The sequence below is a fragment of the Oryx dammah genome, unplaced genomic scaffold, assembly GCF_014754425.2.
Source record: "Oryx dammah isolate SB20612 unplaced genomic scaffold, SCBI_Odam_1.1 HiC_scaffold_27, whole genome shotgun sequence".
Taxonomy (NCBI): Eukaryota; Metazoa; Chordata; class Mammalia; order Artiodactyla; family Bovidae; genus Oryx; species Oryx dammah.
Window position 1 is genome coordinate 41,510,097 of NW_024070211.1, and position 288,358 is coordinate 41,798,454.

The following is a 288,358-nucleotide window of genomic DNA, read 5'->3' on the forward strand; positions in this document are numbered from 1 at the left end:
AAACAGAAACCCCCGTGGGGATAGTCGCTGACTGGGATGGGTGCACGCAAGGTGCGAGCTCAGAGCCTGAGCTGGCTATTTCATTTGGAGGAAAGTGCTTGGTGGATGCGCTTGGGTTACCATGGCGACTGAGGGACAATGCTCTTGGGCATGCAGACCCCATGTTTGCAGCATTATGCTTCAGAAGGGGGATTTAGAGATGCAGAACAAAACATAATAAAGGAGCGTCAAACCTAATAAGACTAGGGACTGAAAGAAAGCCAGGGACTTCTGTTTAGACACCACAGCGTTCTCGCCTTGTGGGTCTGGGAACCGGTCCAAGACTGAAGCTTGTTCATTATACCTCCCAGGCCGCCGGCATTCAGAAGGGCTCTCTGCATTGAAATTGCAACTTTTTCTCACCTGGCTGCAAAGAGAACCCACTGAGTTTAGAACAGTACACGAACGAAGAGATTTTTCTCATTTAGAAAACATCCTTTTGTACCTGGTCGATAAGATAGAAAGAAAAAAAAAAAAAAAAGCCCAGCTTGAATATTGAGCAAGTTGCCAAAATTGAGCCTGGAACAACCCCATGGTGTCTTTATTGGGTAACATGAATATCATTCTCGTATATACCCTCATTAATCAAAGCTGTAAATGCTCTAAGAGTTCTGATGGAAAGGACGTAGCAAAAGGCAGCTTTCATCATTTACATAATTAAAAAAAATTCCTGGATTCTCTTTCCTTGTTTGATGCCCCTGGGTTATGGACAGCTGACACCTGCTTTCTGGGTGCATGTTGTTTTTTTCTACAACTTCTGTTTCCAAGGAGGGGCCCCACCTTGTCTTGTGGTCCCCCACAAGAGGGAAAAGATAAGGCAGATTGAAACGAAGGAATTAGAACAGAAGGTCCATTAATCAAGGAGGCATATGGTAAGAGAAAGAGGCTGGGAGCCAAGACTGCTAGTGCTCTGCGGTCACTGACTTGGTGTGTACGGCTTTGCTTAACTCCCGGACCTTGCACCCTTGTGCTGCTTCATCAGTGAGTCTGAGAGGACTTCTCACCTGCAAGCTTTCTGAGGATGAGCACTGTTTGTTTTTTTTTAAAACTCATCTCTCTATTTCACACCATAATATAAACATTTCTGGAATGCCTGAATTCCTAAGATTCTGTCCCATTCTGTAAGACTCTTGGCCTGGAGGTGATGGACAGAAGTCATTTTGTAGCATCCTTTCCGGCTGGAAAGGGGTTTGGGAGCAAGTAGCCAGTGCTGGAGAGTCTGTTTGCCCCTCCAGACCCATTCTCCACCCTTCGCTCCCCTGGTCTATACCTAAGGAGATTCCTTGGCTATGTCCCTGGCTCTCTTGCCATCTCATCTAATTAGGGCCGGGGAGGCCAGTGAATGGCATTTCCCATGGACCTCCATCACTTGAAGCTGCTTCAGAGGCTCTTCAGGGCAGAAGCGCCCGGGGACAGCTTAAGTTTGACCTTAGAACCTTAAAACCAATATCTAATTATTGAATTCCATCTTGGAATATCCTGCCTTCATTCCTGGATCATGTAAACATGTTACCAACAGAATGTGGACAGGGGGACAGTTGGTATGTTTAGAAGTAGATTTCAGATTATCCCCTCCAGCGGGAGTCTCAGTTTTTTGACTAGGAAGCCATCCTCATCATGAATTTGTTGACTGAGAAAACCTACAAAGTGGTGTGTTTGTGTACTCAGTTGCATCCAACTTTTTTCGACCTCACGGACTGTAGCCCACCAGGTTCTTCTGTCCATGGCATTCTCTAGGTAAGAACACTGGCGCAGGCTGCCATTTCTTCCTCCAGGACATCTTCCCGACCCAGGGACTGAACCCATGCAAAAGACTCAGGACTCTCAATGTTTTGACTAGGAAGCCTTCCCCATTGTAAATTTGCAGACTGAGAAAACCTGCGAAGTGGTAGGTTGCATTATTGTTCGTGACGGTTTGTTCCTTCTCCTGAAGTGAAGTCGCTCAGTCGTGTCCGACTCTTTGTGACCCCATGGACTGTAGCCTATCAGGCTCCTCCATCCATGGGATTTTCCAGGCAAGAGTGCTGGAGTGGGTTTCTCCTAAGAGGCTCGTAAACCCCTGCCTGTCCTGCGTCTCCTGCAGGTCACGTGTCCTCACTGCGTGGTGGGGCTTCAGGTACAAATGCATGGTGGGGCCAGGTCTCCTACAGCGTGCCTCCTGCCTGTTCAGGCCAGGTCCCAGAACGAGGAGGCACACAAAGCAGAGCAGAACCCAGTCTCAACCAACCTGCAGTCTCCAGGTAATCTGGGCAGGAAATAAATATTGGCTGTTCTAAGCCACTGACATTTAAACAACAATACACAGATTATGTCTTAATCATCATAACATCCATAGGGGTTTGAAAAATAGTGGGACTTAGCAGTCAGTCATACTTTGTCTTTTCAAGTCTGTGGCCCACATTTGATGTCCCCTCTGAACAAGCAGATTTCTTGCCATAACCTGGCAGTAGTCCTTGACGGCATTTGGTTTTTGACGCCCTAGTTTCAGAATCTCCAGTCTAGAACAATTATATCCTTCGGATTTGTGGCAGTTTTGGAAAGAGAACAGAATTTTGAAACAGTGGATGTGGGTTGACGTCTTGGCTCCCTCACCTAGTTCCTTGTGAACTTGGGAATGGCTTTCAGCTTTTCTGACCGCATATGTTCACTTACCACTCTTACATACAGGGCACATTTGAATGAAATAAGTTTGGCACATTGAATGAAATAAGCCATGTAGATCTTCTTTTAAATGTGAACTGAAGGTGCTATTCTTGGAGTAACTAACTCAAGGAGGAAAGAGCCTCTGACACCCTTACTACTCCTCCTGCGCCCCCACCTCCAGATCATTCTTCTGCTGTGTGCTCTTATTTCAATGGGAGTTTGAAAGATGGTACTGAGAACATCCAAAGTCTTCCTCAAACGGGCAGTGGCCACGGCAGCTCTGGCTGGAGCTGGCAGGCCTTTTGCTGGAGATGAGCACTGATTCAGCAATCTGAAATCTAAAGGAAATACCCAACCTTGTGTGATCTCTTGACATCTTAAGGCCCTAACTGGTGGATTAGTGCTGGCTCTCTCCTTCCCTGCCTGCCAACAACACTTCCAATGGTTCCCACTTCTCAGACTTGGTCTCTCAGTACCCAGTGCAATGGAACTTACAGCAACTGAGTTAATTAGGACCGAGGGGAGCTACACACCCTAGCTGCTTAAATTATAGCCACTGTGCCTTCTCTCCAGTGGGAGGAAGTGTATACCGCCATCTCAGCCCCCTGTGTCAAGAGGGAGATGGAGATGGGGGGTTCAAAGTTCCTGTCCTGACATCAGCCTTCTGGGGTCAAGAAGTGGGCCCCACGGGGCTCAGATAGCCGAGGTGGGGAGAGTTCTGCCATGTGGAAGTAACTCTAATCATGTCAGGAGGGTGAGGAGTGTGTGGGGGTGTAGTTGGGAGCTGGCTTTAAAATGACAAGCAGGAGGCAATGCTGAGCCTTCTCCCCCATTCACCTCATTCCTCCCCAGTACCTCCCTGCAGTTCCCACTTTCTACCCTTACAACCCAATCTGTGAAATGGGGGCAAGATCACCCCAAGGATGAGGAGCTCTGGTCCTAGGCCAGTACCGTGCTACGCCTTTGCCACGTCAAGGATGAATCACAAGAAATTGCCCCATTTGCTCATTTCTGACCTGCAAAAGCAGCAGTTTCAGACTTCGGCCCACCACGCTTCCTTTCTCAGCCATCTGCTGATGACAGCTCTGCTTCTCAGGTGAGGGAACTGACGTTAGGTCATTTGTTCTAAGTCGAGAGTCAGTCAGAGACAGAGTGAGGATGTATGTTGGGGGTCCTGGCTGCCGGCTCAGCTCAGAAGTGTCACACTGCACCAAGACCCACGTTCTTTAGTCCATAAGCAATCGTAACAGCTTCAGAGGGTACCTCCTCTGCAGGACCTGGCTGGTTCCTTAGGCAGTTGTTCTGGTGCTGGTACTGGAAACCACTGGAAGCAAGGGATACTTCTTGCAACCAGCTGAACCTCCCAGGATGTCTCTGATTTGACTGAAGAAGGTCTACGTGGCCCACCTGGCCTGTGAGACAAGTGATGGGGGTGGGGTGGGGGAATGGCAGGCCTACTGCAGAAATGCTTTTCCTTCAAAAAATCGGCTCTTTTTCTTATTTAAGAAGTAATACCGATTCAGTGTAAAAAATGTAGACAAAATAGATAAAATGAAAATGAGCAGCAATCCCTAGCTAGAGACTACCACAATACTGATGACTGTGGTATGTCTTGCTCTTGTTTTCTCTCTTTCTCTAGATAAATATAGAAATTTTGGTGTCGGGGATCTGTTGTAAACATTGTTTTCCTTATTCATTAATTCTCTATTTTATTCCAGAGTTAATTTAACATGGTTTTTGTGTGTGTGTGCTTAGTCGCTCAGTCATGTCCGACTCTTTGCGACCCCATGGACTGTAGCCCGCCAGGCTCCTCTCTCCATGGGGATTCTCCAGGCAAGAATATTGGAGTGGGTTGCCATGCCCTCCTCCAGGGGATCCTCCCAACCCGGGGATTGAACCCAGGTCTCCCTCATTGCAGGCAGATTTTTATCATCTGAACCACCAGGAAATATGATAGCACAAATGAAAAGTGGGGGTAAGAAAGAAAACCCAAACCATAAGAACATTTGGGTTTTTTCCCCAGCTTTCTGAGATATAATTGACATATAACATTGTATACAATATGTTGATTTGATCCTTTTAAACACTGCAAAATGATTACCAACACAGCGTGAGCTAACACCTCCATCACCAGCACATCATCACCATTTACTTTTTGTGGTGAGAAAATTTAAGATTTGTTCTCTTAGCAACATTCAAACACATAGCATAGTGCATTCTGGAATTTTTAAAGTTTAACATGGTATTGAGAGTATTTGCCCATTAAATATTCCACAGCATCAATTTTGAATGGAGTCCTTTTTATGGAAGGAAAACATAGGCAGGCAGAAAAGCGCACAGATTAAAAGCCAATGACTCCATACAGTATCGTTTTTAATGGCTCCACTTAGTCTTTTACCAAATGTTCAGTATTATCAATAAAATAGCAACGAAGAAACGTGTCCAGGACTATTTTCAGCAACACCAGAGACCACGGAAGAATCCATAGGTCTGAATTGCACACTATTCTTTAAAAGAACACATCTTCTTGCGGGGGCGGGGCGGTGGTGAGGCGGGGCAGGGGGATTCAAGCTGCTGCCCTGACAGCTTCCTGCCCAAGTTTGGACACGTAACGCAAAGCCAAGTCAAGTCGCCTCTTATCTGTGCGGCGTCCCCCTCTCCCTGCCCTTTCGCGCCGGCAGCCCCTGCCCCAACAGTGTCCTCTGAGGGGCCGGCGGTGGGAAGAGTGCGGCCCTGAAGCAGGAGGTGGCTGACGGTGACGGAAATCGCCAGACTTTCCTTTCATTGCGTTTGACCCTCACTAAGTTTTCTAAAACGAGGATGCCTCACACTCCTCTCTTTCTGAATTGCCGGAAAGTGTAGTGAAAAGGCAACGGGATTCAAAGATCGTCAGAGCCGATAACTACACAACCCACCAGATGGCGCTGTTGCTCCATTGGAAAGGCCGGGCGGCGGGGCGCCTGAGTTACTGGCCAGAGAAGGGAGCCCAGACACAGGACGGGGAAACGGCCAGAGGGGGCCGTTGTCTGTCTTTTCTGTCGCCGTGACAGCCTTGCTCTGTCTCATTGACTTCTTCACCACCCCTCACAGCTTCTCCGGGTATCTTTGGGATGTCGCACGCCTTTCCAGGTGTCTTGCTCTCTCTTTCCAGGTGTTTTGCTCTCTCCCGTGGATGTTTTCCTCTCATACTTAACCAGCTATAATAGAGAGTGGTGTGTATTTATTCTTATTTGTGTGTTTAATAAGGTTTTAGGTATACTTCTGGAATTTAAAAGTAGAAACACTGGTCCTTTTGTGTTCCTTTATTTTCCTCTATAAACAGAAACCCACAAAACCAAGTTTTTCCCCCTCTGGACTGAGGACTCTGGTTGCTTGCTATTTTTATATCAATTTTTTGAAGCTCAGTGGACCTGAGAAGAAAATTGATGAGACAGACACCTAATAGCCATTTAGGTTCTTGATCTTTGAGTCCTTTATATTCAGTGTGTGTGTGTGTGTGTTAGTTGCTCAGAAGTGTCCGATTCTTTGCAACCCCATGGACTGTAGCCCGCCAGGCTCCTCTGTCCATGGGGATTATCCAGGCAAGAATACTGGAGTGGGTTCCCACTTCCTACTCCAGGGGATCTCCCCAACCTAGGGATTGAACCTGGGTCTCATTGCAAGTGGATTTTTTACTGGCTGAGCCACCAGGGATGTACACAAATCTGCATGAGGGGTAGATCGTGGCTATGAGACATCCAGCCAAGTATGTGGTCCTCACAGTTTCAGGGAGGAGACGAGGGAGGAACCCGAGGGGGAGCACCCTGAGTGTAAGGACTTGGCCACGGCGGGCTGGATGAGGAGAGAAGAGCTGCAGTTTGATGCCAGGGCTTGGTGCCTCCCAGCTCTGTCCTTCGGCTGCTCCAGCAACAACCCAGGAGGCTACGCTGGGAGGTCTGGGAGTTCCTCTCCTCCCCACTCCCACCCCTGCCGCAGACTGGAGCAATGTATGGAAAAATGTAGATTCTGAAGGAGTCTACAACCTAGGGAATCCTGATTTCCTGACACAGCCTTAAGTTCTGCTGCTGACCCATCCATGCCTCTTCTTCCCTCTCAGAAGGAGGAGTGCGAGTGGATCTTCTGGGTGGCTCAGAGAGGGCTAAGAAGCTGGAACACCCCGCTCTCCAAAGAAAATGTGGGCTTGCTCCTCTGGGCCATTAATGCTCCTCACCCAGGAGAATTCCAGGCCACAGTTCCTTTCTGAGGCTGTGGAGAGAATCCAGATTCATGCCTTTGTTGGACTGAAGACAGGGCAGTTTTCTATTAAAACAAAACAAAACTATAGCATCGCCTCCTGGCCCCACCCCTTCCCATTCCATGACTGGGCAAAATGCAAGAGGGGAGTCAACTCCCATGGTCCAGAGGGCTGTCCACAGAGCAGGAGTTAGGAGAGAAGACCTAAGCTACTAAGTAGTGGCCCCCTGTGTTGCAGGAAGGGGGCCCCTTCCGGGGCCGGAAACCGGGCTCTTGTCTAACACTTGGAAATGAATTGTCAGAGGAGACATATGTGCTGACAAAGCAAGAGATTTTATCGGGAAAGGGTGCCCGGGCAGAGAGCAGTAGGGTAAGGGAGCCCAGGAGAACTGCTGTGGCACGTGGCTTGCAGTCTCGGGTTTTATGGTGATGGGACTAGCTTCCGGGTTGTCCTTAGCCAATCATTCTGAATCAGAGTCCTTCCTGGTGGTGTACTCCTTGTTCAGCCAAGATGGATGCCAGAGAGAAGATTCTGGGAGGAGGTCGGACATATGGTGCCTCCTTTTGGCCTTTCCTGAACTCTTCCGGTTGGTGGAGGCTTATCAGTTCCCTGTTCCTTACCAGGACCTCCTATTGTAAAACAACTCCTGCAAATGGTTACTATGGTGCCTGGCTGGGGTGGGCAGCTTCAGTCAGTGTGCTTCCCCTAACACCTGGATGAAAAAGCCCTTTCCCAGGGTGCAGCCAAGAGAGATGTTTATACCACGGTGTAATGTAGAGACGGGTCCTCCCCCACCTCCGGCTCAGCACTTTGAACTTTAAGCTTTAGCTCACTGAAATGAAAGTCCTTAATCTCAGTTCAAAGTATTTTGGGCAATTGCAGCAGGCAAGGGAGATCTTTACAGGGTACCGGTACATGACAGAATGCCATGGAGGTGGCTGTAACTGTGACATCACAATGCTCTTCAGTAATGGTGGTGATGCTGCTGATAATAATGATGATGAACCTGTTTCAACCAGTAATTCTCATCCATCCTAGAGAATTTGGAAAACACAGAAAAAGCAGGAAGGAAATAAATTACAACTCTTTTCAGCTTAACACCTTCAATTTATTTCTCCAAAACAGAGAACAGCAAGAGGGCAATTAACTAAAGGCTATTAACATAACAAAAACGCCCCCAGCCTCTCACTCTAGCTCCAGAGGCAGCGCAGACCTGCTTGGAGTCTCTCACTCAGGCTTGTCGGGTCAATTTTCCCCCATCAATGACATTTTCTGAGATTTGTAAAATGATTCCTTTACTGGCAGACTATGTGGATGAGGAGAGAGAAGCCCAGGGGCACAAAGATAAAAATATCACAGTATCCACCACTGCACTCAGTGTTTTTGTTTCGTTACTATTTGTTTCCAAAAATAAAGTTTTCTTGCTTTGCTGTACTTGGTAAAGTACAATCACATCCAAAGGGAGGGGGAAAGAAAACCAACCTCTTTTTATAGGCAGTTTCATGAGTTGTTGCATAAATGTTCCCCTAATCTGTCTTCACAAAGAGATGACCTTTCTCTGGGACGGCCTGAGATGCAGGCAGAGAAGGAAGGGTGGGTGTGATGTTGATCCGAAACTGGGTGCTGGAATGGGGAGCCACCTGGATGGGGTCGCCTGAAGGGAGGAGGCTGGCCATCCAGTACTAAGTGAGGGCATCTCCTATTCTCTTCATTGGTCCTAAAAGTTTCTCAGCAGTTGTGGAAAATAGCATAAGTTCTTTCAAGGTAACTTTCAAAATATGTAAATCAAATTGATTAACCAAGGGCTTAAAGGAGCTGTAATTCCCACTGCCCAGAGATGGCTGCTCATATATTAGTGACTCTTTAGCATCTTTTTCATATAGAATAATGAAAACTCCCCTCTGTTCTGAAACCAGCCTCTTAACTTTAGAATATGTTATGAGCATTTTCTTATGGGGTTAAATATGTCTTTACATCATCATTTCTTTAATTGCTATTGTTGGATATTTCAGTCTAGTTCAGTTCAGTCGCTCAGTCGTGTCCGACTCTTTGCGACCCCATGAATCGCAGCACGCCAGGCCTCCCTGTCCATCACCAACTCCTGGAGTCTACCCAAACCCGTGTCTATCAAGTTAGTGATGCCATCCAGCCATCTCATTCTCTGTCGTCCCCTTCTCCTCCTGCCCTCAATCTTTCCCAGCATCATGGTCTTTTCAAATGAGTCAGCTCTTTGCATCAGGTGGCCAAAATATTGGAGTTTTAGCTTCAACATCAGTCCTTCCAATGAACACCCAGGACTGATCTCCTTTCGGATGGACTGGTTGGATCTCCTTGCAGTCCAAGGGCCTCTCAAGAGTCTTCTCCAACACCACAGTTCAAAAGCATCAATTCTTCGGTGCTCAGCTTTCTTTATAGTCCAACTCTCACATCCATACATGACCACTGGAAAAACCATAACCTTGACTAGATGGAACTTTGTTGGCAAAGTAATGTCTCTGCTTTTTAATATGCTGTCTAGGCTGGTCATAACTTTCCTTCCAAGGAGTAAGCGTCTTTTAATTTCATGGCTGTAATCACAATCTGCAGCAATCTTGGAGCCCAGAAAAATAAAGTCAGCCACTGTTTCCACTGTTTCCCCATCTATTTCCCACGAAATGATGGGGCCAGATGCCATGATCTTAGTTTTCTGAATGTTGAGCTATTTAGGTGTTGGATATTTAGACATGCCCTTTTCTCAGTTTTTGCTAATTATTTAGAATGTTGCCGTTAACATGCATGTGTGTGTGCTAAGTTACTTCAGTAGAGCCCAACTTGTTGCAACCCCGTGGACTGTAGCCTGCCAGGCTCCTCTGTCCATGGGATTCTCCAGGTAAGAATACTGGGGCGGGGGGGGGGGGGTTGCCAGTCCCTCCTCCAGGGGATCTTCCCAACCCTTGGATCCAACCTGCCACTAGTGCCACCTGGGAAGTTAACATACTTGGGTATATGTCTTGGCACACATCTGTAATTGTTTCCCTAGGTAAATTCTTGTAAGTAAAAGGGTGTGTGTTTTTTTAGTTGGTAGATGTTGCTATAATTTGCTCCAGAAAATTTGCATCAACTCCTCTCATTGCTTCCCAGGTGGCACCAGTAGTGAAGAACCCACCTGCCAATGCAGGAGATGTAAGAGATGAGGATTCGATCCTTAGGTCGGGACAATCCCCTAGAGGAGGACACGGCAACCCACTCTAGTACTCTTGCCTGCAGAATCCCATGGACAGAGGAGCCTGGCAGGCTACAGTCCACGGGATCCCAAAGATTCAGATACGACTGAAACAACTTAGCATGTATGCACGCCTCATTGCATGAAACAGCCCCTTTCCCCACATTCTTGCCAGTACTAGGAATTATACACATTTATTAGTATTTCTCAGCCACTGGTAGGCAACAAGAGTATCTCGTTGGTTCAGTTTTAATTTCTATATTATAAGATTGCATCTGTTTCTAACTAATTTCTGAACCATCTTCAACTCCTCACCTACACCATTCCCATTGTCAACATTTATTGAACTTTCAATTCAGTTCAGTTCAGTCGCTCAGTCACGTCTGACTCTTTGCCACCCCAAGGACTGCAGCGTGCCCTGCTTCCCTGTCCATCACCAACTCCCCAAGCTTGCTCAAACTTATGTTCATCGAGTCAGTGATACCATCCAACCATCTCATCCTCTGTCTTTTGAACTTTATTGAACTTTACTTTAGTCTATTGAACTTTACTTTGTGCCAAATACTCGAATATATTGCTTCAGTTATTTCTTATCGGAGTCCTTACACAAATTGTCCTATGTCATAGAGGGAGCAAAAGACAAGTCTGAAAATTAAACCCACACTTGTTTGATGCTAAAGTCCTGACCCATATTCTTTTTTATTTTTTCAACCTGCACCAGATTTCCTTGGTGGTTTGATTCTTATTATTAACCACCTTGTCTGCCTGCCTCCTACCTAGAGCTCACCAAACCTGACCTAGTGGCTGAGGCTGTTTTGTGTTGGGTTCAAATAACAATACAACCTGAAAGGGAGAGGGCTGAATGACAGGCCAATGGAGACAGGTAGCAAAAATGAGACATGGTGAATATGTTTTTCTCTTGGTTCCTTCTCAAGCATAGACCTTGGCCTGATTAGCAAAGTGGAGCATGTATATGTGTGTTTGTAGTTAGGGTCAGGCTGATTTTTTTGTGTCTTGCTGCTGCAGAATAAGATGGATGGGGTGATGAGTAAGCCTAAGATGAGGAGTCAGAACACTTCATTTATTTCTAAATACTTTATATATTTGATTCTATTTTTTTTCTTTTTTTTTAAATTTTATTTTTACTTTATTTTACTTTACAATATTGTATTGGTTTTGCCATACATTGACATGAATCCACCACCGATGTATACAGGCTCCCAATCCTGAATCCCCCTCCCACTTCCCACCCCATATCATCTCTCTGGATCATCCCCATGCACCAGCCCCAAGCATCCTGTATCCTGTATCGAACATAGACTGGCACTTCGTTTCTTACATGATAGTATACATGTTTCAAAGCCATTCTCCCAAATCATCCCACCCTCTCCCTCTCCCTCAGAGTCCAAAAGTCCATTCTATACATTTGTGTCTCTTTTGCTGTCTTGCATAAAGGGTCATCACTGTCTTGCATAAAGGGTCATCATATATATATATTTGATTCTATTTTAAATGATATTCAAAGTTAAAGACGTTTTTGTCAGTATTTAGAAATACAGTGATTTTTGCATTTTTTGTCTTCACAACTTGCTATATTTTCTGTTCTAATTATTTAATAAATTATTTTAATAAATAAGTTTTAATAATTTAGCAATAAACTCTTTTAGAGTTTAGGCCATGATGTCATCTCTGAATAGTGACAATTGAATTTCTTCCTTTCCTGCTGTCATACCACTTATTCTTTTTCTTGCCTTAGTACTCTGGCTAGGACTTCCAATACAATGTTGAATAATCATGGCAATTTTTCACATTTCACCCTTGAGTATGAAGCTTATTGTAGATGTTTTGTGGATACAATTTGTCAGTTAAAAAGTCCATCTGTATTCCTAGTTTGCCTCTATTTTTTTAAAAATCATGAGTGGGTGTTAAATTTTATAAAAAATTTTCTGACCTCACTTAGCTGGTTTTGTGTTTTTTCTCCTTGGATTTGTTAATGTTACTGTATTGCATTGTTTTCTATACATGCATTTTCTTTCATTTTCCCATCCTTTTGAAGATTGGTATTAAGCTCATTTTGCCCTTAAGAAATGGAGATGCAGAGGTTAACTCATTTCTCCCAGGGTACAGAGCTGTAAGTAGTATGGTTAGATTTTGGGCCCAGCCCTGAGTCACCCCAAACTTCATGCTCTCTATAACTCTCTGAAGTACATGTCCTTTACCAGAGGGCAAGTAGTGTCATCTTAGGGCTTTGAGAAGATGCTTCTGCAGGATGGATGTAGGTTCAGGGGAGCCTCAAAGGCTTCACTGCTATTGGACTGACAGGGCTCTTTCTCTTCCTGAGTAAGGAAGAGAAAAAAGGATTTGGAAATGTCAAAAAGAAAATAGAAAAAAGAAATGCCAAGCAAAAGAAGAAAACAAAAGGTCGCCTACAGTGTGCTCAGGGCATCTTCCCAGGCTGCTAATAAGTAAACGTGAGAGTAATAAGTGGCTCCAGGTGTCTGGTGCCCTGAGACTGATATGACAGGGTGTGTTTGCCTTTGTATTCCGTGTGTTTGCGTGGAACCAGGTAACTCAATATATGCCTTCACCCCTTCAGGATAGTGAACGGTTTCTGGTGCATTGAAGCCACAAGAAAGACTCATTTGAGGTAGTTTGGGGATGGACATTGGATAATCAAGTGATTCCTGGCCCCCGGTGAGTTCCCCATCACAGAAGACCATCAAGTAGACAGGTGGATCCCTCACTGGGGAAAGGGTGGCTTGAAGGGCATTGAATGGGACATTGGACTAGTTACCTCTCAGGTCCTTCCAGTGTTAAGGTTTTCTGCTTCCTGTGCCTCATCCCTTGGTCCCTTAGTCCATCCCAGGACAGGGAACCTAGAAGGGATGAGCTGATCACACAGAATGACACAACCAGAATCTTCTTCCCTCTCCACTGGGGTCTATTCCCTGTAACCTGATGATTTTTCAACAGCTGCTTAAAGACCCTACACACCTCAGATTTCCCAGTAAGCAAGATAAATATATAAATAAATAAATAATTCATCAACAGCTCCTGGCCTCCTGACTCGACCTTGAAATGTGTTGCAAATACACTGACACTTGGGTGCTTGTGTTTAATAGCAAACAGCATTAACTGCCAGTTCACAGCTGAGCTCAGCAGGGCTGGCCTCCACATTAAGGTGCTTTAAGACCTTCCTCAGGTACCTGACCCCACGACACACTTAGAATATAAGTCCAGAAATGGAGGAGGCAGACAAGGGATCTGCCTTCTCGTTCCTTCCTTTCAACTTGAACATAATGACAATGACCCCTCTCCCCTAGGAAGGGTCTCAAATATACCAGATGCTGTTTTCTTATTCATCTTTATCTACGGTGAATGAGCATTGGATTTTCATTGAAAAAAGCTGCCAGGAGCAGAGATCACATATCTAAGACCAAGGACAAGGTGGCCAGGTGGGAAAAGGGCTCTAAACCCTGGTTGCATATTAGAATCTCCTAGGAGAACTTAAAAAAAAAATACATGGGTATTACCCCAGATGGTTTATTCTTAAACATATTTAAGTTTTCTGATAACTGAATTAAATATAATTTTTAAATTTTAAGTTAATCCAGAATCCCTGGGATGGAGGCTGATCATTCATATCTTTCAAAAACTCTCTCAGGTTTTTGTAAGCTTGGTTGCAACCAGGGTTGAGAGCCACTAATATTTACATCCTGCTGATGGACTAGGCCCCAGCCTTCCCAGCACTGACTAGTAAGCATCACAACAAAATAAAGGTAATATCATATTTACCCCGACTTACATGCCCTAGGTCCTTATCATTTAAGGTTTTTATCTCTGTCCACTAAGGAGAAGAGAGACCAAAACTTTCTGAGTGCATACTCTATCCCAAGCACTATGTACATATTAGCTTATGTTGGTTTTCATAGCAATCCTATGAAGAGGATATAATTAATCTAACTTTATTCTTGGGAAAAAAATTTAAGGCTTTGTAATTTGCTAAAGTCATGGAATGGGGTAGAGGAGTGTGAGTTTGAAGTCAGGTTGGAGTCCATTTAAGCAAAACTGTAACTGTGTCCTGTTGCCCATTCTGTGTGAAAGCAGTCTGTCTCTGAACCGCTATTTTAATGGTGATGGGAAAGAAAACATTCATCAAATCAAGTGCCGCATATCATGAACCAGGACAGCATAACACCAACCTAGGATGACAACTCTAGGAAAGAAATCACACCTGATGGGATGGCTTCACTCGGGGTTTCTGCCTGCTGAGTTTATGGTTGTTGGTGGTTATTCTCTAGGACAGTGGTCCCCAGACCCCAGGCCATGGAGCAGTTCCAGTTGGTGGCCTGCTAGGAACTGGGCCGCACAGCAGGAGGTGAGTGGTGGACGAGTGAGCGGAGCTTCATCTGTATTTATGGCCACTCTCTGTCGCTGGCATTACTGCCTGAGCTCTGCCTTCTGTCACGTCACCAATGGCATAATAAATACCATCACTTGAATCATCCTGAAACCGTCGTCCCCCACCCTGGTCTGTGGAAAAACTGTCTTCCACAAGACCGGTCCCTGGTTGCAGGGACCAACAGGTTGTAGGGATCACTGCTCTAGGATCTGTCTGGCTTTTGCAGGGGCCAGACTGCTGAATTAGATGGAGATAGGGTTGGAACCACAGCTTCTGCGTCCTTTAGACCAGTATTTTCCACTGTGTATATAATGTGAGCCACATATGCAATTTAAAAATGTTTAATAGCCACATTAAAAAAGCAAAAAAGCAGTGAATTGATTTTAACCATATATTTATTTAACTCAGTTTATTAGCAATATTTTCATATGTAATAAACATAAAACACTATTAATGAGATATTTTACAATCTTTTTTTGGAGTACCAAGTGTATTTTATATTTACATTACATTCCAACTTGGATGTTAAAATTTCATCAGAAGTATTTAATCTATATTTAAGTTTCATAAAATTTACAACTGAAAAAGTAGACTCGCATACTTGAGTTGTTCCAAACATACTGAAAAGATTTCCAATAACTAACTTGGGTATGTTTAAAATTTTTTATTAATTAAAATAAAAAAAAATTCAACTGCTCGGTTTCACTGATACATTTCAAATCCTCAATAACCACATATAGTTAGTGCTACCAACTGGACAGTGTAATTTGAGGTCTTTGAAAGAGACCCTGTTTTCTGGCACAATTCCTTGGTATGATTTTATTTTTCTTTTGTATTTATTTATGTTGGCTGTGCCGGGTCTTTGTTGCTGCAAGGGCTCTTCTTTGGTTGCGGTGAGCAGGGACTATGGGGCTGCTCTCTGACTGAGGTGTGGTAGTTTCTCAGAGGCCCCTGTCTCATTGTGGTGGCTTCTCTTGCAGAGCAAACGCGCCGCAGCAGTTGCGGGTCCTGGGCTCTAGCGCACAGACTCAGTAGTCATGGTGCATGGGCTTTGTTGCTCACGGCATGTGGGGTCTTCCTGGACCGGGTATGGAACCTGCATCTCCTGCATTGGAGATGAGCCTGAAGCTTTTATTTTATTTTTTTATTATGCTGTCTGGGAGGTAGCAGGTAGAGTTTTCACACTTTTATAGCTCTTACTCTACAGTCCAAAGATGCAATGTAGGGGTTGTAGGGGTTGTGACAGGCTCTTCTGTCTGCAGACTCAGTGAACCCATTGTGAATCAGACTTTGGCTAAGACTCTATTCAGGATTTTGGTCATCTAATGTGAACGGCGGACTCATTGGAAAAGTCCTTGATGCTGGGAAAAATTGAGAGCAGAAGGAGAAGAGAGAATCAGAGGATTAGATGGCTGGACAGAATCACAGATGCAATAGACATGAACTTGGGCAAAATTTGGAAGACGGTGAGGGACAGGGAGGCCTGGCTGCTGTAGTTCACGGGGTCACAAAGAGTTGGACATAACTGGGTGGCTGAACAGCAACAAGACTCCATTCATTGTCTGTTAATAACTCCCATGCCTGAGTGCACGCTTCAGTCGTGTCCGACTCTTTGTGACCCTGTGGACTGTAGCCTGCCAGGCTCTTCTGTCCATGGGATTTCCCAGGCAAGAATACTGGAGTGTATTCTTCCAGCTCTTGCTGGTACATGTCTTGCAACTCCGTGAAGGTATAGTTCCTTTTTACCCCTTGTCAGCTTGTCTCCAGCTGGGTTATGTTGTGACTTAGCTAAGACTATTTATAAGTGACCAGGAAAGGAGATGAAGGCGGATCTTGAGTGGGACACTTGTGGCCTTGCAATAGAGAAGACTCTCATAATCTCCAGTCAGTGCTGGAATGCAACTTTCTCTCTGAAAACGAAAGTGTTCGTCACTTAGTCGTATCCAGCTGTTTGTGAGCCTGTGGACTGTAACCTGCGAGGCTGCTCTGTCCATGGAATGCTCCAGGCAAAAATACTAGAGTGGATTGCCAGTTCCTACTCCAGGGGAATCTTTCTAACCCAGGGATCAAACCTGGTCTCCTCCATTGGAGGCAGATTCTTCACCATCTGAGCCACCAGGGAATGTTTAATAGAGAGGGTAGGCCACTCCTGCAGGCTCAGAAAGCTCAGGGGAGTATGTAGATTCAGAATTTGGGGATGGGGATTAACCCAGCTGTTCCCATTTCTTATGTCAGGGTCCCATTTTATTTTAACCAAACTTTCGGCTCAGCTATTCTGACAATTTTATATATATATATATATATATTTTTTTTTTTTAAGATTTTTTTCATTGTGGACCATTTTTTAAGTCTTTATTGAATTTTTTTTACAGTATTTTTTCTGTTTTTCATGTTTTGCTTTCTTGGCCATGAGGCATGTGGATCCCCACTCCCTGACCAAGGTTTGAGCCCGCACCCCCCTTTTTGGAAGGTTAAGTCCCAATCACTGGGCCAGATGGGAAGTGCCTGACAATTATATCTTGGTCCTGGTCTTCAGCTTTTTCTGCCCCCACATTGCAGGAAGTGAGAGCCTCATTATATGCTACCAAGAAGATCTTCTGGCTTTCATACCTTTCGTAGCTAGGATTAATCCTCTCAGCTTTTTCTTGTATTTTTTTCAGAGTATCAGTGAAATTTGAAAGTGAAAGTGAAAGTGTTAGTCACTCAGTGTCTGACCCTTTGTGACCCCATGGACTGTAGCCTGCCCTCCAGGATCCTCTATCCATGGGATTTTCCAGCAAGAATACTGGAGTGGTTGCCATTCCCTTCCCCAATCAGTGAAGCTTAATAATAGGCAACATTGGTTTTGTAATTACTGTGTTCAGTAGTTCAGTTGTGTCTGACTCTTTTTGACTTCATGGACTGTAGCCCACCAGTCTCCTCTACCCATGAAATTTTCCAGGCAAGAATACTGGAGTAGAGTGCTATTTCCTCCTCCAGGGTATTGCCCTGGCTCAGGGATCGAACCTGAGTCTCTTGTATCTCTTGCCCTGGAAGGCAGATTCTTTACCACTAGTGCCACCTGGGAAGCCCCTTGTAATATGGCCACCGTATTTCTCAAACACTTGATACACTGCAATAGTTAATGAATCCCCTTTCTCTGGTATTCGTCCCAATACACTGCCAGTGGTTGTTTTTTGACTGGACTTGACTGCTATGTTGTGCCTGGGGCTAGAAGCGCTCCAGATTCCATCAGTGAGTGATGGGGTCTCTGCCAGCCAGATGGAAAGTGATGAAGTGAAACCTCTGTCTATTGCCCTGCTTTCTTTTGACACTTGTGCTACTGACTGCAGGTTGGGTTTCCTGGGATGCAGACTCAGATGGAGTTTAGCACGTAGGAGGTTTCTTAAGGAAAACTGTTGGGAAGGAAAGGAAAGGAAGCAGAAGGACACAGAGGAAGAAACCAAGGTTGGAGGCAGGTCCAAGAACAGCCTCAGCTGAATTCTGGTGATCTCTGGAGTTAAAAGGCTCTTCAGATTTATCTAGAACTGATGTAAGATGACTGGGCCTTTATACACCTGCATGGTCCAGACACTGGATGAGAGCTATCAGAAGAAACCTGTGTTTGGAGGCTGTCTGCCAACAGCACCTAGAAGTGCTGGGTCAGCAGTTTCTTTGCTGAAAGAGCATCTGTGTGGTGCAACCCAGTGTCCACCATGATGTCTAATCCAGAGATTCTTTTTATAAATTGAGGTATAATTGACATGTAACATTATATTAATTTCAAGTATACAGCATCATGATTTGGCATTTGTATGCATGATCACCATAATAAATTTAGTTGACACCTGTCCCACCATAGTTAAATTTTTTTTTCTTGTAATGGGAACAGATTATTAAGCTTTTAAAAATGAAGAGCTACTATATGCCTTCTTACATGCAGTTCTTAAAATTTATTCATTTGTTTATTTATTTGGCTGTCCCTGATCTTCATTGTGGCATACGGGATCTTTAGTTGCAGCCTGTGGGATTTAGTTCCCTGACCAGGGATCGAACGTGGGCCACCTGTATTGGGAATGAAGAGTCTTAGCCACTGGACCACCAGAGGTCCCGCCTTCCTACATGTACTTCTGTTGGAATTAAGTGGCTCCTAGAACTAGAATTGATTGTGTTTTGCTGCTTCCTACTAAACTGTGAATTCTTGGAGGGAAGGGACTTGTCTTATATATTCTGTATCCGAGGCCCAGAGTAAATGGCTGAAGGTCCAGGATTAGACACACAGTAGGTATTTGAGACCTCTCTGTTGTTGCACCATGAGTGAGCTTTTATGATTGACCACCTTGGGTGAGCAGATAGACTTTTGGGAGTGATGTTGTTGGTTATGAGAGTTCAAGTCTATAACTAGAGTACTCTTCCCTATTGGTGATCCTGGTAAATTAACTCACCTAATGTCAATGAGCATTTGCTAAGCACGAGGCATGATTCTAGATGTTCTGAGAGACATGGTGATAAACAAGATATTATTCTTGCCCTCAGTGGGGTGACAGCTTTGACGACCAGCAAGTGGATTGGAGATGTATCAGACATTGAGATTCATCAGTAGATTTGAATCTCTTGGTTGGGCATTTTTGGCTGATCCTTATTAGTTCAGTTCAGTTCAGTCGCTCAGTCATGTCTGACTCTTTGCGACCCCATGAATCGCAGCACGCCAGGCCTCCCTGTCCATCACCATCTCCTGGAGTTCACTCAGACTCACATCCATCGAGTCCGTGATGCCATCCAGCCATCTCATCCTCGGTCGTCCCCTTTTCCTCCTGCCCCCAATGCCTCCCAGCATCAGAGTCTTTTCCAATGAGTCAACTCTTCCCATGAGGTGGCCAAAGTACTGGAGCTTCAGCTTTAGCATCATTCCTTCCAAAGAAACCCCAGGGTTGATCTCCTTCAGAATAGACTGGTTGGATCTCCCTGCAGCCCAAGGGACTCTTAAGAATCTTCCCCAACATCACAGTTCAAAAGCATCAATTTTTTGGCGCTCAGCCGTCTTCACAGTCCAACTCTCACATCCATACATGACCACAGGAAAAACCATAGCCTTGACTAGACGGACCTTAGTCGGCCGAGTAATGTCTCTGCTTTTGAATATACTATCTAGGTTGGTCATAACTTTTCTTCCAAGGAGTAAGCGTCTTTTAATTTCATGGCTGCAGTCACCATCTGCAGTGATTTTGGAGCCCTCCAAAATAAAGTCTGACAGTTTCTACTGTTTCCCCATCTATCTCCCATGAAGTGATAGAACTGCATGCCATGATCTTCATTTTCTGAATGTTGAGCTTTAAGCCAACTTTTTCGCTCTCCTCTTTCACTTTCATCAAGAGGCTTTTTAGCTCCTCTTCACTTTCTGCCATAAGGGTGGTGTCATCTGCATATCTGAGGTTATTGATATTTCTCCCGGCAATCTTGATTCCAGCTTGTGTTTCTTCCAGTCCAGTGTTTCTCATGATGTACTCTGCATAGAAGTTAAATAAGCAGGGTGACAATATACAGCCTTGACGTACTCCTTGTCCTATTTGGAACCAGTCTGTTGTTCCATGTCCAGTTCTAACTGTTGCTTCCTGACCTGCATACAGATTTTTCAAGAGGCAGGTTAGGTGGTCTGGTATTCCCATCTCATTCAGAATTTTCCACAGTTTATTGTGATCCACACAGTCAAAGGCTTTGGCATAGTCAATAAAGCAGAAATAGATGTTTTTCTGGAACTCTCTTGCTTTTTCCATGATCCACAGGATGTTGGCAATTTGACCTCTGGTTCCTCTGCCTTTTCTAAAACCAGCTTGAACATCAGGGAGTTCATGGTTCACGTATTGCTGAAGCCTGATTCTGAATGAATTTAGGCCAGGTAGGTGCAATAGCTTAGGCCAGGGTCAGTAGAGGATTTATATTTAGTTGAGAAATGAGAGAGGATAGAACACCATTCATTTTGCCCAGCATAGGTGTCTTTATTACCTGGATAAGAAGAGTCTATGCAGTTTGAGCTTGCATAGTAATGGTTTTGATAGTATTAAGTAGCAATACACTGAAGTTTAACATCGTGTTGTCTAATATGGGCTTCCCAAGAGGTGCTAGTGTAAAGAACTGCCTGCCAATGCAGGAGACATGAAAGATGCTGGTTCAGTCCCTGGGTTGGGAAGATCCCCTGGAGAAGGGCATGGCAACCCACTCCAGTATTCTTTTTTGTTCTTTTTTGGACATAGGGCATGGCATGTGGGAGCTTGGCTCCCCAACCATGGATCAAACCCCCTGCAGTGAAAGCCAGGCATCTGAACCACTGGACTGCCAGGCAAGTCCCCCACTCAGTATTCTTGCCTGGAGAATCCATGGACAGAGGGGCATGGCAGGCATAGGCACAGAGGGTAACAAAGCGTTGGACACGAGTGAAGTGACTTAGCACAGCACGTGGCACAGCACAAGGAGGGGAAGAATGTGACTGAATCTGTGTTTTCATAAGACCAATCCACAGGGTTATAGGGAATGGATGAGGGGGCCATTCCCTAGTTGATTCAGCTCCCTGAATTTGTCCCAAAAGGAGTAAAACTTCTGAACCTCATATAATAATCATATTGCTGCTTATTCCCCCTCGGAGTTAAGGAATAATCGATGTTCCTTCTATTAAGGCTTTTCAACATTTCCATACTAATTTTGCTTCTCTTCTTTCTGACCTCCTTACCCAGTAGCCTCCTCCAGACCACATTTTCTCCAGCATCAGATCACACAAGTGGTGGAAGGGACACGGGGAGAAGCCAGGGAGCATCACTAACGCCATCTGAGCTGCTCCGAGCTTTTGCAGCCTCAACGCTTCTGGGTCCCTGGTGGCCTCCATGAACCATGCCGAGAAATGCTGCTCCTGTGGTTGCATTTTCCTGACAGATCCCGGGATGAGTCATCCTAACTCCTGGCTGGAAAAGAGCTGAAGTCATGAACAGAAAGTGGAGCTTTCCTTTGATTTTATCCATGAAAACTGGCTTCCCTAGTGGCTCAACTGGTAAAGAAGCTGCCTGCTAATGCAGGAGATGCAAGAGACGCAGGTTCAATCCCTGGGTTGGGAAGATGCCCTGGAGAAGGAAATGGCAACCCACTCCAGTATTCTTGCCTTGGAGAATCCCATGGACAGAGGAGCCTGGGGGGCTACAGTCCACGGGGTCGCAACAAGTCGGACATGACTGAGCGTTGCACACTACAACAACAGTGAAAACTGAAGACAGGGAGATGAGAGGGACCTAGAGAAACCAGGTCCTGAGTAGGAAAAGATTCCGCCACGTCTGCAACTCCTTCCCCTGAGGAGAGAATGCTTTGTTGGCCTAACAGTTCCGTTGGATTAAGAGCTCCGACAATATGTAATTAATGGTGAGTTTCTTTGTAACAGATAATTGTCAAAACATCTTGAAGCCCATTTAGAGAGACAACTTTGAAGGGAGACTTGGCTGTCCGCACACACTTCCCACACTGTCATTAAGCCCTCCTGGCATGACAGCAGCTACAGTTCATTATCCTGGGTGGTAGCTGGAGAGGCGGGGAGCTCTATTCTTTGCATTTTCTTTGGGGGAAAAAGTGTCTTTTAAATGTTCGTTTGCAACACAACACAGGCAGCTAAATGGAAGAGGATGTGGTCTGGTGATTCGTGAAGGAACCCAAATGAGGAGGGGCTGTGCTCAATTTCTGACAGCCCAGTGATTTATTAAAAAAAAAAAAAAATAGACAACCTCCCCCCCCAACCCCGCCCCACAAAATGGATACTTGCATTGGCCTGAGGAGTATAAGAATTTCTCAGTGGACTTTTAGGTAAGTAAAATTAAGTCACCTTTACCTATAGATGGAAATGCCCAAGCATGCTTTTTAAAAACTTAGTGATTAATTTTTATGAATGAAAACAGTCCTGGTCTTTTCATCCTGGTCAATGTCAGACACTAGTTGCTGATCCAGCATCTCTTCTGCCCTTCTTTCTTACTAAAGAATCCTGTTTTGTTTTGTTGTTGTTCAGTCACTAAGTCGTGTCCAACTCTTTGTGACCCCCATGGACTCCAGCATGACAGGCTTCTCTGTCCTTCACTGTCTCTTGGAGTTTGTGCAAACTCATGTCCATTGAGTTGATGATACCATCCAACCATCTCATCCTCCGTTGCCCCCTTCTCTTCCTGCCCTCAGTCTTTCCCAGAATCAGGGTCTTTTCCAATGAATCGGCTCCTCAAATTAGGTGGTCAAAGTATTGGAGCTTCAGCTTCAGCATCAGTCTTTCTAATGAATATTCAGGATTGATTTCCTTGAGGATTGACTGGGTTTGATCTCCTTGCAGTTCAAGAGACTCTCAAGAATCTTCTCTAGCACCACAGTTTGAAAGCATCAATTCTTCAGCCCTGTTTTGTTTAGGGCAATCAAATGCCTTGTTAAAAATCACCCCCTTCCTGGCACAGATTCTTTTACTCGGGGGTGGCTAAATGACTCAGTCTTGGACCATGAGCTGTTAAAACAGCCTACTGTGTAGTTTATAGAACACACACACACACACACACACACACACACATCTTGATAAAAGGAAGTGGATTTAGCTGGCACTTACATATTTTTCTTCATTTTTTTCTCCGTTCTCCTTCCGCCAGATACATAGATGAGATGCCCAGGGTAAGGCAGCCAACAGGTAGCACTCGGCTAGGTGCTGGGGATAGGGAGATAAACAAGAGGATTTCTAGTGTTACAACAGTCACTGGAGCATACAAATGTGTAGAAGAATAATCACATGCCAACATGCTATAATAGGTAGAGAGAGGGTTGTAAAATACGAGACTAGCTTGAACCATGAAAAAAGCATCCCAGACTTATAGGAAAAACCCCAAACTATGGAGCCAGTGATCAGGGCATGAATTGTCCTCACGATTATCTGAATCCTGGGGATGGGGAAACTGGAAAGACATGGCCATCTAGTTCCTGGTGACTGGAATTGAGAGTTGGAAAGGTCCAAGTGTGGGGAGGCTGAATTTGCTTCTGTTCCTTCTTGTGTCAGGGACTTCCTTTGTAGCTCAGCTGGTAAAGAATCCACCTGCAATGTAGAAGACCCCAGTTTGATTCCTGGGTTGGGACTATCCCCTGGAGAAGGGATAGGCCACCCACTCTAGTAGTCTTGGACTTTCCTGGTGGCTCGGATGGTAAAGAATCCACCTGCAATGCGGGAGACCTGCGTTCAATCCCTGGGTTAGGAAGATCCCCTAGAGGAGGGCATGTCAACCCAATCCAGTGTTCTTGCCTAGGGAATCCCCATGGACAGAGGAGCCTGGCAGGCTAAGGTCCATGGGGTCACAAAGAGTTGGACATGACTGAGCAACTAAGCACAGCACACATGTTCTTGTGTAAGGGCCGTGCTGAGCCAACTTTGTTGTGATTCTAAGAGCACATGAGCCTTGGCCCTCAGGGGAAGTCTCTTGAGGACAACTGGACTGCCATCCTAGCCTAGGAAAATGAATGAATTTGACAGCTCAATTTGGTGGAAGAAACACTTGGACCAGCCTCAGGCACTGCTTAGGCACTTGGCCAGCTGAAAAGGGCATGACTGATCATGAAGCTCATTTGGTAACATGAAAAGGACAGTTCTACTGGGGTCAAGTGAGAAGCCTGGCTAATATCCCCAGGTACATGCTTCCCTGAATCAGAAGCAGAATGATTTTTTTAAACAATGACAAGAGGGGCTACATGATCATTTCCACCATTGCTGATTTCCTTTTAGCTCCCTATCTTTATAACTTCAGGAATGTTGGTAAACATATTTAACCATCAATATGGCAATTGCACTAGCCAATCAGAAGATATGTGAGGTGTAATGAGGATGGGGCCTTTTCTGTGTGCACTGCTGAGTGTCATTCCTGCACTGTCCTTTGGCTTCTTTCAAAAGGCTCATTTCATGCATGCAACTCCCAGAATGCACCACTGTGTGCTGTGCTTCTAGAACGATGTACACACAGCTGCCCCCTGAACAGCTGTAAACCAAGACAGAGATACCAACGTGGGCAAGTGGCTCGGATGCTCTGTGAAGTTCTATCCCCGCAAGATGGTACATGGGGCCAAAATACCTTTCTCATGATCTAATGGACTTGGGGAAATGCTTCCTCTTGGTGATTCATAGTGGACATTTATATACTCACAGCTTTGAGAAATCTGGCATGAGTGAAACCTATTTCCTTTTGATTTAAAAGCATTTCCTGTCTTTTTTTTTTTTTTTTTAACCGTGGAGTTTTCCTGTCCTCTTATCCTCAAAGAATATCTGTCCTTGGAACAAAGCTTGGCCTTTGCCCTCAGATATATAAATATATATCAAAATAAAAACAAGAAAACAAGATACAAATAAATAGCAAAAGTGCATAGTCATCTGCAAGTTAAGAAAACATCTATTTTCACATTGGAGGTGGGTTGGGTAATTAAGGTATATATGAATTCCTGCCCACCCAGGCAGCAATCGTATCTTTAGGCACTGTTTAGGTAGGGGCAGCATTCCAGTGATCAATTTCAGAGGAACAAACAACTCTAAAACTAAGTGGCGTTCAGGTCAGTTCAGTTCAGTTCAGTCAGTCATGCCGACTCTTTGCAACCCCATGAATTGTAGCACGCCAGGCCTCCCTGTCTATCACCAACTCCTGGAGTTTACTCAAACTCATGTCCATCGAGTCGGTGATGCCATCCAGCCATCTCATCCTCTGTCATCCCCTTTTCCTCCTGTCCGCAATCCCTCCCAGCATCAGGGTCTTTTCCAGTGAGTCAACTCTTCGCATGAGGTGGCCAAAGTACTGGAGTTTCAGCTTTAGCATCAGTCCTTCCAATGAACACCCAGGACTGATCTCCTTTAGAATGGACTGGTGGATCTCCTTGCAGTCCAAGGGACTCTCAAGAGTCTTCCCCAACACCACAGTTCAAAAGCAGCAATTCTTCAGTGTTCAGCTTTCTTCATAGTCCAGCTCTCACATCCATACATGACCACTGGAAAAACCATAGCCTTGACTAGACGGACCTTTGTTGGCAAAGTAATGTCTCTGTTTTTAGTATGCTGTCTAGGTTGGTCATAACTTTCCTTCCAAGGAGTAAGCATCTTTTAATTTCATGGCTGCAATCACCATCTGCAGTGATTTTGGAGCCCTCCAAAATAAAGTCTGACACTGTTTCCACTGTTTCCCCATCTATTTCCCACGAAATGATGGGGCCAGATGCCATGATCTTAGTTTTCTGAATGTTGAGCTTTAAGCCAGCCTTTTCACTCTCCTCTTTCACTTTCAACAAGAGGCTTTTTAGTTCCTCTTCACTCTCTGCCATAAGGGTGGTGTCGAAGATCATGGCATCTGATCCCATCACTTCATGGGAAATAGATGGGGAAACAGTAGAAATAGTGTCAGGCTTTATTTTTTTGGGCTCCAAAATCACTGCGGATGGTGACTGCAGCCATGAAATTAAAAGACGCTTCCTCCTTGGAAGAAAAGCTATGACCAACCTAGATAGTATATTCAAAAGCAGAGACATTACTTTGCCGACTAAGGTCCGTCTAGTCAAGGCTATGGTTTTTCCTGTGGTCATGTATGGATGTGAGAGTTGGACTGTGAAGAAGGCTGAGCACTGAAGAATTGATGCTTTTGAACTGTGGTGTTGGAGAAGACTCTTGAGAGTCCCTTGGACTGCAAGGAGATCCAACCAGTCAATTCTGAAGGAGATCAACCATGGGATTTCTTTGGAAGGAATGATGCTAAAGCTGAAACTCCAGTACTTTGGCCACCTCATGGGAAGAGTTGACTCATTGGAAAAGACCCTGATGCTGGGAGGGATTGGGGGCAGGAGGAGAAGGGGACGACCGAGGATGAGATGGCTGGATAGCATCACGGACTCGATGGACGTGAGTCTGAGTGAACTCCGGGAGTTGGTGATGGACAGGGAGGCCTGGCGTGCTGCGATTCATGGGGTCGTAGAGTCGGACACGACTGAGCGACTGAATTGAATTGAACATCTGCATATCTGAGGTTATTGATATTTCTCCCGGCAATCTTGATTCCAGCTTGTTTCTTCCAGTCCAGCGTTTCTCATGATGTACTCTGCATAGAAGTTAAATAAGCAGGGTGACAATATACAGCCTTGACGTACTCCTTTTCCTATTTGGAACCAGTCTGTTGTTCCATGTCCAGTTCTAACTGTTGCTTCCTGACCTGCTAATAGGTTTCTCAAGAGGCAGGTCAGGTGGTCTGGTATTCCCATCTCATTCAGAATTTTCCACAGTTTATTGTGATCCACACAGTCAAAGGCTTTGGCATAGTCAATAAAGCAGAAATAGATGTTTTTCTGGAACTCTCTTGCTTTTTCAATGATCGAGCAGATGTTGGCAATTTGATCTCTGGTTCCTCTGCCTTTTCTAAAACCAGCTTGAACATCTAGAAGTTCACGGTTCACATATTGCTGAAGCCTGGCTTGGAGAATTTTGAGCAGTACTTTACTAGTGTGTGAGATGAGTGCAATTGTGCAGTAGTTTGAGCATTCTTTGGCATTGCCTTTCTTTGGGATTGGAATGAAAACTGACCTTTTCCAGTCCTGTGGGCACTGCAGAGTTTTCCAAATTTGCTGGCATATTGAGTGCAGCTCTTTCACAGGCTTTAAACAGCATTTATTATGTTCAGGATTTTGTGTATCAGGAATTGGGATGGGGCTTAGTGAGAACAGCTCATCACTATTCTATGCTTCTATTGATGATCAGGTAGCTCAAATGGCCCGAGATGGTTGGAATAGTTTGCATGCATACATGTGAAGTCACTTCAGTTCTATCTGACTCTTTTCGACACTATGGACTGTAGTCCATCAGACTCATCAGTCCATGGGATTCTCCAGGCAAGGATACTAGAGTGGGTTGCCATGCCCTCCTCCAGGGGGTCTTCCTGACCCAGGGATTGAACCTGAGTCTCTTATGTCTCCTGCATTGGCAGGTGGATTCTTTACCACTAGCACTACCTGGGAAGCCCTTGGGCCATATATCTGAGGCTGTGATCTCAGCTATCAGTTGGGTTTCTCAGTTTTTCTCTGTGTCATGTCTGGTGGGGCTGAAATATCCAAGAGGGCTTCTTCACATCCATGTCTGGTGCCTGGATTGGAATGGCCAGAGAAATTTGGACTGGTTGGTCATGATTCCATTCAGCATCTTTGTTCACTTAGCTTGGGCTACCTCACGTGATGGCAGTCTCAGAGTAGTCAGACTTGCCTGTCATTGGCTTTCTGCAAACTGAGTGTTCTAAGAATCATGGTGAAGAAGGCAAGATTTCTACAACCTCGCCTTAAAAGTTCTAGAACATGACTCTGATGTTATTGGACTTGCAAGTCATGGCCAGCTCAAATTCTGGGGGATGGGAAATGCATTCCACCTTTTTGATGGGAGGAGAAGCAAAGAATTTGTGGTCATCTTTAATCCATCACAGGCATCTTATTGGTTGGCTCTCTTAAGGATCAGACTCTTTGCTGAAATGTCCATTGGATCCCATCTGACCTCAGGTTTGTCTTAAGCAATGCATGGAAAAGTTCTTTCACCACAGGATGCCATTTGGAGGACATAAAAAATTAATTGAGATGACCAACCCATCTAGACACAGAGTACAAAACGGTAGTTGAAATGCCTATAAACACAACAAACAAAATTACCATCGCATGTAGCTCTGGTGTTAATGCCCTTTATCGTGTATGAAGGATAAACTGTCGAAACCTTTCTTCAGACTCACAGGGGCTCGTGGGAAATGGTCCTCTCTGGTTCTCCTCTCCTTTCACCATCCTGTTCCCGTATCCACTACTTTTCTGTGATCCTCATTAGTTTGTGTTAGAGATTTATCACATTCAGGGTTTTAAAATTTTTTTAATTTTATTAGAGTAGAGTTGATTTATACTGTTGTATTAGTTTCAGGTGTACAGCAAAGTGATTCAGTTATACATATATGTATATTCATCCTTTTTTAGATTCTTTTCTCATCAGGAACTTGGGATGAACATATACAACAAGACTATGTATAAGAACTTCCAGATGTTCAAGCTGGTTTTAGAACAGGCAGAGGAACCAGAGGTCAAATTGCCAACATCCACTGGATCATTGAAAAAGCCAGAGAGTTCCAGAAAAACATCTATTTCTGCTTTATTGACTATGCCAAAGCCTTTGACTGTGTGGATCACAATAAACTGTGAAAAATTCTGAAAGAGATGGGAATACCAGACCACTTGACCTGCCTCTTGAGAAACCTATTAGCAGGTCAGGAAGCAACAGTTAGAACTGGACATGGAACAACAGACTGGTTCCAAATAGGAAAAGGAGTACGTCAAGGCTGTATATTGTCACCCTGCTTATTTAACTTCTATGCAGAGTACATCATGAGAAACGCTGGACTGGAAGAAACACAAGCTGGAATCAAGATTGCCGGGAGAAATATCAATAACCTCAGATATGCAGATGATACCACCCTTATGGCAGAAAGTGAAGAGGAACTAAAAAGCCTCTTGTTGAAAGTGAAAGAGGAGAGTGAAAAAGTTGGCTTAAAGCTCAACATTCAGAAAACGAAGATCATGGCATCTGGTCCCATCACTTCCTGGCAAATAGATGGGGAAACAGTGGAAACAGTGTCAGACTTTATTTTGGGGGGCTCCAAAATCACTGCAGATGGTGACTGCAGCCATGAAATTAAAAGACGCTTACTCCTTGGAAGGAAAGTTATGACCAACCTAGACAGCATATTAAAAAGCAGAGACATTACTTTGCCAACAAGGTCCATCTAATCAAGGCTATGGTTTTTCCAGTGGTCATGTATGGATGTGAGAGTTGGACTGTGAAGAAAGTTGAGTGTTGTAGAATTGCTGCTTTTGAACTGTGGTGTTGGGGAAGACTCTTGAGAGTCCCTTGGGCTGCAGGGAGATCCAACCAGTCCATTCTAAAGGAGATCAGTTCTGGGTGTTCATTGGAAGGACTGATGCTAAAGGTGAAACTCCAATACTTTGGCCACCTCATGCAAAGAGCTGACTCATTGGAAAAGACTCTGATGCTGGGCAGGATTGAGGGCAGGAGGAAAAGGGGATGACAGAGGATGAGATGGCTGGATGGCATCACAGACTCGATGGACGTGAATTTGATGGACAGGGAGGCCTGGCGTGCTGTAATTCATGGGGTTGCAGAGTCAGACATGACTGAGTGACTGAACTGAACTGATGTATAAGAAAGATAACCAACAAGGATCTACTGTGTAGCACAGGGAACTTTACTCAATATTCTGTGATAACCTGCATTTAGAGGTTTTATATAAACTACTGAGAATGCTCAGTTTCTTCCTACAATTGCTCTAAGATTATCTATCTATCTATCCTTTATCTATCTATCTGATATTGAGGGAAAGAATACAAAAGTTTACAGAGAATATATAACCAACACCCATATTCTCACATTCAAGACTTTACAAATATCAACATGGTAATCTATTTTCTGCAAGGGTTTTTTAAAAAGGAAATAAAACATTACAGAGAAAGTTGAAGTATCTTTTGATCAAATTTCCCTTCCCCACATCCCAGAAGCAAGCACCGTCATGAATTTAGTGAGTAGACTAATATTTTAAGTATAGTGTTTTTGCCAACTATTTTACTGCTCCATTTCCCCCAGTTTCTAATTTACTGCTGTGTAGATCTGCAGATGAAATTTAAGGAAGCTGACCCTCTCAGAATTCTTTACCACTTTATTATTTGTGACTGGCTTCTCTTTCTATAGCATGCAAGTGAGGAGATTATTATCCAGGCTTTGGTGGGAAAGAACTACTTCTAGGAAGAGGCACTCTATAAATACTGCCCCCTCTCCTGACCCCTGGTCTGAGCAAAAACAATGCTATATTCATTCTACATTGTCTAACACCTTCACCATGAATGTTATCATGTAAGACTCAGTAGTTGTGTATTTTGAGGCTGTCACACCTGTAACTTTAGGGCTATAGGTATGTTGACACCACAGCATTTTGCCAGACGAAATGTGTCAGCACCAGCCTGGCCAGCACTCCTGGTATCAATGTCACTTTGTTTCTATAGATGCAGAGTACTGGCACGCAGTTCAACACCCTTTATGCTACAGACTGAATGTCGTGTCCCCCCACCCCCAAATTCCTATGTTGAAATCTAACTCCCAACATGATGGTATTTGGAAGAAGGGACTTTAAGACGTGATTAGGTCGTGAGGGTAGGGTCCTCCTGAGTGGGATTAGTGCTTTTTATAAACGAGACCCCTAGAAGCTCCCTCATGTGAGAACGCAATGAGTAGACAGCTGTCTATAAACCAACCAGGAAGCGAGGCTTCACTGGACATTGAACGTGCTGGTGCCTTGATCTTGGACTTACCAGACTCCAGAGCTGGGAGAAATCAACTTCTGTTGCTTGCAAGCCACCCTGTCTATGGGATTCTGTTATAGCAACTCAAAACGATGAATACACTGTTGTAGTGATTCTCAACTCTACCAGGTGCATAACTGGTAGAGTTATAACTGGTAGATAACTAGTAGATATCTGGTAGATATCATAACTGGTAGATAACTCCTCCTTTTAAAAATGCTTATAATGTCCCTCATCCTATATCCTTATAGATAACCCACCTACTGTGCTGTGCTTAGTTACTCAGTCATGTCTGACTCTTTGTGACCCCATGGACTGTAGCCTGCCAGGCTCCTCTTTCCATGGGGATTCTCCAGGCAAGAATATTGGAGTGGGTTTTCATGCTCTCCTCCAAGGGATCTTCCCAGCCCAGAGATTGCACCCAGGTCTCTTGCATTGCAGGCAGATTCTTTACTGTCTGAGCCACCAGGGAAGCCCATAATACTGGAGTGGGTAGCCTAATCCATTCTCCAGGGGATCTCCCTGACCCAGGAATTGAACCAGGGTCTCCTGCATTGCAGGCAGATTCTTTACCAGCTGAGCTCATTGCAGGCAGATTCTTTACCAGCTGAGCTCATTGCAGGCAGATTCTTTACCAGCTGAGCTACCAGAGAAGCCCAACCTACCTACATGAATCGTTAAAAATTAATATAATGATCCAGCTATAGTACAAAAGGAAATAATATTTTCCAGTGTGTAAATGCTTGGATGTAATAATTAACATAGTCAGGTGATAGCCCCTGCTTGTCAATCATCATGAGTGAAACAGCCACAAGTGTAGACTTGATCATGGTCATAAGCAGGGTAATTTTCGGAAATAATAACCAACTTTTGCTAGAGTTTCATACAAAACAAACTGCAGGTCCCTCAAAAAGGTAAACATAGAATTACTGTTTGACCCAGCAATCCCACTCCTAGACATATATCCAAGAGAATGGAAAACAGGAACTCAACAAAATTCCTGTACAGGAATGTTCATCAGTTCAGTTCAGTTGCTCAGTCGTGTCCGACTCTTTGCGACCCCATGAATCGTAGCATGCCAGGCCTCCCTGTCCATCACCAACTCCTGGAGTTCACTCAGACTCGCATCCATCGAGTCCGTGATGCCATCCAGCCATCTCATCCTCTGTCATCCCCTTCTCCTCCTGCCCCCAACCCCTCCCAGCATCAGAATATTTTCCAATGAGTCAACTCTTTGCATGAGGTGGCCAAAGTACTGGAGTTTCAGCTTTAGCATCATTCCTTCCAAAGAAATCCAGGGCTGATCTCCTTTAGAATGGACTGGTTGGATCTCCTTGCAGTCCAAGGGACTCTCAAGAGTCTTCTCCAACACCACAGTTCAAAAGCACTACTTACAACAGCAAATGGTGGGCACAACACGTATATCTATCAGCAGATGAACAGATAAGCAAAATATTGACTATATGTACAATGGAATATTATTCAGCCATGAAAAGGAAGGAAGTAGTAATGCTTGCTACAACATGGATGAACATTGAAAACAGAAACCAAAACATGAAACAAGTGTATACTTATTGTCTGATTCCGTTTACATGAGACAAAACACTCAGAACAGGTAAATTCGTCAAGACACAACACAGAATGCTGGTCGCCAGGGGTTGGCGGCAGCTGAGTGAGGGCTAGGAAGGGGCTGCTTAAGGGGACAGGGTTCTCTTCTGGGCAAATGAAATGTTTTGAAACTAGATAGGGGTGGTGATGCAAAACAATGTGAACATATATTCATGCCTTTAGTGCACTGAATTATATACTTTAAGGTAGCATAAATTGTTAATGTCTGTTATGTGAATTTCACGGCAATGAATAAGAAGCAAAGTACAATCTTCCCTTGATTTACGTTAAGTGAATTTTCAGAGTTCAGTGCAAATAATGCTTGGTGTTTGTATGTAAATCCAAGTTAGGATCCAGGCTCAGATAAATCATAAGTAGGTTTTTCTCCTCCAGGATTGCCTGGTGGGGCAGTCAAATGTTTGGCAGAACAGCCCCATCCATTACAGAAGGTCTGGAGTCTCCACGCTGGGGTCCAGCATGCGCTGTACAGCAGAGGCCAGTGGCCTCGGGGTGAGTGACGGTGCTCTTTGTCTTTGTCCGTCCAGTGGCTGCTATGGTCTGGGCCCCCAGTCCTCTTTGCTGCCTTGTGGTCCTGCTTGAGGAATCCCCATGAGAGCCATGGGACAGCGTTAAACACCTTATAGCCTCTCCTCGTTTAAAAGATAAAGCCTCAAAAGTGAGGGGTTATGTGTATACCTATGGCTGATTCATGTGGAAATTTGACAGAGAACAACAAAATTCTGTAAAGCAATTATCCTTCAATTAAACAATAGTAATAATAAAAAAAGACAAAACCAATACTTCATTCCCTCAGTGACAATCCTGATGCTGTTAGCAGGCCCTTGGCTTTGGGACCTTGTGGCATTTTGTTTCTGTTTTCCAAAATACTAGTGCCAAAGCCAGGGGACTTAAACATGCTATTTCTTTGTTTCCATCTTTCCTTAGCAGTGGGGAAAGATGCTACCACTAAAGCTATATGGCCTGATCAGGCTGCCTAGTGTCATAGAAACCACGGTCTCTTTGCATTTCCTGCTTCACCTCCCCAAAAGCAACTTTTCGGTCAGCCTTTCTCTGGTGTCAGCTGCAAGGCAGCCACTGACAGCTTGGCTCTGGGAATACCTCCCTGTTTAACCCACAGACCCTTGGAGAAGAATCTCCAAAATGGAGGTAGTTGGAGAGAGAATGGCCTGGAATCTGGAGGATGTGACTCGTTAGCTCAGGTATACCTTCAGGAAGATGCTGTTGTTTGGTTCCTTTCAATGTTGGGGTACATGCACCCCAATGTTCATTGCAGCCGTGTTTACAATAGCCAGGACACAGAAACAACCCAGCTGTCCATCAACAGAGAAATGGATAAAGAAGACGTGGCATACATATACAATGGAATATTGCTCAACCAGAAAAAGAATGCTATTGGGTTATTTGTAGAGACATGGATGGACCTAGAGTCTGTCATACAGAGTGAAGTAAACAGAGAGAAAAATATCTTATATCAACACATATATATGGAATCTAGAAAAATGGCACAGATCAACCTATTCTGTTGTTGTTCAGTAGCTAAGTCGTATCCAATTCTTTTTGACTCCATCAACTGCAGCCCACCAGACTCCTTTGTCCTTCACTATCTCTCAGAGTTTGCTCAAATTCATATCTATTGAGTTAGTGATGCTATCTTACCATCCTTTGTTGCCCTCTTCTCCTGCTATCACTCTTTTCCAGCTTCAGGGTCTTTTCCAATGAGTCGGCTCTTTGTATCAGGTGGCCATAGTATTGGAGCTTCAACATCAATCCTTCCAATGAATATTCATGGTTGATTTCTTTTAGGATTGACTACTTTGATCTTGCTGTCCAAGGGACTCTCAAGAGTCTTCTCCAGCACCACAATTCCAAAGCATCAGTTCTTCGGTGCTCAGTCTTCTTTATGGTCCAATTCGTACAGCCATCCTAGACTACTGAAAAAAACATAGCTTTGACTATATGAACCTTTGTCGGCAAAGTGATGTCTCTGCTTTTGAATACGCCATTTAGGTTTGTCATAGCTTTTCTTCCAAGGGGCAATTTGCAGGAAAGAAATAAAGATGCAGATGAGAGAAAGGACATGTGGACACCGTGGGAAAAGGGGAGAGTGGGATGAACTGGGAGAGTAGCGCTGGCATACACACACTGCATGTGTAAGATAGATAGCTAGTGAGAAGCTGCTGTATAACACAGGGAGCTCAGCGCGGCACTCTGTGATGACCTAGGGGGGGTGGGATGGGGGAGTAGGGAATGCGAAGGAGGCTCAAGAGGGAGGGGGTATATGTATACATATGGCTGATTAACTTTGTGGTCCAGCAAAAACTAACACAACATGGTAAAGCAACTATATCCCAATAAAATATGAGAGACCCGCACTGCATCTCTAACTGCACATCTGAGGGGCCCTGGGAAGGGTTAGGCTTGGAGGGGGTTGGGCCCAGGAGTGCCTCCTAAGGACACTAGTCTTGTCTTGTTTCCCTGGGGCCAGGCCAGGGCCCCCCGCCCCGGGTTGTGGAGAGGATTCAGGCAGGAGGGAAGCAGTGGGGAGAGAGGACTCCAACTCAGTCCCAAGCTTGCCACTCAGAGAGTGAGAGGGAGGAACCTGGAAAGACCACAACCAACATCTGGGAGTGATTTCCTTTGTCTGTCAAAACCAAGGCACGTCTCATGTTTTTACCCTGCGCCCAGCTCTGTGCCTCTTGCCATCATTTTCTTCAGATGTTCACCAGGAGCTCTAGGCCAGCCACGTGGCGGCAGCCGTATTTGTTTTTATTTAGTTCATATGAATTCGAGCTGTTTTGTATATAAAAAGAACCAAATGAGCATTAACCGCTGACTACTTGTAACCCACAACGTGCACGTTCAAGCTGTGTTGGTCGGCACACTTCCTCGCTGGGAACAGACCATGTGGGGCGCTGCTTCATTCCCTTGCATCATTTCATGCGTACCTGGCTCACACTCCGCCTAGGTAGGACTGTTTCATGAGAAAACATCACAGGCCCCCTGGTCATCCCTCTACTGCCTGATGTCTAGGAAGTACCAAATTTCCTTTTATGTAAATAACAATTTTCTAACCTTTCCTACCACACTTTTTAGGTCTATTCCTCCCAAACATTTGCCAAGTTAAAGGGTAGGAACTGTGCTGCTCTATTTACATGCTCCTAAATTATTCCAGAAGGATGGGCCCGTTATTCACTGCCCTCTGGGAACCAGGATACCTCTCTGACAGAATACCATCCAGTACAAGTGTTTGCTGAGCATCACATTGAAGCTGGGGGAATGGTGGCAGACTAGAGGTGTGCCCTGGTCCTTGGCCCTACGGTTCTCCCACTCTCTGCAATGGTTTCTCGAGCTCTTGTCCTGGATCACCACATTGGAATCCCCTGGGGTGTGTACTTATCAAAAACAGTTTCCTAGCACTCACCCCCACTACTCAATCAGAGTCCCTAGATCCAGAGATTGGCACTGTAGATAAAATTCTCTGATGCGCATTTCGTGTGAGCACTGCTGAGCTGATGGAAATGAGCAAAAATTCCCTTCTGCTGAGAAACAAACACGAAGGGCCCAGGATGGAACGTGGGAGACAGGGTTGATGGATCGGCTGGAGCAGGGAGATGACAGAACTGTGCAGGCCTTCTTGCCAGAATGTCACCTCCTGCAGGACCCAGACAAAGCCATTGAGAGCCGAGGGCAGGCTGTGACAAATGAGCCAATTGGGTCGATCGTTTTATGCTGCAGCTGGGTAGGTCCCTCCCACGGGTGGAGCAGCCTGGACCACAGGGCAGGATTAGAGCATTTTCTGTTGTCGAGATCACTGTTTCAAATTAGCTGAGTGAAGCCAAGTGGCTCTGGGGAGGCGGAACATGTGGCTCTGCTCAGAGAGAGAGTTGTGTGGGATGTGAGTGGCCACCCATTCTCTATGCCCCTCTCCACCTTTGTGCGTAGCGGACTGGCCAGTCGGTCCAGGAGCACGGCCGTGTGGTTTGAGATTGAGAGATGGAGAGAGAGGCGGCAGCTAAGGAATTATTGGGCTGCTCTGCCAAGTCAGGGGAAATGTCCAGGCTTCACCATGTAAACTGGGGCAGAGGGCTCTGACCAGCTGTGCGGGAGTGGCTTGGACATACCACCGAGCAGGACAGGCAGGGCTATAGTGAGCTGTGGCTCTGGGACAAAGGAGATAAACTTTCAAGTGTGCAGTGTGGTGCCCCCGGAATTGTCCCAGGCTGTGACAGCCAGTGAGAGTTGGGCCATAAAGAAGGCTGATGCTTTCAAACCGTGGTGTTGGAGAAGACGCTTGAGAGCCCCTTGGACAGCAAGGAGATCAAACCAGACAATCCTAAAGGAAATGAACCCTCAATATTCATTGGAAGGACTGATGCTGAAGCTGAAGCTCCAATACTTTGGCCACGTGATGTGAAGAGTTGACTCATTGGAAAAGACCCTGGTGCTGGGAAAGATCGAGGGCAGGAGAAGGGGATGACAGAAGATGAGATGGTTGGATGGCATCACTGACTCAATGGACATGAGATTGAGCAAACTCTGGGAGATGATGAAGGACAAGGAAGTCTGGTGTGCTGCAGTCCATGGGGTCCCAAAGAGTGGGACACAATTGAGCTACTGAACAGCAACAAGTGACAGCCAGTGGCCCAAACTGATATGTGCTTAGCTTTCTTCAGATAAGGCCGACCCCCTAAATGACTTGCCAACTTGAAGACTTGGTATTTTCCATGGTGCACAGCTTCTGAACTGACCAGACACACACATCCACAATTCTTTGGGGATTTTTTTGGGGGGATGCTGCCATTGAGGGTTGAGCCTGGTCTCCCTGGTAGACCCAGCTTTTGTTTATTTGGAACTGTCTCCTTGAAGTGATACAGGTTTGTGTCCCCAAACCAAAAGCAGGAGGGGGCCTTGTTGCATTGCTCTCAATAGATTCCAGCATTCCTTTTGCATGGCTAGCATGCAGCAAGCTGTGTTTCTGATTTTGCCCAGATTAGCAGTTAGTCCAGCATCCATTTTCATTAAAGCCTGAGTCACCACACATGGTACAGTTTGAGTTCCAGTTTGGAGATGCTCCATGTCTGCCTGTATTGCTTCATTCAAGACAATGAACATCAATTATTTTTTTCTGGCCCGACCCCATGATCTGATCACATAAGGGCATAGTAGTCAACCCAGCACAGGCTATGGTCTTTAGATGTCAAAGTGACTTCTAGGGCACAGAGAGGAAGGCCTGCAGGCATATAATTCCCTGGAGCTTTTCCACTGAACACTGAAATCTGCTCACATCATCTCATCAGGGGCATCTCACATTTTCCAGCTACTTGGGGTGGTGGTGGGGATGAGCCTAGCTATAGAAAGAGCATGCCAGCACACAGGGAAGTATCTGTGACCTCATTCATATAACTCAGACTGCTCACCATCTGTGCCGGGAAACAGAGGATGTGTGTGTGTGTGTGTGCGTGTGTGTGTGTGTACACATGAACGTGCACAAGTGTATGTTTCCTCAAAGAGCACAACTGCAGTGTTTGGTTGAAAAGTAGAGTTCACAAAATCCAGTGGGGCAGAACATCTCATGATGACCAATATTTGGTATCTGCTTAAAAGAATCATTAATTGTAAGTCATCAAAAAGAGAACAGAGGGGAGAGCAGACACTTCCCACCCTGGAATCTCTCTCTGTTGTCTTTCACAGGAACACAGTTTCTCACGCAGAAAAATCTGTTTTCAGTTGGACTGAGAAACGGCCCCTTGAGTCATACATGTCTATGTGTGAGGCTTTTCACAGTTGACAAAGCATTTTTGCTAAGTTTTCTCATTTGATCCTGCCCACGGGGGTGGAGCGGCTCATTCAAGACCGCACAGCTACAAAATGGCACAGTGGAGCCGGCCTCCGGCTGGAGGAGTCCCGATTCAGCTTGGAGGAGAGCGACTGGAGTTCTAAGACGGCTGTGGCTGTGGAGAGGCTGTTGAACTTGATGTAGGAGACATCCATAGTTTACGTCTGACCTTGTGCTTGGCTCTAAGGAAACCTTCAGCCTCATTTTCCCTGCTGGGCTGAGGGTGGTGGCCAGAACCTATTTCAGCCAGCAAAAATGGTCAAATGAGCTTTCTTCTTCTTCTTCTTTTTTAAAATTGAGAAACAATTTAAATAACTAAATTTAAATAAGTAATTTTCAATTTTAAAATTTATTTATTTATTTTTGGCTGTGCTGGGTCTTTGTTGCTGTGTGTGGGCTTTTCTAGTTGCGGCGAGCAGGGCCTTCTCTCTAGCTGCAGTGCACGGGATTCTCATTTCAGTGGCTTCTCTTGTTGTGGAGCATCGGCTCTAGGGCACATGGGCTAAGTAATTGCAATTCCTGGGCTCTAGAGCACAGGTTCAGTAGTTGTGGTGCTGCTGCTGCTAAGTCCCTTCAGTTATGTCTAACTCTGTGTGACCCCATAGACGGCAACCCACTAGGCTCCCCCGTCCCTGGGATTCTCCAGGCAAGAACACTGGAGTGGGTTGCCATTTCCTTCTCCAACGCATGAAAGTGAAAAGTGAAAGTGAAGTCGCTCAGTTGTCTCTGACTCTTAGCGACCCCATGGACTGTAGCCCACCAGGCTCCTCCGTCCAAGGGATTCTCCAGGCAAGAACACTGGAGTGGGTTGCCATTTCCTGTGGTGCACATAGACTTAGTTGCCTGAAGGTAGGTGGGATCTTCCCAGAACAGGGGTGAGCCAGTGTTCCCTGCCTTGCAAGGCAGGTTCTTAACTACCTGGACCACCAGGGAAGCCCCGAGCTTTCTTATTCTATAAACAAAAGAGCTGTGCAAATATCAAAACAACAGACAAGGGAGTCCTGAAATAGTTTTTAGATGCAACTACTCATCTGACTCACTACACTCAGGGTGAGTCTGTTTCACCTCCTCCAAAGGTGAGTCCCTTGGACAGCAAGGAGATCAAATCAGTCAATCCTAAAGGAAATCAACCCTGAATAATCATTGTAAGGACTGATGCTGAATCTGAGGCTCTAATACTTTGGCCACCCGAAGCAGGGTAGGAGGAGAAGGGGATGACAGAGGATGAGATGGTTGGATGGCATCACTGACTCAATGGACATGAGTTTGAGAAAACTCTGGGAGATAGTGAAGGACAGGGAAGCCTGTCATGCTGCAGTCCATGCGGTCACAAAGAATTGAACATGATTTTGTGACTGAAGAACAACAACAAAGATGAGTCATAGCCACAACACTTATTAGCCCCCTACAAGCAGGGGTGACCTCTGCTGAGCAGCCAAAACCAAGTATCAGCAGATTTGCTTCAGTGAGGATCTTTCTTGGTTTCTGTGTGATTATTGCCATCTCTGGGACACAAGGGTCATCCTCAGAATCACGAAAGTTAATAATATTAATATTAATATTAATATGAAGTAAGGGCCTTTGTAGACTCAATGTTTCATTGTTTCCATGCATTTTGGTATTAAATGAATAAGTAATGTGACTTACATCTAAACTATTGAAATATGCAAGTCAGCATCTGTTCTTTTTAAGTCAACAAATTGAGCTTATTATTGTTATTATTATTAAAGGCTACAGACGTAGTCTTTTCCCGTGCTTCAATCAGGAATGTAATCTTAATTTACCACTATCTGCCAATCCCTGAGCTATATTACTGGTTTCCTATTTGTATGAGTGTTCAATACCTATTATATCTGCACATTATGAAAAAGCTAATATTGCTAAGAATGTCAGTGAGTGAACCTTGCCATTTCTTTGTTTGCTTTGCAAATACACTAAATTTGTACCAACAATCTTCCCCCTATTTCCCCAAATTTCCATGTGTGAAACTGAGTTGATTTAATAAAACAGACCAAAGACTGGGTCACCTTTTTTCCTCTTGCCTGGCTGAATTGACCACAGTGCACCTCAGAGGCAACTAGCCATACAAGATGGAGAACACTCGACTGCAAGAGCAAGCCGAGCTTCAGAGCATCGACTTCCCCACTGTTCCCTCTGACTGGGAGCTCCTCCGCGGGCGAGAGGCGCAGCCCCCCTTCACACACAATCAGCACCAGCTGTAGTCCAATTAAACTCAACAGTGAACAGGTGTTCACTGTAATGACTTCCACACAAAAGCACACTTCCCATTTAGTACTCTCTACATCCGACACACTCGCAGCCCCACTGAAAGGGAGTGGTAGGAAACGAGACGGAATTCAGTGGAGGAAAAACAGCAACCCACAAAGTCACCCGTAATCAGCATCAGAAGCCCCAATTAGCCTCAACATTTCACAGGTGTCCGCGGGAGGATTTTTTTTTTTTTTTTTTGCAGAGCCTACTCGAGTCAATTGTCCCTTAAGAAGTTCTTTGAAAACATTTTGAAGTTTTTCAAATTCAGGCAGCTCACTCATATTACCACCCCAGTACTGTTATTACCACTATTTCATGGCTTTCAGGAGTCTACCCTGCTAGACATGCACGGGCAGAAATATTAATTACATTCATGTAAATCCTTAAAATGTGTTTGGCCCATCACATCCCCATCCTCCCAATTTTTTTTTTTTTTTTTTTTTTTACATCTGGTGCCTTTGCCGTATTTGAAATAGAGAAATCTAGAGAGCACTTCTTGGGGTAAGACACCTGGAAGGCTGACTGTGTGCATGTGCGCCCAGTCGCTCACGCAGATCTAACTCTTTGAGACTCCCAAGGACTGTAGCCCCCCAGGCTCCTCTGCCCATGGGATTATCCCAGCAAGAATTTTGGAGTGGGTTGCCGTTTCCTCCTCCAGGAGGAAGCGAACCCTCCTCTCCTGTATCTCCTCCATTAGCAGGTGGATTCTTTACCACTGAACCACCTGAGAGAAGTTATTATTCCTACTGTATTTCAATCAGTTATTGAAATCCACGGTGTGCATTTCTGTGGAAGAGAGGAATAACATCACGCTCCCGTGACTCGATGCCCTTTTCGGATTGGTTGGCAACTCAGGACCCAATCACTGTCTGACTCAGACACTGTGACAGTCATCTCAGGCTTGATGAAGGATGACTGATACCAGGGCACTCCAGTAAATGAGGTTAGGGCACTCCAGTAAATGAGGTTACGGCACTCTTTCTCCAGATCACTCATCCCACAGGTTGGTGACCATTTAGCACCAGTGATGCTGCCTTTAGCACCAGTGATGGTACCTTCTTTGACTTGGTATTTACTGGAATTGGTCACCTCTGAGGATAGAGGAGAAAGGGGGTGAGCAGGTCTGAGGTGAGGACTTTAGAATTCTGCTTCTCAACTCAGTTAAGGAGTAAGGCACACTCCTAAATGTACCACAGTCCATGGTAATGGAAGATATTTTTTCTTTTGTCAGAAACAATTTGAAAACTCACACCAGTAGGAAATCTGGGTCAGACCAATCCCAGATGAGGAGCAAATGTTGGTGAGGGTGCCAGTTGATATAATCACATTGGAAAACCAGTGGATTTCTGTAACTGAAACTAGACCTATTGCCAGACAATCTCATTCTCAGTTGTAATCCCAACAGAAACTGTGGTAGGCAGACACCAATATGGCCCCTAGTGACCCTCACCTCCTGGGTTTTATGCCTTTGTGTAGCCCCCTCCCCTGGAGAGTGGATGGGACCTGTGATCTTCTCCTAAGCAATAGAATACAACCACTGGATGGAATATGACTTACATGATTATCACACATAAAATTGCAATTTGCGTCTTGCTAGCAGACTCTCTATTGCTTTCTTGGCTTGCATGCTTTGATGCCGGAGAGGACTACATGGTGAGGGACTAAATGCAGCCTTTGGCCAATAGCCAGCTAGGAACTGAGTCCAGTGGTCTTCCAGAAACTGAATTCTGCCAACCACAGTGGGAGCACCAAAGCAAATCCTTCCCCAGTTGACACTTCAAGTGAGACCCTAGCCCTGGATGAAAGCTTGATTGCAGCCTTGTTAGATGACCTGAAACAGAGGACCTAGCTAAGCTGTGTTCAGACTCCTAACCCCAGAAACTGTGAGATAGTATGTATGGTTTGAGTTTTGTGGTACTTAGTTACACAGTAATAACAAAAAGGGCTTCCCTGGTGGCTCAGATGGCAAAGGAGACCTGGGTTTGATCCCTGGGTCAGGAGGATCCCTTGGAGAAGGGAATGGCTACCCAGTCCAGTATTCTTGCCTGGAGAATTCCATGGACAGAGGAGCCTGGGGAGCTACAGTCCATGGGGTCACAAAGAGTCAGACGTGACTGAGCAACTAACAAATAGATAACAAATACAGAAATGCTTACAAATGTGCATCCAAGAACATGCCTAAGAGTTTTCATGGTAGCATTCTTCATAATACCAAAATGAGAAATAACTCAAAAGTCCATGGGCAATAAGATGGATAAATGCATTGTGGTATGTTCAGAGAGTGGACCCCTGTAAGTTACGATAAAAGAACCAACCCTAGTTACGTGCAACCCCGTAGATGAGTCTCACAAGTAGTTGAGTGAAAAAGCCAGACACAAAAGAGTACATACTGTACAATTCAATTACATAAAGCTGTAAAATGGGCAAAACTAATCTATCATCCTTTTTGAAGCTTAGGATGGTGTTTATTTTGGGGTTAGGTTGTGACAGGGAAGGGACATAGGGAAGCTTTTGAGATGTTGGTAAATGTTCTGTTTATTAATCCGGGAGGTAGTTACAAGGCTGTTTTGCACACATTTCTGTATTTATGCTGTAACTTCAAAAGTTAAAAGAAAAAATCACCTCTGTTCCAGCAGGTAACCTTTTCAGCTTAGGATATAAATAGATGTGTGGTTAGAGGGGTGCTTTCTGTTTGTAGGCACAGTATCATTGTACCCCGAGAAAAGAGAGCACTGATTTCAAATGACTCAGAATGGAGGGGGTAAACTGAGCTGCAGAGAGGCTCAGAGAGTAAAGTGAGTTGCAGAAGTTTCCATTATTGTCAGAGCTGCAACTGCCGAGCAGGTCCGTTTTGTAGCTTCTGGTTCGGTGGGAGGGCAATCTGGCTATGGAGTGTCCTTCATGGTTCTTCATGCCCAAGTCCCTCGCTTCACCACTCTGTGAAATTAATGATGCAAACTCAGTTAAAGAAAATGACTTCCCCAGACTGCCTGGTAACCAGCTCGGTCAGGTGCCTTAAATAGGCCGATGCCCAACAAGGAGGAGCCTTCTGGTGCCTTGCTGTGGTCAATTTCCATCCTTGACATCGCTGGTAGTCCAGTGATTTAGAATCTGCCTCGCAACGCAGGAGATGCAGGTTCGGGCCCTTGTGGGTGAACTAAGATCCCACATACCTCAGAGTGACTAAGCCCGCAATGAAAGATTCCACGTACCTCAACTAGGGCCCAATGCACCCCAAATTAAATAACCATACTTTAAAAAAAAACTTCCATCTTGCTCCCTTTCACCTGGCCTTTCCCTTCCATTTGTTTGCAGACCTGTTTCTAGCACCATGGCTAGTGATCTTTACCTGATCTTCTATTCACTGTCTCATTCTCACCCAGGGCAGCTGAAACTCAACACCCTTCCCTGGCACTGAACTTGGCAACCTTTCTTGGCTTTGATTGGGACTCATCTTTCTGTGTGTATTTTCCGCCAGCAGCTCTGGGTTACAACCTTGACTGGGAAGCCTGTTGCAAAAGAGGAGAGAAGCATTTTTTTTCTTCAAAGATCTGTGACTATCCAATCTCTCCATGTTCCAAATAAGTTTTAAAATTCCATTTTAGAAAAACATCAGCTGGTGTAGGCAGAGATGCGTAAACTTTCTGTCTTTTCCTGTTTTCTCCTCTTCCGAGCTCTGAGCACTAGATTATAAAATGAATACAGTGGATGAGGCCAGTCATACGCATATGTACCTTAGAGACAAAATGTGTATAAGAAGAAGGCAGAGGGTGAATGTGGTGGCTATGGATGGTATGAATATGTCTAGAGAAAGGAAGTGTCCATCAGAAAGGGACTTGGGGAGCATAGAACTTAGAGGACAGAACAGGGGGATCTCTGAGAAGATGGTATGAATTCCAGCAGTATGGCTTCCCAGGTGGCTCAGTGGTAAAGAATCTGCCTGCCAGTGCAGCAGCTGGGGGTTCAATTCTTGGGTTGGGAAGACCCCCTGGAGGAGGAAGTGGCAATATACTCCAGTATTCTTGCCGGGACAATCCCATGGACAGAGGAGTCTAGTGGGCTACCATCCATGGGGTTGCAAAGAGTCGGACATGACTGAGAACACGAATGAGGATGGCTTCATCAGACCCCAGCTGCCTGACACCGTTAAGCTTTTGAGCCATCCAACTACACTGTCTTTGCTCTGATTCCAAGCTCGATAAGGAGATTTTGGATTGTAATAGACTTCCTGGGTAGATTTTCTTCAGAGAGAAAAGTGTGAACATTTGATCTTTCTGATGGCTGCACATTCCTTTGTCAACAAAAGTATTGACGGTTTGGTGAGAAATTTTGGTGTTTTGAGAATTTAATTCACATAAGCCAGCCCTCCCAAGTCAGGCAAATCCTGGAACACTAACAAGATTGAATTTTTGGACCTGTAAGTTTTCTGGCCAGACTTCGGACCGTGAAAAATTCATTAAGATAATGCCACTTTGGAAGGGTTCTTGGTAGATGGCCAGCCAGCCATTTCCTGGTAATAGTCAACATGGCTTTGGGCCCACTTTCAAAATCCTGTTGGTTATCTAACTGGATTGAGGGGAAGGGAAGGAGCAAGCAGAGAGAAGAGGAGGTGAAATGGGGTAGTCCTTTCAATTTGGTTTTCTTTGGAGCTACAAATGGGATCTTATTAAAGATGGATTACTAATGTGTGTCTTAAATGGGGGTAGATACCTTTCTGGGAGTATGTGGCAATGTCTTCGGGATGAATAAAATATGGGATAAAATTCAGCACATCTTTCAAGAGCATTAACTTTTCTCTCTGATTTGGGGAGGTAGAGAAGTTAAGACATTAACTAATGAGGTGAAGACTTCCTAGTGTACCCAAGAGTTGTTTCTGGGTAACCAGGGACTATATTTCCTAGATCCTCTTGCATTTAAATGGGGTCACATGATGAATTCTCGCTCCTGGAATGTGGGAAAGAATGGCTGTCAATTCTGGGGTCAAGTAATTAAAAAGTAGCCTCTTTCCCCATCTGAACAGAGATAACCTGGAGGCCCTGAATGAAGGTAGAGACAGAAGACCAAGGGGTGGACCATCTACCCACAAGCCACAATCACGTGGACTTCCAGTGGTGAAACATGCATTTCTAAGAAGTCACTGACTGTTTGGGCCTGATCTCTTATAGCAAAGAACATTACTCTAATAGAACTGATATATGACTGTTTCTGTGTGAAAGCAGTCCTTTGATAGCCTGTAAACTTTACACGAATTCTTAATGATGAGACATCTTTTTTTTAACTTTTGAGATTTGATTTTTTTAAAAATGTATTTATTTATTTGGCTGCACCAGGTTTTAGTTGCAGCATGTGGGATCTAGTTCCCTGACCAGGGATAGAACCCAGGCATTGAGAGTGCGAACTCTTAGCCACTGGACCACCAGGCAAATCTCCAAACTGAGATTTCAAAGACACATTTTGCTCATGGTGGGCTGTTGGCACTTTCCCTGGGTGCCCAGAGAGTGAGCCATTCATTCTTTTCTGATGTTAGAGGAACTTGAAGGGAAAGTTTGACTAGGACCTGGCAAATTCATGGAATGGGAGAGGATTCTTCCTCCTTCAGACTGTAGTATCTGTAGTAAATGCTCACTTAAGGCAAGACTGAAGAAGGCAAAGTTAGATTTCAGATGGTTTTTCTTCAGTCCCTTACCCTCACACCTGTATGGCTCATACTGTCCATCAGAAGTTTGTGCCCTGACCTGTTTTCCAGGCAAAAATCTTCATGCTGGGTACCCTTCCTAACTTCTGAATCCCCACCCCAGCTTATATTCCTTTGGGGGCCTGCTCACTGATGGCCAAAGAATTCAGACTAAGAGGCCAGGATGGCATACATGTGGCACCCTTCACACTAGGGGCTTCCCAGGTGGCACTAGTGGCAAAGAACCCGCCTGCCAATGCCTGAGACGTAAGAGTTGTGGGTTCGTCCCCTTGGTTGGGAAGACACCCCGGAGAAGAGCACTGCAGCCCACTCCAGTATTCTTGCCTGAGAAATCCCATGGACAGAGGAAGCTGGCGGGCTACCATCCATGGGGTCGCAGAGTTGGACGGGACTGAAGCGACAGTGTGCGCACACATAGTGCTTCACACTGAGCCCCTTTTCCACATCCGCACATGCACCAGTGATTCCTCAGAATGCTGCTTTCTGCTGAGCCAGGTGGAGTTACAGAGCCTTCTCAGGACAGACCTCCAGGCAGCTCCTGTGAGTCTATTGGTACTGGCTCTGGAATTGAATTGGACTTGCCGTCCTGGGTGAATGATAGATCATAGTGGCTTCATGGATTATAGCTCTCAGACAATATTTGCCTTTCAACACAGTTTTCATTACTCCATTAACCCAAAAGAGGGGTCTGGAAATTTCCCACACTGTGGCAGCTCTAGTAGGAGTGAGAGCTCTGGGGCAGGGGACCATTTTTCCATTTCTCCTCAAATTACATCACTAACTGCTGCCTGCTTCAATTCAATTCAATCCAACAGATACTTACTTCACTCACAGTAAAGCAGGCTTTGTCTAGGAAGTCACATTTAACTCCATCACCAGCAAGTTTTTATTGAGGACCTGCTGTGTACATTATAACAAACTAGGTGTTCAGGTGTTTCTTTTGTGATTATATTGACTTTTAATCACCATAAAGAGAAGCTCTGTAGTCTCTCCTTCTCGCCCTGCCTCTCCCTCTTCCACTCTCTGCCTCCCTTGCCATTTTTCGTCCTGGGATGCTGTCTTCCTGGAGGAACATTTTCGTCTTGCTGTCAAGGCCACCTGGGGCTGTTTGGGCTGCAGTCAGAAGAGCTCTCATTGCCCTTCCCAAGCATGCTGAGTGGGGGGACAGGGTTCTCTCTCCCTCTCCCCTCCCCAGTTTCTCTTAGCCACGGCATTCTGACAAGGCCACAGCTCTCTCTGCAGAGACCCCCACCATCTCTGTCAGCGGCCGATCAGATGTTTTTGATCACTGCCTTCTTCAGGGCTGTTTCACTGAAGTGCTGCTAGGGCAAGGAGAGCACGTGTTAAAGTCTTTCTTTTCTTTTTTCCAGGGGAGGGGACTTTGAGGGGCAGTATCTCTTTCCCACCCGCCCATTCCACGTTGTGGTCCAGACTGGTCAGGGCAGGTCCATCCCCTCCCCCCCAGTGAGAAGTGTCTAACTAGATGACCTTGGCTGCCAGTAGAGCTGCAGCTCTCCTGGCAGTTGCAGTTAGGAGAGATGGGAGGGGGTCACCTGCCAGACTCAGGGTTGGAGGTATGACTCCAGGTGATGGCTGGGTGCATGGACCCAGCTACTAAAGCTTCCATTTAAGCTTTGGAAATTTAGAAAGACATGGCTAGGGGTGTGTGTGTGTGTGTGTGTGTGTGTATGTTAGTCACTCACTCGTGTCCAGCTCTTTGTAACCCCATGGACTGTAGCCCACCAGGCTTCTCTGTCTATGGGTTTTCCCAGGCAAGAATACTGGAGTGGGTTGCCATTTCCTTCTCCAGGGAATCTTCCTGACCTAGGGATCGAACCCAGGTCTCCTGCATTGCAGGCAGAGTCTTTACCATCTGAACCACTAGGGAAGCCCCAATGGCTAGGTGGGCAGTGGGCAAATCTCAGCTTCTCCCAGTTGGGGCTACTTGTTGGGTTTCCATAAGGCTGGGTTATGAGGGGAATGGGGCTTTGGTGCCCACCATGCTAGCTGTGGACACAGTGGGAAGGGCTGCAAACATATGATTAGTTAATGAAAACTTGCGTTTTGCAGAAAACAGCCAAATCTGTGGAAGGGTGGCAGCTGCTACATTGAGCAGAAGCCCTAGGAAAGCCCTAAAGTTGTGGATTCTGCACATTTTCCTCACCCCTACCTAGGAGGCCAGCGCAGAGCAGTCATCACAGGACTTTGCTGGAGGCATCAGGAAGCCAGGGATGGTGGTTTGTTTAGATTTGTCTGCATCATCGCGGCTGCCAAATTGCTCAGACGGCTGCAGTCAGTTGCTCTCTTCATGCTGTTCAGTCCACACCATGTATTTTATCAGCCACATCTCTGCTCCACCTTGGATGTCTTGGGAAATCATCATAGCTTAATAGAGAGTCAGAGTCCTAAATGTGTTCTTTTTCCGCAACATTGCTACGTTTGTTCAACTGTATCATTAGCTGGCAGATGATAACAGACCATAGCTCATCCTTTTTCCAGCTTGGGCATTTGTTCATTGAATCCACATAGGAGAAGAATAGGCTGTGTGTGTCATCTCACTCCACGCCTCAAACACACCTCTTTCCAGAAGTGGTGGTGATGGGAGTGAGAAATCCAATTATGTGCAGGCTAGAAATTTGATGTGATAGGAATTTTGTGGGCAGCCTAATACTTTTTGCCCAGAATTTCTCTGGATAAAAGCAAAACACATTTTTCCCCCTGAATCATTCTTTTTGGTCAGTTTGCTGGTAGGTTTGGGATGAAGTTAAGAGCTGGACTTTCTGTTTTTCTCATTTTTGTACAGTGTCAATCTGCAATGATCCTGGAGCCCATGACTATTTCTAGGAAGGAGGCAGCAACACTGGCGGAGAGTGGAGCTTAGGAGTCAGGTGGTAACAATGAATTTTATGGGTTTCCCTTATTTGACCATCAATTCAGGTTAGTTGAATCATAGACTCTTACCACTGAGTGGAATCTTTGAAATCATTGATTTCAATCTTTTTACTTTACAGATGATGTAAACCAAAGTGCCGAGAGATGGCCTATATTCTTAAAATCTTGGATCAGTGGCAGTGATCTCCAGGTGTTATCAGCTAGCCAGGTGTATGGAGTCTCCAGGTGTTCTGGATCTCCAGGTGTACGAGTTACGTCTTCTGGTTACAAATGACAGAAACCAACTCTGAGAGTTTCCTGGAAGTAATGGAAGGATATTAGAAGCTTCCAAAAATGGCAGAGAACCAGATTTGGAAATGGATCAAAAACAAGGCATCTCTGGAAGGTTAGGAAGGGGGCCACCCAAGGAGCAGCTGCTATTAGGAGCAGTCTGGCTAGGGCAAGACAGACCTCCAGTCTTCAGTCTCTATGTAACTCTGATGACTTTTTCAGTTTCCTGAGAGTGAGCATCCACTGGTCTTAACTCGGCTGTGGAACAAGTGTCGTTGGTACACTGACTATGTTCCCTTGGAGGTCACTTGTAGACAGTTTCCTTAACATGCTGACACCTGGAGGGTGCTCTGTCCACAGAGGCACAGATCTGCCTAGAGCAGGTGACAGAAGAAGTGCTGGGAACTTGCCTCCCCAAGAGCGGTCCTCACCAGAGATATTGACACACCCCAGCCTCTGCTACCCATGGGGAGACAACCTGAGGAGGGTTCCGCACAGTCTCTCAGAGGGTGCTGATAGGAATGAGCCTCAGCGGCCCAGAGCACTCATGTGCTCGTTAGCCTACACTTCCCTCCTTTCCTCTCTCACTTCCTCTTCTTCACGTTGCTTCCTGGGCTCACCTCCCAAATAAAATGCTTACTCATCAATCTTTTATGATCTATTTTTGGGACATCTAAATTAAGATGGGGAAAGAGTGGAAACAATGACAGATTTGGGCTGCAAATTCACTGTGGACAGTGACTACAGCCATGAAATTCAAAGACGCTTGCTCCTTGGAAGGAAAGCTATGACAAACCTCAAAAGCAAAGGCATTGCTTTGCTGACAAAGGTCCATATAGTCAAAGCTGTCATGTGCAGATGTGAGAGTTGGACCATAAAGAAGGCTGAGTGCTGAAGAATTGATGCTTTTGAGTGGTGGTGCTGGAGAAAACTCTTTAGAGTCCTTTGGACAGCAAGGAGACCCAACCAGTCCATCCTAAAGGAAATCAATCCTGAATATTCATTGAAAGGACTGATACTGAAGCTGAAGCTCTGATACTTTGGCCACCTGATGTAAAGAGCTGACTCACTGGAAAAGACCCTGATGGTGGGAAAGATTGAAGGCAGGAGGAGAAGTGGGTGACAGAGGATGAGATGGTTAGATGGCATCACCAACTCAATGAACATGAGTTTGAGCAAACTCTGGGAGAGAGTGAAGGACAGGGAAGCCTGTCGTGCTGCAGTTCATGGGGACAAAACTTAGCAACTGAAAAACAGCAGGTGTCTTGCTAGAACCTTGGCTAGAGGAAACTTGGTACCTAGTAATATTCCCATGAGACCATATCCAATAAGGAGGAAATGATTCTCCCTAAAATGCTTTGGTGCCTTCAGGAAGGTATCTTAGGGGGAACATCAAAACAAATGTCTGCAACACTAGCCCAGCAACCACTTGGCTTCAAATATTGGTTCATGGAGTGCTTTTTGATGTCTATGTTCATTAAAGAGCTGACTAATTCTTTTTTTTTTTTTAAATACATCATGGATTTTTTTGTTTCTATAATACTTACCAGGAGCAAAGACTCTTCATTTTCTCCCACTAGCCCTTGTCTTTTTCTTCCTTTTAGACTTTAAGATTTTTTAAATTTATGGCTGTGCTGGCTCTTTATTGTTGTTCTTAGGCTTTCTCCAGTTGCAACAATCAGAAGCTGCTCCCTAGATGCGATGTGCAGGCTTCTAATTGAGGTGGCTTCTCTTGTTGTGGAACACGGACTTTAGGGTGCACAGGCTTCAGCCTTGGAATTAGATATGGCCAGGGAACCAAGTTTGAAGCAAGTAAGTTAAAATGGTGATGCAATTTCAAGGGCATGTTCTTTCAAAAGAAATTACTGTCCTCTCTCCCTTTCTCTCACCATAGTTTCATGTAATTGGAGTATTCAAAATTATTTGTTGGTCCATACATGACCTCCATCCATTCATTCATGCAGCTATATTTATTTTTTATGTAATAGGCAATTATGAACTCACCAGTCAGCACAAAAGCTAGAATTATGACAATAAGTTGAATTTATAGTCCTTCCCCAGAGAAGGCAACGGCACCCCACTCCAGTACTCTTGCCTGGAAAATCCCATGGACGGAGGAGCCTGGTGAGCTGCAGTCCATGGGGTCGCTAAGAGTCAGACATGACTGAGCGACTTCACTTTCACTTTTCGCTTTCATGCATTGGAGAAGGAAATGGCAACCCACTCCAGTGTTCTTGCCTGGAGAATCCCAGGGATGGGGGAGCCTGGTGGGTCTCTGGGTTCGCACAAAGTCGGACACGACTGAGGCAACTTGGCAGTAGTAGCAGCAGCAGCATAGTCCTTCCCTGGTCTAGCCTCCTATTTCTTCCTAACCCAACTAACCAGCATCCAGACTCCTATGTTTGCCATCTCTTTAATTTTCCCATTTAGATTGTTTTATGTCATTGTATCTGTCAAGGTTTAGATCATAGAGGCAGAACCATAAAAATGGTATAGAATATGGAATTTATGAAAGAGATTTGACTCTATGTAGTTACCCCAACTTGTTAAACCATTTTTTTTTTTTCTGCATCAGGTACTAGGTCTAGTCCAGGAGCTGGAGAAGCTGAAGGAGGAGATCTAGCAGGAGCTAAGGAGGCATGGGGCTATACTTACTGGGTCAGGATTCATTGAAAGCATGTGAAGCTGAAGGAGAAGGTGGACTAATCCTGGAACCACCTGCTTCTCCATGCCAGTATGATGGGGCAGCAGGTTGATGTGCATAAACTGCAATAGTGCCTGGTACCCCTATGCCCAACTTCTGAACATAAGGAAAGTCCATCTTCCAAATGCTGTTTAACTATCATTTGAGGTTTACTTAGAGCCATGCAGTAAAGGAAATTCTGGGAAATGTAGTTCCAGCTTAGCTAAGTTGACATAGCATAAATTCGTCCATACTCAACCAATTGTATTCTTGCCAAGTAAGTGTTTTTTAAGGTTGGTTTTAATTTGATTAAAAAAAAAAAACCCACACCATTTTGCATGTAGCCATTTAGGGCTTGCTTTTTAAACTTAGCATTACTTTTTTAGGATTTATTCATACTGGTGTGTATAGCTATGACTCATTCCTGTTGACTGCTCTATTCTACTCCACTGTGTGACTATACCATGGTTTACTCATCCACTCTGTTGTTGCTGGGCATCTGAAGTAGACCTGAAGTAGAGTAACCTGCCTCCTAATTTTCCCAGGACAATATCAGTTATGCCTGCTGCCCAGGAATGATTATTAAATATTGCCCCATCTTCCCCCCATTTGTAGCTTGCTTTCATGCTCTTTTGACAAATGAAAGCTCTTAATTTTAGTATGGCTGAATTTGTAAAAAGTTTTAAATTGTTAGTATTTTTTGAGTATTGTTAAAGAAATCCTTCTCTATCTCAAAGTTTAAAAGATATTTACCTACGATTTTTGTTAAGTTTTAATTTTTTTATAGTTAAGCCTCAATCCACCTGGAATCAATTTTGCTATATGATGTGTAATAGAGATTTAATTTTGCATTTTTCCATATGATGAATGACCTTCTTTTAATCTCACTCTATTTATTTTCTCATTATTCTGGCAGGCCACCTCTGTCGTATACCAAAGATTCATATATGTGTGGATCTGTATCTGAGCTTTGTGTTTGATTCCACACTCTGTCTGTTCCAGTGCCAATAGCAACCTGTCTTAATCACTGTATTTTCATCAAAAAAGTGTGATATCTAGTGGGGCAATTCTTCCCTCTGTGCTAATCTTTTTTATAAAAGTTTTGGTTCCCCCCCTTTACTCTTTTATTTAAATTTTATAATCAACTTATCAAGTTCTATAGAAATACATGTTAAAATTTTCTTTGGAACTTTACCAAACTGAGGAGATGGACAGCATTATACTATTGCCTTCCTATTCACAATGTGATATCTCCTTTATTTTATTTGGGTCATATTACAGGCTACTCATAATAAAGTTTTATATTTCTCTTTGTAGAATTACACATATTTTTAGGTTTATTTCTAGATTCTTGGTGCCCTTTGAAACTATTGTGAATTTTGCCTTTCTCTAATTACATTTTCTGTTTATTCAAAGAGTATAGAAATGCAATTGACTTTTACTAAACTTGCTTATTATTTCTAATAATTTGCTCATAGATCTATTTGCTCTTTTGTGCAAACGGTTACATCATCTGAAAATAATGACAGTTCTATTCCTTTCCTTTCCATTCCCTCTTTCATTTTCTTCTCTTATTGTGCTAGCTGAACCTTTAATATCATGCTGAAAAGAAATAGTAAGACTCTGGACTAGACTGTCTCATTTCTTATTTTACAATGAATTATTCTAATGTTTTCCCACTTAGGATGATCTTTCAAAGTTATTATTTTATAGTTACTCTCAGCAGACTAAGGAATTTTTCTTTATTCCTAATTTGCTAAGCAGTTTTTATAAAAATTTTAACAGTAAAGTATATAAACATAAAATTTTCCATTTTAACTATTTTAAGAGTACGATTCAGTTACATTGATTCTGTTCACACTGTTGTGTAATCATTACAACTATGTTTTTCCAAAATTTTTTCATCATCCCCCAAAGAAACTGTAATCATTAAGCAATAACACCCCATCTCCTTTTCCCCCAGGCCCTGGTTACTTCTAGTCTACTTTGTCTCTATACATTTGTTATTCTAGATATTTCATACAAGTGGAATCACATAATATTTGTTCTCTTGTATGTAGATCCTTTCACTTATATAATGTTTTCAAGATTTATCCATGTTGCAGTATATATCAGAATTTCATTCCTTTTACAGAGGAATAATATTTCATTGGATGTGAACACACCTTTTGTTAATCCACACGTCTGTTGGTGGACTCCTGTGTGGTTTTCACCTTTTGCCTATTGTGAATCATTATTCAGCAAGGGTTTCTTTTAAATCATGAATTTATATTGAATTTTATAAGTGACCGGATCTACTGAAATGATTCTGTGTATATATTTTTTTCTACATTGGTGGATGACATTTTCAGTTGGGTGGAGCCTCAATCATTTTACTTCCTATGCACCTTTTCCCAGGGTGCTACTGGAGGATATACTCCACAAAACTGAGGGTGTAAAGCAGGAGACAGGAAGACATGGGGGACAGGAAACAGAAGACTCAACAAAGGAGAGAGGAGAAGGGGCCTGCTGGGACCATGGTGACAGTAAGGTATCTGGGGTTGACTTGTTGAACCAAATTAGAAGGACCCAGGGGAGATTTATTCAATAAGGTGACACTGAGAGGCTCTCTGTTGTCTCTATATATATGAAGGAGAGCTTGGAGCTGAGTTAATGACAGCAACATTAATAACAAGGAAGAAAATAAGACAACTATTAACTTTAGACAGAATAAGAAGTGTGTGCAGGGAAGGAAAAGTAATCACAAGATAGTCCATGGCTCATCTGTAAATTGCATTTACTTAGTCATAAATATAAACACAGAATATTAATCCATACAAAAACTGATGTGAGTCTTAGAGAATTAGGGAGCTGGAGAAGTATTGTATGTGGGAGGGATGAAGGCATCTGGCAAAAAAAGAACTAAATTCTCATCTTCCATGGTGGGAATTAGAAAAACACACTGGGTTGGAAAGATCCCCAGGAGAAGGGAGAGGCTACCCACTCCAGTATTCTTGGGCTTCCCTGGTGGCTCAGATGGTAAAGAATCCACCTGCAATGTGGGAGACCTGGGTTCCATCCCTGGGTTGGGAAGATCCCCTGGAGGAGGGCATGGCAACCCACTCCAGTATTCTTGCCTGGAAAATCCCATGGACAGAGAGCCTGGTGGACTACAATTCATGAAGTTGAAAAGAGTCGGACATGACTTGGTGACTGAACAACTGGAGCTATCTGATTAGTTGTGACGATAATAGGAAAAAAGTATATATTAATCTTTTTAATTTAGTTTTTGCCAAGGTTATATAGACACATAATTTAAAGAGTCAAATGGCACCATAAATGGTACCATAAGACTGGTTGTTGCTACAAGGAGCTGCCTCTGTCCCTTTTATCTTTTCTCCAAAGGCAACTAATTTCAATTCTTTCTGTGAGTTCTTTTGATATTTACATCCATATCAGTAAATAACATGTTTGTTTTTCTGGGCTGTGTTCTTAGCCACTCAGTCATGTCCGACTTTTTGCGACGCCATGGACTGCAGCACATCAGTCTTCCCTGTCCCTCACCATCTCCTGGAGTTTCCTCAAGTTTATGCCCATTGAATTGGTGATGCCATCCAACCATTTCGTCCTCTGTCACCCTCTTCTCCTTCTTCCTTAGATCTTTCCCAGCATCAGGATCTTTTCCAATGAGTCAGCTGTTTGCATCAGGTGGCCAAAGTATAGTAGCTGCAGCTTCAGCATCAGTCCTTCCAAAGAGTAAGGGGTTTTGATCTCCAAAAATACCTCAAATCCATCCTCTTCTTCCACCTCCTTTGTTTATGTGGCTCTCTTAACTTTTGTCTAACTCAAAGGAAAGTTTGGAAGGACAATTCAAATAAGCATGTGATTGCTTAGGATTAAGGGAAAACAAAGTTTAAACTTTGATTTCTTAGAAAGAACAAGCCCATAGAGAGGTGCCTCCTCAACTTTCTGCTGCTAAAACTGTTTTCTCATCCATACTCCTTCCTTTCCTGTTTCAGTAAAAAAGGTGGTTCTCCTCCCATCTAAGGACCATCCCTCCACCTGCTCCACCCCAGGAAGTTCACTTTCTTGATTATCTCTTCTTCTCCACTGGCCCCTTCACATGAGCATTTTATCAAACCTTATTCTCTCTGATTAAAAAGCCTTCCCTTGATCTCTCAGCTCCTTCAAATTACTATTTTACCCCTTTACTTTACTAATTTATTCATTCAATTTATATTTATTGACTGCCTACTATGTAGCAGTCACTGTTTCAGTCCCTGCCCTTAGGGTGTTTCTAGCTTAGTTGGGGAGCTTATGATCTGGTTGAGGAGATATACCTTAAATATCTGCACAAAGAATTCATTGCACTCAGGTTCAATGATACAAAGGAGAAGCTCAGTGTGTAATAGGATGGTATATGATGGAACTTAGTCTCATGGCGAATGGGGGAGCAGGTGGGGAGTTAGGAAGCCTTCACTGAGGACAGCTGAGCCTTGAAGGATGAGCAGAAGTTGGTTGTGATGGGGAGGAGGGAAGAGTGAACCCCAGCGGAGGGAACAGTGGGGGTGAGAACCCTGAGTTTGAAAGGGGACCTGAAAGAGAGACCATCTATCTGGTCGAGCCCTACTGAGCAAGATGGTGCAGGCACCAGGTCAGATTGTGTTTGAAGGGGTGGCACCAGAGGGTGGGCAGGGACTCTTAGGTACGGTGAGGTCTTGGGATTTTAGCTCAGAGTCTTGGAGAGGTTGTTCAGTCTCACTTCCTTACCGTAGTCACTCCTCATCCCATCACACCTGGTTCCCACCCTAGTGAAAGTCGTTTTTCTAGGTCACCAATGAGTTCTGTTGCTAAATTCAATGGGCTTTTTTTCATGTAACAACTATTTATGGAATATTGTTCCAGACACTGGGGATGCAGCCTCCTGGCACCAGTCGACCCTGTTGACTGATCTCTTGAATTATTGATTTCCCTGACTTTTATGTTTTTCTCCTATTTCTTAGTCTTTAGTCTCCTTTTCAGACTTTTCTTCTGCCCACGCTTTAAACACTGGTGTTCCTAAGAGTTCTGTCCTAGGGGCCCTCTTATCTTCTTACCATACTAAACCAATTTTAGTCCCCAGATTCTCTCAGGTCTGGCCCTTTGCATGGACTGCTCCCTTTGTCTGGAACACTTTTGCTTCCCATCCCTCTACTTCACCTGTTCATCCCACGTACCCTTTAGGTTCTGTTTCACTGTAACTTCCGTTTAGTTCTTAGTTAGGAATTAGTTTTCCTGAGTGGATTTGTTAACTACTATGGCACAGCAGTCCACTCCAGTATCCATGCCTGGAGAATCCCATGAATAGCGGAGCCTGGTGGGCTACAGTCCATGGGGTCACAGAGTTGGACACAACTGAAGGACAGCACGCATGGCTTCAAAAAGCACATCATCCCCCTGACTCCCATATGTGGTTAGAGAGCCAGATGATTTCTCTCTTGAGCCCTGCATCCAGCTACCTGGATGACAACCATACATGAATGTTCTAACACCTACAGACCTATATGTGCAAAACTGAACTTATCTTCCTTCCAAACCTGCTCCTCTTCTGGAGTTCTCTATGCCATGAATTACAAGATCATTCACTTATGTGCTTGAGCCAGAGTGTCATCTTTCTCCCAACGCCTTCCATCCATCCTATCATCAAGTCCCCTTGATCTGAAATAGCTATCCACTTTCCCCATACCCGCTATCATTCATTATCCTAGCAGAGGCTATGATTGATTATCACTCACCTGGCTTTGGCAATGGTCTCACTGTCATTATTTTCCTCTGCACATGGGTCACATTGAGGTCAAAGAGACCTTTGGAAAATGTAAAATTTCCCCTCCCCTGTTTCAAATCCTGTTCTGGCTCCGCAACACCCTAAGAATAAAAGTCAAGCTCTTTGAAATAATTTACAAGATGCTGAGAGAGCTGTTTGCATCTTATATTTTCAGCATCCTTTCTCCTAACTCTTCTTCCCACCGTCCAACTTAAGCTTCATTTTAGTTTCTTAAATTCTTTTACTGTTGACCACTTGTACATGTGTTTCCTCTATCTTGTACATTTTTTACGCTACCTTATCCACTTCATTTGTTATGCCTACTTATCCTTCTTTCTTTTGCTTAGATGTCACTTATCTATCCCAGACAGCCTTCTCTGACTTCATTACCCAGGTCTTGATGAGTGTTCCCTTCTATGAGCTCCCAAAGATCTTTTATCTCCCTTATCTTAGCAATTACTAAATTGAATAGTGATATACTTATTTATTCCCAGCTAGGCTGTAAACTCCATCAGGACAAAGACTGTATCTGTCTTATTCACCATAGTATCTTTGTTCCCCAACTCAGTGCTTGGCACTTGCTAAGGCTCAGCAAATAGTTGCTGATGGACTAGCTTAACGTATTACCCAGTGTTCTATGGGAGTTGGGGCTCCTTTACAGGGGTGAGCTGGGTGAAGAATGCTAAAAGCTTTATTTGTGGTCTTTTATTGTTTTTAAAGCCCACTGTGGCCACTGATTGTTTTTAAGCCCCGGAGAACTGGAATTAACGGACCTAGTTCCTTAGCTCCAGATGTGCTCAGCCAGGACATGTGCAGATGGGGAACCACATCAAAAGAAGAGGAAGATGATGCCAGCTGACAGAGGCACCAAAGGCAGGGATGCTCGGGTGACAGGAAAGAGGGTGGTGAGCTGCCCAGACCAGGGCTGACTCTGCTCTTCGTTAAAAATGATTCTAGCTTAACTGGGTTGGGTTTCATCCGGGACCACATTAATAGAGTCAGGGAGGTTAGCAGGAAATTCCCACATTCTTTTAGAGAGATGTTCTCGAAGTGTGGTCCAGGTTCCCTGGTGGTCTGCTGGGCCGGTCTCCTGCAGGGTGATTGTTAAAGTTAAGCTTTTGTTGCTGGTGTGAATTAGTGATTACTTCATGACAAGCCTCATTTGGTGGTTCAGTTAAAGCAAGATTATTCTCCTGAATTCTTTGTTTCTTTTAGGAGGGTAATCAGGAGCTGCGAGGGAAGTGTCTTGCCTCACAGAAGAACACCATGAGCAGGGAACTTTGAAGACCACATCTCTAAGAGTGACTTGGCCAAGAAAGGAAAGAAGCCAGGAAATCATCCCATAGTCTCTCTCTGTTCTCTGGCAGTCATTCTTCATGGGCTGGCTGCTGGCCTCTAGTTTCTAGCTGCCTGGAGTGAAAATTGTAGGAGGACATGTGGAATTACCCACAAAGTGTGTTTTTTTCTGGAGACTGCCATAGTGCAGCCATCAAGAGGTCAGCAGGAGGTTGCTGTTGATGATAGTGGTGATGATAAGGGTAAATGAGTGCTGAGGCCGCTCTGAACAATGTTCGATTAGGCTTTCTAATAGCAGAAGTGGTTGAGTTACTGTTTCTCATTCTTTCTGCTCTGGAAAGCCCATTCACTCATTCAGTTGCCAATAGTTTTTGAGCAGTTACTGTGTGGTAGTTGTAGACTGTAAGATAACACTGCTAAAGAAGCTACGAGGCAACACTGGTAAAGAAGAGAGATTTGCTTCTTGACTTCATGGAGCTTACAGTCTGGTAGGGGAGGTGAATACTAAACAGAATATTAGGTGGGTTGACTATTAAACTGTGCTGCTTAAAGACAAATTGTGGTGTGTACTATAAAACAAGATAGGATACTCTGAGAAAAGTGGGACAAAATCATTTAGATTAAAGGGTCAGGGAAGCTTTCTCTGAGGAAGATAAAAATGGGAGGAAAGAATATTTCAGGTAGCAGAAATATACACCTAGGGAAAAACCTTCAAAAGAGCTGAGAAAGATCAGTGCCCAGGAAAAAGGGAGCCGAGGAAGATGGTAATAAAGGGATATGCAAAGGCCCTCGATAGTCAGGAAATTTGTGATTTCAAGTACAATGGATGGCCAATGCAAAGTTTTAAACAAAAGAATAATACACTTTTATGAGATTACTTTGGCATCTTTGCAAAAATAAAAAGAGGGCAAGAGGGAAAGAAAACAAGGAATAAAAAGGAGTGAAATATTGATACATGTTGCAACATGGAGGAACCTTGAAACGTGATGCTAAACAAAGGCACTAGACACAAAGGTCACCTGCTGTGGGACCCCGTCTATGTGAGATGTCCAGAGTGGCTGGAGATAGAAAGCAGATTAATGGTTGCCTGGGGTTGGGAGCGGGGAAGATGGGAGTGACTGCTTAATGGGTATGAGGTTTCCTTTTGGAGTGATGAAAACGTTCTGGAACAGATAGTGATGATGGTTGCATTGTGAATGAAATAAGTGTCACTAAATTGCACACCTTACAGTGGTTAACATGGTAACTTTTCTGTCATAAGTATTTTTACCATAAAATAAAGTAAAAGGAGAGTGAAAGCAAGGAGACCAGTTAGAAATCAACTGCTGTTGCCTTTATGAGAGCAAAGCACTTGGTGGGAGTGGACATGGAGAGACATGAATGGACTAAGGATAGGTTTGGGAGGTAGGACTGAGAGTACCTGGTGATTGATTGAGGGTGGAGGGTGATGGAAAGAGATGTTCAAAGGTTTAATCTCAAGTTTCTGCTTTGAGCAAGTAGCTGGGCTGATGGAGAAGACCAGGTGTAGGGAGCTGTTGGGGAGGGCAGACCCAGAGCTCCTACTTGGGCATCTTAGCCTTTTTTTTTAAAAGATTTTTTTTGAAGTGGATCATTTTAAAAGTCTTTATTGAATCTGTTACGATTTGCTTCTGTTTTATGTTTTTTGGCCACAAGGAATGTGGGATCTTAGCTCCCCGACCAGAAATTCAACTCACAGTCTCTGCATTGGAAGGGGAAGTCTTAACCACCAGACCTCCAGGGAAATTCCTGGACATCTCAGGTTTTTGAAGTGCCCATGCAAAATCCCGGGGAGCTGTCTAGTCAGCAGTGGGTCTGGAAGCCCAAGGCTCAGGGAAACGACTTGGGTTTGAGCTATGTTTTAGGAGCTGTGGACCTGTAGATGGTATTAAAAGTGGTGAGAACAAATGCAGACTGTGAGGGAGGAAGGGGAAAGGGCCAGGACTGAGCCCAAAGATGTTGGTAAATGGCAAATTGCTGACAAGGAGATTAAAGAGGAGAGGTCAGAGAGGATGGTGACAAGAAAGCCAAGAGAACAAAGAGCAGGAGTGCTTTTTGAGTGCTACATAAGGACAAAGATGGTGGCATCGGAACATACTATGGGTTTCTGAGCAGAGATCAGTAATAAGGACAATAATTAGCATTTAAGGACTTGCCGTCTACCAGGCACTGGTCTAAATGCTTCACGTGTGTTTTCTTGGTTAATTTTCATAAGAACTCTATATAACATCTCCATTTATGAACTAGGAAACTGAGGCATAGAGTAGTTTAGCTTGTCCAAGATTACACATTTAGCCAGGTCTGCCACCAGTTCTCGCTGACTCAAGACTCTGTACCCCTAATCATTACCCTCACTGCCTTGACCCTTGGTCCCAATGGGAGAAGATTTGATTCAAGACTGTTCCCCTAATCATTACCTTCACAGCCTTGACCCTTGGCCCCGATGGATGAAGATGGATTTGCTTTAGACATACCACTGGGCATCAGGGCTTCGAGAGGTCTCACTTATTGGTGAATAAACACAAAACAGCTTTGTTCTTCCAATAACTCCTACCAGCTGTGCTCTGTCGACCACGATCCCTCCCTTCTTGCTGGAGCAGCTGGTTCCCTTAGCAACTTCTGAGTTGGATTCCATAATTTTTCAACCACTTCTGCATATTAGAACAGTCTCTTTCTGGTTATTGGAATTCACGCTCATGCATTTTGCAATTTCGACTTCAATCTAAGGTTCCAGTCAAAGTCTTTGCCTTCCTCCAGGCACTGGTTGTGTTCTTGGCCCCAGTTCATGGTCTGCCTTCTCGTACACCCTCCCTTCCCCATGCTTTTCCCTAGAGGGTGAGAGGTGGGACGGGAGGGGAGGCTTTTCCAACGTGACTGCCAGCACAGTGCTTGCTTGCCTTCTTTCAGGAGGTCATTACATTAGTGTAGCGTGTTGATCTTGGACTTGGCATGGAGGAGTGGAAACCCTAAAACCCCCAAGCCTTCTGCTGGGGGCTGAGCATTTCTGAACTTTGCAAGCGTGACCATATTTTTCAGACATCCCTCCAGCTGGTGGCCCACACATGGCCAACACGTTCCCCTGATGGCTTTCCAGTTTGGCCCATGCATCTGTGGTGTCAGGGAGGCCTGCAGCCCAGTCTCTACACTCCATGGTCTCATTGCTGGGCCCGCAGGCAGAACTAGATCCATCTTAATTTCTTCTGGAAACTGGCACTCTCTGTCTGGTCATTTGTCCTCAGTTCTTGCTATCTGAGCAGCTTAAAGCCGAAGGGCTAAGAAAATGACCAAACAAAATGCCAGCTTCCCTTTCCTGCAGACACCCCGAAATGTGCTGAAGGAGTCTTTAGGGGTGTTGAGAGGCCTTGAGAGGGAAACCCTCTCACTTCTAAGTCACAGCCTGTCTGAGTTCCCATGCCTTCTCTTTCATCGCTTCACGATGAATTCTTGCCAGCCAGGTCTGTGGTTCTCCTCCTGAGCACTGAAACCTTTTTTAAATCCAGCCCTGGGAACTGTGGAACTTTCTCTTTCAACAGGGATTGCTCTGTGTCTTGTGTCATTTCCATGACCTCAAAGGTCTGGAGATCTCTGTCAGCTCCTCACACCGGCTTGGTACAGGGGACGATATTCCTTTCAGAAAGCTGACTACCACAGGGTCCTGGTGACAGTTTGAATGTTTAGATCTAGAATGCCTGCCAAGGAGCAGAGAGAGAGAGAGCCTGGATATGCCCCTATAGGCTGGCACAGAAGGGAGTATGGGGACCTAGCTCTGGAGGTTTTTGTGTGTGTGTGTTTTTTTTTTTTTTTTTTTACATTTTTACATTCTTTCTCTCAGGGATAGGGGGAGCAAATGAATGAATGAATGATGTGGCTAGTCCTCAGGGTATCGAGGGCTCCTGAGGGCATGAGCAAGAGTGCAGGGCCTGGTTTCTGTAGTCAGCCTGAGAAAGGCAAAGAAGGTCACATATTCCTCAGATGAAGTTCTGCAGCTGTACATCCAAAGTGCTTGCCCCAACAGAAGCTTATTGGATCCTCACAGAGCGCTGTGAGGGAGGCAGGGCATTTCACGAGCATGGAAGGTCAGAGGTTGGCATGATTTCCAGTGGGCCCCTGGGAAATGAAAGGCACAGAAGGCTGCCTCCATGTCTGACACCGTTGGCTGCCTTTCTGAGGAAGTGAGGATGCGAGAGAGGTAAGGTTGACCCGGAAAAAAGCATGTGTGATGGTTATGGGCATACCTGGTGTGCGTGTTGTGTGTGTGTGTGTGTGTGTGTGTGTGTGTGAGTGTGCTGTCTCACATGTGCGCTTTTCTAGTCATTGCAGTAATGAGACCTCACGATGCAGTCAGCAGGGCCCTGATAAATAGAGTAACTTAGAGGCTACCCTCAAACTGTCAGCAAGGTAGTTGAAAGCACTGGCCAGGTTACGAGTTTAGGTTCTGACTTCAAGCCTGACCAGTTGTGTGATGCTGAATAAGTTACTTCACCTCTCTGAGTCTCTGCATTGTTGACACGATACCATCCTCTTAAAGTCTTTTAAGTGAAAATTAAATGAGCCCATGTAAGTGCTAATAAATGCATCGTATTTAATAAAATAAGTGTTGGACTTCCCTGGTGGCCCAGTGGTAAAGCATCCACCTGCCAATGCAGGGGACATAGGTTAGATCCCTGGTCCAGGAAGATTCTATATACCGTGGGGCAACCAAGCCCATGAGGTGCAACTGCAGAAGCCCAGGCCTCTGGAGCCCATGCTCTGCAGCAAGGGAAGCCACCACAATGAGAGGGCCACGTACTGTAACCAGAGAACCTCCTGCTTGCTGCAACTAGAGGAAGCCCGCCTGCAGTAAGGAAGACCCAGTGCAGCCAAGAATAAATAAATTTCTTAAAATTTTAGAAAAGAAGTGCTGTTATTATTCTTCTTAATAGTATCAGTGATAGTAATATTATTTCCATGCAAGGTGACATTTTCAATAATCAAATGTATTATTTTTAAAATCTTCTTTTAAATCTTTTCTGCAGAGTTGCTAGGGAAGCTACAAAAATATAAGACAGAATCTGACCTTTATTTGCAAAGAAAAATTATATGTGTAAAATGCTAAGCTATGGAAAAGCCCCCAAACAGTTGATCAGTAGTAGGCTATTTAAGGACCCATGTTCTGTTTTTGATAAAATATTAATTAAAAAAACTTTCCTGGAAATCTTATACCAAGATGACAAAGATTACAGATGTTAAGATCATAGAAACCAGACTGAAATCCAGCCACTCTGAAAATGACTCTAGGATGGGTCCCAAACTAACTTTTCAGTGTGAAGCGGGCAAAGACATGAGTCTGCTTTGTTCTGTGGTTTACACTCGGAAACCTTAACACAATATCCTTAAGCGCTCTTGTATTTGTAGCCTTTCCCATTACCCCAATCCCCTATTCTATTTAGGGCAGAGATTGAACTGCTCTAACCGTCCCATTTTGCCATTGAAGTCAAGCTTATGTGTATCATGTAATGAAATGGAAAGTTTGCAATAGACACTGTTTGTCAAAATTGTACCAAGCCCAGCCATATAATCCTGAAGATTTGCTGAAACTATAAAGGGCTTCAAAAGTTTGCTATCATTTAAAATTTTTTTCGAGAGACACCATCTGTGTAGCGGGATACTTAAATTATTGAAGTTAATTGTTCAAACGTCAGCACATTCGTTTTCTTTTCAGGTAGGTTTAAAAATCATTTCTAGGAATCGTAATAAATCTTTTCTTTCCTAAGCTCAGCGTGTTTAACAACCTGTTTCTAAATTATATTTTCTACCACTATAGTGGGTCTCAACACCCATACCCAACTTTGTTATGAGCATCTTACAATTCCTTAGGGAGACCACAGTATATGTCAGTCCCTGTTTCAGCTGTTTCCCCATTGCCCACCTAGAAAGGAGCGTGACAGGTCAGATTAACCAGAGTCTGGTCTCCATGCCACTGTGATTGATTGAGTGATGGGTAAGTGTCCCACGTAGGCCATTGAGAAGCAGTCTGGGAGCCTTGTCTGTAAGTATTGAGAAAGAGGCTCTTTCCACTGGAGTGGGTGAAGTGGTAGACTCTAAGACTGTAAGTGGCTGGTAGTCATCTAGATGAGAAAGAGAGCAAGATCAACACAGAGAAGAGCAGAACTGGGATAAACCAATTTTATATCTCTATCTTTCACTTTCATATATCCATCTATTGAACTTCTGGATGTCATGGTGGGAGCAGTTGAATTCAGCCATGCTAGAAGGTATACATTGTCTTGGGTATAGAGCTAGGATTGTAGATAGGAGATTTCTGGGCTACGTGGCAACTCTCTGTTTAGTAACTTCTTGAAAAGTTGTTACATTTCTTTTCCGAAGTGGCTGCATCATTTTACATTCCCACCAATAGTACACTGAAGGTTCCATTTCTTGACATTCTCACTGACACTTATTATTGTTGGTCTTTTTGATTGTAGTCATTATGGAAAGTGTTTTTATGTTTTTAAAAAATTTTTTTATTTTGTCTTGGTGTATAGCCAATTAACAAACAATATTTTGATAGTTCTGGGTATACAGCAAAGGGATCCAGCCATACATATATATGTATCCATTCTCCCCCAAACTCCCCTCTCCCATCCAGGCTGCCATATGACATAGAGCAGAGTTCCATGTGCTATACCACAGCTCCTTGTTGATACATGCTGCTATACTGAAAATGGATAACCTTTGATTTTCATGTTGTGTTAACCATTAGTATATATATTATATAATCTATCTATCTTCTTTGGAGAACTGTCTCTTGAGATTTTTTTGCTTATTTTAAAAATTGGGCTTTTTATTGATTTGTAAGTATGCCTTTTTTTTTTTAATTTTTAAGGTCAAGTCCTTTATCAGACATATTCTTTAACTATATTTCAACCATTCTGTTGATTTTTCTTTTCACTTTCTTGATAGAATTATTTGTAGTATGAATTTTTTAGCTTTGATTTTTAAAATCTATTTTCTGTTTTCCTTTTGTTGCTGTGCTTTTGGTATGATAGCTAAGAAACCACTGCCCAATCTAAGTTCATGAGGATTTATTCCTATTTTTTCCAATAGTTTTATAGTTTTAGTTCTTATATTTAGGTTTATGATCTATTTTGAGTTTCTTATTATGTATGATGTAAAGAGGGTTTCCCAGGTGGCACTAATGGTAAAGAAACTGCTTACCAATGCAGGAGACATCAGAGACACGGTTTAGATCCCTGGGTTGGGAAGATTGCCTGGAGGAGGGCATGGAAACCCACTCTAGTATCATTGCTTGGAGAATCCCACGGACAGAGGAGCCTGGCAGGCTACAGTCCGAAGGGTCACAAAGAGTCAGCTATCACTGAAGCAACTTAGCAAGCATATGATGTAAAGAAGGGAGTTGAGTTCATTCGTTTTCATATGGATACACAGTTGTCCCAGCAACATTTGTTGAAAAGACATTTCTATTTCCTTTTCATGGTCTTAGTACCCCTTTGAAAATCAACTGACTATACATGTAAGGTTTGTTTATCAATTCTCAAATCTGTTCTGTTGATCTGTATGTCTATTCTTATGCCAATATCATAGTCCTGATTGCTGTTGTTCAGTCCCTCAGTCGTGTCCGACTCTTTGCGACCCCATGGACTGCAGCACGCCAGGCTTCCCTGTTCTTCACTATCTCCTGGAGTTTGCTCCAACTCATGTCCATGATTACTGTAGCTTTATAGTAAGGGTGAAACTGGTAAGAGTTGAGTCCTCCAACTTTGTTCTTTGTTTTTAAGATTGCTTTGGAGAAGGAAATGGCAACCCACTCCAGAATTCTTGCTTGGAGAATCCCATGGATGGAGGAGCTTGGTGGGCTACAGTCCATGGGGTCACAAAGAGTCGGACATGACTGAGTGACTTAACTTTCACTTTTCACTTTGGCTATTCTGAGTTCATATAAATTTTAGCCAAAATTCTATCAATTTTCCTATTCTTTATCATACCCTTCTTCTTAACTGTTTTAAAAGTTAAAAGTTTTCTCTTTTTTTTCCAGGTTCTATAGATAGAAATCTAGGCTATTGATTTGAGCTTTTTCTTCTTTTATAACGTTGGCATTTACAGTTATAAATTTATCTCTAAGCACTGCTTTAGCTGCATCCCATAAGTTTTGGAATGTTGTGTTTTCATTTTCACTCCTTTAAAAGTATTTCCTTATTTCTCATGATTTCTTTTTTGACTAATTGGTTATTTAGCAGTATATATTTAACTTGCACATATTCATAAATATTCCCAAATTTCCTCATATTATTGGTTTCTAATTTAATCCCATTTTGTTGGGAAAGCAATATGTATCATTGTAATCTCCTTAAATTTATTGAAATTTTATTTATGGGCCAACATACATTCTATCCTGGAGAATATTCCCTGTGTACTAGAGAATACACGTCCTTCTGTGATTGGTTGCAGTGTTATATAGATGTCTTTAGTTCTAGTTGGTTTATAGTGTTGCTCAAGTCTTGTATATCCTGTCAATCTTCTCTCTAGTTTTTATATCACTGAAATTGGGGTGTTGATTCCATCTATTATTGTTGAATGATCTTTCTCCCTCCAATTCTGTTAACTTTTGCTTCTGTATTTTGAGGCACTGTTGTTAGGTACCTATAGGTTTATCATTACCATATCTTGCTGATGAATTGATAATCATCATATAAATTTTATCCTTTTATGTTATAAAATATACCTATTATAAAGTGTATCTTTAATCTTATAATCTAGCAACATTATTTGTTTTAATGTCTATTTTGTCTGATACTAGTATAGACACTCTGGTTCTTTCTTTGCTGCTTGCCTGGTATATCTACTGTATTTCCATTATTTTACTTTCAACATATTTATATCTTTGAATCTAATGTGTATTTCTTGTGGACACTATATGGTTGATTCTTGTTTCTTATCCAGTCTGACTCTCTCTGCCTCTTGATCAGATTGTATTGTCTATTCATATTTAGTATTTCTATTGATATGTTTGGATTTATGCCATTTGCTTTTTTCTTTCTTTAGGTCTCACATATTTTTGATCCCTTGTTTCTCCTTTGCTACCATCTTTTGTATTAAATGAATCTTTTCTAGTGAACTTTTTAATTCCTTTAATGATTTTTAACCGTATTTCTGAAATTATTTTCCTAGTGGTTGTTCTGGGACTTACTATATATATATATTCTATTATATGAAGATTTAGTAGATTTTCTTAAATGACTGAGTCTCCATTTGACATGCATCCTTAGGAAGATCTTCAGGGACTTTAAGTGGCTGTTCTTTTATAATTTTTAGTAGTTAAATAGTATTTCCTTGGGGAAAGGGTATTTGGGACTCCTCACATGCCCATTCCATGAAGTCTACCATGTTACTTTTAATCTATTTCAAGCAGCAACATCCAACCTGGGAACATCTGGGGTGCAATTTAAACTAATTTCTGTCTAGAAAACAAATAGCAGAAAAGGTGAGTCATTTACTGTTCCTTACAGCAGAATCTCTCTTTATCTTGTGCCAGATACTTCAAACAAACAACAACAACAACAACAACAAAAACATTTAGAACCACAGCCAAAATGACATGGTGATCAATTGATCTGATGACTTCTTTATGATCACAGCTCCAATGTTACCTCTTCTTACATTCACAGGCACACTTAGTTCTGCTTTGATCTTTGAAATTCATTCTGGAGATCATTATGTCTTCTCCTTGCTCTGTGAGCGTTGAGAGGTCCTTTTTCCAATTGCATTAGAGTTTAGATCTATGCCAAAATTTACATGCAAGGAACAGTTAGTGAAAAATTAAGAACAAAAGTAAGCAATATTATGCTGAAGTGCAGTAGAAGTTCAGACAAGGGAAATGTTAGCGTAGTTTGGAGCATCTGGTTGAGGGTCCAAGGGGACTCAAGCCAGGCCTTGAAGGATAAGCAGTGAGAGGGAAAGAAAAAAATCTCAACCTGAAGGACCACAGATTCCTTTCTTACCTGGGGAAGTTAGTTTCCAATTAACATCTATTATTGACTTAATTGAATGGAAAGTAATGACGACCTCTTCTTGCAGCAACTCTCTCAAAGGCACTTATACCTCACTCAAAGTATAGTCTGCAGACCAACAATATTAACATTACTTTATTGTTAGAAATGCAACTTTTTTTTCCCCCAGAAAGGAACATGCAGATTTTCAGAGCTTACCTCAGACTTATTAAATCAGAATCTTTTGGGGCTGGCTTGAGAGTATGTGTTTCATCAAGTATACCAGGTGATTCTTTTGCATGCTGAGGTCTGACAACACTGTTCTCAAGTGGTTTTTTTTTTTTTTTTTTAATCATTCTTGGCACCCAGGGTATATTTGGAATGAAATATCCAAGGCCAGCAGCAAGAGCTTCTAAGCATGGACCAAGGCTGGCTAGGTACGGATTTCCAATTAGAGATCATGTAAATGAAAAACTGTGTGATTGCACCCAGGCCAGCAGAGTGGTTAAACAAATAAGTAGAAGGATGCCTGGCTCTCATCTCCCCCAGCTGCCTCACATTTTTCAACCTCAGGCACTGGGCAGCAGAAGTAGCGGGGGCGGTGCTGGCTCCCTGGCACGAGGCAGCCTGGCTTTTCGGGAGAGGGAGTTGTTCACTTAAAGTGCCCTCATGGAAATAACTCCCTATCATCATAGTTGTTACTCAGAACTTGTTCTCCCAACAGCAAGGTAGAACCATAGCGAGACTCCCAGTCATCTTGTCAACCTCATTTCATACTTCCCCTCTATTCATTTCATTAACATTAGTTTAGGGAATATTTTCCTGATTCGTTGAACCTCCAAACCACAAATCTTTGAGTCTTTGCTCCTACTCTAGACAGGATCTGGAGAGTATGATGAGAACCACTCACATATTCTTAAAATAGTATTCGTTTCTCAATCATCTCTTTTTGCACAGTAATGCTAAGAGGGGCTCTAAAGGGGAGGGTCTCCAGGGATCATCAGAGTCCCTAAGAAAATAGGCTGCCAGATGGATGGGCCGGACTTTCCAAAGCCCAGCAGTTTGGTTTCCAATGGTGGTTGGATTCAGCTGCCAAGAACCCAAATTAGGGAGGTTTTGTTGACAGCTCATAAGAGAACACTCTGAAAGACTGATTGAATGCTGTTGCCAACCCTACATAATAAATAGACATATATACAACCTAGAGAAAATGCATGCACAAATATATATGTGTAAATGTATATATGTTGCTGTGTGTTACCAAAGTATGTGTGTTTCTCACAGTCTTTGCTATTGGTGAAATCATCAAAACCAGCTGGTCCATGTAGTTCTTCACTGAAAGGAATAGGGGGTGGAGCTGGCAGTTAAGGGGGCTCGGCAGACACACTTCAGCATCAGGCTGACTTATCACTTCTCTGGAAACAGTTAACATGCTTGGCTCAAGCCACCCGTCATGTGGATGTGATGTGCCTCCGAGCAGTTCTGTAGATGACAGGTATTTACTTCACCCCCAAATCTGAGGGGCAAAGGGTCACATCACAGGGGAAGCCAGTTTGCTTCTGAGCCAGTTCATTTGCATTTCTCATTAATCCAGGCTAGACCCTTTTTCAAGTCTCCATCATAATTTATTCAAAACCGGTCAAACATTTGACTTTGTTTTGGTTGAGTTTACTCTAATGTGGTTTCTGCATAGCTCTCTCTTTTATGGTAATCAAACGTTCTGCCAACATTTCTCCTGCTATGCGCACCAGCTAAGGAAACCAGATGCTTAGGGTTGGTCTTTTTGACGTATCTGAGTGTTGTTTTTGTTTAGAATTTCAGAGGTTTGGCGAAAAGAGCACTGTTTTATAAATCTGACCCTTCATGCGTTCCATTTACCAACCTACTAATAGGTTTGGCTACTGCTCACATCTGATTTGAAATGGCTCCCCATCACCATGTAGATTAGCATGTGGACAGACAAGCTCATTTCATTCATTTTGTCTGATTTGCTTAATTTTCCTGTTCATCACTTATTCCATTTTGTGGGGTAAAAAGGTTGGGTAGAAGATTTGAACAGCTGACTCAGAACCACACCCTGCATTGTCTCTCAACCAATCCCAGACCTGAGTGGGATTGTTCTTTGATGTGTGGGGTGTTTTCTTTTCCCCTCTCGCACCATCAGTGTGGGAAGGAAGCAGGCCAGCTCTCGTGGGAGTGTTGGCTTATAATGCAGACTGGAAGTGTTTCAGAAAAGTAACTTGGCATTGAATCAAACTAATAAGTGGAACTGTTTGTCTGTATAGGTTGAAAGAAGACTTTCTAGGGCCTCAAGAGTTTGTGGGAAAGAGAGGAGGAGAGGGCTAAGGTGAACTGTGTCAGAGGGAGCTTTGTAAAATATAGGGCTTGAAGTCAACTTACTAGGAGCAATACTTTACAAATGCAGAGATATTAAAGGAACCAACCTGAGAACATTAGCCCTCTCTAACCCCAGTGGTACCCTCTTGCTTGGTTAATAGGATTCTCTGGTCTGATTGGCTCCATACTGATGACAGGAGGGAAAACTAGAAATCAATGGCATGATTTAGTAACTGAAGAAAACCAAAGAGGATTGAGTGGTCCCCCAAGACGGGGCACAGAGTCCTTGAAAATACATAGAGGAAAGCTGCGTTTGTGATGACATGTGATGGGTCATGATGATTGAGCTGTGGAAAACAAAGAGGGCAAAGAGCTAGACTTATGCTAAACAAGATCAGTGGATAAGGGGTCCTCCCTCTAAGGATCTTCAGTGTTGGTCCTGAAATCTGGAAACTGAGACTCTAAAAGATACAGCGTGAGGAAGTATAAAGTATAAAGGGAATCAAAGTTTCAAAACAAGAATAGGGGGCAACTGTTCAGGTCTTAAATTTAGTTTAAGGCTACAAATGTAACCCTTAAACTTAGTGTATGCATAAGGCTGAAGCTTCAATACTTTGGCTGCTTGATGTGAAGAGCCGACTCATTGGAAAAGACCCTGATGCTGGGAAAGATTGAAGGCTGGAAGAGAAGAGGGCAACAGAGAATGAGATGGTTGGATGGCATCACTGACTCAATGGACATGAGTTTGTGCAAACTCCAAGGAATAGTGAAAGACAGGGAAGACTGGGGTGCTACAGTCCATGGGGTCTCAAGGAGTCAGACACAACTTAGTGACTGAACAACAGCAACAAGTGTAAACTAATCTAAAGGAAAAGCACCAGACATTGGTTTTTCAAGAACAATAGCTATAACCACATACACGTAAACTTAAAAGAAAGATGAATCTGAATCTCCAGGGAAGAATGTTCAGACTGGGGTCTTGGCATTTGTTCCAGATGTTCAAAAAGACTACATTCCTCTATTGTAAGCTTCTGCTTTTGTGAAGCCCACTGACAAAGGGGTGGTCTATTTGAAATGAGCCCCACACTATCATTATAAAGAATAAATACTTATTAATCTCCAACTACACACCAAGCACTGTGGGGAAGCTAGAACGAGAGTGGGGAAGACTAAGCTCTTCCCTTCTAGAAATGGGCTTATGAAGAGATAAGGTTGAGACATAGCCATTTTTGGCAGAAGAGTAAGAAAGTGTTGAAAATAAAAATTAACAAATTCATGAAAAACGATTCCTTTTTTTTAAAGGCCAAATAAGACATGGTATCTCAACTATAGGCTTTAAATCTAGACATTATGGACTGAGTTTAGGTCTTATTATGATAACACATTTTTGAAAATCCAGGCACATTTTTTTTTTTTTACTTAGGGGTTCTAATGAATTTAATAATGAGAAAACTATCTTGCTTGAGAAGAGATGATTAATTTTGACAGTAGCCATATCAACAAGATCTGGATTAATGAGTTTTCCAACAATCATGTATGTTTATTATAAGTAGTCAGAGATGGACATACACATGAGTGAACAGATTGAAGATGTTAAATATGTCATTCTCAGAGTGTTCCAGGATTTGGCTCAATAAGAAGAAATAGATAAAATGGATTTCAACTACTCTGTCATTTAATTTTACTGCTTTTTGTTTGCATGTTTATTTTTTGAACATTCTGCTATTGATTCCCTTTACTACTAATTTTTAAGATGCTGTACACCAACCTGTGGAAGGCAGAAGCAACAGCAAATATATATTTATTTTCTTTTTGACTGTGCTGGGTCTTTGTAGCTTGTTTCTAGCTGTAGTAAGCCAGGGCTACACTCTGATTTCCATGTATGGGCTTCTTACTGTGGTTGCTTCTCTTATTGCAGAGCATGGGCTCTAGGCATGCAGGTTTCAGTAACTGTGGCATGCAGGGTTAGTTGATCCGTGGCATGTGGGATCTTCCCAGACCGGGGATTGAACCCATGTCTCCTATATTGGCAGGTGGATTCTTTACCACTGAGCCACCAGGGAAGCTCAAGGGCAGAGATTTTTACAAGCGGCAAAGAAGGTCACAGTGACTCTCACAGGAGGGGAATATAGGTCTCCAGTCTAAAATGATTTGAAGTAGATGATGGATCCCTGGAAATGTGAAGGTTTGTAAGAAATCTTTTAAATGATTTCAAGAGCCTAGACAGGATGTGATAAGGAGAAAACAAAAATTCAGATAACGCTGAAATTTTGAAAGAGGCTGAATAATGATTTTAAATTTCTAAAGTGTAAGGAGCCTAGGGTCTTGGAATTACGATAGTACTGCCAAAGAGACCAGGCAAAAAGATGCTATTTTTCTTTGCTTGGCTTTATCTGAGAGCAGAATATTTATGCTAGGCTGCAGTGGTAGAGTGATTGGGAAGTTGGCAGATGCATGAACACACCTGAGATCAAGTCAGGCCCACATCACAAAACCACCGAGAGAACTCATATACCCACAAGCAATAAACATTGGCTAGTATTTTAGACTGCTAAGTTTTTTTAAAAAATAATTTTATTTATTTTTGGCTGTACTGGGTCTCTGTTGCTTTGCATAGGCTTTCTCTACTTGCTATGAGTGGGGGCTACTCTTCCTTGTGCACGGACTTCTCATTGTGGTGTACATCTTAAGAAGATGGTGTACAACGTCTTCTTCTTGCTCCTGCTGTGGAGCGCAGGCTCTAGGTGCATGAGTATCAGTAGTTGCAGCACACAGGCTTGGTTGTTGCCGCTGGTGGGCTCCAGAGCTCTGGCTCAGCAGTTGTGGTGCACACAAGCTTAGTTGCTCCAAGGCACCTGGAATCTTCCAGGACCAGGGATCGAACCTGTGTCCCCTGCATTGGCAGGTGGATCCTCACCCACTGTGCTACCAGGGAAGTCCTAGACCACTAAGTTTTATGATGGTTTGTTAAGCAGTATTATTGTGACCATAGGTAAGCAACACATGTATCTTCAACAGAATTCATACAGATCTGAAAGAGATAAAGAACAGGAGCTGGAGAGTATAGAGACAGTTGATAGAAAATCTACATGATTAGATGAGCCCCTTATTGGAAAGAATTAAAAGGGATGATCATTGGACAGCAAGAGAAATAAGAATTTGCCAAGGCGTCATCAGAAAGGTTGGCGGTGATTTATTACATGGAAGCACTTCTGAAATCTAGACATCAACTCTCACAGCACCAGGAAAAGTGGTGAGACGAACACACCTTTGTAGAAAATTTTGTACATGGGGGATCCACTGAGTTTAACACAAAGAAAACCACATAGAGTATGGACAGAAACCAGCTTATGAGGTGTTAAAAGAGGAAGGAAGATGAGGCAAGTCAAGGTCAACAAGATTTCTAGAGAAAAGATGTGGTAGAGTCTCTAATGGATGGTGGAATGGAGAGAAAGTCTTCTAGAGGGGAGGGGCAGAGGGGACACACCAGGCAGAAAGAGTAATGTGTAGGAGAGCAGGAGGTGGTACCAAGGCTATTAACAGCTACTCCATAATGATAACTCTGTGAAGTCAACACTGACCTGAAGCCCTTCAGCATTTGTAGATATTCATTAATTCCGTGAAATTCCTCTGTGAGATTCAGTTACACAGTCAAGGTTGGGAGCAGCCCAAGAGCCAAAAATAACATGGCTATCATATTGTTTTACTCATGTTACAGATGAGTAACTTTAGATATTAAGTAGTTGAATAACTTGGCCAAAGTCAAACAGGAAGCCTGCCATTGAGCTGCTGAAAGACCCCAGTTCTTCAAATAAACTTCTAGTCCACTAGCTTTTCACTGAATGAGCTAGTTAGAAGTCAGATTAAGTTCATTTATTTATGGATCCATTGACTTAAGAAAAAAAGAAGTTATTTCTTATGGGAGGTCCTAAATATCCAAATTTCCTTACATCTGAGGTGGTGTTTACTTTACCGTCTTTTTATTTTGTTTTTCACTCTTTACACAGCCTTCATGTTTTACATAGACATTTTTGGCTTCTTTCTGGGTTTTAAGATAGTACATATTGGGTGTGAGTCATAACCACCAGTTTTTTTCCTAATCCACACTGTCTTTTATAGGCAACACAAAACCAAAAATTCAGGGCTTTATTAGGTCCTAGAGTCTCAGATTCTCAACTTTTTGCAGCAATCCCTTTGAACTGCTAGTGAGTCTAGGAGGTGAAAATATGATCACCATCTTTGGGAAAAACATTTAGGTTAATTCACTGCTGAAAGGCTTACATTTCTCCCCCAAAATCACCTCTCAACTTTGCCCATTTCCCTTTTCCTTGGTTGACTCAAGGAAAGCATCCACCTCCCAGAGTTTTCGACCTCTAGGTTGTCTCTAGAAGGAGAGTTTTATACTTTAAAAGTACAGTCTGCTAATCAACCAGTCTGACACACGGAAAGGTAGCATTTTTTTTTTCTATTTTTACTAGAGATTAAGAAAACTAATGAATATTAATGACCATATGTAGTCACCTATGAAATGACATTGCATAGGAGATGCACTCTAGTTTCCAAGGCAAATAGGAAAAGTGAGAAATTGAGGAGAGTCAGACAGCAGAAAGGAGAGAGATGATGGACACGAGGAAGGAAAAGTGGACAGAAGTGTGGTAAGAAGGGGCATGCAACTAGGAAAGAGAGAGGAAATGCAGACTGTAGAAAGTATATGGAGCGGAGAGGAATGTAAGACATGGAAAAGGTATATTGATTTTCATATTCTGAAACACTGAAAGAGTTACATTTCATAAGGGAGTGGGTGTTATTTATTTAACATTGCATGCATGCTAAGTCGCTGCAGTGGTGTCCGACTCTTTTCGACCCTGTGGACCACAACCTGCCAGCCTCCTCTGTTCATGGGATTCTCCAGGCAAGGATACTGGAGTGGGTTTCTACGCCTTCCTCCAGCAATCTTCCCGGCCCAGGGATCAAACTCGATTCTTACATCTCCTGCACTGGCAGGTGTGTTCTTTACCACTTAGCCACCGGGGAAACCCTTATTTAACATTTAGCAAAAACTTGATCTCAAAGGTTTGAAATGTACTGTGAAAATATTAATTCAGTCAATCCTTTCCTGCCACTGTGAAACAGATCTGCCAACTTCTTTTCCTGTGAGGGAAACTGAGACAGAGAAAAGTATGCCTCACTCTAGGACATGGGTGAGGCAGGCGTGAGCCCTGGCAATCAAAGTGGTGCCAATTTGACGTTTCCAATCAGGACTGCTCCAGAGGGAAGGCTGCTTGAGTTTGGCATTTTCATAAAAATTCATGGCATGTTATTTTCAGTTGCAATGGTTTTATGTATTTTAATTAGTGTCTTAACATAGTATATTTGAACCCCAGAGAGCATAATTGAAACAAACAAACAAAACCCCAAAATACACAGAATGAGTGTATGAAAATTATCGACAACCCTGGGAGTTCTTGGCTTCCCAGCTTGTGCGAACCACTGTGCACTGCTGCCTTTCCCAAGCTCCCCCTCCACAATCTTCTGACCCCTCCACAATCTTCTGACCCCCCAACAATTTTTTGACCCCCAACAATCTTCTGACTCCCCAACAATCTTCTGACTCCCCAACAATCTTCTGACCCTTCCACAATCTTTTTTTTAATAAAAAAAAATTTTATTTATTTATTAATTTTTGGTTGTGCTGGGTCTCCGTTGTTGTGTGCAGGCTTTCTCTAGTTGCAGAGAGCAGAGAGTACTCTCCAGTTGCGGTGAGCAGGTTTCTCTTTGCCGTGGCTTCTCTTCTTGAGGAGTACAGTCTCTAGAACGCGTGGGCTCCAGTAAGTTGCGGCACATGGGCTTAGTTGTTCCAACGCACATGGAATCTTCCGGGACTAGGGATCAAATCTATGTCGCCTGCACTGGCAGGCAGATTCTTATCCACTCCACCACCAGGGAAGTCTCCCCTTCCCCACAGTCTTCTGACTACCTCCTCTACCTTCTTTTGCCCCCAGCTGCCTGGCCTTTCGTGCTGATCCTGGTTGCTTCCAAAGTTAGTTTGCATTCTCTCTCTTTTCTGCCTTTCTTTGGGGCTGTTTCAAAGCTCCCCGCCACAGCCAAAGGTGTGCTGCTGGCGTCTTTGTTGCAGCCTCTGCAGGTCCAAGTCTGCCTCCTCTCCCACCCCCACAATCTACTGCTCCTTTCGTTCCTTATTTCCAGTCCTGAGTCTGCTTCTTCCCCACCATGCCTCTGCAGCCTCGCCTCTCTTTTAAGCCCAGGTTGGAATCTTTTCATCATGCTGCCTCAGCCTGAAAAGACGCCTATTTTTTTTTTTTTTTTCTGCTCCTAAACTTAGATTTATGGCCCTTGTCAGGCCTTCCTGCCGTGGCCTCTGACAGCCCCTGCCTTTCCTAACATCAGATTCATTGCTGTTCCTAAGGTCCTTTAAGATTTTAATGCTAAGTCTATAAATTTCGTTTCCTTTCTGCTTTAACCTTTCTTTAGACCTTCCCATTGTCTGATGGGATGTCCCGCAGGCGTTGATTTGCAGCTCTGTTCCCGCGCTCTAGGGTGAGCTGGAGGAGGAGGGGTTGGTTGGAGCGGATGGAGCCGGGGTGTGGGGAAAGTAACTGATGAATTTAGATTTCCATCAGCTCCAACAATTCTTTGTGGTTTGATAGGGGTTGACATTTCCTTCAAAGCTGTGATTTGCTGAGGACTTGTGGTGGCTTTTCATTAAAATAGTATCTGAGAGTTAAAAAAAAAAAGATATCCAGCTGAACAGATATCCAGCCTACCTTAATAAATGCATCTGAGCTTACTTTTTTTTTTTTCTATCTGATGTGGCAGCCAGGGATGCTCTTCCATCTCTAACACACATGGGCATTGCTTAAATCACTCTGATTTCTCTCCTAGGCCGTCTTGTGCCAAAGAAACTTTTCTCACCTTACGATAATAAAGCCCCTAGTTGAGAGAGGTGGAAATGGCAACTGGCTTGAAATTTCAGCGGGGACGACTGGGTCATGATCAAAAAAAAGAAGGAACTTGCCAGCTCAGGGAAGCATGATGAGTACTTTGGAGTATGATTTTTTAATTCGTTTTGTCTTTCATTGGCCTTGGAGGTGTTAATGGCATCCTCAGCCTAACTTTTCCTTTACCTCCTTCAGGTCAGCTGTTAGGAACAGGGAGGTTGGGGAAACGAGTGGGAGATAAAGAGAAGAAAGACTTTTGTGTCTAAATCACTTTGATTACGTTGCTTGTGCAAGCTTCAGTTTATTTGGGGTAACAGTAAAAGTCTAGGGAGCAAGCCACTAATGGAATAGTGAAATCTGTAACATGTACGGAAGTCTTGCTTCCCCAGGGCTGACTTGAGTGAAGTCAGGGCTTTTGTCATTGGATGGTATTTGCCTCTGAGAACTCAGTCAGTTTTCTGGTTTGAATTCCAGGCATTGGAATCTTGAGTGTCACTGGTGTCGCACATGCTTTTTCTTCAAGATCTGGTGCAGTTTTCCACTCCTTTGAGCTGATTTTGTTCACAGACAAACCTAGAGAGTGTGTTGAAAAGCAGAGACATTACTCTGCCTACAAAGGTCCGTACAGTCAAGGCTATGGTCTGTCAAGTGGTCACATATGGATGTGAGAGCTGGACCGTCGAGAAGGCAGAAAGCTGAAGAAATTGATGCTTTCAAACTATGGTGCTGGAGAAGACTCCTGAAAGTCCCTTAGACAGCAAGGAGATCAAACCAGTCAGTCTTAAAGGAAATCAACATTGGAAGGACTGATGCTGAAGCTCAAGCTCCAGTATTTTGGTCACCTGATGCGAATAGCTGACTCATTGGAAAAGTTTCCCTGAAGCTGGGAAAGACTGAGGGCAGGAGAAGAGGGCATCAGAGGATGAGATGGCTGGATGGCATCACTGATGCAATGGACATGAACTTGGGCAAACTCCGGAAGATGAAGAGGGACAGGGAGGCCTGTCCATGGGGTCACAAATAGCTGGGCACGAGTGGGCAACTGAACAACAGCAACACGGTGGGCTCTGTCTTCTCTTGCTGCTCAGTATATTCAGACTTGGTGCCAGACTTTCCTCTGTTTCCCCAGCCTTGAAGAAGTGGTCCCCTAAACTCCCACAAACAAGAGATTAGCACTTTCTTGGAGCCAACTTTAGATAGCTTGACATTCCAATAAAGAGAGCTTAATATAGAATGGGGCAGAGACTGGCTAACTATTCACTTTACCAGTTTCCTCGTCCTCTTAGACACACAGCTGGATTGCATTTCCCAGTCTCCTTCGCACCTGTGAAATTTGTAACCATATGACTGAATTCTGGGCAATAGAATGTAGGTAGAAGTGATGTCTGATGCTTCTAGGACTGGCCCATGAAATTCTTGCACAGCCCTCCATGTCCTCGCTCTTCCCTTGACTGATGGTGGGATTGAAAATCTGCCACTAGGTATGGTGGGGAGATCTACACACCTGAAAATGTGCTATTTGATACCAAGGCTCCTATAACTACTTTGGAACCCACCCATTCCATCTGCTAAACATTAGAAAAGCCCTGATAAATTATAAACACTTACTTTGATCTGTGTTTTCTATAGTTTAATAAGAGTACCTTGGGTGAATTGGGTCACATTCCTTAGAAGGAGGTCCTTTGCTCTAAAAAACCATAAAAGGTGGTGGAAAAGATGGAGAAATTCTTGCCATTTAGGAGCAAAGTATGAAGAGGTCAATTGAGTAAGGAAGAAGCTGAGGTAGGTTGCATTCAAGTTCACAATTCCTTACTCCTCCCTTTATCTTTGTGTTTTACCATTCAACTTTTAAAAAATCATTCTAATTTATTTCCAGCTTTGTTGAGGTATAATTAACAAATTAAAATTGCATATATTTAGGATGTACAATGGGACTTTTTAAAGGTGTACAATGTGATGTTTTAACATATGCATTTATTTTGAAATGATTTCCACAGTCAAGTTAGTTAACATATTCACTGCCTTCAAGTATACAAGACAGCATTATTTACATGTAATCACCAGTCCATTTTGAAGGAGTTCAGCTCTGGGATTTCTTTGGAAGGAATGATGCTAAAGCTGAAACTCCAGTACTTTGGCCACTTATTGCGAAGAGTTGACTCATTGGAAAAGACTCTGATGCTGGGAGGGATTGGGGGCAGGAGGAGAAGGGGACGACAGAGGATGAGATGGCTGGATGGCATCACGGACTCGATGGACGCGAGTCTGGGTGAACTCCGGGAGTTGGTGATGGACAGGGAGGCCTGGCGTGCTGTGATTCATGGGGTCGCAAAGAGTCGGACACGACTGAGCGACTGAACTGAACTAAACTGAACCATGCTGTACGTTAGACTCCCAGAACTTATGCTTTCAGTAGCTGAAGGCTTGTACACTTTGACCAACATCTCTCCATTTCCTTCATCCCTCAGTCCTGGCAACCTTCATTCTATTCTCCAATTCTGTGAGTTAGACTCTTTGAGATTCTACCTCTAAGTGACATTGTATAGTATTTGTCCTCTGTGTCTGGCTTATTTCACTTAGCATAATGTCCTCCAGGTTCATCCATATGTCTTCATTCAACCTTGTAGTTCCTCTTTCCAGTAGTGGAGGGTACTTCTTTGCCCTTATACGTATATGTGTGTGTGTGTGTGTGTATAAATATTTAATTGGAGTATAATTGCTTTACAATGTTGTGTTTCTGCTGTACAACAAAGTGAATCAGCTATGTGAATACATATGTCCCCTCCTTCTTGGACATTCCTCCCACCACCATCCCCCATCCCACCCCTCTAGATCATTACAGACCGCCTAGCTGAGCTCCCTGTGCTATACAGCAGGCCCCATTAGCTGTCTTACACGTGGTAGTGTATATATGTCAATCCTAATCTCCCTCTTCATTCCACACTCTTCTTCCCCCTCTGTGTCCACATGCTCATTCTCTATGTCTGTGTGTCTATTCCTGCCCTGTGTCTTATTTATCTGTGTCTTCCTTTTAGATTCCACATATATGTATTAATGGGTTTCCCAGGTGGTGCTAGTGGTAAGGAAACTGCCTGCCAGTGCAGGAGATGTAAGAGATGCAGGTTCAATCGCTGGGTCTGGACTATCCCCTGGAGGAGGGCATGGCAACCCACTCTAGTACTCTTGAGGAGAATCACATGGACAGAGGAGCCTGGCAGACTACAGTCCATAGGGCTGCAAAGAGTTGGACATGACTGAAGCAAATTAGCATGCCTGCATATGCATTAATATATGATATTTGTTTTTCTCTTTCTGACTTACTTCACTCTCTATGACTGACTCTAGGTCCATCCAAATCTCTACAGATGGCCCAATTTTGTTCCTTTTTATGGCTGAGTAATATTCCATTGTGTGTATGTACCACATCTTCTTTATCCATTCATCTGTTGATGGATATATGGTCACCTAATCTATAACAAGGGAAGCAAGAATATACAATGGAGAAAAGACAGTCTCTTTAACAAGTAGTGCTGCAAAAAGTGGATAGCTACATGTAAAAGAATGACTTTAGAATACTACCTAACACCATACATAAAAATAACCTCAAAATGGATTAAAGACCTAAATCTAAGACCAGACACTATAAAACTTTTAGAGGAAAACACTCTTTGGCAAAAATCACAGCAAGATCCTTTTGGCCCACTTCCTAGAGTAGTGAAAAGAAAAACAAAAATAAACAAATAGGATCTAATTAAACTTAAAAGCTTCTGCACGGCAAAGGAAACCATACACAAGATGAAAAGACAGCCCTCAGAATGGGAGAAAACATTTGCCCTGACTTTTTGACCTCAGCTGTGTGATTTGCTTTGGCCAAGGGGATGCAAGGCAAGGCTTTACATGTGTCTGAGTGTTGGGTGTGCCCTCTGGTGCTTTTGCCATCACTGAGGAGAATATGCCCTGTCAAGGCTACTGCTGAGAGGAGCAGAGATGTATGAGGCTGACCTGGATCCCACCTGGAGTCCAGAACCAAGCCCCGCTGAGCTCATGCTAGATTAGCTTACCCCCAGACCACCCACAGGTATGTGACTGAGAAGAAATAATTATTTCATAAAACCACTAAGGCTTTTTTTTTTAAGTTAAAATTCACCTAAAATTCAGCATGTTAACCATTTTACAGTATCCAATTCAGCAGTATTTAGTACACTTGTAGTGTTATGTAAGTATCACCACTAGCATTTTCTAATGCTAGTGCTAGGCTTCATACCCACTAGGATGATTTTCTAGTTCTAGCATTTTCATCACTCCTGAAGGACACCTAAAACCCACTAAGGCTTCACGTCCTACTCTCCGCCCTTCCCTAGGTCCTGCCAAACATGGATTGGCTGTTTCCAGGAATTTTTCTCTTCTGGATGTTTCATATGAATAAGATTACACAGTATCTATCCTTAGCATAACCGTTTTGAGGTTCATCTATGTTGTGACAGGTAGTACCTTGTTCTTCTTTATGGCTGAATAATATTCCATTATATGGATAGATCATATTTTGTTATCCAGTTGATAGACATTTGGATTGTCTCTACCTTTTAGCTATTGTGAATAATGCTGCTCTTCACATTTTTGTACAGGTTTTGTTTGAACAACTGTTTTCAATTATTTTGGGTATGTACCTTGGAGTGGAATCGCTGGATTATATGTTACATTTATATTTCATTTTGAGAAACCACCAAACTGCTTTCCACAGCATCTGCGCTTTTTATATTTTATGAGTAATATAGAAGGGTCCCAATTTCTCTATATGCCCACAAAAACTTATATGTTTCCTTCCTCCTTTTCTTTTGCCTTTTCTCCCTCCCCCTCTCCCCCTCTCCCCCCTTCCCTTTAATTATAGACATCCTAGTGGGTATGAAGCCTTATCTGGTTTTGATTTACATTTTCCTAATGACCAGCTGGGCTTCCCTGGGGGCTCAGACAGTAAAGAATCTGCCTGCAATGCAAGAGAACTGGGTTTGATCCCTGGGTTGGGAAGATCCCCTGGCGAAGGGAATGGCTACCCACTCCAGTATTCTGGTCTGGAGAATCCCATAGACAGAGGAGCCTGGAGGGCTACAGTCCATGTGGGCTCAAAGAGTCGGACACAACTGAGTGACTGAGCACACAAAATGACCAGTAATGTTGAGCATGTATTCATGTGCTTGTTGACTATACATCTTTTTTTGGGAGAAATGTCTGTTCAGAGTCTTTGCCCATTTAAAATTGTGTGTTAAGTGTTGAGCTGTAATAGTTCTTTATATAATCTGGATTCTAGACCCTTACTAGATATATAACTTGCAAATATTTTCTTTCATTCTATGGGTTGATTTTTTACTTTCTTGATAGTGTTCTTTGATGAACAAAATTTTTTAATTTTAATGAAGTCTAATTTATTTTGTTCTTCTGTTTCTTATACTTTTGGCATCGTATCTAAGAATCCTTTGAGAAATCTAAGGTCCTGAAAAACTGATGCGAAGAACTGACTCATCGGAAAAGACCCTGATGCTGGGAAAGATTGAAGGCAGGAGGAGAAGGGGATGACAGAGGGTGAGATGGTTGGATGGCATCACCAACTCGATGGACATGAGTTTGAGCAAACTTCAGGAGATGGAGGAGGACATGGAAGCCTGGCATACTGCAGTCCAGGGGGTTGCAAAGAGTTGGACACGATTGAGCAACTGAGCTGAACTGAATTGATGATTTCTCTAAAAGTTGCACTGTTTAGCTCTTATATGTAGATCTTTGAACCATCCTGAGTTAATTTTTGTATATGGCATCAGGTAAGGGTTGAAATCTTTTTTTTGCATGTAGTGATCCTGTTGCCCCAGATGAAGTCATTGAGTTTTGGGGTTGTCACACAGCTTTGTTGTGGCAAAAGCTAACTGATACAAATTTTACCATTTCTGCTTCATTTTTCATGCATTCTTGCTACTGATATATACCACATTTCAAGGTGCTGTGCTGTGCATTTGAGGGACTCCTTTCAAATAAGAGAATGGTTGTTTTAAGAATTCCCCTATAGCCCTCCCAGTACATGTTATTAACTGACATTGCAGATGAGCTACCTCCCAATTATTATTTGCTGTGATTCTCAATTATATACCAATGAGGTTTGGGAATGCTAAGATTTGTTGTTGTTGTTCAGTGGCTAAGTTTTGTCTGACTCTTTGTGACCCCATGGACTGCAGCACACCAGGCTTCCCTGTCACTCACTACCTCACTTGCTCAGATTCATGTCTATTGAGTCAGTGATGCCATCCAACCATCTCATCCTCTGCCACTCCCTTTTCTTGCCCTCAGTGTTTCCCAGCATCAGGGCCTTTTACAATAAATCAACTCTTTTTTATCAGGTGGCCAAAGTATTGGAGCTTCAGCATCAGTCCTTCTAATGAATATTCAGGATTGATTTCCTTTAGGATTGACCCGTTTGATCTCCTTGAAGTCCAAGGGACTCTCAATTGTCTTCTCCAGTACCACGATTCAAAAGCATCAGTTCTTCAGCTCTCAGCCTTTTTATGGTTCAACTTTCACATCCACACATGTCTACTGGAAAAACCATAGCTTTGACCATAATGTGCTAAGATGAGTAAGCCTCTTACTTCAATAATTCCTTGTATAGTGATAATTATCAGGAGACAAAAGCAGCTCTGTTAACCTTCAGGCTCATATCTCTAGTCATTTGTTTTCATCCCCATGTGCAGCCTGCCCGGCTCCCAGAACAGAACTAAGGATGGTAGTGACGGGTCCCCTCTGAGGGTGGTGACCACCTGAAGCATCCTCTGGGCCCTTCATCCACAGCTGAATAAAACCGGGCAGATTTCTTAATTATTTTGCACCTCAGTCTCCTCCCCACTAAAATGGAGATAACAGTAGACCCCACCTCAGAGGGATGTGGTGAGGATTTCTAGGATTGACATCTGAAGCAATTAGAATTGTCCCTGGCACACAGCAAGCTTTGTATAAACATTTGCTAACTGATATTAAGAAGTCTTGCTGTAAAGGGTCATCTGCATGGAAGTGGTTGGCTTGGCTTGAGCCTCATTTCCTGTCTGGATCCTCTTCATCCTAAATGTCTTTTATAACCTTCCTTCCTGACTCTTCCTGACTCTGGGACATGTGGGAGCAGCTCGCTTCCTTAGAAGCTTTTGGGGTGTAAGGTGAATGCTGCATTATTCTGTCACAGAGCCTTCCCTTTCTCCTCCAGTTGAGCTTGAGGGAGCCAAGTTACCAGTGGGTCTTTCCCTGGAGCAGCAAGGAGCCCACACAGAGGTTTGTCATATACCACTATTATAGACATGAATCACATCTATCATTTACCTAACATAAAACCTCAAGAAAGGTTTCCATCAGAGGGGCATTAAGTCACCAGTTTCTTCCCAGCTTGTTCATTACATAGTCTGTTTAGAGAACTACCTGGAAAGGAAACAAATGGTTCACCTCAATTTTTTCCATTCCTTTATTTTTATTGTTGAAGTTTAATTCAGCTGCTTTGCTTTCCTATTCCGGTGCTGTCATCTGATAACAGCACAGCTGATTTACGGCGGGAGAGCCTGGAGGTGAATTATTTATTCTTCCCATGTAAAGGATTAGCTAGTTCCACTTTTAATGGATTTTTGTTTCGATGTGTTTATGAGTGTTCAGATGGATTGAGAAGTCCTCTGACCTCCAATATCACATCACACAAGGCTATTTGCAAATCACATTAGAAGTCTGAATTTAAACTGATGAAAGCAAAGACATGAAGAGTTATAATATTGAGTCTGTGACCCTAGAGATTTTTTCTTAATTTATACTCTTGTGTCCCAGAAGGAATATATAGATGTGAGAACAGGGACAGAGCCCAGCAGACTGTATTAACTTAGCAGGTTTCCAACCTTCTAGGCACAGTTATCCATCTCCAAGGCTCCTTCATCCCACAGTGAGTAGGGAAGAAAAAGCCGGGAGGGGAGGGGACAGACGGTTCTAGATGCGGAACTTCCTGGGTGTCAACTTCAACTATATAGCACTGGCAGGTGAATCCACTCTTTAGATGGTCATAAAACCAGATGTTCTTTTCATTTAAAAGAAAAGTAGGTTATCTGCCTGTCTATATTTATTTTGAATAGACAATGACATTTTTACAGTAAAGATGTTTTCCCTTCATTCCTTGCTTCCTCCCTCTCCCATCTGCCTAATTCTCCATCCCTTGCCATGGGAATCTTTCCTTTCATTTTCTTCATACATACCTATCCAGAGTTCTTAATGTAAAACAAATGTACATATATGTTCTTATCCTCTTTTCCCTCACTTTTATGCCAAATTTGGAAAGCTTTATAATTGTTCTTTTGTCCCTAATGACTTGACTTAGTAATATGTCTTGGAGGTCTTCTCACAAAAGTACATAGAAATATTCCTTATTCAAAATTTGTTCATGGCTATATAATATTCACATTCTATGCTTGTACCAAAGTTTATCTAATGAGCTCTCCCTATTGATAAGATGCTTGGTTTGATTCCCATTTTGCCATTTCAAACAAGTCTGCAGTGAATAACCTTCTACATATGTATATCACATGGATGTGAGTTAATCTGTAGGATAAATTCTCCAGTGTGACTTTCTGGGTTGAAAAGTATTTGTATTTGTCATTTTGATAGAAAGTGTCTGAATTTCCCTCTGTGGGAGTTGTGCTCTTACACTCCCATCAGCAATGCATGAGAGACCGTATTCTCTCACTGTGTGTGTGTATGTATGTGTGTGCAAGAGAGAGAGAAAGAGGGAGAGGGAGAGACGTGGTTTTACTTTGAAAGTTGTGATAGTATTTAAATGAGAGGCATGAAGTGAGGGAAGGAAATGAGAGAGGCCCTTCTGGATTCCCATAATGTGAACAAGAAGCAACAGTGAGGAGAGCGATAATAACTCTGATAGCTAATATTTATATAGCACTTATGTGTTTGGCACTAAATGTGCTACTGTATTCACTCATTATTAGATTAGACATGGCTCATTTTCATTTGATTGTCTTCTGATTTTAAAAAAGTATTGAGTATTGACTATGTGCCAGACACTCTGTTAGGTGTTGGTCGAGGTAATTTTTGCTGACAGAAGTCCTGCCAAATGTCAACGGAGAGGGAATTTGTGGAGAAGTTCTTACTTACAAGAAGATTCCTTAGTAAATACCAACACTGACTCTGTTTCAGGTGCTGTGAAATGTCTCCCAAGAAGCTTTGCCTTGGAAGCTGTGACACAAGGCGAGGTGTGTGGTTGACTCACCTGGTACCTGATGAAATCCTAATAGCTGCTTTACTGTACACATGTCCTGATGATTTGTTTGTTTCCTGTTTCTTTGTTTAGTAATTATGGTTTGAGGCTAGAGATGTGGGAATGGGAAAGGAAGATTTTGATTTTGTGTGAGCATGTGTGTATGTGGTAATACTAAACTAAGAAATAAATCCAGTTCAACTACATATCAGATTTCATCAATAGCTGGCAGTTATAATGAGCACATGCAATGTATCACTGCAAAGGAATATTGAGAAGGCAAAAAAAATTGGAATGCATATATATAGAAATTATCTTCCAGACCTGCAGGCAAATATACCGGAGCTAGATGGCAAAAAAAAAAAAAAAAAAAAAATCAGAATCAAGAACTAATTAACATTGAGACCAAGTGTCTCCCATTATTTTCTATCTTTTCTCTCCTTTTCCCCTCTGCTGTAGGTCATCTTGGGCTTCCCTGGTGGCTCAGTGGCAAAAAATCTGCCTGCAATTTAGTAGACCCAGATTTGATCCCTGAGTCAGGAAGATCCCCTGGAGAAGGGAATGGCAACCCACTCTGGAATTCTTGCCTGGGAAATTTCATGAACAGAGCCTGGCAGGTGACAGTCCATGTGGTTGCAAAGAGTCAGACATGACTGAGAGACTAACATACATAGCTTATCTTCAAGATTACTCCCAAACTCTGTTGTCTTCACTCCTGTCACTGGCTTCCAAAGACTGTCCTGTCACCTAGGCTAGCCTCCCTTCCTGATTCCTGATCCCTAGTGGTTCTGTTGCAGTAGGAGATGATTTCAACCTTTGTTCATCTGCACACCCCACATGACAGGGCTGTAATATCAACAATATCCTTGTCTTCAGGATGGAGTTGAATAATGGAGGGGGTTTTCAGTTCAGTTCAGTCGCTCAGTCATGTCCGACTCTTTGTGACCCAATGAATCACAGCACGCCAGGCCCCCTGTCCATCACCAACTCCCAGAGTTCACTCAGACTCATGTCCACTGAGTCAGTGATGCCATCCAGCCATCTCATCCTCTGTCGTCCCCTTCTCCTCCTGCCCCCAATCCCTCCCAACATCAGAGTCTTTTCCAGTGAGTCAACTCTTCGAATGAGGTGGCCAAAGTATTGGAGTTTCAGCTTTAGCATCAGTCCTTCCAATGAACACCCAGGACTGATCTCCTTTAGAATGGACTGGTTGGATCTCCTTGCAGTCCAAGGGACTCTCAAGAGTCTTCTCCAACATCACAGTTCAAAAGCATTGATTCTTTGGCTCTCAGCTTTCTTCAGAGTCCAATTCTCAATTATGGGTGAGTGTTAGACAGTGGAAAGTTTTAGGAACAGTATTAATAGCCAGGGAAAGTGTTTATGGTAGGAGAATAGTCTTCTGGGGTTATGGATGCTATTTGAAAATAGAAATAGAGCTGATTTTAGCTGGGAAAATAATTTACAGTAGTTGAAGATTTTTCCAACTCAGAAGCATAGCATTGCGTTCTGACTCCAGAAATCTGGTTAAATACTGTTTCAGTCAAGGTCCATTCAAGTTAATATAGAGCACAATAGATATTTCAAAAAGTGGGAGATTCAACAGAGGTTCATGGATACAATTGCCTAATTTAGACGGGACACATGCTTTACCATAAGCCCCTGCTTGGCCCATTAACTGAGCAGTAGTAGAATGGCCAGGCCCTTGAGTGTGCAAACACTGCTGTAGAGGAGTTTGTAGCTAGAAGATCAAGATATGTTTCTTGGATTAAGGCATTTCAGCTTGTTGATCTAGACACACTATCATTACTTTCTGGTAACCATTGCTGAGTGGCTCCCTGGATTTTTAGACCTCTATGTGACACTCCTTAAGATGACAACCAAGGCCACCTCTTCTTTTCAGACTATATTCTTCCCTAAGAAATTTCATTCATACAGTGACTTCAGTTATACACGGACTCTTTCATGCCTCAGCCTTGTCTTCTATTCTGAGCTCCAGAGCTCAAAGATGCTTTAAAGGCAACTGATTAAAAACACACGTTAGACTGAGCTTGTGAAGTGAAAGTCGCTCAGTCGTGTCCAACTCTTTGTGACCCCATGGACTATATAGTCCATGGAATTTTCTAGGCCAGAATACTGGAGTGAGTAGCCTTTCCCTTCTCCAGGGGATCTTCTCAACCCAGGGATCGAACCCAAGTCTCCCGCATTGCAGGTGGATTCTTTACCAACTGAGCTATCAGGGAATGTAGCTATAAAACCTGGTTCTCTCCCAGTGTTCTCCCAGAGACAGACACCACCCAGGGGCTTAAGTCAGAAACCTGGGCATCATCTATGATCTTACCTCATTCCCCATATCCAATCCATTATTAAGTCCTCTTGATTTTACCTCCATAATATTTATGGAGTCTGTCCTTTTCTTTCTAACCCTATCCCTACCACTGTAGTCTAAGCTGCTGCTATCTCCCTCCTGAGAAAGTAATATTGCCTCCTAACTGGTCTGTCTGCATCTGTTTTTACTTCCCTTCCATTCATTTTCTGACTAACTCTAGTGTGCTCTTTTCAAAGGCATATCTCGTGCTAACATATTTTTCCCTCAGGGATGCTTTCTCAGCCCTTCATATCACTTATCACTGTAGCAATTTTACAGTTTTGAGTGTGATTCCTCAATTATTGTCTGTCTTTCCCTGTAGACTGTCAACTCTGGGGAGTTGTAGCCATATCTGCTTTTGCTTATTTTTCTCCCATTTCTAGCCCTTAGTGTGACATGTAGCACATAGTGAGCCTCCAGCAACTATTTCCTGTAATACTTAGCACAGAGCTTTGTCCTTAGTCCGTGCTCAGTAAATATTAGGTATTTATTTTTAAAAAATTTATTTTTAATTGGAAGATAATTGCCTTACAATATTGTGTTGGGTTCCTGCCATACATCAACATGAATCAGCGGTAGGTATACATATGTCCCCTCCCTAATATTAGGTATTTATAAACAGCAAATATCAATTGAGTAAACTGACATCAATTTTTACAAATGAATCAACAGTCAGTTATCAACCTATCTAAAAGTATGAAGGAATTCTACAGACCTCTCTTTTCCGTGGGAGGTAAAGGAATTCTTGTCAGGGTTTTTAGCTGCAGGTGACAGAAGCTGAGTCTGGCTGATTGTGCAGGGAAGGAGTTTTTAAAAAATGTATTGGGGAATTCATATAATTGTTGACAGGGCAAAAGAACCAGGCTAGAGGCTAAAGCTCCAGAAATATCCTATGACTGTGCCGTCGGACTAGTCTGATGGGTACGTGCTGCCACCACCACGCACTCGACACTATAATCTGTTCCGCTGCAAAGTCTACACCAGGAACTAGACTTGCTACTTGACCAGTGCATCTGATTGGCTGAGCCCAGGTCACGTGTCTGCCCTGCTCTGCAAGGGAGACAGGAAAGTGGGCTGCTCTCCAAACATAAGAAGCATATCTAAAAGATGTCAGGCATCCACCAGCGTGACCGACGTCCTCTCCAAATGGGCAATCATAAAGTCTTCACTCGTCCCTGGATGGTGATTGGGCATCTGAACATAGGGATGTATCAGTAAGCACAGTTATACAGGTGACTAGTAAACGCTTGGCCCAGAGTTCTCCAGACTCTTTTCCTACTTGTATAGCTGATTTTATATTTCACCGTTAGATGCTTTAGTTTAACCATCTAGAAAATTAATGTCATACTATCTACCAAATGCTGAGAATCAGCAGTAATAGTAATGTATTTTGAGGTCCTGGGATAAAAAGCACTTCAAAGATTTAGTGTATCATTATTTAAAATAGATGATAGCTAATGAATATGCTAAGTTTAAAGGGCTTGATGGCTTCTTAGGATGCAAAATGGGCAATGCCTGGTATATTAGCTTAATAAAACCAGTCCCGAACATGTTTGCCTAACTCTTCTGCCCGCTCTCCTGTGGGCTTTAGAAGGCAGAAATATGCAGGAATGGTAATGGGCATAATCAGTCACAATATGCAAGCTTATTATATTGGCTGCTTGCACAGTCAGAGCCTTCTAAGGCTAATCACAGCCCTTTTGCAGAATTCACTAGGTTGGACATTCTAACACATCCTCATGCCAGGTAGTTAGGGCAAGAGGCAGAGAAACTCCAGAGGAGGCCCCCTGATGGCACCATTCACCTACATGTGATTCAGTGTGAGAGAATCACACGTGAAAAACACAAATCTCTTTTCTTTGAGTCGTGGGATCTGAAATCTTTTCCAACAGGATAGTGTCAGCAATTGATTTCCTCTTATACCTCCCCTTTCTTTTCTTTTCCAGTTCTATTTTTTTAAGCCTGGTACCCATAACTCCATTCTTCCCCAAGGCTACCAATCAGTTCTTTGTTACTGACTCTTCTTCAAAGAATGGCAGCCCCAGCCTCTTAATCCCTCTTAACCTCTTGCAGCCTCCCTCTTTCCTGCATTGCTCTCCCCAGAAACACCTTCACAGATCTCATCCTTCCCTGGGCCACTCCATCTCTTTCCATTCATCTATCTAGTCTCTAGATTTCCAAGATAAGGTCATGATATGTCTGTGTCCCTTCTGTTTCCTATCTGTAGCAAGCCCTGGTAATTTTTCCTTTCTTCCTTTCATCAGCTGAAATAGCTACTCTGTTCTGGTAATAGACCACATTTCTACAAGCGAAGTGAATCTCATAACAGGCTCCCATGTAATGAAGTGCTTTTTATGGACTCTGGCAGGTTCTCTTTACCTGTCAATAAAATGGGGGCACATAAGGACAGGTATATTGGGCTCCTGCATCACAGTATATCAGCTGAGCTGAGCTCAGCCTGGGAATAATTCAGAAAGAGTCTGAGCAGCAGAGCTTTCCTGGTGGCTCGGATGGTAAAGAATCTGCCTGCAATGCAGGAGACCTGTGTTGGATCTCAGGGTCAGGGAGATCCCCTGGAGAAGGAATGGCTATCCACTCCAGTATTCTGGCCTGGAGAATTCTATGGACAGAGGAGCCTGGTGGGCTACAGTCCATGGGATTGCAAAGAGTAGAACATGATTGAGCCACTTTCATTTTCTGAGCAGCAGCAGGGGCTAACAACACCAGTATGCCCAGTTCATTTGGTGGCAAGCTTATGAAGGGGAAAAATCATCTAGAGGATCTTTTTTTGGATCAGTCCCTAGATGCAGGGGCTCAAAACAGATTTTTTTAGCTGAATTTGACCCCTGAACTACTGGTGATTGACAAGAGAGGGAAAGGCACAAAAGCCTCCCCAAATGGCATACAAATTACAGTGGGATGGCCATCGACTGTGAGGATGTTAGTGGGAGACTGAGCATTTATTAAAAAATCTTTTGTCAGTCAGATTTATTTTCGTCTTTCTTTATAAGATGTGATAGTTTTGCATCAGCGCATCTAAATGAAATAATTTACTAAAGGTCAAATGCAATTCCCTCCAGCCAGCTTTCATTTACCTCCTAATTAATAACTAAATGTTCACACATACATTAGCCTCAGGCTCATGCATAAAATAATAACTGCCATTTATTGATCACTTATTATATCCCAGGGATTTTAATACATTATCTTAAATTCTCACAAACCCAGGAGGTAGGAATACCCCTTTAATAGAGAGGGAAAATGATGCTTGAAGAGGCTAAGGGATTTGCTCTTGGTCATGCAGATTAGTATCTGAAGCCCAGTGCTCTGCACTTTTTCATACCATGCTGTAGGGCAGTGGCTTCCTGCAAAGGTTTGAAGCCTTGTACTGTCTGTTGTCACTGATGAATAGGAAGATGAGAGATGAGTATGGAAGACTGGGACTTTCTGACTCAGACACTCCCTCACTGGAGGAAGCTGCATTGCCCAAAGCTTGTGCCCTTTGATGGTTGTCATGGTGCTAATAGCTGCATAACTAAGGTGGGGACCTTGGAGAGAGGGGCCAGAAAAGCCTCAGCAATGATGAAAGCTTTAGGAAATGGGTCCTCTGAGAAATCTTTGATTCTACTGAGCCAGTGCAGGCTGAGCTTCTTTAAGAAGGGATATGTCTCTGTATGTCTCAGCTCGTGTTACTTCTCTGGGTGAACGGGTACCCTGGCAGGGCAGTGAAAAACAGATCTTTCTCTGCAGAATCTAGGTAAGACGCCACTCTTCCTACCTTTCTGTTGACCTATAGTAGCCCAGGCACTCTAGGAAGGGAAATTACAAAGATTTCCAGTATTAGGCCTGTACTGTTGCATGGGTCTCTCATAAGATAGAGGGAGGGAGAGAAGGCGTGTGCATATTTGAAAGGGGGCCAAATGCTGTCCAGAGCAGGGTTCCTTTCCATTCCATTCACTTTTCTTCCCATGTCTTCTCAACTGAGGGAAGGGTTGCAGTGAAGTCAGAAGAATATGCTTCGAACTGCTAAGGCAGATTTGGACATGCCTCACCTGGAGAGGTAGGTGAATAGGGAAAAACTGGTAACAAAACAGTGATTTCTTCATCATAGGCATTAACAAATAAGTTTGGGGTTTATTATCAGGCCACTACTTCTAGAGAGAGGCAGGCAGAATTGAAAAGTTGGTAAAATGAGTTTCTGTAGCTTTGCAATCACTCCTCTGGGTTGTTTCCATGTATTCTGGACTTCAAAACTCTAATAATTAATTAGCCATTATACCAATCCACTGCTTATTTTTCTTCCACGTTACTTTGGTTTTGAATTTGTAAAATTCATCCAAGTTTCTTTTTATTCTTATTTATTTGAGTAAGTTAAGTTATGAAACATTTATTGAGTAGTTATTTGACATAATATTTAAATGATAAAATCGCTACCCTCTGACCTCCCAGAGTTCTCCTTTCCTTTACACCTGAAATTTTGATAAATGTCCATTAGGTGGTAATTCCTTGCTCCAGATGCACAGATCCAGAACATTATGTAGTACATAAATTATAGGAGTATTTTCTCAAAAGTAAGATGTGAATTCCTTGCATCAAATCACCTAAGACCTATTTGCTTGTTAAAACACAGAGTCCTGAGCCCCAACCCTACATCAGCTAGTTAGACTTTCGGGGGCCTTCGGTTCAGGAATCTCCATTTTTAAAGTTTCCTTCATTTGTGCATGCTCAGTTGCTTCAGTTGTGTCCGACTCTTTGCAGCTCTGTGACCTGTAAACTGCCAGGCTCCTCTGCCCATGAGATTCTCTAGGCAAGAATACTGGAGGAGGTTGCCATGTCCTCCGCCAGGGAATCTTTCAGACCCAAGAATCGAACCTGGGTCTCCTGCACTGCAGGTGGATTCTTTACCACTGAACCACCAGGGAAGGCCTTTCTTGGTGATTCCAGTGCAGATAAGTTTTAAAAATCACTAATTTTGAGAAAAACAGAAATGCAAATAAAATCTAAACCTAACTCTTAAAAAGTAAAGGCAATACAGAAAGTGATATGTTGTAGAGAACTTAGAACAACATCCAATGAACTACTGAACAAAAATCTATGTTCAGGTTAAGTTCTTTGTCCCACTAGACTTTTCATTATCATTAATTACTGTTCACTTGTAACCTGACTTTTCCTTTTTTCCCTTTAAGCAAAACTTCCTGATTTTCAATTACTCTTACAGTGTAGACTAATCCCTTGGCCTCTCCTCACAAGCTACTGGCAGTCTTTCTCATCCTATAGCTTTTACTGGAAACTTTTAGGGCACTGACCTCCTCCTAATATTATCTCATCACCTGGCCAAGATTCAGCCAGTCTCTTTCCCAAGAAAGCCTGGCTTTATTAATCTCATAAGAGTCCCTAGACTATCTTCCCGCTTCTGGTGCTTCATCACTTTGAAACAGAAAAAGAAATACATAAATAAATAAGGATAAGACCAAGTGTAATTTGCATAAAATTAATACTTTTTTTCCAGTAAAGGAAAATGTTCTTTTGGCAACCAAATCACACCTTTCCTCCTACCACTGTTTCTTCCAGATGTGACAGAGGAATTATTTTTGCTTAGCTGGATGATTATTCTTCAGCTAAATTAGCAACTACACAAACCCCAGCTGTTTTATGTCCTTCTGTACTACTTTGGATATTGAATTTGTAAAAATCAGCCTAACCTCTATTCTCTCTTTCAGTATTTTAAATTTGAACAAGCCAAACAAGCTTTAAAGCATTTAGTGAGTAGTTGCTTGACAATATCACACAAATACTTTTAGGCCTTCCAGGACAATATATTAAGCTGATCTGCAAAATATTTCTCTTTTACTATATTCAAGACATTTTGTTTTCACTTTGCAATTCTTGATGAAGAAATTTAGTGTTGGTTTTATTTCATCTCCAGGTTCTGTGATATGTTAGCAATGATCACCAACTGTCAATAGAATAAAAATCACTTGAATATTTCATTGGTTGGCTTCTGAGAGGGGTTGGATTGTCATGATGAGATATTACTTGTATAACCTGACCATTAAGGATTATGGTAATACATCAATTGACTGATGAGTCATTCATTCATTCATCCATCGTTTCAATAAATATATATCAAGGATCTATTTTGCTTTGTAGCGTTTTAGGTGCTGGAAAAGAAACATAGATCTGAAACTGGCTTTTCCATGAAAGTAATTACCACAATTTAGGGGAGGATAAATGCAAAACAAAATAGATTGTACATATGTATATATACTTCTCTCATGTAGATACTTGGTTCCTTGTGTCCTAGGCAATTGTTGGAGTCTGATCTGACTTTCATCCTGTTTCTACAGCCAATTTGAATTGAGTCCTGGAGACCTCTTTTCTCAGGTAAGGAATGCCAACATCTGCCTCTGATTTTGACCTTCTGTGACCCTGGATTAGTTTATTAATTTATTGGTACTCTTAGAAGTAATTCCTCATCACTCCTCTTAACTACCTAAACTTTTTACATCAATTGGAGAGTTTGTGGGAAGTCTCCTAAGAGCTGACAAGTTGTCAAATTTTAAGAAACATTTCCAAGAAAAGGGGGTGCAGGTCATACTTAACATTAACAAACATCACTATGGGCTTTAAATAATAGTGAGCCTAGCATTCATTTGCTCCGATGGCACAAAAGAATTCATAGCCACATCTATACACGTGAAAGCAGGAGCTCTTACTTCCAGATTAGCCCTCCTGTGTTCTGGATTTAGGAAGGTTTTTTGGTGAAACAGCTGAGAAGAATGATTACATTTTAGTTCATTATTACATAGATCACTTACATTAAAGTTGGAGCTGCCCTTCTGTGTCGTTAATGGTTAACAGTGAGGGCTTTGGGGCCAGGATGTCCTTGTTCCAATCTGGCTCCATCTTTACTCTCAGGGTAATATCAGGCAAATTACTTTTCCTCTTTGAACTTAAGTTTCCTTACCTATAGAACAAGAAAAGTAGTGGAACCTGCCTTGAGGGGAGTCTTGAGGATTAAATGAATAATTCTTTTAGTATGTTGTAGGTACCTAATGTGTGCAAGCTGTTTAGATTATTTGTAGTTCAGGAGCAGTTCACGTTCTGCTTCCATTTTTTGCATCAATCTGGAGACACATGAAGGTGTCTTTTTAAACTTGAAACATATTGCTGTTACTGATCATTACTGCCATTACTGACACACTCAACCCACCTTCGATTTAAGGAGATTTGGAGTCCCTCTGCTCAGCAGAGTAGCATTCATTACCCTACAGGGAGCTGTAAAAGTAGGACTGGCCCACCTGCCCAAAGCCTAGCAAAGTCCAGGAGAGAACTCACAGATCACAGAGAAACGCAACGTTTTCTATTTTATTTGGCTTCCTAGAAATCTAAGTCCATTGCCAAGCACATGAGTGGTGAGGAAGAGGACAGCTGTGGCTTCAGTCATCACAGTCAGATGGCTTTGTCCTCTGAGCTTCTTTCTATCCCCAGCACTTCCACGTGGCAACGTGGAATCACTGAGAGATGTGAGTGGGAGCCCACGTATTGCTTAGAGTCAGCGTGGTGCTCTCTAGAGCCTGAGGACTTTGCTAATGTCATTTTTTGACTAGGTAATTATTCACACACCTCACACATTAAAAAGTATAAATAGGCATAAAGTGGACATATTCTCCTTCTTCTTTCCTGCCAGTTCTTACCACTGCCATATGGAAACCTCATTATTGACTTATTTTTCAAAACATTTATCTATTTGCTGCACCAGGTCTTCATTGCGGGCATGCAGGATTTTTTAATTTAGTTGCAACATGAGATTTCTTAGTTGTGGCATGTGGGCACAAGTTCCCTGACCAGGGATCAAACCCCGGTCCCCTGCATTGGGAGCTCGGAGTCTTAGCCCCTGGACCACAAAGGAAGTCCCTCATTATTTGTTTCTTATTCAACATAGCAGGTGTCCTGCATGGTAGCATCCCAGCACCACTGGCTTTATGGGTGTGGAGTGTGAACACGTCGCTGTCACACAGGGCCCCAGGGTCAGGAGGGCCCTGCACTTGGTTTAATACTCTGTTCCTGTTCTCTTCAAATTCTTTTTTTCCCTCTCTCTCTCTCTTTAAAATTGGAGTATAATTGCTTCATAATGTTGTGCTAGTTTCTGCTGTTCAGTTCAGTTCAGTTCAGTTCAGTTGCTCAGTCATGTCCGACTCTTTGCAAACCCATGAATCGCAGCACGCCAGGCCTCCCTGTCCATCACCAACTCCCGGAGTTCACCCAGACTCGCGTCCATTGAGTCCGTGATGCCATCCAGCCATCTCATCCTCTGTCGTCCCCTTCTTCTCCTGCCCCCAATCCCTCCCAGTATCAAAGTCTTTTCCAATGAGTCAACTCTTCACATGACGTGGCCAAAGTACTGGAGTTTCGTACAACGAGGTTAATCAGCCATCTGTGTACATACGTTCCCTCCCTCTTGAGCCTGCCTCCAACACATGCCCTCATGTGTTGAGCCTCTAGGTCATCACAGAGACCCAGCTGAGCTCCCTGTGTTATACAGCAGCTTCCAAGCAGCTATTTTACACACGGGAGTGTATATGTCAAGCTCCCCTCTCAATTCGTCCCACCCTCCTCTTTTCCCACTGTGTCCACACATCTGTTCTCTATGTCCGTGTGTCTATTCCTGCCCTGCCAATAGGTTCATGTGTACCATTTTTTTTTTCTCTTGAAATTCCTAATTTCTGAACCACTTCAATTTCTATTTCAGTGGGCCCTGCAACTTACAGAACCTGTCCTATGTACTAGACATGGTTCCTTACTTTGCTCTTTATGTTTAACTATACATCTTTTTTTTTCTTGCTTTTTCTGGCTGTGGCACAGCATGTGGGATCTTGTATCTCTGGCTAGGGACTGAACCCAGGCCCTCAATAGTGAAAGCACAGTCTTAACTACTGGACCGCCAGGGAATCCCCAAGATCTTTTTATATTTATACATAAACAGCTTTCTTCCTCCTCCTCCTTCTCCTTCTTAGAGTTGCCCAGTGGTCTATCCGTGAGGATTTTAAAAAGTATATACATGGCTACTTTAGGAATCCCCTCAGGGATTCCTGTCCCAATTTTCCAGTCCTTTGATGCTTCCAAACTTGGGAGAGAGAAAAAGATTGGTTGAGAGAAATACCAGAAAATCTTCACTCTGGCAAGGTCTCTCACTCGCTTGCATGCTTTTAAAAAAGTGAAGGTCAAAGTATTAGGCACTCAGTCATGTCCGACTCTTTGCGACCCCATGGACTATAGCCTGCCAGGCTCTGTTTTTGGGATTTACCAAGCAAGAATACTGGAAAGGGTAGCCATTCCCTTCTGCAGGGGATCTTCGTGACTCAGGGATTGAATCCGGGTCTCCTGCATTGCAGGCAGATTTTTTACCATCTGAGCCAAAACCCTCAGAAGTAACTCTCATTTCTTCATCAGCTTCCTGACCAGCAATGTCCCCACTCCAGGAGATTTTTCCCTTCCACCTCCACCCCATTTTACCTTTCTTCCCCCTGGTTACTGAGATGCTTGACAAGGCATCATCTGGGCTCTATCAGTCACTGTAAACCGCTTCTGTCTTTGTCTCTTGTTGTTGTTGTTTAGCTGCTAAGTCATGTCCGACTCTTTTGTGACCCCATGGACTGTAGTACCATCAGGTTTCTCTGTCCATGGGATTTTCCAGGCAAGAATACTGGAGTGGGGGTCTTCCTGACCCAGGGATCAAACCTGTGTCTTCCGCTTTGGCAGGCAGATTCTTTACCATCTGAGCCACCAGGGAAGCCCGTCTTTGTCTCTACCTGAAGACAAATACTTTGGGTTGAAGGACATAGTGGCCACCAGGGACCCACTTAAAAAACTCCCTTCCATCCTTTTCGTATTCCTACCAATCATCATTTATGGGTAAATCCATGGTTCTGGCTCAACAACTTGGCAGCTTTTGAGAAGACAACTTAGACCCTTGGTCCTATGGAATCTCCCCACGCTGAGAAGGCACCAGAGTAATGTCCTGAGGCTCCTAACTTATTCTGAAGCAACCAGTACTTCTGTCTCCATTATAGACTTGCTGCATCCCCAAAGCCCCCTCTGGGAGTTAGAGCTGCCTGCTCACTCGTTCAGGAAACAGCCCTGCAGAGTAGAACATCTCCATAGCCTTTCTGAGCAGCTGTCCCATTGGAAAGAACAGAGCTTCGTATGAAGTCCACTTTCCCCACAAGGCTAGTGCTGGGAGCCTGGTACACAAGCACAGGTCCTGTCTGTCACCCTCCTCTGCCCATGGCTTGGGTTTAAGGTCATAGATGCACGTCGTTGCCTTAGACTTAGCTGTTCGGATGTGAGAGGCAAGGATGGTGGCCTCCCTACCGAGCCCAGAGAGATGCTGGCGAACGGAAGCACATGGCTACCATTGAGCCTCCGCCCTTTCAGCAGCTGCAGGGTGCACCCGCTGGTGTGTGTACTCGTGCGATGCAGACACACAGAAGTGAACGGTGGGGCAGATGGGTGGGAGACGGTGCACGGCATTGTTATGCTCCTGCCTCAGTTCCTCACCAGTGAACCGCAAACAGTCAACGGCACACTGCGCCTTGCTTCAATCAAGCCGTGCCCTCGCCACCTGAAAGGAAGATGAACTACCTGTTAACAATGCCCTTTTGGAATCCAATTCAAAGCTACCAGGTCCCCCAAGATTCCACCGGGAGAAAACAAGGCTGTTTCATTCCAATTAAACACCATATTGAGTACTCCAGTCTCAGCACACTCTATTTGTTTAGTTTATTTGAATGTTTGATAAGAGAAGTGCTGGGGTGGCAAGAAGTAATTAAAATAAGAAAGAATGATCTTGAGAGAGAAAGGGGGAAAATGCTAAGAAGCTGTGGCTGATTTCTCCCTACACCTGCCAGCAATTAATTAATCACTAATCTGTTCATTATTTCCAACTCTGTTCCTTTGAAAAACAAATAAGGTTATTATTTTTAAATCTCTAATTAAAACATGTTGAAAGGCAATCTCTAAAATGGGTTGGCCAAGGCTAATCACATCTGTAATAAGGTTGGAGGACACTGAGGTGCAGTCTAGGGTCTTTCTGGAATTGGGGGAATCTTTTCTCCACAAAACGCTGTGCCTTTAAGGCCTGTTTTCCTCATAGCTCACCACGTGCAGCTTCTCACCCCGGGTGTCAGTGGGCAAGGCAGGGTGAGAGAGTCTACAGCAGTCCTTCTGCCTTCCCGCAGCGGGTGGAAGGGGAGGAGGGTTTGCACCGCACTCATCCTGGGCTGCTGGCTCAAATGGCTATATTTATAGCAGTGTTGTGCATGATAAGTCGCTTCATGTCTGACTCTTTGCGACTCTATGGATTGTAGCCCCGCCAGGTTGCTCTTTCCATGGGGTTTTCCAGGCATGAATACTGGCATGGGTTGCCATGTCCTCTTCCGAGGGATCTTCTCCGACTGAGGGATCAAACCTGTGTCTCCTGCATTGGCAAGCGGATTCTTTACCACTATCGCCACCTGGGAAGCCTTCATAGAAGTGTTATTGAGACAATTATCCTCAAACATTCACCCTGGATTATGCTTTAATCCACTGCAGTGAACTCAGTGCTGTACCTCTGCTTGGGCTGAGGCTGACTGGACAGGGTTCTGTGTGCTTTGTAAATTTCCCTCTAGAGCCAAGGCCAAGGTCCATCCCAGAGCTGGCAGCCCACACAGCTGCTTCTCGCCCTGTTTTTCTATCACCTAGTCGCCCTTCTCTGCTCTTGGCAGCTGAGCATCTTTCCCCAAAGTGATTTATAGCGACGTGTGTCAAGATGGGTCTGACACTGATTGAGTCCCTTATCTCCCTCCTGTGAGCTCCCAGCTGACAGCCTCGCCCCCAGGTATCAATCAGGGCCTCAGCTCCCCGCTCCTGGGTGAGCCAGGGGCTGTCAGGGACGCTTTCCGCTGGCATCTTCATCAGGACTGCCACCTGCCCTTCATGGCTTGAAGAGTCTTTCTAAGGCATGCAGTGGGAACGGAGGTACATACACCATTCCCAACCAAATCATCACAGCTTGGGATGATTCCATGTGTTTTGCACAAATTTGGAGAATCTGGCTTCTAAAAGGCACCATCAGGGGTACTTACCTGCATCAGCTGTTCAACCTCCAAATCCCTGGAAGGGTGTTGATAGGGGTGCCGACAGCCTCACCTGGCAAGCTCCCTTCCCATCCCCTAAGAAATCAACAAGTTGTTCTCTTAGCAGGGGCTGCGGTCACAAAGACAGCTTTGTGAGTTCTAAGGCCGGTGCTTTAGAAGAAGGCAAGAGAGGAGCGCAACAGACAGGGGAGACATCAAGACGCCAAAAGAACCCAGGAATGGAGTGGGGTGGAGACACAGCCTCTGAAGATTCCATGGGCGATAAAGACATAGGGGCCAGGGGGAATGAACCCGAACATCCGTCTAAGCCTGGCTTTTGAATTGGCCCCCAATGCAGTGACATTTTCTTTTTTGGCAGCTTTGAAAAAGAGGAGAGGAGAGAACGTAGACTCTGACATTAAAGATGGATGGGGTTTAGACAAACTGAATAGTTTTGAAGGTTTCCCCAGTGCTGGGGAGGCTGAAGGCAGGTCTCTGTGGGGCATGTCTGGGAGAGGCGTGCTCTCTTTCCGTAAGTGCAGAGAAAGCCGTGTAATGAAGAGGCGGCTTCCAGCCCAGGCCCAAGCAGGGAGGTGTGCTATTTAACATCATATTGGCTAGTGAGCGTGCTGGGGCTCCTCACGGCTTTAGGTTCATATTTGCAACAGGAACTGGGCCAGGCCTCTGAGTGGTAAGGAGCTTGGTGCAGGGGCGAGGCCAAGGAACTGAGTTCTCTGGCCTCCTGAGGAAGGCACCAGTGGTGATCCCCCTCTCAGGCACAGCCTATCTGTCCCTGAACCTAGCTTTGCCTTTGACTTTAAAAGCAGACTGGGGCATTGGCCCCTCTGCATGTGAATGGCATCGAAGGAACAGAAATCTCATTAAAGAAGAACTATTGACCCATCTGTCTGCGTGCTTCTGACTCTCTGCTAACCTTCCATTTGTGACCTGTGATTCTTTAATGTGGAGATTGGAAGAGACGAGGAAGAGGAATGAGACGATGACAGCCTGTGACACTGACGAGCAAGGACTTGGAAGGCCGCTCAGTCTATCGCGTCCACTTGGCCTCCACGAAAGGGAGACTTCCTGTTCCCATCACCCCAGACTGTGCTGGTCCAGAGCGGCTCCAGGGCCAGTGTGTCTTCCTCAACGTAGTCTCCCACAGTCTCCAGCACGGGTTCCAGGCTGGCAGCCGCCTGGCTCTCCATCTGTCCATGCTTATGTCAGGAAAGGTTAGAAACACCAGAAAACCTGGGGGTCAACAGACACAAGGCCAGGCACATCTACGGGGAAACGCACACACCCAGGCTGGAAAGCAGATGATGCAAACAGCTAAGAAAAACGGCCTCACTTTGCTTTAACGTCATCGATGGTTGTCAGGCCGCAGAGGTCATAGCTGGTGCAGATTGCAAGGGAAGAATTGCACGTGACACTCAGGTCGAATCTGCTTCACTTGGCCTTGGCTGCCACCGTGACCCCCTTTTTGATGAGTACAGCTGAATTAACTACCCCCTCCCTGCCTTTGGGCTCCCCTCTCACCATGCCACACAAATTGAAATAGTAGGGTGGCAGGTGGTGGCAGTGGGGGCTGTATTGGGAGGGGACCGCAGGGACCTTCCATCTTGTTAATGTAACACTTTCTTGTGTGACGGGAGCTGAGAGCAAGCTGTAATGAATTTCTCCTCCGGTAATCATTCACCAGTGCGTTGTGACCCGTGCGTTTTTGCTGTGCTACACGTTTCCAGACGTTCACAGGGACTCGTCAGCACCTACTAAAAATGACTTGGACATGACCCATCTCTTCGTGCGATGCCCTCCCCAGCTGCCTTTCGTCTCGGTTGAGGGAAGGAGTAGGTGGGACCACCTGGAACGGCAGCCGTAGAGTCCACGGCTGTGGTCTGATTTCAGGCCCATCTTGCCGGCAGATTAGCGCAGGCATGCCAAGTCTGTGGGCGCTCCTGTTACACTGAGCCATGTTCTTTGGTCCAAATGGTTCCAAAGTGGCCTTTGCTTTTTGCACCTGTTGTTTCTTGCTGCACAATAAGCTGTGCAGGCAGCTTCTTTCATTGAGAAGACATGGGTGCAAATGGTGGTACAATTAGGCATCTGGGCACTCCATGGGTTCTTACCAACTCTGGTGTGAAGATGCATTGATGGCAGGGGACAAGGCTATCGTCTGAGTCACATGCATGAGTGTCACCATCTGTGACTGTAATTCTAGCCACGTGGTCAATTGTAAGAAGGGGTTTATAACCAGCTTTTACTGCATTTGTGGATCACGATGATTAAACAACAGATGGGAAACCCAACCAAGATTTCTAATCTCCACCTCTTCACTGATGGAGTGAGTGAGGGCTGAGGGAGTCACTTCATGGCCTGTGTCTAGGGCTGAGTCTATAATTAGTGCATGCACCCCCCTGACTTTCTGTGCCTGGCTTGCACACTCATTCTTATAAGACCACAGGCATTGATTTTTGCTTTTGAAAGGATGGTCCCCGAATCCTGGAAATGATCTAGGGAGCCCATGGTGTACAGGAAGCTTGTCAGTGAGGGTTGCCAGATAAAATGCAGGATACCCAATTAAATTCAAATTTCAGATAAACAATAAATACCTTTTCAGTTTAGGTGTATCCCAAGGGTTACATAGGGTTTTTCTTTTGAGAGAAAAATGCCTTTAAAATATTGTGGGGAATTTATATAATGTAAAATTGACTATTTTAACCCTAAGTATAATTCAGTGAAGTGAAGTACATTTACAATGCTATGCAACCATCAGCACTATCCATTTTCAGATCTTGTTCAATGTGCTAAATTTTGTACCCATTAAACAGTAACACTCCCCCCAGCAGCCATTGGTAACCTCTAATGTACTTTCTCTTTGAATTTGCCTATTCTTAGTATCTCACTGTTTAATGTATTAGGTTGGTGCAAAAGTAATTGCAACTTTTGCTTTGTTGAAATTTGTTTGATATTGGAATACATTAAGTAAATGTGATTATGTTATACATCATTTTAATGCACATTTCTCACTTTATTTATTTATTTTTTGCTAATGACATTACTTACTATTTATTTAACATTTATTTTAGACTATGGAAATGATGTTCAACAAAAAGCAAATTAGAGTTATTTTCTTGTTTGAGTTCAAAATGGTTTGTAAAGCAGCGGAGACAACTTGCAACATCAATAAGGCATTTGGCCCAGGAACTGCTAGTGAACTGCCAGTGCACTGGTGGTTCAAGAAGTTTTGCAAAGGAGATGAGAGCCTTGAAGATGAGGAGCACTGTGGCGGCCACTGAAAGTTGATAATGACCCACCGAGAGCATCATTGAAGCTGATCCTCTTACAACTATGTGAGAGGTTTCCAAAGAACTCAATGTCAACCATTCTATGGTGGCTTAGCTTTTGAAGAGAACTAGAAAGGTGAAATAGTTTGATAAGTGGGTGCCTTGTGAGTTGACTGAAATTTTTTAAAATTATCGTTTTGAAGTATCATCTTATCTTATTCTATGCATCAACAACAAACCAATTCTCGATCAGATTGTGACATGCGACTAAACGAGGATTTTATGACAACTGGCAATGACCAACTCAGCGGCTGGACTGAGAAGAAGCTCCAAAGCACTTCCCAAAGCCAGACTTGCACCAAAAAATGGCGTGGTCACTGGTGGTCTGCTGCCCATCTGATCCAGCACAGCTTTCTGAATCCCGGCGATACCATTACATCTGAGAAGCATGCTCAGGAAATCAATGAGATGCACCAAAAACTGCAATGCCAGCAGTCAGGTTTGGTCAACAGAAAAGGCCCGGTTCTTCCCCACCACAGCACCTGACCATATGTCTTACAACCAATGCTTCAAAAGTTGAATGAATTGGGCTGCAAAGTTTTGCCTCATCTGCCACATTCACCTGACCTCTTGCCAACTGACGACCACTTCTTCAAGCATCTTGACAACTTCTGGCAGGGAAAATGCTTCCACAACCAGCAGAGTGCAGAAAATGTTTTCTAAGAGTGCGTTGAATCCTGAAGTACAGATTTTTATGCTACAGGAATAAGCAAACTTATTTCTCATTGGCCAAAAATGTCTTGATTGTAATGGTTCCTCTTTTGATTAATAAAGATGTGTTTGAGCCTAGTTATAATAATTTAAAATTCACAGTCCAAAACTGTAATTATGTTTGCACCAACCTAATATTAGGTGATTTATTGTGCAAGGAATTGGTTTATGCAATCATGGGAGCTGCTGGGGCAAGTCTGAAACCTATAGGGCTGGTATTATGGAGAACAGGCTGCTACTCTTGAGCAGTGGGAGGAAGCCACTGTTCTTGGCATCTCATGTTAGTGTTCCTTTTGTGTCTGGCTTAGTTCATTTAGCATATTTTCAAAGTTCATCTATGTTGTAGCATGCATCAGAATGTCATTCCTTTTTAAGGCTAAATAATATTCCATTGTATGCATACACTATACTTTCCTTTCATCTGTTGATGGACATTTGGATGGTTTTCACCTTTATGCTACTGTGAATAATGCTGCTATGAATGTAGGTGGGAAAGGATCTGTTTGATTCCCTGCTTTCAATTCTTTTGAGTCTATCTATGTACCTGGATGTGAAATTGCTGGATCACATGGTGATTCTATATTTAACATTTTGAGGAACTGCTGTACTATTTTCCACAGTGGCTCACGGATATTTTTATTTGTTAAATCTGATGATCCTCCAACTTTCCTAACAGTACTTTTAATTGGTATATATTTAACCTAGACTGTTACATTTAAACAAGTAGTGCCCATCTCCATACTGGAACTTGTGGGCATAATCTCTCAGTTTAGAGTCTAGGAAACTTGCTTGCACATTTTCCACTATAGTGAGGCACAGAAGCAATAAGGACGAACTAAAACATCTATCTTTTAGTCTGTACAAAAAGGCAGCCTGATGCCGGTTAGAAAGGGGAGTTTATACAAGTCATTCACTCACTCATTCATTCAACAAACATTTTTGATCTTACACAGTAAGAATCAGGTATGAGTTGGGAGTCCTGATGCAAAAGTGAATGAGATGCTTCTCCTTATTCCTCGCTTTTGCTCCAAGCCAGATTCCCCTCTGCTTCAGAGTCTTTGCACCTGCAGGCTCTTCTGTCTGACATGCTTTCCCTTCTGCCTTTCTCACTTATCTGATTTCAGCTCCCATTGGTCATGATGCTCAGGGAAAGCTTCCCAGAGCCTCTCACATACTCATAGCTCTTTAAACTCCCACCTTGATTGTCACGACAGATTCATGTGGTTATTTGACTTACCTATGTCTGTCTCTCAATTGTAAGCTCCCTGAAGGAAAGGACCATGTCCATTATGCGTATCATCGTCTCCTGGCACCTAGCAAGTTACATGTACTTAGACGTTCAGTTGTGTCTGATTCTTTGTGACCCCATGGACTGTAGGTAGCCCATCAGTCTCCTCTGTCCATGGGATTCTCCAGGCAAGAATACTGGAGTGGGTTGCCATTTCCTTTGCCAGGGAACATTCCCAACCCAGGGATCAAATTGAGTCTCCTGCAGTGGCAGGTAGATTCTTTACTGCTAGTGCCACCTGCAAAGCCCTAGCAAGGCACATAGTGGGCATTTAATCTATTAATAATACATGTTGATTACATGAATGAATGTATGCATGCATGCTTCCCATAAGAGTTAGTGGGACATAGATAAGTAAGCATGTCAATTTCTATGTAAATAGCTATTAGTGAAGGGCTCTGGGAAAAAGAGCAATTCTGCTGCAAGGGAATTTGGATTTGGGCCAGCTCCATAACAGAATCAAGCCTGAAGATATGCTCCTGGCCTCTCTGCAGGGGGTGGGGAGGGGGTCATCTGCAAAGCTGTGTGCTCACTGCTTTGAACATCACAGATTCAGACAACCGAACAGAGCTACTCCATCAGCTAAGAGGTCAGAGTTTGGGGCTCAAAATTCATTTAACCCAAATGCTCAGTTTACACCTAGAAAACATGAGATATGCCTGACTTTCCCAAGGTCACAGAGCTAGAGGCAGAACTGAGGACCCTGGGCGCTGAACTCCGGGACCAGTGCTCTCTCACCTCCTCAGCATGTTCAAGTTCAAGGGGTGAGGAACACTGGTAGACTGAAAACCCTCTAAAGTTTTCTTTGAACTGTCACAGGAATTAAAAACAGTTGGCTGGAAATCGAAACATGAATGCAAGGAGAGGTGAGATGAGGGGGTGGAGGAGGGAAAAAAGGTGAAGCAAAAAGGTTGATCCAGAAAGGCCGCCTGCCAGGGCCCTGGAATCAAGGCTTGGCAATACGGCAGGGCCCCCAGCGGGTGCTCGGAGAGGCTGCGCCTCAATTCCCAGCGGAGGCAGTCAAGGACTTCGGGATGGAGATTTATTAGCAGAGCTGTGCTCCGCAGTAACCTGGCTCTGGATGGCTCTGAGAGGCTGGGCAGCTGTGGAGGCTGCAGCCTGCTCTTCTCAAACAGAGCCTCCTGGCTTTCCAAGGGAGGTTTGTTTGAATTAGGGTAGACAGGGGGGGCCCACTCCTGAACACAGTTGCCTAGGCCTGCTGGCTTGGTGAGGGGCCCAGAACAGAGCGTCCCCAAACCACCTGCCCAACTCCCGAGCATTACCTCTCTGCTGGTAGAGGGCTGTTCTGAGTGCTTCTGTGTATATGTGCGCCAGGCTGGCTCAGGTGGCTTCTCTGCAAAGAGAGGGGCACTGCCTACCAGGTGGCATCAGGCAGAAGGAGGGATAAGGGACCACTCACCTACGGCCAAGAGTCCCTTTCTCTTGCGGCCCTGGGAAGCTGGCTATGACACCCGCTTCTGGCACACACGATTGTCCTATGGGGTTTTCTGGCTGGGAAGAGAGAGGACCCAGGTGTCCTTTTCTGGAGAAGCTGCAGAAATAACTTGACCCATGGCTCCCTCGGAGGTCCCCGGCCCACCTCCAGGGAGAACAGGGAAGGTGTGTCCTTCCACCAGGAGCTCCTCACAGGGGCACCTGGGAGAGCCAGGGACGAGGACTGGCCTCGGGGGGTGAGCAACAGGCTTGGGGCTTCTAGGAGGTGGGACTCCAGGGACCAGCCAGCCGAACCTCTGCCACAGTCCTTGAGCTTCATCGGACCCTTCCCTTTTGTTGATGGGAACTGGTGGTTAAAGTTACTGTGAAGCTCCTGGGAGGAGGGAAGGAAGCAGAGAGGACCAGCACAGGTAACATTTCCTATTCTGATCAGCAACCCTCTCATCACACAACCTACCCCCAGGGGAAACATTTCCCTAGGAGTTCTGTTTAGTTCAGCCTGCGACCGGATGCTGAAGCCTGTGAGAACTGGGATAGACTCATCTTTCCATGTCTTCTTTGAGTGCCCCTCCCCCACCCTCATCACCACCACCAACGTTGCAGGGGCAAAGGAGCCTCGGGCATCCAGATGGATCCTGTTCCCCTTAAGGATGGGCCTGTTCTAACTTCATTTCACTGCCTCCCCTGAGGATTCTATAAACATTTCCAGAAGGATGAAGATAAGAAAAAAAAAAAAAAGATCTTATGTAAACATTAGATGGCTAGGGACCAGGAGGTATTAGATGGTTGAGGCTTTAAAAATACCCACAAGCTTGACTAAAGGGAAGTAGAAATTTACTTTCATTTTAACTTCTGTTATTGCTGCCAGGGTTAGTAAAACGGTAGAAGCAGGCATATGATGAGACATATGATATGATGAAGATCTCAAGAGAGGCTGAAAGGGAAGCTGCAGAGCCATGGCTGGGGTGACCTTACTGGCCAGTGAGGAATGGGGATGGGTGCATCTGAGGGCTGCCTTCTCTATAAATTGTTGTTGTTCAGTCGCTCGGTCATGTCTGACTCTTTGCGACCCCATGGACTGCAGCACACCAGGCTTCCCTGTCCTTCACCATCTCCTGGAGTTTGTTCAATCAAACTCATGTCCATTGAGTCGGTGATGCCATCCAACCAATATATAAATTAAGGAAGGCCAAAGAATGATGCAAGACAGCAACTCCTCACTGCCTAAAGAATCTTATCTGGCTGCCCAGTCTCCATGCCCTCCCCACTGCTGATCATGCTTTCATAGCCCTACCTTGTGGGCCTAGGAACAAGCTCTTTCTATTAGCAGGATCTCTATATGCTGTACCTTCAATTGGGAAACTTTTCCCCAGGTACTTTGCTTAGCTCAGTCTTCCTTGTCTTTTCAGGTTATCACCTGAAATATCTGAAATATCACCTCCTCAGGGAAGCTTCCCTGATCAACCTTTTAGAGGGAGAGACCCTGGTAATTCTTTTTAAAAATAGCTTCAAAGAGATATATTGTATTATATCAGATTCATTAGGTTCATTATGATAATTTATTGACTATAAAAGAGGTAAGTTGTATTTAATATAATTAACCAAAATTCTATAATACTGGGGCTTCCCCAATGGTTCAGCAGTTACAGGAGACACAGGAGATGTGGGTTTGATCCCTGGGTTGGGAAGATCTGCTGGAGGAGGAAATGGCAACCCACTCCAGTGTTCTTGCCTAGAGAATTTCATAGACCGAGGAGCCTGGTGGACTATAGACCATGGGGTCACAAAGAGTCAGGCACAACTGAGCATGTCCATACTGTAACATCTGTGATAAATAGTTGTGCTTTACAAATATGAACTCAAGTGACACAAATATTCTGCCTTCAGTATCTGGCAATTCTCTATCAGAGCTATGTGTTTATCGAATTTACCAAATTTACCAAAAGCAATCCTATATGTTTGGCTGTTTGCTTTCCATCCATTTCCCTGAAGTGTAAGCTCCAAGAGTTTACAAAATCAGGACATGCTCAAAAACATTTCTTGAATAAACAATTGAACCAAATGTGAACCGAGCTCAGGATGGGGGCAAATTCAGTTCAGGTACACATCTTCAAGTCTCCCATATATGTGGGGGTGGAAGGGATAGGCTGAGAAGTTCATAGTGAAGCTTTTCACTCCTCCTCCCCTGGAAGCAGGCATTGCCTAGGAGTGTACTGGGTCTCCTTTAGCTTTCCCTGGCCAAAGTCCAGCTTGTTTTGAATCCAATAACCCACAGGTGAAAAGATCTCTGATCATTTTGTGAAGCCAGGCTACTTTTCCTTTCTCCTTGACCAGAGGTTCTTAAACTCAAAGGTGCATCTGAACCCCTGGTGGATACGGGTGTGCTCAGTTGCTTAGTCATGTCCTACTCTTTAGGACCCCATGGACTATAGCCTGTCAGGCACCTCTGTCCACTGGATTCTCCAGGGAAGAATACTGGAGTGGGTTACCATTTCTTCCTCCAGGGGATATTCCTGATCTAGGGATTGAACTCAAGTCTCCTGCATTGTAGCAGATTCTTTACCACTGAACCACCGGGGAAGCCCAAGAACCCCCTGGAGGGCATGTTAAAATGTAAATCTCTAGGTCATCCTCCCAGAGTTTTTGATTCAGTAGATGTAGGGTGGAGTCTGAAAATGTACACATCTGACAGTGAGGCTAATAGTTCCGGTCCAGGGACCACACTTTGAGAAGCACTGTTATAGACCTCGAAATCACTAGAGATATTGACAAGCAAATGTTTCAATAGACAGGAAACAGCAGAGTCAAAAATCACAGGGGACTGGTGATGTCCAGGGAGGAGGAATGTTAGTAGGGCTCACGGTCTCAGAAATCTACCAGGCAAGTCTATGGGCTGAAATGGCCAACTTGGCCACATAGCTCATTACCTGCCCATATGATATTTTCACTTTATAAAAAGCCAGCTAACCAATCTACTTACTAACAGCATGTAAAGGTGCTAAGAAGCATTGTCCCAAGAGAGTGACCAACCATCCCAATCTGGCTGGGACGGAGGGGTTTCCCAGGACCACAGGACTTTCAGAGCTAAAACCCAGCAATGTTCAGGCAAACTGAGATGTTTTTGGTCACCCGAGGTGAACCTGTCTCTTTGTCTCCAATAAAAAAAAATGCAAAAAAATATCTCTGGTATAATGTTTATTTAAATAGTAATCTTAAAAAGGTTTTATACAAATCATATAAACACAGTTTGACGTTGTTTATTTTTTACATTGAAGAATCACAGTAAAAGCTCTCAAGTTCCCTTGATCTGGCTCAGCCAGTGGATGGTCAAATACCTTTAACAGCTAACCTTGGAAAAGTTAACCTCCTGTGTGACAGTTTAACTTTTCCCCTTGTTTTCTTGCCATTCGTGCTCATTCCTTGGACCCTCATTCCTGTCAACTCCCCATGCCCACCTAAGAGAGGAAGCAGCCCTGTGGTCCTGTTGACCGCCTAGTCTGGGAGAGCGCGGAGGTAATATGTCATTCAGTACAAGGCATAAAAGGAGATCAATACTGTGAGTTGGGTTTCCCAAGGGGAAGGAGTCAAGGAGATGGTCAGCGAGCCTACCTGCAGATAGCAACAGCAAATGCACCAGGGTGTCCCCTGGCCAGGTTATAATCGGGGTCCTGTCTTGCAACAGAATAGCCTCCGGGGCTGGTGAGGTATCTTCATGTAGCTCTGGCTGGCCTGCTTTTGTTTAGCATCTGGAGCCCACTCAAGGGCTCAAACCAGCCACTGGTGACTATGGATATAGGACATTAGAGGGATGTAGGTTGAGTTCTACATAACTGAGAGGTGAACTGCGGGTCGGAGACAAGGCTGGTCTTTGGGGGAGTTGTAGAACGGCCCACAGGACTTAAGAGGGCCAGGGCCCTCAGTGTCAACTTTTGAACTCTCTTCTTCTGCAGGTTAACTCTGGAAACCCCTGGACGTGCTAACTTCCGGAACACTGAGTTACACGGGAAGGCGAAGAGGAAGTGGGCTAATTAAGAACTTGCTTCTGCCACACGCTCAGCTCAGGAGGGCCTGAAGCTAAGGCCTTGGGCTTGACAGCTTCACTTTTCACCTCTAACTACCACTGTGCCAACGAGTGCCAAGATCAGCAGTGACACTCGGGCCTAGGTCAAAGTCACAACAACACCACTGAGTCCCACGTGACCATTCACATACACAGTAGATACAGAGAACTCAAAGACTGGCAAAGACACACACACATAGGAATAAATAGCTGTCGGTATGAACTCTCCCTCTCTTCACACAGAACACTGTGACATTACCATTTGAACTAGCATTTTCATAAGTTAACATTGAAAGGAACCAGCCAGTCCCGTTCACCCTTCCCCTTTCACCTGGGTATGAGACAAATGACATTGTGGGTGACCACAGCAGCAAAAAATGGTCTGACAGTTCACCACTGATTAGCAATAGGCTGGGCATACTGTTTGGGTTTCAAATGTATTTCCAGCACGCAGGTAAGCTGTAGGCATTACTACAAAATCAAGATTTGGATCCCGGTGCAGACAATCTTCTCCTTCACACAGTTTCATGCGATTCCAGATGCCTCCCCTTCTAGAGCAGTTGAGAGTCATCTAGGGCTACGATTACCACTCGAGTGGCAGGCCTTACTCCATCCATAGGATCAGTGGTGTGGGGGAAGCTGGGTGTGGAGCCACTGGGTGAGGGAAGAGGAATAGAGGAATGCCTTAACTTGTATGGTATCATTGATTTCTACAAAGAAGGAAAATACATTTTTTTCTTCATTTTTTCAAGGCACTTAATAAAAAAAAATACATAAATTAGTGTGTGTGTGGGTGGGTGTATGTAAGAACACAGGTCTCTCTGGGGTTGAAGCAGCGTTAGCATTTTGGTCCACAGGGCGTGCAGACTTTTGGTTAGAACCAGCTCTCAGGCATTGCAGTGCTGCTGATGCTTCTGAAAGGTGGAGGTGGTGGCTGTCACCCCAAGGAGAAGTGTGTGTTTACTAGCCTAACAGAGACGGATGTATCAGAATGTCAGTCTTTGCTATCACATGATCACAGACAATGGACTTCTTTTTCTCTCTCCACTGTTCTCTTCCTTTCCCGTCAGCTGTCACTAGTGACGTCTCACGGATGGACAAACATACCGATAGCTTATATTTCCCCTGCCCCATCTCAGAGGATGTCAAACAGTGCTGCTTCCTGGGGCTTAGAGACCTGACAGTGAGTGTGTATGCATGGGTATGCATGTGTGTGCATGCCTGTGTGTGTGTGTGTATGTGGTACACGTGTGTATGCTTTAGAAGAACAAGGACGAAGGAAAAGAAAAAGCAAAACCACCACCAGAGGCCCCACAAAGCAGCCTCACAGCCACAGGTTCTAGGTCTAGACTGAATGAATGGCTCCTATTCACAAAGCACGTTTAAGGCTTGTCCGCTTCTAACATGGAGGCGCTTCTACGGATTTTGACGTGTGAAGTTTCCTTTCTGGTTTGTTTTAAATCGCATGTAAGAAAGAGCTGTTCATGCTGACCCTAAAATGGCAATTTTCCCCTGGATAAAAAAAGTTAAAGGCAACAACATCCTACCGAAATGCTAGGACTGGAAACGGCAGCTTGTCAAGTTGGCTGGCAGAAGGTATACCACAGCAAATCCCGGAAGTCATGAGACGATTGGAGGGTGGGATAAACTGGACGGCTTTTTTTTGGAGAATTTATCTTCTAAAGATGGACAGTCTGAAAAGACCCTTTGCTTTCCAAGCGTTGATTAGGAAGAAAAAGCAGAGACTACTGATCACCACTCTGCTCTATTCTGGAAAAGTCATTCTCTTCTGCCTCTTTGAGTTGCTCACAGACGAGGGAAATAAAACAGAATTAGAATTAGTAACAAACTCACAAACAAAATAGAACTGTGACCACCAAAGAGATGAGCGCCCATCCTTGTCCCAGCAAATGATTCAGCCACGTGGTCTCAGGTGGGTCCCAACCCCCTGAAAGACTGCATTTCCCCGCTTCCCTCAACTCGCCTGGCTGTCCTGTCCACACCTTCAGTATTCTGGATCGGTGGGATGGAGATTATGGCATTCAGTTTCCAAAGGGAAAAAAAACATTGTGATTTTCACTAGCCCCTCTTGCTGGAATGAAATGTCAGGTGTGATCTGGGTGCAATCTGTCAGGCCTCTGAGCAGCACTTCTGGTGGTTCTTCTTGACCTTGTGCTTGAGGCCGTCGTAGAGCTCGAAGTTGTAGTTTTCCAGCGTGGTGCAGCTGCGGGAGCTCAGGCCGGAGTAGGAGCAAGTGCAGTAGAGCAGAAGGCCCGCACATGTGGCCCCTAGGAGGACGCCCAGCGAGCTCATGGCAATGATGGTGATGAGAATGGGGTCTAGAGTGTAAAGCCAGCTCTTCTCTTTGTCAGCCAGAGGGGCCCCAGACCCGGAGGTCGGGGAAGAAGAGTTGCTCCAGTCCACCTCGTAGTCATCTAGGACGTAAAGGACACAAGAGACTGCAGACACTGCTTCTTTGAGAAAGAACTGAGACTCCCCCCAGCCCAGTTCAGAGGTTTTTCAGAACCTGAGGCTGAGCTGTTCGACACTGCAACTATCCTGAAAGTGAAAGTCGCTCAATCGTGTCTGACTCTTTTTGACCCCATGGATTCCACAGTCCACAGAATTCTCCAGGCCGGAATACTGGAGTGGGTAGCCTTTCCCTTCTTCAGGGGATCTTCCCAACCCAGGGATCAAACCCAGGTCTCTTGCATTGCAGGCAGATTCTTTACCAGCTGAGTCAAAAGGGAAGCCCTGCTTGGCTTCAAAACCCAGCCCCACCTTGTCCTAGCTGCGTAACCTCGGGCAAGTTATTTAGTTTCTCTTTGCCTCAGTTCATTCATCTGTGAAATGGCACTACCAATAACCTCACTGGGTTGTTAGGAGGTTTGAATGAATTAACATTTGCACAGTGCTTGGTGTCCAGCACAAAGTAAGTATGGTCTAAGTATCTGATACTTAAACAGTTTGAGTCACAGTAAGTGAGCTTAGATTTTCACAGGGTGCCTTTAGAGCTCTTGGAATAGCCCTCTGTTCTGTATACTCGTCTTCCTTTGTCTCCTTATCCCTTACTTCCAGCTGCTTCATGTTAAATCAAAGAACAGGCTGAGACTATTTCAACATGACGAGTTTTCCAATTTGGCACTCCTAGCCATCCAAGCAGTAGATTTTTTTTTTTGATCCACCAGGCCTCACGACCTAAACTTTACCTTACTGCTATGTGTTACAGATTCAGATGTTGAATTCTGACCCCTAGTACCTCACAATGTGACCTTACTTTGAGGATAGGTGTTTACTGAAGTAATCAAGTTAATATTAGGTCCTTAGGGTAGGCCCTAATCTAGTATGACCAGTGTCCTTGTAAAAAGGGGAAATCTGGAGGCAGATACAGGTGGGAGAATGCCATGGAAACATGGAGATGGCCATTTACAAGCCAAGGAAAAAGGTTTGGTTCACAGCCGTCCCTCACAGGCCACAGAAGAAGCCAGCCCTGTTGGTACCTTGATCTTGGACTTCTAGCCTCTAGAATGGTGAGAAAATAAATTTCTGTTGTTTAATCCACCCAGTTTGCAGTATTTTATCATGGCCACTCAAGCAAACGAATATATTTCTATAGCATGATCAAGACATGACCACATCTCTGGCAAATTTCGTGGGATTTCCTAATAATCCCATGAAGAAGGCAGGGTGATACTATAATTTGAAAAAAATAGATGAGGAACTGAGGCTTTGAGAAATTAAGTGGTTAGGTAACTCACTCAAGTCCCCAGAGTTAGCAAAGAGTTAAACTAGGACTAGAAATCAGGCTTTCTGCACACTCATCTTTCACTCTTTCTACCCCGTCTAGGCTTCTGCCGCTTGATCTATCACAGGCTTTCTGTGAAGGCCAGTTGTGCAGCTTTGCCCATAAAAGGAACGTTAGACCAGGCTTTGCAGGGGGAGTCTGCATTCAGTTAACAAGGTGCTGTTTGGGTTAGTCACTCTGTTTCTATAACTACACTTGAAGTGTTTGATTAAGGTCAGGTTAAAAAAAGCAGCTCTATAAACTGCTCTTCTTAAAGGCATCAGTCTTGGTCTAAAGCTGCTCTTTGAGGCGAACCTTAGTGATCTCTCTTGGAAATCAACTCTGGCTCTCAGAGACGCCTAGAGAGACCTGTGCTCCTCTGAGTGGAGGAAAGATATTACATCTGGATGTTTGCTCAGCGCCCCTCCAGTCAGGACTCCTGCTTCAGCCTCATGGAATATGTGTATTTGAAGTAGGAAAACAGAGCTTGGAATAAGTATGAAAAATGAGATAGGTAGTGAGGATGAGACCTAAATCCTGCAACGAGCCCCACCTTGGTTCCTGAAAGCCATGGAATCAGAAATCTCAGCAGGCCTGAAGGAATGTTCACACTGACAGTTATCCACTAAGCCCTTTTTGGAAGTAGGTCAATGGGTTCAAGCAGTGACATGTATAGAGGAGCCTGGCTTTCACTTCTAAATGGTTTATTCAGATTTGAAGTTCATCAGTGTCAAAAGTTGCCCAAAGTAGGGGACCTATTTCAGATTAGGCAGAGGAAACTCAATAAACTTTCTAACTCTCTAAATTTGACTTTGACAGAGAAATTGATGGCTTCTTCATTCCTCTCTGGATTATTGTCACATATTTCTGGCTGATAGTTCTGAATTCTGGCCCTCCTATACCCTGGGCATTATTTTTGTTGATAGCTTTATAGCCAAACTTGACTTTCATGATTATCTTCTAAATCATAACAACACTTACCATCAATTTCATCCTCGTAGCCCTCTCTCCCATGTATTTCTGGGATGTCCACTATAACAAGAAAGAAAATTAAAAAACAGTCAGTCATAACAGGTTCGAGTGGCTAAACGGCAGAGATGCCACCTTGCTGAAAATGACTCGCCAGCATTGTGGGAAGCTAAAAAATTGCATCTGCTTCTGGATCATTTGGTATTGCACATTACCGGATCCGTCCCCCTTCAAATGACTTGACTTGACTTCCAACAACAACCAGAAGAACAGAAACAATAAGAAAGGCCTTAAGTGCCCAGTAGATGCTCGCTTGTATCTTTATAATAACTGTTATTTACAACCAGTGTAGGTCTGAGTCTTATCTAAGGCAACTTCTCTCATGTCCATCATCAGATGCATGACTGTGATGTTCATCTGGTATAACACACTGCCCCTCCTCATATGAAGGCATTTAAGCGGACACAAAGTATAAAAGTTTCTCCTCTGGATTGCAACAAATGTAATTTAAGTAAGTCACATTTCATCATTATATGTTTTAGTGTATTTATAGAACTAGAACTGGAAAGAATGTTATAACGCCTGTCCACCCCCACATATCCATGCTAATACTTTTCTCTTTCCTTCCCAGTCTATTTTTCCTATTGGCTTTCTTCACGGTTTAGAATAGATCAAACATAGGCACCCAACCTGACTCACCCAGGCTTGAACAGAGCTAAGTTAATTTACTCCGAACTTTCTCCAGTATTATTGCTGTCTATCTTTTTCTTTTTTTATGATAATTTTTTGGGGGAAGGGGGATAGCTAATACACGTCTCTAATTCACTTTGCTGTCCATCTTATAGAAATCAGAGCCAATGGAAATTACCTGTCTAAAATGGTAAAATATTTTAAAAAGAGAATCAAATATGTGGTGAAGAACAGGGTCTTATCATTTCTTCCTGTCTTATGAGTTAATTATGCCTGTCCCAGCTATCAGGTCAAAGTGGCACCAGTGAATGTATGTGGCCCTTCAGAAATTTCATTCAACTCGAAGTCAGGTGAGCTACCGTGATGTCAGCACTATAAATTTATATCCAAAAAAGTCAAGACTGCACACAAACTCAAGCTTCCAAAGAGCTAAACTATCAAACAAGAGGAACAAAAGGACTTCAGAACAGCCTGAACGTCTCCCTCATCCGCACAGAATCTCAGGGAAGATCTACTTGATCACGACCTGAACTAAGGATCGATCCATCACTGCCATGCTTGGCATTCAGGCTTTCCCTGGAGGCAGAGGTTTTCATCCTGTTAGAAGTCTTCCTCATTCCTGGCCAAAGTGCTAAAAGCACGGTCTCATCCTCTTCGTCACCAGTGAGGGATGCGGAAAACAAAATGCCAAGACCCCTCTGGAAAGGATGAATGCCATGTGGCACCAATCCTCCATAAATCCAGTCTGTTCCTGGCATGTTTGTAGCACAGCAACTAGTACCTGCAGGCCCTGCCAACTTCCGCACCTCAGTGCCCATCCCTACATTATTCTCCTGGCCTCTACAATGCAGGCTGTGCCCTTGGAATGAAGATGGAAACATGAATCAACAAAAGGCAGGTGGTATCTGTCATAGGGATCAAATCAGGCTCATGGAAAGCAACCCAGAGGCTTTTTAAAAAAAAATCTTACGAGAAAAACAAACATGGAAGAAAACCACCACATTTCTAACAATTAATCATTTTTATGGGATGCTTATATGTCTTAACACCTTCATGGTTAAAAGAAGCAGAACACTGGATAAGAAAGAATATGTGGATCAACCCAGGATGAAAACCGCAGGGCTCCTGCCAGTGACTTTTGGGCCAAATCCTGTTCTTGCTTTTAGGGATTCCATCTCTGCCAAGGATGTGACAAAGTTTTGGAGGCTAGAGTGCCATCTTGCTCCATCTCACACCCTCAGGGAAGAATTCTTAACACACTATTGATCACCAGCTGGAAAGGAGTGGATGTGGCATTGATCTTGGAGGAAAAAGGGTAAGAGGATGGTAATGACTATGAGAACATTTTGTCCCAGGAGATCATAGCCACTTGTCTCTGAGGGCAGAGGACTGGATGAGATGACCCTTCTTCCCCCAAGAATAGGTCCATTTTTAAGGTTCTATGAAATTGATTACCCGGATGTGGCTCAGATTTCTGCACCTGTAGGATCAAAGGCTACTTCAGGTGAAGAACACTTTAGAGGCTTGACTTGGCTTTTTGCAGAATCACTGCTCCCAGGAGTTTGGTGAGTGGGAAGGGGTCAAAAAAAAAGGATAAGTTAATCAACATTTTCAAAAGCGCATCTGTTCATGAAGCCTTAAAGAAAGAATGACACACTGGGGAAAACCCCAATAAAGGGAACGTTTGTACAAAAAGCCATTTACTTTGATAGCAATTTTCTCTAGTCCCCTTGCTAATATTCTTGATATCTGTGTTTGGTTAAGAGCTTTCTTTCTTAGAAGCCTCTTTGCTCTTCATGGACCACTTTCCTTTTCTGTTGAGGCCAAGAGAGAAACTTCAGCCTGTTTCCTCAGTATGCTGGCAGGGTGTGTGGATGTCCACTGGGTCCCTGTAGTTCTAGTAAAGAAAAGGCAAGGGTGGGTTGGAGGGAGGAGGAGTGAGCCAGGAGTTCAAGGCAGAGACTGGAAGCAGCACCTTCCCAGGAAGGGGACATAACAGCCAGCAAATGGAGACCTGGCTGGGGAAGAGAGGCTGAGCAGGGACCTGGAACTAAACTTTTTAAATGAGGACATTCCAGGACTCTTTTAGAAGGCGTGTGTGTTTGTGAGTGGGTTGATGGAGAGTGCAGTGAGCCCCACCTTTAAAAGAACGCAGATCAGGAATGCATCTTACCACCCACACGACTTCCACTTTCAACCTTTGTGCTGATATGACCCTGCTTCCTTCTGGGCCCCTGTGTGGATTCAGGCTCAGGTCAGTCTGACTCCAAAACCTGAATTCTGACTCTCAGTACTGTACTCGGGCCAGAGAAGACCCTCCTCCTTCAACTCCTCCACCTGTGCACACAAGTTCTCTGGCTTTGGGCAGAACAGTGCATTTCACCTATATCATCCCTGTGTGTGCATGCGCTCCGTCACATTCGACTCTTTGTAGCTCTCCAGGCTCCTCTGTCCATGGAATTTTCCAGGCAAGAATACTGGAGTGGGTTGCCATTTCCTCCTCCAGGGGATCTTCCCTACCCAGGGATCAAACCCACGTCTCTTGCATTGGCAGACGTCTTCTTTATCACTGCACCACCTGGGAAGACCATTCCAATAGAGAAGACAGTCTGCCTGGTCTTCATCCCAGTGGGCTGGATACACAGTGTCTGGCTGTTTGCCTGCGTTGCTGGCTCACCACTTTGACGCGAACTCACCAAGACTTCTCATGAATGTGAGGATGCGGTGATCTGAAATTGGGGACTTCATGTTTTTCATGATAGACCTTATCCAGAGAGGGAAGGTGGGCTTTCATTGTTCTTCATAGAGCAGTGTTCACTTACTGACTACCAGCCAATCAGCTAGTTCTTATTAAGAGGGTCGACTACGTGCCAGGGAACCATACAGAGGAGTTTGGAAAATGAAGATGTATGGGACCTGGGGTCTACAACCAAGGCCCTTCAGTGTGATTGGGAAGCAAGGACTCACCGTGCCAAAATAGCACAAAAGAAAGGGGGCTGTTGTGGAGGGAACTCAAAGTGCTGATGGAGTTGGAGGCAGGGATTGGGCAAATGAGGGTGGAGCCACTGCTGGGAAAAATGTGGGAGGATGGGGCAGCGGCTTTGGAACGGAGGCTGCTGCCAGGGGTGGGGAGCAGGTGGGGAGTCCAGCTCCTTTCTCTGATGGGTATGGACGGTCTCCAACATGGCACCTGAGCCTTTAAGCTTGTACACTGATCTCTTGGTTTGCGGTGTGAATTCATTTTTTTTAGATCCACTGAGGAATTCAAAGAGATTGCCTTGCCTGGTCACAGATCTCCTCCTTATATGTCCCTACATCAGAGTCATGTCTCTGCCCACCTCCCTGCACCAGCTACTGCAGACCAGCAGAGCTAGATGAAGAAGAACTCACAAATGCCTGGAAGGTAGCTGAACAGAATTTTGAGAAACTAAGTGATTAGAGTAGCCACTACTTAGAAAACAAACAAAAAACCCAATTCAGGAAAACCTGGTCATTTTCATATTGACATTGCATCTCAGGCCAGATGGTTCCCTTGTTTCCCTTAGCATTGTGGAGAGGTGGGTTAGGTACCCAGTGAAGAGTGAGTCAAGGTCTTACCTGTCTCCTATTATCCTGATTTTCCAGAACAAAAGACCCTATAGTGGCTAGTTACCAAGACAACTTCTGGACTGTTCAGCAACCCCCCTCCACCCAGGAGGAGTCGAATATTCTCCAGCATCCTTGTCACTAAATTGCAAAGGTACAGCACAAAAGAGGAACAGCCATACCGGTCATGAACTGAGCCTACTCTAGGGAGATGTGTATCTCCCAGAGGGGTTTGGAACACTGCCTGGCAGTGTAAGACCACACATGCCAGGCAGGGGAAATACCCCAGACACTCCAGCCTGCAAGTGGAAAATTCCCCCTGAGTGTGGTGTAGGTCTCAAACAAAAATGCTCTCTCTCCTTTAGATTTTCCTTCCCACTCTTCCTCTCTCTTCACACACACACAGACACACACACACACATTCTGCTCCCTCCCTCATCTTTTTCTTTCCTTTCCTAAATTTGGATCCTTTGGGGTTAGAATGTTTTTCTGCAGCTACAGAAAAATTTGACCTTCCCTTTCACTACATCTCTCCTATGCTGTGGTCGCTGCAAGTGTATTTTCATTGACATTGTTCTGTTTAGTTTTTATATCAAAAAAAAGAGCTTCACAAGATCACTAAGAGAGTGAGGAGTCTGCCCCAAACCACTGGCTGCTTTTAGAATAATGGTTGAAGATCATCCCTGGGTCACTCACACACTGATCAGGACACCAACATATGCTGGCTTTTCCCTGAAGAGTCTCTTGCAGGCCAGCTCCGAGCAGTGGCTTGAGAGGCCTGGTGGAAGCTGATGACAGATTGGCCACCCAGAACATGCAGTGGACACACTCAGGACAGCACCTGGAGGGGAGCACTTCGGGATATGGAGGAGCCCGGGGCTGGGAGCACTGACCTGGGAGCAGACTGCCTGCTCATCAGAGTCCCACCACTGTACTCAGGTGTGGGGGCTAGGATGAGCCTCTAAGCACCCTGAGTCTCAGCTTGTTTCTCTGTACAGCAAGCACTGGTGTTCTCTCCTGCCCCCAAACCCTATCATCTTTACAGGAAGACAATGAGGAAAGCTACGACAGTCTTTCTGTTGAGGGCTGCCCGAAAAGGCCAATATTAGATAAGGCAGCTTCTACAGAAAAGAGCTCACTGCCCCAGTCTTTACCCCAGGTCTGTCCTCTTCTGGGTGCCTCCCACCTGAAGTCATCCATCTTAAGTTCTGCGGGGACGGAGAAGACCATGCAAAGGACAGGTGGGGGGAAGCCATGAGGTCCCATGTTTCCAATACTTGCTCATTTGGCTTAGAAATCAATCCTGCTAACTGGCAATTGAAGAACTGACAGATCGGATAGTGTCTCAAACTCGAAGACTCCACCTTAGCTAAGGTGGGGCTGATAAAACCTGGTGAGAAGCCACTTAAACCACATGTCCACTCAACCCATCAAACTGCAATCAGCTTTTAAGGATCAAAGACATACCTACACAGGAAATCATCGAAATCATTCATTTTCACAGGTACCAGGTGTCATCACTTCTATTCAAAGAGGAAGAAATTGAGGAAGGAGAGTAAAAAAATGCAATAAGTCATTGAAGAGCTCAGCAGCAGACCTGAGAGTCAGCCACATTTTCGACACCTTGTTTAGGGCTGTGATTTATTTGGGATTAGCTCTTGGCCACTGAGAGTCCTTGTTGAGTTTGATTCCAAGTTACTGAACCCCTCAGGTCAGTTAAATCACTGGACCATTCAAATGGGAGTAGCCTTCAGAAAATTCTCTCAGCCACTTTGTTTTGATCCCAGCAGGAGAAGCAACACTGTGATCTAAACAAATGAGAAATCATGAAGGACCAACAGATATTTCTTGGCTCTTCAATGTGTTTAATTTGATTTAATATTTAGTATTGGCTGAAGGTTCCTACTCCCTACCACACTTAATTTCCCTAATTCAGTTTGTTCATCCCCAGTTGCCATAAGGAGCCAAAAGTTCAGATGTAGATCGAAATTTTGCCAAAACTCCTCCATTAGAGTCAGGCTACTTGAGAGCCCTTCATCCTGTGCTGGGTTTGGCTTGAGTTTAGAAACACCACCAGAAGATCCTTTATCATGGGTTTTTATCTCTTGAACTATAGCCAAATGTATGCAAAGTCATGGAAAAAAAATTTTTTTTTGCAGTTTTAAAATGGTTTCAAGCTGGAAAAGAAAAGAGGGCTTGATCTGTGATATTTAAGAAGACTTTGAACATGATTTTAAATTATTTTTAGTTGAATTATCAGAAGGAAACACTAAAAAGGATTGAAAATATAGACTACAAATGAGAAGGTTGTGAAATGATCTAATAATACTTTCAAGTGTGGAGGCGGATAAGCAGCTGAGGCCAGAATGGCTCCACTGAGCCCCAACAATCTGCATGAAAATAAGAAAAAGAAGGCAGCCAGTAAAATTTTTAATTATAGACAGAGGCTTCATGATTGTGTAGGCTGCAAAAACCCAGTAATGGTGATGGAGGAAAATTCTGGAATCTCTCCTTTGCTCTTGTTGTTGTTGTTCAGTTGTGTCTGACTCTTGGACCTGCAGCATGCCAGGCTTCCCTGATCTTTACTATCTGAGTTCGCTTAGACTCATGTCCATTGAGTCGAGGATGCCATCCAACTATCTCATCCTCTGTCACCTCCTTTTCCTCCTACCTTCAATCTTTCCCAGCATCAGGGTCTTTTCCAATGAGCTGGCTCTTCACATTATGTGGCCAAAGTATTGGAGCTTCAGCTTCAGCATTAGTCCTTTCAATGAATATTCAGGGTTGATTTCCTTTAGGATTGACTGGTTTGATCTCCTTGTTGTCCAAAAGACTCTCAAGTCTTCTGTAGCACCACAGTTCAAAAGCATAAATTCTTCAGCACGCAGCCTTCTTTATAGTCCAACTCTCACATCCTTACATGACTGCTGGAAAAACCATAGGTTTGACTAGATGGACCTTTGTCGGCAAAGTGATGTCTGCTTTTTAATATGTTCTCTAGGTTTGTCATAGCTTTTCTTTCAAACATCAAATGTCTTTTAATTTTGTGGCTGCAGTCACCATCTGCAGTGATTTTGGGGCCCAAGAAAAGAAAATCTGTCACTGTTTCCACTTTTTCCCCATCTATTTCCCATGATGGGACCAGATGCCATGATCTTTGTTTTTTTGAATGTTAGGTTTTAAGCCAGCTATTTCACTCTCCTCTTTCACCCTCATCAAGAGGCTCTTTAGCTACTCTTCACTTTCTTTGCTCTAGATCTTTGAAAAAATCAGAGATGTTCTTCATTACTGTAAGTGGAAGCCCCGACTTTAGGTTTGGTCTCTTGCATAAAAGCAACTGAGCTTCCCAGGTAGCGCTACTTAGTGGTCAAGAATCTGCCTGTCAATGCAGGAGACATAAGAGAGGTGGGTCCAATCCTGGAGTCAGGAATATACCTTGGAGGAGAGCATGGCAACCCACTCCTGTATTCTTGCTTGGAGAATCCCATGGACAGAGGAGCCTGGTGGGATACAGTCCATAGGGTTACACAAAATCGGATGACTGAAGTGACTTTGCACGCATGCATGCACATGAGAGATCGGACATGCTTTTCTGGTGGGAGGCCTTGGTGGAGGGAGGTAAAGAAAGTATAAGGATGCCAGAGGATAAGAAAAGGGGCCACCAAGAGAAGGGGAAGACGGACTTCCCTGGTGGTCCAGTGGTTAAGAATCCATCTGTCAATGCAGGGGACATGAGTTCGGTCCCTGATCCAGGAAGATTCTACCAGATGTGAAGCAACTAACCCCATCACCCTGACTACTGAAGCCTCAGTACCTGGAGCCTGCGCTCTGCAACAGGAGAAGCCTCTGCAACAAGTAGCCCATGCACTGCAATAAGAGTAGCCCTTGCTTGCCGCAACGAGAGAAAAGCCCTCACAGCCCTCAGTGCAGCCAAAAAATTAAATAAATAAAAAAATACATTAAAAAAGTAGAGACAGGAGAGGTGCAGAAGGGGGACAGTGGGGGCTAAAGATGAACCACACTCAATACAATTGCGCATAGGTCAGTGGGGACAGGTCCTCCTTGAGGAAAGAGGATTGGGACGGTGGCCCTGTCAGGGTTTAGAGCCAGGAAGCTACGACAGCGGTGAGGGCTAAGGCTTCCCATAGACAGCATCATGGAGCTCGTGCCCCTGGTCTTCAGTTGCCCGAGGCAGATGAAGCACCACGGGGCTCCTTGGACCCCCCCACATCAGCCCCTGTCTAGGTCCTAGTGGCTATCTTTCCACCTCAGTACCAGCTTCCCAGTAAAGAACCTGCCTGTCAATGCAGGAGACATATGAGATGGGAGTCCCATCCCTAGGTGGGGAAGATTCCCGCAGAAGGGAATAGCTACCCACTATAGCATTCTTCCCCGGTGGCTCAGACGGTAAAGCGTCTACCTACAAAGCAGGAGACCTGGGTTCAATCCCTGGGTTGGGAAGATCTCCTGGAGAAGGAAATGGCAACCCACTCCAGTATTCTTGCCTGGAAAATCCCATGGACAGAGGAACCTGGTAGGCTACAGTCCATGGGGTTGCAAAGAGTTGGACACGACTGAGTGACATTTACTACTACTACAGCCTTCTTGCTTGGAAAATCCCATGGACAGAGGAGCCAGGTGGGGTCACAAAGAGTCGGACACGACTGAAGCGACTTAGCACACAGCACACACACCAGCTGTCACGAGTGCCCTAGGAAGCGATGAGGAAGACGACGTATCCCCCAAGGTTCTTATGTCCCTTCTCCCAGCCCCTTGGTAGCAGCAGGGAGACGCAAAGAGAGGAAAAGTTTAACAGACTGTGCTGAAATGAGCCTCGGTAACCAGCAGGCTGACTGAGAACAGGGCTTGGGTCAAGGCCACCTCAGGTTCAAAGCTTTCTCTGCATTCCCTTCATTACCGGAGTTGGTCGCTCTCTAGCGAGTTCCAGAGGACTCCAGTTCAGCGTCCAGTTAATGAGTCCTGCCGCCTGAGAAAGAAATTGCCGCTATTGAAAGCCAGACCTGGAGCCCTATCACTCCTCTTCCGGATGAGAGCCTTTGCCTTTGGGTACATCAGTTAATGATACTACAAGGGTTCAGTTTTGCACAATTACACACAGAAGACAAAACAAGCTTGTGAGGTGTGTGTGTGTGTGTGTGTGTGTGACATAGCTTTAGCTCACCCACATCTCATTCTTGTGCTGCTCCCCCCAACTGAGCCATCAAGAGTTATACTCCACCCCCTCCCGACCTCCCACAAAGAATTATACCCTAGCCTCATGCCCTAAAGGCAGCAGTCCTGGATTTTTGGCAAGTTGGAGAAAGCACAAAGATCTCCTGTATGGCTGTCACTCTATCCATTATGCTCAGAGTCACACCACTATGACCGCTTGGTCTAAGCACACAGTAGAAATCAGGGTAACATCTCTTAAAAGAAATGGTGTTTTAGACTAATGGGTCTCTTGGCTTCTCTTCTGCTTGCCATTCCTTACTGGAGCCACTTGAGGCTAGTAGCTTCACCTGCACATTGAAACCTCCCACTGGAAAACCCACCTCATCCACTACCCTTCCTCAGGTCACACTAGCCCTGAAGCTCCTGAGAAAGGAGCTGGGTGCATCCTTCCAGCTGGGTAAGCCTGCTCCTCTCAGGGCTGTGGTCATGGTGGGGGCCTCAGGTACAAGGTCCCAAAGACTGGGGAATTTCCATTGGCATGTGGCTGGCTTGTGGCCGTTGGAATATTGTGGAATATTTTTGTCTGTAGCACAATACTGTGCACTGACCTTAAAGAATGTTTTTTACATGAATTTTTTAGTAGAAAACATAAATAAATAACAGCAAGGCACAGCACAGTCACTCTTTGAAGAAACCAAGTGGAACTCATTAATCACGGAGAACAGGGCTCTGTCTGCTGAACTCAGGGATAGAATTAACTCCCGGGGCACAGTGGCCACAGTTCCAGTGAGCTGCGACTTGTAGCCAGGCTCACGTTCTCCACAAATGGGCACTGAAAAAGTCCCTGCAATTAAGATTTCCTTCAGTTAAAAGTGTCCTACAGTTTCCCCTGCAAGCACTCCCCCTAATTTAGAGAGCCAGAGCCAGAGATTATGTGGCTTGTGCGCATGATAGGGGATATAAGGCAGGCTGTCCACTAGTTTGTCAGCCTCTCAGATGGAGGCAGGTTCACTCTAAAAGGTAGACTCCAGGCTTCCAAGGCATCTATTATAAAGTTTAAACAGGCGCACCACTTGACCCACATATTCTATTCCAGAGAAACGTGAACAAAGAGGCAACTGTAAAGATGTTCATTACAGTGCAGTTTATCACTGTAAGAAAAACTAGACACAACCTGAATTCCCACCAGCAGGGAAGCAGTTAATAAACTATGGTACATCCACATGATACAAAATGCTGGAAGATATTTAAAAAGAATTGTGTAAGCCTGTCGGCATGCAACAAAGTAGCCCCAAGACTTTGTCACATGAAAAGAAGCACATTATCCAGCCAAGCGATCCAATGCTGATACTGTTTACACAAAACCAAAGCAAACTGCATAATTAGACATGAACATATACATTTGTAAAGGTATGAAACAAGTCCTGAAATTATATACCTGGAACAATTTCTCATGGTTCCCTCTGGGAGGGGAGTGGGACTGGTTAACAATGAAATGAACTTCTTTTTAAAAAAACGATTTGCAGTTTTTGAGGCTATAGCCATGAGTAACTCGCAAGTTGAAAAGAAATGAAAGGAAGCCTAGTCAGATACCATCCTAAAGTTTCCCCCAATGACCTTCTTCAGTATCAATAACCACTCTGGCCATGGGCCTCCAAGAATAGGTGTTTTCTCCACTCAATGACCAGTCCTGCCTCCAGCATGTCTGTTGCTGACTCTTCAAATGACCTTTCCTATTTTTTGGCTTGATGCCCATGGGACCTTAGTTTTATTGGGAGCTTGGAGGTCAGTGACAGCAAAGCCCAGGAACAACTATTTTATTGGAAAGAGAGTAGAAGGACTCTGAGTCTTTTGCCCACTGGCCTTGGGTCAAGAATGGTTTCTGCTGTTTGCTCTGAAGCACCAAGATTGTGCATTGTGCCAAGCAGAAACCATACTAAGAGGGGGTCTGCTTTTTGGCAAGTGCCCAAATCATGTATCCATTCCAAGCTTAAGTTTGGGGCCAAAAGGAACTCCTTTCTCCACACAGTGCAAACGTAGCCTGGCTGTGGCCTGTGGCCCAATGCCTTCTGAGGGTCCAGGTGTCTGATGATATCTAACCTGAAGACATACTCCAGTGCACTTGATCTGTGTCAGGCTTCATTAAATCCTACACGATTCCTAGCTCTTAGTTTATTTATATAAGGCGATCTTTCCCCTGCTGATCATAAGGCCATCAGCTGGTGCTTCCCCTCTCCACTCCTTTTCCTCTGGTTGGCTTTGTTTTGTGTTTTCTTTGGGCCGTCACTGAAATGGATGAAAGGCAAATTACAGCTGCAAGAGCCCCAGTGATGTGCACAAAGAGAAAACAAGCCGCACCTACAGTTCTGCAGTTTGGCTCAGATGCGGAGATCACAAAGCGGACAAATTAAAACTTAAAAATGAAGCTCTTTTCATCAGAGACGATAGAAAGGCCAACAATGTTTGTGCCAAACAACTGCACAGTCTGTGAAGAGAGGTGATGAAAACAGACCCAGGGCCATAGTCGCCTGGCCGGGCTGCGGGTATCTGGGCTAGGAGGGCTTCAACCGCAAGAATGCACATTTAAACCATCATAAAGGGCCAGGTAGGAGCTGAGACAGACCCTACTAGGCCTTGACATCTGGTGTTTATGATCCATGGAAATACAATTTCTGTAACATTTATGCTTGGGTTAGGTCTGAAATACCATACTGATAACAGTGCTGTGTTTGACGCCTAAGATCAGAATCGTAACAGTCTCTGCTCTTTTGGGGAAGAGAAAGAATGTGTATAGAATAAGCCTTGGGATCAGAACCAAGGCAGGAAAAGCAATGATGAAATTCTCAAAGGTGGCTGCAAAAACAGTAATGCTAATTAAGCATACACGATGGCTAATTTAATTCACTGGCAAATCTGGTCCCAGGCCAGCTTATGAAAATGTTGACTGAGCCTGACTCTTTGTTGGAAATGAATGCTTCTGAGATGCTTTCATTTTCATCCTTTGCTGATAGGAGCAAATGGCTTTAAGGATGGCCAACTACTGTGTGGACAAAATGGGTCATGATGCTCGCCGTTAGAGGAAAAAACAAGGCTCTGCTCCTGGACATTCAACTCTATTCTCCTGCAGAGGACAGACAGTGACATTGCTAGTGAGCCAGCTGTAGTGACTGCAGATCTGAAAACCTAGAAGCCTGTTTTCTTTAGCACCACTTGGGCAGGTTGATAGCTGTAAAAAGCAATTCTTCCTGGCTCTAGATTTAGAAAGGAAGAAAAGCAGGATCCTGGCAGAAATAGGCTCTTTTGGACCTGCTCCTTTCCTTGGGGGCCATTAGGAATGTTTTCAGACTCTGAGGAAGGGTTTGGGGTTGATACTTTTAACAGACTCCACAAATATAGGGGGGTGGAAAATTCTTTCATCATCACTTTTGACCACCACCTAGACACACTGAATTGCTGTCTTTCCTGTATCTTTTTTTTCCTTTCCCCTAATAACTCTCTGATAAAATATTTTATATAACTATGTCACTAAATATGGCCTTCCACAATGGCTCAGTGGGTAAAGAATCTGCCTGCAGTGTAGAAGACACAGGTTCGATCCCTGGGTCAGGAAGATCCCCTGGAGATGGGAATGGCAACCCACTCCAGCATTCTTGCCTGGAAAATCCCACAGACAGAGAAGCCCGGTGGGCTACAGTCCATGGGATGGGGTTGCAAAAAGTCAGACACGACTGAGCACATAAACTCATAGTCATAATTCATGTTTCTAAATACTCAATAAAGAGAACCAAATACTCATCAAATACTTATGAAAAGATCTGGCTCTTCAAGTAAGTTTCCCCAAGTTCCTCTCCTCAAAATTTTTATAGAATATTCCTTTTATAAAATGTTCCACCATGATATTTCTAGATTCCCAGTAATCATATAATTATCTTCATTATTTGCTCCAAAGTCTGGAATATCTTTGAGCCTTGAACATACTGTAAGTTCCCATTTGGTCTGGGAAAGTGCTCATAAATTGGAGATCGACGTCCCCGTGGAAGTAATAATTTGGTAGGCAAGGGGTAAGATGTTGCCACTTCTTCTCCAAAGGAAACTATCTGTCTCTGCAGAGCTGAGAACATGATTCAGCTTTGCTGGTCCCAGCCCCTGGGGCCTTTTGAAAGTAGAGTCCCATCTCCAGGGATTTGCCATCAAGAGAAATTTCGTGGAATCACATGGAGTAATTTAGCACTTAGCAACTTTTGCAAAATCCCACACCAATCATAAAAGCTGGCTCAGCTGCACAAATTGGATAAAACTCCTAACAAGCAGTAGTAATAAAAATAAAAGAAGGAGAAGCTGGCTTTCAGCTTCAGGGAGAAAACCCACCTATTTCCCACAGAAATGCCCTCTAGCTCAGAAGGTGATGTATAAACTTTGCAAACATCAGTTTGTTCAAAGCCTAAACCTGAACTTTGTTCTCATAAGCCAAGGTGAAAAAAAAAAAAAAAACAGATGTTTGTATAAAAATATCATCATTTTATTACATTCCACACAATACATTTTCAAATAGTTTTCAATGTCCACAAGGTATTTTGACACACAGGCAACTGAGCAATGCAAGAGATGTCACAGTTATAGGGCAAGGGGATAAGAATAGGAAGTAAAAATCTTTAAGTTTTCTTGTTTTGCTGTTGTTCTTTGGTAATTTTTGATTATTTAGGTGTTTACTTGCCTGCTAGCTTCATTTTTAAAGACGCAGTCTTCTTAAAGATGGGGTATCAACCTCAGAAATATTAGTGGATTTCCTATCCTATTCTGGCTTTAATCCCAATAATGTGGGACAAGGGAAAAGATAATTTACTTTCAGCATTCTGTTTTGTCAGTGGCAATGCTATGATCCTGTTTTTCTTTCTTCTGCCTTCACAGGCAATTAAGGGATAGCAATTGCTAGCATAATACCAAGAAAGGGATTTTTTTCACCCCCAGAGATAAGGGTTTCCCTCCTGGAACTGTTAGCATGAAAGCTCTACTAAGGCAAAACCTTTACCAGCCCGAGCTAGACCTTCCTTTCATTCATTTATTTTTTAATAGTTGCTATCACCTCTTTGTCTTCTGAGAAGCAACTCTAAACATGCATGCATGCATTCACCTGTCCAGTCTATTATTTTTTTAGGAGAGGGACCCTTCCCTTCCTCCATGAAATACAGAATTTTGCTTTTTAAAGCTGCAAGGCATGACATTACAGAAGAGCTGCCCTTTTAGCATAGTACCTGGATAATACTATGAAAGTTGCTGGGGCCAAGAGAGTGGAGAGAGACAGAAAGAGAGAGATGAGATATCCTCAGCTGAAGTGCATTATGGGATTCACAGAGATTTGAGCAGTCTCATATTCTCAATGACAGCATGTACATAAAGATGACACCACCATGGGGCATCAGATAAAGACACAGCAAATTCACAAAGTTGTTGTCATCTTCTTTTAGAGAAGGGAAATCCTCACGGGTGTACGGTAACTCAGACAGTTGCTACACTAGCCAGACTTCCCAGGTGTAATTTCCCGACAACATGCTTCCATGGGGCGCCTATAGGGATGTCAATCATTTCAAGGGAACTCCTGGCCCCAAACACATCACTGGATATGGACACCTGAGATAAAAAGCCCTCAGTGATGGGCATGAAAGTCATCGTAAGGTATCCATGGTATCCTGCCACCCCTCCTCTCTCCCCCTCTTTCTTTCTCCATCTTCATCTGGGGTAAGACACTTCTTGAAATCTCAAGGTAGCTCATGCTCTAGCCTTTCATCTTCTTTTCTTGGCAGGGCTGCTGTGGTTGAGACAGACTAGCTCTTTGAAATAGAGTAAGAGTGGGAGAGCACCATTCTTTCAGGAGGATGAAACAAACCAGATGCGAAAGTTGAGGGTACGTTTGTTGGAGGGACCTATGTGAATATTCCAAAAGAATGCTAAGTCTCTCTCCCACAAGCAGCCAAAAAAATCATTAGTATTTTGTTCTCAGAAGGTACCTGCAGGCTTTCAGCCCAGGCAACCATCTTTGGAGAGAATCTTACACTTCCCCAGTGGATTCCTAGCAGGAAGGTGAGAAATAAACACCCTCAAGCCTAAGCCCCAGTACACTGAGAATCTTGTTAAAATATGCATTTTCTATCAATGAAATTGGCTTCATTATTGGATCTATCCTTCATACAATATCATTAGGCAATTTATCTCTAACATGCCTCTCCCTGCATTGCTCAGAGAGGACAAATGGGCAGCAATGGATTTATCTTCCTTATACCTTCTCCTGACGAAGCAGTAACATCTGGAAATGCCAGGCCAGCCTATGAGGGTATATTTACCAGATGCCATGAATGCTTTAAGGGGTAGCACATTAGTACATTTAAACAAATGGTAACTTTGTATTCTCTCATAATATTCAAATAAATCAGGGGAACAGCCTTATATTTTAGTGGCTATAGATTCAGGCACACATTAACACCATGAAAGGAAAGCAAATGACCCCCTTTTCCCCATATTTTACAAATGCTATTAACCATGATCCATATGATACCAAAGAATACACTTTTTTAACCTTCTTACTCCACTCCATCCCCCACTGGGCAGAATGAACCCCCTGGGGTGAGGGTTTCTTTTTTTAAAGACAACATTTCAATCCTTCCTTCTCCACTTCCTCCTTCTCTCAACAGGCTACTGCTTTTCATACATCAGTCTCAGAATGGTTATTCTCTATGACTTATTCCAAAATTGGACTTAACTGATAAAAGCTAAACATTCATTATGAGCTTCTCTTTTATAAGGCAACATGAGACAAATCTGCTTCAGGGCTGGAAGTAAGGGATGGTTCCACAGGCACCCAATGGCTGTTACTATGTAACTTCAGAGACACCCCAGACGGGACTAGCTAGGAGTCATGTCTGGTCTGAGCGCAGTGGGAGAACCTTCCTCTTGGGTCAGGTGGGTGGGGCCTGGGGGCAGGGATGGGAGGGGCCACATTTCTTCTCATGTGGCCTCTAGTTTTAGGTACCTGGAGATGACAATGGTAAGCCAACGGAAATCCAGCCAGAGCTAGATAAGGCAACAAAAAGCTTCAATCTCTTCTCCAAGTAAACAGAACTAGTACAGTATATTATTTTCTGGAACATGTACCCCCGGAGAAGTAACACAAGAGTTAAAGGGGGCCCTCTCTGAACACACTCACACACTCCCCCACCCCCGCCCCTCAATGAGCCAGTCTCTCTCTCACACCCACGCACACACAGAGCTCTTCACAGGCGCAAATGTATACTATGTACAAACACACAGATCCGGTTTCCCCTCAAGTCTCCTGGCAGACTGCCCACCAGAGAGGAGGGATGGGCTAAGGCAAGGGGAAGAAACAAGGAACCAGTCTCTGGAAGGAAACCAGCTGAGCCGTGAGTTGTGAGGTGCTTAGGGGCGTGTCTCTTCTCGTATTCCAAGATGCAGCATTGCAGAGTTGGGGTTGGGCGGTTTGGAATCAACAAAAGGAAAACAAACAAAAGAACCCGAGGAGAATGGTCGGGATGGATACGAGCGCACAGGGTTTGGGCCCAGAGACAGAGATGTCTGAGCGTTCACACAGAGACTAGGCGAGGAGGAAAAAGTGCAAAATCGAGGCAACGTGTTTGCAGTCTTTCTTGTTTGATTTGGGTGCGGTCCTTGCTTCGGCCCTCAGCAGTGCGAGCTGCGGTCTTGCTCTAGCTTAATGGTTAGGGTGGGTTCCACCGCCAGAGGGGCCCCGTTGGTGTAGTGGGAGGTTTTGTAGGTGATGGAGTGATCAGTCTTCTTGGCCGCATAGCGGAACCGGTGGTAGTGGAGCACCAGGGCCAGCGCGACGGAGACCAGCACCAGCACGGCGCCCCCGGCGGCCATAACGTAATACCAGTAGGCTGGGATGGGCTGGACGGGCACCGTGTCCACTGTGGGCTCGGTCCCCGGTAGGAGGGTGCCCCCTGGTGGAGAGACACAGAAGAGTGTTGCTAGGCTGAGAGCATGCAGACTAATCCAAAAATTAATTTAAAAAAAAAGAAAAAGAAACACACACATGCTTTGGAGTGGATAGGGAAGGGGACAGGGGAACAAGATGGTACTGAGTATTTAGGGTGGGCCAAGCACTTTTCAGTGATTGATATTACTTCCTACTTACAACCCTATCAGGTAGGTACTCTCAGACCCATTTTACAGATGAGGAAATAGAGGCTCAGAGAGGTTAAATGAATGGTCATACAGCAAGTAAGTGGTAACTATTGTATTCAACCAAGAACTGTATGATTCCAAAACTCTTTTCTTCTTTCTGTTAAACTACAATACTCTATAATATGTAGAAGCATTATGATTCTCACACACACACACATACACACAGGAATACATGCAAGTGATGTTAAAATGACTTCTGGGATTCCATAGGACTGATTCTCCGAATGGGTGGAAATAACAATATTTGGTCAGGCTGGCCAGCATTCTCACACAATGTATTAATTAGGCTGGCTAGACTTGAAGGGGAATTCCACTTTGGTTTGCCAAGGCTTCCATGCCCACTGAAATCAGCCTGGTCTTGTCTAAACAGGTCAATTACCACTGTCAAGCAATGACTAACACATCTTCATTTTTTAATTGAATGGAAGATTTAAAAAGCGGATTGGAAGGATGTTGCAACCAAAAAATGTGGGTGCAAAATGATCGTAGGTATGTGAGAGCGACAGTGAATAAGTGAGAGCAGAAGAAGGGAGAACATTCTAACCACGGAAAAGACAGAGGATGGAAGAGAAGCTAGCAGAGGATTTACAAGGCAACCACATTCACTGGCCAGCCTCTGGTTGCCATGGAGATGATGTCGTAGATTTAAGCCCAGGGTAACTCTGGGGAAAGACTGGCTGGAGTCCCATTTAATGCAAAACAGTACTACAACTCGATTCTCCCAACGATTTACATCAAATGAGAATCTGGCCCAAATGGGACTAGGCGATTTTGAGCTTGCCAAAACCAGACATGATCTTTACTTCTGAAAAATGATGTATGCTTAACCTATGAAAAATTCCTCCCTAGCTGCTTACATCAAGTAAAGGTGGCCAGAAAGATGTGTGCTCTCTATCCGTGGAATATCCCAGGTGGGAGCCACAGTGGTGGGGGAGGAGATGCTGCTGCCTTCTCCTCGTACCGTTGGTCCTACCCTGTGGGTGCATCTCTGCTCAAGACGCAGACAAGGCTCATTGATATTTTCATGCCTCCCTCACAAGACGTGGAGCTCCTCAAGCAGAAGCACTTGCTCTCATCCTGGTTTCTACCTCAGGGTATGTATGCACCAAGAAGGCTCTCCATAAATGCTCGTGATTAAAAGACCGAACTGAGGTGAAGACTCCTATTTCTGAGTCAGTGTTTGCCGACTCCTGCAGCCTGAACCCCGGAGCACCTCTCTTTGATTTGGGAGATAGCTGAGGGGTGAATCAGATCTTCTGAGGCCTTCTCAGAAGTGTTAGAAAAATGAGAGCATTTTTCTTGGAAAATCTTTCAGAGCCTGTTCACTTTTCCAGCTCTTAATCATTGACTCCTCTAGTTTTAGGGAATCCCCTTGTGCTAGGGTACAGGGTTCGTTGGTGTCTCTGAGCCCATCGGAAGTGCCACAGGGTTGGGAGGAGCTATGACAAGAATGTGTCACCAGCATACACCCTGGCAGCTGCGGCCGCCGCCCCTGGGGTGGAAAGGATCCCAGAACCCCAGGGTCACCACCACGCGCCCCTTTTACACTGTCTTCTTCCTTAGCACCTCCACTATTTGTGTTCACTCCCAGACCATTTCCGCCTTTTAACACTTTGTTTACTGTAGCTGAGAAAGCTCCCTCCCTCCAGCCCTCCTCGCCTCCCTACCTCTTTTTGTTGACCATATTGAAAATTATGCACAGAAACAGAAAGGGAAAGCAAGGCACTGAACACAGCTCCTTGAAGTGGCCAGCTCGTGAGTCACAGGGACGTGGTGTCAACTCATTATGCAGGTCACCAAGAGCATCTGCTGCCTGGCAACCATCCTGCCGCTGGCTTCTTCTCATGTGGGCTCAGAAGAACGCACGAAACAACAGTGTGCAGAGATGGACTCCAGGTTCCTCCGGGCCACCTGCCTCTCCCCAAAGGGTGTCCTCGGGTCTGCCTCTGATTTCCATTTGGCTCCACAGTGAGACCCACCCTCTCATGAGGCCACAGCTCAGCCATGAGGGGAAAGGAAGGCGGTCCGCCCCCAGGGATGAACTCCCGCTCTGAAGCGCCTGACCAGACCCCAGAGCAGAAGCACTCATTTTTGTCAAAAGCGTGAAACAGTCACAACTGCTCTCGTTCCCACCGTACCACACGGTCTCACTTCAAAAAGCTGCTTTCCTTCAGCCACAACGCTGGTTCTCAACACTAAATACACTGCCTCATCTCCCACCCCCAGGGCTCAACACGCTGGGGCTGAGGTCTTCTTCACTTGACTCCCGAAATATTGCTTATGATAGCCACAAAGCTGGGGCATGGTGGGGAGGACCTAGGGGACAGTAGAGAACCCACCTGCCAAAGACAGAGACCGAAGAGACTCAGGTTCAATCCCTGGGTCGGGAAGATCCCCTGGAGGAGGGAATAGCAACCCACTCCAGTATTCTTGCCTGGAGAATCCCATGGACAGAGGAGCTTGGTGAACAGTCCATGGAAGTTGCATAGAGTCAGACATGACTGTAGCGACTGAACACTGGGGAAGAAGTCACGTTATGTGGGTTACAGATTCAGAATCAGAGCTAGGTCCCCGGCCTCAGGTTCTGCTCTGCTCTGCAAGACAAACTCCACTTTCTCATAAAACCTTCCTCCCATTTCCTGCTAATACTCCCCTCCCCAGAGATGATCACCACGTAGAAAATTTTAGTGACAGAAGCCATTTGGTGGACGACATCATATTGGCTCCTTAAACATTTTCCCTGGACATTTGTTTGGAGAAATGAGAAAATATACTATGTGAATTTGTGTTTTTAATGTTAAGGCAGTCAGAAAAGAGAGGATACAGCTAACAGTCCTCCTCTCATCCCCCTCAGGCAATTTTTGATGACCTGCAGTTGGGGCCAGAGTTTCTTAGGACCTTCTCCAGCTAAAGAGACTCAACTCCCACAGGCAGCTGCTTTAGAATTTGGCTCTGAGGCAGTCTTCAAGGGCTGTATGCTAATGAGGCTGTGGTCTGCCAGCCAGAGAAAAGGAAGGTCAATAGGGCTTAAGTCCTTTTCCAGAGCACCTTCCTAGATAAGGGCAGCAATCCCAGGAATGTTGGACGGATGGATGAATAGATGGGGTACGGGGGTAGAGGGTGGCTAGATGAATGAGTGGACAGCTGAATGGAGGAATTCATGTTGGACCAACATTCAGACTTCCTTGAAAAAACCTTGATGACCTAATGGTACTTCACAGAATAGTTATTCTTGGAAAGTGTTAGATTCTGTTACCTCATACCATGCCTCTACATTAAAATGCAAAAAGGTGCCCCCTTTGGGCAGATGCTGGTAAGTGGCTGCATTTTAGCCCCACTTGCCCCCTCAGCCATATGAGATGCTCGGGCCATTGCTTCACAACTCAGGAGCTAGAGACATGTCCCCCAGGATGGGAGAGAAAACGCAGGTGACTTCAACTTTGTCCAACACTGGTGATGTGCTCACCTGAAGAGTCCCTTTGATTGTTCAAACTTCCCCTACTCACAGACTTTGATTTCCCCCCAACTGAAAGATGCTCTCAATGCCTGTTCTATTTTTCATGACTTTCCACCTTCTAATTCTGTATACGGTTTTCTCATCGTGTAAGATAATGAGAAACAGAAATTTAAATAGTCAATAACTCCAAGTGTATTTGCAAGGTTGAGTAGGCTTCCACCTGTAAAAGTTCTGAGCCCCCTGGAGAAAGGGGTGGTGTGAAGGTGGAGAATTTAAATTCTGAGAAACAATAGATTCTGAGAATTCCTGCACGGGAGGATAATACACTCGATCTTAGCCAAAAGGCCGAGAAGCGATATGGGAGTATAAAAAAAAAAAATTACACAGTAGGTAGGTTCTTTCCATTCCTGTTGTGCAAACAGGGTTACTGAATTAATAAGCAATTGGGAAATGTGAGCATAACTACTGCTCTAATGAGTGGAGACTTCCTGGGTGCCAGGCGTTGGACTACTTATCATCTTTATTCTTCATGACTCTCAGATGGGAAAAGTGGAGAACCTGAGAGGATAAGTGACTTTCTCCTGGTTTTGCCTGGAGGAAAACTGAGGAGGAGGACGGGGGCAGCACAGAGTGGAACCTGAGAGATGGCCCAGAGCTTTCAGAGGAAGCACACACGGCTGGGAAGTGGCGGGGTCAGGACTGGAAGTACGTGGACGAAATCCTCCACCCGTGCTGGAACCCAGGGGTCAGAAGACGAAATCTGGCTCTCAGCCTATTTCTGTACCTTTTGGAACCCAGCCACCCTCACTGCATATGGCTTATGGCTGCCTTTGTGCTACAGGCGCAGTGAGTCCCAGCCACACAGTGTCATAGAGCCCAACATGTTCACTATCTGTCCACCGACAGAAAAAGTGTGCAGGCTCTGCTCTAACCACATGGGGTGGAACAGGAAGCAGACCTCTCCCTTTCTGCTTCTTTCTTCTGTCTGAACCTGTCTGCGGATTGTCTCAGTCAAATTCTCACTGAATCACCAAAAAGCGAAAATATCTCCTGCAGCTAAATTTATGAAATGTCCTCCAGACCTGGAGGAGTCACCCAGGTTTCCAAGAGAAATGTTTCGAAAGATACCTAATGTACGTAAATCATTTCTCTCGGAGAGGGAGAAAAGGTTCATTGCAAATCAGAACTGTTTCAGGCCTGGCCTGTCTGCAGTCTCGCATGTGTAGGTTGAAAACGAAGAGCTGGAGAAGGGGCATTTCAGTTAAAACATTTATTTAATTTGTGAGATTAAACAAACAAAAGACAAAGCTGGCTTCTCTAGAGAAGTTTATAGAAGGGGGTTGAAGAACGTGGTCACGCCCACAGATCTGTTTGGAAGAATGTAGAAGTATAAAATCTCCCTGCGAAATGGCTCTTCATTTGCCTTGCGCTCAGTGTGTGAGAGTGTGTGTGTGTGTGTGTGTGTGTGTGAGTGAGTGAGTGAGTGTGTGTGTGTGTGTGTCGGAGGGCGGTGGAGCAGTCATTGGGAGATTTCCACTCAGTTAGTAGGAAAGCTGCTGCCTGCCCCCCGCCCCACACCTGTCTAAGACACCCCTAAACCGAGATCCGTGGCTGCCTGAAGTCTGAACACGTGTCCTCTCTTTGGTGGCATTTAGATTACTTCTTTTAAATTAAGGCTTGGCCTTTTTGTTCCTGGAGAGAGGAAAAGTCAGTGAAAAAAATTTTCTTCTCCCCTTAGAGAAACCGATGTTGGCGGCAGTTTAGATAAATGGTAAACTTGCAGGGCGATGTGTCAGGCCTCTGTGGATCGAACCTCACAAAGGATGCCTTGGCGTTCCCTTCGGCCACAACAGCAGCCGGGCAGTTAGTGGTTCACACGCATCTCATCTCCAGGCTCCCTGGCTCAGCAACACCTAGCTCTGATCTGGCAGCTGGGGACCTCAGGGGGAGGGGGCCAAGGAGAAGGAGTCACACCCCACAGCTGCCTATCTGAAGCCCTGGCAGGGGTTGGGAATACTCTGCTTTTCATCAGAGGATTACGGTGAGAATGCCATTTAACCCTCACTGCGTCTTGCAAGTGCTTCTAGTCAAGAGAGCTGTGGGAGAAAGGGATGCCAGAGAAAGGGGAATTTGAGGCTCATCCCAGGTCTTGTGCCCTGGCATAGCGGGGATTACACTGGGGAGCAAAGTCTCAGGGAGGCAGCCGACTGGCAGCTCAACCGGGGATAAGGGCAGGGATGGAAAGATGGGGAAGAGACATGGCAGAGGTGGACCAGTTGGTATGAAATAAACAGACCTGAAAACTTGAGACACAGGGTCAAACCCTAGGATCTGTCACTGTCCCAGATGGGTCCCCTCTGCCCAGGAGACAGCCTGTGCTGTCCTCTTTCTCCTAGCTTTACCTGGATGAAAACTGCAGAGGACTGAACGAAGAGAGGCCCAAGAGACTGTGCCAGCAGCCCTCAGAGCTGGTCTGAGACATAAAACCCACGCTCACAGCTGTGAGCAGGAGCTACTGATGTTAGCAGCCATCAGTGGTTGACGCAGCACTTTCGAATCCTTCACTCTCACTACCACCCATGCCTGGGACTCCCATGGGTCTCTCTGCTCCCGCTTTGTTCAAAGCCCACAGCCTCTAACATGAACAAGAGCTCTTGCTTCCACTGCAACCTGCTAAAAATAACTACCTGGTAAACAACTACAGAACTCAGATTATGGGCTTTATATATTTTTACTGGCTTCCTTATTATTCTTTTTACTTGTATTGAAAATAGAAAGCATTGGTTAAGAAAAAAAATAATCCATCACCTTAATTACACCACTTTTCAGTTCTCCACCCCGCCCCCCCCCCCCCGCCCCCAACCTGCACCCCCGCCCCCACTGCTTTACACACAGTTTTTCATTTGTTAAAGCTCAAATTCTAGAAAAAGATACATGATGGCACTATGTCTATAGCCACTGCTTAAAAAAAAAAAAGAAAAGCACACCCAGGCTTCATTGTTTAGAACAACAGCAAGAAAGTCTTTTTAAACACCACAATGACAACCCACTCCAGTGTTCTTGCCTGGAGAATCCCAGGGACCGGGGAGCCTGGTGGGCTGCCGCCTATGGGGTTGCACAGAGTCGGACACGACTGAAGTGACTTAGCAGCAGCAGACAACACAGCTTATTCATTCCATCTCCTCCTTGTCCCCTCTCTACATGGCTCTCTTTTTCAGTGTGGCTTGTTTCTCTTCACTACTGACTCATATCCTGATTCACAATCAAAGCATATACACCAAGCAGAAAACACAAGGTGATTCGAATAAAAAGAAAATGTTCCATGGCAAGAGATGAGTAAGAGGCAGAAAATGAAAGACACTTCAAAATATAAAAGATCAAGACTATCTAATAAGCCTCAGTCCAGAAGCCACTTTTGTTGCATTGCCTTAAAGGTTTACCTAGCACACACTGGTCTCTCATAAAGAATGAGATTGCTTCTGTCCCATGGTAAATTTATAATGGAAAAGAAAAACAATCTACATTAAAAAAAAACAACCATACTAACAATATACGCCTGTTGTTAATAGGGTTTCACCATCAGCTTTCCATACCCTGCTTGCCCAAACCTGATTTCTCTGTTTCTCTAGTTGAGTGAACAGCCTGGTTTAACTCCCAAGGCATTCACTCTCCCACCAAGAGAAGGCTGCCACTGCCCTGACCCGGAGAGGTCAGTAGGTTAGGTAGAGCGAATGTCCTCTTTCCTCTCCCAAATGGAAGGCTTTGCTCAACTCAAAACCCAGAGATGTCTACTGAAGTTAGAGGGGCTTCAGCCCAATAGAAGCCTCCCTGGCCCTGGGTTCATCTGGCTACCAAGTCAGAGTTCCATGTAAAACTTGCCGACGCAATCGACACTGTCCATCCTCAACTCCCATTCTGCCCTTGACTCCTGAGCCAAGTCTCTGGAGTTTGGTTGCCTCCTTCCAAAGATGCTTGTTATTTCCCAAGACCACAGCTGTGGGCCAATCCATGCCACTCAAGGGCTGCCTGTGCTTAAGCCCCAAACCAGCCCATCGGAAGCACACTGGAAGTTCTTACCTTGGAGTCCCTAAGCCCTGTGTTTATTTTGGCTAAATGAGCACTGCAGCTCTGAGGCTATTTTATTTATATATATATTTTACAAGAGAACACGACTGGCCTGTGAAGCCTCATGGTAAATACAGCCTCTGCGACAGCACATGTGCCCTGGTTTGTTTATTCACTTACAGAAGCAAAGCACTTAGCCACTGAACTTGTCAGTCATGGACCCAGACATCTATGTTCACACAGCAGAGTGTCTGCCGTGGGGGCTGAAGGCCCTAATCAGCCTTTTCTGGGAGCTTTGAGTCTCAACAATCAAAGTCACGTGAAACAACATAAGCGAGTTTACTTCCCCAGCATTAACATTACCTTGGGTCCCGAAAGTTAGAACGTGAATTCAACTGTTATCCAAGCCGTTCAGTTTTGATCTCAGCTTTTCCTTCCGATACTTTTAGATTAACGTTAACAGAAAATCTCACACCCAAGAAGCACGAACACATGCACAGGAATACTCTTAATTCTTGAAAAAATGTGCAATGGGGAGTGGGGGTGGGGCTCAGGGAGGCCAAGAAGGGTGAGGAAGAAAGAAACGATATCCTAGACAGGTTTCCCAGCCCCACTCTCCCTCATCTACCGTCTTAGTGCTGTGGGTGATGAGTGGCAAATTGGGCGAGATGATTTGAAGTCAGAGAGCACATCTAGGTGGCAAACCAGGAATCCATCTTTGTCCAGCCAGGAGCTGGACAGATTAATGAGAGTGAAGATAACGAGTCTAGACTTCAGATATAAAAATGACTTCCCTTATCTCTGAAATGCTGTCACCTGTGGGGTTAAGGCCAGCCAATATAAACAGGGCACAGAAACCCTCGGGATTGTTTGCATAAACTAGGTTCTGTTATTAGGTGTGGGTGAGTGTCTCTGAGTGTGCTTATACACCCGGGCCAACCTATGGTAAGCATTTACAGAGCAGTTTCCAAATCCTTAGCACTGGAATCTGGGTGGAAACGTTAGCAGTGTCAACCAAAGAGGTGAGATGTGAAATACACTGCACTTTAGGACCCCCAAGTTTGGAGGTTAGTTTTCTCTCCTGGGATAAGGCAGGCATCCCACATTCCTCTCTCTTTGCTCTGTTCTCTATTTACTTTATTAGGGATAAAATGTCACTTTCTATTTTTCAGTTCTGTATTTCAAGTGTTCTAATTCCAGGCACCAAAATGAGCCTCATTCTTCCCTTAACCAGACACCGTCTCCAGATTTCTGCAACCTTCTCCACTTAGGACTGTCATCCCTCATGTCTTTCCCCTAACTTTCTTCCCTCACACAGCTGTGTACCTCGCTGAGGGTTAATTGAGACTGCTGCCTTGGTGCCCTGTGACTGGAAAGAAACCATCTTTGGTTGAAAATAAATCATTGCCACCTCATTTCACTTTTAATTTACTACTGACTTTTTTTCTTTTTTTTTGGTTCAGCCTCCCCAGTCTCTCTTTTCTCACCACTCATGCATTTTCAGCCTCATTGCTCTCCATTGGACAATGCAAAGCTGAAAGGTTTATCTGTAACCTATTTGTCTCTATTATAGGTTTCTAAACTTTAATTAAACCAGAGACAGCGAGGCTCTCAATTGCCCTTTCCCTGTATCTACAGGTGTTGCTGGTGCCATCTAGTGGTGAGGTGTGGCATCTATTTTTCTCTTGGGAGCTTTGTCAAATCTGGAGGCTTATCGCCTCTGCCAAATTCACATCACATGGGAGGAAGGAAAAGGCATGCAGAAATTTAAATATAACTTTTTTTTTTACCTTGAAAATTCTCACCTGCAAAAGCTGAGATGGGTTCTGGAAAAAAAAAATTTGAGTTAGATGAGAGGAATACATAAGGTGAACACAGTGTATGATGAAAATGAGTTTCATCAAGCTTTTTCATACTATGCCATGAAAAGTCTCCCATGCCTGCCACAGGCTCTGGGTCTAACACATCGTCGTCATGGGGGCCAGGTGGGAAGGATTCTCAAAGTTGCTTTGGAACAAAAAGTCCTTTATAGAGTAATGGGTCCCTGAAGCATTGTAATCAGTCACTTACCACTGATTACTTTCTCAGAGAAGGGATTAGTTTTAGATGCAGGGGGCCCCGAGAGTTGCCTGAAGGGACTAGGGTGGTCCCAGGTGCTTCTGACCTCATCAGGCACACACACACCGGGGAACCATGTGCCAAGAAAAGCACTTGGTGAGTTATTACAGTCACTCTGCGGAGTGAAAGTAGGTCTCCTTCCTTCTCAGGATTTCCTCTTGCTTTTGGGAATGTCCATGGCTCTGATGGGAGGTAGTCCATGGGGTGAACTAGGTGACCTGGCTGCTTAGCACTTCTGTCCAAGGAGACAGTGTCCTTCCTGTGCTGGTCACTTGGCTTGCAATGTTTAATCTTACAACTCTAGCATGTTGGGCATTAGAGACAGTAACTTCAAAGCAAGATCTGAATTCTTATTTTACATGCCATAGCTCGTCCTGCAATTCATTCATGTAAAAGAACTGCCTGGGTAATTGTGTTATCACTCCAATATAACATATGTACTATTTCTGCTCACCAGTGAAGGTTTCCATTAAATCCATCAAACCTTTGCAGCATGTAATTCTGACTGGCAGTTGCTCTTGTCCTCTAGCATTTTCTTTGCTAAAAGCTGGAGTCTGATGATGGGGTCTTGGCACCCTGAATCTTCATATACTAAGTGCATGTCTCTTTCTGAATGGGAGCAGGGGTATAGGATTCCACCTTATTTGACACCTCTCCCATCCTGACTGCAGCCTAAGCTCTAACTGAACTCACATCTAGCCTCCTGCATGGACTGGTGCTAACCCACCCACTGGGGGAACAGCTGTGTTTGAAAATGAGGTGCTGCCTCCCCTTGTGGATCCCAGCCACGAAGAGACAGATATTCACGTACCCATGCAGTTCTCCAGCGGGACATCAGTGCTTATCCGAATGTCATCAATGGCAATTTCTCCTGCACGTCCTTTTCCTATAACTCCCTCAAACACAATCTAGAAGCAGGAAGAAAAAGTACCAGGGTTAACTGAGCTTCTTGGTGCAAACAGTGCAAAGATTTCCAATTTTCTGTTAACTGTAGCTTAAAATCTGTGTGTGTGTGCGTACACACGCACACGCACATGTGCCTTACTGCACCTGGTACACATCTGTTGACCACATGGCTCTGGTACTTGAAATCTCAATCTAAAATGAGTTGGTTGAAATCAAATGCATATTTAAGGGGATTAAAAAATACATATATATAACTAAGTGGTGGGTACTGTTGTCCAGTAACTAGAATTATTGACTAAAAGGACTACAGTCAGAGCATGTTTTAAGGAGAGTTGAAATTTCCCTAGCCATGTTTGATTTTTTTCTTTTTCTCACAAATCTTTCAAATGCTCAACCCAGGTATTTGGAAACTCAAGAAGACATGAGCAGGTAGGGGTAATGTGAGAAATGTAGTGTACAGGTTTGAATTACCCTGGGGGTAACAGTGTCTTATGGCTCCATTATTACAACTAGCAGGTAAGTGACTTTCCTTTACCACTAGTTTGCTGAGCACCTACTATGTGCCAGGCACCCTGACAGTTACAAAAGCTAAGACAAGACCTGGAGAATCTCACCGTCTAGTGGGTGAGACAAAAATACCAACAGGGAGTAAGTAGTTCCACAACACATTGAGGTGTCTAAGGAGGAAGGCAGGTGGGTGGGGGACTCAGGCTATTTTGCAAGCGTGAGAGTGACTGCAGGCTGCATGCAAGAGCCTCTCGGCTCAGTGGTCTCCAGTCAGCCCTCGATTTCACCCTCCCCAGGTTCTCTCTGCAAACGAGCACATGTCCTCTGGCAAGCTGAGTGAGCAGTTGGCTGCCTCACCAGCCATCTGTTGCTGCCTCTCGTCTGGGGAGGAGCAGGTTAATGCTTTGGCTGGTTCTCAGTCACCTCTTCCACAGCGCCTACTCTACCCAAGTTTCAGCCACAGCTGCGCATCCCCATCTGTGCCTCACTCTCTTGCTCTGTGAGGGCAGAGATAATAGAATTCAACTCCTGGAGCTGCAGGGTGAGAACGCACTCATTTAAGGATCTCTCTGGTCTGCTGACCACTAAGCACCACAGCCACCTGAACACTTGGGACGGGGCGGGGAGGCTGTTGCCCTCTCTTCCTCTGAGTCTCAGGGGTTCCCAGGGCCTCTTTTCTCCTGTGTGGAGGGTTTGTTTGTGTTTATTTTCCTGGCTTCTGTGTTCCTTTGTCAGCCTACCTGATAGCAATCTAAAATAAAATGGAGAGAAGAAACATTTGTTGGGGAAGATTTCAGCAGTATAAAAGGCAATAGGAGGAACAAAGAACCAAGTCTGGGTGTAGAGATAGGCACATTCTGAATAACAAATAAGAGTGTCATTTAGTTGCCATGGCAACGGGGGAAACACAATGAAAACAGCGGCGCTTAACCGCGTTCCCTAATGATGAATGGGCACGGCCTTTGAAATATTGAAAGGCAGATCACAAGGATCCCCTCGGATCTCCGCACCGTCTCCCGTTGCCACCCCACCTGGTACTCCATGTCGTAGCTGGGCAGAATGATGCGCCCGTGTTTCCACTCGCCGCCCTGGTCCTCGCGGATGACCCAGAGGAGCTTGCTCTCCTGGCTGGCTTCGCGCACTACCTGCAGCGCCACCCCGCGGCCGCCCGTGGCTTGGTACTGGAACTCCATGCACACGGGGCTCCGCGGCAGGTGCACCGGCGGGCTGATGAGTCGCGCATACTGGCCCTCTCTCCGCCCATCACTCTGCAGCCGCAAGAAGTTCCTGTCATCTAGAGGGGGAAACAAACCCGAACAGAGGTCCCTGGTGAATGCTTGGGAAGGACACCAGCTGGCAGTTGTGGCCCCTCGGGGGGCGGGGGGTAAGCCGGGGTAGAATTTGGGTTGTCCTTTATTTATGAACTTGTTCTCCAGGCTCTGTGTTCCTTTCTTAGGGCTCTGATTCAAATGCTGCATCCCCTTAAGGCCCTTTCTTGAGTCTTTATGTCTTGCCTATTTTCTTAACTCCTGCCTGTTTTCTCTGCATCTCTTCCTTTGTACCTTTTACATATGGCACCTGGCGCCCTCCGCCTTAGGTCTTGGTTGGCTGTATTGGTGCTTGTCTTTTCCCTCTAGATTCTGAGAGGCCAAGCCCACATTTTAATCATCATCGGCTTACCCAAAGGGCCAGGGCACTGTAATGAACTGAATAATAAGGGGTGAAGTGACTGCTAGACTACAGGATGGTTCTAGCCAGGTGGTTTATGCTTCAAGCTTTTATCATCTTGGCTGGGCACTGTCCAACTGGAAGACATTTACAACCTTCTGTCTCCAGCAGTGCTCCTGGATGAAGCCTGGGCTCTAGTAACTGCAGTTCAGAAGCCCGGCATCCTTGTTCAAGCAGAGCAGGGAATGGTGGCTGAATAGGAATGGGGGATGGTTGGATGGCATCATCAACTCAATGGACATGAGTTTGAGCAAGCTCCAGGAGATGGTGAAGGACAGGGAAGCCTGGCATGCTGCAGTGCATGGGGTTGAAAAGAGTCAGAAAGTTCTGGGCGACTGAATAATGAACAACAAAGGGGTGATGCAAGGGACCTGAGACCCCACTCCCTTCCCTGCCCCACCCTGGGGAAGGCTGAACGTGGCCTTTCTGAGTCAGGCAACTACAGCCCCAATAAAACAAGTGTTGTCATCATCACTAACAAAAGCAATGTGTTTAGCAAAGAATATACACACATTGGGAGATGAAGGTCTTACCCATCCAAATGTTTGAATAATGTGTGTTTTGGCTGATGCACTTTAAAATGCATCAGGTACTCTGTGGGAGGCAGAGTTCCCTGTTGGCAGACCCCATGCCTTGCAGACACAGGTGTGGGGACCTGCACTGGCAAATCCAGTTCATGCAGGAGCATTTTGACCACTTGCACAGAGAACAGGGTGGCATTTGAGCAGAAAATCTCACTGTCTCCTTTTGGCCCTGAAACATCTCATGTTGAACATTTCTGCAAGACGGCAGTGGCCCTTTCGCACCACATAACTAGCACATCAGCCACCTCGGGATCCTGTTAATCTGAGATGTGGGCACAGAGCTTTTTTTACTCAACAAGGACCGGGAACATCTTTGTCAGGGAAGGACAGGCAGGGACTCCAGAGGCCAGAATCAGCAGGGGACTCCTGGGCCACCCGTGTGCTGCTGTGTGCCTGCGAACATCATCTTTCTAGTGAGAGCAGAGCCTGTGGCAGTGCTCCCATCAGTGGCCCAGAAACAGCTCCTTCCCTCCTCCTGGCCACCTCTCTCCCTCCTCCCCATCTCCCCTAAGTCCTTTCTGGTTAGGTTCTCTGGGGTTATTGTTCTGGAAGCTACTCTCCCCTGAAGTCAAATTAGACCAGTTTGGAATGCATAGTCAGGATTCGAGTTTGGGATACTTTAACCATCTAGAGGCACACTGGCCTAATACCCCACACCATGGGAGCTCTTCAAGGCCAAAGTTAGCACAGATAAGGAGGCAGCTGTCTACAGCAGAGAATTTCAATGATGGTGATCTGCTGAGGAGGAGACACTGGTGTCACAACCAGACACTCAAAGAACTGCTAAACCTATGCTTCTCCTATCAGATCTCATTACTACCGCTATTAATGATAATAATTATAAGGCCTATTTGCATACTGCTTTACAGGTTACAAAGCATGTTGATCTGCCTTTATAATTTAATCATCGCTATATGCTTGTGAGCTGGGTCTTATGAATCTTACTATACACAAGATGCAGAAGCCGAGGCTGGGAAAGGTTCAAGTGACTTGTCCGAAGTAGAAAGGCTAGTGAGTGGCAAAGCTGGATTTGACTTCAGGTTTCTCTACCTGTGTGCAGTAGGCCCTTCACTTCAGCTGCGCCCCCGGTAACCTTGCCCCATGTCCACGTGATCAGTCTCATATGATTTAAGGCAAACTGGCTTCTCACTGGGCGCTGTTCCCCCTTCTCCTTTTACCTGTAATTCTCTGCTTCCCCGCCCCCACCCCACCACTTTTGCCAGTTTTCCTCACTACTCTGTATATTTCAACATTAATGCCTCTCTTCTTTCAACAACTCAAGCATTTACTGACCAGACCACTGATTTTACCTGGTTTTTAAAAAGACTGGAGGCCACTTTCATGCATTTCAGCTCCCTGCCTTGTACTGCAATTAAATTGTTTGGTATATGTCTTTTCTATTTCCCTGGTTAGACTATAAGGTCCTGGCCTTACACACAGGAGGGTTAAGACTGCTTCTTCTCCCTGCCCCTAGATAGTGACACATACATATATATGACACAATTTTCTGTTCCCATGAATGAATGACTGATAAACACATGCATAAAGAATGTTATGAGGCTCTCTATTGGAAACAAGAACAGATCAGGAATCAGCTGGGCTCTGTGAGCCCTCAGGTTCATATAATCTCACAATTCCCTCTCATCCTACTGAGCTAACAGCCCTTTTCAAAGGTGAGGTGGTTTTTTTGAGACGTTCTGCTTTTTATTAAGGAATGCTTATACTGAAATATGAGTATGTATAAGTAAAAATGCACAATAGCTTTTGCAAAGTAAATATACCTATAACCGATACGCAGATCTTAAAACAAGGTGACCCGTGGAAGCATCCAGTCCACTGAGCCGCCAGTGACAACCCCCTAAATGCTCCCACGCTCCAGTCATTTCCAAGACTTTACTGCTTCCACCTCGTATATAAAGGAAACCAGATTTCAGAGACTTATTATTCAGCCTTCTTCCTTCACAGTTTCACAAATAAGACCCACTGGCTGTCTGAAAATTGCTTGGCAGAAATACTGTCACTTGTGTGAATTTACATTCTTAAGCAGCAGGGGAATCATAGCATAATGGTTAGGATTTAGTCAGTAAAATGTGTGTGGAGGTGTAAAAAGCCGGGCTGGCTGGATTTTCTCCGGGTCTGCTTTATTTACCCATCCTGTTGCTAAAACTTCAGGCACCATGAGGCCAAAGGTGTCACAGATTGCCTCTCCCGGGGACCTGAACTGGCCGCCCCTCCCCACCCCCACTTTCCCTCTCTTCTCTTCTCTCTCTCTCACAATAAGATGATAATCACTGTGCATGATTTAAAGGACCACTGGAAGACCAGGGAGTTAATGCTGGTGGCGTGCTAAGCACGAGCAGCTGAAGGATCATAACTCAGTGCTGACATCTGAGCTAATCCACTAGTTTGCAGAATCTCTAGACAAGCAGGCCTCTGAATTTCACTTAGTGAAATCACTTGTGCCCCACTTGTCTGTTAAGTGCTACGAGCTCGAGGGAAGAAAGATGATATGTAAATTTAAGGAATTAGCAGGAGACGTCAGTCAGAAGGATGCTGAGCTGCACAACGTCCCTGCCTGTCACCGAGAGAGGACTGATTAGAAGCAGGATATCATGAAGGAAAGACTTTGGTCAAGAGAAACTCAGAGAGGGGGAGAGGAAGAGCAGGGGCAAGAGAACTGATGTGAGTTGAGGCCTCGAGGTGCCAGACATCACGCTGGGGGCTTCATCGCCTTCCGTAATCTTCCTGTGAAATAAGTATGATGCTCTCTATTTTTACCAAAAAGGAAACAGAGGCTCACAGAATTGGAAAGTGTGTCCCAGACCACTCCTAGAGAGGGCTGGAAGTAGGATCTGAACCCTCATTGGACTGAGTAAAATCGCCAGAGCCTCACCTCTCATGGGGGCTGGCATCCTAACGTTTGCTAATCTTTTAAAGGCTCAGTCTTCCCATCTGTGAAATGGATATAATAATAGTAATATTGCATGGGGCTGGGAGGAGGAGGAAATGGAAAGAGCCTTTTAAAGCGCTTTGCATAGGAAAAGGGGCACAGTAGAAGCTCCATAAAAGCTACGATCTTTATTTCAATTACCATCCCTGAACACTCCGCCTCCTGTTATTGTTCAGCTCCTAAGTCACGTCTGACTCTTTGTAACCCCATGGACTGCTGTAGGCCAGGCTTCCCTGTCCTTCACCATCTTCTGAAGTTTGCTTAAGCTCATGTCCACTGAGTCAGTGATGCCATCCAACCATCTCATCCTCTGTTGCCCGCTTGTCCTCCTGCCTTCAATCTTTCCCAGCATCAGGGTCTTTTCTAATGAGTCGGCTTTTTGCATCAAGTGGCCGAAGTATTGGAACTTCAGCTTTGCTGGCTTTTTTCTTCTAGAAAGAAAAAGGGTTCAAAGAGCCCCAATAACCTGGGAAGACCAATTGGAGACTCAAAGGAAGTAAGATTTGGCTCAAGGACAGTAAAGATGTTCTCTGGAATAAGATGGTTCCCAGAAACGTCCTAATCCCAGAAATGGGCCAGCCCCATGCTATACACCAGGCATTGTTGACTACATGTCTTTTGGGTCAATCTACAGTAGACAGCAGAGAAGGCAATGGCACCCCACTCCAGTACTCTTGCCTGGAAAATCCCATGGATGGAGGAGCCTGGTAGGCTGCAGTCCATGGGGTCGCTAAGAGTCGGACACTGAGCGACTTCACTTTCACTTTTCACTTTCATGCATTGGAGAAGGAAATGGCAACCCACTCCAGTGTTCTTGCCTGGAGAATTCCAGGGACGGCGGAGCCTGGTGGGCTGCCGTCTATGGGGTTGCACAGAGTCGGACACGACTGAAGTGCCATAGCAGCAGCACAGTAGACAAAAGAATATATCATTCTGGAATGAGAGTGGGGCCCCAAAAGACCATTTAGAAGGGGCCAGCCCTGCTGTTCAGAGGAACCACACTGAAAACATCCCCAGCACAGCTGCCCACTTTTGCTTTAAATTCTCCAAAGCAGGAGTTTCCAAAAGCCATGCTGGCATTGTGTTGTTTTGTTTTTGTTTTTTTGGGTGGGGGGAGGGAACATGCAGTCCTAACTGTCAGAAACGACTTAAATACGGTTTTAAGTTTTCCCACTGTCATTTAGACACACGTCATCCTTTTATTCCCCCATGAAGTACAGCCAATCTCTGTCCTCTGACTAAGAAACAAGTTCACTCCTGAAGAATTACGACCCTGGTCTTTGCTTCCTCAGGAAATGTAACCCTGGCCTCTTTAGATGCGTACTTTGCTCAGTTCAGTACTTCAGCTCCTTTAAGTCCCGGCATCCCTGTCTCTGCTGTGAGTGAAGCACATGCAGTGTCAATGGAGTCTGCTCTTCTGGAACATTCTACTTTATGGCCTGCCACTGCCAAACACAGAGGAAGTTTTAGCAGACAGTGACTGTTGATGGCTTGATAGAGCAAAGGGTTGGCCTTGCATGGGTGGACTACTTCATTGATTTGTTTGGACTTTACGGGAAAAGCCCTTTGGATGGTTAAGAGGTCCTAAAACATGACAACTGACTGATTAAGAACCAGGTCTCCCTGCTAGAGGTTGTCTTCTTCTTCTTCTTTTTTTTTTTCTGTAGTTTGATGGCAGTGAGGTCGCCAATGGATGGTTTCCAGCAAGAAACAATGTAGAGGAAATACATTCAGCTGCAGAAAGAGAATGAAAGGAAAATGTCCCAGAGATACAATCCCTCTCCTCCTGGACCTGACATACTTGGGAAGCATTCTGCTAGGTCCCTGACTCAAAACATCTGTTGTTGCCCATGACACAGGGAAAACAATCACAAGGGGATAAATAACAGGGGTTCAAAAGGGCAGAGAGGAAGTGCGGAGGACAAGGTCGCTCAGGCACCTTAACCTGATGCTGTCTCTAGGAAGGGTCTCTTGACATTTCACCTGGCGATTTACAGCCACATCTGGGTTCAGCTGCCTAAGTGCTGGGTGATCACGTGAACGTTCCTGGCCCAACTGCAACTGGATCAATGGCGCCGACACCTTACCAAACCCTGAAATAAATCACCAGTCTATCCCCCTGGCTATCGCAAAGCCAAACACACCATCTGTCCAACACACACATCTCCTGGCTAGCATCTTGCCCTCCTGCTAGAACAGCCATCTGAAAGACTATTTAGTGCTGCAGGAGATGGAGTCTCTTCATATAGGTCATGCTTAAAACGTGAGTCAGCCCCTCAGCTGGCCTCCCAAGGTCAGCCTATGTCTGCTAAGGTCCTCAAATTAACAACTGGTTAAGGGAAACATTGACTTTGGATGAACTCCACAGAATGTTCTCGAGGTTTACAATGGACCAGTTTGTGGACATTTGAGGTTTCAGGCTTGGCTTTTGCAGAAAAGTCTATCTGGAGCTGATTTTTTTGGTATGTCAGCTTTTATGAAGGTTTGCAATCGAGACATTCTTTATCACACTGTACCTTCACTGTCAATCTACACACTCAACCAATCATGACTTGCAGAAGATAAGGAAAAGTAGTTTCTCCTCTCCACTGCTGTGATTTCTACAGAGTCAGAAAGATTGTCCTCCCTACTTTCCATGAAGAAGGGCCACGATACTTTCCTTTTCCAGTTGATGTTATTCCTTAAATACGGCTTTCTTTTAGCCCAGCTGCTCCTGGTCTTTAATTTTAATCTAGCTTGGTCTAAGCCTGAGAAGTTCCTGTCTCCATATCTGTAGTGGTTGTGCCCCCGCTGAGTCACAGTAACTGCTTTCTGAAGGTAATTCAAGCTAATGGCAATTCCGTGTCCGGACTGTTTGCTGCCAACGGCCCCACCTATGAGGAAGGTCTTTTGAGTTCAGAGAGTTGCTTTTTAATTCAAAGAGTCACTGCTAGCTCACCACCCAAAATCAAGCCCATTGTAAGCAAGTGACTCATCTCTTTCACTGATTCCTTTGTGACCATCTACTGACCATCCCCAGCTACACTTAATCCTCTTTTGTGCATGTCCCACAGTGAATCACAGTCCTGGTCCTCCACGCTCCTGGAGTTTATTCAGCAGCCCGATGTGCATTACAACAGCCCTACAGCTGATGGAATAGCCACCATTTGTAAAATCTGAGTATTTCAGAACATTGTATTCTTGACTTACTCTCACTTGTTTTTGAATCCAGAGTAAAGGTTCTAGTCTGTCAATCTAATAAACATGCAAATGCTGGGTAGCCAGAACTCTGTCCTTTGAGAAAGGCAAACTAGTCCCAATAGCTTTTGCCTATTTTCTTTATATTACTTCCATGACTTAAAGTTACTGAAATGAAGTAATTTTGAAGTCATACTTCATCAGGTCAACAAACATATCAAAGAGCACATATGTAGGGTGACCACACACTTCAAGATGCTGAGGCTGACCTGGCATAGCACCCTTTGTATCTAGCCTTGTCTCATTCCTGAAGATAATAATAATAAGACAGTTTTTATTACCATAATTGCTGTTACTTAGCAGTGACTCTTTTTGATTGAATGGGATAGTTCCGATACTGTCCATGTTACCTGCTGACTTGCCTGTGTTACTCACTTAGGTAGAATGACACAGTGACACAAGTGCCAGGCACTGAACACTCCCATGAAGGGATCAAAGAGAAGACCCTCCCCAATTATCTGCCCCTTGATTTACACCAAACCAAGGAACAGCAGCAGCAGCAGCAAGGACCCTGGAAGTTACTCTCGTGTTCATGTCCAAAGGCCCTTGAGCAGCGCTGACCAAGACAGCATCCTGTGATGACTGGCGTGTTCTCCATCTGCACCACCCCACACAGAGTGGGTACTGAGCCCTTAAAATGTGGCTGGTATGATGGAGGAACTGAAGTTTTATCTGTATTTAATTCTGATTAAAATTAAATTAGCCATAGGTGGCTAGTGGCTACCATATGATGGTCTAGACACACAGGTTCACCACAGCATCTCTTTGCCGTGTTCCTTGCTGAGGAGTCTTTGCCTTGTTCCTTGCTGAGCTGAATCTGATCATCCTCAAAATTGCACCTAAATTCTGTTTCTGATCAGTGCACCTGAGAATGTCTGCAGGAGATACAGTGGCTCCCACTAGGGAAGACATTTCCAGTGTCATTGCAGTTACAGGGCAAAGGCAAAGTGCCTTCTCAGAGAGGGTTCCCAGGTGGCACTAGTGGTAAAGAACCCACCCAGCCAATGCAGGAGACAAAAGGGACGTGGGTTCAATCCCTGGGTCGGGAAGATTCCCTGGAGGAGGGCACAGCAACTCACTCCAGGAATTCGCAACAGTGTCCCCAGGGGCTACTATGAACATACTCCAGGCTTCTAAGTCATAAGCAAAGAGCTAAAAAAAGAAATTCTGAGTATCTTGAAAGACTATCTTGAAAAACAAAAACAGTGGAATAAAACCAGAGGGTGTCTTGTCAGCCTTAAGCAACTCTTTCCACTAGCCAGAAGAACCGAACTAATTGCTTGCTTAAAAGGAAAAGAAGAAAACAAAACAAGAGAAAAGAACGGAATCAGAAAACATCTAAGGAATGTAAGTCGTTTCCACAGACAGTTCTAATCAAATAGCCTGTTATGATATTTCAACATGGCTATTTCCTTCTTTCTTTCCTGCCCTCTCCCTCTGCACTTGATGGAGACACCTCCTTTCTTAAGTGTAATTACTTTTGTTTACCTATCTAACAAGGGAGATAAAACACGCGGCACACTTAGAGAGTGGTGTGGTCTCCTCTTTGTGGAGGGGTGAAGTGGGCGACACAGTGGCTTTCAGGCTTGACTTAGAAGGTCCCGTGATTTTGAACCCGTCAGCATCTGCCCTGCCCCTAACCAAGCACAGCTGTTTCCTTTCTCCCAACTGCTCCCCTCGGGGCCCCAGTTTTGTTTTTTTTTTTTTTAAGAAATAGAAGAAGAAGAAAAAAGGACCACCCTGAACAGAAAAGGCTTTCTATCCTCTCCAGCTTAGAATCCAGTGTCATGTTTTATAAGGAGAAGGACAGTGGGAAATACAGCAAATGATTCTTTAAATCATCAGAGGATGGACAGACAGGCTCTGAAGACAATATTATGATTCAGTTTTCTGGAGGCAGCGTCTAAGGGCTGCTTTTGCAAACCTCAGGGATTCCTCTGGAAGAGGAAAATTGTTATTTTCTTTCTCAGTTTCTTAAGGGAAAAACAACATTAGATCTAGCAGTTCCTCATGGCCCTAATTTTCTTTCTGTCCCTAACTAGCCAGCCAAGGTTGGACTGCTGCCTGCTCTTCGAGATTGCTCTGAAAAGCCCTCCCAAACCACAGGGTGTAATGAATCAAGCGGAATGAGAGCAAGGATGAGGATCCCCAGCCAGTAGCTGGGGTCGATGGGGCATCAGGTGGGAGCCAGGGCAGGGCGAGGAGCGGGCAGAGAGGAACCTTGTCAAACAGAGAGTAACTTAAGCTCTTCCCAAAGTGTCACTTGCAAATTGGCGGCCTTGGAACCTGGACCTCCAGGTCAGCCTGGACTGGGCTGACCTCAGGCCTTCCTAGAGAAAATCTGCTCAGAAGAGTGCAAGGGAGGAAGTGGAATTGTTAGAAAGAACCTGAGGATGGATGCTGAATAAGATTCAGTAAATCTCCCCTTGCTATATCATCTACACCACTTCATGCAAAGCGCTTTTGCCAAGCTGTCCCCTTTTATACACACCACACACACACACACACACACACACACACACATGCATATAAACCACAAACACACTCAAACACAAACATACAGACACACACATATGCACACATTTGCACATGCACACAAACCAAACACATGCATACCCATATTTACAAACACATACAAACATAACATATGCGCATACAGACACAATCACATGCACAAACATACAACGCACAAGTGCACACCTATAAATGTGCATACACACAGACACACACCCTGCAAATCTCCTTTACGTTTGTATAAAAAGTGGGGGTTGGGAAAAACAACCAATTAATTGGGCCAAGTCTCAAAGGAGAGGAAATGAAATGAAAAATCCAGGCTGGGTTATAAAAATAAGTATTTTTTTCCAACGTGCAGGAGGCTCATTATATTAATTAAACATTATTGCAGTGAATGAGGCGGGGGAGGATGATTAAGGCTGGGACGAGGGTAAGTGTTCTCCCCCGTTGCCCAGGGCGGTGGTGATCTTCAGATATTAATCTCTCTGAGCACTCAAATGCTGAAGAGATAAACACTTGAAATATGAAAATGTTTTTCTCCAGAGCAGACGCCGTGACCCTCCGGGAAAGCAAGTGCAGGCCGAGTCAGGAGGTGGCCTGTGGTGCTCTCCCAGCATCTGTTTGACTGCCACCCTGGGGAAAGGGGGACACGGCCAGGCCTGGGGGTGAGGGGCAGCAGAGTCACTCTGGGAGACTCTGCACAGGGGACTTCTCCCCCTTTCCTTCTCTAGGCCAGCAACGTATGATCTACTAATTTCTAGAATAACCTCTTTCCTCTCAAACTCTTTTGGGGGCCTAGGTCCAGGAGCATTAAAAGCTAACTCGTGATGTGCTGGAGCAACATCTACTATGTACTGGCTTAAGAGAGCTGATTGTGGAGTCTTCTGGAATTTTGTAAGCCAGCTATTGAAACATAAGCATTATTACCAATGGAACTATATAAAGTTACCCAGAAATTAAGTATATTAAAAAACAAAAGGAAATAAATTCTCAAAGTGTAATACTTCCTAATTATTTTAATACATCTTACCAGTACACATGATTCTGAAGTTATTTATATCTATTGTATCTGCGTGATGGAAAAAACTAAGGCTGTGTTACTTACTTCTCCACTCCGCCTCTGATGATGTCATGTTGGTAACTTGCGTTCAACCACAGTGGAAGGATTTACACCACAGAGTGGCAAGCATTACAAAGCAGATTTAGAAAAAAAAAAATCCTGGTGGTTAAAACTTACTGGAATACTGCTATAAAAGCCTGCCATGGTACAGAGTGTGGTAACTCTTGTCTCTATCTGCTCAAAAGGGCTAAAGACAACCCCACTCTACACTTTGGCCACCTGATTCGAAGAGCCGACTCACTGGAAAAGACCCTGATGCTGGGAAAGATTGAAGGCAAAAGGAGAAGGGAGCGGCAAAGGATGAGATGGTTACAGTGCATCACCGGCTCAACGGGCATAAATTTGAGCAAATGCCAGGAGACGGTGGAGGATTAAGGAGCCTGGCGTGCTGCAGTCCATGGGGTCGCAAAGAATCAGACACGACTTAGCAACTGAACAACAACAACTCTGTCAGCAGTGTCAGGAGAGGCTTTGAGACCAAGTGGGTGGCTTCCTAATATTCCAAGGACTGGCAGCGATGCTCTTTGAGAGGCCAAGTGGTTCATGCCCTTGACTTGGTTTTCGACAGAAGTGATGATACCTTCCCAGAAGTAGCAGTCAAGGAGTTTGGGCCAGGAGTTTCCCAATGAGCCATTTTAGGAATAACCACCTTGGAGCTTACCAGAGGCTCTGTGCTGGTGGTGGTGAGCGCTGACTATAGGAACAAAGGGACATTGACGCATCCCTCTCCTAGGAACTCCCAACTGCTCTTTCTTCTTCTTTTACCTTAGCCTCTCTCCCTCCCTCCCAGCTTCCAGGCTGCGCTGTAATCACAAGAGAGGCCAGGAACCACCAACCAGCTATTCTGTCGGGTGACATTGTCAGCAAAGACTCAGTGGTTTGTGGGCAAAGAGCAGAGGACTGCTCCATGGTGGGAAGTTATTAGGAAGCTTGTCAGGAAATCTAGAGCCGAGAAACATGGTGCCGGCTGGTCTTGCGCGTGTGTTAAGTCACTCCAGTCGTGTCGCACTCTTTGCACCCCACGGACTGCAGCCCACCAGGCTCCTCTGTCCATGGGGTTCTCCAGGCAAGAATACTGGAGTGAGTTGCCATGCCCTCCCCTCCAGCGGATCTTCCCAACCCTGGAATCGAATCTGTGTCTCCTGCGTAGCAGGTGGATTCTTTACCACTAAGCCACCAGGGAAGTCCTCTCTCAGCTCATCACTCGTGGCTGGTTTACCTGGAAACGTCCGGTCATCGGGGCTGGAACTGCTGGCCCAGGTGCTCCTGAGCCACTTGGCGTGATCGTACATCCAACCACAGGACTCTTCCGGGAAATCAAAGTTGCAATTGAATCCTGAAGGGAGCTGCAAATCTTTGTCTGAAAGGAAAACAAAACCGAAAACAAGGCAAATGAAATGGGTCCGGAGAACAGCCACAGTGGTGCTATTTAAACCGCTGGCAGGGCTTAAGGGGAGAGCAGAGAAAGCAATGGCTCCCTTTCCTTATTCATTGAACCCATCTTGGCGATGGTTGGCTTTCGGGTCAGCCTTTGGTCTCATCCTTCCCAGGCATGAAAGCCAAGTCTGCCAGTGGTTCCCATAGTCAGCAATTATAAATGAGGCCACCAAATGGCTGCAGGCTCTAATCAGCCTCTTCTGTCCACCTTGGAGAGCAGACAAATGTGAAAATCGCTGTTCCCTAAATGCCAGAGAAGAATGTCTCCCCAGTGCCTTGGTGGAAGGCAGGATCCTGCCAACCTGGCTGTCAGCAGTGACGGGCAGCCCGTTGGCATCCACAGAGGCTGGAATTCGAAATGCAGGAGGTGCTGGCTGGGGAGGAGAAAGTGACCTCGGAAACAAGGAGGGCTTGTTTGCTCCCCTTCACCTCCCTGTGCCAGGTCTCTTGTTTCAGAGGACCAGTCAGTTCAGAATCCCCAGAGGGCGGTGCTGCCAGGAGGGCAACTTGGCATGTTAAGGGCAAAAACGAGGTGGGTGGGGGCAGACCAGCCTGCCACCCACCTCAGCGCCAATTGGGAGGAAGAATAATTTCACATGGCTCGGAGTGCCCCAAGGCCAGGATTCCAGGGGCAGCAGAGAATGGAAATCTAAGAAGAGACCACACAATGGCTTGTCTCCATCTGCAGGGCTGTTCACCTCTAAGTGAATAGACTGAACCCAAGAGTTTCTTTTGAGGTTCCACTTAGCTCTAAAAAATCCAGTCTGAGCTGGTGCCAAACATGTGATGAAGTCGGGGTTGGGGGGGTGGGGAAGAGAGGAAATGGAAACCCAAATTAGGACTCTTGGCTGCAGAGACAGCGGAAAAATGCTGCTCAGTGCTGGGAGCTGGGAGGAAGTGGGGTCTTTGGCCTTTTCACGTCCCTTCTCAGGCTTCCCAGAGAGGAATTTCCGTGGGGAAGACCTAGAATGCAGGTTAGGAAGTCGAAAGGGAACAACAGACTGATAGCAACAAGCTGTTCCCACCCTGGGGGTAAGGAGGGCTCACCTCTGAAGGGAGGGCCCTGCTGGCCTGGGGGCACACGGCAGATCGCCACTGGGTCCTGCTTCCCCTTCCCAAGAAAGAATATTGAATATTTGCCCATCCTTGGCCAAAGTCAGCATGAGAACAAACACATGGAATCTATTATTGCAGCATCAACCTGTGGCTTGGAAAAGTCAGCCCTTCGCCCTCACCATCCCCTTTTCCCGAAAACTTCTAAATTTCTATTTTTCCATTCAAAAATATGAAGTAATTCAATATAGCATAATTCCTCTTGAATGTTTATATGCATACTGTATCTCAGGAACCCAATTCCACAAAGAGATCTTTTGCTTAAAAAAAAAAAAAAAAAAAAAAGAGAGAGAGAGAAGGGAAGAACCACTAAAGAAACCCCAAATGAGACAAACCACACTATAAACAGGAAAATTATATTAAACTTCTGATTTGCAACAGAACTCTAAAATTTTCCTTTGGATTGGCATTTAGATAAAAACCCTCCTTTTGCCCTCCACCAAGCTAACTCTGCTAATCCAACACCACACAGTAAATGAATGCATTCCCCCTTTGGCTCTCAAACTCTTTCAAACATGTCTTGGAAGATTCTCCAAGTCTCTTTCTCCTCTTCATAAAACAAAAACAAGGTCATTAAAATGTCAGAATCCTGAATCAACTATCCCTGACCAAGAGTGTCCCCCATCCCACCCGCCCACGCAATATACAAAAGCGCATTCCTAAAAGCATATGCATTAAATTATCATTTTGCAGTCATACAACTTCAGCATTTATTTTTGGCTCTCCTCCCATTCTTCTCTGTAGCCCTTTTTGGGAGCCGTCTACCCCATCAGCACAGTTCCTCGTACTGTCAAGTGGTTAAGGGCATGGGTTCCACAGACTTTACCATCCATCTACCCACTGACTGGGTGCTAGGTTTTTATGTCTCCATCACTTCCCCAGCCTCTTCACCAATCTTCCCTCATTTGGTTTAATGAACAGTTAATAATGATCAGCAATTTACTGTAAATTGAGGCTGTCAAGCATTTAATCCTAGTCAAAAATGCCAGGTGTTCTAAAATTTGTGGTTTGTTAGGAATGTCCTCATATTCTGTGGCCTTAGCAGGAAGATTTAAAATGTGATGTCCTTCTTGGGCTCTGCCAAAGACTGTTTTTTTAATCTGAGTTGGATATGCTTAGGAGAGAAAATGAAAACGATATAGATTTCCCACGTGATGAGGTCGATCGGAAAGGAAGAGGCCCCGAGTGCTGAGGGGAACTGAGGTGCCTTTTCGTATGTCTGCCTTTGTCACTGACCTCACTCGCCTTGTGCAGAATGCAACGCCCACTCTTAGAGTCATAACTGTAACGCTTGCTCAACCACTGATGGTGAAGACACAGGGAAATGCAGATAGGTCATGGTTAACTGCTGAGTTAACCCAACTATTGTGTTCCACTGACCAAGTCACCCAGCTGACAGACAGATCTCCCTTTGACTGTGCTGTGGACACAGCCATCACGGTTGTGGATTCTAAAGATAGGAAGTGAGGGCTCGGAAAGGAGACTTCTCAATGGAGTTCTCCTTGGATGGACCCTTATCTCAGCCGATGACCAGTGTACTGGTTTTTCCAATATCTGAATCCTTCTAGATAGGTTATAAATAGCCACTGCCCCAAGTCCCCAAGTAGCACACCTTCCTGACCTCTGACCAAGGAACCCCCAGTTCCTGGCCCCAGCCATGGACCAGCCTCCGCTGTGACTGGCTGGCACCCATGCCACCCCGGGTGAAATACAACCACCACCCCATCCTTACCATCTTCAAAGCTGCAGTTCTCCCCACAGTCCGTGGCCTCCTCGTCAATGGGATACGGGGTGGTGGTCTCTTCACTCTTCACGGTGGGTCCCAGTGTTTCAACTGTGGGCTTTGAGTCTGCAGAGAGGCAAATTCGGGAGTGAATCCTTCAGGCAGCAGCCTGAGTCACACCCAGCAGGAGGAAGATGCCAAATATTAAGTCTCTCCTCCAAGGGTGGCCTTTCAAGATGGAAGGAGAAAGGAAAGCCAAGATGGACACACACACACACCCACACACACTCATGAAGTCACTTCTGTGTGCTGTGGTGAAGTCAAAACCATAACCTGTGTTAAGGAGAGTGGTCCCTAGCTGTAGAAATAGCCATGACAGAGGGATGAACACAAACCTACCTGTCTACTCCACTGCAGAGGGTCTGAGGCCAACACAAAAGGCCATGCCAGGCCATAACGAATGTGGGAGACACTGACCCCAGGCGGGACTCATCCACGCCCTGGGTGTTCTGTTTAAGACATAGAACCTGTTTAAGACGCTGGACCTAGTGGTCCAGTGGTTAAGACTCCACACTTCCAGTGCAGGAAATATGAGTTCAATTCCTGGTTGGGGAAGATCCCACATGCCACGTGGCATGGCCAGAAATGTTTAAAAAAAAAAAAAAAGATCACTTAAAGACACAAGTACGGGTGATACACGTAGTGAACGACACCTATCAAAAATGATTTGAAAAAAGTCTAGGTAAACACAGTGAGCTCCGTCCTGTGGAAGACACGTCTGCACACGGACCCTTGTGCGGCCACTGGAGTGCCCCTGGCTCGGCCCAGCTGGCACACGGAACAGACCTTCTCATCTCTACCTTCTCTGAGTCAGACGGTGCTTTTATGAACCAAAGCTAACCCGACCTGGGAGCCCATCTGTTACAGGATCATCAGAAGCACAAGGGCTGAAGACATAGCCAAGCCACTGGGAGGTGGGACCCCAGACACTGTTTCTGTTTGCACAAACCTGAATGGAAAAGAATAGGGCTCAAAGGGACTCAGACTCCATTCTGTGGAAAGCATTTAGGGCTGTGCCTTTAGGTCAGGGTGTGGCAAGTACAAATGCTGCTGGGATACAAACCACCTTTGTAAGAGGGGGATGGCCCTGCGGGGCAGGGAGGGTAAAGGGCTGCAGGGGAAGTGGTAGAGGAACTCCACAGGCCTCTTGTAAAGGAGGCCACCACCCTGATGGCCCCAAGTAGGGAGGTGGCCAGTGTGGCCAGATCTTGCAAAAAGATGTCTCTTCCCACACACGAAGCAAAAAAACAAAAAACAACCCAGGGAAAATCTCCAGACTTGTCAATGTTGGTAACTGACTGAAAATATGAAGAGCAGGCAACCCAACCTGGCTGGGCAAACCTGGCTGCAGGCAGTCAGTTCTGCCCTCAGCTCGAGGTGATTCATTCATCCATCCATTCACTTGTTTATTTGTGGCTGCCAGTCATTCATTCAGCAACCTTTCCTGAAGTGAATGGAAGCATGAGTCAGGTGCTAGGTGGGGCCCCAAGGAATGCTGGAAACTGGTGTTTAAGTCTGTGTGTTGTGAGGTGGGGTCTCCATCCCAGGGCTGGCCTCGCATAAGACTCCCCAAAAAGCCTGTGCATGGCCCCTACCATTTATATATGTGGTTTTTTGTGCTACTGTATGTAATTAGGCATCTTTGTCAGCACCCTTCAAGATACCATTTAATAAAGCTGGGAGCTGAAGGAAATCACTAAACGCGCTGAATAGCTTTTTCACGGTTGACTTCCCATTTTTCTGTTATTAAATACTATGAGCATAACCTTTCATACTTCCTTTTGCCATGTCTGCCTCTCACTCACAGTAAATAGCAAACAAACTCAAAGCATCCTAATTTGTAAGTTCAAATTTGTCACCGTGTCACAGAATCTCCAATACAATTGTAAAGCAACTATGGGCAGCAAGGCGAGAAGCAATCATTGGAAACACAAACAAACGAACAGGTGAAGTAGCCCTGTCAAATTATTTAGCTGCAGCAACTCAACCCAGCCCATTCTATTCCCTGTTATCCTTTTGGGGTAGGAAGGAAGAAGGGGACAAAGGTGTATCGCAAAAATGAATGGAAATGTGAAAAGCAGAAAGCCACAAGGCCTGGGAGAGCGATTCCAGGAAACGTCAGAGTGGGTGAGCTTTTGGCAGAGATGTAAAATGTTAAATCCAGTGGCAAGGGGGCGGGCAAGGCAGTGAGAGGGCCGGACGTGTGAATGAAAGTGAGGGGATGACAGCTGGCCTCCGTGTCCACTGTTTGTACTGGACACTTAGAGGCAACTGCCCATCACGATATGCTCCCCAGCAATTGAAACCAGATGTCAGAGACTTCAAAGGGAAGGAGGCTGGGTGGAGGGTGTCGAGGTCCTACTCTGATCTTCCAAAGAATGGCCAGGAGAACTTTGAAATGAGAAACCTGTTGCTACCCATCTCTAGTGTCATCTGGGCCAGTTTGGGAGGGGCAGTACGAGGAAAAGGCCACTAGCGGTTGTTCAGTTGGTCGTAAAGCAGGGCCAGCCTGGAAGAGGCGTGGCACGGGGAGGCCGGGGACAGGAGTGAAGCATGAGTCAGCTCTCAGCTAGCTGAGAGGCCTCTAGCAAGTGGCTCCTCTCTCTGGAACTCAGTTTCCCCTCCTAGATCGGTGATCTTTTTCAAGCTGTATGTCACCCTGTTAACAGGTTGTGGATCAATTTCGTGGGTCAGGACTAGGATTTTAAAATAGGGACTCTGAAAAAAAAATAGGGACTATGATATTTCAGAGTGTACTCATGTGTTAGCACTGCTTTGGGAACTTTTGTTTCAATCACATTTACTTATGAAAACAAGTTTATCAGGTGCCAGGCAGTAGGCTAAGTACTTTTATTATTTTATTGAATCCTCATGACAACGGTGAGAGGTGTAGATATACTACACCCCCGTTCTTCAGCTAAGATAACCGAGATCAGCAGAGGCCAGACCTGAACTTGGCAATCTGTCCCTAGAGTCCAGGCTAGGTTAATGATATTTTATATTCCACATGCACACATGTGGTAGTGTGTGTTTGTGTGTGTGTACTCATGCTTGTAAGTCAAGTGGGTTGTGATACAAATTTATTTTAAATTGCAGATGATGGTCAGAAACGCTTGAAAGTCACTGGCCTTGCAGCCCTCAGGTCCATCTAATGCTCTGATGCTGGCCTGAAGCAGCCAGCTTGGGTCGCTGCCAGAGGGCAGTTTTCAGCGGCCGCAAGAGGACAGGTGAGGCACACTCAGCGGGCTGCAGGGAACCTGGCCTCACTCCTTCATGGTGGGGAGTAAAGTGTCTTCCCACTAAAATGCATTCACTGGGGCTGCCTTCCATCTGGAGGTGAGAAAGGCTAATTCGGCCGGATTCCCAGCCGGCGCGCCTCAACGGGACACCTCCTGGGCGCCACGGTAACAGCACACAGGCAGCATTTTTCTCCCCGGGAGCCAGGGAGCCAAAAGCACTTCTCCGACATGCCCTTATTAATCCTTCACCTTCCCCTGCTGGGCGAGCTGCTGACAGGTACCTTACAGACAGGAAAATGGAGATACCTGGGGCCCGGGTCCTGCCTGCAGCTCCTGCTGTCTCTGGCTCGGCGCTCCAGCTCCGTCTGGCAGGCAGCGCGCGAGCTCGACTCTGGCTTAGCTGAGATCCGTGCCAGCTCTGCCCGCGAGGAGCGTGGGGGCCTGCAGAGGAGGGAGGCCCTACTTGGAAGGATGCATGGGGTGCTTCCCAGGGAACAGGAAGGGTGGCCGTGATCCGTGGGCCTCATCCTGTTCAGGAGACTCTGGAGATGCTCCAGGGCCGCTGCTGGGTAGAGGCGGGACCCAGCCAGACTTCTGCCGCACAAGGGGTCCCAGCAGCTCCCCCGCAACAGGGTCCCTCCCGAGCAAATAAATGCCTTTTACAGATGTAGCTTCGAAATGAAAATGAAGTCTCTTAGCCACTGACATCTGGAGGCCAGATTCAGACATAAACCGATTATTTTATTATCATGAGCAAGGTTGTTTTTTTTTTTCCCTTCCCTAAATCAACAGCCACAGCCCTCTGGCCTGAAGAGTCAGGGTCTAATTGAATTTGGGTGGGTGGTGTGTAGCTACGATTTGTTTTTGAGAGACTCAGGGTGGAGGACTGAAACGATCCTTTAAAAGTGACAAGAGCACATCCCTTGAGAAACTGTCCCAAGTCCAGAGGTGGCAGGGCCTGTGGTTTGAGGTCGAATAAGGTGGGGCGCAGGGCAGGCAGGGGGTGGGGGGGGCAGTGTGGTTTTGAATGGATGGGGCTTCACTGGGGATGGCTGCCTCTCTGCCTGTCCCCATCATAGTCTGACCTCCTCCCAGGCTGTCCCCGGAAGCCGGGGTCAGGAGACCACGTGAGTGAGACCTGAAGAGGAAAGGGGGTCTTACCTGTGCAATCACAGCCCAGCACCTCCAGTCGCATCCCAATGCCTGCGGGTGACCACCTCTCCGGGTATACCCGCACGTACTGCGCCAGGACAGGGTCGAACCTCCGGATGTCAGGGGTGTCATAGTGCATATTCCCTTCAAACAGCTGCAGGGGAGACAAGGCTGCTCAGCCCCTCCCGAGTGGACGCCGCTTCACTCCTCCCTTCGGCTCCTTCCTCCCCCTCTCCTCCCCGCCCCTTACATCTGGCTAGAAGTCTGCTTCAGAGTTCATCCACTGTCGCTGCACATTTCAGTCTGAGGGAGCCCCATTCTCAGACCAAGGTTTTTATTCATTTGGGAGGTCCCAGAAACATGGCAAATAGGGAGCAGATGAAAGTGGCAGTTGTTGGGTTCTGTTCTCTATCCTGGGAGTGAAACTGAAAATGCAGAATTTGGCTCTGAGTGAGTGTGAAGCTGTACTCGGCTAGGGAGGAGGAAAGGACATGTAGATTGTCCTGCCTGTTCTGAAGTTCTCCGTTTATTAGAAAAAGAAGTTCTTTCCCTGATGCTTAAGAGTCTAGATTTAGAAACTCCCAGCTTGACAATTTCAATTTAGAAAGTTCCAGGTCACCGAGAGGCTGAAGGGAAAGTGACCATCCTTTCTCTAGGCTAATGGCTATTTCTGCTGGGCACATGCTGATAGTCTAAGACTGTGTTCCCCCAACCTTGGTTTAGTAGAAGACATTCTGTCAAAATAAACCTCACCTGAAGCCACACTACATGAAACTGATGACCACTGGGCTTGCCCTGGCTGAAGTCACGTGGGAAAACCAACCCAGAGCACACTTGCGAACCAGTGACTTAGGGAAAGGCGGTGCACAGGTGTGCCAGGCGCTGTGGCAGATTTTTATCTAGGAATGTGGCAGAATGTCCACCATTCCAAAAGCGGGGCACTGGCATGGGGAGAGCAGGCTCTGAGCCTGGCTAAGATCATCTCCTTTCCCGGCCCTCAGGATGGTCAAGAAGACTCAAGGTCAAGTGTCCCTGGGAGAGCCTGTGGTCCAACTTGTGTTCCATCCACTGAAGGTTCCAGTTACCAAGCCCTGAGCCCTTTCAAGCCACTGGAATCATGAGCTGGGAGTTTACATCAGCAGTGCAAAACCTCCAGCCTAGCCCTTGCCTCTGCATTAAGAATGGAAATGTTGGCTTAGTAAAGGGGGCCAAACAGAGACACGTGATACCCCTTCCTTACTAGAGGCCCTGATCTTCTGCAAAAAATGAAGAGTTAACTTAGCAATGAGGACTGGCGGCCAAGGCTGATTGGGAGATTAACATGGAAAGGGACAGGGGCATTACATCCCTCCCTTTCCTGGAGCTCCTTGGTCCCCCCTGTTCAGGGCTGACCTCTACTCCTGCAACGGCAGGATAGAGTGGGTGACGCTGGCCTGCACTTCTGGCCTGGAGTTAGTTTCCTTTGCCTCTTTCCAGTCTCCCTGTGAGAGGCGGGAAAGATCTAAGCAGTCAAGCCCAGCAAAATACAAAGTTCAGCAACACTCAGAAACACACAGTTGTTTTTGGAAGTCATTCCCTAAGTTTCTATAGTTGAGCCTCCAAGAACCACATCCCTTTTGAATATCTGGCCAGTTCCAAGGAAACTTTATCTGAAAGAGGGTATTAAGAATGTTCAAGTTATTAGCAAGGTGGTGTGGAATAGTGGTTAGATGTTTGTGCTCTGGAGGGAGACTTGTGTCTGAATCATGGCTCTATCACAGGTACTGTGTGACCCTGGACATGACATCAAGCCTCAGTTTTGTCATCTCTGAAATGGGAGGGACCATAAGATCTACCTTCTAGAGATGTTAAAAAGATTTTCGTTGTTTAGTTGCTTGGTTATGTCTTGACTCTTTGTGATCCCATGGACTGTAACCCCTCAAGCTTCTCTGTATATGGGATGTTCCAGGAAAGAATACTGGAGTGGGTTGCCATTTCCTTCTCCAGAGGATCTTCCCGACCCAGGGATAGAACCCATGTCTCCTGCACTGGCAGCCCGGTTCTTTACCATCTGAGCCACTAGGGAAGCCTGTTGTAAGGATTAAAAGGCATTTAGCAGAGGGCCTGGCACAAAGTATTCCTCAGTTAACATTTGTTTGACTGGCTCATAGAAGCTGGTGATGACCATCTAGATGGGAAATCAACACCCCAGCCCGCCCCGGATCAACCTCCCTTTGTGGGGCAAGGTTAGGGAGTCCTCTGGGAACATCCTACCTTTGGCTGCTGGGTCCTGGGGTCTTGGATGTGCTCCCAGTCTTTGCCATTGAGGCTGTAGGAGACTTTGAACTTGCGCACAAATGCCCTGGCTTCCACTGCAGTGATGCTATCTCCTCCACGGGCCCCCTGGATGATGACGCCTTTCACAGTCTTGGGTGCTCCCAGGTCCACCTGGAGCCACTCCTCTCCTGGCTGGGCCTGAGGGATCCGAGGGAACCAGCCTGAGCGGCTGCTGACCAGGCGGGCGGCACTGGGGCTCCAGAGGTACTCACGGGTGGAGGAGGCAGAGATCTGGGAGTCGGCAATAAGCCCCGAGAGCATCCCCAGCATGTTGGAGCAAGGGGCATCTGCAGAGAAGGAGGAAGATACAAGAGGTCAGGCTGGTACCCTACTAACTGGGACCACCCCCATCAGTAGGGAGCTGTCAAAGAACCCGACTGTCAAACACTGTAAGTCAACACGGACTTCTCTGCATTTCAAGGTGGGATAGCACTGTGGTTAAGAGCACGGCTGAGCACCAGACTTCCTGGATTCACATTTGCTTTGTCACTTACTAGCTGTGTGACTTTGGGAAAATGATTGAAGTGTTCTGTGCTTCAGTTTCACTAGGCCTAAAGGAGGATTAACAGTAGTACTTACTTCTTGGGGGTTGTTGCAAGGACTCCATTAGTTACTATATGAAAGTCAGTTAATGATTCCATTAGCTACTATATGAAAAGCACAGTGCCTGGCACGGCTGAGCATCTTACGCTGTTAGCCAAGGACTCTCATGTCCTTGTTGGTGACAGTCCCCACTAACCCTCCTGGGGGCGGTGAGCATAGAGGAACTGCGCTGAGCATTGAATTGTAAGCTGGGTGACTGTTTGCCCATCTAGATGGAACTCTTCATGGGGTTAGGTCTTTACTTCCATATGTATCATCACAGCTCTTTTCTGCCTTGCCACTTCTCACTTGCTGTTCCCTCTACCCAAAATGCTGTTCCCCTCACTCACCATCAGACCGTGTCACATCCTTAGAAAGGCTGTCCCCAAACTTTTGATCAACGCTCCAAGAAGTTCCTTCAGTCACTCTCAGAGGACCTCGTGCTCTTCCTTCACATAGTTATCCCCATACTTACATTTGTTTATTATCTGTCTTGCCCCCTAGCCTGAACGTTCTGCCATGTCAGGGACCCTATCTGCTCATTCCCTTCTCTTTTTCATCTCCAGCTCCCAGCGTGGGGTCCGGCAGACAGGGGGCCTTCTATAAGTATTCATGCAGCCACTGAGAGAGTGGAGGTTGCCTGAAGACATGGTACCCAGCAAGGCAGGGTCCAGACTTCATGTGCATTCAAGACCCACACAGGTAAAATCGAGCCTTCTATGAAGGCCACGTGCTGCAATCGTGCTGTTGGCATAGGGCTGGAAGCGGAAGCAGAGCCCAGGACTCAGTTCGCTCTCCAACCTCACAGCGACGCCACTTTACCTGTGACGCGGCAGCCGAAGAGTTCCAGGCGGAGGGCGATGCCCGTGTGCCAGGTCTGCGGGCGGACCCTGACAAACCGTGTCAGCAGTGGCGAGTGCAGCTTGTTCAGAACCACCTCCGTGGCATCGCTGTTGGCTTGGAAGACCTGTAACATCACACGCCAGTCCATGTTATTGAAATCCCTGTGTGTAGTTGAGCCAGGCAGTCTTTGACGGAGTGGGGGAAGCTCTGTTCAATGCTAGTTCCCTTAAGCTTAAAAATAATCGGTGGGTTTGTAGTCTGGGGCTGTTTTCGAAATACCGTGGAAAAAAAAAAACACACAATAATTTCTCACACTGCTCTAACTTGAAAACAATACATGGTCTTCACAAAAACTTTTGGAGGGAAGAAAAAATTTTGCCTCTGGGCCTGAGAGCAAGCAGAGGAAGGCACCATGAAAAGGAAAACACTTTCAGAAGCCAAGAGAGAGGGGGAATAAGCAGTAGAATATCCTTTAAAAATGGAATGACAATGTCATCTTTTAGGGCTTGTGGACCTCTCTCACTAGCATGAACTTGACTTTCCCTCTTCCTCAGGTTTCAGCATATAGAAAGATTTGCAGGGTATTTTATCATCAGAAAGTGCATCACGATTGTTTTTGTTAGTTACTTAGAGGTCTCCCTGCTCCAAGGATGGGTGAGAAAGCACTGTCTACCCTGGTGCCCCTGTGTCAATCAACACTTTCTTGGCTCTTTCTGGTCTTTGTCCTAGGGTCAGGGTTGCAGGCAAACCCTCAGAGTCCTGCTCTGGCTTCCTCTCATTGCAGTCTCCACCCTGTAATGAAATCCACCCCATCCCCATCTGACTGATGCATCTCTTATGGGAGGAATGGCTGTTCCGAGTAGCTTCTGATCCAACATGGTAGGAGCAAGTCCGAGCTTACCAGATGGCCCAAATCAATAACTACCATATGGACCTTATGCGTTTTTGTGCTCTCCATTACAAAAAAGAAAAAAAGAGGAGCTGGAACAAGTGGACATGAGTTTCTCCCGGTTTCCCTTGATAAGAGTGGAGGGAAAGACCACTAACCACCACTCCTAGATCATACCTGTCACAGCTCTAACAACCAAGTGACTGTAAATCCATTCACAGCCAACTCTGCAACAACTAGCCATTCCTCTTGGGTAGGGGGACCAGATCCTTCAGCTCATGACACCTATAACACCTGAGCTGTCTGGGCATGGACAGGCTTTGGACAAGGGGAATGGGGAAACTAGTATGTTGGAATGCCACTGAGCCAGATGCTATTTAAACACAATCAGGCCTAAAAAACATTGCAGGAAGTAAGTGCTATTATTTCCACTTTGTTGATGAAAAAACTGAGGCTCAGAGATGTCTGTCTGGATCTCAAGTCCTTGCCACGTTTTTAGACTGCAGGCTTGTGGTTTTGCTCCCTTGATTCTTGTCTCTCTTACACGTGCAGTGTTTATGTTGGTGTTAGGAGCCTTGAGATCCCCAAGCATGGGTGGAGTGGAGGGAGAGCTGCTATTGAGTGCTGTGCGCCCACTGTTTCTAATCCCAGCGTAGAAGGCTCTGGGAAACAGTGAAGAGCAGCACCAAGGCTCAGAGCTAATTAACACATGGTCTTTGCTTCCGTAGGAACTGTAACTAGGAACTCTGCCATTTGGCCACCTTGAACCTTCTGTGTTTCCCACTTGCTAAAGGTCAAACGTCAGAGCCATTGCTAGCTCCCACCGATGGTGGCGGTGAAGGCTAAGAGCCATCATACCTTTTGCAACCAAATAAGGGGATGTGAAAAGAAAAAAAAAAAAACAAAAACAAATAAGGGGATGTGGTCTGTTGAAGAGAAACGGAGGGAAAGAGAGGACGAAACAGTATTCAGAGGACCACTGTATTCAGCCAAAACCCCTTGTTCCTGGTACTGAGCCCACCTATTCCAGGGGAGCACCCCCCTCCAGCCTTGCTGTTTGCTCTGCTCCCCTGGGGAGCCTCTGCTCTGGTCCCCAGGCCGCCAGTTTCCTCCTCTGCTGCTTCGCTGACTGCCGGGAGCACCAAAGCAGGACTGCCTGCCGCTCGCATTCCTCCCAGCTTCAGTTTGGCTGCTTCCCGCATGGTGATTGAGGACAAAGAAGAGCTAGAAGACGAAGAAAACGGGCCACAAAAGCAGAAGGAAAGAAGCTGCAGCCAGACACTTGGGAGAAGGCCGACAGAAGAAGGAGGTGCCTGAACCTCTGTGATCTAATCTTGGGGAGGAACCACCAGGAGGAGGGGCAGGAGGGTGGACAGTCCAGGCCTCGCCATGCCCGTTCCTTGGCTTCCTTGCCGCTCTGGGGAAAGAGATGGAGCAACCGAATCCAAGGGAAAGAGATGAATCAGTTCTCCTAGAATTCAGCATGAGGCAGAGGCTCTTTGTTTGTTTTTTTGTTTTGTTTTGGCAGGGCAGAAGCAAAGACAAGCCCTCTGCTTATTTCAGACGGGTGCTGTGAGCAGTGGGGGGCCCCACTACTGACCTACTCCCTGAGGATGGTGGTGGTGGCTGTGTGTGGCCTCCATCAGGAGATGCTAAGGAGTTCCAAGGCGGGGGGCTTGGTGGGGGGTTTGATTTGCCACGTGAATATATAATTGGAGTGTTGAGTGGATTTGAACCTTAACACAATTGCTAATCCACAGCGTACACACCATGCTGGTACCGTTTAGAAACACAGCACGTCTTATGTGTTTTTAATACCCAATTTTATCTTATCTGACCCCTTCATTTCTCAGCCTGGGCAGACAACACCAGGAAACCATTTCTTTCCTTCCTCAGTAAGGAAATGACTGTGTCTTTGGACTGTCTTGGGGAGGCTGGCTGTGTGTGGGCATGGGGAACACACGCGCGTGGGTACGTGTCTAAGGAGGGGGCTGCTCTTCCCATGGATGTGTGTGGCCACAGGCTTGGGTAAGCCTCCTGGATGTCTGCCCACAGTGGCATCAGTCAGTGAGGGAGGCAGGCACATGGGTTATCTACCTGAGGACACCTACCTGGTTCTCTAATTGACCTTCCTTCCACTATTGCTCACTCCTCTCCCACCCCTGAACCAAATGAAGGCTCTTACAATGTGACCTCAAGTAACCATTCCTGTTTCTGAGCCCAGTTTCTTCTCAGTGTCTTGTTTGCCCCTGAGCTTGTGCTTTTAACTACCCTCTGTTCTTGGGACCCTTGGCTGACAGAATACCGTCCTTTTTTGGAATGTGGACCATTTTAAAAGTCTTTATTTAATCTGTTACAATACTGCTTCTGTTTTATGTTTCGGTATTTTGGCCACGAGGCATGTGGGATCCTAGCTGCCCAACCAGGGATCGAACATGCAGCCCTGCACTGGAAGGAGAAGTCTTAACCACTGGATCTCCAACGTGTGCTTCTGCCCCGTCGCTCAGTGGGGTCTGACTCTGTGACCCCACGGACTGTAGCTCCCCAGTCTCCTCTGTCCCTGGGGTGATCCAGGCAAGGATACTGAAGTGGGTTGCCATTTCCTCCTCCTTGGACCTCCAGGGAAGTTCCCAATACCAGCTTATTTTAATAAACTTTTTATATACCTCTTACTCTGAGGTGGGCGTAGTAGCAAAAAGTTCAAACACTAAGGCTTGAACCAGGAGCCAGACTCTGTTGTTAATTAGCTCCTGCTGTGCTTACTCACTCAGTTGTGTCCAGCTCTTTGCGATCCTAAGGACTGTAGCCGGTCAGGCTCCTCTGTCCATGGGGATTCTTTAGGCAAGAACACTGGAGTGGGTTGCCATGCCCTCCTCCAGGGGATCTTTCCAACCCCAGATTGAACCTAGGTCTCCCGCATTGCAGGCAGATTCTTTACCATCTGAGCCACCAGGGAAGCCCTCACTGTGGGCAAATATCTCTACCTCCCCCAGGCCTCAATTTCCTTCCCTATTAAATGAGGAGATTGTATGGGTTGATCTGTACAGTCCCTTCTGGCCCCCAGATTCTAAGGCTTGCTTCATAAGAGTTTCTCATTTAGAACTGCCCCAGCAGTGTCCACTTTCTAACAGGGCATTTTAGTTACCACTGTCCCTTGTAGCCTAAGTGTTTTTGTGGACAAATGCTGTGGATTTTCATACATTTCAAATAGTGCTCAGACTCAGGACACCTCGTGACTGCTCCACTCAGAGGGAGAGTATAACTTGTTGATGTTTTGGTTCAATAACAGTTCAAATTATTAATAAACGAAGAATAATAAATAACAACACCTTAGTCCTCACATATTGCCTTGTGCCCAAAGATATCAAAGTGCAATTTATGAAAATCCATTTTTAATGAAACATTAAGCAGTTTCTATTTCTCCAGACCCAATGGATTTATAAGGACTCTATTTTTCTCCCTGCACGGCCCTATTTATAGCTGGTAAATGCTATCATATATTATACATCTTTATGACTTTCTCAATGCTTCTGTGGTTTCAGAATCACCCTTCATATGTTTTCTGATCAAATTCTCTGAGATGGATTCTTGGCTTCCAGTCGAGGCACTGCAAGGTAAGGAATTGGCGTGCTTGGAAAATGATGCCAGGAAATTGGTTTCACTCCCTATTCCCTGCCGACTCACTGAATCACTATAGGCAAATCAATAAACCTTAGATACCTTGATTTCTCCTTCAGGAAAATAAAGTAGATAGCAGGCTTGCAAATAGACACTGAACTTTACCAGCCAGCCCTCCCTGCTGGCTCCAGGGCCAGCACTGCAGCCAGGACAGATGTTAGACAGGAAGCTAGAGCACGAGTAACAAATAGGTCTCTGTTTAACTGGGAAAATTCAAGCCTTGAGAGCCATTAACTCTCAAGTCCCACCTCGAGGCCAAGAATTTTCAGGCCATAACTTCACAGTGAGGAGTCCACATTGCTGAGAAAACTCAGTGACTTGTCAGCGTATGGCACACCCAGATAGATGTATATAAAATGTGATGATCACATTTTAACATCTGCTTTAAAAGCTGGATGTCACAGATGGTATATGTTTTTGTTAACTAAAAAAAAAAAAAAAAAGTTAATATGGTTGTTTTCCCACCCAAAGGAAAACCAGAAGTGTGTTCAAGGTGATCCTAGCTTTCTAAAGAGGTGGGATACTAGTGTGTGTGTGTGTGTGTGTGTGTATCTGAATATATGAAGCTATGTTGAATATAAAGTTCTTCAAGTGCACTTCTGTAAACCAAGTTTGAAAAACAATTCAGGGCACGAAGTGGTTTAGATAATCCATTTGGTGCCTTGCTGAATTCCGAACATAATCCAACACTTGCCAATTGATTCTGAAGACCTTTGGTTTATTTTCAGTAAGACAGAATCTGAAACTGGCAGCACTTCATGGATTTTTTGATTTGCACCTCTGGGGGGGGGGGCATCTGCCAATTAAATTGGCTGCTATCCAATATCCCAGTTTGATTATTATCTACAAATCACTCTTCCCCCACCCATAAAAAGGAAACAACATGTTTCAACCATGTCTGCGAGCTCATAAGGCATGGACTATGAGAAAACCAAAAAAGAAAAGTATACACATATGTCTATGTATGTCTATACGTTTATACTCTAATGAGAAACATCTAGCCCGAAAGCAGCATGTTTGTTTTCTGAGGTCATCTGTTCTTTGTCTTTTCCCCCATTTCTAGTCACAGCCACCACTTCTTGCTGACCCCTCCCAAAGATCGCTTTGAAGAACACGCAGTGACTCAGGCGCCACTGAGAACAGTTACTGGTTCACTGCCTACCTGGGAGTCCTCTTTGAGGGTGGATTCTCTGCCAGCCCTAAATCTCTCTCCCATATGCTGTGCATCTCTGCCATCAACATGCGGGTGCCCAGGCCAGTGTAGACACTCAACAGTCCTTGAGCCTCTCGGTGGAGAGACACCGCCCAGGCTCACGGTGTTCCTGGCTGCCTAACCTTCCTCCGTCAGGCAGGCCCTTTGGTCCACAGACACAGACTCTCATTCTGTGCACTGCCTCCCACCTGACTGGGCTTCATTCACTCTGTCTGCGCATGCCCGTGCCTTCATTACCTATAGTGTGACCTACAGTTTACTTCTATTTTGCTGTAAATATGTGAACGCAACTGGCTCCAGGAACTGCACAGAGAGAAAATGTTTCAAAGACAACACAGTGCTGGAGCCCTGAGGTAGCAACTGTGCAGGAGATCTTTTTCTCTTCCCTTTCTTTTCAAAAAATAAATATTTCTCTTCACTAATAAATGTTTCATTGCATCCAAAGTTCTCCTTTTCAATCTACTTGGCACAGACTCTCAAGGAGCAGAACAAAGCCAGCAGAGAAGAGAGGTGGCAGGAATGGACGGCAGAGATGGGGGAAAACAGGAACACGTTTTAAACATTCTTCTCAGGAACCACCATACTGACCCATCCTCACTCAGGACCGAATGCTGGTCCTCCCTCTCCCACCCGCTTTCCCTTGCATTTTCTCTGAAATCAGCCAACGGGGCTACACAGGGAAATAAATGGTTAATCAATGGATACCATCCTGCTTAATTAATTTGTTGCACCAAACAGGCAAGCGTAGGGGTGGGGTTGGGGGCCTGCTGCACTTGGGGAAAATGATGTTAAGGTAATGGACTTTTTTTTTCCTGTTTGTAAATCTTGGTCCTGACATTTCTCTCTTAAAACTCTTCCTTAAAGACTATAAATTTTTTTTTTAAGCTGCTTTCATTCTAGTGAATGTGGGAACTTAGCCAGATACAGAATCAGAAGGGATGTCTCTCTCCTGTATAAATATACATCTATGAGAGACACTGAGAAAGAGAATTTAAGGGCGGGAAGGGATGGGGGTAGGGCAAAGAAATTCCCTAACCACCAAATGCTCATTTACCACCACGATGCCCTCCTATCTCCTCCTCCTTTACTTTAGCGCTGTTTTTATCATCAGGCAGTGTTGCTGATGTGCAGGAGAAGACGGAAGAGCAGGAGCTTGTTGTGGGGTGTAGGGCAAGGAAAGCCGATTTTTTTTCCTGGGGGTGTGGGGCGGAGGTGGGTAGTATGTACACATCCCCATCTGTGTGTGCCTTGAGGGGCCCGTTAGATTTACTGCGGGATCAAGTTACCCCCATCGAGATGCCGAGCCCTGGAACACAGCATACTAACAGGATTAGGGTTTCAGGATTTGAGACAGGAAAGCATGAGGGAGGAGAGGAGCAGAGGACAGCTCAGGGATCGGGGGCTGGAGGAGAGATGGGATGCAGGAGAGTGGAATATCAGAGCCATGAGGGTGTACTCCCTTGAAGGTGGGGCAGAAATAGACATTCTACCTGGGTAGGAAGGGCCTCCAACTGAATACCTCCTGAAAGGACACTGCCACATTATTTAAGGAGGCACTTTTTAATCTCCAGGTATGGAAAAGAGAGCAAAAAGTGTGCAGGGAATGAGGCTGCTAAATCTACCTGTGAAGTGTACTCCTTTTCCAGAAGAAATCTCAGGAAATCACAGAGCAGGGAACCAGTGACAGCAAAGAACTCGACAATCTACCTGGCGAAGTGCTCACCCCACTGTTCATCCGGAGATGCCTGGGCTTTTGCCCAAGCACAATCACGACACCATTTCACATTTCCTGCTGTCTGCTCCGTCCCACTGGCTGTGGGTCTGGAAAGCATGAGGCTGTAAGCGCCACGGAGGCTGGCCTCCAGTCCCGGAGACAATTCAGCACCCACGGGAGTTGGGTGAAGCCAGCCATGGGGGCCTGATGGAGAAAAGGTTCCAAGCTTATGTATAATGAAATTTTCCCTGGAGCTTCCTAAGTGGAGAGGCTAAAGGTCTGAGCTCATCCCATGGCAAATGGATAAGGGACAAACTTAATTACTATGGGCCCTCGATTCTTCTCGGTTATAATTGAGAGGGGCAGATAAACTGGGGGACTTGAATTCGGAGAGGACATCAGCCCTCTTCTGAACATACATGACCCTGGATGACATAATCATATCCATGACTTCTAAAGTTTGATGTCCATTACTAGCTGATGGTTTGAGTCATTGTCTTAATATTATACACAATAAGTAAAATTACTATAATAAAAGGCAAAGGGAAAGCCAGTCATCCACCAGGAGGCTTCAAAAAAAGGTATATATGTATTTTTTTAAAAACCCAAATTTTCACTGAAGGAAAACTGCATTCCTAACTGGAGCCTGAGGGGTACGGTTTATCTGTGGCAGCTCACGTACAGGCCCCATCAGATGCACGGAGAGGTCTGGATGACTTATCAGGTCCCTTCCAGACCTATGGTTTTAAGAGAGGCAGATAAATATCCCATGGGGCCTTGTTACTTTTAAAATTGATAACTTGCTTCTGCTCAAGAAGAGCTCTGTGGGTCTAATACATTAATTATATCTGCAGAGAGCCTTCCATCTAGGGATCCCAAGGTGCTCTGCCTACAGCAAAAAAGGCACCGTTCCATTTGGGCCAGCAGAAACACTGAGGCACGGAGCTGCAAAGAGAAATCTCCAAGGTCACACAGTGCATCATCTGAGAAGGTCTGAAGAGAGACACCACATGGTTGTAACCTTTAGCCAATTAATTTGGGAGGGGGGGGGTTGTCTTTCCTCTTAAGTTTCTGAAAGCTTTACAAAGGGTTTTAAATTTCTCAGATGGCTCTCACAATGATTTGTTTTAATTTGGAAAATAAATATAGAACTGAGGATTTTTGAAGTGATCGGGAAGTGATTATTCGTTCTGAAGGGATGTGGCCAAAGTGGCTTCATTCAAATTACAGCTCAGGATTCTTATGATGGGGCCCCAAATCCAAAATGATGAGCCCAGTGCCCTCAAAGCACAACTTGCCTTCATATCGCCATGAATGTGCGCCTCTCTTGAACTCTGGATGGAACAATGAGGAAGCCAATTTCCCTCTGAATGCAAGATGGTGAGCCATAGATTATGAGAAGACTGGTCTGAACTCAAAGTGTGGTGACTGGTGCCTTCCACAGGAACTCCACAGTTCCCCCAAGTCCCTGGGGCAAACTACTTTGCCCGAGAGCTTCAGTTTCACAGTCTGAAACACTGTTAAATTCTGAAGCAAATAAGCCAGTGCATGAGGGTTCTCCGAGCCCCTTGGAAGTCATCATTACATTGATACGATTGAGCTTAGTGCATTTCTGCCACTCATTACAGGTAATTTTGAAAACTCTTAGACCCAAACCTTACCCAATCCCTGTCCTCACCCTTCCATCCTCAATCTGCCCATCAGGATACAGGTAACATCCAAATTTCTTCCAAACACATCAGAACAGCCCAGCAACACTGTGACTAAGAACAAGGTAACCAGAGTGACATCAGTGAGAAAGATGCTCAGATGTACCAAATAAGGGACCAGTGAAATTAGAGGCTTTTGCTTAGACCTGTAAGGGCATGGCCTGACAGCAGCCTCTGTCTTACTGCTTCCAGTGTAGACTCACAGAACCAGCATCTCAGAGATGAGCAGGAGCCTAGCCAAGGCCTCGCGCCTTCCAGCTCCTTCCATCTTTCTCCACGCCCCTCCCTTGGTCTGTGTGTACATAATTGTGCCTATAATTATAGACATACATACCAACTTTCCACTATTGTACTTACAATGCTATGTCTGTGTTTGGGGTTATTAATACAGCTGGTGAAACCAAAGGCAGTAGTTTTATGCTTGTGGTTTCTGAAGAAATATATGTGAAGCAATTTGTATAATCTAAGGGAGCGCACAGGCTGGCTATGGGCTCTAACAGGTGGAAGAGCTCTCTGTCTTGTGGTTATGCAGTAAATATGCATAAGGAGGTCCCCCTGCAGGAAAATCATAGGTTCCCTTTTCTATGGCATGTGGAGTTGGATAAGGATTTGGGGATGTGCTGTACACATGGCCTGTGTAACTGGGCTGCAGTTTGCCTGGAGGATCCTTGCAATATCCCCAGTGACAGGGTAATGCCTTTCTCATCCGTAGCCTCACCGTTATCTATTGGATGGAAAGGCCTAAGAAGAGGCTGCTTCCAGGCTGTGGGAGGTTGGAAAAGAGCTCTTCAGTTAGTCCCCCTCACTTCCTAGCCTCAAGGAAGTCTTCCCCTCATAGGCTCAGGCCTTGCCTCAACCCAGTCTGGGTTCAAACTGTAGACAGTGTTTTGCAAGGGACTAGCACAGCCATCCCCCACCACCCTGAGTGCTCATTCATCTTGTTTTCCTCCAACTTCCCCAATTCCCTGGCCTTTGGTATACCGCACTGGTGTTGACAGAGACCAGGGAATTGAAATCAAGTCCCCACATTTCTGCCCCAAACATCACCATTACCTCCTTGCACACCCCGTGCACTGGGTCCCATTTGCAACCCCTCCCAACTGCCCACAGAGCAGAGCCCACTGCTGCCTCCACCTCTGTTGGGCTTTGCTCACAGGTCCTGCTGGCTGAATTCTGCTTTTGAGTCCACTTAGCGCCAGTGTGCTTGGCACGGTGCCCACCATCTAGCAGCTACAAAAGGAAACAGTGGTAGTGTCCTGGGTCGACGAAGCCTCTCCCCACACTGCCCCCTGGTCCCCTCCTCACCCCACCTCCCCTTCATGGCATCAAATCAAACTGCAGCAGACTTGACAAATCTATTTGGCACAGTTCACTCAACTATTTCAACCCGAACAGCCAGAGAGCTGTGCTGACACACCATGAACGGTGCGGAATCTGCACATTAAATATAGGCGTCTGGGAGCAGATCCGATAATGAAGGAGCAGCAGAGATCATCCATGGACTCGAGGACCCGGAGATCTCCTCCCTTGCCCGCCACACCTGAGTGGGGACAAGGGAGCACAGGGAGGGGGCAATGCTTGATTGGCAGCCTTTTCACTCTTCTGCCTCTTTCTAGGTACCAAGAAGGAAATTACCCTTCTTAAAGGGAAAGAAATTTAGCCATGGGTGAGAAGAGGAGGCAAAGGGGAGAGAGAGAGAGAAAATAAAAGAGATGAGAATGTATCCAGTATGAAAAAGTAGAGAAGAATGGTTCTAAAGGAGTCCAGAAAGCTACATTTAATTCTCAGGAATATCTTCCCTGCAGAACCAATACCAGGGATAAAGCCAGGGAGGACAGCATTCTATCAAAATGTGCAGTGCTAAGGTATTTCCAAAAGCAGATTTCCTACAAATGGTGTTTTAAATAGCATCCCAGTCCATCTGTGTGCTTTTAAAATCGGCTTATGCTACAGTATCCCTCTGGCCAGTGCTGCTTAGTCATTGAGCCTGGACAGGGAGGTGGTTAGGGGAACCTCTTCCTTCTCCCCCGTACCCACCCCAAGCCAGCTGCTGGTCCTTGCCTGCCTGGCTGAATTTCTGGGTTCTAGCAGTTTCTTATGGAAAAGGGAGGGTGGAAAGAGAGGGTACGAGAAGGAGCGGGCTGGGATGAGGATTTCGTCCACAGAGCTCCCAGCACCCCATGCCAACTCTGGCTTGCTGTGTCCAAGTCACATTTAACTCTCCCTGAAACAAAAGCAGGCAATGAGAAACCAGACCTGCTCGACACATCAAGATGCGGAAGTCTTTCAATTGCTAAGTCTCTCACTTTCTTTATCTGTGAAATGGGGAGTGTGTGTGTATGAGAGAGAAGAGACCTGGTAATATCTAGAAGCCATGATTTCAGATGAATGGTGCCATGTTACTATGGCGATCTTAATTTTTAAAAATCCACTCCTTTAAAAACTCACATTTCCCGAGTGAAGCAGTGCCAACATTATAGTTTGGGATTTTCTGGGCCCAAGATTTCCTGTTACAACAGCAAGAGCAAGCTGCCTTGGGGCAGTGACACGGGCTGAGGGCACCTTGTTTGCAAAAGATCTCGGCCTCTCAAGGTTGGGCCACCTGTGTACCCTTTTGATAACTCACAACCTGACAGACAGGGAGAGAGACACTCTTCCTCACTCCCCAATTCCATTCAGAGAAGGATGAGCGTTCTCCTTTGAGACCCAAGAGTCAGCCCACAAAGAACAGTGCTCCTGCCCTGCCCAGGTGAGACCACTGGCCATTTCCAATAAGCCTTTCCATGCACTGAGTCTACCTTATAACCAGTATATACATTGCCAGCACCAGCTGCAGACCTGTTCACTGCCAGAATGCAACGTGTTGTAAGAAAGCTGAGACCAGACATTCATCCATATATACAACAAAAGCCTCACATCACCCACGAGGACATGCCTGTGGGAGCCCCAGACGCTGAAGGCACCAGCCTTGCAGATTCAACCCCTTACTGCCAAGCATGACTGCCAGTTCAGATCTCATCCCCAACAAACCGAATTTCTCATTATTTATTGTCCTCTTTTTCCTTCAGGACATTGTGATTCCCTCTTGGGATCTGTGCCCTTTTATTTCCAGACCTTGGTAACTCCCCAAACTGCAGTTTCATGAGGTTTTGTGACTGTTAACGCAGTATGTGGAAGGGACTCAGGCCATCAATGCTCAATGAATCCTGCACAGGGAGACATGGCCCAGGAACACATTCTCTCCTTCATTTGTAGTCAGAGAGCACTCTGCAAACTCTTTCTCTCTCTGCTGTACAAGACACGACAGCAGCCAGGCTGTCGGAGAAAACGGTGTCTTCCAATCACTTTAGCATAAGAAAGAATATTTTCAGGGCCAGCGTCTCCGGTGCCTCCATCAATTACTGGAGCTTTGGGGAACAAGGCTGCCTTGTCCATGTGGGGTGGGTTTTCAGCCCCTCTTGACCCACCGCTCCTGCTCCGCCCTGCGTGCCCCTGGGGTGGGGCCATGGGTTTACCTTGTGGTTCTTGCCGTGCCGGTACACCATCCAGTCCTCACCATTAGTGCTCACTTCCAGCTTGTAGGATTTGACATAATAGCCATTCTGAGTTTCTCTGGAAATCGCTCCCTGCGTTGCAATGGCTGTGAGCACAGTTAGAAAGCGTAGATCCACCTAGAGAAGAAAGGTGAAGGAGGATGGGTGTCTTGACTCCCCACACAGGGCAGCATCTGGGCTTTCCTTCATAGGACACCATTGCAGTACTTGACTCCCAACCCGTGTCTGTGATTCACTCACAGGTATTGGTGGTCAGGATCTGTCTGCCTCCACTAGAGAGCTAAACTCGACATATTCGAACTACATTGGACACCTCAGAAACTGTAGCTTGAGTTTTATTTCTTTTTTTTTCAAATTTGAACAGACAGGATGACTGTTTATCTTAAAGGAATCATTGAACATCTAGAACTATGACCCCTTTTTACTTAACCATGACCTGCCTTGGACAGTGAAAGCGGATGCTGTTTTATAGGAACAATGGCTAAATCCAATCCACTCCACTCTGATCCAGCCTAGCTGCCAAAGTCTCAGCTCAGCGCTGTTTCTCCTCCCCTCAGTCCCTTGCTCCATTGTGTATTTAGTCGCTTGGGTCACCTAGGGGTCAAAAGGCATGTAGAGTCTGCCCAAGCAATTAGGCTTATGGACCAAGTATTGACCTTTTGTCCGACAAGGAGGATGGCCAACATTTTGAGCCACCTTCCCTTCCACAACACCAAACCCATTTGGAAATTGCTAGGTGTCATTCCTTTGCAGGCCACAGTGTTTCTTAACAGCAATCTCCCTGTGATCAAAATTGAGTCAGCACGCCCTGGTAAAATTTGATTCAGTAAGCATAGCTACTTAATATGTACTCAGCATGATTAAGTGTTCTAAAGAAGTACATTGTGTTGTATATGTGTATGATAAACAAGTGGAGAGCAATAGGAGAAAGTATACGATTAGGACTCAAAACGAGGACTACAGTCAACGGAATGCTGGCTGTCAGTAAGAACTTTCTGGAAGCTTTGCTAGATGAGAAGGATTATTGGAGAGGAAGAGAAGAGAGTGACAGATGGCCTTAGGGTTGGGCTGTTAGAGCTCATTCTGTGGAATGCTCTGGAAGTTTCTAAGGGGTCTTTCTCCCTTTCCTGTCATCTGCTCAGTAACGTCCTTCTCAGAGCAGAGGCTGCTAGGACAGGCTAGCATCAGAGCTAGGACAGGTTTGTCAGCAAGTCACAAGGCTACCTGCCATGTGTCATGAAAGCAGTCCTTGCTCTAGCATGGAACTAGCGGCTTGCCCTCCCCTGGGGACCAGCACTGGACTGGTGTGTAGAGCAAGGGAGGATTACTCCACAAAAGCTGCATGTCTTATTCAGAAGGAAAGCAAACAGAAGTCTGCAAAAATGCTGCAGGGCATCCACGTGATTGGAACTTCATTCCTGGTAGTGATAATTTCCCACGTGGTCTCCTGATGGCTATCTATCGGCAAAACCTTCCTGGCAGGGCTCCCTCCAAACAGCAGAGATCACAAAAGGTTGCCATGCTTCTCAGCCAGCCTGCCCTTAGGAAAAATGCCCCTACGTCCTGATGCCTCCCTCTGCCAAGAATGAGGACGCTCTGGAACTGTTTATAGAAGTTGCTTGGATATCTACAGTGAAAGGGCAAACACCCTCCCAGCCCAGCAAGTCACCAGGGCCTGGTAATCTTCACAAGGGCAGGGCAGTGTCCATTTCATCCTGGCACTTAGCACAGTGCCTGGCACTGTGTTTGTGCCTAGAATATGGATTTCTTAGGATGGATGGATGAGAGGAGTTCTCAATTATGTTATGCTTATTTTCTTCATGTCCTTTGTTGACTCTAGTGAAAAAGCCAGCTGCCTCACCCACCGAAGCACACACACTCTGCACAGCCTTTGAGTCAGTACCTGGAGATACTCCTTGCTGGAGTCCAAGTTGGGTGTCCAGCCATTGTCATCACCATGGAGCCGGCTTTGCTGAGGTGTCCACCTCCCATCAGAATATGTAGATGAGGCACTGATCTGTTCATTAGCAATCCGGCCAGACTCCATTCCCAGAGGGACATTGCACTGAAAGTCTGGCGGGTAGAGATGGTCAAGGGCAGAGGTTAGGTCTCTCAGCCTTAAACCCCCCAAACCCCCAAAATGCTTCTCCCTTCAAGGGGTGAGTCCTTTCAGGCATTCCTTCATCTTAAAGACCTAATTCTACACTCACATTTTACAAACAACAATGCCAAATCACAGAGCTTGACAGCCCCTCTTGGTCTGAAAGGAACTAAATTTGACCTAAAAGAAATTGGGCTGTGGATAAATAAGAATCATCATAGAAATTAAAAATACAATCTAAAGCACAAGAACTGTTAGTGCTGCAGGCTACGGATGCTCACCAACTCCAGATGCACCATTATTGAAATAACAGGTAAACGTGTGATAGACTTGGGTGGGCTGATACATCGTGGGAAGCCTGTTTTATTAATAAACACCCAGGAGGCACTTTTGCTTCTTTCTTTTACTCAACTGTCTCATGAGTTCTGGCACCGAAGACAGACATTGCAAAGCAATAAATACCTGTCTTTGGGAGTCCTCTCTGTGAGTTCATGTGTGTCATTCTGTATTAGCCTGCACCACCTGTCTGGGCAGCTGGGCTCGGAAGTCACTTCCTCTGGCCTTGTGCTGTCAGTTTAATTGCTGTCCTTCCCATGATCCCACGGACACTGGTCAATATGTGTGTGTGCGTGCGTCAGATAAGGACCAGCAACCTCTCTCAGGTATCAAACCTACTCTGCTGCTCGGTGACCACACTGACCACGTGCAGAACTCGGTTAACTCACAATACGGTTTTCTTGTCTCTCAACCTTCATGAGCTCTTTGAAGAAAAAACAAAACCCAGAATGAAACCCATCCCTTGGCCAGGCTGCCATGCGGTAAACTGTCAACAGCCATGGCAGGATTCGCCCAGCTCCAATCATCCTCAAAGTGTGCCTCTGGTCATTCACGTGATCGTTTAGGTTTCTCAGGGAAAATGACAGCACATCTGAAGTCCACGTCCAAGAGGAACTAATTTAAAGATACAGCTTAGAGCAAGAGACTGATGGTCTGGATGGCAAGGTCCATGACTGCTAGGGGCTGGACTAGATTTTCTATGCTTTTCACAGTGCCCGTTACACAGTAGAAGCTCAAAAAACTGTGTTTATTGGCATAACAAAGTGAAAATCCAGCAGTGTACCAGCCTAGTGAGAGAAACTCTAGTCAGGCCCAGAGAGATTTCATGTTAAAACATATGTATATATAGAGGTTTAAAATTTCTCCATTTCTGAGACTTCCCCGGCTGTCCAGTGGTTAGGGCTCTGAGCTTCCAATGCACGGGGTGTGGGTTCAATCCTTGGTTGGGGAACTAGGATCCCACATGCACAGTGCGACCAAAAAAAAAAAAAGTTCTATTTTTCTGACAATGGTCACTGAGACTTGGAGAGTGAGAAAAATGACCCCAGGCTGAAAGAAAAGCATAGGCATATGTGTTAAGGTGCTTCAGTTGTGTCTGACTCTTTGCGATCCCATGGACTGTAGCCCACCAGGCTCCTCCGTCCATGGGATTCTCCAGGCAAGAATACTGGAGTGGGTTGCTATTCCCTTCTCCAAGGGATCTTCCTGACCCAGGGATCGAATGCACATCTCTTGCATCTCCTGCAGGTGGATTCTTGACCACTAGCACCACCTGGGAAACCCCCAAAGATAGCACATGGGGGATTCAATATAGATATCTTAAGTACTCTCCCTTTCATTCTGAGACTTGAGATGGTCCTGTGATTTTCCCTGGGAATAACTAATTCTTGGTATACATACTTTTTCTTTAAAGAAATGAGCACCCAGACTGACATTTATTCTATTTTCATTCATCTCTGCCCAGCAAGAAGCTACAGCTCTCTTCCCTTGAGGTCCGACTTCCCCCCTCCTTCTTTCGCAGAGATCACCCTCACGGCCAACATGGGAGGACGGGTCAGAGTTTCCCAGCCAGCCAACTCACTCTCCAGCGGCTCTTGATGGACCAGGTAGTAACGTGCAGAGAAGCCATCCTTGGCTACCGCCATGTCCGTGTGGAAGGTCAGAGAGAGGATCCCTGTGGCCGAACGGAGTTCAGAAGGTGTTTTGGTCCCACAGTATTTGCCAATCAGGGGTCCAACTGGACAGGAAGGACAAAGAGAGGTCACAGACTTGAACACGCCAGACCTCAATCTCCATACATTCTCCCTTCCCATAATTCCAAGTCATTCAGCAGAGCACCACTTGGGATGCCTTGGCACAAAACAACCAGAGATACAGTTTCAGAACAATGCCTAATATTTTCTTCCTGCACATTAAACAGTATTTTCACTGACCTGGCTTCATTCTGTTTTCACAGCCCTGTGAGATGGGCTGGAAAGGTATCATTATAATGCTTGTTCCACAGAGGAAGAAATTGAGGTTTGGAGAGGGCACATGACTGTTCATTGTGCATACAGCCAGGAAATAGCAGAGCGGGGACTCCAACACATTTCCTGACTAAATCTTATGCTTGTCTGAGGAAATGAAATTGCTTAGACTTCAAGTATCCCTTACAGTGCAAAACACTTAGAATGATGATAGAAGTGGAAGATGAGTTTCCTCACCGATACTATATACCCAAGACTCATGCTGGTCTCTACATGAGAAACACAGACGCCTCTTGGCTTTGGGGGATGAAGTTTTTTTTAACATCTATGACTATAGTTAGTTAGTTAGTGTTAGTTGCTCAGTTGGGTCCGACTCTTTGCGACCCCATGGACTGTAGCCTGCCAGGCTTCTCTGTCCATCGAATTTTCCAGGCAAGAATACTGGAGTGGGTTGCCATTCCCTTCTCCAGGGGATCTTCCTGACCCAGGGATCAAACCCGGGGCTTCCACATTGCAGGCAGATTCTTTACCGTCTGAGCCAGCAGGGAAGCCTGTGACTATATAAATAGTAATAAAATTATAGTAATTATAATGATGATAATAGCAGCTAATTTAAACAGATATTAATAAGACACAGAAAGGTTAAGTAACTTGCTCAAGGTTGCAGAGCTGCTAAGATCAGAGCCACAGTTCAAACTTAGTCTGGCTCTCGAGTCCTATTTGGACATAGAGAGTGGTCACTGAGTCACTTTCTATGGAGCAGAAGAAAATATGACCTATAGGTTTTCTTATCCTCATCCAAGTATCTACTCAGTCTCCTCCTATGCTTAGTCACTCAGTTGTGTCTGACTCTTTGCGACCCTATGGACTCTAGCCCGCCAGGCTCCTCTGTCCATGGGGATTCTCTAGGCAAGAATACTGGAGTGGGTTGCCATGCCTTCCTCCAGTCTCTTATCCCTACTGCAAAGAAGTATCCCCAAGCGAGGAAACTGCCTATCCACAGTTTTTCTGAAGTCATCCTTGGTGAAGGATAAGAGAAAGTCATCATGGGTCACAGATAAACTCTGAGGAGCTTTAACGTCTTTGTTCTCTGTTTTTTATTGCCACTAAAGCAATTAACAGGCAATGAAGCTACTGGAAAGGGCCTGGTGAGGCGCCATCACTCACCATGGGGGATGCCGTCCCAGATGTCCAGCCAATCGTATTTGCAGTCTCCCTCTCCCACCTGCAAAGGGTCATGCTCCAGGTCAAAGGTCAAGAACTGCAGGATGATCTCCATCTTGGGTCTGGCCAGGATGGTGAAAGTGCAGTCCAAGTTGTGCGGGTACTTGTCGGGAAACCCGGGGGACTCAATGGTCCCATTTGGGCTTGTGAAGTTCTTTGAACAATCTTCGGAGCCTGTAGGTGAAAGAGAAGCAGAGCCTTAAGAGAGTGGAAGAGGATGCCTTTCTCTGTTGTGTCTGTCACACGGGTTATTTAAATGTTTGGGCCCAAATTTCCTTACTCAAGAAGTTTTTGTTTCCACTGGAGTGGCCCTTGAAGCAACATACTTTTCACATCCACATTTCAAGCCCTTAAGCCAGACCATCTTTAGGGGAGAAATTAGGGAGGCGAGCAGTCTTGCTCTACATATTAGAGTAAGAGCAGCAATTAAGGATTTGGGAGGAGGGGTGGTGTAGAAAGAAGCATGTGTGAGAGACAGAGAGAGAGGGAGAGAGAAAGATGGATTCCCTTGAAAAGAGGAACAGAGTCTTCTTTCTCAGTTACTCAGCTGCTTGCTCCAGAAATGTAAGTTATTTCAATCCTTAAGGAAGGCTTGCTGATTGCCAGCAGGGGAAACAATGTGACCCCTTATTTACTGCTGACCTCAACACTAGCCCCTATTGTACCAGAGCCAACTTGGTGCCCCCGTCTCCCTCCAAGATCCAAGGTGCCTCAGGGGAGGGGCAAAGGGGAGCTCGGGTCTCATTCATGTCATGACTATATTAAAACGAGCGGCTCTGTAGTGGCCAGACAATGAACAATTGAGGTTTGCAGCCGGTGGATCACAGCAGGGTTTGGGGATGTTAAAGGCCACTCCTGCAGAAAGTTTGGAAAAAATGTGGCAGTGCACTGGCATTTGGGCGGCTTTTGGCTCTTTTGTGGCGGGGATGGCCTTGTTTCTCCCCCAAGCGCTTGTGTCTGCTTTCTCAGGACTGATGGAGGCGTCTTATTAAATGCCACACACATTCGCCTCCCAGTGCAGGCTTGGACCTCAATGGGAGCTCGTAAAAGGATTACAGCTACCCTCTCCCCTAATGCCTCTAGGTGGAGTCACATTAAAAGGGCCCTCATGTGCTGTAACCCAGCCACCATTTGCCAGGGCGGGCCTGGGACAGTCCCAGGACAGGAGCGGGGCCCAGGGAGCTGCTCGGAGCCAGAAGTTTTGCAAATTAATGTGACGAATGTAAATGCTGCACAATTAGAATTGATTTCATTATGTTCTGATTTTAAAATTTAAAAAGGGAGCAGGATTTATAAGGAGAATAACAGGCACTCTAAGCATGAAGAAAAAAACACAGAGAAATACTAGATAAACCAGGTGTTTACTGGCAGGAAGTGTCCTCTGGGGATCCCACTGAAATATAACTGTGTGATGTCAATACGCTGATCCTAGCCCGCAGCGATGTCTTTATCCGTGGCTCCTGCTGCAGCCCCTCTGCGAGTTTTTTTATTGATGACAGCTTTCTGGAAAGCGGCAAACACCTGACTTGGAAAAGGTGCCATGCAAATAATTGGGGGAAGGTGGAGGGGAACTTTCTTTAGCATCAGACAGGAAGTTCCAAAATCCCTACCCACCTGTCCATCACCTCTGCTCTTCCAGCCAGCACTGTGCTTTGGCAGGGTGGGAACCCAGGACACCTGGGGTTAGAGTTAATCTTTTCAGGATTCTTCTGAGGCTCTCTAATGTGGCATCCCAGAAGCTCTGCACTCCATCATTCAGAGGCAAGCTGGTCCAGGGGGCAGCAAGGCCAGGAGGCAGCAGCTGAGATGACCTCTCCCCCAGTTTGTTTACCACGGTATTCCCAGCTTTGTTTACCATCAGGACCCCAGCTTCTGAGGGCCTCCTCAGTGGTTCAGGATGAGGCAGTTTAGGAAGGCCAAGCCAGCTGGCAGGCTTTCAGGGGGCTGAGAGGAATTTTCAAAAGGTTAGCATTTATGGCTGCTGGGCCACTTAGCCAGAGGAAATTAAGTCTATTCACAAGTTGCTTCCAGAACTAGGAAAGGCCTCCTGAAAATCCCTCCTAGAGTTTGCCCTATTGTCATTCCTCTCCAAGGCAAGGGGAATCCCCACCCACCTAGGCATGGGAATTTATAGTGGAATCTTTCTTTGGTCCCTGTCATCCATAAGGGACACAAAGGACACTTAGAAAGCCCCAGGAGGCCTGGAGAATGTAAGATCCTAAAGTACCCACAGTTTCCAAGGTTCTGTGGTCCTGTAATGGACTGGAGAGAATTTTTCAATTTGAAGTCCTTAAGCAAAAAGAGAAAAAAAAAGTGTGTATCTCTGACATATGGCTACGTGTGAGTGTGTTCTGAGTCGTGTTAGACTCTGTGACCCCATGGACTAGCCCAACAGGCTCCTCTTCCATGGAATTTTCTAGACAAGAATACTAGAGTGGGTTGCCATTTTCACATTCTGGGGATCTTAGGGGTCGAACCCACATCTCTGTGTCTTCTGCACTGGCAGGCAGATTCTTTACCACTGAGCAACTTGGAAAGCATGGGTGTATCCCATGGCTGAAGCTCCAATACTTTGACTACCTGATGCGAAGAGCCAACTCATTGGAAAAGACCCTGATGCTGGGAAAGATTGAAGGCAAAAGGAGAATGGAGAGGCAGAGGATGAGATGGTTAGATAGCATCACCAACTCAACAAACATGAATCTGAGCAAACCTCGGGAGATTGTGAAGGACAGGGAAGCCTGGTGTGCTGCAGTCCATGAGGTTGCAAAGAGTCAGACATGACTTAGCGACTGAATAACATCAACAAATCCCGTGGCTTATTTTGAATGAGGAAGAAAAACAGTTTTATCCTCTTTATGTAGAAAAATCAAGCCTGTCCATTACAATCGGTCTTCCATTTATGACGGCGCCATCTTGCTGTTTGGACTGTGATCATTGTCAGAAAGTAGGCAGCCGAATATTGAATGTGGAGAAGAGATCTCAGGAAAGGTGACTATCCCTGGGGCAAGAGTTGGGTCTTGCAGATACCTACCTAAACCAAGATGCTTTTCCGCAATGTGCTAAATGAATTAAAAATTAAGCAAATAGCTCAGTCAATAGATACTCAAGTTCATGCAATGGTAAGATTGTCCATGTAGCTAGGGAATTTTGCTGCCGTGAATGATTTCATACCAAAGGACTCTGGTATGAAAAATGCCCATCCTGTGGTTTTTCACTGTAAATTGTATAATAACTCTGCAAGCAGAAGAAGAATCTGCAAGCACAAGGCTCTTGAAAACATGGTGCATTTATCCAAAATTGAGCTGGGTCTAACCACAAAAGGTAAATCCAGTTCTTCAACTGAAGAAGAGTAGAGGGCACCCCAGGTTTTCTCTGTTTGTGGATAAAGTGAGATTCAGTTTCTAAAATTTCACTGGGCCCCAGGAAACAAAACTTGATCTTGCACTTTGGTCAGAAGACAATCAGGAAACAAAATACAAAAACCCATGTTTTCCAGTGATCCCGTTTCCGATGTTAGTTTTTAAATTATTTTAAAATTCCTTCCTCTGTTATGCTTATGATTTAGTGATTTGGTATCACTTAAGTCAGCAAGTTGTTTGCTTAACCCTTTTGTATGTGGACATACGTGGACTCTTTCATAAACCACTTCATTCAGGGCAGACGTGAACTTCCCCTCTTGGTCCCCTCTGTACCGAATCGTGGGTTTATTTCTGTCGGTATAACAGCAGCAGAGCCCTGCCTGGGTGATGTGCGGTCGAAGGCTTCCTGAGTCCTCGGCACAGTTGTGTATCTGTGTTTATACTTCCCCCTTCTCTCTCTTTATGAATCTGACTAGCAAACACAACTGTGTTTGTTTGGATTTCTTCAGCATGTTCATGCGTTTCTTTCATGTTCTGTGGATGACGTAACTTTGTGTATTTTCTCTCAGGGCTCCAACAGTGGAGATCTGGGTGAGGGACCTGGAAGAACGCTCATCTTCCTAAACTTCTCAGTTTTGAGTTTGGCAAAGCTGCCCCCCACCCCTGCACCTGTGTGTGCCTTATTGAGGATAAGTTGCTCTTTCCAATGGGCATGATAGCACGTGTGAATGGCTCCGGGGCCACTGGGCTCTCACCTTCTTTTCTTACAATCCCCAGAGGAATGATTGCTATTGGCAGGGCTGTTATCTCCTGTTGTTGCAGTAATCTCTTTCTTCCTTCCTAGGCAATCCCATTCTTAAAGTAGGCTGTCCCAATTCCCCATGCCCAAGTCACCTTCTTGGCTGCCTTTTTTGTTTTTAGACAGTCCACAGACTTGCTGCTTCATTCAAAATCCTACATCAGCCTACCCTCAAAACAGCAATGCTGAGTTATGATGATCTCTGTGTATTTTGTCTTTTAATATCAACCGTTCAAATTTGCATGATGGATAGAGCTAACAGGGGCTTCCCTGGTGGCTCTGTGGTAAAGAATCTGCCTGTAACGCAGAAAACAGGTTTGATCCCTGGATCAGGAAGATCTCCTGGAGGAGGGCATGGCAACCCACTCCAGTATCCTTGCCTGGAGAATCCCATGGACAGAGGAGCCTGAAGGTCTATAGTTCCATAGGGTCACAAAGAATTGGACCCAACTGAATAACTTAGCAGGCAGGCAGGCATAGAGCTAACATTCACATTTTTATGTTGATTTCTGGAGGATGTGGTACCGTCCTTTGTGAAATACTAAGCTGGGAAGTATGAAACAGATTTGAGCTGTAATGGTCCTCCCCATTCTTGTTCTGACTTTCGGTGGCCAGCTCTCTGGAAGCCTTTGCTTGGAGCAGCTTTCATGGTCAACCCAGTAGGGCTGAGTGGCAGCTTTAGCACTGGGGACCTAGCTATCTAAAGGAATTCCCAGATGCCCCGCTGTCCAAGCCACTAGATGGGTTCCTCATTTTCATATCCAGAGAATGCTCTTCTTTGAAATTAATTGTTATTGGAGCATAGATGCTTTACAATGTGTGTTAGTTTCTATTGTACAGCAAAATGAATCAGCCATACATACACCTATATCCCCTCTGCTTCGGACTGCCATCCCATTCAGGTCACCACGGTGCATTAAGTGCAAATCCATAGCGTGTTATATATGTGCGCTAAGTCACTTCAGTTGTGTGCGACTCTGTACGACCCCACGGATTGTAGTGTGCCAGGCTCCTCTGTTCATGGGATTCTCCAGGCAAGAATACTGGAGCGGGTTGCCAGGCCCTTCTCCAGGGGATCTTTCCCACCAGGGACGGAACCCGTGTCTCCTGCACTGGCAGGCGGGTTCCTGACCACTAGTGCCACCTACGAAGCGTCCATAGCATGTTACTCACACCTTGATACTTACTTTACCTCCTATTATAGTTTATACCTTTCAAGTTACGTATCTATTTACACATAGTCACTCAATAACATCAACTGTGCGCCTGTTGTGGGCTATCTCCCCCAGCAGAAGAGCACCAACACCCATTTCCTTCCTTCTCTCTTCTATCTCCCCACTGCTCCCCAGCAGATGATGGTATAATGAGTGGTCCATCGTTGCTGGGGGCACTAACTAATCTGAATCTCGCAGAGGACTCAACGGAATGTGGATAAGCCTATCTGCAAGTCTCGCGCCAGTCCCGAGCCACCTGACAAACGGATAGTCAGTCCCCATGACATCAAGTACTTGGGAGCGGGACCACCCATGGCAGACAGACCTTCTCAGACTCGTGCCCTGGGACAGTCTCAGCTCCCACTCTGGCTCCACACTGTTCCTTCAGCCCCACCCCTTTACTGGGTCCTACGATCTTGTTCTCAGGCAGACAAATCGGGCAAATATTTAGACAGAGTGGATATAAAAAGTGCTTTCAGCAGCTACCACTTCCTTTCAAGAATTGTTTGGTGAAAAAGAAAATATATATGAATAGTTCCCCTCACACTGAACTCAACAGGCGCCGGGCTTTGGGCTCCATGATGACAGGGCTGACAGCTTCCCCTTTCAGCAGACTCTGCCCACGAGTTGTAAAACGTGGGCTGCTGGAGAGGGAAACACAGTCCTGGATGGGGCAGCAGCCCCCGAGATGGGGGGATGGGCAGGGGGGAGGGGAGAACTGGGGGACAGGCTTCACTTAGCCTCAAGTTAGTGAGCTCACACATCGGAGGGAAGGATATGCTGCTCTGAGTGCTTCCGTGGAGATGCTGAACTAGCGTCTTGTGAATCAAAGTTGTCTTGACTCTAGGGAGAGTAAGCATTAGCCCATATTCTCAGGGTCTAAAAGTAATCTAAGGGGGACCTAATGGAAAGCAAGCAGTCAACTTAAAAGTTCTCTGCTTCTCCTTCTGCTATCTTTTTCAGGGAGTTAGTTTCTTCAGCACTTAGGAAGTGGGGGTTCAATGGATAGACGTGATACAGTGGACCAGCAGGGGGAATTTCTAGGAGTCATATTTGGATCTAAAATTACTACATGATCCCATTGGTGGTGGGGTCACAGTAAGATTTTTAGAGACTCCAAACACTGAAAAGATTATGTCCTTCCTCCCCATGTGGTTCTAAAGAAAGGGTATTTAAATTATGAAGTAATTTGGAGGAAGTTCAACCAAGTTTTGCTTTCACCATGAAGATTACCGTGGTTAAACACACACACATCAGATTTTTTCCCAAATGTGTTTTTCTATATAATACATATCCCTACTCTTTTGTTGTCACAAACAGCCAAACACTAACCCTGCAGTCTGCCCTCTTAAACTGACTGGAAACTTAAATGGGCTTTTCAACTTAGTCTCCAGGCTCACCTTGAACACTCTTCCCTCCATCAACTCTCTCAGGCTGGATAAAACTGGAACTCTGACCACGTAGGTCAACCCACTGGGCTTCATCTATGAACACATAACTATTAGGCAAATCCGATACACAGTGCACCGTGGCCAGACACAGCTGGCGAGGGCGGAGTCCCTGCTTCTCCCCACCCACGACCACACTGACCTGTCTTGAAGATCTCATAGCGCAGGGAGAAGCCTGCCCCCTGTCGGGCGTAGTCGGAGGTGAACTTGATGTAGAGGACGGAGCCCGAGGAGATGATGGTGGGTGGGGCAATGTTTCCACAGTGCTTTCCCAGGAGATCTGCCGATTCGCTGTCCCCATCTCGAATCTCAATGAAGTCATACCTGGGTGCAGACACCATAAAGGGGCACATATGAAAAAAAGATCACTGCTAGGAGATGAAATGGGCTAGTGTCTCCCTCCAGATCAGGTGCTTTCCGTCCACTTCTAGACATTAAGGTGTTTTGGATGGATAAACAAAGGGCACTTAGGTTTACTTGTAGATACTGGCAAACACAGATATAGGAAGTTGCTTTACTAAAGCCACAGAGAAAGAGCACCTCTGTGCATGGCTAGACTTTAAGGCCTTATCTCTTGCTCACATAAGAGCAGTAGCATTATTCTATCAAATGTCTCAAACTTTTTTTTTTTTCTTCATTCGGTAGCACCATTTTTATTTTCATCGTGATCCGTCTGAATCTTAGTCTTTTCTTCTTGGCTCTGTGTCTCTGCATATTACTTAACCCCTGTGAGCATCAATTACTTCATCTATAAGATGTGGATAAAGATATCCACTTCAGGGGGCTGGGACAGAGATGGAATGGAAAAAATGTAAGGAAGGTGCTGGGCACTGAGTCAGGCACACGGAGGATGTTTCAGAGAGATTTATTTTTTTTTTGCCTCTTTCCCAAGTTTCAGTTCTCTCCTGAACTGAAGGGGTCAACCCTTCTTTTCTTTAACTGTTAGTAATAAAGACTCCCCAATCGTGGGCCATCTCCCTCCCTGAGATAACTCTGAGAAGTTCACATCAGCAGTGTCTATCTGGTCAACAACACATTTTTTTTAAAAGGAATCAGCACCGTATTAGATAAGGCAATAAAAACCTTTCTCCAAAAGCAGGGGGTGAATCCCAGGGGACCCAGCTTCTCTGAGCACATAACTATTAGTCTCAGCAAGAGGCTGAGCCAGCTGCCTTCCTTACCCTGAAGACCTGAGCTCATTTCAAACAAAATCAAATTGGCCCAGGTAGGGGGAGATGCCTCACAGACATCCTTGACTAGGTTCACAGGACTGCACAGGTACTGTGCCATCTTATCTGTACAGATGCACGCTTTCAGCTTCAACATGTGGTCTGGCAAGCCTCACTGTCCCAAGTCTGTGGTCTTCATCTGGGCTCCTGGGGAACACCCTGTCACAGCTGCTGACGTGGAAAATTTCTTCCCTACCAACCCCCTCCAATTGCTGGTCACTGTACCATTATTTACTGAAAGCCATCCATCTCCTTCTCCCACCCTGTTTATGTATTTTGCATCAAGCTGTTAACACAACACGCACGGGGTCTGCGGGGGCTGGCGGCCTGCAGAAGTGGCCTGTCTGAGCCTGAGTGGTCTGAGGCCTCCTTGCAGACCCCGGAAGCCATACTTCAGATGGCTCAGCCACTTCCAAATATATAGGCCTTCGAAGAGAATATATGGAGTGGACCAGGCTTAGTTCATTTGTAGACCCCAGAGGGCTGGACTTCTACAGTCAAAAGACTCACAGAAGTTGGTTAGAGTCTGGAGAAGGGAGATGGCAGGGTTTTCCCCCAGGAGCTCTGGAGAGATGGTCACAGATTGGGAAAGGCAGCAAGGGTGGGAGAATCTGTTTAGGTCTGTGCTTTCAGAGTGGGAGATGAGGCTGACACTGAAAGTGTGCTTCCTCAGTTCCAAAACATAAGTGAAAAGACAGTTTCTTCCAAAGGAAATTCCCCCAGACCTTCTGGAAAATCCCTCCTTGTTATTTCCACACCGAGATAAGCACCGCTGGACGGTCACTCTCAGCTGAGTAATGGCGCTGCCTTCCTTCGCAGGGTGCGCAGTGGTGGAGCACAACTGTACCCACTGAGCAGACAGGACCCAGCTCGCCTGGAGGGGCGAGCACCCCCACCCCCACCTCGTTCCGGAGGGAGGCAGAACCCAGCTCAGCCTTACTAGCTGAGTTACTCTCAGGCAAGTTACTCAACCTCTCTGAGCCTCAGAAATGGAAAAAATAAGAGCACGATAGGGATACTAGAACCTTCCTTTCAGTTTTCCTGAAATTTCAAGGACCCACATAATCTATAGAAAGTGTCTAGGACACGGACTGGCAGTGAGTGTGGACTTCGTAAGTGTTCACAGGGATTTGTTGTGTTTCCAAGCCCATTTCAGAGGGGAAGAGGCTGAGCCATACAGAGCAGAAGTGATTCTCCCGAAGAAAGAGAGGCAGTGAATGAGGCTCTGTCTAAGGGCAACTGTGCATCTGCTCAAACGTTTTGGAGGGCATTTTGGCAAAAATGTGACAAAAGTTAATATATACATATTCTTTAATCCAGCAATCCCACTGCTAGGAATTTTTCCTAGCAAAATAATCAGACAGTTGTGCAAAGATGTATATGTATCTTTGTGTGTGTGTACATATTTTTAAAAGCATGGGGAAAGTGAAAAGATGCTTTGTTTATAAAAAGCATGTGTCTAAATGTCTGACAACAATGGTGGGCAAATCAATTTGGGACATTTATAAGTGGAAAGCTCTGTTGCTATAGTGGGAATGCTGTAGGTATATGCGGTTTTTTATTTTTATTTTTTGGCCTTTAAGGAAAAATGTCCATGGTATATTATTAAGCTGAAAAACAGTAGATTGTTTTAAAAGTATGCTTTAAAATATATGTAAGTATATAAATTTCCTTGCATATACACACAGAAAAAGCCTGAAAGACTATAGACTAAAATATTAACTGTGATGAAATAAATTGATGGTGGGTGAAATACATTGATGGGGGATAATTTGTAATTTTTTGCTTTCTTCTTTTCTATTATCTGAGTTGTTTATAATAAGTCTTCAGTTCTTTAAAATACATAAAGATCCTTCTATTAAGAATTTTTTTTCCCAAGTAGAAGAGTTGAGAAAAACAACCCAGCTCTCCTAATTTTGCAGATAAAAAATGCGACCATCATGATGGCAACCATCATCCATAAGAGCTAAATAAGACATAGCTTGTTGGAGCACCTAGAATAGTGCCAGGGACATGGCCCACACTCAATTAAAAATTTAAAACAATTTTAAAGAGACCATCACATACATCCAGTCGTTGTGTTGCCAGTTTCTATAAAGGACACAGAGAGGCCCTGACATCCACCTGGCTTGTTCATTAGAAGTGGAGGGTTTTATCCGGTCACCAAATCACCCATGCGGTCATTTAGGGGGTTAACAGAATCATCAATGAAGCAACAGTACCCAAAACATGTCATAGCTGCAAACTTGCCTCAATTTACTCAACAGATATATCACCTAAATCCTTTTGGCTAGCTGTAAATACATCCTGACATATCTACACACACATTAGTGAAGGGAGGCATTTTTGAAAAAGGTTCACACAAATCAGTCATATATACAGCTTCTCTCTGAGCCTGTTATTTAAAGGACCCTCTGGTAAATCCTTTTGTGAAGCAAATAATCAGCCCTTACTTGAACTTCTTAGCAAAACTGGATTTTCCTATCAGGTTTACTTGAGGGGAAAACGACCCAGAGTTACAATCTGGCAGCTAATATTCCCCTTCCCTTCAGTGTCTGGGGTTCTGCCCTGTGGACCAACTCCAGCTCACCACCAACTCTTCTGGCTGGGCTTTTTGTATAAAGGGCATACTCCAAATGACATGCTGACTCCACACAGAATGTCTCATTTACCTCCTGTGAGATTGACTCATTTGGGGAAATTTTTTATTATTAGGGATTTGCTACAGCTGGAGTAAATCTCTCTAGAAATTTCAGTGATGTCAGGTTTTTTTTATGAAGAGCTAGCAGAGACGTAGGAAGTTGTGGCCTTGGAATAAATTTGACTTTGCATCTGGAATCTAATACCCAGCGTTTGTTGGGTAAATGAATCTGGGCTGCAAACTCAGAGCTCACCCCAATGGTAGTCAAGTAGGATAACCTGAAAAGCCATTCCTCTTATCCATTTTCTGGAAGGAAACAGATACCAGCTCACAGACATACTAACTATTGTGTTTGCATTTCATTATTCCTAGTCTCCCTCAAATGAAAAAATTCCTTTCAAAGCTTTAACATTACCTTTTCAAATTTTATTTATTTATTTACTTTCCTAAGCTGAAGTGGCCATCTCCGTGCCAGTTCTTTTTTTTCCTCCTCCTCTCTAAAATGGTTCCCTAAGTACCATTTTACTTCTCTTTTCACAGATCCCGACATCTGCCTGTAGAGCATTTGTCTAGAGAACGCTTTCTGTACTTTCTCTCTCAACTTCAAAGTCTTCATTCCTCTCCCTAAACCCACATTTGGGCTGTGGGAATGTTGACGGTGGAATTAACTTTAAGGGTCCACAGGAAAGATATGAAAAAGCATCAGTCTCATCTCTTCTTCTCATTACTAGGCAAATATGACAAGACTTTTACCTTCCATAACTCTCTCCACGCGTGACGCTGCCCAGCAGGCCACCGAAGGCTGGGTCAGCCGACCAAGTCTGTGCTAGAAAATTCACCACGTGGAGGCCCTTCTCCCAGGGCTGGATGACGTGTGGCTCCATCCAGAGTCTGTGGATGCCACTCAGAACTGCTTGTGAGGGGATTTCTATGTTGTGGGCAGAGTCCTTAGCTGCTTCAAGGAAGAATGCTGTGTCCATTCTATGGGATTTGTCTATATGGCTGAGCACCTATGTGCCCAAGTCCTGAAGCCATAACCTTTGCCAATCAGGAGGTGCCTCCTCTCATGCTACTTGCATCATGAAATGCCTAAGCCATCACGTTTTGTACATGGAAATTTCTTTCCAGCTGGTGGGCCTTTGCACTTGCTCTTTGCACTGTCTGCAATACTCTTTGTTAGCTTTTGCTCTGGTTGGTACCCTCTCATTCTTTTGAGTGCAAATGTCACCTCCTCAGAGAAGCCTGCCCTGACCATCCCATTTCAGCTGGCATGCCCTTATTCTCTACCTCACCTGCTTTCATCGCCTTTATGGCTGTTACCATAATCTGGAAAGGTCTTGTCAATATACTGTATTTGTTTAGAATATAGGGCCTGCACTAGACAACCAGGACCATGAGGGTGAGAAATTTACCTTTTCACAGATGAATTTATAATACTGGGTTGGCCAAAAGTTCATTTGGGTTTTTCATATGAATGGGAAAACCCAAATGAACTTTTGGGCCAACCCGATATTTGCATGGTGCCTGGCACATAGGAGGGCTCACTGTCTTTGTGTTGAGTGAATAAATGAATGAGGGAACCTAAGGTTGACGTTATATGTTAAAAAGGATAAACTCTGCTTTCCGAGGGGTTGGATATGTTGGTCTGTTTTCTACTCTGCCTTTGTGCGCCAGCGCACTCACTGAGCTATTCTGGTTGTATCTGGAAACCAAAATGTTGCCTCGTGACTTGAAAACACGATATATAACATTTTGAGTGGAAGAAACATCTCAAATCATGCTGACAGCATTTTCACTATTAGCGGCAAACAAATCAACTATAATTAAAATGCTGTCAAAGTGATTTGAGATTTTTCTCACACTTTCAAAGTTCCATATTTCATGAGTAGATTATCCAGGCCAGAGAATTTATCACCTCCTGGAGTGCCTTTCTTCCAGGAAGCTCAAAGACATCTACAAACACTGTCTTATTAATCCTTACATTAAAACCTGCAGGGAAAATAGGAAAAAACAACACTGTCATGTACAACTTTCCCAACAAAGAAGCTGCCTGAGATCCTAAGAGGCTGTGGAGCAGGTCTGCATGATGCTCAAGTTTCTAGTCAATTCAGGTCCAAAGCCAGGTCGTCTGGTCTCCAGCTCAGTTGGGACACTCAGCTTTTCTGTAGAAATTAGCTAGCTGTCAGGTTGGGTTTTTTAAGAAGTCTTTTCATTTCCTTGAATTTCTCCCTTTCTCTGGTGCCACACACACATTTAAGAAGCTGGCATATCAATGGGAAAAGCTCCCACTTACTGAGCATTCCTAAAGGGCTAGATCCTCGCTCCATTTATTTACTATTTCCTTTAACCCTCACTTAATACACACCAGACCCTGAAATGGTAACTGTCCATTCACAGATGTACAGGGTGCAGCTAAGGGAGGCTAACTGACCTGCCCAAAGTCTCAAGATGAGGAAAAGTCAGAGGCAGGCTTGGCCCATGCAGTCTCACTCCAGGGCACACTGACATTGCTTCCATCCTTTGTCCTCTGTGCTGAGGAAAGATCAGAGAGCAATGGGCATGCCAGGTTGCCAGAGCACTACAACATTAGAAAGTGCAGGTGCAAAGCACCCTTTGCATCTCAGTTAGAGACTTCACAGAATTTCAGTCTTTTAATTTAGCCGTTTTGTTTAACAATGCCAAATTTAATAGACAAGTCACCCATAGAAGCAGGGAGTAGATTTGGAATTCGTGGTTTTGAGTCTCATCAGTAGAAATCCAGCTTCTAAGTGTTCAGATTAATTTTTGCAAGTGAAGTATTTTTATAAGCACATATATACCCATATGTGAACATATGGCCCAAGTGAGAAAACAGTATCCTGTGTACTTACACGCTCTTAAGTACCAGCTAGAGCATACATTTTTAAGCCCGTGAATTTCCAGTAGGGTCCACGGATGAATTTCAGTAGATTGGGGAACCCCCTACAATCATATGCAGAAATTTTGTCAGTTTGTGTATGTGCACATTTTCCTAGGGATGATGTCTGTGACCAAAAAAAAAAAATTCAACTGCATAGAAACATATCCGTGTACAAGGGTGTATATAGTCTGGGAAATGCATACTCTGTGTATACTCTTGTTTTGTGGACAGATTCAGCTAGTTTTTGGCACATGCTAGTGTTATGACTTTAGGCATTTATCTTCTCTAAGTCTCAGTTTTTTCATCTATAAAATGGAAATAATAATTTCCCCACCTTGTGGGATTTTTGAAAGGTTCGTAAAGGTCTACACAGGCCCAATATAGCACCGGATGCCTTAGAAACCACCTGAGAGGCACTGGCTATTTTTATTATTACTTGGGTTCTACAAAACCGTGTGGCAGACTTCGGGGAGAGAAGAGTTACACACACGTGATGCTCTGGAAACTGAACATGTGACAATGAAATGAAAACTCATAACTTTAGGGACCGTCTATGCCACCCAACCTCTGTGCTATAGAGGGCGGTTTCTAAACACCCTCCTCCTGTACAAACCCATCCACAGTGCTTCATCACTTGAGCTGGTGAGAATTCTTTTCAGTCTCATTTTCCAGCCCAGGCTCTGGAACCAGCCAGCCAGGCTGGGTTCAAAAACCAGCCCCGCTGCCCCTCACATGTGCTGGATCTTGAACAACTAGGCACTGAACCCACAGATTTGGTGAGTTAATACATATCAACAGCTCAGCACAGGGCCAGGCACATAGTACATGCTCAATAAACAAATGTTAGTTTGTTACTGCTGCTGTCATTATTATTATCTGTTGTTGTCTAACTTCATATCCCTGTTATACCTTATCTAACTTCTTTATTATGTGCTATCTAACCCCATGGACTCACACACTGCATCGGTTTGGGTATTTGCCTTGGTGCCGAGTGCCGTTTTAAAACCGGTTGTTGGCACTTTCATTTTCTTCCTTTATTTCTTCCCACCCCAAATCTCTGATATTTTGAGCTTTTTCACAATCCGCTCAGGGCCCAGGTCACCAGGGCTCTTCAGCAGGGAGGAAATCTGACCACCCAGCAAAGGAAGTATGCAAAGAGAACAACCCAAAAGAAACTGGAGGAATTATTGCAAAAAACCTTGAAGGCAAGAAAATGGAAACTACAAATAACATCTATTTATAATTGCTGGTTGTTTTTCCGCAGAAGCCCCGGGATGAGGGAAAGGGCCCGCCGGTCTCATTGTTTCTGGCAGAGCAGGCTGCCAAGAATGCCTTGCAACGTGAGGAAGGAGAACGCTCCAGACAGTGTCTGATAAGTCTCACTGCAGATGAACTTTCAGAGAATCAAGGGTGCACAACAAAGCCCGCAGCGTCTCTCCCCTGACCCTCTGGCCTAGCACCCCTCTCTCCACTGACCGACTCCCAGCAAGCACATTCCTCAGGCCCCAAGGCCACAAATCTGCTCTTTTCCTGGAGACTGGCTTGGCTAGGACTTGTTTGTTTATGTAAGGAAGGATTTTCGAGGCAACCAGTGCCAGTGTGAAGTTTAAGGTTTTGGGGCAGGCTGTTTTCAGCATGACTGTTGAGTGTTTCTTTCTGTCTGTCGTTTGCATCTATAAAATCTTCATCCTCTGCCATCAGCTTAAAAGACCCCATGCTGGCATTGTGTAATAATACCAGAGTAGAAAGTAGGTAAGAGTTGCCCACAGTTGGTCTCCATGCACCAGCAGACTGGGGCTTGGATGGGAAGGTGAACCCCTTCCAATCCCAAGGGCCAAGGGCCAGAGACTTGCTGAATTATTCAAGCTGGCCTAGCTCAACTGCACATGCTTCAGCTTGCCTCATCTCATAAATGGGTATAGGGATGATGTCTCTGTGCCTCTCAGGGCTGACAGGTAGGGGCAGAAGGTTACTGGAACCCTCTGAGAGGAAATCAGAGTGCACCATTCCTGGGCCTGGTGTGCAGGTAGCATCCCTGAACTTGGCTGGGTGAATGGTTCCCTCCGGGATGGGTGCTCACTCACCCTGGCTCCCAGAGGGTCTAATTGTGAGAGTGAATCATCACCTTTCCATCTGTCCGAAAAATGGGAGCCTGCTGGGAACGAGGTGTGCTAAGCTCCAGGGAATCTGTCAGCATCAAAAAAATCTTTTATGTTTTTTCCAGGGATCAAGGGAGTTCTCAAAGGTTTTTCTGTCTTCCTTTGCTGGCTTCCAGCCTCCATAACAAAAGTCAGAAAATACAAAACTTGCCTGAAAAACGTGCTGTTCGGAAATCCAAGCAGGGGACAGTCTGAGGAGTAGGTGTGACCGGGCAGGCGTGAGAGTGCTGTCTTTGCGTTTCATTTACTCGGAGCTTCAGGTTACAGAGCTCAGAGCTTCTTCCTGGCTCCAGGGGCAAACTCCTCACTACTGTGCAAAAAGCACTGGGGTGTGGACATGAGGGGCCTGCACTAATGTCCAGGCAGGAAGGGACAGCTGCCACGCCGGGGTGGAGATTCTGAATAGAGCGTTCGGTGGCTAGTCAGCTGGGACCGCTTCCGCCTCTCAAACCACCACTGGGTAACAGCTTTCTTCGACAACTGTGTTCTGAAGGCCCTGTGGCTGCTGGAGCAAAAGCAGGCCTGTCCACTCAGGGCACATTACAGCGCTCACCTCTCCGCATCACAGAAGCACATCCCTCTATCCCGAAAGAATCAGCTGCCATTTGCCGGGGAGTAGAAGCGAAGTTCAGAATAACGGGTGCTCTTGGCTGAAGACTCAGTAAGACCGGGAAGAAATATGGCTAGAAAGGACACCAGCTTCTACAAGAAAGGGAACCAGATTGCAGGAAGTCTCCTCACAGGATGGGAACAGCATGAGTCAGACCTTGAAGGACCTTTATCCCACAGTCAGAGCAGGCTGTTTGCTGTGTGCATGGAGCAGTTGGCTGGCTGGGGAGACGGCCATCACGCTGCAGTGGCTGGTGGGGCCCTCACATCGTGGGAGGGAGCATCAGTGTCAGGGATGAGCTGTGGGGGCCACACAAGCATCAGGGCCTTTATGGGCAGTAGGGCAATGGAGATGCCCAGAAGAAGAGTCAGTACCCCAACAGCAGCCTGCCCTGAGGCTAGGACTAAATCCTCTATCTGCTTGGACCTCGCTTTCCCAGCAGATAAGACCAAAAATAATAATAATAATAATAATAATACTTTCCTACCCTCCTGCCGCTCTCAAAGGGATGACGCACAGATAAATCACTTTGAACTTTTAGATGAAAGGTGCTCTGTAAACCCGAGGTCTCATCAACTGTAATTGTTACAGTAATTATTTTAATGATAATAATGATGATAATGGGTGGAAGGGGAGGGGTGGGACAGAACCTCCTACCTTGAGACAATGGAACCCCCCCCCTTTACCACCATTAAAACCCACATCACGGATTCCTCCTGCTCCTAGTTTTCAACCCTCTATTTCAAACTGCCAATTCCTGGGCTGAAATATTATTTACTCCTTTCCTTTCCAATAAAACAATTATTTGTTCCACCGTTTTCCCTCTCACTCACTCTCTGGTGTGTCTGGCTTCGCCCTGACAGCTCAGCCATGGACTGTTTACATGTCTCGCTCACCCTCCAAGACTCCGGTTCAGCTCCATTGACACTAAAGGCAGGAGAATTCTCTCTGTGTGAGGAATCAATTACTTCCGCTGACACTCTATTACTAGCCCTCACATCTTCGGATTCCAGATGAAGAGTGAGGTGTGGGGGAATGGCAGGGAATTTGAAGAGGATGGGGCGGGGCTGGAGGGGACAGGGGAGGGGGTGGATGACAAGGAAGCAGAAGGAAACAATTGACTGAGAGTCAGGCCTCTCAGCTTGTATTTAAAGACACAGAAAGATCACTCTCTCTCCTTGACTGCCCTGTCGGCATCCGGAGGTGAGCAGATGGCAGGAAGAGGCAAAGAAAAGGTATAAGAGAGAAAAAAAAAATCCGCGTCCAGGATATCCTAGGAAATCAGAGAGGCCCCAGAGAGCTCTGGGCACAAGGACACAGGTATCCTAAGGCAGCTAAAGCAGGCTTCAAATCCCAGCCCTACCCTTACTATCTGTGTGATCTCTCTGGGCCTCAGTAACGCCATCTATTAAATGGGAATAACAGCAGTCCCAGCCCTAGAGGGCTGTTCTGAGAGTAAAATATGGCAAGTTCTTGGTGTAGTAGCACCAGGGACCTGTCGAGAGCTCAATATATATTTGCTGTTATTGTCCAACTGACAATCCCTTCATACCACCTATAAACAAAACGGAGTCCCTAATGGGTCAGAGCTAAAAAATTTATAGAGATTGCTGAGATGCTTGGCTACAAAGCCGGGGGAAGAAGATATAAAAATCATGTGAATTTTCCTCTACCGTGTTAGAGTTTTTTGCTGCCCTTCTAAACCTAAGCCTAGCTCACACTTTTTCTTTCTTCTTTGTCAAGTTTTATTTTGAACCAGCTCACATTTTCAGGGATTTTCTTTCTAGGAAAAAAATTTTTTATTATGTAAATGAAATACAACCATCTACTCTGCAATCAACTGAGATGAGTTGTGAGGCATAGGCCTTATAATGAAGGACGATTATGGAAGCTCTTTTCTAGAAGGAAAGACAAGGGCAGCTAATATATACATATTTTTTCCTGGATGATTTATCCAGGCAGAAGTAGAAGAATGGAATTACATTATCTGCTGAGTTTCTCTTAATCCAAAGGTTTCAATTGCCCTGCCACAAAAAAGGACAAAACAAAGAGAATACATTTTTTTTTCTAAAGGATTCATGACTACCAGAGAACATAAGACTCCCCTTTTACAAAATTCTAATTTCTCTACTTGGTCTATTTCCTTCTCCTCTTTATCCCCTCCACATCCAGAGTTCCCACTGAATTTCTTAAGACAGACTCTCACCCAGTGTAATTAGATGGGAGAATTACACAGAGTTACATGGGATGAGATCCTGGCCCTCTGGGACCTCTGGGGTTCAGAGAATGTGCCAGGGTTGAGAGGCAGAACAAGTGGGATTGTGTACTAGAAAATCTCAAGTGATTTTCTCAATCAGAAGATAAAAACGCATTGTTAGGAAGGACATCCACAGTGAAGCTTGCATTTTGAGAGTTGCGATTGCAACATCGCATATTTAAAAACAAAACTGCCAAAAATAACTGCTGTCCCAACTGCTCTTTAACCTTGGTAGGCGGAGGAGAACAATCTGCGGTGTGTTTTCCCACTTCTTCAGCAACCTCAGTTGCTGGGTGGAGTCGTTGGTCAAGGTTGGTGAGTGTGGGGTCGGCTGCCAGCTGAGCTCCAGTCTGCAGACTGCTCCCGTTTATTGCACCACGTACCTGGAGGGCACTCTGTTTCTGTCATTAGCAGGGTTGTTGCAATACAGACAAGTATTGCTGCTCATGGGCTCCTTGGGGGAATCAGAATATTTCTGAGGTTGGGCAGGCAGTAAATCTGTAATAATGTCATGAGTAATCAACCTGAGGGTCTCTCCTGAGTATAAGACACCCTGTTCAACCACAGAGAACCCACTCTCTGCTTGGATTTCCAGAGGCTCAGGCAGAAACCAGCTGAAGCCACACTTCTAACTGGGCATTGGGCCCTTGTGCCCTCTATTCACAGGAAAGAGAAGTGTGTTCAGAGGGAGTCTTGTGTAGGAGTACTCTGATGCACGGAGCTTAATCCAGAGTGTTACCTGGACTTCCCCAGGCCAAATCTCACTTTCAGGCATTAAATTGGGAGCAAGGGTCCCTGGATAGAGGGCATGAGACTGTAGAAGCTCTGACCCGGGAGAGTGGGATAGCAGAGAGTTCCCGTCATCTCTGTCTTTCCTGACCTCAACCCCTCTCTGAGATACTGGAAGTCGTGTGGCCAGGAAATAAAATTAAGTAGCACTGCCCAGGAATCTCTTCACTGGGAAGGGGGTTTGTATCAACAAGAGACAAAGATGGCCTTTCATTACTGTGGTTCCCTTCTTGTCTGGGACATGATGCTCTCTGCCCGGGCCACCGGCCATACCCATGCCCCTCCTTTGCCTGGTTAACTTCTTCAGGATCAGTATAGCCATCACCTCCTCCAAGCAGCCTTCCCTGATCTCCTCAGCCAACTGGATCCCAGGGCTCATATCATGCCCCCAGTCAGAATGCATGGTGCTGGTGGAGACAATAAAGCATGAGAGTAAACAGCTCAGGTTGCAAAAAGCAGGGTGTTCTGGCTTCAAATCCCTTCTCTGCCACTTTCAAAGAGTGCGACCTTGGGCCAGCTGCTTACTTCTTTGAGCCCAAGTTTCTTCATTTGTCAAATGGGAAGAGTAACCATTGTTGTTGACTGGTTTTTGTGGCCATAAAGGGTAGAGACAAGATACATGTGGTCCATGCCCTTGGAGAACTTACATGCTCAGAACACAGGATGACCACCCATGAACAAAACTCAAGCAGATCAAGGCAGTATGCACGAGTATGCAGGGAGTTCTGAGTGGGAGGCCCTAGAGGAGCTAGAGGAATCTCGGACTCTTAGCGGGAGGGGAGGGTATTACACACAGGGAGTGCTGGAGGGGAGAGGGAGGTGAGTCTGAGCCTTTGCCCTCACAGGGTCTGCGGAAGTAAGGTTGTATGTGGTTGTACGCGGAGGATGCTAATTGAGTGCATGTAATTGTTGGCTGGGTGGGGTGGGGCCAAATAACTGAAATCTGGTATGTTCCCTCTGTTTTCTGTAGTCAACTTGTCAACCTAGGAGAATGCTCTCTTTCTAACACAGCATCCCCTATTTTGGGGAAAACAGACACATCTAAGATTTAGAGGGCTCCTCTGGCCACAGATAAACACAAGAACACTTTGTTTACCCAGCATACTTAGCTAGAGGCCAAATATCCCCAAACCTCAAATATCCAGTAAGGGGACAGGGGATGGTTTCAAAAGAAAAGATGGTGAGCAGCTCAACTACTGCTGAGGACCCCATGCATTGGTGCTCTTGCACTTTGTCCCCAGGAGAGCACCCCAGTCCTTTCTCAGCTACGAGTGAGGCGGACTAAGGCAAGCCAGAATGCTGGCCCTGGACTGTACTGGCTTGGGACAAAAGTTAGACCCCAGGACTAAAGAGGTCCCAGCGGACACCAAAACCTCTCGAGGCAAAATCCTACCTAAAATAAAAGGGTGAAAACAGATCAGAGGAGCGCACTTAGAAGTGCTATGACAGCAAGCATATAGATAGCAAAAATGTCACACACTTCCCCAAAGTACAAAGATGCTGATATGGTCGATAAAGTATTGTGTATCAACATAAACAGGAGACCGAAATCTTGCAAAGCAGTCATCACTGACACAGTTTTGCAGATGAAGACACTGAGGCCTGGGAAGTGTAAAAGGTCAACAAAAGCTCATATATAAGTCTATCTGATCTAAATATGACATTACCCAGCCTCTGTTGCAAAAAGTCAAGTTTAGAATTAAAAGCCTGAGTCATTGAGAAAAAGTTAACTCACCTTATTATTTGTTCTGTTTCAGAAGACAAGAAAGTGTGGCATATGACATAGAATGTTTTTAATCAGAGATCTTTCTAAAGAGGAACGTTTGGAGCTTTAAAGCAGGATGTTTTAGAATCTGGAAATTTCAGTGTGGCATGGTAAAGGAGATCTCTTTTGCTGAGCACACACATACAATTATTAGTGTAGGTTTGCGTCTGGGTTTTTCAGCCTAAGTATTCTCTCAAGTCTTCCTAGTGGTTTTTGCACTTCCTGAAGCGTGTTTTTCAAGACACCATCTGGAAATAACCAGTTCTTAAAAGGACCTGGGGCTTCCCTGGTGGCTCAGATGGTAAATGGGGGAGACTTGGGTTTGATCCCTGGGTTGGGAAGATCCCCTGGGGGAGGCATGGGAACCCACTCTAGCATTCTTGCCTGAAGAATCCCCATGGACAGAGGAGCCTGGCAGGCTACAGTCCATAGGGTCACAAAGAGTCGGACACGACTGAGTGACTAAGCACAGCACAAATGGACCTAGACTCTTGGTTCTGGCTTCATCTGGGCCTCCACCAGGCCTGTGAGAGTGCTTGTGAATAAGCTTTGTATCAAACACAGGTGGGGGTTTTCAAGAATACATCTATTTCAGATCTCAGAAAGGGAAAGAATATTCAAGTTTGCGTGCATGTGCTTCTAAAGCCCTAACATTCCGCTACTTGGCCGATGACGCAAGTGAAAGGCAGTAGCAGGACGTTCTTCCCCACCACAGGGAATGAAGTGGCTTCGTCTTGTTTGCTCAGTCAGCCCTGAGTCCTGCCTTTCCGTCTGTCAGCCGCTCTGACCTGGCGGGGCCACAGGGGTTTCTGGTTTCTGCTTGTAGTGGGTAACCAGGCCTCAGAACGGCCTAGGGGTGCTGGGGGCTTGGATTCCTGAGGATGGCCAGAGGGAGGAGGTGGGGAGCTCACTGCAGACGGTGGCCTTGGATTGCACTGACTCAGGCAAAACCAGAGCTGGTGAGTGAAAGTTTCCAAGCAGACGGCAAGTTTAAATGGAACAAAATTAGCAAGTGACGGTTAGGGGAAAAGGTCTGCCTGTCTGGGGTTTATTCACCAACAGCCTCCACCTTTAGGTTGTGGATTTCAAGGGATAGAGAGCCAAAAGCTTAAGGGCCAGTGACCAGGCTAATCCTCTCATAGCAGGGCCCACTCCCAGGTCACGGGCCATCTTTGCAGTTAATCCTGCACAAAGGAAGACAGGGAAAACAGAAGGGGGCGGGCACGTGAACGCTGTACTTTTTCCACAGGGAGGCTGTTTTTTCGGTTTTTCTGATGTTCTTGCTCACTTTCAGTTTTTGCAGGGGTATTGCTGCCCTATGCTCTTCTCAGAAGATCTTTGGGAAGTTTTCTCTCGGTGAGTATTCACCCTAAGAACCCTGAATATTCATTGGAAGGACTGATGCTGAAGCTGAAGCTCCAATACTTTGGCCACCTGATGTGAAGAGCCAACTCACTGGAAAAGACCCTGACGCTAGGAAAGATTGAAGGTAGGAGGAGGAGGGGACGACAGAGGATGAGATGGTTGAATGGCATCACTGACTCGATGGACATGAGTTTGAGCAAATTCAGGGAGATAGTGAAGGGCAGGGAAGCCTGGCATGCTGCAGCCCATGGGGTTGCAAAGAGTCGGACATGACTGAGCAACTGAACAACGACAACAAAAGGACCTTGAGAACCAAATCCAGTTAGAAAGGGCGGGGGTAGTGAGAGAGATAAGCCCCAGATGAAGCAGCATGACCCCAACAGAGTCTTGCTGACACTTTGGCACTGAGGCAAAGAGACTCCAGAAAGGTCTTTTTCTGACCTCCATGAACTTTTTGGTTCAAGCTGGAAGCAAGGAGTGGAGGAGTAGGTAGAAGAACAGGAAGCTACTTGGTATGGATGATAAGTACCAGAAGCTTCAGAATAACCTGTAACTTGCCTGCTTCCCCTACTCCAGCTCTAGTCAGAGACATCTTCTTGGATCCTCTGCCACCAGTGGCTTCAGAGACCTTGTGCTCGCCCCATCCCTGGGGCTGAGTCCTGAGGGGAAATGGTACCCCACAGCCCCAAACAGGGCAGGAGCATGTTTCCCTGGCTTTTCGTGCTTCCAACGTGTTTTAAGTCATGCTCACCAGCTTCTGAGTTTTCCCTTCAAAAATCTGGTTTCTCTCTCTGCCACTATGAATATATATGAGATGACCTCTCTGCAATTTCCCTGGGAGATTTGCTGGCATAAGCATAACAGATTTTGGCCTTCATCTGAGAGAGGTGCTTAGTCAAATTTCTCTGAGCTCAGACCCAAGCTCTGAGTACAGCATGCTTCAGTTTGTGCCAACCTTCTGTATCCCAGCCAGAGGCACTGGAAGCTTTATACCTTAGAAAGAAGCTCTTCTAACAGAAATTTTTGGTAACATTCACTGGCAGGGAATTGGCAGCCCTGAGATGCTGTGCAAATATACGCAGGCTGTGCATTTAACTTGGACAAAGAGGAACCAATAAGTTCCCCGGTGTCATCCACTGAGTCAAGAGAGGATCTGGGATTAGAACTCCATCTTATGACTCTTCATCACATGAGGCGTCCATCTGGGAAACCCTCCGGTTTTCAACAAAGACTATCTCTTGTTAGGAAAGAACTGTTATGAAGGTGCAAAGACGTCCTAGGGTGATAACAATGACACTGACTCACTGAATCTCCCAATCTAGCTCTGGTTATAGAGAAGCCTTGTCTCCTCCACAAGGAAGTGAGGGCCCAGACTGAGGCCTGTCCTTGGTATACCTCCTGCTAGCTGTGTCCTCTGTCAATTCATCGGTATTCACAGTGCCTTGGTCACAAGGAATGCTCAGACTACTTATTAATCATAAGGGGCCCCTGAAAACTCATCAGAGCCATGGCAAACTCTAGGCACTCATTTAGAGCAAGACATGATCGTCGGCGGGCTTCCCTGGGGGCTCAGTGGTAGAGAATTCACTTGCAATGCAGGTTCAATCCCTGGGTCAGGAAGATCCCCTGGAGAAGGAAATGGTAACCCCCCTCCAGTATTTGTGCCAGGATAATCCCAAGAACAAAGGAGCCTGGTGGGTTTACAGTCCATGGGGTTGCAAAGAGTCAGACATGATTTAGCAACTTAACAACAACAAATGATTGTTGGCACATTCTGTCCTACAGAGAAAACTCTCATTTTTGTTTCAGTGAAAAAAGACTTTAAGGTGGAGCCCACTAGACAAAACAAAGGGCATTCACACTCTTTCACATTATAATACAATGCTGCTCCCTACCTCACTTTAACTAATAGGGACCTTGATGTTAACATAGCATTTCTTCTTCTTTTTTTTTTTTTTTTTGCTTTTTTTCTTGAAATCATCCAAGATTTTTATTCTATATATGATTTTTTATCATAGGCATATATACTGAATACGGAATACCACTCTGAATGGGGTTTTATATATTTTTACCTGTTAGGAAACTAGAGGGATTACTGCTATAAAATTTATAGAAAATGTAGACTGGTTCACAGTCAGTAGGAATCTATATGTGAGTATAACTAGGAAGTTCCCAATGCAGTAAAATATTTTATATTTCAATAGTATTCAATAGTATTGAATTAGTATCAATAGTATTGAAATAGTATATATTTCAATAATATATTTCATCTTATTATGTAAGCTTCTGTAGCTGCACATATCCATAGAAAAAAAAGATAGTGCTGAGTTGCATCTGACTCTTGTGATCCCATGAACTGTAGCCCACCAGGCTCCTCTGTCAATGGGATCCTCTAGGCAAGAACACTGGAGTGGGTTGCCATTTCCTTCCTGTGACCAAAGCAATAAAGAGATAGAGATTACAAACCTTAGAAACTTTGTGAAAAGAAATTCCCTTTGATGAATTTGCTGTACGACTCAGGGAACTGAAACTGGGGCTCAGTAACAACTAGAGGGGTGGGTTGGGGAGGGAGGTAGGAGGGAGGTTCAAGTGGGAGGGGACATGGGTAAACCTACGGCTGATTCATGTGGGTGTTTGGTAGGAACTAACACAATACTGTAAAGCAGTTATCCTTCAGTTAAAAAAAAAAAAAGAAATTACCTTTGATGCTCACATGGAAAGGCTAGGTGGGAGAAGTGACGGATTCCCTAGGAGAGGCTAGGAAGATGGCATTTCTAAACCAATCACAGACGTCACTGTCTGCTTGCTGTCTCCTAAAATCACACACTTTCAAAATGGTAGAACCAGGGCTGTGAGCCCAGCTGAGTGACCGGGGGTGACTTAACTTAATTTCTCGGGGCTTTGGTTTTCTAATCTGCAAAATGGAAGTCATAATGATAATGATACCAACTTCTCAGGGCCCTTGTGAGAATTGAATGGATTGATAGTTACAAAGAAATTAGAAGAGTGTTTGTCAAATGAATCCAGAACACCAGCTTCTAACCTGTATAGCACAAATTCTGAGAATCAAGGTACATCTCAGGCCTACCAGTATAGATTTAGATTTTTAACTCTCTTTCTATAAGGACCAGCTGCTGCTTCATAAAACAACAGCCTGACTCTCCATGGCTAGATGCAGAGGAAGTCTCCACTTGAGGATCTGGCTACTGTTTTATTAAGGAAGCTGCTGGGGTTCCTTCATGTGGGAACAACAGTAGAAATGGGGAAATCTCCGGGGGGATGCAGAAGATGTGGATTCAATCCCTGGGTCAGGAAGACCCCCTGTAGAAGGAAATGGCAACCTGTTCCTGTATTCTTGCCTGGAAAATTCCATGAACAGAGGAGCCTGGTGGGCCTTGCAAAGAGTCATACACGACGAAGCGCACACTCAGTGTGTGCTGAGGGGAAAGTCACGCCTAAGGTCAAGAGCTGGCATGAGGTAGTCCACTCCCTGCCCCCACGTGGAATTCTCCTCCTCTGCAAGCCTTTGACTTTAGGGTGTATTCTTTATACTCCTCACTCAATATATCTCTTACCTCCATTCTGTGGGGTCAACTAGGCTTTGATTTCCCCTGAAAGAAATAAACCTCTTGAGGTTCCTCTCTGGGGCCAGGATATACCACTGTTCTGCAGGTCCTGGGGCCAGGGGTGCTGCCATGAGGTGGCGGGTATGGCAGGAACCTGGGGAGGGGGATGGGAGGGTGTGTCTCATGGATGTACAGGGCACAGGGCGGCGCTTACTTGCAGTCGTGCTTCTCTATTTCGAAGTGAGGGTTGAAGTTGAGGACAATCTTCTGGTTGGGTTCGGGGGCGTAAACAATCCACTCGCAGTTCTGGTGGGATGGATAATCCTGGGGGTAACCTGGGGAGGTGATGTAGCCAGCGTCTTTGGAATTCAAACGACCTCCACAGGGCTGGTCTGGAAGAGAAGGCAGACAAGAACTTCAAATACATTACAGTCTGTTTTTTTCCTCCCCTTGTTTCTCTTCTCTACCAGTGGCTGATTAACACTGCTTTACAGACCTTTTATGGCAGTCCAAAAGACTAACCTACTTACTCATTCAGTGGAAGAGATTATTTCAGCTCATTCTCCCCCCAACTCACCCAGCCACACACACATACAACACACACACTCTCTCCAAAATGAAAATATTCCAGAAGTCATAAATATTTCCAATTACATGGGCTGATATTTTAAAACAAAACAAAACAAAACTGTAAACTTAACACGACTCCCTTCCTGTTCCTGTCTCTCCTGCTTGGCTCATCTTCTTCTCCTTCAAACCTTGCATCTCTATCTTTATCTCATAAATCCTTTATGTTATTTGATGGTGTCTCCTAGCCCAGCCCAGCCCAGCCCAGCAGCCAGAAGTAAAAAGACTCCGGGAACCGACAATAGTGGTTTTGTGGTGCCGACCCACAAGTGAGTCTGGTAACAATTACTCGTGATATGGAGGAAGCATATTCAGTTTGGGGCCAGAATAGGCCCTGGAGGGTGATTTCAGCATTGTTTTTAAAGAAAAAAAAAGCAAAACCCCCAAACACTTAATTCCACATGCACCACAAATTTGATTTATTATTTCATTACACACTGAGTGGAAAAATCTGCATTAGAGAATCCACTGGCTCTGATCTCAGTTTTGACAAAGGTGCTTTGTGCTGAGTGGACGCCTGTGTTTTCTCTGAGAGCTTTCTATCCACAGTCCTTCCTGCCTGGTCACCACCAGCAGAGTGTGCTGCTGCTTTGTCCAGGGGTGACCAGCCATTGGAGAGGCAGCTGCAGGGGAGTAACTGCCAACCCCCACCTGCCAGCAGTGCCCGGCTGGAGGTAAACAGCTTTGTGGGGGCCAGGAGGGAAGCAGGCAATCTTCAAAGGCAGAAAAGGTGGGTGGTGACATTTGATGCATCTTATATTTGGGAGTGAAGTTCTGTCATCCCCAGGAGGGGTTCTTGGGAAATGAGAAAGGGGGGTGCTTAATCCCACAGTAGAACAGAAGACTGGAAGGCACAAGAGACCTAGAAATATTCAGAAGCCTCTCGGAGACCTTCCTAAGATGTGTGCCTCTCTTAGCATCAATCACGATTTAATATCGCCATCTGCATGGAGCAGCACGGGCCTGTCAATTATGCATTCCGGCTCAGCAGCTACCCAACAGGATGGGGGCTTTCTCCTGTGTTCCCTCTTTGAGGAAAAGGTCATGCATTTTTTAACTCTACAGGTGCACTCTCCTCTTCCCTGTGTCGGTTGGTATTACTGTCTTCCAGACCTCTGCTTTAGATTACCAGCCTGACAGGCTTTAAATGCATAAAAGATGGGCATGCCGCACAATGGTGGTTGGGACACACAAATCCATGCAAGTAGCCTTTTAGGGATTGCGCCTCAAGCTCAAACTGTGCTGCAGTCGAGCTGCCCAGAATCTAATGGATTCAGGTTCCATTTCCTACTGGGTGGAAAACAAAAGCAGGCCATTTCCTCTGGTTAGCAGAGACCACATCATCCTCTAACTAATGACCCCGCGCCCTCCCCAGGCCAGGAGGACAATGGGCCCAGCCTTCCCGCCCAGATGGAGACGAGGCAGAGTGGTGGAACTGGGTGCCACTCGTCCCCCCTGCAGCCAATCCTGTAGGCTTTCCAGGGGTCCACACCACTCAGCCATGCTGGGCACCTACCATCTCCCAACAAGGTCAAACTGTGGCCCGCTGGTCTTTGCTCATGGGTGGGAAATAGGGCTGAGAGTGGCCCTCTGAGGAAGTGGAGCTGTCCGGATTTAGATCACCAGCTGCCTGGACTAAACTGGCAGGAGAGGAAATTTTCTACTGGGTGCAGCTCCTCTGCTAGCTGTTGTGCTGAAACTACAGCCCTGCTCCTGGCTCACCCCAAACCACACCTTTTAACGCAGAACTCATCACAGGGGATCTGAGCTGAGCTCCTGTTTGGTCATCCAAACTCCCTCCCTCCATTCAGCATCCCTTCCCTGTTCCCCTCCCATTACTCCTGAAAGAGGAATTTTTCTTCCTCAACTCCCTGCCTCCCAAGTTTAAGCTTTTAGTACTAAGACAAGGCACACGTAATCAGCAATAAAGACAGGAAACTTCTTCATAAGAAGGTTTTGTTTCTCACCTACGTCAGGAGTAATCATTTCTCACTTAAAAAAAAATTAAGCTATATATATCCCATAGTGGACAGTCTACATTTTCTGCTATTAAAACTCACTTAACCAGAGGAAATAGGAGTAACTCAGTTCTTTGGTCCTTTCTTTATCTGAAGAACACCAAGGCATTTATTAAAATATTTAAGAACTCATTAAAACATCTGTTTTGCTTGCATGGAGTTAACCTTTTCAATATCCAAACATTTATAAACTCACATTCTTGTTTGGATGGCACTCAGAAACACACACACATACACATAGATATTGAACACACATCCGGGACACATAATTATTAGAAATTCACACTTCAGTCCTATGCACACATTCACACCCTCTCATAAAATATCACACATCATTTGCACAGACATATATCCACCAAGATAAATACTGGAATCTCCGTCTCTATTTTTCTTGGAGAGATCTGAATTCTTGAAATCTATCATCAGTAAAAACTGTAAAGAAAACACACTTAATCCTTCTCCACCTCCTCTTGATAACTGATTTTTCATTTCCAGGTTTGGGGACCCTTCTGAAATACAGAAGGGTCTGTCTGAAATACAAACACGCCTCCAAGAGAAATGAGCTAGACTTTCTTCTGAAGAGCTGCACCACCCAGGGCTCAGGAGGTCTGTGTCACGCGCCAAAAGGAACAGTATAAATGTTCTCTATGTGTTTCAGAGGAGTCCAGCCCAGCCAAGAGGGAGTTGAACTCAAGGGCAAACGCCTTTAGGCCAATCTCCACACAGAGAGGCGAGGTTGACCCCATTGAATTTTAGCTACTTGCCTGTCTGGCAAGTTGACAAGTGACTTCTTTCTGTATTTGGTGAATACCTTACACCTGGGGCAAATTCATTCCCAAAGAGAAGCAGGCGAACCCAAGCCTGGACAGTTCAGAGCAGGTTTTCTCCTACATCTGAGAGGGAAGTCTAAGGGATGGGCCAGGTCAGGTCAGATAAAGACCTCGGAGGTCTTTGGACCATGGATGAAAAGATTCAAGTGACACCTCTAGACATGATTAAAATCAAGGGACTACTAAGTTCTAAAGTCACACAGGTCTGATTTACCCCCATAATGAATACTTAGGTGTTTTAATTTGACATATAAAAGGTCAGATTATTTCTGACCTTCGTATCTTTCTGCTTCTTTTTTTATTTGTTTTTCTCATGCGCTTTTGTTTGAGGCTTGCCAGGTGGCACTAGTGGTAAAAAAAACCCACCTGTCAATGCAGGAGACATAAGAGATGAGGGGTTCGATCCCTGGGCTGGGAAGATCCCCTGGAGAAGAGCATGGCAACCCACTCCAGTATTCTTGTCTGGAGAATTCCAGAGACAGAAGCGCCTGGCAGGCTCCTCCAGTCCACAGGGTCACAAAGAGTCAGACACGACTGAAGAGACTTGTTTGCTGGTGAGCTAAGTACCATCTGATGCTGCCTACGGGGACCTGTTCATGAATCAGGTAAAGGGACTCTGGACCCATCCACTTACAATTCTAAGGCACTCTGCCAGTTTGAAAAGGAACTCACCCTCCTATAGGACCCAATTTAAGACAAAGCACTGATTCCTTGGCAATACAATTTTTAGGAAGTATTTATTAAAAAGGAGTAGCAGATCTTTTAAAAAAATCTGGTCTGCCTCCTAAGGAAATTCAGCTGGAGTTGTTTTTTAAAGAAACTGTATGGCCAGAACTTGAAAATAATCGGATTACGGTGGTTTACTTCATGATGGCCGGGTGACACCAGCTACAAACCTCGGACTGTTCTGCACAAAACAATCAGATCACTCAGTGTAACTGAACTGAAGGTAAAAGTCCTTATCAAAAACGGGGAACTTAGGCTGGCTGGATATGGGACTGGAGCATCAGCTTGTTGTCAAAGGTGGGCCTGGAGTAAGGGGACCAGACTACCAGGAGGGGGCGGGGCTGGCGTTAGCAAAAGAGGGGATGCAAGCACCTGGATTCTTAACTCCCTGTGACCTTCCTGTGTCTCAGTTTCCTAAACTATAATTCCGTGAGTGGCTGGAATTAAGTGTGTCGTTTTCAAAGTTCTTTTTGGAAGTGTTTGTTTTACCCTCGATCAAAACTGGACCCAGAACTCCAAAGTGCAAAGCCACTAAAAGTGCAGCTCTTCTTGGGTGTGGACACAGAGGGTAACAGAATCAGTGCAGGATGCCTGCCTTGAAGCCCCTCCGTGCCTCTCTGACGGAGCTTCTCCATAAGGACTTTAGGGCTTCCTGGAACTCGGATTGAAACCCATTAGATCTCAGTCCCCTTGTTACTTTCAAATGCCACAGAAAAGAGAAGTACAAGGATTAGAAGACACACTATATATATACCTGAGAGCACTTGATGGAGAAAAACAGTCTAATTTCATCCCCAAATAATACATTCACAGCACAGTCTCATCCTATGACCATAGCATTGTTTTTATTTATTAGTAGGAAAGAAAAGAAGAAGGCCTTTCTACGACTTCAAAAGAGAGAAGGCTGTCACTTTGTTAACTAGTCAGGAGCCTTGTATACATGTATGATCTCGCCACTGGAAAGCTGTGTGACCTTGGGTAGTTAGTAAACCATTCTGAGCCTTTATTTTCCCATCTATAATGAGGGGAGTGGTGCTACAGGTCAGTTCCAGTTGTAAATTTCATAGCTTGTATAACTATGGAAGGGGAAAATCCTAACCCACAGATGAACCTCTAATTAAAAAGATTCTCTACCCTCCTAGACAACAAGGTATTTATGCAAGGTGTTGATTTTATTTCATCTGCTTGGTAAGCCTGAAACAAAACTCTAGGATTCTTCAGTGAATGCATCTGTCTTGCATTATGGAGAGTTTAAATGTCTCTTTCAATCACATTAGCTCTACTGACGTGAGCTTCTTTTCTTAACTGAGTCTGTGGCTGTATATTTATAAATATAAGGCATACACAGTTCTGTGTGTGAGCTTCTCAACAATGATGCATGAAAAGAAAACAGAGGAGGAGTTTTTTCCAATCTCTCACACAGATCTTCTAAGTCTTGTGCTCAGGGTTTGAACCAAATTTTGCTCCCTAACCTTGAATAAGCTTCTTTTAAAGTGATCTCTGTGGGCTGAGGCTGGATTTTGTTTTATTCAAAGCGACTTCAGCCTGTCACAAGACAGTCTCATAAAAATCTGTATCTTGGCTTAAGCTGGGAAGAAATGAGCCAATCCATCAGCCCGGGAATGCGGCTGTTTGACCACTTCCTAAAGCAACTGGGAAGGGATGCAATCTATTCAATTTATGGGGCTGGGTGGCAGTGAGTGATCCATTCCTGAAGGCACCGCAAATGAAAATTCCTGTGAACTTTTGCAATGAGAAAGTTCAAAATCTGAATAAAAGAACTGTCTGGCAGGGCAGGAAGGAGGGAACGGGAGAGTGGGAAAGGAAGGCAGCACTTGAGCATGGAAGAAGGAGTGAGGAATAAGGCAAACTTCCTCTTCTGAAACACCTCTGATGAATTCACCAAGGACAGAACTGGAAATTGGGTCTGGAAACAGGGCCTTTGGAACGTCTCTCCTCAATCTGGATGCTAAAAATGAACCTTCATTTAATCGTTAAAATGTAAGTTTGATGTGATTACCTCCCCTGACCTCGAATCATGCCACCTGTGGTAACCTTGTTATTTGTCATCTTATATCATAAACAAATGCAATTCCAATAGGGCAGCCAATATAATATCATTAGTTGATATTTATGTCCACTCTTTCCCAGCCCTCATTGCAAATGCAATTTTGATGCCATTGATGAGAGATCTGGGATTACAATTCCTGACCATTTCAACAGACATTTGGGGAAGGAAATAGAAGAAGAATAATTTTAGGGTCTCTCCAAAAGGTAATATAATTGTTTTCATTTATTTTGATTAACAGAAGGCTTCTGTTGAAACATTCATGGCTCCCCATTGGTTAGTAAATGAAATCCAAACCCCTTGGCCTAGCAATTTGGACCTTGCATTTGGCCCAAGCTATTATTTCCAAACTTATTTGCAACTATTTGCTTCCACGCTGTCTAAATGGCCATTTCTTACTGTTCCCCAAACACTCAGTGTTCCTTCTCTGTTCCCTTTTGCCCTTCCCCTCCTATGCTTTTCCCAGCTCTAAACCCATCTAAACTCTCAATCCAGGCTCACATGCCACCTCCACCCTCCCTGATCTCCCAGGAGTAACCTCTTCCAACTTCTGAGGCTGAAGCTCTTTAGCATCTTCTAAAGTGTGAGAGAATCTTATCCATGCTGCTGGACCACCTGCTCATCTTTGGCAAACCTTATGGCATCAAACCCAGAGTCTTTGCCAAAGATCACACTCAATGAGGCTTGATGAATTAATGAGTTAATAATTGACTAGGTAACATCAGGTGGTTCAGTGGTAAAGAATCCACTTTGCCAATGCAGGAAATGTGGGTTCAGTCCCTGGGTCAGGAAGATTCCCTGGAGAAGGAAATGACAACTCAATCCAGTATTCTTGCCTAGAAAATCCCATGGATAGAGGAGTCTGGCAGGCTACAGTCCACGGGGAAGCAAAGAGTCAGACACGACTGACCACCCATGCACGCTGCCTCAGCAGGGTAATACCCTAAGTATCAGTAGGTATCACAAATTCTAAGAAAGCCTTATCACAAAGTATTCTGCATGTCCAGCCTCCACCCTTCCTTCCCAACTCACAGCTGCTATTAAGTGCAAATATTTTTTATTGGTGAACCAGGAGTTTAGAGGACTTGTCTCGGATAATAATACCTAGTCATAGATCAAGGTAGAGCTAGTGTGAACTCATAGGACACAGTAACCTCAGATAATGATGACGAAGTTCAAAGGAGATTACACTTTAATTCTAATAATGGTAAAATTAATTCTATCTGAGGGCTTTCTTACCCCCTATTCCATCCTGCCATCCTCCCAAGAGGAAGTTCTAGATGCTTGTTTTCAGTAGCACCAAGAAGCTTCAAAGTCCTACTTTATCCCTAAACTCTTGGCTGGGTTTCAGTTCACTCCTTTCTACCCATCCTCCCCCATCAGCTCCCTTCCCCTGGCCCCCAATATGCCTTTTAGGCACATCTGTTTTAGTTTTCCCCTTTATCAAAATAAATTATTTTTGCCGCTTGGTCCAGTCATTTGCAATTCCCTTTATCTTCTTCACTGAAAGACTGGCCAGAACCCAGATCCCTGGCTATCACAGGATCTTGAGAGGCGGTGAATAGGGTATCACTGGCTGTGTGCATTAGATTGGCCAGCAGCCCCATCCAAGGCATGCTTCCCTTTTGTTATTCCCAGCCCCCTCCTTTTTTTTTTTCTTCTGGATTAGATCATGACTCTTATGAAGACCCAGAGGGAAATGGGATTATTAAGGGTCTTGCTGGGTAAAAGCTATTTTGTCTTTATGACGACTTTTTTGAGTTCAGCTGCTGAGGGGCCTTTCTGCCAGAGTAGAAGTTATTACACATTTGGGGAGCCCCTTGCATGAGGCGGTTCCTGCTGAGCACACTTTCAGGGATGAAGGATGGAAGAGGAGGAAAGGAAAGGAGAGAGATTTAAAAAGTCAGTAGAGGTGAGAACTCTGAAAGTAGAAAACCAAGGCGAAAAAAAAAGTGTAAAGAACTGATGTAAATCTAAGATGAGAATCCAGCAGAGAACATGCACCTCTGAAGAAGAGGGTGCCGAGAGATTAATCTGACACTTATAAAACCAGACAAAGGTCTAGTGGGGTAAGAGCTGAGAATGAGTAATTATTTACTGATTTTTTTAAAAAAGAAGAAACTCATAAAAGTAACATAAACTTACCGCAAGGGTGTTAGTGTGCTTTCTGTCTTTCTATGATCACTAGATACTATTAACCCTACTGAAGCTGTTTTGAAGATTAAATGACTTCCTAACAGGCAGCTTAATATGTACTCAACAGTACTCTATGTAATCTGAAATAGCCCAACACCCTAGAAATCAGTCAGCTATTAGGATCAAACACACTTACAGATAGAGACACTGAGGGAGAGAGAAATTAGGGATTAGGGATCACTGAGCCATCAGGTGACAGGAGGTCTGGCTCTAACGCTTCAGAAGCTAGGACGTCTGATGAAGGTCTCCCCGAACCTTTCAGTGACAAACTTATTCAATAGCATTTAGAGACAGACAAATGTTTTGCCTGTTTGAAAACTCCTTTTTCTCTCCCAGTGCCAGGAATCTGTGTGTGAACAATGAGAGATGTGTTTGAGGCTGGGGTGTGAGTGGGCTGGAGGCACTTAACACCTTCTTCACTCCCAACACATAGGCACTCTGTTCCTTGTCATCCTGGCCCTCTTTCCTGCTTCCTGGAAACCAGGGTGTGTGTTTGGGGGGAGGGTGTGGCGGGGGTGTGAGTAGATCACTCAAGTCTGAAAGTATGTGTCACAATATCAGAGGTTGTTTTTTTTTTCCCCTAGCAGTTTCCATTTCTCTCCTGTCTCCTCAACCCCAGTCTTCTCCATCCTAAATGCCACGGTTGTTATTGTTCTACTGGAGAGGAGCAGCATTTTCAGAGATGGGGGATTTATTTTTATAGCACAGCTGGTCTGCCAAAGGTCACATAATTTGGCAATGTTCCCAGTGGTTAAAAATTAATTTCTCCTTATTAATACAACCAAGGTCCCATAGGATTGGAGCTCAGCCTTATCTAAACTTGACAGCTTCCTAAACCTTTAGAAGATGCTTTCTCCTGGAGGGCCAGCCACACTACAAGGCCACTGTGTCCTGGAATCCAACCCTACTGATTCCTATTAGGTAATGAGCCCATTAAGCCCTTCAGCCGTTTCTCATAAAGGCAGCTAAAGCTTTGGAAAAGGCTGTAGGTTCTCTAGGACAAACGTTCACAATACCTTCCAGGAATGAGTTAATTGAAAAAAAAAAAAAAAGTTAATGCCTTACTTGGAAGGAATCATACAAAAACTTTTAGGGATCAAACACAAGTATGACACACAAGGAGAGTGTCTCAAAGATTATCAGGGGCAAGTGATGGTCAGATGATAAAATACCTCAAATATGTTAATGATACTATAAACCACTGCCCAGACATCACTTTTCAAGTCTTTTCTTGTCAGTGCAAGAAATTAAAAAGGCATTATGCTTCTGCTCCATTTTTGAAAAAATGAAAGTCTTGTCTCTACTTTCCTAAAGTCTTTCCCAACAGGACTTTTGGGGAATATATTCTGAAAACCCATTACCAATGAACCTGGTTCTGACTTCTGTCAGCTCAGAAGTGTCTCACACTTGGGTCACCCCAAAACAGCTCATTCTCTTGACTGCTTTAATAAGCATAGAGGGAAATGACGAACACCAGGCAGGATCCTCAGGGCCATGCAGCCCCTAGTGTCCCTCCCAACTGACCCCCCACGGGCCTCTCCCCAACTGTTACTCGCTTTCATGCCTCATTGCTTATGAATTGGCATTTGAACTCCTAGTCTCCTCTACACTGTGAAGGCAGGAACTGGCCTTTCAGGTGCAGAACGGGATCTATCCAGTAGGAGCTGTGAGCCATTTGGTAGGCAGCAGGAGTCCCCTCTGGATAGCCCAGGGTTCTAGTCACTGCAGCCTTCCAACATTTCATTTTGCCAACTGGGTGCTCTGTGGCTTAATCTGAGGTCTCCTCAGCATGATATAAAAGCCCAGACCTGCGGGGCTGCCTGGGCAGTCACGATTAATTGTACCAGGCACAACTTGGACAAGAAGGGGCTTGCCCTGGAACCCGCGTGGGGATCGTTTCTCTTTCCACTGTTTTGCACTGTTTTCCACAGTTTTGCACTCTGCTGGCAACTAGCACTGGCTTCACTACCTCCAGTGGCTGTTTATGAGGTAAAGTGGAGTTAGTACTCCACTGAAAGCCAGCAAGAGCCTAGTCCCTAAAAGTCTAGAGCAGGCCGTCTGTGCCAAATCCAAGAGTTTATAGTTCTACTTGCAAATGTTTATGCCTGCCCACAGTCATCGGGCAACGTAGGGAGAGAGCAGAAAACAAAACCGAAAACCCTCTTCAGACTCCTCTCCTCCCGAGCCGAGACCGTGGTTGCCTCTTTCAGGATTTCTGTCTCCCACAGTCAATTTACACCTCTTATCTGATCATCCTGTCCAGACGGAAGGCTGAATTGACCGCTTCTGCCAGGGACCATGGCAATGGTGTTAAAACTCAACCACAGATCAAAGCTCTCCAGGCAAGGGGATGGTAGGGGTGGGGGTGGGGGGTGCGGGCGGTGAGGTTTTGGGTGAGGGGCGGTTGATGGTTACAGGGTCCGGGTTCTTTTGGCCCCAAGCGGTGAGACCCGTGGGCTGGGAAACGTCAGGGCTGGGAGTTACCATCATCTGAAGGAGCCCATTGTCAGGGCCTGATGATTTCCTGAGCAAAACCCAGTTCCCCGCAGACCACGAGATTAAGTCTAGCAAAGGGGAGTTTCGTGGGCAGGCGCTGACCGTGAATGGCCAGCGCCAGGGGGCTCTCCTCGCTGTCTGAAACCGAAAGGAGGGGAGGTGGTGGGAGGGAGGCGAGCGGTGAGCACCGGCCAATCAACCCGAGCTCGGATCTCCTTCCTCTTCCAGAGAAATTCAGCCGGAGCCGCAGAAGCGGTGACACGGTGGAGCTGGATCCCCTAAGCTTGGCTGGGAAAGCTGATTACCATCCCCATAACCCCATGGTCCCCGGAGGGGCGTGCGGTTCCTTCCACCAGCCCTGACCCCGGCAGCCCTGGACCTCAGCTCGGCAGATGCCCCCCACCCAGCCGCCGGGACTTTAGCGCCGCGGATGCCCCCCACCCTCGCTGGGCGCCCGGGCGGGACCTGGTGGGAAAAACGGCGGTGCGCTAGCCCCAGGCGAAGGGCGGGGGCAGCCGGTTAATCACAGCTCGCCTAGCCTCCATTAACTTCTGTTGATATTAAAAAGAAATCAATCAGTGAAAATGGAGCCTTGGCCGTGACTATTTCTTTTTCTCCAGTGGAAAAGCAAAGAGCGAGGCGGCGGCGGAGGGGAGGCGGAACTCGCCGGCGACTGCAGAGGATTCTCCCAAGCCGAAGACCGCAGCGGACACTTAACTTTCTGGCAATGGGCAGTGCTGAGGAAATGCCGCAGGCTTCTCCCTGGGGGTGTCCTTAGTGTGAAGGAGGAGGGGACAAAGCTAGAGGAGTTGGAGGAGGCCCACTTAACCGGGCTGGAGCTTCGGTTTTGCTTTCTCTGGGAATATTTTTGCCTAATAGAATGTTTATGGATCGCTCGGCTCTGTTTCTGCTGCGTAGCCCAAACAAATCGATGCGGCGTTAGAGACAGCGCGGGGTGGGGGTGGGGAGGGCCGGCCGGGGGGCCACCACGTCCCCACCACGTGGAATGCCCGCGCGCCGCGTGCTCTTCACCTGTTCGCGCGCACTGGCGGGCGCCCGGCGCGCAGCGCTACTAAAGTTGCGCGCATTCCCGCGGCTCAAACTGCCTCCCTTCTGCCTCCAACCTCAGGTCCCAATCCCACCCCGGCTTTCCTCCACCAGCTCCGCCAGCGCTCGGGCCCCCAACCCCTCTGAGCCGGCTTTCTTGGGGCGGCGCGGGAACTGCAGCGCAGAGTGGAGTGCAGGAGGGGGCGCTCCGCGCAGGGCCTTCGGAGCGTCCCCCGAATCCCCGAGCGGGGGTAGGAGGGCAGCGGCGCTGTGATCCGGCGAGGCGGCCGGCGTGGCAAGGACTGGGGCAGCCTAGTGCGCGACGCCCACTCAGCTCCCAGCCGCCAGCCAGTGCGAGAGGCCACGCGCCGTGGCCAAGAGGTTATTTGCTCAATTGCTCCCTCGCTTGCTCCTTCCGCCCTTCCCCCCACCCCACCCCAACTCGTCGGAGTGGGTTTCAACCGTTGCTGCAGGCTGGGCCCGGCCCCCTCTCGGCCGGCGCGCACCGGGTGAGTCAGAGGTCTAGCTCGGCCTCGCCCTTTGCTACTCGCTGCCAGCTCCCCCGGTGCCAGTCGGCTATTCCGACCAAAAGCCCTAGAAGCCCGCGGTTCGCGATCGCCTTTTCCGGGGGCTGGAGAATATCCACCCCGGGCGGGTCCCAGCTCCGCGTCCCGTAGGGAGGTCCCACCCTGGGTCCGAGGCTGTCTGAGGCCTCAGAGAGGGTGACCGGCCCGCGCTCCCGCCTCTGGGCTTCTCTATAAGTGACGCAGCGCGGCCCGGGGCTGGGGTGGGAGGGGGCTCTGCGGAGAGCGCGGGAGGCAGGTGGCAGAGCCGGAGTGGGTTTGAGCGGGTGTCGCGCACACACGTACACACTCCGCGCAGCGCTCGGGGACAGATGTGAGAACATCTGGGGTACGCGATGGCCCCTGAGTCTTTACGACCCCTCCCACTCCGCACAGCACACAGAACCTGAAGTTGTGTGTGTGTGTGTGTGTGTGTGTGTGTGTGTGTGTGTCGATGTGTACGCCAGTGTGCGCGCACTCGCGCACCCGGGCCTACCGGAGTCCGTGCCTGAATACATAATATACCGTGGGCATCCTCGCCGCGCGCGCACGCGGACACACACACACACACAGCGAATCACACAAACATCCATAATTTATGCCGCTTTCAGGTCTGTGGGAGGTAATTTAATTTCGCCTCAAGCTGGGAATTTAGAATTAAGAGAACAGGGAACTGGAAGCCACAGGAAATTTCCCCAAGTGGGACCTGCACCCATTTCTTTCATACGATTTGCAGCTGCTCTGAAGACCAGTTATGGAAGAGAAAAAAGCAGCAAACGTGTGTGTCTGGAGAGTAAGGGCGTTCACGTCTTTCTTTCCCTCAAAAAAACACCCAAGCTTCAAGTGGGGCGCGTGCCTATGTTGGCGAGTGAGAATCAGAGTCCCCAGCTCCCGCAGGATCCACTAATCCGCTCTGATGGGGAAGACCCGGGAGGCTGCCAGGGGTTTGTGCTACCGCTGCGGTGGCAGCCTTAGACGTGCCTCCGGGTAAGGGCACTCCAGGAAGCGTTTTTCTCCTCTCTCTTTTCTCCATTTCCTCCAGGGATGCTTTCCCCACTCTGTCACCTGTAGCAGCTTTTAAGAGTTTTGTCAGATTCCAGAGAGGCTCAGCCCGGAGAGAGTGGTGTGGGGAAGCAAGTCCGTGCCCCACTAGATTTTCTGGAACCAGAGAGTCCTTCTCGGAAAGAGCAGTGCCCCTGGCCAGCCTCCATTCCCCCCACCCCCCAAATACTTGCCCCAGACCATTCTGGGCCTTGCAGTGCTTATCTCTGCAGTCTGTCCACACACCCTTTTTGGCAGTGGTTGAGAACAAATTCTACCCAAAAGTTTCTAACCACTTCACAAGAGTGAGAGACCTTTGAGGGCCAGGCAGTTTGTTTTATCTAATACTAGTTTTAAAAAGAACATATGATTTACTTCCCCCAGAAAATATATGGAGGCAGGAAAGAGAACTGGGTGACCAACCGCCTCCGTTGGCAGCAGCGCCCAGCCCGGAGCCGAGCCACGAGACAACTTGCTCCATCAGCCTCAGCCCAATGATTCAGAGGCTCATCCACACAGTCTGCAAAGAAGCCACAGCATTGGAAAACCCAAACTAGATTCTTGTATTTCCCAAGCCCTTCAGTTAACATTGCTCAATGTAGCTAAGTGGAGGGAATGCCAATGATTTATATTTCGCTGGCTAGGTTGAAGAAACTCATGGGAGATGTGTTCTGCTTCAAGACAGGGGAAAAAAATTCCCCAAAACTGTAATGCAAAGGCTTTGTAGTATTTTTAAACCTTTGATTCAGTCCATATGTGACATCTGAACACCGCCAAATTCTGTCTATGTTTCAAAACACACACACAGTCACATACTCCTAGCAGGAAAGAAAAGTTGGGTTTTAGCAGCGGTGGTGGTATAGGGAGGGCCGACTGGGATCTCTCTCTGAATTATTCAGTATTGAGCGATCCTCCTTCTCTTGCCATTGCGTGTGGCCCCCTGCGTTAGCAGTTGTTTTTAAAGGTAAAGGCACGCTGAAATGAATTAAAAAAAAAAAAAAAACTTTCGGGGGGCTTACCTGCTTGGCCTCTCACTTCATGTCCTGAAAAGTAGAGAGCTAGGAAAATCCAGGTGAGAGGAAACATATCCATTTTGGAGAAGGTTTTTCCAGAGCTATTTTTATAGATTTCTTGTTTAATGGTAAGTCTTTGTGTTTTTCGCTCTCTTGTGTTCTTCCTTAGTGTCCTCTGCAAAGGTTCCTACCGGTCAGTGTTTCCCTTCTGAGTCCTGGCGGTCTGTCGTCACCTTTCTTCTTGCTGGGTCCCCACCTCACCAGAGGAGGGTAGCTCTTGAAATCAGCAAAGAGGGAGCAAGCCGGGAAGAGAGGATGGATTTCCTCTCTTAAAAACAAAACGCATCTATGTCCTCTCCAGTTCCTCAAAGTATCATTTCCTTTATCCTACAACATCCCGAGTATTTCCCGTTAGCCAAGCGTAAAAAAAAAAAGAATAAAAATACAAGCCAAGACTTGCCTTGGGCATCACACGGCCCCCCAGGCAGCTGTGTGATCTCAGAGGCGTACACTGACATACATCCCTCGGCACTGGGGACCGGCACGCGGGCGGAGGCACAGACCGCCGGACGGCCCGGGCGCGAGGCGGCCGCCCAAGCTCTTGCCCTCGCCGGGTTCCCCTAGCGGGAGCCTCCCCTAACGGCTACACCCGCTTGGCCAGCCTCGCGAGGGGAGTCTGAGGAAGGAAGCTGCTGCTGCTGCGGCTGCGGCTGCTGTGGCTGCTGGTGGTGGTGCGGCGGCGGCGGCGGCTGGGATCGCCTGGGAGTGAGCGAGCCCCTCTCCGAGTTCGCCCGCGCCCGCCCTCACCTCCACCTCGCCCAGCGCCGGGCAGAGTGTCTGCGCGTCTGCGGATGTGCTGGGGGCGGCTGCGGGCTGGTGCCTAGCTCGCGTTCTCTGCTTCCCCTCCGGCTCCCCCCGCTGCCTTTTCAGGCCGAGCAGCATGTGGATGTCAGAGCCGCGGCAGAGCTATCCGATTACGCGCCGGCTCAGGGCCCGCCCCTTCTGTGTTCCTGATTAAAGAGGCAGCCGCGGAGACGCGCGGCGCAGAGGCGAGTGCCGCGGCACCCAGCTCGGGCGGGGCAGCGGCGGTTTTCCCCCGGCAGCGGCCGGATCAAAGTTAAGGCAGCTCCCCCCTCAAGCCACCCATCTCCCCCCAGCACCTCCCGCCCACCCTGGCACCTCCGCGGCCGGGTTTCGCCAGGCCGCCCGTGCGTAATGCCCTGCAGAAGGAGCGCCCCCGGGCACCTCCCGGGCGCGCTGCCCTTGGCCACTTGGCCCCCGTTCGAGGGAGACTCCGCGGGAAACGGAGGAAATTCTTGTACCCCCCCCGCCCCAGTCCCCGACTCTGCTGCCACACATGTAGAGCCCAATACAATGCCACGCGCAATGGCGTTACAAGAGTTGGGTGGCGTACGGTGTTTGGAGCAGGGAACCCGGCAGCAGCTCAGCCATGCGTTCGCGCCGGCAGCAGTGCGTGGCGGCCGACACACACGCTCAGCCCTGGCTGAATAAAACCCCAAACACTCCTTGCGTTTACTACTCAGATCCTTTGTTGTGTCCCAAACATAATCCTCTCCTCTGCGTGAGGGTTTAGTTTTTCCTGCGTCCCTAACTCGTAACTAACAGAAGAGGAAAGACGTTCTTCAAAGCAATTTTTCAGGTAATTAAATTGGATTCCGCCAACCTTCCAAAAATGTCCAGGTAGGAAGACTTCTCAAAATGCTACAGAAACTACTTCTCTTCACATTTTCCCGGTGGTAATGTGGTCACACCGCCGAGGAAAGAAAACAGCGTTATGCCAACTATTTTTCAAATGGAGGCGTGAAAACTGTTTAGAGGGAGCCTCGAGCTAACAGTTGGGAAAACACTTGCGTTTTTGTTTCGAAGGATGTCTTTGTGGGTTCCAAACTGTCTTGCTTCACTAGGCACCTATTACTACAGTATCATAAAGACTCTTAACAGAAACAGTCTAAACACTCTGCGTATACCTTTTCTGCCACTCCACAGATTAAGAAAAATAAAGTTTTGGTGACAAGAAACACACACACATCTGACTATTCCATTTATTTCCTTGCCCGTGCTGGTGGATTCTTCTGGGTGGTTTTCCTCCTTATCTGGACTTGCCATTAGCTTTGTTTATCACTTTAGTGTCTGAAAAATCTGTAACTCCCACTTAACTGTTATTTACACTGAGATAACCAAAACAAAATTGAATCAGAAGTCATTTGCAAATAGTTGCGCCAAGCCGTGCAAGGACTTTACCGTGCTGTGTAAATCCACAGGCTGCATATCACACTGTTAATCTTAGACGCCTGGCTTGAAGGGGCATTTAACCGAGGCCTGGTGAGTTCTTCCAATGTGCATATCCCCAGACTGGCCCAAAGACTACCTCTCAGTCCTTTCCTTTTTTTTTCCCCTTCTCTCCCCTTCCTTCTTTCCCTCCTTTCTTCCTGGCCTTGAGAGCACATCTATATTATTGAAAACTCCAAATTTACTATTTTTTCCTGTTTAAATGTCAATTGTAAAGAAAGACCACTGCTCCCCGAGTGTTTAATGGAGTAAAGAGGCAGTCTGGAGGTTGAACCTCAATTTGAGATCTCAGCTTCTGTCATTGCCAAGGTACTAACTTAGGGACATTATCTAGAGTGGCAGAGGCCCAATAAAGAAAGTCACTTAGAATCATGTCCCCCTCCCAAACAACCTAGCAAGTGCTCAACAGGGAAGAATTCTGAGAACATTAGAGCCAGAGTTCAGATGAAGGGGAGACAGAAAGTAAAGTAAACTGAAGCCCATTGGGAAACCGTAAGAGTGAAATTCTGGACTTCTGCTGTTAGGGTCTCAGGGTTGAAGGGCCCCATGAGGCTACTTTGAGGGTCTGGTATGGCAGGGAGAAGGGTCAGTCTCAGTGTTCTGTTCCTGGACTTGATTTCGAGTCATGGATTTTAATTTTACAGAGGTATCATTAAGAAGGAGCTAACTCACTTTCTGGGAATGCTCAGAAAGACTGTTCCAGGACTTCTAATCAGTCCACTTGAGTCAAGTCTTGACTTCCTTCTGCTGGGTAGAGAGGGTGAGTCTTTGGTTGAGAGCCCTGGGGACTCCCAGCGCAGCCAGGCCATTTTTAATCCTCTAGGGGGCAGCACTCAATAAATAATTGTAACAGTACCTGCAGTAGCTCTTCTGGTGGTGCTTTTATGAGACTTCCAGGAGCCCACAGCCCTTTATCAGACCAGGGGAGATTTCACGATGAGACCAGACCTCACCAGTCCACTGTGAACAAGAGCCCATGGACTCAGGGAGGACTCAGAATTGCTTTGATTCAGGACTTCCTAGGACTCTTGGGAACAAAAAACAAATCCTACCAGTGCCCTCTGAAATCCAATCTTTAGGGAAATTCTCCAGACCAGGACTGGCTCAGACCTGCCAGCTCCAATTTTTGTCTGGACTGGAATCTCAGGGGTTTGGCTGCAGTTGGTTTGGTTTCGACCAGAGGTGCAGGGGTGAGCCAGGCACCATACTTTTCATTATTTTGTGAGTCCACCTCTTTCACTCTTGTGAGTCCCATAGAGCATCAGACTCCAAATTTTTTGGCACTAGGGACTGGTTTCATGGAAGACAGTTTTTCCATGGACTGAGAGGGGTTGGTTCCAGGATGATTCAAGTGCATTACCTTTATTGTACACTGTTGCTATTATTATTACATGAGCTCCACCTCAGATCATCAGGCATTAGATCCCGGAGGTTGGGGACCCCTGTCATAGAGAAACTTGCCTACTAAAGACTAGTGGCATTTACAGAAACAATGCACTAGTTAACAGAAACAGTAAACTGACTAGAAAACAGCTAACTAGTGAAGCTGAGATTCTTGGTAGAATCAGTGACTCACCTAGGACCTTTTACATCATTATCCTTAATCGTGGAATAATAATAGATAATCCCATCCCACATTCCATTCCTTTAACAGGAAGGGGTGTGGGGAACAAAAAACAGGTTTGTAAAAGGTTGGAAGAGAAAGCTGTAGCAGCCACACCCCTAAGGAGAGATGGGTGTTTCCTGTTCAATAGTCCCAACCCAAGGTTACATCCGAATCACCTAGGGTGAGTATTAAAAAATTCAGATCCCTGGGCACCATATTCCTGCAGATCAGATTCCTTACATCTGGGAATCTGCTTTTTTAACCCATGTTTTAGGTGATTCTACATAAATATTCATCAGATCAGAATTGAGGAGCTCTGTTCTGAGACACTGTGTTTGCACTTATCTTAGTTATATGCACTTCCATCGAAGGACCTGGGCAGGTATTTATTTCTTCACATTTCCTCTCCAGGCAGTTTTCAGATAGGAAGCAGGTGATTCAAGTTTCTGGGGAAAGTCCCCAAGAACATATTCCTTAAAAATGCCAGAGTGGTGGTATTTCCAGCTTTGCCTTATGACATTTATTTAGTAGCAATAGCAAAGAGCCTTTTGAAAACACCAAACCTCACCTCATGGGTGCAAGGGATTTGCAACATGTTTAAAGTGCCAGCTGGTGGGGTTCATGGAGCTGGATCCAGCCGTTTCACCACCCACCCACTGAACCATTGGTTGTTACTAGAGGTTTGTTTCAGGTAGTTTTCCATCTGTGTTCATTGTATTGTGCTTATTAAATGCTCGTGGAAGCATGACTCTGCAGGAGGTGTGTAAGCAAGTAAGACATTGGGGTCCTGTCTCCTGGGAACACAGGATCTAAGAGTTCCAGAAGTTTCAAGGTTCCACAGTAGATGCCACCTGTCACACGGTGCTTCCCCTTATCTAAGCCCTGACATTGACAAGCTCTCACCCCAGAAGGCGGAGATGGGAAACATAATTGAGTCTTAATCTGTAATTCACCACACTGCCCTAGTTAATGTTTAGCTGCATCTGTCTCAGAGGCAAAGCTTCAGTTAAAATGTAATAGGTCTTCATTTTTTATTCTCTCTTTTGTTTGAAGCTAAAGTCTGGGTTTCTGGTCAATAAGTTTTTTTTTTTTTTACTATTTACTCTTTAAACAATCATCATTCTTCTTTATTTAATACATTTGAACACTACCGTGGAGTTACTATTTGATATTATTTTGGTGCGTTTCCAGAATCCTCACAGATTTCCATAAAGCATTGAGATCTCCTTCACTCTACTGTATGTGTCTCTCATCTCTTTCTCAGACACAGTCACTAGATCAGGTAGAAGGGAGACTTATGAATGAAAAAGAGAAGAAGAAGAAAAAAAACCCAAGTGAAATGCGCAAAATTCATTCAAACATCTCCAGAATCTTTGGCAAAGAAAACTAAAGAAGTCGTATTACTCTCGCTACACTGTGGTTTAAGCATGGGTCTACTCTCCCATGGGTCTACTCTCTGATATACTCATTTTTATACATTTGAGGCATCACTCTCGAAAAGGACTCCACCAATCCTTCACTTTAAAGCAGCATTCTCCAGGCACTTCCTTGGCAGTCCGGTGACTAAGATGCTGCGTTCCTGGTGCAGGGGGCATGAGTTCAATCCCTGGTCTGGGAACTAGATTCCACATGCCTCAACTAAAGGTCCCATACGCCACAGTGAAGATCCAGGATCCAGCATGCTGCAACTAAGACCTGGCACAGCCAAATATTTTTATAAAAGCCATGTTCTCCAATACAACCTTCTGCAATGAAAGAGGTAACAATGTTTTACACATAGCTGTTAGGCACTTCATGGTATAGATGGGGAAACAATAGAAACAGTGACAGACTTTATTTTCTTGGGCTCCAAAATCACTGCAGCCTTGAAATTAAAAGATGCTTGCTCCTTGGAAGAAAAGCTATGACCAACCCAGACAGCTTATTAAAATGCAGAGATATTGCCGACAAAGGTCTGTCTAGTCAAAGCTATGTTTTTTTCCATAGTCATATATGGATGTGAGAGCTGGACCATAAAGAAGCCTGAGTGCCAAGAATTGATGCTTTTGCACTGTGGTGTTGGAGAAGACTCTCAAGAGTCCCTTGCCTGCAAGGAGATCAAACCAGTTAATCCTAAGGAAAATCAGTCCTGAATATTCATTGAAAGGACTGATGCTGAAGCTGAAGCTCCAATACTTTGGCCACCTGATGCAAAAAACTGACTCATTGGAAAAGACCTTGATACTAGGAAAGTTTGAAGGCAGGAGGAGAAGGGGATGACAGAGGATGAAATGTGTGGATGGCATCACCTACTCGACGGACGTGTTTGCGCAAGCTACATGAGATGGTGAAGGACAGGGAAGCCTGGCATGCTGCAGTTCACAGGGTCACAAAGAATCAGACATGACTGAATGACTGAACAACAACATTAGGCATTTAAAATATGCCTAGTGTGACTGATAATAGAATTTTAAGTTGTATTTAATTTTATTAAAAAATTCTAATTTCCTAGTCCCTCAAAAAAAAAAAACAAAACAGAGATTCCACATAATGTTAAGGCTATTAAACAAACACAACCACTCAGATTTAGATAATCAAAAGACCAGAGCTGAACATTTCCCATAGAAGCCCTAGAAAATCACCCCTTTGTTAGTCTCCGAGGCTCCCTCGACTTGTTCATCCAAAAAGGAATCCCAGTATCAGCAGAGGAAACATTTGAAAATGTTTGGTTTCTACCTGTTGAGGAAGAAAAGGGCTGGCTTATATTACTGTCTATCACCCTATGCCCATTCTCTGCTCTCTTGGACAGTTTTTCCAGAGCAGTGACCAGGAACCAGGCCTTTCACAGTGCTCTGGGCTCTTAGCCTCAACTCAAGCCCTCAGTGGAAAGAAGCAGGTTAGGGCAGCAAAAGCCTGAGGTTAGGGCAGATGGACTTTCGTTCTCCACTGCTCCTTGGTGTCTTTGAAAAGTCTGATAACCAATTTGGAACCAATTTCCTCACATGTAGGAGGAAAAGTCATTCAAATCAATATTCTTCCATGACATCCACCCTTTTTCAGTTTTTTTAATTTGACTTGGGATCTTCCAGGACTCCATCCACATTTGTGAATTTAAAGCTGGTTTTAGTCTTAATTTCATAGCCATGATCAGTTATTAAAATTGATAATCCTTTATCCCCCAAGAAAATATAAATGCGTGGATGAGGCTTAACTGGCTATTCCATTTTCATAGTATTGAGATGGGCCAAAAAGTTCACTTGGGTTTTCCTACAAGATGTTATATAAAATATTTACCCAACATTTCATTGGGTGTGTGCATGCTAAGTTGCTTCAGTTGTGTTTGACTCTTTGAAACTCTGTGGACTGTAGCCCGCCAGGCTTCTCTGTCCACAGGATTCTCCAGGCCAGAATACTGAAGTGGGTTGCCATGCCCTTCTCCAGGGGATCTTCCCGACCGACCCAGGAATTGAACCGGTGTCTCTTATGTCTCCTGTGCTGGCAGGGAGTTCTTTCCCACTAAGCCACCTGGGAAGCCCATTTCATTTGGTACCTTTTCCCAAGGCATAAGTAATAGTAAGTATGTTAGGCATCTTGGTAGGGCTTTCAGAAGAGATATTTTTGGATTTTTGGACAAAGACCTTTCTTAGTTCCTAAAAAAAAAAAAAAATACAGATTCCAATTCCACTTGATGATTAGGTCAAGAACTTATTTATAACTTCATGGCATTCATAGGTGATGTGATGGGAAATTTGGGGATTATGATATGAAATTGCTACCATTCAGGAAAATCTTATTTTAAGCTGAAGATTCCCATTCTCTCACTAAACTCACAGACTAAAATTCCTGGAAATGTGTATCTTCCATCCATGAGATGTATTCCTTTTCCTTCCTTCACATGTGTATATATCCTCTCAAACCCCCACTGATTTGTAAGGGGTTTTGTTATTTATTGCTGTTTTCAGATTTGTAACCTGTAACTTTGTTGTTATTGTTTACTTGCTAAGTCCTGTCCAGCTCTTTTAGTGACTGCCAGGCTCCTCTGTCCATGGAATTTTCCAGGCAAGAATACTGGAGTGGGTAGCCATTTTCTTCTCCTGGGGATCATCCTGACACCGGGACTGAACCCAAAGCTCCTGCACTGGCAGGTGGATTCTTTATTGCTGAGTCGCCCGGGAAGCCCAACCTGTGACTTACAGTGCCTTAATTAGACATCTACACTGTCAAATGATTGTTACGTTATGATGGCAATAGTTGCTAATTTGACAGCGAAAGCCCTGATGGAAAGGCAAGAGTCAGGGAGCTGACCTTTGGCTATTGAGGATACTCCGGAGTGGGTTAATTCACACCCACCAGAGTCATTTGTTCCCACTCTCTTCCTTCATATTTACTCCTACGCAGTTTACTGAGCTGCCAATCAGCTGAGTTTCTGGATGGGGAGGACCTTGGATTGACGCTTGCTTTCTGCAGGCACCAATATAAATTGTAGAGGCTGTCTCCTTTTCCATCTCCAGACTTGAATTCTATTTATTTTCTAAAATTAAAAAAGAGAGTAGGTAATAAATGGACATCATTTTAAAAATTCCAAGCAAAAGTGTTCAATGAAAACTTAAGTTTCATTGAATGTCTCCCAGTTTTGCAGTTCACCTTTCCAATTCATCTCCCCATTGATACGGGTTTTGGGTATCCTTCCAGAGATACTGAGACTATGTTCCAAGTTTAAAGCAAAAACATATTTTATATTTTTCTTCAGCTTCCTTTTTCCAGCCCTTTTCCCTTCCCTGTCTCTCTCTCCTAGCCTAAGCAGTAATGATCTTGAAAACCATTAGGGGGCAGCTGTGACCAAAAAAGGAAACAATAGGAGAAAACGCAGAGCTAAAATCCGAGAGGAAAATATGTGGAAGGAAAGGAATTTAGGAGAGAGATCAGCAGAAGAGAAAAATGAAAAAGAAAGCTGAAATTAACAAATTCAAAACATCACAAAATAAAAGGAAGTTGTAATATTAAAAAGCTAAAGGGAGTTTATGTATTGAGAGAGGCGAAATTTATAAAGGCTAGGGATTATTTGAAAAAAAAAAAAAAATTCTTTTAAGCCAACCTGTAGAACCTGATTAGCTCAACTTGAGCAGAAAGCGGAAGGTTATCTTTATCTGAACCGGAAGGCATTTTTCATGCGGGATTTTCCATTCTTATGACCTGTTCCAAAATTAAGGGTACACAGCTCCACCCCTCGTCCATCTGGACTTGTGATGTGGGGGATGGGGGTGGGAGGGCCATCCCGCATCCATTCCATCCTCAGCATGCTTTCAGCTCTCAGCGAGGGAAATTAGCCTGAATGTAAAGGTGCCATTTTATTTCTCAATGCAGCAGAGCTCAGAAATGAGGGACCACGTTTCTTTTGAAGCCAATGCCATAATCAAAGTGCTTTCAGGTGTAGTTAAGGCAAACCTCCCCTGGTTTCAGCAGGTTAACTTCATTAAAGCTCCTAGCTACTGCTTTAATGTTTTCTAGGCTCTTCCCTCTGGGTACATTAAGCAGAAACCAGCCCTCTTGGGAGTTCTGTACCCTGATGTTTTTCATTGTGATTGGAATGCAGGGGCAAAATTTATGCTAGGATAATATGAAATGGAAAGTTGGTTCTAGAGCACAATAAATTTGATCACTTTTCATTTAATTTCCAAACTTCCCCTCCCCAACATTAAGATAGGCAACAAAAACTTATCAAAACCCTGGTCTGGGGTCACTGGATAAAGCATGGAGTGCCTGGCATCCTGTATTTATTTGCTGAGTCTGATTCAGAAGACAAAGTATTCCCAGGCTGTCCCAAACTCTACACCCAATGTCACTCATTAAAATCCAGTGGAAACTTTCCTTTTAGGATGAAAGGCACTTGTTCTCAATCACTCAGCTCTGATGTTAGACTCTTGGATTTACTGAAGACCCAGCATGGACAGGGGACACTTGGGGATTGCTGGGGTAATTCTGAGAAAGCCTGGCATGCACTTGCCATGGGGAGCTCCTTAACCCTATGCCAGATGAAGCTGGGCTTTGTCAAGTGGGCAACGGAGTTTGCTGTGTTGGAGTGAGTTGCAAAATGATTATTTCAAAAGTGGTTGTTGGGCTTTCATCTGTAGCCTAAAGTCAGAAGCTCTCTTCAACCCTCTCTCTTTCTCTCTCTCTCATTCTATTTTCCTTTGACATGGAGTCCTGGAGTTTAGTTTCTAACAAGTTTGAAAAGTCATACTGGAAACTTTGCCAAATAAAAACCTCTCTGACCAGAAGCAATTTGCTTCCCTTTACACAAGCACCCCCCAAAGTTAAATGACAAAGCAAGTTTGTCTCTTTGTTAGAATTTGGCTAGGATCTAGGATTTGATTTCCCATTTGATTTGATCATAATTTAGAAGAAGGAAATGTAATTTTTGACCTTTCAACACATTTGGAAGCATGTTTTCCTGTTGCTATACCCGACTGACAGTATTTTCACAGACCTCATCTTCTCCAACACTGAGCTCCCTTAGCCCTTGGAAAATGGAAAAGTTGCACTTTGGGGGTGAGGAGTATTCGAGGGCAAGTCAGTCTAATAAACTTAATAATTGGATTAGCAATGTAGGTTGACAGACATGTCAGAGGAAACTAAGGGCTCTGAAGTGGGTCAGGAGACCTAGTTTCTTGTTCTTGCTTTCTTGTTGATGCCACGTGGATGCTTTATGTCAAATCATTTCATTTCTCTGTGAGTCTGTTTCCTCACTTATTAGAACATGTTATTATTCCAAAATAATGACTTTACCAAATATTCAGGTGAATCTAAAGCAGGGTCCAGTTTAGAGGCTTCATGGAGTCAAAGTATATTTATTGAACAGGTACTATATGCTGAGCCCTGCATGGTTGGAATAATGGTGACTACGTCAGTGAAGGCGACTACTCTCAGGGGCTTTACTTCCTAGTAGGGGAGACAGATAACACCCAAGTCAACAAGGAGCGAGGTCATTTCAGGTGAGTTCTAAGAGAAAAACAAAATAAGATAATGTGATAGAGAGTAGTAAACATCAGACAGGGAATCTAAGTTAGTTCCATTAACCAAGACTATCATTGGCTAATAACCTAACTCAGGCTTAACTGCTCATCTTTAAGATAAGGCGTTTTGCTACACTGGTGCTTTTCAAAGTCCAGGTTGAGATCCGTTAGTGGGTTATGAAATCAACTTAGAAATTTGTGATCAACATTTAAAAAATGCAATAGATCAGAATAAAGTAAGAGTGTATATTGTTTCATGAAACAGTTGTTTCCACTTATGTATATATTTCTTACACATCTAAACACACACATGTGTTCTGGGTCACATGTAAAAATATATTACTTTCTGTGGGTTTCAGTGGATTAGGTGATCTCTAACATATTTTCAAGCTCTCAAATTCTGTGATTCTGTTCAATTTTTATAGCAAGCCTCCAGTGGAACAGAGTTCTTGCTTAATTTTACTTGTTGAATAAATAGTAGTATTGTTCATCAGAGAATCCCAGTGTTTAACCCAGTTTCAGGCATATAAATGGTACTAGATAAATGCTTTTTGAATTAATGGAAATGTGATATTTATGCACTGGGTCTTAAATATAGCAGCACGAATTACCAAATAACTTACCAAAGTATCAACATAATGTATTATATTTTTCCAAAATGCCAACCTTGTGAACCAAATTTAAAATTACATTGCTCTTATGGTGCCGCTGCTACTGCTGTTAAGTCACTTCAGTCGTGTCCCACTCTGTGCAACCCCATAGATGGCAGCCCACCAGGCTCCCCTATCCCTGGGATTCTCCAGGCAAGAACACTGGAGTGGGTTGCCATTTCCTTCTCCAATGCATGAAAGTGAAAAGTGAAAGTGAATTTGCTCAGTCATGTCCGACTGTTAGTGACCCCATGGACTGCAGCCTACCAGGCTCCTCCGTCCATGGGATTTTCCAGGCAACAGGAGTGGGGTGCCATTGCCTTCTCTGCTTATGGTGCTAGGAATTGCCTTCTTTTGGCATTCTCAGAAACTGTTACAATTTTTTTTTTAAGAGCTTAACAAGTTCTCTCAAATAGGGCAAACTGCCTTCTTACTTAAAACTGTAATTCAATAAACCTTTAGAATGTTTAAAGAAAGAGAAGAATTAGTGAGGAAGTTTTTCTATTTTTTTGTCCCTGGGGATTCAGATAATTCTGCCTTCCTAAAACTGGTTTTGCGAGTCTTCATTTAAGTCACCTTTTTCAAAGCAGCAGTAAACTTACTTTAACACACATTTCCCCCCGCCGCCCCTTAGTTGTGGCTTCAGTAGTATGCTTTTCTGTCTCAGAATAATTTTTAAGATTATGCATTTGATTAGAAATTGATGACCCATTTCTTCCATCCTTCCTTGCCTAGAACCTTAGTTGAGATCCTTTGGGATGGGAGAACCAGACCGAGGCGATCCCATTGAGGAATCAACAATACATCATCCTTAACAGAGGAAAGCACCAACAGACCCGCTTAGAGCCCATTGCACATGCCCAAGAATTAATTTTCAAGTCCATTTACCTAATTGCCTGAAAATCTGTGGCTAGGCAAATTGACTTAGAGTTTAGGATTTCTACACTCAATATTCTGTATCCACCCCCCACTGCCTTCCTGAAGCAGAGCAGACACACATGTACCAAGAAGAAACACCAGCATCCAGGCATCCAGTCACACTGCAGCTGCTTATCCAGTGCAGGTCAACACGATGGCCATGGAGCTGTGTTTCCATCATGGGGCAACTTGACTCATGCAAAAATGTGCTCTTGAGCTAGCTTGTAGGAAATCACATTTTTGTGAATCAAAGTATATTATGAACAATCTAAAAGAAGACACTAAATTGAAGGAAGTCTATATTTTTTAAGTGAATAAGGGTCCCAGTGTTGACCAACCCAGTAAGTGTAGATTGACCTGGAACTATTTGTTTGGAATAGGTTCTGAAACTACTACTGTTTAGATCAAAATGTGTAAAAATCATGAAAAGCTTTCATATCATGTTATGGTAATTTTATTTGTATTGTTATTGTTGTTGCTATTACTCTCATTATTAATGAGACAAATTTATTAATGACAAATAGATTAATGAAAAATTTTAAAAAGTGGAAACAGTGACAGACTTTATTTTCTTGGGCTCCAAAATCACTGTAGATGGTTACTGCAGCCACAAAATTAAAAGACACTTACTCTTTGGAAGAAAAGCTATGACAAACCTTGACAGTATATTAAAAAGCAGAGACCTTACTTTGCCAACAAAGGTCCATATAGTCAAAGCTATGGTTTTTCCAATAGTCATGTATGGATGTGAGAGTTGGACCATAAAGAAGGCTGAGTGCAAAAGAATTGATGCTTTCAAACTGGTGCTGGAGAAGACTCTTGAGAGTCCCTTGGACAACAAGGAGTTTAGACCAGTCAATCCTAAAAGAAATCAACCCTGAATATTCACTGGAGTGACTGCTGCTGAATCGTCAATATTTTGGCCACCTGACGGGAAGAGCCAACTCATTAGAAAAGACCCTACTCATTAGAAAAGACCCTGATGCTGGGAAAGATTGAATGCAGGAGGAGAAGGGGATGAGATGATTGGATGGCATCACCGACTCAATGGACATGAGTTTGAGCAAACTCCAGGAAATAGTAAGGACAGGGAAGCCTGGCATGCTGCAGTCCATGGGGTCACAAAGAGTTGGATATGAAAGCTACTGAACAACAGCAATTAATGACAAATTTTCCCAGGTTGGCAAAATTCAATATATTCACATTTCTTGTTTTTGCCAAATATAAGTCATATCAAATGCAAACCCATCCCAAATATTTCTCTCCGTAATTCCAGTTTTTACAGAGTTTCTCTTTGTAGAATCTTTCATAGAATCATTTTAGCAATGACAGTAGCTGAAGTTAACTGTGCTCATCATTTTGAGATGTAACACCCAACCGACATGGAGAAATGGCAGCTTTCAGTTAAACAAATGCAAAGCTGTATTTAGACTCTTTTGCAACATTATGATGGGAAGAAATCAAAGCCTCTTCTGCTGCTATTTTTAAAATACTCACCCGGGCGATTTCATGAGAAATACTGTTACCATCGCTTCTGTATTTTGATCCTTTTTGTTCAAAGGGAATATATTCAGAGGAATCCCAGATTCAAGGAAAACAATTTAAAAAAGTTAATGTGAGCAAATGCTTCTGTGATATTTGTTAGAGTTGATAAGAAAAAAAAATTCTCAAACTCTCTTAAAATGTGGTAGCAGGAAGGTTGTTTAAAGAGGAAGACAACAGTAACAGTCAGTGGAAGGACTGTCAAGGACTGTCTGGGATCCTTCCTAAACGTTTCAGACAAGACTCTTTACCTTTTTGCTAATTGCAAAATAAACAGATCCCCCTGCACCAGAGCTGTGTAGACAGTCTTTCTGCCTACGGGTGTAGCACACCAGTCTATTTATCACAAAAAGACTTGTTGGCTGAACAGGAAATTAAACTCTAAACTTCTGACACCAAGCTCTGTACTTTCACCACAGGGCAACACTCAAGAGTCCAAGTGCCAGCCCTTCCCATCTCTCTCCACATGGTCTGTTTACTCACATGTCTGTAGAAGAGCTTGGGAATAGATTCCAAAAGAAATCTTGCAACATACCACAAATCAGCATCAGCTGGCCAAACTGGGGTCTGTCACCAGGATGTTGATTTTTTAAAAAAACAAAACAATTACCACCACTGTAGTAAAAATATGTCACCATGTAATAGCATTTACTAAGCACCAATGCATCTAATTGGTGTACATCAAGGCTGTATATTGTCACCTTGCTTATTTAACTTACATGCAGAGTTGCTGCTGCTGCTAAGTTGCTTCAGTCGTGTCTGACTCTGTGCGACCCCATAGACAGCAGCCCTACAGGCTACCCCCAATCCCTGGGATTCTCCAGGCAAGAACACTGGAGTGGGTTGCCATTTCCTTCTCCAATGCATGAAAGTGAAAAGTGAAAGTGAAGTCGCTCAGTTGTGTCCGACTCTTAGCGACCCCATGGACTTCAGCCTACTAGGCACCTCTGTCATGGGATTTTCCAGGCAAGAGTTCTGGAGTGGGGTACCATCACCTTCTCCTTACATGCAGAGTACATCATGCAAAATGCAGGGCTGGATGAAGTGAAGAGGAACTAAAGAGCCTCTTGATAAAAGTAAAAGAGGAGAGTGAAAAAGCTGGATTAAAACTCAACATTCAGAAAACAAAGGTCATGGCATCCGGTCCCATTACTTCATGGCAAATAGATGGGGAGACAATGGAAAAAGTGAGAGACTTTATTTTTTTGGGTTCCAAAATCACTGCAGATGGTGACTGCAGTCTTGAAATTAAAAGACGCTTACTCCTTGGAAGAAAAGCTACGACAAACCTAGACAGCATATTAAAAAGCAGAGATCACTTTGTCAACAAAGGTCCGTATAGTCAAAGCTATCGTTTTTCTAGTAGTCATGTATGGATGTGAGAGTTGGACCATAAGGAAAGCTGAGCACTGAAGAATTAATGCTTTTGAACTGTGGTGTTGGAGAAGACTCTTGAGAGTCCCTTGGATTGCAAGGAGATCAAACCAGTACATCCTAAAGGAAATCAGTCCTGAATATTCATTGGAAGGACTGATGCTGAAGCTGAAGCTCTAATACTTTGGCCACTTGATGTGAAAAACTGACTCCTTGGAAAAGACCTTAATGCTGAGAAAGATTGAAGGCAGGAGGAGAAAGGGACAAAAGAGGATGAGATGGTTGGATGGTATCACCGATTCAATGGACATGAGTTTGTGCAAGCTCCAGGAGTTGGTGATGGACAGAGAAGCCTGGCATGCTGCAGTCCGTGGGGTCACAAAGAACTGCACATGATTGAGTGACTGAACTGAAATGAATGCAGCTAATTGCTCCCTAGTTGGGGTCATGAGAAGAGACGACTTGTCCTTCAGTCTATATATGACACAGAGTTAGATTTGAGCAAGACAAGGAAAGATCCAGACCTGGTAGTCATGGATAGTAAGACACACGTGCCCACCGAATGATAACTTTTCTCTTGTTGGTGTGATAGATCGCTCCAGGAACAAGCAGACAGGTGTGCTTGGGTGAAAAGAACCACTGCATTTTTTTCTACTAGTTCTGATGGAAACTAGGTTAAATAAACCGACACCTGTCTAAATGGGAACAAGTTGCCACTATTCATCACCTTCAGTTCAGTTCAGTTGCTCAGTCATGTCCAGCTCTTTGTGACCCCATGGACTATAGCATGTCAGGCTTCCCTGTCCATCACCAACTCTTGGAGCTTGCTCAGACTCATGTCCATCAAGTCGGTGGTGCCAACCAACCATCTCATCCTCTGTCGTCCCCTTCTCCTCCTGCCTTCCGTCTTTCCCAGCATCAGGGCCTTTTCCAACGAGTCAGTTCTTTGCATCAGGTGGCCAAAGTGTTGGAGCTTCAGCTTCAGCATCAGTCCTTCCAGGACTGATTTCCTTGAGGATGGATTGGTTAGATCTCCTTGCAGTCCAAGGGACTCTCAAGAGTCTTCTCCAACACCACAGTTTAAAAGCATTAATTGAAGAATTATTGTGCTCAGCTTTCCTTATGGTTCAACTCTCACACCCATACATGACTACTGGAAAAACCATACTTTTGACTATATGGACTTTTGTAGGCAAAGTGATCTCTCTGCTTTTTAATATGCTACCTGAGTTTGCCAGCTTTTCTTCCAAGGAGTAAGTGTCTTTTAATTTCAAGGCTGCGATCACCATCTGCAGTGACTTTGGAGCTCCCCCCAAAATAAAGTCTCTCACTTTTTCCTTTGTTTCCCCATCTATTTGCCATGAAGTGATGGGACCAGATGCCACAATCTTAGCTTTTTGAATATTGAGTTTTAATCCAGCTTTTTCACTCTCCTCTTTTACATTCAACAAGAGGCTCTTTAGTTCCTCTTCACTTTCCGTCATAAGGGTGGTATCATCTGCATATCTGAGGTTATTGATATTTCTCCCTGCAATCTTGATTCCAGCTTGTGCTTCATCCAGTCTGTCATTTCACATGATGTACTCTGTATACAAGTTAAATAAGCAGGGTGACAATATACAGCCCATGTAACATTCTCAAAAATAGAAATACCTCAAATACCTTTTTGTTGTGGCTGAAAAGAAATCACTGAAAAAAAATTAGCTCAAGGAGGGGGCATGGTAAAACAGAAAGTGCTGCTTTAAAGGATAAATAGTCTACTTTCTGTCATTTATCAGCCTTGCACGCAGTTTTACTCGGTGCTTTGGGTATCTTCATTTTCCTCTGGAAAATAGGGGGATTGGAATAGATTGGTCCTCAAAGATTCACCTTCCTTCTCCTCCCTGAGTCCATGAAGCCTTCACTCACTGGACATTTGTATCAACAACCCTTTCTCCACGCACGTTCTTTCATGAAGCAGTTGGCTTTACATGATATTAAATGGTCATCTGTCCTTTATAAGTCTGGCAATTTATAGGTTAGCACTTTTTGTCCCAAAGCAGCAGGATTAGGCATAGGGGCAGAGATGCAAACATCATGAAGGTCAAAGGTCATGACCTTTCTGGATGGAAATCAAGACAACTGTCTACCTGAGTGGAGCGGGGTCTTGATCTGGGCCAGTCTCAAGGCTGCTTTCTACTCTGGGTAAGGGGGACTCTGCCTCAGGGGAGACTGGGTGATGTAAGCAGTATGCAGGCTAGAGTTCTTTACATGACTTTAGAAAGAAAATTTGGCAAACGGAAAAATGAAAGTCCTGGTGGACATATGCACTGTTTGGGAGATGATTTAGAAGTGTGAGAGGGTGGTTACAATCCCAGGCTATTTGCCTAAAACATGTAGGGACTTAACCAGTGATGTGGGAGAAGGCAATGGCACCCCACTCCAGTACTCTTGCCTGGAAAATCCCAGGGACAGAGGAGCCTAGTGGGCTGCAGTCCGTGGGGTCACTAAGAGTCGGGCAGGACTGAACGACTTCACTTTCACTTTTCACTTTCACGCATTGGAGAAGGAAATGACAACCCGCTCCAGTATTCTTGCCTGGAGAATCCCAGGGACAGAGGAGCCTAGTGGGCTGCCATCTATGGGGTCGCACAGAGTCAGACACGACTGAAGTGACTCAGCAGCAGCAGCAGTAACCAGTGATGTGAGGTCCTGGTGAATGACAAGGAATGGTGCAATGCTGAGAGAAGCTCCTGTGGGCTCAGGAATCTGAAGATGCTCAACTGTACCTGGCAACTTCTGGGTAGGAGTGAGGTCCAGAAGAGTATAAGAAAATAGTGGCACTCTTGGCAGAGAGGAGAAAGCATGACGGTGGCGTAGGGGTGAGGCAGGTATGGATGGTTCCCAGCATTGGGCTCCAGTTGATCAAGTGGCAGAAGGGATTTCACTTACTGCTGAAAACAAATGAACAACAACAAAAAGGAGCCCTTGCACACACATCTGCACTGACGCGCTGAGAAATTTTAAAAGTGCTGGGCACAACTCTCAAGTTAACATAATTTATATGCAACCAAAGTTGTGAAGGAGACAGATATCATTTTAGTCTAAAAAGGTACAAAAGCTTTACTAGCAGGAAGAATACGAGTCTCATGCATAAACTCAGGGAAACCCACTGGCAGAAGATGAACTCTTGCAGCTGGAGATACCTGATTTATTGAAAGAGGAGATACCTGATTTATTGAAAGGACCATAACTAAAGACACTCAGAGAGGGGGTGCAAAGAACAGCAAGCTGTTTCCTAGAGGCTAGCCCATAGTAGGTCCTTCCTTCCTTCTTTCAGCAGAACGACCTGAGGCTTTCTTACCTCAGCCAACAGAGAAACGGGACCAAGGCAAGAGCATCTGTACTTTGTACTCCTAAAACTTTTCCAGGCACAGGAGGCAGCTTTGGGAGGGACTGTAGCCTGGGAGTGAAGGGGAGGGAGGGAACTGGAGAGAGTCAAGAAGACCCAAACGTGTGTGTGTGTGTGTGTGTGTGTGTGTGTGTGGTGAGAAGGGAAGGCCTGAAGAGTGTGGTGTAAAGAAGGGACAAGAGAGTCTGTGGAGGACACTCAATACTGCTTGAAGACATAATGAGCTGATGCCTCCAAAAGCTGTAAAGTGAAACTCCATGATACTTTTTAGCTGGAATGAACAAGTTAGCTCCTCTGTGGGAGCCTGCCCCAAACTTCAGTGGCGCCATGATGGGTTGTATGATTGTCCCAGTTATTCACCTCATTTGCAGCAAAAGTGTTACACATCCCTCTTCTGTCTGTGGTGTGCAGTGCCTTCTCACCAGTGTGGTTGCACCTCCAGCCCTTTGACATGACTCCATCCCAGACTCAGCCATGAATGTGCTTTGGCTGCTGAGAGGTGAGGGGAAGTGACCTGTGTCACCTGCAAGCAGTCACTTGGAGAGCTCAGTGTCAGCTCTGGCCACTGCCCTTTGCCTCTGCCATGAGCAAGAAGGGCGTGTGCCCGCCAAGGGCTGCCGATAAGCCTGGATCCCAGTGTGAAGAGGGCACAGGAGCAGAGCTGAGCCGCAGATGACTGGTGCTGACATGTGCTCTGAGTGGGACACAAACCTTTGCCCTCTAAGTCATGGAGATCTTGGGGTTGCACCAGCAGAATCTGGTGAACACAGACTCTATAAATCCACTGGACCTCGTGAAGATATGCCCTGTGATCCCAAAACAGTGTAGGAAGGGGCTTTACTACAGTTCTGAGGGAGAATGTGTCCTTGCAGAAGGAGGTGGCCTGACCCCACAGCATGGGTGGGGAGATCAGGAGATGTGTCTGGCTACCAGCCCAACAGCTCAGCTGTCAGATCAATGTTCCTGTCCCCTCCCCAAAGGGGAGCTGTGGTCACTCCTCGTGGGGCCAAGATAAGGACCCCAGTGTCTTATTCATGATTACAAAGTCTTTAAAGCAGAAATAACTGGGGGAACTGATCCAGAAAAGGGGAAGTTTGGGGAAGGGGGATTCTGTGGACAAAGTTCAGGAAATTCCACTGAGTCAGAGAGTGGATGACAATGAGATAAACAGTTTTTGTCAGGTGGTGGTGGGAGGGGGTTGGAGCTTGGGTTCGGAGAGCAAAGACTTGCTTTTCCAGGAGTCTCTATTAAAAAGAAAGAGAAACGGAAGCTAGAAGTGCCTCAAGTGTCACTACTGAGAGAAAAATAAGTGCTCTCATCTGATGGTGGCAGTGGGAAAGGTTATTTGTGCCTGAGTTTTCCAGATAGACTCAAGCTTTTCTTCGCTCGCTGGAAAGCCCCCCAAGCTTCATGTCCTAAGTGAGGACTTCCCATGGAAGCCTTACAGCGACTCACAATAGTCATCTCTTACAGAGAGGAGGTAGAAATAGCTCCCCATTTACTTGGTTAGGATGTGGCAGAAGCTATGTTGGGAGAGAGGTAGGGCTACATACCCCCTCAAACTCTTTCAACTCAAATAGGTTAATATTTATTATTTAATGCTGTAACTTGTGACATTAAAATGTCAAAACTGACTTAATTAGGGCAAACTAGTAGAAGTAAATCTGAAATGCAAACATACCATATCATCATCTTTATCCCTGTAAGCTACATCAAATTATTTACAGGAATGAAGCAGGGTATAAATAAGTGAATGGATGAATAAAATCTTATGCTGCAGCCTAATGCCAGATTCAGACTAACATGAATGAATCCAAGTTTTGAGAGGTGCAAGAACACAGAAATGGGACCTTCAGTCATGGGGACAGTTCTCATATATTTGGGCAAGGAGGGAAAAAGATTGACAGTGTGTGTGGGTGAGGTTCATGAGTGCCAACAAAATGCTGGAAATGATTCAAAGGAAAAGTGAACCATTAGGTGGTTCTCAGCAGTTCCTGGTTCATTGCAACGAGAGACGTGCCATTGCTGTGGGTTTACAGTCATTTTTTTTTCACCCCAAATGTTCATTTTAGTCTCCTGAGAGACTTTTTCCCCCAGTGTGACAAATTTTCCAATTTTGTAATGGAAGCCAGAAGAAAATGGAATTCTCTTTATAGAAACCCATTCTGTAGCCAACTTTCTTGAGACACATCTTTCTCTGAATGCAATTTCCTCACCCAGTAGAGGCAACTGAGGTGTTTGGGACCTGCTAGGTGGGTCTCTGACAATCTGCTCCTCAAGCTTGCGGGAGATTTAATGGTAAGGCATTGGAGGCAAACGCACTGAGGGCTGTCCTTTCCAGGCCCTTCTCAAAGGACACTGAGTTTTGTTTTCAGAGCAGTAATTTTCATAAGACAAGAGGCAGCAACAGGGTGGGGGAGCTGGGAGTCACTTCCACACCCAAAGGCACCAGGTCACTTACCCTTTATAGGTCACCAGTTTGCTCTGGGATCTGGCTGGCAACAGACACACACATCACTAGCCTGGTACACAGAAGACAAGTCAACAGACACGAGCGGCATCCAGGTGCGTCCCTGTCACAGACCAGAATGGCCCCAGAGGACTGGCAGGAAAGCAGAAGAAGCTGTCTGATGAGGACAGGATCTCCTGTCTGGCTGGCTCCTTGCCCTGGCTTACATTCCAACACTGCCTCTTTGGGGGCACATTTGTGATTATGCAATGGAGAAACAAAGCTCTTGGTAGTAAATTAACCCAGTTTTATCCTACGTGGGTGCCTTGCATGCAGTATATACCTCCAGGCTTTGATGCGGGTGTTCCAATGTGGGAAATGTACTTGGAGCATAACAGCTGGCTCTTTTCCATCTGTTCATGGTCCCCATTTGACTCATCCCTCCTCTCTAAACACTCTCTGACTTGTTAGCAAGCTGAACAAATTTCGAAGCTCTATGAATGGGGTGCATGGGGGTCAACAGTTGCCTTGTGGGAGGCCTCTAAAGACACATAAACTTTCCCTATGAATCGTTTTGTCTGCTTGACACTCGTGCACAGCTATGTCTCTCACGCAAGCAAGGGCATGCAAATGAAGATCAGATTAGTGCTATTGGGGAGGGAAATTGGAGAAGAAGTAAAAGCATGTCCAAAAATAGAGCGAAAGCTTACCATTGGGACATGACAAAGAAAAAGAAATGTTTGTGAAGGTAACAAGCCAGAAAAATATGGACAAGCACAGAGAGAAGAGCTCTGTGATTCTTAACTGAAACCTGATGGGTCTCCTCTTGCTGGTTTCCAGGGCTGCGTCTCAGACGCCATCTGTGACTCGCAGTGGTGGTGACACACCATTGTAGGTTGTCAAGCATACCACCTGCTGCCCAACCCCAGAGGACAGTGATTCAGTGTGGAGAAACAAGCACCTGAGTTCACCAGCCAGTCACAAGAGCTGTTCAGTGCCCTCTGTGTAGCAGCAAGGCACTGATTGATTCTGAATCCACATGTGAAAGTGAAAGGGAAGTCGCTCAGTCGTGTCCAACTCTTTGCAACTCCATGGACTGCAGCCTACCAGGATCCTCCGTCCATGGGATTTTCCAGGCAAGAGTACTGGACTGGGTTGCCATTGCCTTTTCCAGGGGATCCTCCCGACCCAGGAATCGAACCCAGGTTTCCTGCATTGTAGGCAGACGCTTTACTGTCTGAGCCACATACCCTCCCACAAATGAATAAATATTACAGGCCAGATTTCACTCTTCATACTAGCTTACAGTTATTAAATATTTACTATGACCTGGGCACTGTTCTGACCAGGTTACTGGTGCAAATCAATTTAATTCTCACAATAATGAGAATTTATTTTTTGCCTACTTTTATGGATGAGAAGGATGCATGTGAGCTAAGTAACTTTAGCTGTGTCTGACACTTTGTGAGCCTGTGGCCCTCCAGGTGCCTCTGTCCATGAGATTCTCCAGGCAAGAAAACTGGAGGGGGTTTCCATGCCCTCCTCCAAGGGATCTTCCCAACCCAAGGATCAAACCTGCATCTCTTATCTCTCCTGCATTGGCAGGAGTGTTCTTTATCACTAGCCACCTGGGGAGCCCAAGGAGGGGGATACAGAGGGGCAATAATTAGCCCCAAATAATAAAGGTGTGTGTCAGGATTCAAACTCAAGCCATCTAGAACCAGAGACATAGCGTATAACCATGTACCATTGTATACATAGATTCCAAATCAAGTCACCAAAAAGCCTATGAGTTACACACACACACACACACACACACACACACACACACACACACCAGTTACACTTTAATAGTTTGACTAGTCTAACTAATCAGGTTGATCTCAGAATAAACAAGTCATTCTTTTGTGCCTTAACTTTCCCTTAAACCTAGTGAACAGGAGGTAACAGCCAATATCAACTTCAGTTCAGTTCAGTTCACTCAGTTGTGTCTGAATCTTTGCGACCATGTGGACTGCAGCATGCCAGGCCTCCCTGTCCATCAGCAACTCCCAGAGTTTACCCAAACTTATCTCCATTGAGTCGGTGATGCCATCCAACCACCTCATCCTCTGTCGTCCCCTTCTCCTCCTGCTATCAATCTTTCCCAGCATCAGGATCTTTTCAGATGAGTCAGGTCTTCACATCAGGTGGCCAAAGTATTGGAGTTTCAGCTTCAACATCAGTCCTTCTAATGAACACCCAGGACTGATCTCCTTTAGGTTGGACTGGTTGAATCTCCTTGCAGTCCAAGGGACCCTCAAGAGTCTTCTCCAACACCACAGTTCAAAAGCATCAATTCTTCAGAGCTCAGCCTTCTTCACAGTCCAACTCTCACATCCATATATGACCACTGGAAATACCATAGCCTTGACTAGACGGACCTTTGTTGGCAAAGTAATGTCTCTGCTTTTGAATATGCTGTCTAGGTTGGTCATAACTTTCCTTCCAAGGAGCAAGCATCTTTTTATTTCATGGCTGCAATCACCATATGCAGTGATTTTGGAGCCCCCCCAAATAAAGTCAGCCACTGTTTCCCCACCTATTTGCCATGAATTGATGGGACCAGATGCCATGATCTTTGTTTTCTGAATGTTGAGCTTTAAGCCAACTTTTTCACTCTCCTCTTTCACTTTCATCAAGAGGCTCTTTAGTTCTTCACTTTCTGCCATAAGGGTGGTGTCATCTGCATGTCTGAGGTTACTGATATTTCTCCCAGAAAACTTGATTCCAGCTTGTGCTTCATCCAGCCCACTGTTTCTCATGATGTACTCTGCATATGAGTTGAATAAGCAGGGTGACAATATACAGCCTTGACATATCCTTTTCCTATTTGGAACCAGTCTGTTGTTCCATGTCCAGTTCTAACTGTTGTTTCCTGACCTGCATACAGATTTCTTAGGAGGCAGGCCAGGTGGTCTGGTATTCCCATATCTTTCAGAATTTCCCACAGTTTATTGTGATCCACACAGTCAAAGGCTTTGGCATAGTCAATAAAGCAGAAATAGATGTTTTTCTGGAACTGTCTTGCTTTTTCGATGATCCAGTGGATGTTGGCAATTTGATCTCAGGTTCCTCTGCCTTTTCTAAAACCAGCTTGAACATCTGGAAGTTCACGGTTCACGTATTATTGAAGCCTGGCTTGGAGAATTTTGAGCATTACTTTACTAGCATGTGAGATGAGTACAATTGTGCAGTAGTTTGAGCATTCTTTCGCATTGCCTTTCTTTGGAATTGGAATGAAAACTGACCTTTTCCAGTCCTGCGGCCACTGCTGAGTTTTCCAACTTTGCTGGCATATTGAGTGCAGCACTTTCACAGCATCATCTTTTAGGATTTGAAATAGCTCAACTGGAATTCTGTCACCTCCACTAGTTTTGTTCATAGTGATGCTTCCTTCTTAAGGCCCACTTGACTTCACATTCCAGAATGTCTGGCTCTAGGTGAATGATCACACCATCGTGATTATCTGGGTTGTGAAGATCTTTTTTGTATAGTTCTTCTGTGTATTCTTGCCACCTCTTCTTCATATCTTCTGCTTCTGTTAGGTCCATACCATTTCTGTCCTTTATTGAGCCCATCTTTGCATGAAATGTTCCCTTGGGATCTCTAATTTTCTTGAAGAAATCTCTAGTCTTTCCCATTCTGTTCTTTTCCTCTGTTTCTTTGCACTGATCACTGATGAAGGCTTTCTTATCTCTCCTTGCTATTCATTGGAACTCTGCATTCAAATGGGTATATCTTTCCTTTTCTCTTTTGCTTTTCACTTATCTTCTTTTCACAGCTATTTGTAATGCCTCCTCAGACAGCCATTTTGCTTTTTTGCATTTCTTTTTCTTGGGGATGGTCTTGCTCCCTGTCTCCGGTACAATGTCATGAACCTCTGTCCGTAGTTCATCAGGCACTCTGCCTATCAGATCTAGTCCCTTAAATCTATTTCTCACTTCCACTGTATGATCATAAGTGATTTGATTTAGGCCATATCTGAATGGTCTAGTGGTTTTCCCTACTTTCTTCAATTTAAGTCTGAATTTGGCAATAAGGAGCTCATGATCTGAGCCACAGTCAGTTCCTGGTCTTGTTTTGGTAACTGTATAGAGCTTCTCCATCTTTGGCTGCAAAGAATATAATCAATCTGATTTTGGTGTTGGCCATCTGGTGATGTCCATGTGGAGAGTCTTCTCTCTTGTCGTTGGAAGAAGGTGTTTGCTATGACCAGTGCGTTCTCTTGGCAAAACTCTATTAGCCTTTGCCCTGCTTTATTCTGTACTCCAAGGCCAAATTTGCCTTTTACTCCAGATGTTTCTTGACTTCCTAATTTGCATTGCAGTCCCCTATAATGAAAAGGTCATCTTTTTTGGGTGTTAGTTCTCAAAGGTCTTGTAGGTCTTCATAGAACCATTAAACTTCAGCTTCTTCAGCGTTACTGGTCGGGGCATATCATATAATATCAACTTATTATCTGCAAAATCCCATTAGGCAGTGTGCTATGTATTCAGGGGCTCCAACCGTGTCCCCAAAGAGCTTTCAATCTAGTCACAAGACAGCAGCAAACCCTACTGAGAATAATATAATACAAATGTCAGTGCAGAGAGAATGGAGACTACTCATGGGATAAGAGCAGAAGAGACAGGGAGGTCCAAACAGAGGAACTACTATCAGGAGAATAGTTACTGTCTGACAATCTGGGTTAAATTATAAGATCTCCAAACTTGTGAAGGTGCCCAACTTTACATTCTCTTTAAAAATGTTCATTTAAAAATTACCTTTCTATCTACTCTGTAAGTGCTGTGAATTCACAAAGCACCGCTTCAACAAATCATGGAGGTTGGGGTTATGAGGTTCACCTTCCTTCTGAGGGGAAATTGGTAAATCTTGTCCATTCTTTACTGGTAAATTTGTGCCTGAATTAATCAAGACTTAATCTGACAAGGAACAGGTATGCAACCTAAACCAGCTTAGGTAAATGGGAATTTGTTGATTCATACAATCAGGAAGCGAGGAGTCTCCCTACACACCTGGGCACAGATAGCTCTAGGATCCAGCTGATGAGGTCAAAGCATTGTCCTTGCCTCATAGTACACATGTATACTATGTGGAATGTTGCTCTCTTGCATCAACTTGTTTCTGCTTTGTGACGTTCCCAAACAGACTTTGTTCGAGTGGCAGGTAATCCACATTCTTCCAGCTTTGCAATCTCAGTAGAAATAGGACTTCTCTCTCCTACCATCTCAGTGTCAATCACTGAAAAGGCTCTCCTTAGCCATGCCTGAGCTGATGTTCATTTCTTAGGCCAGAGGCTGGGGTATTCTGATTGGCCAGCCTGTGTCACGTGCTCCCTTTCCTAGCAGGGTGTGGATAAGACTCCTTTCGTGAAAGTGCTGTTATGACTACATAGTGTAGGGAAGGAATCCTCAACAGAATTAAGAGAGTAGGAGGTAAGCGTGGTTGGTGTGGCGGAGTGGGGAAGAAGCTAGATCCACAGAACCGTAACTGCTACAATCCTTCTGACAATACCCAAGGAGTTCAAGTCTTAGAACTCTTCAGTTTCCCTATCAGGGCTGCTTAGCATGGATAGTAGTAAGTATGCTATACCTATCTCTGTGTGATTTATGGTTATGAACAAGTTTGTCATCACATAGCTGTGACATTCTTATGAAGACTTCCCTGCTCTTAGCAGCTACTTACATTTGTGCACTTTTCATGGTTTACAGAACACTTTCACGTAAAAAGAGCTGATCCATACAACAACATGAAGAGTACATAAACAGACATAATTATTCCCATTTTATGTATGAGGAAATGGGGCCTCGGGGAGGTTAGTGGCTTGTCCAGGGTAACATAATTGATAAGTGGTCAACTCATCTGAGAACCCAGGTCTTCCAACTCTGAACTGAACATCAGAGCAATGGGGAGTTTTATGCAAGTTTGGGGAATGTTTCTGAGATCACACAGCAAATCAACCCCTTAGATCGGATTAGAGGTGGAAATCATGATTTTCCTCCCGGATTTTCATGACTAGAATGTTGGCCTCCTGAGGAAATTCCTGACTTAAAACCTGTCCAGATCTGATGCCAGAAGTTCTGTTTTAAAACACTTTTGGTGAGGGCTCTGCAGGCTTGATTTGTCTCCAGCACTCACTGGAATGCTACACATGCTCACTTGATTTCCAGGTTCCTTTTAAAAGGAGCCAACGCAAGAGATTTGTGTGCATGAATTACTGCACTTGTAATGAAAAAGGAATTACAGTACCTGCTTGAGATGTTCATGTGTTAGACGAGCCCGCAGCTTCTAGATGGCTAACATGGCATCTAACCGTCCATCCTGTTAATAATCCCATTAAAATTTTTGCAAAGGATGAGTCAACTTCTGGGGTATGCATGGTGGGAGAGAGGTACAACCTGTTACTAGAATTGCAGATGCTAAGGAATAGGATTAGATGGTACAGTCAGAACACTGTAACTTGTTACAGCTGCTAATTGTCTCATCTGACAAGCACCTTATTGCTTTACAATGGGTGGCGGGGGGTGGGGGTGGGGGCGGAAAACAAGCAGCCCAGACAATTAGGCGCCGAACAAAATTAAACAAGTCCTTATGGCCATCAGAATTGAATATAGTGCTTTGCCTCGCATTGTTAGCAGCTCATGTATTATGAAGCACTTAGGGATGCTTGCTAATGGGGTCTCTCTCCCTCCTGGAGGGTGACTGGAACATTAGACTCTGCGACTCAGGTGCAGAAACTCTGCTGTATTAGTAAGGGCAGAATGATGCTCTCCTCCCTCACAGGGTTGTAGTGAAGCTTAATTAATTGTTGGGGAAGCACTTTGAGATTCTGGAATGAAAGGCACTATAGAATGATAATAATTTGCATCGACTAGGTACATTTCTTCAGTGGAATTCCAAGCACTTTATAAACATTAATTAATCCTCATAACACCCTGGTGAGGTAGGTAAGTTTTCCCAGGACACATTAAACAAATTCACTATGTTATGAGTAGGAAGGAGGCTACTGCTAGGAGCTCACTTTATTATTTATTCTTGGTGAGAACTTCCAGAAAGGCTGATGAGGACCCTACTTCCTATTAGCCTAGACGATTCGCCATTCGCTTTTGATTACCCACAAATATTGTATTCTGCCGGAGCGCTAATCATTTTGCTTGGGGACACGTGTCCTGAGCAAAGCTAGACATAAACAGCTGTCATTCCAATGGATATTAATGCCTATTGTCTCCCTTTCTGGAGCTCGGCACCTCCCTTTTGAGAAGAGAATGGCGAAGGAGCGGGTGACATCTGTTTCAAAGACAGTCTGCTATCATACTGGAGAGAAGCACCTGGCTTCCACTTCTAAGCCTGTGTAACCAGTGGCTTCTTGGCCTTTCTTTGTCACCAGCACATTTTCTATTTTGCAGTCTGGGTTTTCATCTCCACGCAGCATGGGGAAATGGAATTGAGGGGGTGAGTAGGGGCGGGGAGTTCTGAGTCACATGTAAACCAGGCAACCAGTGTTTCCAGAATCAAGGATTTGTTAGAAATCAGCTGCGCAGAAGCAGCTCAAGTGTCAGGACCCAAACAGCTCCCCCAAACCCCAGCCCTTCTGCAACTGAAATAAACCTGACTGGGGAAGACAGTCCTCCAGCTAGACAAATGATTTCAACATGCTGAGCCATGGACTTGTCAGTCCTGAGTGGCTTTCCGATTAGACCCCTGTTCCCATACTCCTGCTTTTAATTCTGCACACATTCATTGACTGCAGGTTTTCAGACTGAAAAGGAAAAGAGCAAAGAAACTTGCTTGCTGTCATTCTGCACAGGCACCCATGCTTTAAGACAGTTGTCTCTCAGCCAGCCTCCTGGGCTGCAAGGAGAGCTTGGGGCTGATGAATCAACGTGATGAATCAACTAGGGTGATGTAAGTCAGATCGCCTGACAAGACATGGAAGCATTGTTTTGTGGCTGCCCTCTGATCAAAGGAAGGGGATAGCACTCCTGTCCAGGGGCTTGATTTGACCAAAGGCAATCCTTCATATAGACCTGGTACACTCTTTGAGTGAGTCATCCCACCTCTCTAGCCTCATTCTCCCCCTCTTTGAAATAAAGGAGTTAGAACAGATCTTTTTTTTTTTTTTTAGGTTTCCTTTTAGCTTGAACAATCTTGGTAAAAATCTCTCCTACTTCCTCTTCTCTGCAAAGCCTTCCAACGGGCTTACCTTGAAGCAGACAGAGCGTGGTAGCTACTAGGTCTATTGATCCCTTCAGCCCTTGAGAGAGTCGAAGGACCCAAGAAAGTCGCCTCCCTTCATTCCCTAGTGGCTCAGACTGTAAAAAATCTGCCTGCAATGCAGGAGACACAGGTTTGATCCCTCAATCAGGAAGATCCCCTAAAGAAGGGAATGACCACCCATTCCAGTATTCTTGCCTGGAGAATTCCACGAACAGAGGAGCCTGGTGGGCCTCTGGCAGTCCATGGGATTGCAAAGAATCAGACATGGCTGAGTGACTAACACACACACACACAGACACTTCATTTGTCTATTGGTTCCTGGAGTTCCTGGGACTGTTGTTGGTGTTTAGTCACTAAGTTATGTCTGACTCTTTGCAACCCCATGGACTGTAGCCCGCCAGGCTCCTCTGTCCATGGGATTTTCCAGGCAAGAATACTGGAGTGGGTAGCCATTTCCTTTGCCAGGAGTTCCCAGGATGCTCTTATGCATATTTTTATTTTCTCTGTGTTCCATGACATGAAAAAAAAATTGGGAAGTGCTGCTCTTTTTATTGACCCCCAGGTGAATAAACTAAGGTGAAGAATGCTCAGGTGACTTGTCTTTCTTTTTACCACTAGTGAGGAAGAATGCAAACCTTTCAGATTGCAAATGCAACCTTTCTGAGCTCCTCACCAGAAATTCCAATCCTGGCTGCCCATTAATACCAGTGGAGGAATTTGTTTTAATGCACCCACGCCTGGCTTCAGAGATTCTGATTTTCCTAGTCAGGGTGGGATCAGGGCATTGATTTAGTCTTCCCAAGTGATTCTACATGTGGCAAGAACTGAGAAACACTGAGCCAGACAGTATTGTTCCTGCTACAGCAGTTGTAACCAGGGGATTACAGCCGGCCCTTGTAAAGCTCATGAGTAGCTACGAATCACCTGCCTGATACAGTAGAGGCAATCTTCTATTTTAATTCACATGTAATGAGAACTGAGAACGTGTTTCAAAGTAAAAAGTAAGCCAAAGAATTTCATATTATGATGTCCAGAGAGCTAAACAATTTAAAATCCTGAATTATGTCTGTAAAGCTTTTGATCTTTCCATCAGATCTGAAAGAGAGCCTTGCTGGGTGGAGTGTTCTTGGTTGTAGAGTTTTCCTTTTCATCATTTTGAATGTATTGTCCCACTCCCTTCTGGCCTGCAGACTTTCTGCTAAGAGATCAGCTGATAGCTTTATGGGAGCTGTTGCTTTTTTGCTTGCCGCTTTTAATATTCCCGCTTTCATTTTTGTCGTTTTTAAATCACAGTGTATCTTGGTGTGTTCCTCCTTGGGTTAATCCTGTTTGGGACTCTGGATGAAAGTTTGCTTCCCCAGGTTAAGGATGCTTTCAGCTACTCTTTTCAAATATTTTCTCAGGCCCTTTCTCTCTCTCTCTTCTCCTTGTGGTATCCCTATAATGCGAATATTAGTGCACTTCATGTTGTCTCAGAGGTCTCTTAGACTGTCCTCATTAAAACATTTTTTTCTGTTTTGTGACAGGGATCTCCACTACTCTGTCTTCCAGCTCACTGACCCTCTTCTGTATCATTTCATCTACTGTGGATTTCTTCTTGTGCATTTTTCATTTTAGTTATTGTATTCATCTTTGTTTGGTTGTTCTTTATATTTTCTCTTAGTTAAAAATGTCTAACTGTACATCCACCGCCCCCCCCCCCCCCCCCCCCCCCCCCCCCCCCCCCCAACCAAGTTCTTCGATCATCTTTACAGTCATTACTCTGAACTCTTTTTGTGGGTAGATTGCCTATCTCCACTGCACTTAGTTTTTCTTCTGGGGTTTTGTCTTATTGCTTCATCTGGAACATGTTCCTCTGCTGCTGTATTTTGTCTAAGTTGCTATGTATGTGGTAGATTAGTTGTGTTTCTTGACCTTGGAGAAGTGGTCTTCTGTAGGAGACGGCCTATGTATCCAAGCAATGTACTCCCCTCTCACCACTCAAGCTGTATGCTCTAGGAATTTGCCTAAGAGGGCCGCGTGGGTCCTTCTGTTGTGGTGGGCTGATTATGTGGGTGCTCTGTAGGCATAGTTGGTCCCTAGCTCAGTTGGTTGCCAGGCCCTGCCTTGTGTAGATACTGTTGGCTGCTGTTTAGTGGGGCCTGGTCATGCGGTGACTGCTGGGGGGGCCCAGGGCTAGTGCTGGCTCACTGATGGGTGGAGTCAGTCCTGAAGACTCTGGGGCTGTTGCCCTAACAACACCCTGGGCTATATCCCTACCCAGTTAGTTGTTTGGCCTAAGACATCCCAGGACCTGCACCTACAGGCTGTTAAGCAGGGCCAGGTCTTGGTGCTAATGAGCAAGGAGGGTGAAGCCAGGGCCTGAGGTTAGTGTCAGACTACTGGCAGCCAGAGCTAGGTACTGGAGTCAGGCTGCAGGGCCCAGGGATCCCAGAGCTGGTGTCAGATCATTGGTGGAGAGGAGCAGGTCCTGACAAAGCTGGGTGTGGGATCCGGGGTTACCTGAATCTTGTTGGCCCGCCAGTGGGCAGAGCAGGAATGCAAGGGATTCTGGGACTGGAGCTGGCCCCCTGGGGGCATGGTGCTGGGCCCTCTGATGGGCAGGGCCGTGTCTAAAGGACACCGTGGACTCAGGAGGTCTTTAGATTCCTGTCTGGGGCTGTGTCCCTACCCAGATAGCTCTTTGACCTGAGGCATCCCAGCACCTGCGCCTACAGGCTGTTAAGCGAGTCCAGGTCTTGGTGCTAATTTGGAGCTAATGAGCAAGAAGGAGGGGCCCTTCTGGCACCTGCCAGTGTCCATGTTGAAGGAGCTCCCAAACATGGCTGCCACCAGCGCCCCAGCATGAGCTGCGGCTGCCCTCGCGTCTCCGGGAGACACTTCAAGACCAGCAGGTAGGACTGGCTGCTGTCAAACTGCTAATTTTGTCCTGGGCCCCAGTGCATGTAGGGTCTTGTGTGCACCTTTGAAAGTGAAGTCTCCATTTCCCCAAGCCCTGTGGGGTTCCAGGAATTAGGCCACACTGGCCTTCAAAGTCAAATGCTCTGAGGGGCTCATCTTCTCGGGGCAGGAGTCCTGGGCTGGGGAGTGTGACGTGGGGCTCAGAACCCTCACTCCTGTGGGAAAATCTCTGCAGTATAATTACTCTGTAGTTGTGGGTCGCCGCCCCCCAGTCAGTAATGGGACTTGATTATTTCTCAAGTCCATCTCCCTTTATGTCTCGTGGTTTCTTCCCTAGGTTTTCAGTTGTAAAAGATCTATTCTGGTAATTCTGTCCCCCCACCCCCCCACCGCCCCGATGGCTCTTCTGCATTGTGAGTTTTGATGTGCCCATGAGAGGAGGTGAGGTCAGGTCTTTCTCCTCTGCCACCCTGGCCGGTCTTTCCTGAATTACATTTTAGATAATTTGGTAGGTGGCTGAGACTCTTTCCTGGTTCCTGGAATTGAGGTTGGAGGTTGCTCTGGTCTGCTTGCTTTCTCCCTCATCCTTGGGTTGAAGAAGTAGTGGAAACTGCTGGCATGTCTGTTTCTCAGGCACAGGGACCCTCTCGCTCATCTCAGACAAGAAGGTCACATAGCCCTTTCGTCTTCAAATCTTCTTCAGTGCCTGGATAAGTGTCCAGAACTATGGTGAAGGAAAGGGTCAGATATGGCATTAGCTTTCTGCCTGCCTCCAGTGAGGCTCTCTAAGTTGTTGCTGAATGTGTCTCTGGCAGCGAGATCCTGGTTGGGAGGTGGAGGGAGGGAGAAACAGCATTTGCACCAAATGAAAGTCATGGAAACTGGGGTAGGTGATGTAGTGATGCTCCCAGGGAGAAAGTAATCTCCAATATCTCCAGCCGGATAATGGCTTCTTTTGGAGAAGGCAGGGGAGGAGAACCAGAACTGGGCTTCACTGGATAAAAAGTAGAGTACCTTTCAGAGCTTTGCTCCATCAGCCATCCTCAGACACCTGTTGCTGCCTTGGGGGAACGTGGGAACCAGCTCTGTTTCCCAGCTCTGATGTGCCTCCAGCCCCTCCCAGAAGGAGCTTGAAATGCCTACAGAGTAGGTTTTAGAGATGAAGTAAGAGCAACCCAACCCTGAAGGAGGGCATGACAACCCACTCCAGTATTCTTGCCTGGAGAATCCCATAGACAGAGGAGCCTCGTGGGCTATGGTCCACGGGGTTGCAAAGATTTGGACACAACTGAAGTGCTTTAGCACACACGCACAACAGACACTCACATGGTGACAAGACTGGTGCATCTGGTAATAAGTGAAAGAGCTAAGGCTCCAATCAGAGAGCCCGCCAGTGCTCTCATTTGCTATAATTCAGTGTGATGGTTTGGTAAGAGCATGGAGCTGGGGTTCTCTCACTTTAGTATTTGTAGGGCCCTGGACAAAGCACTTGAGTTTATAGTGGAGATTATGGGAAGTAATGTAAATGGAAGTGTCTGCACAGCTCTAGCAGTAACAAGAGCTCAATAAATGGTCTAGGCCTGATGGGATGGGGAGTAGGGGAGGTAAGAACAAGAATAATCCTTGGTGTTGGCCCTTTGGAAATTCATTGTTATGAGGGACAAGATAGCACAAGATAGCACTGCTGTGTGATTGTCAGCGCTATTATATAAATAAGTAAAAATGTAAAGAAAAGATTTAGGCAACAGTCGACAATGGGAAAAACGGCACAACAAAAAAAAAAACTTGAGAACTTTTCAAGTATGTTCTAAGGGAAAAATTTCCTGCTATGTTTGGGAACACCTGCAGGTACAATTCGTGACCAGATGGTAAATGAGCTTGTTCTTAGTTGATCATGAAACAGAGTCCAGAGGATGATGCCAAATCATTCTTTTTTTTAAAAAAAGTTGTCTTGAGTTCTTTTGCCTCTTCTGCTACAGTTCACTCTGGACACCTTGCTGCAAGGTCAAGGCCTCTGAACTTTCCAGGTTCCATCTGGGAAAAAATGTTTGGTACACTGTATTATTTCCCAGTTGTTACTGTAACAAATAAATACAAAGTTAGTATATTAAAGCAACACAAATTTATTATCTTCTAGTTCTGGAGGTCAGAAGTCTAAAATCAGGCGGAGTTCCTTCTAAAGACTTCAGGAGAGAATTTGTTTCCTGGCATTTGACAGCTTCTAAAGCCTGCCACCATTCTTTGATTTGCATTCTCTCCCTTTGTCTTCAAGGTCAGCAATGCAGCATCTCTCCTCTCTGACCTCCTGCCTTCTTTGTATAAAGATGCTGATGATTACACTGGGCCCACCAGGATAATCTACCCATCTCAAATTCCTTAACTTCCTCACATCCACCATATAACATTACATATTCACAGGTTTTAGGGATTAGGATGTGGACATCTTTTGGAGGTCATTATTCAAGCCTATCACAAGCATCTATATGTCAAACACATCTTTCTTTTGCTAATAAGGCCAGCTTTGCTTAGAGTAACTAGCGCAAGATAATATGCAAATTCCCCACCCTGTAAGGAGAGGAAAAAGTGTTGATGGTGACAGGCAATAAGAACCCTGTCTTACCATTCATCCATATAATAATTGCTGAAGAAATTCTTGTGGGAGCAGTAAGTAAGGGCAGGCTTTTTATTGTAACTAAAAAATTTAAACTATCTTGAGAAAGGAGTAGATCCAAACTAACTTTTGTTTAGTCATCAAAACACCTTTATAAAGATGTATGCCAGGCACTTCTCCCAGCACTTTGTACAGATGCAGGCAATCCTCTAACAACCAAAAGAGGTGCTTTCTATCATTATCCCCATTCTGCCTATGAGGGAGCAGAGACACAGCCAAGATTAAGGGGTGTGCCCAAGGTCACACAAGTAGAAGTGGTAGCTCCTCATGAAGTGATGTCAGACGATGGTGAGCAGAAGGCCTGGTTCCAGTGACCTTGGTGACTCACCACCCAGGGCTTTATGTGTCCTTGAATGCACAGTTCTCACAGTGTCTCATCTGGGTGGCTCTTTGTTTGGATGGGACCACAGGAACTTGGGGAGAAGTAGTTTTCACCTCATGGAATGTCTTTGTTTCACCTCTGGAAAGAATAAGTGCCCCAGGAAAGAAGAGGAGGAGGTACTTTTAGAATCTGAGAGTTGGAACAGGTTTCTGTGATCAACCTGATTATCAAGCTTTCCCAGACTTCTAACCCTGGGGCAAAGCAAAGTAGCTGAGCGGGCCTGGGGGGGTCCAAGTGCTTGTCTTGGATCTTCTGCCCCAAGCAGGAAAACATCTTTCAAGACTCAAATTATTGTTATTATTTTTTTTAATTAGAGAATTACTTATTTTAACTGAAGTATAGTTTATTTACAAGGTTTTGTTCATTTCCACTGTAGAGCAAAGTGATTCAGTTATGCATTATACACATTCTATTTTTTAATATAGTTTTCTGTTATAGTTTATCACAGGGTATTGAATATAGGTCCCTGTGCTATACAGTAGGACCTTGTTGTTTATTCATGCTATATATAAAACTTACATTTGCTAAACTCAACCTCCCATTCCATCCCTCCCCCAGCCTCTTCCCCCTTGCCAACCTTCAATCTGTTTGCTATGTTCCTAAGTCTGTTATTTTTTTTTTTTATAGATAGGTTCATTTGTGCCATATGTTAGTTCCACATACAAATGATATCATGTGGCATTTGTCTCTCTTTTTGACTGACTTCACTTAATATGGTAATCTCTAGTTGCATCCATGTTACTGTAAATGGCATCATTTGATTTTTTTTTATGGCTGAGTAATATTGTATTGTATACAGGTACCATATCTTTATCTATTCATCTGTTGATGGACATATGAACAACCCTAAGATTGTTTCCATGTCTTGGATACTATGAATAGTGCTGCTATGAACATAGGGATGCCTGTATCCTTTTGAACTATAGTTTTGTCTGGTCATATGCTCATATGGTAGTTCTATTTTTAGTTTTCTGAGAAGCCTCTATAGTGTTTTCCATAGAGGTTATACCAACTTACATTCTCATCAACAGTGAAAGAGTCTTCCCATTTCTCCACATCCTCTCTAGCATTTGTTATTTGTAGAGTTTTTAATGGGATTTCCAGATGGCTCAGACGGTAAAGCATCTGCCCACAATGGGGAAGACCCGGGTTTGATCCCCGGGTCGGGAAGATCCCCTGGAGAAGGAAATGGCAACTCATTCCAGTACTCTTGCCTAGAAAATTCCATGGATGGAGGAGTCTAGTGGGCTATGATCAGTGTGAGGTAGTACCTCATTGTAGATTAAATTTGCATTTCTCTAATAATTAGCAATGTTTTCATGTACTCTTCAGCCATCTGTATGTCTTCTTTGGAGAAATATTTAGATCTTCTGTTCATTTTTTGATTTTTTTTTTTTTTTGATAATTGAACTGCTTGAGCTGTTTACTTATTTTGGAAATTAACCCATTGTCAATTGCATCCTTTGCAAATGTTTTGCAAATATTTTCTCTCAGTCTGTAGGTTATCTTTCCATTTTGTTTATAGCTTCCTTTGCTGTGCGTTTGATTAGATCTCATTTGTTTTTTTTTTTCCCCCCCTTTGGCCTTGGGAGACCTAAGAAAACATTGGTGTCAATACAATTTATGTCAGAATGTTTTGCCTAGATCTCTTCTAGGAGTTTTATGGTGTCATGTCTTACGTTTAAGTCTTTAAGCCATTTTGAATTTATTTTTATGTATGGTGAGAAGGTGTGTTCTAATTTCATTGACTTACATATGACTGTCCAAGTTTTCCAACACCACTTGCAAGAAGACTGTTTTTTCTCATTGTATATTCTTGCCTCATTTGTTGAAGAGTAACTAACCATAGGTGTATGGGTTTATTTCTGGGCTCCCTATTCTGTTCCATTGATCCATACGCCTGTTTTTGTGCCAATACCATTATATTTTGTTAGATGTACCTTTGCAGTATTGTCACAAGTCCGGCAGGGTTATTCCTCCTTCTTCATTCTTTTTCTTCAGGATTGCTTTGGCACTTCTGGGTCTCTTATGATTCTATATAAATTTTAGGATTATTTGTTCTAGTTCTATGAAAAATGACATGGATAATTTTATGGGGATTACATTAATTCTGTAGATTGCTTTGAGTATTGTGAACAGTTTAACAACATTACATTAATTTTTCCAATCCAAGAGCATGGGATATCTCCCCATTTCAGTTTCCTTTATTAATGTTTTATAGTTCTTAGCATATCATTCTTTTACCTGCTTGGTCAAGTTTATTCCCTAAGTACTTTATTTTGAGGGGCACAATTTTAATAGGTGGTTTTTTTTTTACATCCGCTTTTTGATAATTTGTTGTTAAAGAAATGCAACCGATTTCTGTACATCATAAATAGCCTTTCTATATTGAGATATGTTCCCTTTATACCTACTTTTGGAGAAGGAAATGGCAACCCACTTCAGTATTCTTGCCTGGAGAATTCCATGGACAGAGGAACCTGTTGGGCTGCAGTCCATGGGGTCACATAGAGTTGGACTGTAGTATATAGTATATACTATGTTAAGATCATGGCATCTGGTCCCATCACTTCATGGGAAATAGATGGGGACACAGTGGAAACAGTGTCAGACTTTATTTTTAGGGGCTCCAAAATCACTGCAGATGGTGATTGCAGCCATGAAATTAAAAGACGCTTACTCCTTGAAAGGAAAGTTATGACCAACCTAGATAGCATATTGAAAAGCAGAGACATTACTTTGCCAACAAAGGTCCGTCTAGTCAAGGCTATGGTTTTCCCAGTAGTCATGTATGGATGTGAGAGTTGGACTGTGAAGAAAGCTGAGCACCGAAGAATTGATGCTTTTGAACTGTGGTGTTGGAGAAGACTCTTGAGAGTCCCTTGGACTGCAAGGAGATCCAACCAGTCCATTCCGAAGGAGATCAGCGCTGGGATGCTGAAGCTGAAACTCCAGTACTTTGGCCACCTCATGTGAAGAGTTGACTCATTAGAAAAGACTCTGATGCTGGGAGGGATTGGGGGCAGGAGGAGAAGGGGACGACAGAGGATGAGATGGCTAGATGGCATCACTGACTCGTTGGACGTGAGTCTGAGTGAACTCTGGGAGTTGGTGATGGACAGGGAGGCCTGGCGTGCTGCGATTCATGGGGTCACAAACAGTCGGACATGACTGAGTGACTGAACTGAACTGAACACTATACCTACTTTGGTAAGAATTTTTACCATGAGTAGATGTTGAATTTTTGTCAAATGGTTTTTCCGCATCTATTGAGATGATCATGTGTTTTTTGTCTTCTTTGTTGATGTGGTATATCACATTGATTTGTGTATGTTGAACCATCCTTGGGGGTGAAGCCGACTTGGTTGTGATATATGATCTTATGTATCAGTGGGTTTGGTTTGCTAGTATTTTGTTGAGAATTTTTGCACCTATCTTCCTCAAAGATATTGGCCTGTAATTTTTTGTTTTTTGGTCAAGACTCAAATTCTAGCTTAACAAATAATGAAGCATCCTGCATTCTAAACCTGCAATATCTCTATTGATGAACTGCTTTTCCAAGAATAAGTCTTTGAATAAAATTATCACAACACTGTGCAATGTATATCTGGTGATTTGAGTGTCCCTCCCAGATCCACCTCTGAGCTGAACACTTGATTCCCATATCATTTGAGAACATAGACTCTAGTCCCTCCCACTCATAAGTCTAAGCTCTAAACTTATCAAACAATGGTTTAGACTGGCTTGGACACACTCGCTGAAAAGCTGAAGGGGACTGATTGCCAGCTCATGAAATGCACGAAACACTCTTGTCAATTTAAGTCTTGGAGCTAAGGGCTGAATTCTCACCCCTTTCTCTGGAGTTGTCTCCTCAAGTCAAATCATCCAAACTGGTGTGAGAGAAAAGGCAATAGAAGTAGATGGGGACGTGAGGACCTTCCCTTCACTGTGGGCCTGGCTGGACTCCTGGGGACAGAACTGCTGCCTTTAATGGAGAAGCACTGGTGGTTGAAGCCTGGGCAGAGAGTAATAGTGCTGAATGTCCTCAGGACTTGGGGCATTTTTAGCTTGTGCTAGAAGTATATAGTAACTGTTCTGTGGCAAGGGAGGGCCATATAATTCAAGGTCAGTGGGTATTCCCAAGTAGAAATTCTAAGGGCTAGATTTAGGATGGGGGGGTGGGGTGGGTTCAGGGTAGGGACAAATATACGAAAGAAGTCGAAAGTCTATGTTCTAGTCTCTAGTTGGCTCATGAAGCACACAGTAAATTTCTGTTAAGTGACTGGCTACCTTCAAGTCTCAGTTTAACAAACAGGTCAGATATTGGTTGCTGAAGATTCCACCAGGCCTAAGGTCAGTCAGTGGACAGCTTGTAGGCCCCTGCTCAAAGCCTCACAAGACTTTTCATTAATGTTTGGTATAGGAGGTTGCCAGACTAAGAATGTTTCTGTCCAGGAATATTGCCCAACCAGCTTGGGTGTCTCTCACTCAAGAAAATGAGGTGGCAATGGTCAGGAAGGAAGAAGCCTAGGTTAACATTTGGGTCTACTGGGACTTGAGGACCATACAACAAATGCTCAAAGATCCATAAACTACAAAAAGTACATCCCAACCTCAGTTTAATAACTAGAGAAAAAAAAAAAGACTATTTGGCTTTGGCATGACCTTTAAAATCACAATGGGAAAATGGCCACTTTGCCATTCCACTTGTTATTCAGGGCCTCATTTTAGAAATATGGTTCTGATCAGGAATGAAATCAGAGGAAGAAGAGGAGGACAAGAGGGAGAAATCCAGTAACTGTGCCAGGGGCCTCTTGTGTCAAGACAAAACTCACTGGGCACCCCAAGGTGGAGCATTTCAGCTTGTGCTGCCAGAGGTGATACTCAACAAGCAAGGGGGTGGGAACTGTGGGAGAGCCTTCCTCTGAAGCCTTTGTTTCTCTAAGAGACACAACAATGGGAGGGTCCAAAAGGGGAAGGGACCCAGCTGACTGTTACTAGGGACAGATGACAACTCTGCTGGGCCAGGTAGAACCCACGGACAGTGGGTTGCCTTTCCCCCATCTTTGCTTGCGGGACAGCTGCTGCAGACTGGAAATCAAGCTTGGCTCTCATACTTTGAAGTCTCCTCCCGTTCGAGGCTTTGGTGGAGGAATAATGAGTGGATGAAAGCCCTTTTTAGCTGGGGCTGTGAACAGCTAGTTCCAGATGAATGGGCACTAGCAACACAGGGCAGCCTGTGAGGCCCATTCAAGAGGGGGAGGGAGGAACAGAGCAGGCCTTTTGGAGGGTGTCTGCCCCCAGCGCCGGCCCTGGAAACAATTACTGAGGGGAAGGGAGCCAAAGGGAAGCGAGGACGGAAGAAAGTCGTCCTCCCAGACTGGGTGACTCACTTGGCGGCTGGGTTTGCCTCTCCTTAGGCGTTTGAAGGGACTGAGAACAGTAGAGGGCGTGGTCTTGGAGAACAAGGCGGATGCTGGCAGGATCTCCCTTTTTCCTGGATGGGAGCCTTTCATCCTCCCATATTTGTGGATCAAGGGCTATAGTCCTCCCATTGGGGCCACAAAGCAATCTCTCAGATGCCCCAGCCTTGGGAGTACCAGTGAGACCCTGTATTTGGGCCTCAGTGCCCCGGCTCTTCCTGTTTATTATTGAGGAAATAGCCCTCCTTTCTCTTCTGCTCTTACTGGAGAGAGCAAACGGCTTCAGGTTTGGTTTTCCATTTTTCCTGAAATTCATCCTTTCCCAGGCCATTACCTTATTACTATAAAGTAGGCCACAAGCTGGCAGCTCTCAGATGGACCATGTGAGGCTGAATTCTGTGTCGTCATTTAACAATCAGAAGTTTCTTTGTTTAAGAAAGAATCCTCATTCAGAAGCCCAGCCTGTTGCTGGTCCTACAACTGGCCGGAGATGAGTAGGGGTACTACCTGGGGTGGGGTGGTGGGTGCTCCTGCTCCCTAAACACAGCCTCTGGCCCTGCCCCCTCTTCTCCCAGACCCTACATATGCCCACTGCTGCTCTGGATCTCCTTACACTCTTACGTTCACATAGCCACACTACGGGAAAGTATTTGAGTCTGTGACCCCAGGTAAGGTAGTTGAGGTGGACACCGCAGCTCCCCACTTTTGTGTTTCTATGTGGAGAAAGTTTCAAGTAACACTCCGGGCATCTCTCCTTCCCCTGACTTGGTAACTTTGGGAGAAGGACCCAGGTATGCCCAGCTCAGCCCCTCCGTCTTTAGATGTGCTTAGCTACAGGAAGATCCCTAATGTCTCTGTTCTCAGCCAGAGGTGAGGGTTCTCCATAGAGGAGACCAGTCAGATAGGCTGCCCATCACTGTCTGCACCCAGCAGCGGTGAACGTTTAGTGAGTGGAAATGGCTGCAATTTCTCTCTATGTTTGGCGGGGGGAGTGCTGCGCTGGGTTTTGGGTGCGGCGTGCCAGCTTTGGCTAGTTGCGGAGAGGCTTCTCACTGTTGTGGTTTCTCTCCTTGCGGAACGTGGGCTCTAGGTGTGCAGGCTTCAGTAGCTGCAGCGCAGGCGCTTTAGTTGCCTGGGGCGTGTGCAGTCTTCATGGACCAGGGATTGAACCCATATTCCCTGCCTTGGCAGGCAGATTCTTATCTTCTGTACCACCCGGGAAGTCCTTGGCTGCAGTTTTAAGTCACGTTTTTCAGTTGGCTTTATCAGTGATCACGCTGTCATTTCTGTCAGGTATCCTGAAGGTTGGTTCAGAAAAGGTGGGAGTGGTGGTTCTGGTAGTGGAGGCTACAGTTGGTATGTAGTTCACGTGCTGATGTACATCTAGCTCGGGAACAGCCAACATCTTATATGAGTGCTACTTGACATTCTCCTGTCCTCATGGATGCATGCACACCTATGGGTCCCAGTTTCACTGACCCATGTTTCCTTACCTGCATGTGAGGACTTCTGTCCTATGCAAAATTGCCGTCCCTGAAAGTCAGAAAGACATCAAGGGGCATCTCTCTTTCTCTCACTCTTGGCTCATGTACATGCAGCTTCTGCTTTCATGATATCCCAGCTTATGTAATTCCTCAGGATCACCCAGGGGGCTGGTGTCCCCCAAGGGAAAGCTGATATCTGTCCTGATGGAATTCTCTCAAGAAGCCCTTCAAGTTCTCATCCTGGTGGTGTCCAGGGTCTGTTGGGTTCTCTTTAGGACTCACTGCACAGGTGCAATTGCATGGTCTGTTTAGAAGTGTCAGGAAGACTTCTCACTTGGGCCATGCTTTGTCTCAGGGAGCTCCTCAAGTTCCCATCCTTGGGATGTCCAGGGTCTGTTGGGTTCTCTTCAGGCCTCACTGCACAAAGCAATCGTGTGTTCTGTATAGAAGTGTCAAGAAGACTTCTTGCTCACTCTGGGTCATGCTTTGTCTCAGAGGAGCTCTATGTGCCCTCACATTCCATTACTGGCTGCATCCTCTCTTACCATGGGCCTCTGTGAGGTTGACTGAAGGGCTAACTCTGGACACAGACACTTGGGTGACCTTCCCACCCCAGGGCCCCCCCTCCCACCCTTCCCACGCTCCCTCAAACCTCCCCAAAACCAGAAGTTCTCTTATCCTCCTGCTCATGCAAATTGACTTCACAAGAGCCAATCCAACAATCTAGTCCAAATGGAATGACAAAAGCCAACATTCATGGAACCAGACACTGTTTTAACTACTTCACATGAGCTCACCCACTGAATCCTTCCAACAGTTCTGTGAGATAGGTGCTTCTGTGATCGTTACATTTTATGAACTTGGAAACTGGTTCAAAGGGCCTCAGAGATCTGCTTCAGGCCGTATGCCTGGTGAATTATAGAGCTGCTCTTCACATGTGAGTGTTCTTAACCCTCCTTGGACTGAATCTGAGATGTAGGCCAGGCAGGAGGAAAAAAGAGGAGAACATAGAAGTTAGAAATGAGCAGAAAAGTAATGTAAAAGGAGAGACAAAAGAATAAGCTGGTTCCCTAGCTCACCATGTTTGAGTGAGAAATCACCCCATCACCCTCTGCTCTACAGAGCTGGAGAGACCACAGAGTATCTGTCTCCTCATTCTACCAAAGAGAAAACTAAGGCCCAGAGTGGTGAGAAACTTGCCCAAAATAACAAAAGATGTGTATTTTGAGAGGGTAAGGGAAAACAATGGAGAAGGCAATGGCACCCCACTCCAGTACTCTTGCCTAGAAAATCCTGGACAGAGGAGCCTGGAGGGCTACAGTCCATGGGGTTGCTAAGAGTCAGACACGACTGAGCGACTTCACTTTCACTTTTCACTTTCATGCATTGGAGAAGGAAATGGCAACCCACTCCAGTGTCCTTGCCTGGAGAATCCCAGGGATGGGGGTGCCTGGTAGGCTGCCATCTATGGGGTCGTACAGAGTCGGACACGACTGAAGCAACTTAGCAGCAGCAGCAAGGGAAAACAAAATAAAATCTAAAAGAGCTTCTAAAATGGAGATGGTGCAATCCTTGATTTGCTTTCTAAATGGAAAACAGAGGCTGAGAGGGATAGAATGACTTGCCCAAGATTAAGTGTATTTCAAAGAGGATGAGGGTAAAGGAACAAAAAATGAGAGGAACTAGCCTGAATTAACTTCTAAAATGGAGACTGCTCCATTTTGTGTTATGAATGGAAGGAGAAATTACTTTCTGTTAAATAAGAGTAGTTTACAAAGTGTGGTCTCTATTACTGCGATTACGTAGTGCTGAAAATGGAAGGGTTGCCTATTGATTGATCCCTTTGAACACTATGTAATCAAGCAGTTTTCTAGCTGAAATTTACTGGAATTTGGGGCCAGATGCTCTCACATTTCATTAATTAAGGAGGCTCTTGTTGGGTATCGCAATGTGCTTGGAAGCATGGTGGACGCCTTTGGTCTTGAGAAGAGGCACAGCAATTCATGTTGGTTTGAGAGACTTGATGACAATGGTGTGCATGGTCTCGGGTTTGTGCAAGATCCGTGTGCACTTAAGCATCAAGACAGATCAATGATTAGGGAGCACTAAGGCCCACAAACATTAGGCGTATGTTTAAACATGAATCACAGCAAGATGACTGAGGTTAATGTGAGCGCCTTTCACTTCCCTAATAGAAAATCAAGCCAGCCCGCGCCTCTGTCCACAGCCTCCGCGATGCCCGTGTGGTTTCCATGTGGTCAGAAGCATTAGTTAGGGTCTTATCCATATCTATTAGGAGGGAGGAAGCCCATTTAGCAAATTAAAATTGTTTCTATTTCCCCAGCTAATTGTTTTCTAATTGTTTAAGTAAAAGGTTTTGGTCTTGATTAAAGGCTTTTAGTAAATTAAATCGGTTCACATTTTACAAGTCTAATATTTAGATCATAGAGAGGCAGTAATGGTTAGTGAGGTTTGCTATGAGGACGGTTTGAAATATAAATGTTGACACTGAATAGGCCTCAGAGATTATCTGGTTCAATACTCTCATCCTACCACTGAAGGAATTGAGGCCCAGAGAGGCTAATGGACTTGTCAAAGGTCACACAGCTAGAGAGTGAGAGACACTAGGCCGGAGCTGCCAGGTCTTTTATCCCTGACTAAGCAAACGTTTCAAGGGGAACACCTCTGGTCGGTACAGAAAGCTTTAATTAATTAAATACTTAACCCTGAAAAGAGCCCGCACACAGAATAAAAGGAGCATGCAGAAACATTAATTAATATGTATTATACCTTAATGTGAATTATGTGTTTCACACTCTAATGTTAACTGGTCATGCATATGTGCTAAGACCCTTCAGTTGTGTCTGACTCTTTGCTACCCCATGGATGGTGGCGCACCAGGCTCCTCTGTCCATGGGATTCTCCAGGCAAGAATACTGGAGTGGGTTGCCATGCCCTTCTCTAGGGGATCTTCCCGACCCAGGGATCGAACCCAAGTCTCTTACATCTCCTGCACTGGCAGGTGGGTTCTTTACCACTAGGGTCACCTGAGTAACCCAAACTGGTCAGTACTTGATATTTAACTGAACAGTTGTTATGGGAAAATCTAACACATTGTTGTGAGAATATGAGCTAAGTGACCTAAAGGTACATACACAAGCAGGCAGATCCTGCTTCAAATAAATTGATATATAGTTTTTATACTATAGTTTTTAGTATACACTATGGTTGTATACTATACATTATACACTATAGTTTTTATACTTTTTAGAATAAAAGAAAAAATGTTGATAAGAGGTAGAATTAATTCCCTAAATGAGTGTCCCCTTAGGGACACTCATGTGAACCCTACATAAATCAGTGTAATGATAACAGAAATAATGTGGGGAAAATGACTTCATAGTCTAATAAAGCTGGAAAGCCCCAGGTTAAATAGATTTCTTCCCCCTTTATTTTCCTTTGCTGCTTATCTTCTCCGCCCTCCTTACCCCCATCCCTTCCATCATTTCCCTCCTTTTGTCTTCTTTCTTATCCTCTCCTGTTATAACATTGGGCCATTCTGAGGCTTCAGCACTGTGAATCATGGGGATGGGGGGGGATGGGTGCCTGACCATGGGAGAGCCCCTCTTGGTTTCCAGTTTTCCTATGGAATCTGGGAAAGGCTCGCCTGGGTCACACCAGACATTCCTTTTTGTCCGGTATCTGGCCGGGCTCACCTGGCCTTACTCAGTAACCTACCCAAGAAGTCTTAGCCTTTTCTCCAGATGCTTATCTTTTCTCCAGTGTCTTCAACTCCATCCTTGTTACATGCTCTGGCCTGGTGGTCCACTTCCCCTCCTCAAGCTCCAGCTGCCCTCGGGCAAACCTCAGTGATTCCCAGGGTTATTTTAAAACTGAAAGGCCATTCAGTCTCTCATAGAAAACAAAGAAGCACCTCCTGTCTCCATTCAGACAGGAATCCTGGGGCCTCCTTCCCTGGACATTCTGCTGGACCACAGAACAGTTCCAGCTGCAAGTTCCATGAAGAGAGGGTGCCCACAGGCTCCCTTCTCGTCCCCAGGATGGATCTGTGAAGGTGCCAATAGACACGAACTTTCCCCTTCCTTACCCAGTCACTTCAGTTATTAACAGCTTTGTAGAAATAAGCTTCCCTGCCTTGAAATATGGAATGACTGAGAATGCAGCTCAGGATTTACAGCTCCACACGGCACACAGATATAATTTTTACTTGGCTGCTGTGATGACAAGATTCAGTAAGGCATTAGGAAAGTAAGTCTGAATTACTTGCCTAAAATATGAGGTGTCCCTGGACGTGCAGTCCCTCTGAGAGGATATCTGATTAGGCCTGGCCCCTTCGGGGGTAGGGACATGTTTGGAGTCTAATTTTCCATTTAGCTGACTTGGAAAGGTGGGGACCAATATAACTAAGTCTCTCTCTTGGGATTTCTGGAGGAAGGTGTAAAAAAAAAACCATGAAAACTGGCCATAGAGCTGCCACTCACTGTCAGTCACTCAGATTTTAGATAAGGAATCCCTCCTTTTTCATTGTCTCCATCACTTAACCTCTGCCTTGATTCTTTTCCATCCCCTCTGGGGATGGGGGAGGGGAGGAGGGGAAGAGGGGGAAAGACTACTTTTCTTTTCAAGCCGACAGTTTCAGTTCGAGTCTGTAAATAAAGGTTAAACTGAGAGGGAGCCCCAGTTAGCACAATGAGTGCCCACTTGAGCTTATCAGCTGCTCACCCCCCCTGGTCCCTCTCCTGGAGCCTCCCTTGAAGACGCAGCTGCAGAGATCAAACCCTTTTGCTATTTGGTCTCCTGAATCCAATTTGACTTGGCCCCACTATCACCCACTGACATTTGAAATGTGTCTATTTAAAAAGGAAAAGAGAAAAGAGCACAAATAGGAAGAAAAAAATGCCGGAGATGCCATATCCTGCTAGGCAAGAAAGAGAAATATCCGGCTTTGCAGAGACTAGTCTCTGTGTGTGCTGTACTCGTGTGTGGTGTTGGCTTTTGTTTTTCCTTCTCGTCTTGGTCTTTTCCTGTGTTTCTGCCCTCACACTGCCACGTTTATTAATATGATGGTAAGGATGACTTAAACTGTCTGAGTTTTTCTAGAAGGCGGGAAGGAGGGGGCTAAGGAAATGAATGGACGGAGGCTGCTTAGTCACAGGCCCTCACTCCCAAGAGCGTCCTTCGGCTCCCAGGCTGGTCGGGTGAGGGAGACCATCAGAGGAAGCCGGCTGGCTTGAGACAAAGACAACAAGCACATCTAACACAGGAAGGATGCCCTTGAGCAGGCCTCTGAACTCCCGACCAAGGTCAGGCTCCTGCAGGCGTGCAGTTTGGTGATCAAGGAGAACTTGCTGCGCTTGTTTAGAGTCTGCCCACGGGGGTCTGAGTAGGGGACTGTCTGGAGAGTGTAAGTGGGGACGGTGGCCCTCATTTCCAGTGGCTCTAGGTTTCCTCCAATACTTCTGAAATTCTGTTAAAATGTAGGTTCTGACTCTGTAGGTCTAGGGTGCCATTGGACAGTCTGCATTTCTAACAAGTTCCCAGGTAATGCTGCTGTAATAAGAGTGGCTGTGGGCCACTCTTTGGATGGCAAAATGTGCTTGGCATAAACGTAGAGGTACAGAAGTGAGGAGTTGGGGCCTGAGGCCGCAGCTGTGAGGGCATGTTTTATTCAGAACTGTTAAAAATGCTTTCAGTTGTTTGGAGGCAGACCAAGGTGGCACTTGGTTTTCCCACATTTATCCATATTCAACACACTGAGCATTTTGTAACCTTTAGAAGAGATATCTTCTCGATAAGGAGTAAGTCATATCAGAGTATTTTTCAAGGTGTCCCTGGATTGGTTATAAAAGAATCACCTTGAGAGCTTGTGGATGCTGAGACTGTTTCCAGCCCTCTTCAGTCAGCAGGTCTGGAGGGTGATGGGGTTGGGGGCAACCCAGGAATTGGCATCCATCACGCTCACAGCCAAGACATGGGCCCACTGAGCAGCTGAAGTATTTGGTCCCTATGTCCAATTGCTCTTTCTTTGAATCTCAATAGAGCAATAAGCATCACAAGAAAATAGAACATTTGTTTAACAACTCTAAAAAAATACAAGTAACACATATATATTCAATAGAGAAACTGAGAAAAGGCAGAAGCAAAATCAAGATAAGTTCACCTACAATTTATTCTCAACATTTTGGTGTATGCCCTTTCAGATGTTTTTCCCTATGCATTTTAGGAAAAACAAATGGAAGTATAATTGTAATAAGATATTAACACTTTAGAGAAAACTCCACAATGCACTGGAAATTTCTCTTTTGAGCAACTACATTCCTCCAAAATACATTTTAATGATAGCCTGTTGGACTTCTCTCTTTAAAATCCTTTGTCTATGAGTGACTTCTTTCTAACATTGCTTCCTCAAAGTGAGGTACTTTTCTATCCTCTTTCTCCCCTCTCCCTCCCTCCCTCCATTTCTTTTCTTTTCTTTTTCTTTTTTTAATTTACCCTCACAAATCAGGTGGCAAGCAAAGTTGGAAAGTTTGGCAATTAATTTCCCTGGTTTTGTTGGGTCTTACCTGCTGACTTGCTGAGTCAACTTGAGAAAGGCTGGTCCCTTCTTTCCTCTCTAGTTTCTTTATCTCTAAGATGAGACTAATCACACCTGCCCTTAACACACTGATGGAGATATTTCCAGAGTTGTATTAGGATAAAATCTGCAAATCTCTTTGGATTACTAAGAGAGAGAAAATCAAGACACTTGTTATTTCCTTAGTACTTATCACAGAATTCCCAGCTGTTGTTCTGTAAAATCATTAAAAAAAAAAAAATTAAGCACTTAAAAGGCAAAAGAGACATTTCTCATCTCTTCTGTTAGACATTGGCAAGGTGGAGGAGGGGTGTCTATTTACAAGTCATATATAATTTAATTCTACTTTAGATCCAATTTCTGTAACATGAACCTGGCAAAGAGTTGTATCGGGCAGGTCCATCCAGAGAAACAGAGCCAGTAGAAGATGATAGGAAGGGAGATAGACAGAAGGACAGATTTTATTTATATGGATTGACTTAGATGTATGGACTATATATGGAGGTATATTGATGTGTAATATATGTGTGTAGATATAGAGATATAGATTTAGTACAAGGTATTAGCTTAGCTTCCCTTGTGGCTCAGATGGTAAAGAGTCTGCCTGCAATGCAGGAGACCTAGGTTCAACCCCTGGGTTGGGAATATCTCCTGGAGAAGGAAATGGCAACCCATGACAGTATTCTTGCCTGACGAATTTCACGGATGGAGGAGCCTGGCAGGTGACAGTCCATGGGGTTGCAAAGAGTTGGACACGACTGAAGCAACTTAGCATTCATGCATGCACTGGAGAAGGGAAATGGCAACCCACTCCAGTATTCTTGCCTGGAGACTCTCAGGGACAGAGGAGCCTGGTGGGCTGCCGTCTATGGGGTCACACAGAATTGGACATGACTGAAGTGACTCAGCAGCAACTGATTAATCCAGGCCCATCAGGACACTCTCCCTAATTAAGATCAACTGATTAGGGACTTTAATAATATCTATAAAATCACTATACAGCAGCCCCTAGATTAGCATTTGATTGAGCTAACTGGGGACTGTAGCTGAACCAAGTTGATGTATTAAAAAGTTATTATAATATCATAGTTTACTTCTTGTCAATTTGGCATGGATACATGACTCCTTAAATCACACATAATCTATAAATTAAAACATCAGCTAAGCCACACTTTCATCTAACATGATACAACTATCCAGCTTACAACTGAAGACAGTTGTGAAGTTTATACACCTCCATTCACCTTTCACATTTTTACTGTTATTCTTTTATAATTTGTTAACCTGCACTTTCTTCAAATCTCTACCACTAGTCTTTCCAAGACCAATATTCCTCTTGATTTATTTCCATAGTTTTTGTGGTAGAAAATCAACTTATCGATAAGACAGCACTAACTGTTTGATGGCTCCCCTTGAAATATTTTCCCTTAGGAATAGCTCTATGCAGAATGCATATAATCACCAGGCTCAGCGCTTAGCATTGTTTATATAGCATTTCACTTAATCCTTACAACAACACTATGATATAGGTATTATTATCTTTATTCTCTTGAAGAGAGAACTGAGTCTAAGAGTAATTAGCTAAATATCTAGCCAATATCATAGAGTTAGTAAATGGCAAAGTTAGGGTTTATACCTAGTGCATTTTTATTCCAAAGCTCTTCAACACATCTAAGGTATTTTGAAGGTCCCTGCAAGGACAGTGTTTCTTCATGGGTGGTCTGTAGACCATCTATGTCAGAATTACCTTCTGTACATGTTAAAAATGCAGATACCTGGGTCCCGCTTCAAACCTCATGAAACTACATTTTTGGAAACAGGCCTTGGATCCATCGGTTTTAACAGGTATCCCAGTTATCTTCCTATACTCTGAAGTAGAGAATAAAGAAATGAATTCTCAAATATGGACCATCTTGGCTATTTTTAGATTCTAATTACTCATGTTGTTGAAAAGAAACATCATCAGACTGAGAACGGCCTCCAAAATGCTGGCAAAATGGGAGACTTCCATTGCTTGGAGAATAGGTTATGTTAACCAGGGATGTTTGCTCTTAATGCAACAGAATTTTCCCATTTTCTCTAGAGATTTGAGGAATCAATGGGGTCCCTACCAATGGCACACATCACATACTCAGAGGACCAATCTCATCACATATATCAGACACAACCATGAAGGGCTGCTATTATTATCCCTGGTGTGATAGAGACGAGACAGCATTGGATAGGCCGATAGCTCAGATTACAGTGAAATTTTTGGTAACAAATATATACACCAGAGATTTATAAGACCTTTTCATTACCCTGGTTTTGCAGATAAAGGCAAAAGTGGGGGTGGGAAGGAGGCAAGAGGGGCCGTGAAAAGCATGTGATTAAAAAAGAAAAGGAGGGAGGGAAGGTTATTCTCATTCCCAAGCCAGATCAACCATTATTCCAAAGTGATCTCTAATCAAAATCCAGCATATGGCTTTTATTAATTTAGGGGCAATTCCCCTACCATCTAATGCAATAAAAAAGGATGTTGATATCGTAAAAGATTATAGCATCCCTTATCAAGCTAGCAAACAAGACGTGTAAAATCCAAGATAATGAAATAAGTTGAATTGCTTCACCCTTCTCTCCCTGGTTTTATTATTATTACTATTTTATTGCTGAAAGTTCTGAGGGGAAGAGATTCAGAGCTGGGTTATGAATAGATTAGGTCAGGTTTATTTCCAGCATGAAGCTGATACCACGGGCCCACACTTCTCCTCAACAGTCTCAGTGGGGAGAAAGCAAAGTACTATCTTTAAGCTCTAATTTGCAGAAATGATTCACCTATATTTAACTTTCTGTTTTGAAGCTAGAAAACATAAGCTTGAGGCTTTTTTGTTGTTGTCGTTGTCAATTGCTTTGGTCAACTCTGTTCCCCTTCAGTGTAGTATATGTTCATGCTACTTTCTCCAGAACGAAACCTCAGGTGGATGGAGGCCAGCACATCTTCTTGATTCAGGTCAGTTCAGTCACGTCCGGCTCCTTGCGACCCCACAGACTACTGCATGTGAGGCTTCCCTGTCCATCACCAACTCCTGGAGCTTGCTCAAACTCACATTCACTGAGTTGGTGATGCCATCCAACCATCTCATCCTCTGTCGTCCCCTCTCCTCCTGCCTTCAATCTTTCCCAGCATCTGGGTCTTTTCCAATCTTCTTGATTGCCCCACCATGAACATTAGGTTCTTCCTCCTCCAGGGGAGGCTGGCTATCAAGGTTCTTAGTTCTGCCACTAGTTTTCCGCCACAAAGCCTCAAACCTTGTCATTCAGATATAGCCTGGAAAAGAGCGAGGGTTGATAACACAGGTTGAGATGCTGCACCGATTCTGGGAACTTCTAATCCATGTTGAGAGAGGCCAGGAGGGAGGGGCCCTGGGAAGGAAGCTGGCTGGCTGCTGGGCTAGGTGTGCTTACATAGGTATCTTATTCATCTTCTGAAACTTCCCATGAAGCAGGAATTATTACCATCTTCTCATTAATGAAGAGTCTGTGTCTCAGAGTTTTTATAATCTACTTGAGGTCCTATGATGAGTTGGTGGTGGAGCAGAGATTCCAGCCCAAGCCCAACTGACTGAGAAGAGCAGCCTTTTCTGACCCACTGGTGCCTGCTGGGTGAGTCCCTCCAGTCCATGGAAAAGCAGATGGGAGAACAGGAAAGAGTCTTTCTGCTCCATTTCTGTGTCCACAATTCTTGGTGCAGCCAGGTTTGGGGAAAGAGAAGGAGCTTGATGTCACCTGCCTTTCTTGGGATAGCTTGGAATTGGCTTTTCCATGAAGAGAGCCAGGGAGTTTAGGGCTTGCCAAGCTGAATGATGCATTTTTTGTGAGCCAGCTCTATGTTTTGGACAAAAATTTTGACCCATAGAATTTTTTTTCTTGCCAAACTGCACTCTGCAGATTTGATAATCACTTTGCTGATTGTCACAGCACAAGCCACATTTTGTGGATGAGAAGGGTCTTAGCTCAGACTGTGATAACAAAATACCATAGACTGGTGGCTTAAAGGAAAGACATTTATGTCTCACTGTTTTGGAGTCTGGGAAGTCCAGGATCAAGGTGCTGGCGTATTAGAATCCTGGCAAAGCCCTTCTTCCTAGCTTGGAGATGGCTGCCTTTTCACATGGCAAAGAGAGACAGAGAGAGAGGAAGTGAGAGCACTTTCCTGTAATCTTATGAGGACACTGATTGCCTTGTGAGGGTCCTACCCTCATGGCTTCTGTGCTAGGTTGCTTCAGTTGTGTCCAACTCTTTGTGACACTATGGACTGTAGCCTACCAGGCTCCTCTGTCCATGGGGTTCTCCAGGCAAGAATATTGGAGTGGGTTGCCGTGCCCTCCTTCAGGGGATCCTCTTGACCCAGGGATAGAATTCACGTCTCCTGCATTGGCTGGCAGGTTCTTTATGACTAGCACCACCTGGTAAGTCCCTTCATGACCTCAGTGAAACCTAATTACCTCCCAAGGCCTTACCTCCAAGTACCATCACTCTGGCCACCAGGGCTTCAGCATTTGACTTTGGTGGGGGAAACACAAACATTCCGTTATAGACTGGATCACCGTAACAATGAGATGAGTTCTGGTCACGTCCTATTCTCCTCCTGATCCGACCTTGGGAAAGATGGCAGGGAGGCATCTGACTGCAAAGGTCTGAAGATCAAGCAGGCAGGGTCAGAGCCTCCCTTCTGCTTCTGCTCTTGAATTGCTTTGAACACAAAGAGAGGCCTTGCAGTGGCTCTTCAATGTGCTCTGAGAGAAGCTCACAGGAATTTTTTCAGCTTGAATGGACTGATGTTTTAGACCTTAGTAACTGGGCATATTAAAAAAAAAAAACCCTCTTCCTGTCATCCTTAAGTAATTTTTCCAACCCTGATGCCTGGATTAGGAGAATTTCCTTGTAACCTCAGCACCCTGTTTCTAAAACTTGGTAAGCTTCTCTGGACAGTTCATGGAATGCCCTATGTGGTGTATGGTGCATGGAAGAAATTTGACACTGAGGGAGTATTCCTGAGATTAAAATGCAAGAGAACTGTTTAGAGCAAAGCAGATACCAAAGATAGAGTTTGGCAGGCAAGACATTTCACTAATAGGGCTAACGATTTAGAGGAGAATGTCATAAATTGTAATATGTTTACTTTTTATCTGATGAATTTTAATGGCAGCTTTCACCATTACCTCCAGGAATCCATAAGAAACAGAAAAACCAGCCTGGAAATGTATTTGATAGTCACTAAAACAAAGTCTGTGGCATTATCTCAGCTCTATTTCTAAACCACATTATTTTCTCACAAAACATTTTAAATATAGCACAAGAAAGAGTCCTCATATTGCTTGTACTCACTGTAACTTGAATACAGTAGTTCTTTGAGAAGTCTCATTTTCTATCTTATTTTGTTATTCAAATGATGAAGCATATTTTGCGAGAAGTTACACCTTCTCAGAGGCAGTTTGTTATGGAAAATTGGTGCAGCATTTCCATTTCTCACATCTTTATATAACTGGTTTCTGTCAGCAAATGTAACCATGTTTGACATGGTAGCCCTGGAATCTGGACCCCTGCAGGCCATGGGCACCGGTGCGTCTCTGCAGCTCTGACTCGGATGACACGCCTTGCTCAGGAAGAGGGTTAAAATGGACAGATGCGTCTCAAGATCTCAAATATTTCGGTCACCAGGTTTTTATTCAAAATATAGACCCTTGTCATGGGAATGCCAACTCTGTCCTCAACTTAAGCTTCAGGTGTAAACCTCACTGGCTTCCTATCGAGGCGTGCTCCTCGTTAACTAAGACAGAGTGACATGGCCACACAAGGCCCACGCTGACCAGCTCACCTGAATGCAGAGGCTCAGCTGAGAGAAGAAAACCCCAGAGCGTTCCTTTTTGTTCTCTTTTTAAATGGCGCTTTTGACATTACAAGGTGGCATCTTATTAATACACTCACTATCTCATACCAGAATCGCTGGATGGCTACGGTGGCTCCTGTAAAATGTCTTGTACAGACATCGCCCTGGTTATCCCTGGCCCCCCCAGCTCTGGCCTTATCCCTTGTGATCCCAAAGGGCCCCTCTCACTAGCAGAGCTGTTGCACCACACAACTGTAGGAGGCGCTGTTTACACTGTTTTCTGTACGAATGCCACCCTAGGGCTATGCGAGTGGTGCCCCTGAAGTTGTGTATCAGGGGAACCTTGCCTGGTACATTCAAACAGGGTCTCCCACCACCAGGTCAGAAGATTTCATACAAAGATCATCATGATTAATTCCATGCTTTGGGGGGATTCTCACTAACCTGGTATGCAGCTCTTCAGCTTGTTCTCGAAATCTCCTAAGCTAACACTCTGGATGTTGCCTGAAATTTTTTTGTGTTAGTTTTCCATTGCTGCTATCACAAATTATCACAAACATAATGGCTTAATGCAAGTTTATTTTCTTACAGTCCTGAAGGTTAGCAGTCCAGTATGAGTCTTCCCAGGCCAAAGTCTAGGTGCTGGCAGGGCTGGGTCCCTTTCCATCAGCTCTATGGGAGAATCCGTTTATTGGCTCACTCAGGTGTTGGCAGACTTCAGCTCCCTGTGTTGTATGACTGAGATCTCGGTTTCCTCACTGGTTGTCTGTCCTAGTGGCCTCTTTCTGTGTAGACTCACACCTCAGTGCACCAACATCTGAATCTCTCTCTTGCTCCAGTCGGGAAAGGTTCTCTGATTCTAGGATTCATGTGATAGATTGCATGGGACCCATATTAATTTCAGGGCTTCCCTTGTGGCTTAGCTAGTAAAGAATCCGCCTGCAGTGCAGGAGACCTGGGTTTGATCCCTCAGTTGGGAAGATTCCCTGGAGAAGGGAAAGGTTACCCATTCCAGTATTCTGGCCTGGAGAATTCCATGAACTATATAGTCCATGGTTTTGCAGAGTTGGACACGACTGAGTGACTTTCACTTTCATATTAATCTCAAAATAATTTTTCCAACTCAAGGTCCTTAATCTTAATCACATTTGCAAATTCCCTTTTGCCAAATAATATGAAGTAGTCACAGTTTCCTGGATGAGGATGAGGGCAGCTTTGGAAGACCATTCTTCTGCCTAAAACATTATTGACTTAATTATTTTGCCTCTTTGAATGGTTAAACATTAAAACCAATTATTTATTGAGAAGATTTGAGAATTGTGTTTCAGACAATATTAACTGTTATTTCTCCAACTGCAGACATATATTTTCTCATTTAAGTCTTTAGTGAGCCTATGAGCTAATATCAGTGTCAGCCAAGAATGCAATCAGCTGCAAGTAACATAATCCCCAACAAATGCTGGTTTATTACTTGAAAATGAAAAGGGTATATCTAAGAGCTCAGTGATGTCATCAGGACTCCTAGATTCTTTCTGCCTATTGAGTGAGAACACAACAATAGTTTATAGCACGGACCCTGTCGCACATTGGGTGGGTTTTTACAAATTTCATTCTCTGGAAATAGGGGTAATAATATACTCCGCCAATGGGGCTGATGGAGTAAATGAATTAATACAGTAAATGTGCCCAGAACTATGCCTGGTGTGTGTTAAATGCTCAATAATTGTTGGCTATTTTAAATACAATTTCTGCATTGTCATGCTTAGCATGCTGGGTTTTGACAAAATATCTTCAATTTATCACCTCATGGTTACAAGATGATTGTTGGGCTTCTAGTCATCATATCCAGGTCCCAGGCAGAAAGAGAAGGGACAAATGAGGGAGAAGGAGGCAGGTTTGCTGTTTGTATATGGAAATTAATCACTCAGATACTTATGCTTACTTTTCATTGGCTAGAACCATGACTTATAACCTCATCTATGTTGAAGGAGAGTGTAGGAAAGTAAGTTTTTTTTTTTTTTAATACAATATGGAATCTGGATGGGCAGACACACATTGTACCCATCTCTGGCTGACTTATCCCCAGGCCCTGGAAAATGGTGACCTTTTCAGGAATGGCGGGTGGGAGAAGAATAGGAAGGCATTGGCAGGGTCTTTGCAGTCTGTCATTGGTACTTCAGTGTGCACTAGTTTTAGCTACACACTGGGAAAAGATTTTGATGGGGGGCTGGTGGGAAGTGTAGAGATAGTGGGAGAAAGACCCTCCATACATAGGATAGTCTTGGGTTGAATTGTGAATCTCCAAAAAGTATGGTCGAGTCTTGAATTCCGGTACTGTGAACAGGATCTTATTTGGGAATAGAGCCTTTGCAGATATAGTGAAATTAAAATGGGGCCATATTGGGTCACCCTAATCCAATGCTTGGCATCCTTGTAAGAGTGAAATTTGGGCACAGAGATACTCAGGTAGGATGCCATGTAATGATGGAGGCAGGGATTGAGGTCTGCTTTAATGCTGATGTAATCCTAAGGCTTGGGGAAAAGGAAAGCTTTTCTTTTCCTGGGTTCAGACCACTTTATCTCTGGCACTAGAGATGAATCATCCAAATGGCCTTGCAGTCACCACTGCTGGAGGTGACAGAAAGGAAAGGACCCATGGGGAGGTGTTGGAATCTTGGCCAGGAGCAAGGAGGGGTGAAGGCTGGTGAAGGGCCCTGTTAAGGGAAATCAACCTGGAGAGCACAATCTCTATCTCAGAACATTCTCACCTCATCTCATTCCTCTGTAACTCATCCTGGTGTCCTAGGATTTAGCCAAACAGCCTGCATCCTACAGAAGTTGCCCTACCTTCTGGAAGTCTCAGAGGCCCCTGTGGCATCACTCCACTGGCTTAATTTGGCCCAGGGTTTCTAAACATCCCCTACCTCTTTTTTGGAACCATGATGTGATTGTTATTGTATATATCTGTAGTATTATTTACTTAATATTTAAGTCATTTTGCTTTTAATGAAAACTTATTGCATTCCCATAGGTGGAAAAAAGCCAGGATCATTTTTTACTAAATAGAAGAGAATTTATAATAAATACAATAAAGTTATAAAATTCATGCTAGAACCTTAGTGGGCTCTCTGTTAATAAAAGAGCTTAACAAATTGTGAAGGCATGTTGAAATCGTACAAGCACCGGACACAGTCTTCTTGTAG

The 288,358-nt window shown here is 45.1% G+C and overlaps 1 protein-coding gene across 3 annotated transcripts; it reads right to left on the bottom strand.

Annotated features, from left to right (window-relative positions):
• Positions 1-112,279: 112,279 nt before the first annotated feature.
• NRP2 (neuropilin 2) lies at positions 112,280-231,319 on the bottom strand. Of its 3 annotated transcripts, XM_040228718.1 has the most exons (17): positions 230,346-231,319; positions 215,929-216,106; positions 196,577-196,758; positions 189,555-189,785; positions 188,003-188,158; positions 185,887-186,056; positions 183,945-184,100; positions 171,206-171,350; positions 169,739-170,088; positions 167,495-167,639; positions 163,044-163,160; positions 159,981-160,121; positions 147,660-147,922; positions 146,027-146,123; positions 144,903-144,923; positions 117,927-117,977; positions 112,280-115,596 (listed from the first exon to the last, which is right to left on the bottom strand). In XM_040228718.1, the coding sequence occupies exons 1-17, from the start codon at positions 230,416-230,418 to the stop codon at positions 115,292-115,294; spliced, it is 2,781 nt and encodes a 926-aa protein (XP_040084652.1). In that variant the 5' UTR covers positions 230,419-231,319; the 3' UTR covers positions 112,280-115,291. The 3 variants fall into 3 exon arrangements, with proteins under 3 accessions (XP_040084652.1, XP_040084654.1, XP_040084653.1); XM_040228720.1 differs by lacking the exons at positions 112,280-115,596; positions 117,927-117,977 and adding an exon at positions 131,859-135,331; XM_040228719.1 differs by lacking the exons at positions 112,280-115,596; positions 117,927-117,977 and adding an exon at positions 131,859-135,331 and having other exon boundaries at positions 144,888-144,923.
• Between the last annotated feature and the right edge of the window lie 57,039 nt (positions 231,320-288,358).

Bases quoted from the DNA above. Each gene is read 5' to 3' on its own strand.
- NRP2 (XM_040228718.1), bottom strand. From the start codon at position 230,418: ATGGATATGTTTCCTCTCACCTGGATTTTCCTAGCTCTCTACTTTTCA. The intron at 216,107-230,345 runs GTAAGCCCCCCG...CTTCTCTTCCAG, and splicing joins TGAAGTGAGAGGCCAAGCAG to ACCAGCCCTGTGGAGGTCGT. The intron at 184,101-185,886 runs GTACTGACTCAA...TTTCTTCTCTAG, and splicing joins CCAGCAAGGAGTATCTCCAG to GTGGATCTACGCTTTCTAAC.